We start from the raw sequence: 236,083 nt of genomic DNA on the forward strand, positions 1-236,083 counted from the left end.
GTATTATTAATAAAAATCAATTTTTTTTCTTTTGAGAATATTCAAGTAAATAAAAATCAAACTAGCAAATAAATATTTAATACAAAAAATTAATTTTTTGATATTTATGATTTTAGACTTGCTACTTATATAAGATAATCACAAATTCAAGACCGCACGAGATCTATAAAATAACCAATATTTAATAAATACATTATAAAATATACAATATGAGTTAAGTTCTATGGAGTACACAAAAACATTGGAGTATTGGAGTACAAAATTGGATGAAATATAATCTAGTCATTTAAATTTAATTTTTTTTGTTCTACAATATATGTAAACATTCTACAACCTCCAGATTATGTTCTACAACATAAACATTGTAATCAAAACGTAGAACAATTACTTTTATAAATCAGAGGCACCATATTTTGCAATATAACTAATAAGCAGAACAAGAATCTTAATACTTGTTAAAATTGAAAGATATTATTGATTAATTGATAATTATGATTAAGACAACTTATAAATGATAAATTATATACAAATTTGAATAATCAAAAATATTATTTTTGATTAAACTAAAAAATTATGATTTGTTCTCCAATACTTCAATGTTTTTGTGTACTCCATAGAACTTAACTCTATAAAATATATCAATAATTTGTTAGTAAAACTACCACGATTTTGTTTAAAATAGAGTCTCTCGGCAACGTCACAGTGCGTATCAAACACAACAAAAATCACAGTTAAAAATACAGAGCTACATCAAGATCTGTAAATTCAACACAAAAACCCCTTTCTCTTATTTCTTTGATAACTTTATGCCCCATGTATGTAGTTTGAAGCTCTCCGCACATCTGATTCTGCTCCGAAATACTTTGAATCTTGAGCCGCGCTTCTTAAATCTCACTCCAACACTACATTTCTGCTCCTGATCTGCAATTTCCATCGCATTTGTGAGTTTAATCTTCTCAATTTCTACTGTTTTTCCTCGCTTTCGTTACAAATTTTATATAATCATCGTTTGTAATCTTTTATGTTTCTGAATACATAGAGTACATCACAATTCCTTTTTATTAATTAAATCTAAAACGTAATCTGTACATTTTGTGCTATTAATACACGATACGTGAGATCGCGACGGTAGGTTGATTGAGTTTATTTTACTTTGAGTTGATTTGTGTTGTAATGAGTTTCTAGGTTTTGATGTACTCTGTTTCGGTCTTAATTAGGCGGAGTGTAAATGTTATTATTGTTTTTTTTACTGACTAGGAATTGTGATTGGAAGCCGAAATGGCTGGTGCTGCTGCTGGAGGTTTTGTTTCTCGAGCATTCGAGTCGATGCTCAAAGAGTGTTCTAATAAAAAATTTACAGCTCTTCAGACTGCGGTTCAGACATATTTAGGTTAGTACCTATACCAGTCTCAGTTTGCTTACTCTGTTCAGTGGAATTCACGAGAATTTTATTTTTGATGATGTGATGTGAATGTGATTGGTATTTACTGATGATTTTCTAATCTTTTTAATTGCATGTGGTTATAATCTGAGTAAAGGAAATGCTAACAAGTCCAACAACTACACATCCGAAAGTATTTCCCCAACTGTTGTGTATTATTATATGCAAGATATAAATTAAATTTATTATTCTGTGACGTAAAATAATAATCGATTTTACTAATTTTTAGTATGTTTTAAAAGGTTATAGGTCTTAATTGTCTTTAGTTTGTTTCCTTTTCTATATAAATTTCATGGTCATAGCTTAATAACTTGGAACACCTAAGAACATAATAAGAGTTGATTTGATGTCTTCTGAGATTGCAGATTTGAGTTACGGACTTGTAATTATGATCATCATGCATATAGTTGCGTGTAAAGAAAATGCTAACAATTCCAACAACTTCACATCTGAAAGTATTTCCCCAACTGTTGTGGCTTATTATATGCAATATATAAATTAAATTTATTAGTCTGTGACGTAAAATAATAATCGTTTGACTAATTTTTATTATGTCGTAAAAAGTTATAGGTCTTAATCGTCTTTCATTTATTTCATTTATTATATAAATTTCATATGCATAGCTTGATGTACTTGGAACACCTAAGAACATGATAAGATTTTATTTTCTGACGTATTCTGAGGCAGTAGATTTGAGTTACAGACTTGTAATTATGATCACCGTTCATATATTTTTGTTATCTCTTAGTTTCTTTTAGCTTTTTTTTGTTTATTGAATAGTTTTCCGAGGTCAACATGGACTAATATCTATTTGTTAAGTGATGATTATATCAACTCATACCTTGTTGAGTTTTAAACTGTATGTAGTCCTAAAGATATTCGCACACGTAGTTTCAGTTTGCGGTATTGATGTTCTTTTTCCGTTTAGTTGATGATTCTCCTCTGACAAAATTACTGTCATGTTTAAGTTTTGGTTATTATTTTTCCAGTGCCGTATTATTCTGTTTATGGTAAAAGGGAACTGACTTTAATCTTCGTGATGCCTTCAGATAGCACAAAGGAGGGCAGTAAGAATTTGGTTTCCAATAAGACTGAGCAAACAACAACATCTGAAGGAGATCAGAGGTAAACAACAAATATAAATATTTTTGAAGGAGCTAAATGTAAGAACATAGAATTATGGTTACAGAATTATTCTTATATTATAAATTCCGATGGAGGTGTATCAATTACTTAAAAAAATATTTAATTGAACCTAGAGAAGTCAGAATAAGATTGTTTTGTACAGAAGTAGTTTTATAGTTTGTGATTATTACTCAGACTAATTTCCTATTTTCGAAATTTATCTTTAAAAGACACGTCATTATGTACCGGCAGTTTTGTTTTATACGGAAACTTCTATTAGCATAAATGAGTGTTAATGTATATGTGTACATTAAATTTTTTTATGTATTGGATGTGGTTTTGAGTTATCTTTGATTGCTAGTTTGACAGAAAGTAGTAGTGGACCTGCAAAAAATGAATCCGAGCATGATTCAGCTGCAACTTCGCCTACTGATCAGGTGGGCGAACATGCTGGTAAGCAGGTTGTAAAGAGTCAAACTATTGCAACCACCTTGGCAAGTGCTGGACACGTTTTAGATGGAGCTGATGCAGAGCTTGTTCTGAATCCACTCCGACTTGCTTTTGAGACGAAGAACATTAAAGTCGTAGAGCTTGCACTAGATTGTCTTCATGTATGTCCTTTTTTGTCATGATTGTCCATCGTTATTAAGGTTCAAGTTTTTTTTCCATACTTTTTAAGGTGCTCAGATCAGATATTCAGATGTATATGGAAGGTATTTGTGCTCCATACCTTATTTTTAAGTAATTTAAAGCTGTCAAGTAGGGGTGCCCATGGGTTATCAAAACCCGCCCAAACCGATCAAACCGACCCAACCCGACCCTAAACTAACCCGAAAATATTTAACCCGAATTTTGATTGGGTTGAAAATTATTAAAACCGATTTAAATGGGTTGGGTTAGGGTTTTGCTTATAACCCGCCCATTCTAACCCGACCCGCATATTTTATTTAATTTTCATATATTTTATTTGTTTTTACTAAAATAATTTTAGGTGTCTTTCTATCTAAACTAAAAATATATCACATATTACTTAAATTTATAATAAATGCGTGAAACAATTTCTATTTTGAACGAATCATGAGTTCCGCTTAATAAGAGCTAAGCTATTGGCAAACAAACTCGATAATGAGCTCAACTTGTCTCGAAAAAATTGTGAAATTACAAAACTAAGTGACCTTACCTCACACTTATTTTCTAGTAACCTATTCTACCCAACCCAAACCGACCCAAACCGAAATAAATCATAACCGACCCAACCCGATGAAATTTAAACCGAACTTTAGTTGGGTTAAAAATTAAAAAAACCGAACTAAATGGGTTGGGTTAGGGTTTAACCTATAATCCGCCCAACCCGACCCGCGGGCACCCCTACTGTCAAGGTTCTTCTCTGTGTGTATGACAGCTGACAATGTGATGGCTCATGATTCAGATCCTGATAAAATACTTAGCTCGTAGTCGGCGCTTACATATTTTTAATGTTTTTGCATCTGTAGAAACTCATTGCCTATGACCATTTGGAATGTGATCCTGGTCTAGATGGTGGTAAAGATGCAATAATGTTCACAGATATTCTAAACATGGTCTGCGGTTGTGTGGATAATTTGTCCCCTGACAGGTTTGTCATGTTTTTGAATTTATCAGTTATGGTTTTGTCTGTCCGACTTGCTATGACTGTAGATATGTAACTTATGCACTAATTATATGCAGCACTATTCTTCAAGTCTTAAAGGTCCTTCTTACTGCTGTATCATCAACAAAGTTTAGAGGTAATGATGGAGAAAAATGTTTAATTTTATATGGCCATAGTAATCTAAATCTGATATAGTTGTATTTTTTAGTAGCCTTGTTAATTGTACATTGAAAAGTAAAAATTAGAAGACGGTGCTCACTATATATGCTCTGTTCTATTTTGAGTCACCGCTGGAGGTCTGTAACAAGTAATGCTAGTTTTCTTGTAAGAATGAAAAATTACCTTTTTGCTTTCATGCATACATCTGATGAGGGAATCTTAATTGAATATTATTTGAATCATTGGTACATGAGTTGTTATTTGTAGTGGCCCTACTTGAATTTACAAATGAGATTTAAACCAAGATTCTACTTTTGGTCAAATTTTATGATGAATAAGAAGACGTTGATCTTTAGAATTGACTAGTATTACGTGTGTGTTTACCTCAAACACGTAGTTACTCATTTGGAAGAGTTTGGGGTCATATTCTCTCTCAAAGTTTTGAAGCTGGAAAATTGCGACTTAAAATCTGAAGAGGAAGATAAGAGCATCCCCAATATATGTTGCCCATGGAGTTTCCAACCATTGAAATATCATCATACATATATGTATATTATATATATATATATATATATATATATATATATATATATATATATATATATATATATATATAGTTAAGTTCTATGGAGTACAAAAAAATTGGAGTATTGGAGTACAAAGTTTGATAAAATGTAATCTAGTCATCTAAATTTCAATTTTTTTTGTCCCATAATATTTGTAAATATTTGACAACCTGCACATTATGTTCTGCAACATAAACATCGTGATCAAATGGTAGAATAATTACTTTTATAAATCATAGGACTCTATGTTCTGCAATATAACTAATAAGCAGAACAATAATCTTAATACTTGTTAAAGTTGAAAGATATTAATGATTAATTGACAATTATGTGCAAGACAACTTATAAATGATAGATTATATCAAAATTTGGATAATCAAAGATATTATATAGGATCAAACTAAAAAATTATGATTTGTACTCCAATACTCCAATGTTTTTATGTACTCCATATAACTTAACTCATATATATATATATATATATATATATATATATATATATATATATCTATATATATTTGATTTCTTGTCACCCATATCATTCATTGCAACTTTTATTTAAACTTTACTCCAATAATTAGCAACCTCAAAAGTTGCCAATATGGTCCCCTACATAAATTATAAAAATGATATAATAAGATGGGACAATATAAGAGGGCTATAATTATATCTACTTTTGGACAATTGTATGTGTTTTAGCAAGTTTTGGAAGTTGCCAACTTTTAGCAACCTTGGTTGGCAACCTCCCAACTGCAATTGGCGCACAACCAAGAGTGTCATGCACTTCAACTTTGGCAACCTCTTGGCAATCCCTATTTTAGATGCTCTAAGGCATATTTTCCATTAATTGACAAATAAGCGTCTACTGGTCATAAACAGTTTCAGATGCATGTTGATTTTATAATGTTATGACTTATGCTACAAATAACACCATGAAATCCTGCTTTTCGCGAAAAATAAAATATAACATTTAAAGTCCTATAGCTGGGCAACAATATTATGTTTATGTGATCTACTTGCCCAGTAGAAGGTGGGTTTAGATTCATTGAATGCGGGCAGTGTTGATGGTAGACTGACAAAATTGTTAGAATTTGCCTTCCTGGCCTAAAATAATATCATTACAAATTTGTACTTGTGATCTATATATTATTGTAGCTTTATTTCCATTTAATTCGTTCACCAAGTTAGGCTAGTGATTTATTCCGTGTGCTTGTTTGCATTCCGCAGTTCACGGGGAACCGTTGCTTGGAGTAATCAGGGTTTGCTATACTATTGCACTAAACAGGTACTTCCAATTTTTTTTCTTTGTTTCTGCATAATTTACGTATATCAGTTTCAGGTAGGAGTCATATGATTTGTTATGTTTGCAGCAAGAGTCCTGTGAATCAAATGACTTCGAAGGCAATGTTGACCCAGATGATTAGCATTGTTTTCAGGCGAATGGAAACAGATCTGGTGCACAATTAGAACTTTATAATTACATATTTCTGTCATTAGTGAAATGTAGCTTACGATCGTTAACCGGAACAGCTTAAGTTCATAGTTGATGTTTAGGCACTCTCAAATTGTATGGTGTTGGCAATGACATCACCATAAGTGACTGTTTATTTATGTGTTATATGTTTGATTATATATATGGGTCTTTCTAATGTGTGCCCAAGGGCACACAATAAACACTAAATTTGATGAGTTTGGTGGATTTTTATTGGTGGACTTGATGAAAATGCAGGTGGGCCATCCATATTTATGATTAAAGGACCAATAAAAATGCACCATACTCATGAAAGTTAGCGCTTAGTGTGTGCCCATGGGCACACCACAGAAAAACCGTATATATATATATGTATTATATAAAAGTATTGTTTCATGGTACTTTTACCAATGATTTGATCATTATATTATGTATTTATGGATCTAGTTGTTGCTGTATCTATTTTAATACTCTAATTATTTATTAAAATATGTAAAATGTTCACTTTTTACATTACAGTTGCACACACTCATACTCAGTCACATAATTGCATATTGAAGTGGCCTAATGATAACATGAAATATGAATAACTAATGATTCTTGTAGAATACATATTTGATGGCATATAAGAGATAATTAACGATATAACTTTATATTATAAAACACAATAATACATACATATATAATTGTATAATTAAAATTCAGCCATTGTGCAGAAACTAATGTCTTTTGCCAATGTAGGGATCTGCTTCCAGCAATTCTGCCAAACATAGAAATTCCAGGGATGGGCTGGAGACGAATATTGAAGATCTGCCAAATACGGAGAGCAGAGAAGGAGCGACTTCTTTAGATGCATCGTCTGTAAATGAAGTTAAAGACGCACCTGCTGCATCGGTTGAGGAACTTCAAACTCTTGCTGGTGGTTCTGATATAAAGGTGCAGCATTTTGTACAGACACAAATATATTCTTTTTGGGGATGGATTTTAAAAATTTGCAGACTACTAATATGTAAAATGTAGATACACTACGTCAGTGGCTTGCAGTTTATGCGTAGGCTAGAAGTTAGTATTATGCTGAATATTTCTATGTGATTGACTTGATCTACTTTTGAGTTATGAATTATTACCAACCCACAGTATTATGACAAAGTTTTAATGCCTTTAGTTATGTATATTGGAGTCTGTAGTTCTTTTTTTGACTCTCTTAGGCCTTAAGTAACATATATGTTTGTATATAAATTAAGAATAGATAAAGTTGACAGAAAACAAGAAATAGTTATCACTAACGGTGAAACTGTGTGAACTATATTATTTACAATTTTTTTGCCTAAGATCAGTATCCTTCATTAGTCAGTTTGTCTTCGCATGTCATGACACCTTATTCACCGAAACCTCATTTTAATTTCAAAAATATAATCCAGTTTTTGTATAATTATATCTATATAGCCATATGTCACTTTCAGTTTAGGTAACTATATACATACATACATATATATATATATGTATGTATGTATGTATGTATCTGAATTTGCATCTTCAACTTATTGCTGTATCCTTTTATGGCAAACAAAAAGTATGCATGGTCTTAGGTAATGACGTCTCCAGTTATAGATTCTTCTTGTTGGTGTTGTAGTATTTATGTTGACCCAATATTAATTATTTTTTAGGGTCTGGAGGCAGTTCTTGACAAGGCTGTGAACCTTGAAGACGGCGAAAAGACTACAAGGTATTATCTGAGGTTGTTGCATTAGCTGTCAATTTAATCATATGATCTGGACTAACTGATTTACACTGTTCTTTCCCATGTGCTTGCTACTGGTATTATCTTTTGAAGAGGAATTGATCTTGAGAGCTTGAGCATTGCTCAACGGGACGCTTTACTGCTTTTCCGTACTTTATGCAAAGTTTGTATCCTCACTTTCTCTATGTTTCATTTGTAAGGTTTTTCTATTCTTTATTTTTATACTATATTCGTGCAGATGAGTATGAAGGAAGATAGTGATGAAGTTACTACCAAAACACGTATATTGTCGCTTGAGCTTTTGCAGGTTTGTTTAGTAATTACTGTAAAATTTGTAATCTATTAGTGATAGGCTGAATGCTTGAATCCTAATCTGAGCACATAAAAGTTTACTCCGTTTTTTTTGTCATAATTCACTTTTACGTGGATGAATTGTATCGAAATACAATATCCCTAAAATCAGAGTTCTTTCATTTCAAGAAAGTTTATCATCTAACCGAAGGGCATTCAAAGATGCAACCAGATATTTTGATGATAAAACATTCATGTCTGAAAATAGAACCAACGAAAGAGATCCTGAAAATCAACAAAACATTAGTGTTAGAACAGTAAACAGTAAATCAACAAAACATAAGTGTTATATCACTATTGGTGCCAATTTCAAGACCAATTGCTAGAAAGTGACAGAACTATGTTAGCACATCCTACTAAAGCATGTTGAATGGTGGTGCTGAAAGTGATGGTATATCCGTAATATAGCACCCAAGAAAAATACTCCACGTCGATGCACTGCTAAACATGGATGCGGAATAACAAAATGCTATACTTGGTGAGAACCAAGTCTAAATGTTGTAATTGCCACATAGATATGCAAGTGAAAAAATGGAGGGAATGAATTAAAGTAATGGTGGATATAATTCTGCATTTAAAGGTGAGGTTGTGGAAATATATCTAAATTTAGATTTATTTGGTGTGATTTTAAAATTATGCGTTGGACTAAAAGTTACTCCCTCCGTCCCCTTGAGTTGTATACATTGGGGGACGGGGACGCGGCACGGACTTTAATGCTCCTGTAGAGTGTAGTTGTGTAATTTATTTTTGAAATTTTCTTTTTCTGAATTAAAGTTTGGATGTTATATTTTTATTCATAAAAAGAAAATTTCAAAAATAAGTTACGGAACTATATTTTATAAGAGCATTGAAATGCGTGTCGAGCAGTTGAAAAGAAACGTATACAATTAAATGGGACAGAGGGAGTATATGTTAAATCAAAAATCTCTTTTTGATTTTATAATACAGCAATTGCTATATGTATTTTAGCACTACCATTACATGCTCTTACTGGTGTAATATGAAGCATATACCCTTTGTAGAGAGGATAGCAATTTGCTTTGTTACTTATTACAAAAATATTTTATTTCTAGTATTTCATATATATATATATACATATACATACATACATATATATATATATATATATATATATATATATATATATATATATATATATCAATAATGACTTATTTGCTAAAATCCTCAGAAAATTAAACTAAAGGACAAAAACTCTAATGTTCAATGCTTCAATGTTCTAGGGTCCTGTTGAGTGCGGATGAAACTGGTTGCTAACTATTGTTTTGTTCTTACTCTTTCAAGTATTAAAGCAGTCGAATATTATAAGCTTAATGTTTGCAGGGTTTATTTGAAGGAGTCAGCCACTCTTTCACAAAGAACTTTAACTTTATTGACTCGGTAAAAGCCTACCTTTCATATGCATTGTTGCGGGCATCAGTTTCTCAGTCTCCTGTCATATTCCAGGTTTCAGTTGGATGCTTCTATATATTATTTGCTTCATATAATGTTCTGAAGTATAAGATGTGTTTATGTATTTGTCTTTTTGGTCTTGCAGTATGCATCTGGAATCTTCTCAGTACTTTTATTGCGATTTAGGGAATGTCTTAAAGTATGAATGGGTCTTGAACATAATCTGTAGCAATTTTCTTTTTGATGTTTAGTTCAAATTTTTGGAACCATTCTTTCGGTTCTTGATTATTCATGCCTGGTAACTATTTTCAGGGTGAAATCGGTATATTTTTTCCGCTGATAATATTACGATCATTGGAGGGCACAGAATGCCCCCTCAACCAAAAACTAAACGTTCTTCGGTATGTAATTTTAGTTTGAACATAAATATAATAAGAGCATGGTAGCTCCCAAATTTATCATGTAGCGAATTACAGAAATACTGTTGGTAAATGATAATCCATAGTCATCACAATAACTTTTTGCAGGATGCTAGAAAAAGTCTGCAAGGACTCGCAGATGCTTGTCGACATATATGTAAACTATGATTGCGATCTTCAGGCTCCTAATTTGTTTGAACGAATGGTAAGAGATTAATTATCTCATTGATATTTTAGTATCAATTTAATTTTCAGGTCTGCTAGAATGCCTGAAAACGTCATTTACTTTCTTTTACTTCATATAGGTTGTCACTTTATCTAAAATTGCTCAAGGAACCCAAAATGTAGATCCAAATTCAGCGACTGCATCACAGATGGGATCGGTTAAGGGCTCATCTGTTCAGGTAACCACTATACATATTGCCTTCGATAGCATAATTGATGGGCTATGTGAGGATCAGTGATTTCTTATTGATCCTTGTAGTGTCTTGTGAGTGTTTTCAAATCACTTGTTGAGTGGGAGAAGTCACGTAGAGAGTCAGATAATCAGAGCAAAACCAACATAAGTTTGGAAGGTGGTTCAGCTATAGAATCTCATGCAAAAGTCGGGGAAGATATACACAACAACTTTGAGAAGGCAAAGGCTCATAAATCTACTTTGCAAGCAGCAATATCCGAGGTATCCAGCTAATTAGTAATTCTGCTGCAACTCATTATTCTTACGAACACGACAGAAGCTAGTTGATTATTTATGAAATTTTAATATAAAGATGACTTGAGAAATTAAATGCTTATGTTTTGCTAATTTGAGGTTCTGCTGCATACTACAGTTCAACCGAAACCCTGGAAAGGGTATCGAATATTTGATTTCCAATAAGTTGGTGGATAACACCCCATGTTCAGTAGCTGAATTTCTGCGGAATACTCCCAATCTGAACAAGGTAGAAATTATATTTCGTAACTGTAGATTTTGGGCGAAGTTAAACTTGTAAATCACCTTTTCAGGTTATAATTGGTGATTACATGGGCCAACACGAGGAATTTCCACTTGCAGTCATGCATGCTTATGTTGATTCTATGAAGTTTAGTGGAATGAAGTTTGGAGCTGCAATCCGTGAATTTCTCAGAGGATTTCGGTTACCAGGAGAAGCACAGAAGATTGATCGCATGATGGAAAAGTTTGCTGAACGGTAGGTGTCTTTGTGCTGTCATGGTGGTGTATATTAAATTAATTATTATTTATTTGTAGACATTAATCGTCACATTACAAATTCTAAGTAAGGTTCAGGACTCATGTAAAATGCACATAAGAATGTATAGGAGTTTCTCAACTGCTGTCAATTATTTCCACAGTACGGGCCATAGAGGAATTTTTGTTGTTGCAGACATGACCCAGAATTTTAGAAGTATTTCAGATCTAGCAAGGAGGTTGCGTTAGGTACAGAGACGACCTTAGTTAATACTGCATAAACTTCAGTCCTACCTGCCAATGTTGTATCACAACAACGGACAAATTAAAATTACATCTTATAATTTGATAGGACTCCAATGAATGAATCTAATCTAACAAGCCATCGGATAATAGCATGTCTGGTGGGCTGTTTTCGTCATAAAAAGATGGTGCTGATTTTAGGTGTTTGCTAGGAAGTGTTCTTAGATGCATAGAAACAGGAATATAGATGTTCTTATTTACCCACTTGATTCCTACCGTAGAATTTGTTGGAATAATTGACTAAAGTTAGCAACCTGATTTTTACATAATGACGTTAAAAATGTGGTTTAGCTTATCTTATCTATTTCCTTTTATATTTGTGGAAAGTGAATGTGTACCTAGGTGGCAGAGTAGGCATCTCCTGCCTCGCCTGCCTAGGTATCTTTGTTATGTTTTTAAAATTTCTTATTTTTTTTTTTATCATCTTTATCTTTGTATATTACTCATGACATATTCGTTTGATGAATAGAATCTAAGTCAAAGTCCGGCCTAGGCTTTGACATTGACCGGGCTGGGTCTATTATCTTCCGAAGCCTAGTTATTTTTTAATTTAAATCATTTAGTTTAAATTAATTGAAATATTTGTATATTATATATGATCCATCTTTCGTTAATATAAATACTGTTATCTCTCTCATAGTTTGTAGATTTTTAACTAATTAATCGATTGCATGTTTATTTGATGTAAATTAAATCATTTGTAACAAGTATAAGTATTAAATTGTTCACTCTAGTCATGAATGTATAAAAATATGTGTGTAAAATATTTTTCATTTGTACCAAGTGTAAAAACATATATAAATAAATAATAAATAGATAAATAGATGTATTATAATAGTGGGATTTTATTAGGGTTTTGATCGGGTTTTATTCGGCCCGAGCTAAGACTGGGCTTTACCGGGCCGGGCCATGTTTTACACAAAAATATAGGGCCCTATGAAGGCCCTAGCCCAGGCTATATTTTTGGGCCCAGGTTTTTTGCGCATCTCTAGAATCTAATGAATGTTTTCAATATATATATATATATATATATATATGTATATATCTTTTAATTCATATAAGTAGCTGTGAGGATTATTTTGCAAGAGAGAACAGATTTGTTTCTGCATTATAGAGCTTTGTAGTTTTGATCAAGTTTACTGGGTGGTTCATTGGTTGTCTAGGCAGGTTCCGGAACTTCTCCATATAAGGCAGTAAACTACTGTGTACTCTCCTGGGGGGTTGTTTTTGAAACAATGCAATTAGCATTTCATTCAGACTAAAATGGGTTCTGTGTCATTGCTTCATAATGGTTGTGATGTAGGCCTCACTAGCAGCTGGTTTCCTTGATAGGAGCGAGATCCCACAGCACAATTGATCATAATATGTATATCTATGACTATACCAGCTATAAGAAAAAGAAATACTGTATATATCTTTGCACTTCCACAAGTTTGTTAATGAATAAGTAGAGGATGTATTGAATTATTTTTAAGGTGAGGATTGGTGGGACGGGATTCTGCAGTTCTTAAGTGGGGAAAGTTTATAGAGTAATCTGAACAAATTAAAAGTGTAAATAGTAAAGAATGCCAAATGAAAAGGATGCGGGATTGACGTATGTAGGATCACAGTATATGTACAATGTATAAGATTTTACTTATATCTGTATTGCTGATCACATCTGGATCTGGTTTAGTAACTAAACCAAATTCGGGAAATGCTGTTAATAATTGCTTCCTTATTAACATATAGGAGAAAGAGCGACATTCTTTTCTTTGCATTGATGTCATTCATCAGTAGATATTTGAGTACGTCTGCAGCTTATTATTTGTCATATTGTTCAGCTATGTCATTACAAATTAAGTCAGTAGAGCGGTTCCATGATATCATTATTTAACCCTTGAGGAAGTGAAAGCTTACATGCTAATACAGTAATACCATTTAACATGGGTGCTAACCACAATCTTCATTTGTTTTGTTTCATTAACCTACGCATCAGACTTCCAGTGTACCTTTTTTTTTTTTGATTTAGTTTTTAGCCTTTGCATCAGACTATCAAAGTACATTATGATTATGTGCCGGGTCTTTCTTATCTGTGTATAAGACCTTTTTCTTTTTGGTGCAGGTATTGTGCAGATAATCCAAGTTTGTTTAAGAATGCAGACACCGCTTATGTTCTTGCATATGCAGTTATAATGTTAAACACTGATGCTCATAATCCAATGGTTTGGCCTAAAATGAGTAAAGCAGATTTCATTCGCATGAATGCCTCTAGTGATGCCGAAGAATGTGCTCCTACAGAACTTTTGGAGGAGATATATGATTCTATTGTCAGTGAAGAAATTAAAATGAAAGATGATACTGATGATCTAGGACGAAGCAGCAAACAAAAGCCAGAAGAAGAGAGAGGCCGCCTTATCAGTATTCTTAATTTGGCCCTTCCCAAAAGCAAATCTTCATCTGACACTAAGTCTGAGAGTGAGGCTATTATTAAAAAAACACAAGCTATTTTTCGGAATAAAGGACCAAAAGGAGTATTTCATACATCATATCAAATTGAGCTTGTGCGGCCCATGGTTGAAACTGTTGGTTGGCCTTCACTTGCCACTTTTTCTGTTACCATGGAGGAAGGAGAGAATAAGGCAAGGGTTGTCCTCTGTATGGAAGGATTTAAAGCAGGGATACACCTTACTCATGTCCTTGGAATGGATACAATGCGCTATGCCTTCTTAACTTCTCTGCTCAGGTTTAGTAACTAGTAAAATATTTGTCTTAAGCTGTAGGCTACCATGTTTAATTCTTTCCTCTGTGATCTTACTACTCTACTGGGTGTCTTTGTCCTTCAATTTCAACAAGAACACTTCTTACTTGGTCTGAAGTTTGAACATATCTAAAGATAATTTTTAAGGTATGAAGCATAACTAATTGAACCAATTGTGTCTTAATAATGCCTACCCTTGACTTTTACACCTATTACCATAGTGTTTTAATGATTGCAGTAATCATAACCTGAAGTGAATAATCCAGGTTGAAGGACTATGTGATTAATTTCACAATTTTTTTCTCTGATTGATGTATCAGGTGATAGACAATTGCAATGAAAACAAAAAGGGTGTTTGTGAGCACTAGTAATATATATGTGTATGTATGTACGCATGCATGTATGTATGTCCATGTTCAACAGTGAGAGTCCTATCTGAGTTGAACCATGTTTCTGAATTTGGCGTTTACTTAAATATTGATAACACATTTAGTACATTGTCAAAGTCTTATAAGTGCAACTCCTAAGACAATGCATGGATCAATACATTGCTAAACTTGAAATCCAAATTGATTTTAATGTTAGTGCTATTGTAAAATGCTAAAGCACAAGAGATATTTTTTTTTTCTTGCAGGGAAGTATCTATACTATCTATATCTTGTTGTCACTTTTTTTATTTTTATATACCTTTTCAGTAAACTAACCTCTATAATTTGAAACTTGTTTTTACAGATTTAATTTCTTACACGTGCCAAAAGATATGCGTAGTAAAAATGTGGAAGCATTGCGGACTCTTCTGGATTTGTGCGACACTGATACTGGTGCTCTTCAGGATACATGGATTGCTATTTTGGAATGCATTTCACGACTCGAGTTTCTAACATCAACTCCATCTATGGCGGCAACTGTCATGCAAGGGTCAAATCAAATCTCTAAAGATGCAATTCTTCAATCTCTTAGGGAGCTGGCTGGAAAGCCATCTGAACAAGTGTTTGTTAATAGTGTGAAATTGCCTAGCGAATCAGTTGTGGAGTTCTTTACTGCTCTCTGCAATGTGTCGGCTCAGGAACTTAGGCAGACTCCAGCTCGTGTTTTCAGCTTGCAAAAACTTGTAGAGATCAGCTACTATAACATGGCGCGTATACGCATGGTAATTTCCTTTATCATTTAGTTTCTGTGAACTTGTAAGTAGTTATTGTACTTGCAGGTTGTACATTAAACTTGTTAGGTTATTAGCTATTTGTTGGTTCTTTCAATAATGCCAATGACATGGTTCTGCAAGATGAACTTTTTCTGATTAATTAGTTATTACTGTACTTGGTCAAGTTGAATGATGTTTAGCATTCCCATTAATTCCGCGGTTTATGAGGGTTTGCTACAGTTTCTGTCTTTCTTTATCAGTTTTTTGGTGGGATAGAATATTAAAGACATCAAGTGTACAAGCTTTACGTCTGTATCTCATGTTACATTTTGGTGGCTATTTGTAAGATCTTTCCAGTTGCCTCTTTTCATGGTTTATCTGCTACCCTTTTTAAATGTTACTGATTCACCCCTGTTGTGTCGACACGACTTGGGTGCAGGTAGTGATGTTAGTCTGATGCTTCATATAAAGCCCTCCTCTTTTTTGTCAATTCTGTAAACTTGCACATTCTTAGATTTAAGTTACAACTAGTAGTTCCATGGAAATTGAAATAACTGTGTTTGGTTCAACACTATACTACTATGCTATATAACTTGTGGTGATCATGCAGGACATAGGTAACTTCTTGTTTTGGCATAACCTTGACAGCCTGGGAACTTGAAGCTACCATGTCCAGTTTGGAAATTGTTGAACCAAGCATAACTAATTTCAATGTTGAGGCTTGGCAAAAAAAAAAATAAAAAAAATTTCAATGTTAAGGAAGTTGTAGTTACATGAAACATATGAGGCCTAAAACTGGTCACTTCAGTCTCCAGCAGTTCATGCCAATGTGCTAAATTCTTGAAATTCAGACACATTTCCCTGCACTGATTTTATATTCTGGATCCAAATCCTAGAGTTCTTCTATTTTAAAATTTTAACACCTTAGATGGACTCTGTGTTTCCACCATGCATATTTTTGCGGTTGCCAATCTTAGCCAGTTCATGCTTTGAACGCGTTCCAACAAGCTATATCTATGTCACCAAGCTAAGCCTTTAAGTGGTGAATATAAAGGGTGCTGTTGATATGAATGTACTTTAGTTTTACATAATTTGATTTACATGTATTCTTAATTATGCATTTCTAAAGTTTTAATCATCTGTTTGATGCTCCTATCAGGTATGGGCAAGGATATGGTCTGTGCTGTCGAGTCATTTCATCGCGGCTGGTAGTCATCGTGATGAGAAAATCGCGATGTACGCCATAGATTCTCTACGACAACTTGGGATGAAATATTTAGAGCGTTCTGAACTGGCTAATTTTACCTTTCAAAATGATATCTTGAAACCATTTGTCATTCTTATGAGGAGTAGTCGAAGCGAATCTATTCGAAGACTGATTGTTGACTGCATTGTTCAAGTATGCGTAACTAGTCAAACATCATTTGATAGAAGAACCTTTCATATACTTATATAGTACTTCTTGTCTTGTTGAAAAATTTTAGATGGTGAAATCAAATGTTGGAAACATCAAGTCTGGCTGGCGAAGTGTATTTATGATTTTTACAGCTGCTGCTGATGATGAATTGGAACCAATTGTTGAAAGTGCATTTGAGAATGTAGAACAAGGTGATGACATGCTAATCTTTTCCTTCTGTTGTAACATATATGTACTCACTCAAAAAATAATACACCAGACAAACGTGCACACAGAAGCTGACCTAGTTTATGGACCAGTGGGGCTATTTTATAAGAATCAGTACCCAAAAACTGATATTGCATTATATTTAGTTTCTATATAACTATCTTGAAGTATAAGAAATATATATCTATAGACTTCATTTAGGTTAACATTTTTGTCGGAATTATAATTTTCTTTGTTACATCTTACTCATATGGTGCAAAGATTTGCACAGGGATGAATTTAACTTCAAGTTTTAATAAAATTATATTTATTTCTTATTTTAAATTATAATATATATCATAGTTTAGTAATAGATTAATATTAATATAATATATATATTTTTAGTTCCCACGACCAGGAATCCTGGGTCCTCCCCTGCATACACACATACATAAAGGGATAGATGAATAGACTTGGTTGTAGGCGGAGCTTCTTATAAGGCAATAACTACAGACCAATAGTATGTTTTATCCGGAATTTTCTGATGAACTACTGGAATTAATGCTGTCTGCGTATATGTTTTTTTATTTTCAGTACTTTCCTATGGTCTTCCATATTTATAGTTTCTAACATTGTCATTGTTGCAGTAATATTGGAGCACTTCGATCAAGTTGTTGGTGATTGCTTCATGGACTGTGTTAACTGTCTAATTGGGTTTGCCAACAACAAAACTTCGCATCGTATAAGTTTGAAGGCCATTGCACTCCTCCGCATCTGTGAGGATCGTCTTGCAGAGGTTTGTCCTTCATTATTTAATGTTTCTGGTGACTTTTTAACATTAGAAATGTTGTATGCTTAGTTTCAAAAGGTTTTATACAGCTTAATTTAAGATAAACAAAGGAAAAACTAAAGGAGAAGAAGCTATGCACGTTATTGTTCAATCTTCTCCTTCCATTCTGCTGTTACAATGTTCAGAAATCATGTGACTGTGCCCCTGATATAATTGTGAAATACTTAGTTGCTTCGCTTGTTATACTTTGATCTGCTCTAGTCCAGTAAACCACAATCATATACTCTTATTCTAAACTACTGGACTTGTCCTTAATACAGTCATGGCATACGTACCGTGTCATGCTTTACCCTGCTAAAAGTATTTAGACTGGTCCCTGATAAATTTATGTTATACTTACCAAGTGATACTTTGACCTGCTGTAAGCCTATGAATCTGAATCTGTTCCTTTATTTTAAATTGCATAGACGTGTCCCTGACCTTTAAAACTTCTGTACTCCCATACTCATTTGCACCAACTCCCGGAACTTCTTATAACATGTTGGTGCAATATTGATGTAGATCAGACAGATTAACTGGTGAGGTTTATTGAGTAACGTTTAGTTTGTATTTATTTGTGTGCACCGTGTTTGTACATTACTGCTTGAATCTGTTGAAATCCAGATCGCACAAAAGTGTGTAGTATAATAGACTGTATGACTGTATCCCCATGTCTTACCTGTATGTGTGTTCTCGTACTAGACGAATAGCTAAACTTCCCAATAATGAGTAGTTATAGTAATATATTATGGCCTAACTCGCTACATCAATTGATAAACTATTTCCTATAATGTTAGTTGAGAATTATAGAATTGCACTAGAGACACAGATTGTTGCTATTTTAACATTCTGTCATGCAGGGCCTTGTACCAGGTGGTACTTTGAAGCCAATTGATGTGAATGCGGACATAAGTTTGGATGTTACAGAGCATTACTGGTTCCCGATGCTTGCTGGTTTATCTGATCTTACATCTGATTCAAGACCCGAAGTTAGAAGTTGCGCACTTGAAGTGTTGTTTGATCTTCTGAATGAGAGGGGAAGCAAGTTTACATCATCGTTCTGGGAGAGCATATTCCACCGAGTATTGTTTCCCATTTTTGATCATGTAAGACATGCTGGTAAAGATAATTCAGTCTCTTCTGGAGATGGGTGGCTTCGTGAAAGCAGCATTCATTCACTTCAGTTGTTGTGTAACCTCTTCAATGCATTTTACAAGGTATAGTTTTTTTTCTTATGTGTAACATTGAGGAACTAAGATTTCTATTTAGCCTGGGCTGATAGCTGAAGTGGAAGCATTCTGTTCTCGTACATTCCCAAAGTTTTCATTGTCCCACATCTTGGTACTTGTTAGTATTCATTCTCTGAGACACGTCCACAATTGTGAGACTCATCTCAGATGAACAAGGCCTATTGGATTGTTATTGCTGTATTTCTTTCTTTCCTCAGTTATCTTGGGGAATCCCGAAATTAAGAAGCACTTGCATAAGAGTTTCTTTCTGATACTCTGACGAGTACCTGTCAGTGCTGCTATCATTAAGCTTCAATGCTTTTTTTTTTTTTGTAACTGAGTATTTAGGATTTATTTACATTATTTCCTTTTGTCTTTCTGCACCGAGTCTTCTTTGAACACTCCAGTTCTTAGTGCGGCCATATCCAAGTTTATCATCTGTATGGTTGCTATTATCAGTTGTAAGGAATGTACCTTTTATCTTTCAGTTCTGCATTTAATCTACTCCGTGTTCCGAATCTATACTATTATCAATTTGTGACATTTATTCCTTCTATATATTTCTTAGGAAGTATCCTTTATGCTGCCTCCATTGCTCGGTTTGCTGTTAGATTGTGCTAAAAAGACAGATCAGTCAGTGGTGTCAATTTCTTTGGGGGCATTGGTCCATCTCATAGAAGTTGGAGGACACCAGTTCAGTGAAAGTGACTGGGATACATTGTTGAAGAGCATAAGGTGCATGCATGTTCTCTTGCACATGTTAATCCATATGTTAAATTGTGATTTATTTTGTTAAAAAGTAAGCTTTTCTACTTTATTAAGCTTGGTATAAGAACATTTATTGTGGTTAGGGATGCATCGTACACCACACAGCCTCTGGAATTGCTCAATACAATAGGTTTCGGGAACACTCGAAATCAAACAATAGTGACTGGGGACTTGGATGTTAACATGGGGGACACCCCGAAATTCACAAATGCTGAACAATCAGAGAATCCTCAGTCAATTGATATCGGTGCAGTTGACAGTGCAAGGAATCAGTATTTATCTTCAGTTTCAGACCAAGAAATGGGTTTGCGTACTGATGCTGATTCTGAAGGTTAGGCCTTCTATGAATGTTGGCTTTTACATTTACAAAAAAGAGCATCTGACAGTAATATTTAGGAAAGATTTGTAAGGCACATCTCGTGGATAGATTTTTTTCCTTAATATTTCCCTGTATAGGCCTTCCGTCACCTTCCGGGAGATCTCAAAAACATGGTGAGGACGATGACCTTCAACGAAGTCAAACATTTGGGCAGAGAATAATGGGAAATATGCGGGACAGCCTTTTTGTCAGAAGCTTTACTGCCAAGCCTAAAAGTCGTACTTCAGATGTTTTATCATATTCACCATCGAAGGTAACATTGCTTTCAATTCACCTTAGGATGTGTATACTTTGAGGCACTGTGAAGTGTGAGAGACATATGTGCATAATACTATATGCTTTAGGGTATAATAATTTTGGATTTCCTGTCTTTTGGTTAGTTTATGGCTTTAACATTGTGTTGTTGTTGGCCCTAAACCTGGCTTTACTATCTCTAAGAAATGTTGGCATGCTAGAGAGATTTGGGCCCTGAACTCCAGGGAAATTTGGTTTGATTGTACTCTATTGTGATTATGTTCCTCGGATCCATTTAAATGTATTATCTACTGAAAATCCATTCCCTTGATATTAATGGAAATTAATTTATGCTAGAAATTCAAGGCTCACAAGTCACAACTTGCGTTTAGATTTCCATTTCCTTGAGGGCTATCCATCTTGTGTTTGAAGTTTGTGTCGGAAGTCGTCTTATGTGTAATCTGCTTAATACTAAACATGTCTTTTGTGTACCACAAGTTCCTAAATTTGTATGTTGTAAACAATTATGAAAAGATAGAACTACAAGAGGCAAATGTGGTTTAGTAGTTGTTTAAACTCATGCATACTTATTGTACTCCTTACAGGAGGGATTTGATGTGACATATTGTTTTTGATGATAATGGGGATTTAAAAATATATAGCATTAATTTAAAATTTTTAATGATATACTAGGGAAAAGTTTGAAGTCTTTATATTTGGTATTTAGTTACTCATTATGTAGTTGTTTTAATCTCGTGTATCATTAAATACTGTGGTAATCCTACTCGTGTAGACATACTTTGACTCCTGAATTTGTCGAATAGCATCGTTTGTATCATGCATATTATTTACTCATTTGCCGGTGAGATGTCCTTGGAGTTGTAAATCCACCAAGCCTATTATTAGAATCATAATAGTAAACACAATATTACTAAATTTATAATGATGATGATACCACAGCAAATCATTATTGCTGTTATCATCATCTAACTGTTTTTTAGTTTTTATCATTGCTTGATATTTTGTGTTTGATTATTTGTCCATTTTTCGTCTGATTGCCAGTACCATACTTCTGGTGAGAAATATGTTCTACGTGTGAATATTGTAATAAAAATAGCTGTTTTTCTTGGATATCCTTTAGCTCTCTGATGTTGTCGATTCTGTGGAGATTGATGCAAAAGATGAAGAGTCCTTGATTATGGGAACAATTAGGAGCAAATGCATAACTCAATTGTTGCTTCTGGGATCCATCGATAGCATACAGGTACTATTTTAATCTGCATATTTTTCACTCTAGTAGTAGAAATAAGTCGAAAGTACTTACAATTGTGTTTGTGTGCGTGTGTGTTTGTGTTGAGTTACAATGTGGGAGTGTAGCATGAAAGGAATAATTGAGGATACTCTTTTAAATTTGAACTCTTGAACTTGCAGAAGAAATACTGGGGCATGCTAACAACTACACAGAAGATCACTGTCATGGATATATTGTTCTCTATAGTAGAGTTTGCTGCATCATATAATTCATATTCCAACCTCAGATTGCGGATGCACCACATTTCTGCCGACAGGTACGGCACCACTGCACGTTGTTACATTCCCTGCTTTTGTCTTCCTATATACTCCACAAGAACTTTGAGCATGTTATACTATTCGACAGGCCACCTTCAAATCTTCTTCGCCAAGAGGTATCTGGAACTTGCATCTATTTAGATGTGTTACAAAAGTCAACTGGTGGAAATAACTCTAAAACGGAGAGGGAACTTGGATTGAGCCTTTCTGAAAAAGTTGATGCCTCACAGAAAAATATTGATGAGGAACTTGTGGGGATAGCAGAAGCGAAACTAGTCTCTTTCTGTGCACAAGTAATAAGAGAGGCATCCGAATTCCAGTCTAGTATGGGGGAGACTACCAACATGGATATTCATCGAGTTCTAGAATTACGTTCTCCAGTCATTGTTAAGGTAAAAATTTCCTCTCTGCTCGTCTGTGGAATGTTCTATTCCGACCAGGTCCTTTTGATCCTAGCCCATATATATTTGAGCTGACATGTTTGAGATGGGTTAAACTAATAAGCCTTACTCTAGTGTATGACTTAGCAATGCCTACCAGACCTACTTTACAAAACTGCGTAGCTTCTCTCTCCAGCGACTTCTGGACGACTATTGTTTCTTCTCCTAGTTTTCGTTTTATTCTCCTTCCTCTGTTCATTCGATGTTTAAATTACTCCTTTTATGCTCTTTGTTCTCTTTCATTTTTACTGCTATTTCATAGTATTATGATAAGCTTTATGGTGACAACTGATAATTACTCATTTTTTGTTGGTATATCAGGTGCTTAAGGGAATGTGTTATATGAACAAACAAATATTCAGAAAACACCTGAGAGAGTTCTATCCTTTAGTTACTAAACTCATATGCTGCGACCAGGTGAATTATTCTTCCAAGACCTATATAATTACCTTCTTCTGTTTTCTGGTTTGGTGCCATTGATTAGTTTATTTGAGGCAAGGAGGGAGTGAATTATATTACATATCAAGGGTGATCTTACATCAAGAGATTCATACATAATTAAATTTAACCAAGACTTGAAATTTTCTCAGGGGTGTGTATAATCTGTATTCATTCCTTTACATTTGAGTTGATAACCATAAGTATAAAATTTGATAGCAAAGTGACACAAAAAGCAAGTTATTGGTCCTTGGGCTGTTGCGTAATTTTCTTAGTTATTATTTTTTGGGACTTGAAAGTTATAATATGTATATATGGGATCGATTATTTGTACAAGGGGTGGAGTCTATTCATATAGCAGTGGTCACTAAACACATCGGTTGGCCAAATGTCCAGACTAAGAAATTGTTATATATATATATATATATCATCATTCTTAACTGTGAGGTGAAGGGAGTAGTTTATATATATATTGATTACTTATAAAAGAGAAACTTATGTTGTAAAAATTTCACCTGGGGGTCCCCAAGTTATATTTGTAACCTTCTCTGGAGGTTCCATCCCGTGCATGTGTTGCCCTAATACCTATATTCCTTGTGGTTTCTTGCTTTAATTGTTTTTAGATGCTTATTTTTTGGTTATGGTCAATTACAGAAATTTTAATACTCACACACCCTGCCTCCACATTTACCTGCACCCTCGACCTCTTATTGTTGTGTAATAATTAAAAGGCTGATCATTATTACTTTATATTGTGTCCTGACCCACCAATATATTTACTGTCTGCTTTAAGTTTCTGGATTTTAGTCTACACTTCAGTCAACCAACATAAAAAAAAATAAAAAAAATCTCTCTTTCATTCTCTTGGTGACAAAATATCTGCCTCATTGTTTCACTTGAATGTCTGTTTAACCATTTAGAATCCAAAAAGTGCTACTTCTGCTTGGGACTCTGGTGTCCTGTTATATATATTCTTGGAGGTTTGTTGATTTTATATTTTCAGATGGATGTTCGTGGAGCGCTTGCTGATCTATTTAAGGTGCAATTGCATGCAATGATGCGGTAAAAGATTTGTATTGTTAAACTTCTCCACCTGTCTCCATTCCCCTATCTGTGGTTCGTTCTATTTCTATATATGATTTGGGACGATGAGATCCATCCAAATTGTCGAGCAATGGATATTTGTAATTAAACTGTAGTTGATTCTTCAACGAGTACCGTAATGTGTCAACTTATCCAGATCGCTGTACTCTAATTCTTATATGGTAGCTTTTAGTGCAAAGGACATTTAAAGAGGCTTTTAGGAGAGAGCATCCCGGCGTCATTTAGATTTTGTCTGTATTCTCGTGATTTTATATATTATACTGACTTATAGAAAATGATACAGAATTTCTGAGGGACATAGTTGCCAAGTGCTGCCTATAGCACCTTTCCAGAATAACCTTTAAAAATTTGTAGGAAATCTACCTTTATAGCATATCTGTTCAAGCAAGCTCAACGCAATGTTATCGTCAGATGCTATTGTTATATTATATCAAATGTTAGAAATCTCAACTTCAAAGACGTGGTATATATCATGCACATCCTGGTTCTATATTTTGTTTCATCTTGGTTCTATATTTTGTTTCTATACTTGAAACCGTTCATCCATTCATTGCGACATCAGTGACTAGATTGAGTTATACAATTGTTGTATTGTGCGCTTGCTGTATGGCACTTTATCCGCCCTACCCAATTCTTGACATTGAGATGAGGGCATGGAGGTTAAGAAAGAAAAATGTATAAAGTAGCTCATTTTGGCGAACTCTAATTTCTTTTTAACTTAAGAGTGTAATAAGAATTTCATTTTTTTTTAATTATCGCAATCCTAGCCTGAATGAGTAAGAAAAGTGATGGGATCACTTAAATGTATGTTAGTTAATGTATGTTAGAAACTTAGTTAATGTATGTTAGAAACTTAACTCTGATACCAATTTTTATTTAACAATTTAATGAGAGCAAAGATTGTAGAAGAGGGTTGAATATATTTTTTTAAGTTTTTAATTTTTTTCCAGAGATGAGAAAAGTTAATAAAATTTAAGTAACAAAGCTTTTTAAAAATTTTCAAGTGAGTTTATTTTTTCATCCGAGAAATTTTTATATTAAAGAACTTTTGACGGTGGTGGAGGTGTTGATGAATGGGGTGGTGACTTTGGTGGGGATAGAAATAAAGGAGATGGACAAGGAGGTGGTGATTATGTAGGGGCGGGAGGTATGGAGATGGAATAAGAAGATTTTTAGTAGAATAATATATATACACACGCACGCGTACACATCTTTTAGCAATGGCCTATACGTGCTACTCCACTATAAATCTCTCTTAGAATAAAAATTAAAAAGTATATAAATCACATCGAAATATATCAAATATGGTGAGGAAATTAAATGTTGGGAGATGAAGAAAAATACAGTGAAGTCGGATTTCAAAAAAAAAAAGAACCGATACAAGGGAAAACTAAAATTAAAAACGGAGGGATTATGTGTGGGAGGGTCGTATAGATTTATTGTGTGTGGTGAATTCTAGGGCGCCATTAGATTATATTGATTTAATGATATAGATCAGTTTGTAGTTTGTATTTAATCACTATTAGATTAAGAGCATTTCCAAGAGGCTCTCTATTCAAGCTCTTAAGTGGAAAAATAAAGTGTCGTGCATAAATTAGAGCTCCGAGAGACTCTCAAAGGCTCTTCAAAAAGTTGAGAGCCCATTCTCTCTCATCTTTTTTAGGAGTCACAACTTGGTTCTTAACTTATTTTTATTAATAAAAAACTCTTTTCCCTCCAATTCATCCCCACTTTTGAATTTGAATCTTTGTTTTAGTGGAGCCCAACATGAATAAAATATGATATAGAGAAGAAATATAGATAGCATTGCTGGAGTTCATACTCTTAACTTTGTACTACATCACTAAGAGCCCAATTTTTTATATTATATTTAAAAGCCAATTAGGAGGCTCTTGGAGATGCTCTAATCTAAGAATTCCTCCAAGAGACTCTTAAATGAGCTCTTAAATTGAAATCTGAGGAGCGAGAGAGAAATTTTTACTCCAAGAGACTCTTAGTAGCTCTTCATATCACTAAGAGCCTCTTGTTTCTCTCTCCTCAAAGTTAAGAGCCACTACATAGCTCTTAACTTATTTTTTATAATAAAATATTCATTCTCTCCAAATTACATTTGAGTTTGTGTCATATACAAGTCCAAACAAGAATAAAATATTAACTTAAGAGCAAGTATAAAGAAAATTGTTGGAGTTGAGACTCTTAAATTTGTATTAGCTTATTAGGAGCCTAATATTTTTATATTATATTTAAGAGTCAATTAAGAAGCTGCTGGAGATGCTCTAAGGGGATCTTCAAGTGGCTCTCTAAATGAGCTCTTAACTTCAAATTTAAGGAGCAAGGCAAGAAATAAAGCTCCAATGGGCTCCTTGAAGCTTTTTAAAAATTTAAGAGCTTATCATCTCTCTTCTCTTTTTAAGAGCATGTAGGAGCTCTTAACATTTTTTTCATGAATATAATATTACTTTACCTCCAACTTTACCACCAACATTTCTCTCTTTTTACTTTTCTCTCTCATTTAAATGAATAAAATATAATTAAGGAGCAAGTATAAAGAGGAGCATTGAAGATGAAATCTTTTTCAATGTCTTAACTCACTGGGAGCCAAATATTATATTATATTTTAAAGAGTGATTTAAGAGCCTCATTGGAGATGCTCTAATGGCTTAGATTAGATTGTAGTTTATATGTGATCACTAGCCTATAAATTTTGTTCAAATATATCAAATTAGTCACTCATTTCAAAATTGACTCAATTTAGAGCTTGTTTGTTTGGACTGGGCTTAAAGCCCAGGCTTTAAGTCATTGAATATCATCAGAGTTTAAGCGATTTGAATATTCAATTTGAAAACCATCATATTTTAAATTATTATTTAAAATCTTGATTGAATAACACCAAATTTTTGAAATATAATACAGAGTTCTGGTTTAATATGTCACGATTTTGTTGTATTATTTAATCCTAAAAGAATACACTTCAATTTCATGAATAAAAAAGATATTGAATAACAGATTGACGGGGTGTATTCGATTGAGATTTTAATGGTTTATTTTTATCTATGGATTTTAATAGATTGTATGTGACTTTGATTTTGTGCGGATTTTGGATAAAATGTCGTAGAGTTGATATGGATTCTTTAGGATTTAAGCACAATGCTTCAAAATCTCATAGATTTTGGTGGTATTTCAAAAAACTCAAAATAAACCGACAAATGCCACAAAATCCATCATTTTATGAAATTCAAAAAATTCCCTCAGCATTTGAATACCATCAGATTTTAATGGACTTTAAACAATCTCAATTGAATACCACCAGATTTTGTAATATAATTCACTACACCATAAAAGGCTTATAGCAACGCGGAAAAACCATTGCTCAAAGTGCTATATATGTTGCAATAGTTTCTATAGCAACAAAAGTGCCAAATTTTGGCGTTGCATCTGACCGCGTTGCAATTGGTGGATTTAGCAACAAATATATCCCCATACAGCAATGAAATTATTTTATTGCAATAAATCGATATAGCAACAAATATTTGTCTACAGCAACGCATTCCTTGTATTGCATTAGCTTAATTTTGTTTCATTTGTATGACTTTAAGGCAACAAATATTAGACCAATTGCAATGAATTTTAACCAAGATATAGCAATGATTTCGCCCATATTGCAATATTTTTATACATTTTTTTGCAACAGATTTCGATGCAATAGCAACAAATTTAATAAAAAAAATTCGAAAAGGTCATTGCTACAAATACAATTATAGCCAGACATTATATAGCCACAAATTTCAATTGTCTATTTACAATCCAAGTATCAAGTATCCAACAATTCAAAAGCGGTATCATGACCGTTACAATATAGTCTTACAAACCATTTCAAATCTAAATTGCATACATAAATTAGCCATTGAAGTCCAGACATAATTCAAATAAAAATATGTAGTCTAGACTGAAATGATTAAATCTAAGTGGAACAATCCCACTTTCTGTCCTAAATGGAACTCGGACAATGTGGGAATGCTTTGATTTTAGCAAAGGTTCTGGTTCTTGACTGCATGTATTCCTCTTTACATCGATAAGTCGATCGAGTCACCTATATCAATGAAAAAATATGAGTTGCATGAAACTTCAAGCTAAATTATCTTTCTTTTTGACACACACATATATAAGTTATCTTACCACAAGAAAAAGACTTAACATTAAGACCTTGTTGCTTAATTTTGAGCGGCAATCCTCTTCCAAAGCGAGCACTTGATCCAGAACATAAACCACCTATTGAGTGAACAAATATAAATTTGAGTTATAAAAAAAAAAAAGGCAGCTTCACCATCATTTTTCAAAACCCCATTCTTTAAACCTGTGATGATGTGTTATCACCGTTCTCATCTTTATTCTCCGAATACAATTGAAAGAAAAGCAAGAGGTCGCCTGTTCTCAAAGCTTGTACATGGTGTTTCTCTAGTTAGCAAAGACAGGGCTACTTGAAGTCAAAGAGCTATTTTCATTGTCTCATTGATCATAAGTTTCTGTAAGGAAAAAGTTCAGTCATTAGAATCATGTCCACCCCTCTGTTCAATACTAGTATATCAATTAGTATTATTACTTCTCCCTAGTCTAATTGCAAATAGCATGAAAAGGCTAATGCTTTTAATCAAAAATAATAATTAAAACAAAGGTGCACAGGTGCATACCACAATAGAGTTTTTCTTCACCAGGCCAATCATATCGAAGATTGACTCTGTAAAGAAGTTTAAACTTAAACCAACAATATATCGCTTTAAAAGCATACAATACTCGAAGTGATACATGTGAAATTTGTGAACTTATTCTTGCTTTTGTAACTAAAATTTTGGTATCTACCTGGAGCTTCTGGCCTTACAACATCTCAGCTTCAAGCTCATCAAAAGACCTGCAGATAATTTGGAGGCAAACTTGATCAAAAATTGCTACTGCTTAAATTTCCAGAGGTTTCTAACAAATGTAAATCTGAGGAACTTTCTGCCGCCATTCCTAGCAAAAGCATCTGCACATTTCCTGTTTCTGCCCCCCACTGTAACAATTAATCAAATTTTGATCACTGTGTTGCAAGTATTGCTAAATTTGAATGAACTTAAATAGTGCATGCAGGACTACACATATATGGCCTCCTTACGGCAAGTTGTTATAAGATCGGCTACACCACAGCTCTCGAAGAAGGTGCTATCTTTAACAGAGGAAGATAGCAGCTTAGAAAATGCCTTCATCTGATTCTCATTATTGCAGCCTAAAACTTAACAGCGGATAATTAAACTAGTTAATTAAACAATTTACAAGTTGAGCATTATCAATCACCCCCCCCCCCTCGAGACACACAAACACATCAAGAATGACATAGTTTAGGCTCCTTCAGTTTATTCATCGTTCAGCACTGCACAAAACTAGTTAAACAATTTACAAGTTGATTTACAAAAGAGAAGCTCATATAAGTTTGAACAAGAAAAAGATATAGCAGGTATGCAGTTACAAATCTGCCAAAGGATGACACGCATGCAGTGAAGTTTAAATATAAGGTAATCTCATAGATATTATGTTAATAAGAATACTAAAAAGAACACACAAATAAACTATATAAGAATGATTTAACTCTTATAAACCTTAAGTATAAAGAGAAAATCAAGAGAAAGAAGCTCAGTTCACTGATTCAAATGCCCAAATTACTGAAGTCGTAATTGTCTTTCAAAAGCACATAGAATTGAGAACACATGAATCCATTACATGGATCTATTAGTGAGAAACGTGAGGATAATGCAAAAGAGAACATACATCCTAGTTTCTGCTCAGCTTCAGCATGCCCAAGAAGAGTCCCGGTTTCTAGACAATGCAGAAACGCAAGCAACGAGACAATTGCAGGCAACATCACAAATTGAAGCCCTAATTTCAAAATGCGACTCGAACAAAATCTCAATTGAAATTCCTAATCAACAACAAAACCTAACTGAAACAAACACTTTGATTTAATAACAAATAAAATCGATAGGGGAGAGAAAATCTATATTAAGTTCAGTTTCTTACATTCGTTCTTGAAAGTTGTCCGAGTTTGAGTGTTCCTCGAGCTTGAATCTTTGACCTTGAGTGTTTTTCGACCTCAAATCTTCAAGCTTGAATCTTCGATCTTGAGTATTGCTTGAGCTTGAATATTCGAGCATGACTCCGCTGTTTCCCCAAATCTCCTCTTTCGCTCTTCGTCGCCTCTGTATTTTTTACTTAGTCTTCATGTAATGAAATGTTTTGGGTATATTCTACCTGGCCTGTGCGTAATTTGGAAAGTAGGGGGAAATAAAATTATAAAGCCCGCTTATTTTTAGAACCCGGGAAACTCTTGAGCCCAAAATTTTGAACTCTGCTGCAACAATTATTAAAACTCGTTGCAAGTGTTATAGATTTTTAAAATAATTACACTCATTTGTAACATTTTTTAAAAATATTGCAACAGCTATAGGTTTGTCAAAATTTGTCAAGAAATAGCAACGATTTATGAGCAAAATTCAGACTTGGCGTTGCTATAGCCCTTTTATGGTGTAGTGATTTAAAATCTTAATTGAATGTCACCAGATTTTGTAGCATAATTTAAAATCTCAATTGAATACCTCTAGATTTTAATAGATTTCAAACAATCCAATATCCTCGGATTTCAAGAATGAAAAAAAATCTTTTAAAATCTCAATCCAATGCACCCCTCAATATAGCCACGGTTGATTATCTTATCTTATCCTTAATAATGAATGAAAATGATATTTTATATTCTTTGAAATCTTATGAAATCTTGGATTATCTTGTATCAAATAATCCATATAGACTACACCTCGCTTAAATTTATTTTGTTTTGAATGGAGAATGAAAGTGATTTACTATATCCTTTTAAGCATTGATTTTTTTTCAAATAAAATCAAAATATCCAAAATATCCTCAAAAGTCTAGTATATTTGATTCATTCTTATCTCTAAATGCCGCAATTTGTATTTGTAGTACTAATATCATATCTACATTAATGCAAGATATCATATAAAAAATGAGATTTAATTTCTTTAAGATAAAAGGGTTCACCAATATTCTATAAATACCCATTTTGTTTTCTCACATTTCACAACACAACCTCTTTCACTTACAAAAGTAGGAGCAATATCTTTCAATGGCTTCATCAACTTTGTCTCAAAATCTCTCCCTATTCTCTTTCCAGAAGCAACAAAACTTGGCACCCACACAGTTCATATGGCCAAAAGAAGATCTAATTCAAGCCCAAGAAGAGCTCAATGCCCCGGTCATCGATCTCGCAGGATTCTTATCTAACGATAAGAAAGTGATTGATGCCACCATTGAGCTCCTCCGTGCTGCTTGCATGGAACATGGATTTTTTCAAGTGATCAATCATGGAGTCGATGAAGCTGTTATTCAAGCGGCTCATGATGAAATCGATACGTTGTTTGATCTTCCTACTGAGGAGAAGTTGAGGCTGAGGAGGCAACGTGGGAGTGTTTGGGGATACTCTGGTGCCCATGCAGATCGATTCGCGAAAAATTTGCCATGGAAGGAGACTTACTCGTTCAGATTCGATCATGCTAGTAAGCCTGAGGAGAAGATTGTTGTCGACTACTTTGATTCTGTCCTCGGAGATTCTTTTAAAAAAACAGGGTAAGATTATATTCAAAATACTATAGTATCTTCTACTTTTTTTATATTTTTGTTACTTTTTTCTTTATTTGCTTGGTGTAGAATGGTGTATCAGATATACTGTGAGCAGATGAACAAGCTAGCAATGACTATCTTTAAGCTCTTAGAGACTAGTTTAGGTGTGGAAGCAGAGGAGTATTACAGTAAATTGTTCAAAGAAGGGACTTCTATCATGCGGTGCAACTACTATCCTCAATGTGAGCAGCCCGAGCTAGTCCTCGGGACCGGTCCTCATGCTGATCCGACATCAATAACCATACTTCATCAAGATCAAGTCGGAGGCCTTGAAGTATTTTCCGACAACAAATGGCAATCAGTCCGTCCTTGCCCTAACGCCCTTGTTATCAACATTGGCGATACATTAATGGTATGTTGATAAAAAATTTGTCTCTAAGATATTCGGTTTTTCTATGATTTGCCTGTGGGCACATGCTAAGTATCAAATTTCATGTATTTAACTCATTTTGATTGGCTAATACTGATATATAATGGTAGACCCTGCATATACAAAAGCTCTACCAATCAAAACAAGCTAAATTAGCGCTTAGCATGTGCCAATGGGCACATGTGTCTGATTATTTTTGGGGGTCATGTAATGCAGGCATTGAGCAATGGAAAATACAAAAGCTGTGTGCACAGGGCAATGGTGAATAGTGAGAGGACAAGAAGGTCTATGGTGTATTTCGTCAACCCGAAAGAGGACTTGGTTCTGAGAGCTCCTGAGAAGATTGTTGAGGCTGATGGAGTGGAAAGAAAGTATCCTGATTTCAAGTGGGCTGATTTGTATGAGTTTACTCAGCGTCACCACAGAGTGGATGGTGCTACTCTTGAGAACTTCTTTCGGTGGCTTCATCCTTCTCCTTCTAATTAGGCCATAATCCCCTGCCCCCAATATTCAAGTGACTCCTCAGTCTGTCGTTAATTTCTAGAAGTTTATCTTTTATCTTTTGGTGTATCAGATTTTTATCTTTATGTTTTGTGATCTGATATAATTGTATCTTTGATTTTGAGGGGTACTTTTAATAATAAATTTTCTTCATATGGTCATATTTACATTCCATCAATAATTTTATGATATTTTTAACTTGTATCAATGATCCTCTTGATCATATGATTGTCTACTGTTCTAATACTTCTCGGAGTGAGTCAGAGTCAAACCCGGATATCCCGGGACATCAAAGGATAAACCCACCATTGAGCTATTCAATTGTGCTCTTCAAAGCCTTCTACTTGATCCTATATAGACATTTAAATACAGTAATCTATTAAGCATGTTTACATGTTCGACTGTGATATGAACTCTAAAACCTACTTCTACTCTATCTCTATCATAAAAAATATCTATATAAAAGGCTCTGCCCTTAAATTTGGTTGAGCCGGCCAAACCTCTACCCCTCCAAATTATAACTATGTTTTTTTTGACTTGATCCTTTACCGCCGTAAAGATAGGTAGGCATTTCGTAAAAACCGTCTGAGTTGTGACACACGAGAAAAGTCAAAAACGCGAAGCTCACCCCACTCTTTTATCCACAACAAGGCAATGATAAAATGAACACATGGGCCGTTTGGGTAAACTTAAAATAAGTGCTTTTTCTTGAAGTAAAGAAGTGAAATATAAGTTACAAGCAAGTTAAGACTTATAAGAGCAAGTCCAATGCTAGATGCTATATATCTATTGCTATTGCTATAATATAGCACCAAAAAGTGTTTTTTAGTGCTAAAATAAAACTTGCACTCCAATGCTAAGTTCTATAACTAGTTTCAAATTTAACCATCTCATTAACTTTTACCTAATTTCTATATAGAACCAACTCTTTAACTTTTACCTAACTCATTAACTAGTTTCCAATTTCTATTTATTGATGATGTGGCAACATGGATGGATCCATCCTTGGTTTCAAATATAGAACCAAGGATGCATCTATGCATGGATGCATCCAAATATAGCACCCCTTTGGAGTTGAGTTTTTTTACTTTTGATGCTATAATATAGCAATAGAACCAAGTATAGCATTGCATTGGAGTTGCTCTAAGTGATTAAAGTGTTTGGAAAGAATTAGAAGTCATGAAACAAAAGTTAGCATTCTCAACTTCTTTCAAGTATTTCTTTACTTTTTACACAAACGGTACAAATAAGTGTTTCTAACTTATAAACCAGAAGCCGGGCTTATAAGTGCTGACCAAACACCTCAATAGTAATTCTGTTGCCTTTTTCAGATACAATGACCACTCACTTCAATTGTGTCATTCAGATTCAAGAAATAAAAGCAATGATAGGTAAAATTGGTTCCATTGTTAGGAGACCCCGAGCCAGTCAAGCAAGTAAGGCGAAACACTCCACTCATTTGAGCTAGAGCGAATTCCTTCTGAGAAATTAACAACTGTGAGAAAGATTTGCATGCGCATGTGCAGCTGGCTGAGTTTTTCTAACTAGACGCATAAATGAATCGAGAGTGGTAGAAAACCAGATTTTAACCGTTAAAGTTTCAAATTTAGCTCAAGCTTTGATGGTGTTACACAGCTTTGATGCCTGCAGAGATCTTCACCCTATTAAATAAACAGACCCCTTTCACTTCATTTCATATGTTCATACAACAATTTAAGAAACCGAAGATAACATGGCAAAAAAAATTCTCATTAAAAATATTTGAAGCGCGGAGAAAATTCAAGTAATCAAAGACGATTTTTCCATCTGAATTTCTATACAGAAGCCTCGCTTTCATCCTACATTAGGCAATCATTTTCTGGGATTTTAATCATAATACATGCACAAATGGTACGAATAACATACTCCACATATGTATATGTTCATATATCATGATTATCATCAATACATCATCGTCGTGTTAGGGTAGTGATCACTAGTTGCTTCACCAGCTAAAGGTGCCTGATCAACTTGTGCAGCCATTGCCAGCTCAAACTGCTTCAATGAAACAGAGGAAAATGAAATGATTTCTGGAGTCTTGAGATTTTCCCAACTTTTTAGGGAGTTTGATCCGTCCCATCCTATGTGTCCGACGTGCTTTACATCTGTTGGTAATCCTATTTCCATTTCTTTTTCCATCTCTTCTTTGTAGACTGTTGATCAAAGTACATTAGTTAAATAACTTATGTTGCAACAAATAAGAATATCATCATACAAATGAAATAAATGAAGTTTTGTTGTATTCCACAACATGAATCAATCTATTGAAACCACAGTATAATTATTTTGAACGCTTATTCAGGCTGCAAATTATGTACTTATGCATGGTTGCATTGATTGATTACTGCATTTTTTGAAATGAAAGAAACATGCGAATGAGCTCTAGCTGTAACACTATGTTCTTGCATACCGAATAATTGAGAAAAATTCTTGAAGCTCCTGATGATGAGTTTATGTATTCCAAAGGTGATGTTAGGCTTCTGAAATGATACAAGTCCCCAAGAATTCTTCATCTTTACTCCTGATGACCTCTCTTCTGCTCTTTCTCGTCTTTCTTGATATATTCACCGAAGACCAACCAAATTTTAATACATGTATACAGAAATTGACACTCACACAACATATATATAGGGAGAGAGATCATACTTGTGATAACATCTGGAACTGATCCTGACTTAGATTTCCTGGGATGGGAATTGCCAACTTGAGTACTTGACTGAGAAACACAACCCATAGAAAAAGGAACAAGTACAAATCTTTCCACAATATTTCTCATCACCTCATATAATTAAAGAAGCAAAAAGACTTGATTTTACTATTGCAGGTTGATCTGGTTTAAAGTCTATGCATAAAAAATAGGTTGATTATATTGGGTGCTCTAGTCTTTATAAACAAGCAAGAATGATTGTTGTGTTGGAAATGTAAAATACACCCAAGTTAGGTGCAGTGAGATAAAGAAAGGAATGAACAGTGAAGTGGGTTGGGAGTAGTTATAGTTAGTTAGTTAACCTGTGCAACTCAACCTACTTTTGCTAATTAAAAGTCCTTTTTGCCATTCAAGAATAAGTTTGCTAGTCTGTAAACCAACCCACCCTTCTGTCATCATACTAATCACTACTAATACTCATATTCTTTTAAAGTACTCCAACTAATGTTTGTTTATGTATTGATTAGGCACCCAAGATTTTCAATTGCTTAATGATTTGATCATATTAGTGATGCTAGCTATCAACCTAAAAAGAATTAAGCAAGAGTATTTGTGGACACTTGTGAGCTCACCTTAAAAACTTGCACAAAAATTTCACTTGTTTTGTAATCAGTCCAACAGAACTAATGTACTTGTAGTCATCTCTGTTTTAAGTTATTGCAACTCTTATTAATAATTATTGGTAGGTGAGGATGGGGTCATTCATATATTTAAACATATATTGTGGGCAACTCCTGGAAGAAGATAGGAAAGACAAGAAACAAAGAGAATGAGCAGCATGCATGTGTCATTGTAATAATATACAGGCTCTTGTTGCATGTTCATCTACTTACTAGCACAGGATCTTTCTTAACTAGATATCTTTGATCTCAATTATTAGTTATATGGGATGTTGTATATCAGATTGACTTGATTTATAAGACTACACCATTCTTAACATACTAACCTTACATTTATACATTGATTTCTATTACCATAAGTGCTACTTTCTTCTTCTTCTGCAGCATTACAAATTAGGCCGCTTACATGGCTCATCACAGGTGCACGAATACTACGCACTCTCCCTTTTGCAACTAATTATCTGCCCATCCCAGAAGACTTTCTTATCCCCTCTCCAGTTTCAGCTGAATTATGGTAAACTTTCCTGCTGTGACCATCATCATCATCACCAAGGGCGTAGCCAGAAAATTCATAAACTGGGGTCAAATTATTATACTCCGTCCCGTCAGATTGTTTACGTACATTGTTTATGCATGTTGAGCCTTTTTAAAAACATAACGTATTTTTAATTTTTTCTTGTTTTGAATAAAAATTTAAACGTCAAACTTTTTTTAGCAATTTTTTTAAAAAAATGTATTATGTAAGTATACTTTATAAAAATCTCAAAATGTGTGTCAAAAAATAACTTAAGGAACCTGATGGGATATGACAAAAGAAAAAAAAGAAAAGAAAACCTGATGGGACAAAGGGAATAACATATAAGCGACAGCAACCAACATGAGTAAATGAGTAAAGTAACGGAGGTGGAGGCTTGGAGCGACTGTGAGTACAAAATAGAAAGAGAGAGTTATATTTTAATAAAATGAGTTAGTGACTTGGTGCTTTAGAGTGACTAGGGTGAATATTATGAAGTGTCCGCTGAAAGGTAAAAGCTATGGTTTGCAACTGGGTTTTACTACTTTGCTGTTTTCAAGCGTGGCTGTAGCTACACCCCTGATCATCACCATTCCAGTTCTACAGAGTTAACCCTACCAGTTTCTAGCTATGATAGTGCTAACACGAGTTTTGTTGGATATTTTAGTGTAATTGAATTAACTGGTTGATCAATGTAATCATAATGATACATCGAACAAGTCAGGAGAGTACGGGGTGTATGCTTTGTTCGAGTTTATTATGATTATTAGTGCTTATGAGGCATGTTCGTTGGCATTAGACACATCTATTGGAAAAGAAGTGTCTATTGGCATTAGTTTTGTCCATTGACATTAGACACACACAAATCACTTGAAAGGCATATGTTAAGCCTATTTGTATTTAAGAGTATCAACTCAACTCTGATAAGAAAGAAAGTAAATTAGCAAGCACTATTGAAGGAATCCGTACGAAGAACGTCAAGTGATTTATTAAAATCATATGTCTGAAGAATTTCAGGATGCTGCTGCACACCACTGAAAGAAGTTCATTAATATGTTCAAGCCTCAGTGTACAAATAATATTTTGTAGCACGTCCAGAAGTCCAGAAGGTATAAAGTTTTAATACTTTATTTATTCAGAAGATTCCAAACTATTTCTACTTATGAAGAAGAACTACGAAGACAAAGACTCGATGAACAAGCCACTTCACAAATGTTTAATTGATAAAGAATATTTGATTCAGCTAGATACAGATGAACCAGACAGTACATTTGTGTGTCAGCTACTCAGATTAAATATTCTGCATCAACAATAGGTGGTCGTTCAATCAAGACAAAGAATCAGATCTTTTAAAAGAAGTCAGAAGGCCTGCTGCTGAAGAAGTGCTCAATATAATTATTCTTTTAATTAATTCACATCTCAAAATAATTATATAAGTTATGTAATTTATTTATTAAATTAATTCACACTCGAATTAATTTAATTTATGAATTTATATAATTAATATAATTAAGTGGATAATTATTGAATTAATTATATAGGAAAAATCAATTGTTAAATGGTTTTTGAGCACGGTATGACAATCTAATTGATTGTCATACCGCACTTTGCCAACTGCCATAGTCAGGAGGCATGACAAACCTTTGGTTTGTCATACCGTTTGTCATACGGTTGTCATACCTATTCTAAGAGAGCATGACAATGCTTGTAATTGTCATACCTTCCCTTGGTTTGTCATTCTGATTGTCATACCTTCCCTTGGTTTGTCATTCTGATTGTCATACCTTCTCTTAGATTGTCATACCTTCTCACTTGTGCCATGACAATGCTTCTAATTGTCATACCTTTTGTCATAGCACTTGTTTAGATTGTCATAAAGCTTCCTAGAGTTGTCATGCCTACCTTTGTCATACAAGTTCAAGGTGTTGCCTATAAATATGGCCTCACCTCCTTCATTTGTAAATGTTCATTGCCTTGTAAACTTTCAAGTTGTTTGTAACTTGCTATTCGTTAAATCCACAGTTTCCTGTGCTTTGATCATTCGGTTGTTTTAATCACTAAACTAGAATACATCCTGTCGAATTTATTCTACGAACTAGTGGACATTAAAACGAACCATATTAATTATATAACGACTTAAAAATTGTTATATTAATTAATTTAAATCTGATTAACAAGTTAAACTCCGATCAGATTATTCCGCCGCGATTATTTTGTGACGATTGTATTCAACCCCCCCCTTCTACAATCGTATCTGGACCTAACAATTGGCATCAGAGCAGTTGATACCATTTTCAGTATCAGATCCTATACACACTCTGTAACGTCCAAATATTTTTTATTCGAATTAATTTTATTCCAAAAATTAATTTTGATTTAAAATATTTTTTCTTTCAAAAATCCAAATCTCTCCAAACACTATTCACTTCAATTTCAAATATTTTTTAATTCGAATTAATTTTTTTTTAAAAAAAAAATTAATTTTGATTTAAAATATTTTTCTTTCAGTAATCCAAATCTCATCCAAACACTATTCATTTTAATCTTTAAAAAATGAGTACGCAAAAGATCAGTAGCATTAAAATCCCACCGTTCAGCCAGGAACACTTTGGCCTATGGAAGAGGCACATGTTCCTATTCCTCCGCACTGCGAACAGAAAATACATCGGGATTTTGGACAAAGGTGTTACTACTCCGATGAAGGTCATTTTAGCACACGAAGAGGATGGTGTGTTGATACCTCATCAGGTCATTCCGAAAGAACTTTCTGAGTACACCGATGAAGAGAGTGATCAAATGAACTTAGATGATGCTCTTCAACTAATCTTGGTTGAATCTCTAAATCCAGTGATGTACAATGCTGTTGTAAATTGTACGAACGCCAAGCAAATCTGGGATACATTAGAGATTATCAATGAAGGCTCAGAGGAAGTTAGGGAAAACAAGAAAGAGATACTGATGGCTCAGTATGAACAGTTTGGTTCCCATCCCGGTGAAGGGATTTCAGAAGTATTTATCAGACTTAATAATTTGATAAATAATTTAAATCTGAATGGGAAATTCTACGACAAGAAAGAAGTCAACTTGAAGTTTCTCTTGACCCTTCCCGAACATCTGGAACACAGAATCACTGCCATCAGGGAAAGCAGAGATCTGCATGAGATTTCTCTGGAAAGACTCTACGGAGTTTTGAAAACTTATGAACTGGAGCAAGTTCAGAGTAAACAGAGATATGGCTGGGGTAAAACACAGAACCATTCGAGAGCTCTAGTTGTTGAGTCACCTGTACTGGAAGAAAAGAAGAAGGATGTTGTTGTTCCTTCTAAGACTACTCAGGAGCTTGTTGTACCTGAGATGGGTCAGACTGCTTCTTCCAGTGGTGACGAAGAGTTCTATACAATGGAAGAGCTTGAACTGTTAGAAGATCAATCTCTATCCCTGTTTGCCAAGAAGTTTGGAAACATGAGATTCAGGAAGAACCCCTCCTACAAGTACAAACCTACTGTCAACAAGTTTCAAAAAGGAGGTTATTCATCTTCTACAAGCAAAGGAGGATACAAGACTGGGATGGTGGACAGAAGCAAGTTCAAATGCTTCAATTGTGGTGAACCTGGACATTTTGCAACTGAATGCAAACAGCCCAAGGTTCAAGGAAAAAGAAAAGATTCGTATGATGAGCTGAAGCAGAAGTATGATGCACTGGTTAGAAAGCATCATGGTACTTCTGGAAGTCAAAGCTTCAAGAGCAAATCATATCTAGCAGAAGGGAAAAGCTGGGATGATACAGATAGTGATGAAGAAGAGCAGATTGGGAATGTTGCTCTCATGGCTAATGCTGGATCATCTTCACCTCCTCCTGCTGGAAGCTTTCAGGTAGATCCTACATGCCCTAAACTGTTTATGCAATTAGGACTCGAAAGAGATGATGCTATTAAAAGGTTGAAAGCTGCCAATCTTAAAATTGATACTTTAGTCTTGGATATTCATGCTTATAAAATGAATGAGATGAAAGTATTAAAACCTAAAATAGAACAATTGACTATGGATTTAGGATTACAATGTGCTAAAGTCAAAGTTCTAGAGAAAGGTGAGATTGCTTTAAGACTTCAGCTAGACGAAGAGAAAGTGAAATGTAAAGCCTTTAAAGATGCCTCCATGATAGTCAAAGAACTTAATGATAAACAAGAGATCAAGAGAACTGTTGGAATAGGCTTTGACTATAACAAATCTGTAGGTAAGGCTAGTAACATTACTCCCTTTAAGAAGAGTGCAAAGGAGAGAGGAATTCCTTTTGTTTTGAAAGATTCCCCTCAACCTTTGTTTAAGGCCTCAGAAGCTGAACCTCTGTTAGAAACTCCTGTTGTCATTAAATATGAACTCAAACAGGAAGACCTTAAAATGAAAGAGAGTAATGAGAAGAAAGATGAGATCCCGACATCACTAAAACCAATCAAAGTGAAAGGCAATGTTAGGTTGCCTAAAGCTGGTTTAGGTGTCAACTCTGAAAGAACCAAATTCAACAAGCCTAATAGTTTTGTGAATAGTAAGAACAAGAACAATAGATGTCATTCTACTGAGAACTTTAAATCTGATAATAAGGTTAGAGTAGAATCTATTGATGTTCCTACTACTATGACTGATACTCCTGTTGTTCCTGCTTTTGATGCATGTCATAAATACTGTGGTGTTGATAATTGTATGACTTGTGCTTTCAACTTGATGTCTGCTTATTTTAAAAATTTGCATGCGAAAAATGAAAACACATCACCTAGACAACACACAAACAACAAGCATGCTAGATCAAAGACTGCTAGTCCTTCTCACAAGAGAAAGGAAACTTATGTTCCAAAGCCTAAAACCAAGGTTTATAAGGCTGTTGTTAAGGAAGTAAGTTCAGTCAAATCTGAACCAAGTATCAGTCCAAGGGGCTCTGTTGTTACACCTGATAGAAATCAGTTTTTTAAGTTTGCTGGACCCAATCAAGTGTGGGTCCCAAAGAATGTCTAATCAAGTTGTCTTTTGCAGGGTGCCAGTGGAATTGTTCGTGTTACCTGGGTGCTTGACAGTGGAGCGTCAATGCACATGACTGGCAACAAATCCCTGCTGGAGGACATAAGAGAAGGAGCTGGCCCTACAGTCAGTTTTGCTGATAATAGCAAAGGTCGTACTGTGGGATATGGCAAGTACAAAATTGGAAGGATCATCATAGAAGATATTGCAATAGTTGAAGGACTTCAACATAATCTCCTGAGTGTCAGTCAATTCTGTGACAAAGGATATTATGTTCATTTTGAAAAGGAGATATGTATCATTAAACATATCAAGGATAAGCGTCCTTCGCTATGTGGCATAAGGAAAGGCAATATATTCGTAGCTGATTTATCTTCAGGACCAGGAAACGAAGTTCACTGTTTCTACGCCAAAGCATCTGCTGAAGATAGTTGGTTATGGCATAAGAAGCTCTCACACCTCAACTTCAAAACCATGAACTCTCTAGTCAAGAGAGATCTAGTGAGAGGTTTGCCTTCCCTGGAATTCTCATCTGATGATCTTTGTGAAGCTTGTCAGAAAGGAAAAGCGAAGAGAGCATCTCACAAAGGCAAAACCATCAATACCATTACAGATCCACTTCATTTGTTACATATGGATCTGTTTGGCCCTGTAAATGTTGCATCCATTGATGGAGGAAGATATGCCTTGGTTATTGTGGATGACTTCTCAAAATTTACTTGGGTTTACTTCCTGGCTTCTAAGGATGAAACCCCGTTGACAGTGATTGATCATATAAAGTTAGTTGAATTGGATAAAGGTGTGCCAGTCAAAGCTGTAAGGTCAGACAATGGCACAGAATTCAAGAATCAAACTCTAATCAACTTTTACTCTGAAAAGGGAATTAGAAGGCAGTATTCAGCACCAAGGACTCCACAACAGAATGGAGTCGTCGAAAGAAAAAATCGTACATTGATTGAAGCTGCAAGGACTATGATTGCTGAAGCGAAGCTTCCTCTGTACTTTTGGGCTGAAGCTGTGTCTACTGCCTGCTATACCCAGAATAGAACTTTGATCAATAAGGATCATATGAAAACTCCATTTCATCTGTATAACAACAAGAAACCTTATGTCAAACATCTTCATGTCTTTGGATCCAAGTGTTATGTTCTCAAGGATGGTGAAGAGAACTTGAACAAGTTTGAACCAAAGGCATCTGAAGCAATTTTTGTTGGTTATACAAACAATGCTTATAGAGTTTTTGTAATTGATACTCTGTCAGTGAAAGTTAGTGTCAATGTCACATTTGATGACACTAAACTACCAAGTTTACAATCTGCTGATCCATCTGAATCTCTGAAGTTTGATAACTATCCAGATTCTGATTCAGATGATGATGTGACACCTGAGGTTGCAACAGGTGATGACAACAATGATAATGATCCAGGCAATGGTGGAGGAAATGGCAATAATGCTGGAGATTCCACTAATGCTAGTGGTGGATCATCAAGTCAACCTGGCAACAGCTCAGGGGGAGCTGGTGGATCAACTAGTCATACACATCAGCCTAATGATGATACTGCTAAATCATCAAGGACACAACTTCCAAGGGAAAGGATTTGGAGCAGAGATCATCCCTTTGATCTGATTATTGGTGATCCTGATGTTGGTGTAAGAACTAGAAGTGCTACGACAAATGAATGTCTATTCTCTGGTTTTCTTTCACAATTAGAACCAAAGAAAATAGATGAAGCACTTGCTGATCCTGATTGGGTTCTTGCCATGCAAGAAGAACTCAATCAATTTGAGAGACAAGAAGTCTGGGCCCTGGTTCCAAGACCAAAAGGAAAATCTACTATTGGAGCTAGATGGGTCTTCCGTAACAAGTTAGATGGTGATGGCATTGTTGTGAGAAACAAAGCCAGACTGGTTGCAAAAGGTTATTCTCAGGAAGAAGGAATTGATTACGATGAAACCTATGCTCCAGTTGCTCGTCTTGAAGCCATCAGAATATTTCTTGCATTTGCTGCACACTCCAACTTTCGAGTTTATCAGATGGATGTGAAAAGTGCATTTCTGAATGGAAAGCTGGAAGAAGAAGTATATCTGGAACAGCCCCCTGGCTTTGAAAATCCAGAATTTGCTGATTTTGTGTACTTCCTATTCAAAGCTGTCTATGGGCTTAAGCAGTCACCAAGAACATGGTATGACACCCTCTCTGAATTTTTGATTGAAAATAAATTTACTAGAGGTGTCATAGACAAAACTCTCTTTTACAAATTGCATGATAATGATATGATATTTGTTCAAATATATGTTGATGATATTATATTTGGTTCTACTAACGATAACTTGTGCAAGAGGTTTGCTAAGTTAATGCAGAGTAATTATGAGATGAGTATGATGGGTGAACTATCCTACTTCCTTGGTCTTCAAGTAAGCCAAAAGGAAGATGGAATATTCATTTGCCAGTCAAAGTATGTCAGAGATCTTCTAAGAAAGTTCAATCTAGAAGACTCTTCTCCGGCAAAGACACCCATGGCCACTGCCACAAAGCTTGACCAGGATAAATCTGGTAAGAAAGTTGATATCACAAGCTATCGAGGTATGATTGGCTCATTACTTTATCTTACTGCAAGTAGACCAGATATCATGTTTGCAACATGTTTATGTGCTAGGTTTCAGGCTGATCCTAAGGAATCACATCTTATAGCCGTCAAAAGAATCTTTAGATATCTTAAGGGTACACCTGGTTTAGGTATTTGGTACCCTAAGAATACTGGTTTTGACTTAACCGGCTATACAGATTCTGATTATGCAGGTTGCAGGATTGATAGAAAGAGTACGTCTGGAAGCTGTCAATTTCTAGGACGTCGGTTGGTTTCCTGGTACAGCAAGAAGCAACACTCTGTGTCCACTTCTACTGCTGAAGCTGAGTACATTGCTGCTGGCAGTTGCTGTGCTCAGATTCTCTGGATCAGGAATCAATTAAATGATTATGGTATTTCTGTCAACAAAATTCCAATATTTTGTGACAATACCAGTGCCATAGCCATTTCAAACAATCCAGTGCAACACTCCCGGACCAAGCACATAGATATCAGGTATCATTTTATTCGAGAACATGTCATGAATGGAACTGTGGTGTTACATTTTGTACCCACAGCTGATCAAATTGCTGACATCTTCACTAAACCACTTGATGAATCCACTTTCTCTAAGTTGGTTTGTGAGCTAGGGATGTTAAATATGCCATGATTCTCTTTGTATATTTTATATATTTGTTTTATATATTATTATATATTTTTGTGAATTTTCAGTGTAATTATATGTATTTTATTAGATTTTATATAATTGTTTGTAAATTATCTGATAATTTTCTGTGTAATTATGCATGTTCATATATGTCTCTTTTAATTTTCTAAGTGCTGCACACTCCCCTGTATTATTTATCAAGCATTTAGATGATTATTTGTGTCTATCTTGTATTTTTCAAAATTAATTAAGCATAAATATTAGTTTTTAAGTTAATTCATTTTAATGAATTAAAGTTAAATTCATAAATATTTATATTTAATTAAAGTTGAATTTTACAGAATATTTGTGTAATATTTTAGATATTATTTGTATTAGATTTTTGATTTTATGTGTAAAAGGGTTTTATTTCAAAAGAAAGTCAAAAATCATAATATTTGTATTTATTTTTTCGTTTTTATTCTTTTAAAACTCGGTATGACATTGTTCAAAATGTCATACCGTGTGCTTATTTCTGTTAATTTCCGTCGGTATGACAATTATCGATTGTCATACGAGTTCTGTGTTACTTCGGTATGACAAACTTTGCTTTGTCATATTAACGTTTCAGTGGTGTATCCTATACGCTTCAAAACCTCGGCATGACAATCGTAAGGATTGTCATACCGAGTCTTTTATTCACCTACCACACGACGTATCAAAACCTCGGTATGACAATCTTAAGCATTGTCATACCGAAGTCAAAATCCCCTATGACAATGCTTATCATTGTCATACCCGCTGTTTAATTCATATATATACACACTGCCGAAATACACACAACTCCATTGTTTCTTCGCCGAGTTTTTCAAGTTTTCTCGTTATAAACTTGCTGGTTACTCTCTTTTCAAGCTTAAATCGCTTGCTGGTTACTGATTTATCAAGTTCTAAGCCGTTATAATGCCAAATTTTTCTTAAAAATCAAACCCTCGTTCACGATTTCGAGGCTGTAATACGCGACTCTTGCTCGAATTTGGGACTTCAAATCTTTACTGTGATCTTCTCCTGGGATTTCCATCTGCATTGCGAAGAGTTTGACAGATTTGGAGTTTGTATCTTTTCGAATTCTTTGAGGTGTGAAGTTTCGAATTTTGAAGGGTTCGTGTGGATTTTGGGACTTGTTTGGCTAAGTAAGATTAGTGGGACTTAATTGGGATATTGTGGATTTGAATTGGCCATTTACAATTTAATTAATTTTTAATTCGAGTTTAATCAATTAATTCGAATTATTAATTAATTGGTTAATTGTTAATTAATTATTAATTGAAATTTGCGAGAAATTTGAGAATTAACATTTTATTTGAAAAATTCTCGTTTAATTCAATTTTTAATTATAAAATGGCTGGCCAATTTGTTATCGGTGAGACAAACTACAACGGATATTTGGACCCTGATTCCAGCTTAGAGAGATTCCGACCTTGGGTGAGGTTTCTGAATAGTCAAAGCTTAGTCAGCACGGCCATCACTGCTCATGCTGATTTACAGATTCGTCCACTCCAAGACTTCTACTCCTCTGCACTTAATACCACTCTCTTGGACAGCTACAGGGTTTCGGGAAATATTACTGGAGGTCGGAGCATTACCATTTCAGTAGATGATGTCAACAGAATTCTTGGGTTTCCACGAAACAACTTTGCTGAGATTCCGACAGATGCTGAAATTACTCAATTCTTTCAGACCATTCTTTATCAGGGAGAGATACATCTACCAAGAATGCTGAAAGGGAACTTGAAACCTGAGTGGGATTTATTCTTCGATACTCTGGCAAAGGTCTTTTCCCCAACCACTCGAAGTAACTTCAATATCATATCCTCCCTTCTTCAAATCATTGGATTCTGCATTGTTCACAATCGACGAATCAACTTTGGCAAGTTGATTCTTCAGTCGATTCTAAAGAAGTTGGGACCACTCAGTAGTCGATCCGTTGCACAGAATCCCAGGGTTGTCTGTTTTTACCCTCGGTTCTTAATGCTGTTTTTGAATGATAAGATGACGGACGCTGAGAAGAATTCATACTTCAACTCTCCAATTGCACCAACTCAGCGTGTCTGTACGAAGTTGATGAAAGCTCTGACAAACAAAAGAAAATATGAGAATCTTCCACTAATAGTGACTCCATACCTGATGGAGCAGATCAATGCTCAGCCACAACAACTTCATCAATTCCAAGTGGCTCAACCTCAACAGCAACAACCTCAACAGCAACAGCTTCAACAAGCTCAACCACAACAACAGCAACCACAAGAACCAGAACCACTTCAAATGCAACAACTACAACAACATCAATCACCACACCAATCACCACACCAATCACCATACCAATCACCACATCAATCTCCATACCAATCACCACACCATTCCCCTCTACATCAATCACAATCATTTGAAGACGAACCTCAGGAATACAACTTCTTCGAAGCTCAACCGTCTTCATCTGAACCACTACCACAACAACAATACACCCACTATACCACAAACACAATCAACCTCCCAACCTTTACCTGCTGACTCAACATCAAATCCAGAGTTGCAGTCCTTTCGACAGGACCTACAGGTAGCTCAGGTACTTTCTGACTTCTCCTCTAATTTTAATGTTGATGTATCTGATTTTGTTGGTGACATTGATTTTGTTTTCCAGACTACCAGCAATGAACCTGACAACACACAGGTTCATAACCTAGCTGAAGATTCTCTTCAACAAATATTCGATTCTCCAAACACATCAACCAACACTTCAATGCAACCTGTTCGTAAAGTTGCAAGGAAACGGAGTTCGAGTAGTTTAACAAGTCAACCCGCAGCTCTGTCTTCCATTAAGAAGCCTAGGTTGGAAGCCCTGGAGACAACTGCAGCCTCATCCTTGCCTTCCCAAAAAGGCTTGGACTTGGAACAGGCAATGAAACAGTCTCTGGACTCATTCTCTCAACAGAATGAAGCCATTGAAGTTGACCGCTCTGCCACGGTACCCTGTACAGAGTCAAGCACTGCGCTAGCACTCACGCTAGTGCAAGACCAAACAAATACACAGGTTCCAATGTTTACTGATTGCACAGATTTTCAAAACCAGTTTATCATGTATGAAAACTTTTCTGATCAAACTTTCTTTTCTGATCAGGCGGTACTTGGCAATGTGCAAGTAAACTTGCCCTCACAGGCTTCCGGAGGACAGTTTGTTCCTCCACTACCTTTGAACCCATCTCAGGGGGCATTGGTAGTTTATACAGGTACAGCTGGAAGAGTGCAAACAATGAGTGATGAAAGGCAAACACCGAGCGATACACATGCACGTGAGGCTAGTGAAACAGCTATGAGTGTACGTGAGGTGAGTGCACACACTGACCCGGCTCTGTTTGAGGAACAAATGTCTAAGCTTAGAGCTGAATTAGCCCGGATGATAGCTGAAAATGAGAGGCTAAAGGGTGCACAGTTGGTGACCCTAGAGAAGAAAGCTGACGAAAGGCCATCCAGTTCTTCCAGGGATGAGCTTAAAGGAGAAATTCAAGTGTTGACTGTCGAGATGAGATCAAATCATGCACTGTATATGTCCAAATTTGATGATATCGACAGAAAGCTGGATCAACTCCTCAAGAACTCAAAGTCAGATGCTGATACCTCCAGAGAGGATCCCTCAACTAAGGGGGAGAATAGAAGAGGAGATAGAGGAGGAGATGGAGACAAAGGTGACAGGGGCAATAGTTCGAATCAAAGTAACAAAGGGAATACTTCTGAATCTGCTCCTGACAATTCTGGAAAGTCTAAGGGCAAAGAGCCGGCACATCAATCTGAGAATGTCTTTGATTCTGATAACTATGATGATTTTCCACAAGACATGGATGATGATGACGTCTTCGATGCTACCTACCGTCAGGCAGAGGAAGAAGGCAAATTTGAGGAGAGCTATCTGTTTCAGGATGAAGAACCTGTTGACCCTGAACATGAAGAGAATGTCCGGAAGTTTAAAGCTGAGAATGAAGCTAGGAAGCGTAAGCTTCGTGATTACCAGAAACTTCTAGAGGACAAGTTGATAACTGAAGAGCAAATCAAGATAGAGAAGCAGAAAATCTATGATGCTGCGTGCAAGCAGAAGAATCTTGATATAAGAAGGAAAGTTGGAAAAAGCTGGGACATCGCAAAAAGGATTTTCAATGGACCTCAAAGGGAGTCTTTCAATGACAGAAAGTTCTTATCTCTGATCTACGATCTTCGAGAGGTAAACCCTGACGAGGATATCTTTATGCATGCCTTCGCTTTAGAAATTGATTACTTGACTGTTGGAGTCAATAACTTGCTAGAACAGTGGGAGCTGATTGTATATACACGGAGAAATGGTTCATTCAGATTATCTGTTGAATTTCTTAAATCATTCTCTGTGTCTGAGCTCTGGGTACTTCGCAATAAGGTAAAGCGATGCTCCAACCTGAACGAACTCCTTCGTGATAAGCTGTTGGATTGTGCTGTCTTCAACAGTCCACAGGTTGTCAAGAATCCATATTGTGTAAAGTTCGTTCACAAGGAGCTCTTAAGCACTGTCTATCTGAATGAAGAGGCTTTATCAAAGTATCCTGCTAAGCAACTGGCTCTAGCATCCACTCTACTTCGAACCAAGGGCTTCGCTTCTAAAGCCAAGTCTGATGCTGATGATGTGATTCTAGCTTACTGCACCCGAAGGAATATTTCTCAATATTTCCGGAAGATGAAGAATGTTACAAAGGCTCAGCCATCGGACTTCCAGGAAGACCCTGTAGAGTTGGAAGTGTTACATCAACTGGCTCTGGCACGGGAACGTAAGAAGCGTGGTGAGTCCACTACATCAGAAGTGCCATCCAGAGAAGAACCATCAACTCCTGTCCTTCACAGTTCAGATATTGAAGAAGAAGAAGTTGATCTTTAGATTTGATAAGGAATTTGTAATATATGTTCAATAAGAACATCCTTATGTAATCTAATGTACTTGTTTGAATTCTGGTGAATGTTTAATGAAATACCAGAAACTTTTTGCTATTTACAATTCATGTTTAATCCTTTGTCTTATCAGTTAGTTGAGTTATCCTCTCGATAATTTGCATGTTATGTTAACAAACAAATAGGGGGAGATTGAAAGGCATATGTTAAGCCTATTTGTATTTAAGAGTATCAACTCAACTCTGATAAGAAAGAAAGTAAATTAGCAAGCACTATTGAAGGAATCCGTACGAAGAACGTCAAGTGATTTATTAAAATCATATGTCTGAAGAATTTCAGGATGCTGCTGCACACCACTGAAAGAAGTTCATTAATATGTTCAAGCCTCAGTGTACAAATAATATTTTGTAGCACGTCCAGAAGTCCAGAAGGTATAAAGTTTTAATACTTTATTTATTCAGAAGATTCCAAACTATTTCTACTTATGAAGAAGAACTACGAAGACAAAGACTCGATGAACAAGCCACTTCACAAATGTTTAATTGATAAAGAATATTTGATTCAGCTAGATACAGATGAACCAGACAGTACATTTGTGTGTCAGCTACTCAGATTAAATATTCTGCATCAACAATAGGTGGTCGTTCAATCAAGACAAAGAATCAGATCTTTTAAAAGAAGTCAGAAGGCCTGCTGCTGAAGAAGTGCTCAATATAATTATTCTTTTAATTAATTCACATCTCAAAATAATTATATAAGTTATGTAATTTATTTATTAAATTAATTCACACTCGAATTAATTTAATTTATGAATTTATATAATTAATATAATTAAGTGGATAATTATTGAATTAATTATATAGGAAAAATCAATTGTTAAATGGTTTTTGAGCACGGTATGACAATCTAATTGATTGTCATACCGCACTTTGCCAACTGCCATAGTCAGGAGGCATGACAAACCTTTGGTTTGTCATACCGTTTGTCATACGGTTGTCATACCTATTCTAAGAGAGCATGACAATGCTTGTAATTGTCATACCTTCCCTTGGTTTGTCATTCTGATTGTCATACCTTCCCTTGGTTTGTCATTCTGATTGTCATACCTTCTCTTAGATTGTCATACCTTCTCACTTGTGCCATGACAATGCTTCTAATTGTCATACCTTTTGTCATAGCACTTGTTTAGATTGTCATAAAGCTTCCTAGAGTTGTCATGCCTACCTTTGTCATACAAGTTCAAGGTGTTGCCTATAAATATGGCCTCACCTCCTTCATTTGTAAATGTTCATTGCCTTGTAAACTTTCAAGTTGTTTGTAACTTGCTATTCGTTAAATCCACAGTTTCCTGTGCTTTGATCATTCGGTTGTTTTAATCACTAAACTAGAATACATCCTGTCGAATTTATTCTACGAACTAGTGGACATTAAAACGAACCATATTAATTATATAACGACTTAAAAATTGTTATATTAATTAATTTAAATCTGATTAACAAGTTAAACTCCGATCAGATTATTCCGCCGCGATTATTTTGTGACGATTGTATTCAACCCCCCCCTTCTACAATCGTATCTGGACCTAACATCACTGGGTATCAATTCTAATACATCAGACACCCTATTAGCAACTTTAAAGGGCTTTCTAGTTATCTTTGTTAACATGCATGTTTTACATTTTTCATTGTTTAAATCAACAGCAGGTATGAGGCTCATTTTAGACATATCTTTTATTCTTTTATAATGTGCATGTCCTAGTCTAGCATGCCATAATTCTGATTTATTCAAATTTAGGCTAGTACTAGTAGAAGCCATGCAAGAAGATACATCATTAAATGGAGTATTTACATTCAACACCATCGTTAGGAAATAAAAAGTATGTAGTTACTTTTATTGATGATGCTTCTAGATATTGCTATGTATATTTGTTGCATGCGAAAGATGAAGCTCTTGACTCCTTTAAAATATATAAAGAAGAAGTAGAGCTACATCATCATGGTACCTTGATTAAAAAATCTACGTACTGATAGAGGAGGTGAGTATTATGATCCGGTATACTTTCAATCTACTGGTATAATACATCAAACCACGGCTCCTTACACACCACAACAAAATGGTGTGGCAGAAAGAAAAAATAGGACTTTAAAAGAAATGGTTAATTCCTTGTTGTCCTACTCGGGTTTGAGTGAGGGATTTTGGGGTGAGGCTATGTTGACAACCTGTTATTTATTAAATCGAATTCCTAGTAAGAGGAATAAAATTACCCCTTATGAACTTTGGTATAATGAGTCACCAAAATTGAGTTTTCTGAGAGTTTGGGGATGTAGAGCAGTTGTAAGACTCACTGAACCCAAAAGAAGAAACTTGGGTGAACGAGGTATAGATTGTATCTTTGTTGGGTATGCTGAGCATTCCATCGCATATAGATTCAATGTGTTAGAATCTAATGACTATGTGCCTATGAACTCGATTATCGAGTCAAGAGATGCTATCTTTGATGAAAACAGATTTACATCTATACCTAGACCGAGGGACATGCTTCAATATTCTTCTAGTGGGAACTCAGTTTCTACTGAAGATGTTCATCAACCGTCTGAACCAAGAAGAAGCACTAGAGCTAGAAAAACAAAGTCTTTTGGAGATGATTTTCATCTTTATCTAGTTGAGGGTTCTAGATATGAAATTAAAGATCAATACCAATATTGTTTTATTATTGAAGAGGATCCAAAAACTTTTACCGAAGCTATGACATCGAGAGATGTTGCATTTTAGAAAAGAAGTATCTATTGGCATTAGATTTGTCCATTGACATTAGACATATCTATTGGGATAAGATGTGTCTATTGCCATTAGACAAATCTATTTGGATTAAGATGTGTCTATTGTCAAAAGGCACATCTATTGACATCTATATATAAATGTTGCATTGATCATTTCTAAAGAGATGGTTCATTTGAAATACACAACAATACACATTCTCTTTTCTTGCAGAATTTCTGACTTTATCCGATTGAATTATTTGGTGAACCACAAATTGTTAGAATATAAGATCCTGGAAAGGGCCATTCTCTAACACCTTGAGATTTTAGAGTAACTGGCCACTTGACATGGTATCAGAGCCAGGTTAGGCAGAGGACTCGGGTTCGATCCCTGCCACCCCCAATATTCTCACAATTTATAGTGGCACGAATGGCAAATTAATGCTCCAAAGATGAGCGCCCGTGATCCACTCTTCGACCCATAAATGGGCTCTCGAGTGAGGGGGAATGTTAGAATATAAGATCCTGGAAAGGGCCATTTTCTAACACCTTGAGGTTTTAGAGTAACTGGTTCCTTGACACAAATAACTTCAATCTGAAAGTGTTCGCACGACTTCAGAAAAATCCAAGTTACTACCAAATTCTACAACAAGTTTCACAGGCACCCATAATTTCACGAGTTGTCCTTTTTGCTAGAGACAACACATGCTTCAGATGAGAACCAAACTGGGTGCCCTTTGTCACATAATTGACTGATGCTTACCAAAAAGGGTGAGTATGGTACATGTAAAGCCGGGGTCTTACCATCCTAATTTTCGTATATTCAAAATGCTGGGAACCAAAATTGTACCATTATTCTAAATATTCGTATTGTATTGTTCCAAATTTTCCGGACAAGACGGGACTTGATTTAAGATATCCGAAACTCATAATAAAATGACATTAAAAAAAAGTAAATACCAAAAAAGTGGTTATTCTAAACAATAAAATTCCAATTTATACTTGGTAAATAATGAAGCAAAATAGAAAACTAGTTCAAGTAAAACAAATTATAAAGTCCAAAAAATAATATTAGTTATTAAACACAAAAATAAAAAGAAGATAATATGTATATTAAACTATATGTCATAATATATGATATATATTACTAATATTATACTATATATGTCATTTATATTTTATATATCAATCAAATTTTTAGTTATTCGGTTTAGTATAGTTCGGTACAATTCTCGGTACAATTTTCAGTGATATTTATATTTTGATTTCGTGCGGATTCTTGATAAAATGTCGCAGAGTTGATAGGATTTAAGCACAATGCTTTAAAATCCCATTGATTTTGGTGGGATTTCAAAAAACTTAAAATACACTGAAGAATGTCACAAAATCCATCATTTTATGAAATCCAAAAAAATCCATCAGCATTTGAATACCATCAGATTTTAATGAATTTTAAACCATCTCAATCGAATACCATCAGATTTTAAAGATTTGCACACTTCCAATATCCTTCCGCAATTCTCTTTACCATTTCCGGTGGCTAAATCGTGTTGGAAAAGAACATTGACAAATGTTTTAATTGGTAAATATTATAGCACATTTTAAAAAAAGAACAACAAAAAACACTATCATAATACTTCATTTTTTTATAAAAAATGATTTATTAAGATTATACTTACATAGTTAAACATCAATTAAACTTTATATGTATATGTGTGTGTATGAAATCTAACATCGAAGCTCATCTAAATTATTAATATGAAATATTATTAAATCTATAACAGAATCCATAATAAAATCCATGATGGAAACATGTGTATATATTTTATAATGAATTTTACATAGAGTCATGTTATTTCTTATCTATATTTATTATTAAACATGTTAAATGTTATTATTATTTAAGATGAAAGCTTAAATAACAGAAAATTTGATATTAATTCAAATTTTAGATGACATTCTATGGTGTTTTTCTTTTAAGATTGTTCTTATTTGAGACGGACCTACGGTTGGGCTGAGGTGGGCCCAAGCCTGGGTGCTCTTAACAGCTTTTCCAGTTGTCCTATATATCACCGGTAATTATTTTGGTAAAAACTAACTTGAGCCAGGACAAAAATTTGAAAGCCCAACACAATGCTTCTTATCATCCTACTACTGTATACTGTTATTGGTGAATCACCTGTAAATATGTTCGGATGTTTTGTTTTATTTTTACATTTAACTAGTTGAGAAGCCGCGCGTTGCGGCGGCCTATAAAAATTATATTAATAATTTAATATTAATATGTGTAGAATAAAATAAATTTATGATTATCTATAAAAAGTATATTAATGTTTCAAAATTAATATTTGTAGGATAAAATAAATTTATATTATAAAAATCTTGATGTAATACCAATATTAATATATAAAATTGCAAAATTGGAATATAATTCATGGTGAAAAAATGAAAATAAATTTATACACGTAATTAACAATTTAAAGCATGACGAATCTTAATTTTTTTTTTGAAAAGTAATCATGGTTTTGCATTGTCACCATCCTCCAATTTTTTTGGATTGATTGTGCATAAAAACATCTAAAAATCTGTGAGATAGCGGTCTATAACTACAATTACCTGTAACATCCTTTATTTTTTAATACTGTATAAACAACCTTTACTTAAAAGTTGCTTGAACAGAGCAAACAGATAATGGATGAATAATTATTGTATGCAAAGTAAATCATATAAAAATTAACAACAACAAACATGTCTGATGAACAAAACAAATATTATAAAAGAATAACCAACAAACATACATCAGTAATAGTTAATTTATTGATATCAACCATCAATATCATGTCAAGACTATATTCTTTTCTTGTGTTTAGATTTGTCGACTCCAATATAGCGGTCTATAACTACCTTTGCTTGCAACAACCTTTATTTTTTTAATACTGTATAAACAGCCTTCATTTATCGTTGCAGAATAATGGCACCTTCGAGTAAGAAATCGAGCAAGAGAACTATCACCAGAAAGAGGTAGGGTTGTGGTATTGAGAGAGAGGAGATTGTGTTTAGATTATCCGAAACCCTACAATCTATAGGGATATTTATAGGTGCAGAGAGACTTGTGTGCTGCTCCTTCCCATAATTAAATAATCTGAAACAAAATCAGATTAAAACTTTCAAGCTACCATATTCCATAAATAATTTGAAACAAAATCAGATTCTGAAACTTCTTTCTAATATACCCGAAACTAAAAAAAGTAGTTCTAATTTTTGATATTTTTCATCCAAAAATTTTAGAAAATTAGAAAAATTGAACGGTGCGATGTGAGAGGCGCCACCTACACGCCCCTCGCTTCTCCTTTAAAAATTGAACAAAAGAATTATCACGTAAATAAATTGTCTTTCCCATAATTAAATAATAATCTGAAACAAAATCAGATTAAAACTTTCAAGCTACCATATTCCATAAATAATTTGAAATAAAATCAGATTCTGAAACTTGCTTTTAATATAACCGAAACTAAAAAAGGTAGTTCTAATTTTTGATATTTTTCATCCAAAAATTCCAGAAAATTAGAAAAATGGAACGGAGCGATGTGAGAGGCGCCACCTACACGCCCCTTGCTTCTCCTTTATATAAGTATATTGATATTGATTTCAAAATATTATTTTTTGCTTATCATTAACAAATTTTAAATAACAAATAATTGTCTTAAAATTACCTAAACACACTTATTGTAATACTAACTCTACGTCATATTCCCTCCGTCCCACTCGTTTCTATACATTTTTTCGATGTCGGCAAATATTTTAATTCTTCTATAAATTATATAGTTCTATAATTTAGTTTTAAATTTTCTTTCTCTGAACAAAATTTAAATACCAAATTTTTATTCAAAAAATAAAAAATAAATTATAAAACTATACTTTACGAAGATATTAAAGTATGTGCCACATCCTCTTACTCAATGTATACAGGAAGAGGGGAAGTACTTATTTTCTGTTATGTTAAACTAGTTGAGAAGCCGCGCGTTGCGGCGGCCTATAAAAATTATATTAATGATTCAATATTAATATTTGTAGAATGCAATAATTTTGTGGATGTCTATAAAAAGTATAGTAATGATTAAAAATTAATATTTGTAGGATAAAATAAAATTTATATTATAAATTTTTTTGATGTAATACCAATAATAATATATAAAATTGCAAAATTGGACTATAATTCATGGTGAAAAAATGAAAATAAATTTCTACATGTGATTAACAATTTAAAGCACAACGAATCTTAATTTTATTTGTGTTTTTTTTAAAAGTAATCATGTTCTTACATTGTCACCATCCTCCAAAGTTTTTTGGATTGATTGTGCACAAAACATCTAACTTAAATCCGTGAAATGGCGGTCTATAACCACCCTTTATCAGTCTTCACTTAAAATTGCTTGAACGGAGCAAACAGATAATGCATGAATAATATTTTCATGTGTACAAAGTAAATCATATAAAAAATTAACAACAACAAACATGTCCGATGAACAAAACAAATATTATAAAAGAACAACCAACAAACATACATCACTAATAGTTAATTTATTGATATCATCCATCAATATCATGTCAATACTATATTCTTCTCTCGTGTTTGGATTTGTCGACTCCCACATAGCGGTCAATAACTAACTTTGCTTGCAACAACCTTTATTTTTTTTAATACTGTATAAACAGCCTTCACTTATCGTTGCTGAAGAACGGCACCACCGAGTTAGAAATCGAGCAAGAGGGAGAGAGGTAGGGTTGTGGTATTGAGAGAGAAGGTTGTGTTTAGATAATCCAAAACTCTACAACCTACAGAGGTATTTATAGATGGAGAGAGACTTGTATGCTACTCTTTACCATAATTAAATAATCTAAAACAAAATCAGATTAAAACGTTCAAACTGCTATATTCCATAAATAATTTGAAACAAAATCAGATTCTGAAACTTGCTTCTAATATATCCGAAACTAAAAAGGGTAGTTCTAATTTTTGATATTTTTCATCCGAAAATTTCAGAAAATTAGAAAATTAGAAAATAGAACGGAGTGATGTGAGAGGCGCCACCTACACGTCTATCGCTTCTCCTTTATATGGAAACAAAATCAAATTAAAACTTTCAAGCTACTATATTCCATAAATAATCTGAAACAAAATCAGATTCTGAAACTTACTTCTAAGTTCTAATATATCTGAAACTAAAAAAGGTAGTTCTAATTTTTGATATTTTTCATTCAAAAATCCCAGAAAATTAGAAAAATAGAACGGAGGGATGTGAGAGGCGCCACCTACACGCCCCTCGCCTCTCCTTTATATAAGTATATTGATGATTTGTACATATATTTATAAAAATAAATAAAATAATATTTACATAAATACTATTTGCATAAGTATGTTTTAATTTTTTATCAGCCCGTGCAGTGTTGGCAAGCTGGGTCCACCCCTGTGTGTATGGCATTACTCACCAAAGAACAGTTTTGAAAGAAGAAAAACACAGAACACTTTAAGATCAAATATAGAAACTCATCTAAAACTTGAATTACTTTCAAATTTAAGCTCATTAACTCTTTATTATGAATAATAATAGTATCCGTCATGTTTAACTATAAATTAGGTTAAAAATAACATGATTCTATGTAAAATTAATCGTGCAATATATATATATATATATATATATATATATATATATATATATATATATATATATATATATATATGATTTTATTATGGATTCTATAATATTTCATAGTAATACTGTGGATGATTTTGGATGTTAGATTTCATATATTAAGTTTAAATGGTGTTTAACTAAGTAATTATAATCTTAACAAGTCATTCTCCGTGTTATTCTTTTTTTTTTATAGTGTTCTGTGTAGAGTGCAACCCATATGTGTGTGTGTGTGTGTGTGAAAATAGTACATGAAAGACTAATATTTTATTGGACACCTTAGAGACCATATATGTTCTACAAGCTAAACATGTTTTACATATTAATATACTTTACAACGTGTTGCTTGCAAAACATATATAATCTTCAAAGTCTTCAATAAAAAAAAAGGGTGTCCATATATGTGATATCATACTCAATCATAAGTCTCTTGATGATCTCAGTCTAACATATACTCCCTCTGTCCACATTTCCTTACAGTTTTTTTTCATTGCTTGACACCCATTTTAAGGCGCATATAAAATATAGTTTCATAACATAATTTTAAAAAAATTCTTTTTTTATAAAAATTTAAACATTAAACTTTTATTCAGAAGAAAAAAAGTTCAAAATAATTTATCAAACTATATCTTATGAGAGTATTAGAATGTGTGTCGAGTCCCGGTCCCCCAATTGATGGGGACGGAGGGAGTATAAGTTGGATACGTATTTAGTATATCATGATAACGACAAATGTGGTCCCGGTAATAATTATTATAGAAAGAACTACCAAGTATAATAAAAACGTTGCGACAAATTTTATTCTTTATTAAATAGTATCCTGCAAGTTCATGTGAATCCCTTCATAAATCATTCATTCTCAATACAGCAGTGAAATTTAAGAGATTAGTTAAATCATGTCTTTAAATACTAAACACACACTTCTTTGTTAGTGTGCAAATCAAATATTCCTCCCTACCCATTCCAGCATCCATCCTCACTTCTTTTTACCATTTTCGATGGCTAAACTGTTTGGTATCAAAAAGAGCATGGACAAATGTTTTAATTGGTATGTTTTTATTCTTATGGTTTTGCTCACATGTTTGCTCCACAACTTTAATTTTTCAGTACCCAAAAGTAGATTCAGCACTTTCAAATCAGAAGGGGGAATCATGTCAAATACTAGCTGCCAGAACAGGTATATATATATTCAACATCTTCCGAGTAGATTCAATACTGATATCCTCAAAGATTGTTCGTCCATTCTAAAATGGCAAAATATGTGCATATTTATCTCCAATTTCGGAATCGGGCCTATTGCTCCAAATTTTGAAAATATTCTTGAGGATAAAGGTTGGTATGCAACTGACCAGTTTCTGTTAGAGGTCATTTTTCACAATAAAATGAAAAGGTACAAGTGCTTGACTAATGATTCTTCTTCTGCTACTGCAATTTTTGTGCCATTTTATGCTGGTTTGGATGTGAGTCGATATGTGTTAGATGGATCAAATGCCCAAAGAGACGAAAATTCACTAAGGCTAGCAAAATGGATAGTGAAAACCCGTGAATGGAAAAAAATGCAAGGCCGTGATCATTTCTCTGTGCTGGGACGAATCTCTATTGATTTTCATCGAGAAAGTGAAGATAGATGGGGAAGTAAATTACTTATGTTGCCTGACTTCAACAACATGACTTTTCTCAACATTGAATCTGATTCACGGAGTAGTAACGAGTTTGCCATTCCTTATCCAACTTATTTTCACCCATCTAGTGATATTGAAGTTTTTCAATGGCAAGAAAAAGTCCAAAAATTGAATAGATCATATTTATATGCATTTGTTGGATGTCGAAGGCCTAATATAGCAACTTCAATTCGTGATCAAATCATTCAACAATGCATCTCTTCTTATCCGCGTTGTAAATTGCTTGATTGTAATACCAGTGATTGTAATAATCCTGCGAATGTGATAAAAACATTCGGAAAATCTGTATTCTGTTTACAACCTGCAGGTGATTCATATACAAGACGTTCAACATTTGACTCGATCCTAGCTGGTTGTATTCCGGTATTCTTTCATCCAAGATCTGCTTACACACAATATGTCTGGCATTTACCTGATAATAGCACAAAATATTCTGTGCTTATTGATGAGGAAGCCTTGCGTAATGAAAATGTGAAAATCGAGAAGATACTCAAGGAGATTCCTGAACATGAAGTGGAAGCAATGAGAAAAGAGGTGATCAAGTTAATCCCAAAGATTATATATGCTCATCCAAGGTCAAGCTTGAGGACATTTGAAGATGCATTTGACATAGCAGTACAAAATGTTGTTCAAAGAATAAATAGTATAACCAAAAAAGAGAGACTTGAGTATTGATTTTCTTGTTGTAAACTTGGACATCACATAAATAAAACAAAATTTTGTTTTAGACACAACATGATGTATTTGCATTATATCTAAATACATTGCCCTTTGTGTTAGTTAGCCTAATGTCAATTACTGGATTAGTATTCAAACTTTGCATCTAGACATTCCCTCTTATGTTAGTTCTACTAATATCTCTCAGTTATTCAGTGTTCACATGAACTCATTACTTTTGGGGTATAACATTGTCAACTTAATGTTTTTATGTGAAACTTACTTGTTAATATATATGTAACATTTGAATGCTAAAAGTGAAAATTTAACATATATATATAGGGTCTAGCTCAAATGAGAACCACTCTTATGGTGAGATATGAGATCTAATCTCAGCAACTCATTTAAATACATTATATTCATCTCTCACCATTCATTTAATATTTTAATATTTCACCATCTTCTAATTCAACTACCTATCACCTTCAACCACCGCTGACCACCACCACCTCCGGCGACCACCAGAAAATCACCACCGACAAATATAAAATCACCACCATCAAACTAAAATCACCATCGGAAAACTAAAAATCACCGTCAGAAAATCAAAAATCAACGTCAGAAAATCAAAAATCAACGGTAGAAAATTAAAATCACCACACCACCACCACCCAAATCCGAAAAACCGTCAACTACAAAACATCACCATCGGAAAATCAAAAACACCCCCAAAAAATGAAAATCGCCAAATCCAAGCATTATTTCTACCCACCAGATTCTGTAGAAATAACCACTACTGTTAAACACTCCCTCCGTCCCGACCAATAGTATACATTAGGGGACGGGGACGCTACACGAATTTTAATGCTTTAATAAAATATAGTTCTACAGCTTATTTTTAAGATTTTCTTTTTCTGTATAACAATATAACATTTATACTTTTATATAAAAAAAAAATTAAAATAACCCATAGAAATATATTTTATAGGAGCCTTAAAATGGGTGTCAAGGAATGAAAAACAAACGTATACAATTGATTGAGATGGAGGGAGTAAAAATCACGACAATTTGAACATGAATCACTATGATCAAACCAAATTAACCACCAAACTATAACCATTATCTTCAACACCACCTAAGAATTATCCAATATCATACTGAAATTATTATATGTAAATACAAATCACCACAATCGATTAGAAATTTGATCCAAAAATCACTGATTTTTTCGATGAATAGATCATATACATCATAGAGAAGGTTTGAGAGAAGACAACGACAGATTCTTGCAATAGATTTAGGTATGGATTCAGCTTTGAAGATGGGAGGGAGAGAGAGAGAATGGGGGTTGGGTCGGTGGTTGGAGGCAACGAGGGAAGATAAGAGAGAGATGATGACGTTGGTTCAAGGGAGGTAGAAGGAGACTAGGGGGTGGGGGGATGGAGGGAGAGAAGGAGCGCGCACGGTGGTGGGGATATATATATTTGAGTGAAGATTGACGCTAGCTGGAGGTGAAGAACAGTGTTACTAACAACAAAAAGCGGTGGTGCGAGGATCAGGAGAAGAATTGAGAATATGAGCACCGAAAGTAGGTGGTTGGGGGAGAAAAATATGTGAGCTTGTGATTAAAAATTGTATTTTAAAATAAAGGGCTAAGATTGGATCTTAGTTCTCATTTTAATTATTTGAGTTATCATTTGAACAAGACCCTATATAAATATATAAATATAACAAATTTTTGTGTAGTGAAATTCTAAAGTGTTAGTAAACATGGATTTGTAATCTCATAAACTGAATCTGATTTAGTAGAGTACATTCTTCAATCACTTCAAAAATAATAATAATACACTTCAGAAATAAAAAAGCAAATATTGGTAAGAGTTTGTTAAGTCTTTTAACTTCTAATGAGTTTGGAGTAGGGAGGGGCCAACCCAAATTAAGATATATTCCGTTAAATTCTAAAAGATGCACTGTCAGTTGATGGATAATAACCCCACAATTTTGACATGTGTTATTAGGTCCCAAATATCGTGGAAGGAGTTGGATACAATATTATAAAATATTTTTGATTTTAATCATAGATTATGTGTTGCGCGATAAATAATCAATTATAAAAGGGGGGTGGGGGTGAATACAATTGATCCCCCCAAATAAATCAAATTATGAAAAAGATATTAAGAAATAAAAATTATTTTTAATATGAAAGTATCGTATAAAGGGGGGATTGAATACGATACTACCATTTTCACGATTTTGACTTGTGGATTATAAATTATTTGGTTCTCGAAATCTGAAACAACAACGACAATGTTCATGAAATATATCTTTATATATATATATTGTGACAACCCTGTTCAAATCCCGATTCTTTTCCGAAAGTCGAGTCAATTTTCGAATTTCGAATCCGAAAATAATCCCAAATACATTTGCCAACAGCAACAACTTGGGTAATTCACAAGGCCACCACAGACTCCCAAAAGATAATGATTTGTTGGTGCAATTAGTCGTAGTCGTTATGCTTATAGACTAAACTGAAGTCTCCACACTCCTTGATGTGGAACTGGGGTGTTACATATATAACCTCGAAGGGTGTTATAATTCTAATACAAAGTTAGCTACAATGACAACATTTACAAACAAACACAATCTCGAGTCTCTAAATATCTATCTTGCTTAGTTATGGGTTTGTGTATTTGTAATTTGTGTGCACTACGAGTGTTTTTATTCAAATGAAAAACTTAGCATCTATTTATAGGCTTCTCATTGCAACCGTGGTTAGCTCAGGTCATAGGCATCTTTGAAAAGATTTCATTGCTCTGCATTCTTCCTAGCGCCAATACTCTCTCTCTCACCCTCTTTTTCTATATCTGTGTATGTATTTGATGTTCCCTTGCGCCAAGAATACTTAAAATATTTCAATTCAATGTCTCCTTGCGCATTAGAGTGAATGTATGATTGCTCCATATATGCGACTATGCGAGGCACAATGCCGGTGAAGCTGAGATGAAAGAAGCTGCCAGAATAGCCAATGCTTATCATTATATCAGCCCAGCTGAACAGGGCTTTCATCCCATGTTGGAATGAGGGTTACGACACTCATGTTGGAATGAGGGGTGTGGACACCAACTGAACAAGACTTCCAAATTTTTAGGGCCTCCAAAAATTTCTGGCCCATTTATAGATATATGATATATGAGCAAAAACTAGAAGCATGACTCATATAAAAACTTTCCATCTTTAAAATTTACACCTTATTTATGAAAAAATACATCATCTCTATATTTTTTTTATTAATATCATCAAGTTGTTTTTGTATAAAAAAATTATTATCATTATAAAAAAAATTAAAATTTTGATATTATATTATGAGCCCAAATTTTTTATATAGCATAGGGCCTCTTAAATGTTTAAGACGGGCCTGGGTGTGGATCTAACTCCTAATCAGAAACCAAGAATTGCAATTGCTCGTGTAGTGTTGAAGAATGCTCCCATTTTGTTACTGAGGCTAGTTTGTCGATTGAGTCTGAGTCAAGCCGAGTGGTCCAAGAGGCTCTTGATACATTAGTCATGGGGAACAAAACAACTATTCTGATTGCCTATAGAGCTGCAATGATAAGACATGTTGTGGTGATGTTACGGTGTTGATAGAGGAGCGGCAAGAGATCCTTCACTTGCATCTCCATAAACAAGTCCTGAGTTTGAATAACATTCAACCTTTCCGGCTTCGGATATACTAACGAAATTATGTACACACGAAAAGCATTTTCTAATTACAATTGACTACTTAGCTCTGCTGTTTGGGTGGTAAATGGTAATTTCAAAATAAATTGGTAGAATTTCTAATTGAAGCAAATTATAAATCAGAATTTTTCTAACTCTGTCCAGCTGCTATAACACTAGCATCCTACAATCTAGGATTGCCTACCACTAGTGACACAATTAAAACATACTGGAAAAATGTGAGCCGGCCTATGAAACTCGAAGAAACATTTCTGAAAAGATGGTTGTTGAAGTTTGTGGCAAGGCTGCTGTTGGTGCCCCTGATGTTTTTGGAGACTGTATGCACATAGGGTGTAGGTCCCTAACAATCATATGTTAGGAGCCATTTAAACAACAATCACCTGAACAGCTGTTGGATCAACTAATTGACGGTGAGGATTTTAAAATTTTTTACATCTTTCCGCACTTTTTTTCCGCGGACAGATGCCATTCCGCGCTGCTTCACGCGGATCCAGAAATGTATGTGCGTCTGTATATAAAGGGTAATGAAAAGAGAGAGAACAGACTAAACAAAGAAAGTGTTTCTTGAAATTTGGGCGAAACACTAAATTTGAGCTGCATCTTCATTTTTGTTTTCAAAATTTGATATTGATAATATATGTTTTTTTAAATCTGGTTTCAACCTAATTGCTAGACTTTTGGGTCTTCTTTAAATTTGCAAAACTAAAATATTTAATTTTTGTAAAATAAATGTACAAAACATATTTTACAAAAATTATTAGATTTATTAGATTTTAAAATCTAATAATTAAGTACATTTATTTTAAAACATATATCTTTGTAAAAACATATATGGACTTTCTTTTAAAAAACATATTACAAAAATCTATCTATTATTTCATATAAATAATTAAAATCTAATAATTATTAGATTTATTAGATTTTTATATTATATATATATATGTAATATAAAAATAATTATTAGAAAATCTAATAATTATTTATATATATATATATATATATATTTTACATATATGGACTTTCTTTTATTAAAAATCTAATAATTATTTTAAAATCTAATAATTAATTTTTGTAAAACATACATATATTTTTTATTTTCAAAAGAAAATCTAATAATTGTAAGTACATTTATTTTAAAATAAATATATGTTTTTTTAATATGGACTTATTAGATTTTCTTTTAAAATAATTGTAAGTACATTTATTTTACAAAAATTAATTAACCATAAGTACATTTATTTTACAAAAATTAAATATTTTAGTTTTGCAAATTTAAAGAAGACCTAAAAGTCTAGCAATTAGGTTGAAACCAGATTTAAAAAACATATATTATCAAAATCAAATTTTGAAAATTTTGAAAACCAAAATGAAGATGCAGCTCAAATTTAGTGTTTCGCCCAAATATCAAGAAACACTTTTCTTTGTTTAGTCTGTTCTCTCTCTTTTCATTACCCTTTATATACAGACGCACGTACATTTCTGGATCCGCGTGAAGCAGAGCGGAATGGTATCTGTCCGCGGAAAAAAAGTGCGGAAAGAAGTAAAAAAATTTTAAAATCTTCACCGTCAATTAGTTGATCCAACGGCTGTCGAGGTGATTGTTGTTTAAATGGCCCATAACATATGATTGTTAGGGACCTGGACCCATATTTATATTGTTGGGCTTGTTTTCTAATATCGTTAATTTTTTTAGGACTAAAGGGTTTAATTTTTGGTGATATTAGGCCCGTTTAGCTAAAGGGTGCTTCTTAGGCCACATTTGTTAATTGGTGAACCACCTGACTGAACTGAATGAATGGGTTTTACTCATCCAGTTTGTTTGTTTGAATAATTATCTAGCTGGACGACTTCAAAATTCAACTGGAGCAAAGATCTTTAAATATTTGACTGAATTATTTGGATGCTTTGCTTTCATCGTTGGTATTCAGAGCATCTCCAATAAGCTCTTTATTTGAGCTCTTCAATTAAAAAATAAAAAGTCATGCTAAAATTTGAGCTCCAAAAAACTCTTAGAAGCTCTTTAAAAACTTAAGAATCTCTTTTCTGTCCTCAATTATAGGAGCCATTAAATAGCTCTTTACTAATATTTTATTATAAGTTTGTTCCACTTGCTCTCTTTTTTTCCACTTTTTTTTTGTCTTTTTATGAGTTTAATATACTTTTAATAATATAAAAATAAATAAAGAGCAGATATAAAGAACATTGTTGGAGTACATGTACACTAAATTGCTAAGAGCTAATAATTTATATTATATTTAATAGTGATTCTAAGAGTCTATTGGAGATACTCTCATTTGTTGCTATTTTTACAAATCAGAAGTGATACCAATCAACTTCTGTACACATTTTTATATACATTAGTATCATTCTCCATTATATTTTATATTTCTTATTAATACATTTATATCATTTTTATATTTATAATTATTTAAATAATTTCTTATTAATACATTAATACATTTATATCATTTACATAAATTACATATATGTATTAAAATAATTATTAAATTCATATGAAAAATAATGTGAGATAAATATAAATATATAAGCTAATTTAACAAAATATAAAAAATTATAAGTTGTGTTATGTAGAAAAAATAATAAACTAACCTAACAAACAACATCGCGCTTTCGTCATTCAGATTTATCATTGGTTCAGAATTTTACTCATTCAGCAATCACCATACAGATTTAACAAATGACCTCTTACATCGGAAGAAAAGGAGGTTGCTTATAAGAGACATTTGATTGGAGGTTGCTTATAAGAGGCATTTGATTGATTTGAGTAACAAGCCTCAGTGGTGAGTTAAGGTTTTAGTTTTCTTGTTTTTGTTGTGTGTGTGTTTGATGAATTATTGTTGTAGCCTATTGGATGCGAACACAGAAGGGAAGGTGCCTGTGATAAAATTCGGGGAAGATGGGAAATGGATAGCTGAATTGTTGCATTATTTATCTTTAATAAATATATTAATCAAAAAAATAATTATTTTTTTGAATAGATTTCAAAAATCGGATTGGATCCGATTATCTGATTTTATAAAAAATAATGATCTGAATCCCGCTGTACATGGATTGGTACAGCGCTTTATGGGAATGTTTATTAAAAATATGATGTAATCCTGACCGCCGGATATTAATCCAACGGTTCAATATGTTTTTTAAGTGTTCTCTGATATATGATTGCCAAGGATCAAGACTCATTAAAATATGAATTTGTATTTTTTTAACGGGTTGTCTAACCTGTGCAGGTTAGGTGTATTTAATACACCATACAGTGGTTGTTGACGACTCATGGGAATGGATAACGCTAACTGCTTTTTATCTTTTCTAGTTTTTTTAATTCTTCTCTTCTTCCCCACTTCTCCATAATTTCATATTTATTTTTTGGGATAAATATCAAATAGATTGTTACGTCCAAATGTATCAATTGAGTCACTATTTTAGATTTTTAAAATTTAAATAAAAATAAATATTAGATAAAAAAAATTAAAAAAAGTAAACATGAAGTGTTGAAAGGTGAGGAAGAAGAGAAAAATTAAAAAAAACTGGAACAGATGAAAAGCAGTGAGCGTTATCCATTCACATTAGCTATCAACAATCATCGCGCGTGTGCCCTCAGGTTAAACAACCATTTCTTTTTATAAGGGTTTGTCTGGTGTGTACCCATGGGCAAATGCTAAGCGCATAATTTGATATATGTTTGGAAGATTTTGATTAGTGTGGTGGGTGTATTTGCAGAGGGATCCACTATTATTAATAAATGAGAGACAATCAAAATCTCTTAAACTTATTAAATTCCGCACTGAGCATGTGCCGATGTTCAAACTGTTTTTATAAAGCACATCACAATCATTGAGAAGTATCCTGGTGGGCTCCACCAAATCATATACTATACAGAATCGAGCCCAAACTGAAGTGTACGCGGTGATCAAAGGCCGTGGCTTTCTTCGAAAAAAATCAGCCTGGGCTTCAGAAATTTTCGCCCTTTCTCCGTCTCTCTCTGTCTGGCCTCAATCTCTCTTGCCCTCTCGCCCTCTCGCCCTCAATCTCTCTCTCTCTCGCGCTCTCTCTATATATATCAGCCTCTTCCTCAGACCTCAATCACTCTCTCTCAGTATCTATACAGCCTTAATCTCGGACCTCTCTCCCTCTCTCTCTATATATTAAGCTATGGATGATAAATTAACATCAAAGTTGAGGGAAAATCGTCGGCGTGTGGAAGAGAATTATATGAAAAATCGTTTTTGTCGTCCTGATATTTTCAAGCACAAAGCAGACGGTACTGCTGTTGATGAAGATACATCTAAACCGGGGAATAAGGTAAATTCATTAATTTTGTTATTATTTTGTAATTGTATTTCAGAGAATTAATTTATTAGTTACTTTGTCCATACAGAGAAAAGCTCCCTCTCCCGCTCCATTCTTGAAGGTAAATTATATATTTTATTTTTAAATTTTCAAGAGTAATTAGTATCATATATGTATATTTGTCACTTGCAATTCAACTAACTTGTATCTACTCAATGATGTATATTTGTCAGTATTATTTTCTTTTTGAATTTGCCTCGGGATATGCTCTTTTTGAAGTCCATGGAATGCATAAATTTCATGATGAATGGTTTAAAGTTTATGATAAATTCACTGAGTTCCGAGTGGCTGAGAAGTACATCAATAGCAACCCGTTTATTCTCATAGCTTTTTATCGCTTTTCATCTCCTGCGGACGCTCTCATTCAAATGAAGGCTATATGCAACTGTGAGTAAATTAATGAGGAGGTTATTACACATATTCTTCTGTTCTATTCCATGTGTGTCTTTTGCATAATAAATCGTGTATATTGTTTGTAGCAACTGTGACTAAGGAGCTGAAAGGTTTCATAGTAAATAGTCTTTCAGAATTAATATCCGGTTATCGGCTTGCAATTTCAAATGCTCTATTGGCACATAATATATATAAAGCAACAGGGAAACTTATCATATGCGGTCAAGTAATTCAACATGTCATGCGTGGTTTGCGGGTGAAATTTGACAAATTCATTGTCGGCTTGGAGGTTTGCGTTTTCTTCCCTTTAAGTAATCATTTCCAGCAGATTATATATGATTCCCTGATAACTAATTTGGTTATTTTTATTTTTTTTAGCTCGGAGACTTGAAAATGGCTCGACTTAATTTGGCACGCAGTTATCGGGGACATAATTGTGGGCGCAAAGAAAGTTCCACGGTGCAAAGAATTTTTCACAATGTTGTTATTGACAACGTTATAATTGTGCCACATAAATTTGAAGGGCTTTTTATCGCCAAGGGTTTGGGTAAAAAGAATTTTATCTGTACTAAAAATTTGGTACCTGGTAAAGTTCTTTGTGACGACCAATTAATATCTGTTCAGGTGAATCAATTTATTTATGATTAGTATATTGTCTAAATGTGTGTTAATTTGGCACTGTCTTGGTTTGCAAATATACACATTGATTGATTATAACATTTTCCCACTAAAAGGTTAGATTTTAACATATTAAGTATTTAGAACTACAGAATGGAACCCTTTTTATAGTGTTATCAGATGTTAAAACACAATAACACAACATGATGTGCTTTTGTTGCATTTTGAGAAAATGTGTGACCTAGTTTAATTGTGGTGAGATCTATATCACCTGTCTTATTTCAGAATGAGAATGATAAAACTGAAGTTGAGTACAGAGTATGGAATCCGCGTGTGTCAAAGTTAGCCGCTGCAGTACTCGGTGGTCTTACTAATATATGGATTGTAAGTGTTAGCATATATCATCATTTACAAATTTACAATAGCAAATGATGCAATTAATTAATTCATACTTATTGCTTCATTTAATCCGTTTTATTTTTTTTAGAAACCCGGCTCTCGCCTTTTATACCTAGGAGATGTATGTGGAAGTACGGTTTTACAATTGTCTGATCTTGTCGGCTCGGTAAGTTATTTGGTACATTCTTGGTCATTTATGTCTTTCTTTATTTTTTTGTTCCATATCATTTATGCATTGCCTAGATGTTTAAATATGCTTTATGTTTCGTTTGCAGGATGGTTTGGTCTATGTAATTGGGTTGTCAGATGTTGTTGCAAACACGGTGGAGGAGAGGTTGAACGTTATAACACTTCCTGGAAATTATTCTTTTTATAAGGATGACACCACGTTTCGAATGGCAGATAACTCCATGTGCCTTGGACAGGATTACCACATGGTTATCGGTATGGTGGATGTGATCCTCGGTGATATCATTTATCGAAATAACTATTGGCAGGTTCTTTTTTATCCATAACATGTTCACTATTTTTTTTAATAAATAAGCTAATTCATCACTATACTATAATATATTCTAATTTTCAGTTGGGTTAGCTACTCGAAGAAACTTATAATTGTATCGTGGTACTATATAAAGCTTGAATCGTTATATTGAACTTCAACATATTTGCATTAGAGATATAATCGAGTATTTTGTAATATCTCCATTAGATATTCTGTTTGTAAATATAATTGTGGTTTTGTTTTGAGCAGATGAGTTATATAGCTAGCTATGCTCTACACCATCTTAAAACAGGTGGTCATTACTTGATCTCTTCACGGGTATGTTTTTTTTTATTATGATATATGTTGTATTAAGTCTGCAAAGTAATAATGTCTTCGGGAGTTCTGTTAAACCATGTTGCAACTTGTGTGAATTACAGGCAAAAAATATTAATTTGTCTAGCCAAGTTAAAGATCCATTTGCAGACGATGAATGGCTTGCCTTTGGAAGGAAGATGGAGTTCAAGACAAATGAACTTGTCATGTTGGAATCGTTAGGGAGAGGGCATGTCATGACTGTTGGTGGTTACCGGATGGCATAGTAGTAGATGTATCTTACAAAGTCGCTAGCTAATTATGCAAAGTAATATCGATTTGTACATGTATGTACTGATAGGCTTGAAAAAGTGAATATTAAGAGACTTCAATGCCAAGGGAAGGTACTAGGAACACTAGACTGGGTGGAGCTATGATAATGACACTGGTTACTTGGCCTACTATTGGATTGCCGTGGAGTCAGCATGATCAACCAGCAGCAGCCGATGCCACAGATCCACAACAAGACTCCATTAAGGGCGCCCTAATGATCGCAGCAGGTTGTCTCTGCTGGGCCTGTTTTGTCATTCTCTAAGTAAGAAAGTTATTAGTACCTAATGAGCATGAAGTACGAGGAACACTTAAATTAATTGCAATCAAGTGTGCATGACTAGCATCTTGATTATGCTGTTATTGCAGGTAATTAACTTAACATAGTGTGCTGTATGTGCATAATATGACAGGCGATAATGTTGAAATCCTACCCTGCTGAACTTTCCTTAACAGCCCTGATATGTATGATGGGTACAATACAAGGGATCATATTGACCATTGTTGTTGAAAAGGAAAATACGGCAATCTGGGCCATTCCCTGGGATACCAAATTTCAAGCTGCACTCTATGGTGTAAGATTTATCTTTCTCTGTCTATACTGGTATCTGTAATCCATTGCAGATTCAAAGTTTTCTGCCACAAAGCCAAACAGTCATGGAGCAACATTTTTTTCAAGTGTCATATAATCCCGGAAAATAAGTTATTCACTAAAATTAAGAATCACCATGCTCCAGTTTCCACAGCAATATTCAAAAGAACTACTAATAATCCTGTCAAATTATTTTACATTAGTATTTGGTACTAAATATAAATTAGCGAGAGATGGTGCCCTTCTTAATTACCAATTGGTTTTACTGCTGTTTGAGATAGTGCATATCAAGAACAATAAGGAAAGGCAGAGTCTTTATAGAAGAGTAGAGAACCAAAAAAAGTTTACATGTTGCATAACTACACCAATAAAGTGTTTTCATCAAAAAAGTAAGAAAAGATTTCTGATATGAACTCGCCAATTTTAATATTCGAATGCAGATAGTCTGTGCTGGGGCTGGTTGCTATATATCCGGAGTGATAATGAGGCAGAGAGGACCTGTTTTTGTCACAGCCTTCGTCCCACGAAGCATGGTTATTGTTGCGATTCTGTGACCCTTTATGCTATCAGAACCATGCAAAATGGTATATATTCCTCCAGTACTTTACGAAATTAGAATGCTGCTAGAAACTTTCAACACCTGCAAGCAGGTTTAGGAGCATATTTACATAATTTATTGGACTTACTCTAATGCAGTTATTATAATTACATCCTTAATTTTCCATAACGGATACAAAGGTCAGACTTTGTGTTCTTGACTGACTCCAAGAAATACGAGTTGATTATCAAAATGGCATCACTTTCCTTAAAATTTTGTGGTCGGCGGACTTGTTGCTAGACCAACAGGCATATTCTAGTAACTCTTTAATTAATATCACATGCACATGTTGTTTGACTATAAAAAGGACATGAGCTTATAACAGATATGCACATAAAAAGTAAAGAAAATGAAGAGGGAGAGCTCCTTTGCTGTTTTCTTGGTGATTTGCCTTGTGGCTAAAGCGGCTGCTCAGCAAGCAGGCAGTGTGAGAGCCACTTACAATTTGTACGAGCCCAAAAAAATTGGCTGGGATTATCTTGCTGCTAGCGTTTACTGCGCAACCTGGGATGCGAATAAGCCCCTGGCTTTTAGGCAGCAGTATGGTTGGAGTGCCTTCTGTGGCCCTGCCGGACCTCTTGGCCAAGAATCCTGTGGCAAGTGCTTACGGGTAAGAATCAGCATCTACAATCTTGATGTTTTTTGTTAGTTCTTATTCCCTCCGTCCCAAAATAGTTGTCACATTTGGTTTTGTGCCGGTCAAATTGACTAAAATTTGACTGAAATTAATTAATATCTTATCAATTGACAAAATAAAAGAAATATGTCACCGGAAATAATTTTTAATCTACTTTAAGATGTAATTTTCAGCTTTTTAAATTAATGAGTGATTGACTTATAATCTTTGATCAAAACTTAGTCAATTATACCAACAAAAATAAAAATGTGACAGCTATTTTGGGACGGAGGGAGTATTAATTTCTGCTTAACTATACTCTCTCTGTTTTGAAATATAGGTCGCTTGACTTTTTGGCACAAATTTCTAAGTCTTTTGACCGCATTGTTAAATTTATTATTTTTGAAACTTTCTTTTTTTTCAATAAAAGTATATAATTAATATTATAATTCAGAAAAAGAAAAATTCTAAAATAATAATTTTAACTATGCGGTCAAAAACCTTTGGAACGTGTGCCAAAAAGTCGAGCGATATATTTCAAAACAGAGGGAGTAATAATTTATCTTAATTATATTTTCTCGTATATTTACAAAATGTTGGCATGCATGCAGGTTACTAATACGAGGACAAACGCTCAAGAAATTGTTAGAATCGTTGATCAATGCAGTAATGGTGGCCTGGATTTGGATGTCGGGGTGTTTAGGCGATTGGATACCGATGGAGTTGGCAATCAGCAGGGCTTTTTGACTGTCAACTACGAGTTTGTCAACTGTGGAGATTTAATTCATGCACTATCTTCGACATTGCTGCAGATCAATAATCTATACTATACTATAATTATAAGTCAACATTTTTTAAACATGGGTATAATTTATAATCCAAGGTTTTAATTATATTATTTGTGTTCGTCATTATTTATGTATTCTATCATTATGTATATGTGTTGTCAAAAATAAATAAAAAGATATATAATATATTCAGGCCCGACACAATAATTTGTGAGGCCCACCGCAAAATTATAATTAATTATAATTATGTTAATGTATATATGACATTGAAAATATAAGTTATAATTATTATATAATGTGGAACAAAAAATAAAAGTTATATATTAATTATTCACTAATAATATTTAGCAAATTAATGGAAAAGGCACAAAAACTATATATTTTAGCGCATGTAATTAAATTTAAAATAAAATTCTGACCTATATATATGTAATATCAATTTATATAATGATAATAGTAAGAGTAACTGATCAACTGCAAGATAAAATAATTATTAAATTCAAAATTGCGGGCTCTTGAAATTCTGAGAGGCTAATTGCACCTGCTATTCATCCCCTTATAATAAAAGTGGGTTTTTTTTTTATAAATACCTAACCTCTTGAAATTTTTTACAAAAATAACTTTCAATATTTTTAAAAATACTATTTTTTATAAATTATTTACAAAAATATGATTTGCAACTTCTACAACCTCATTTGGAACAACAGTTGCAACGACTTGCAACTTCTGCAACCTCGTTTGCAGTTGCAGAAGTTGCAAATCGTATTTTTTTAAATAATTTGAAAAAAAATTATATTAACTTGATAGTATTTTTGTAAATAATTTTTAAAAAGTTGGTATATTTATAAATATTCCAAAAATAATGTATCTTGCTGGGAGGATAATTTTTTTTTTTTCCCGTTGTAAAAAGAATATAATTTTCCGTTAAATAGTTCTCCGATAAAAAAGGAATTAAAATAATCAAAATGAGTTCAAAGTGAGTGAGTTTTGTTTCTACTGGATCTTAATTGAACTCATCTCATAATATTTCAAAGTTTTAAAACTTAACAAAACCTTCAAGCAAGATAAAAATACAAGGAAATTCTCCATCTATCAAAAAAAAATCAATTGATTTTTAAATTTTTATTAATTTTATAAATTACGCTTTATTTTGCTAAAAATTTACTTTATAATTTATACAAAAATTAGTTCACATTAAAGAGTACTCTTATTTAAGAGTTCACATGATGATTGATGAGTACCAGATCGGTCATAGGGAAGCGCCCCTGTTCATTCAATTATACTCAACGTGTCCCTTTATCTCGATACACACATATACTTACACCCCATTTGTATGTATAGCTTAGCATGATTTTGAACTCGTCCTCTTACTCAACATAAACTTGAAGCTTCAATCTTATACCCATGGATTCTATGCGTGTCTTGCATTGCTGCTCCAGTGCAACTTGGAATAATTCGCAGCAAAGGCAGCTCAAATTCGTGTCGAATTCGAGTTTTTTAAAGCCTCATACTTGTCGATTTTCCAATTTAGGGTTTTTGTATACTACTCTTAGACCTCTCTCTATTTCTTGTTCTTCTACTGTCACCAGGTATTTCTTTTCAGGGCTTTTTTCAAAAATAATTAAGCTGCAGAAATAAAAATAAACCTCGTTTGCAACCTGAAAAATCAACTGTAAATCAATTGTGTTGCAATTTCGACTGTATTTATTAAAATAAGTTTGAAAACACGGGTATTTATGCAAATTTTCCTTCTTTTTAATACATGAATTATTTGTTAAATTAATGTAGATATATGTGTTGATATAATAATAAATTATGGTTGATGATATGGTTTATTGGTTCTGTTATATTGAGAAGTTTTTATTGCATATTTTTGTGTGGAGCCTTTTTGAAATGAATTGTGGTGGTATAGTTTATGAGTAAGAGCTTGTGATGCAGGGAAGTAGAGGATACGAAGACAACGAGCGATATGGTGCGATTAATTATATTACTAGCACACCAGGTTAAATTTGGGGAGCACATTGCGATTCTTGGTTCAGCTAAAGAATTTGGGGCCTGGAAGGAGAAGAAAAACATGAACTGGACGAAAGATGGATGGGTTTCTGAGTTTGAGCTTGAAGGGGGTGAGTCTGTTGAGTTTAAATTTGTGATCGGGAAAGGGGGTGATCACATGGTTTGGGAAGGGGGTGATAACAGAGTGTTAAAGTTGCCAAAACAAGGGAGTTTTGAGATGGTATGTCGATGGAACAGGACCAATGAGGCTATGAACCTAGTTCCCTTGGGTTCAGAACTGGTTGAGGAAGAACAGGGGAATGTACATCACAGGGTGTCTCCAGACGTGGATAAGGTGACTAGTTCTTTTGTGGACCAATGGCAAGGGGAAGCTGCATCTTTCATGCGATCAAATGATCACGGAAACAGAGAAAAAGAAAGAAAGTGGGATACATCGGGGCTTAAAGGGATTGCTTTAAACTTGGTGAAGGGTGATCAGAATGCCCGAAATTGGTGGCAAAAGGTCTGAGTACTAACTTTGTAATATTTCTTCCCTCTTACTCCCTTCAGAGTTGTGCTATCAACTAGGGCAGGTGAATAGCATGTGTAAATAGCCCCATAGGGCCTCAAAATATGAAGGGGCACCCAATTTTCAAGCACATAACATTTATACATATGCAACTACTTTATTCTTTTATTGTATGTTAGATTAAAATCCCTAATATATATTTTTTTCCTTACTCTTTGTTGTATGTTGATAAAAATCCCCAACTTATATTTTTTTCTTTGCAGTTGGCCGGTTGCAATTAATATTATCATTAGATGTAAATTGATACTATATTCTTGTAATAGTGCTTTATTTTGAATTTAATTATTATTTGTTAAATTATTTTTTGAGCCTTTTGTATCAATTTGATAGTTATTCTTAGTGGATAATTAATATATAATTTTTATTTCTTATCACAAATTATATATTATAAATTTGTACTTTTTTCCTATGTTATATATATTAATATATTTTAAGTTAATAGTTTTATACTAAAAAAATTAATAATTTAGTTTTGCACAGGGCCTCCTAGAGCCGGGCCTGCTATCAACATAATTAGTTATAATATTTCCATATGAATTTTTGCTTCTGCAAGATGAGCATCTCTACATAGTTTTTTTTGTGCATCATCCTTTCATGCTGTTGTGTAATTCTGTAAGCTTCTTTCCATGTTAAATGTGGTTAACTGGTTATAGAATAAGCTAAATTTCACAGAGTCCATTCAGCTAGCTTTTATTTATTCATACTTCCTTAAACTGATTAACTGTAGTACATATTGTACATTATAATACTATGCCAATTTCATGATTAATGGGACTGCAATATTGGAGACATTGTTAGAATATACATGCAGGGTTTTATTAGAGAGCGGTGAATTTTATAGGACAATGGTCTGCGAGAGACGCTAATTGGGGGGCTTGAGAATCCTCCTGTTGATGATAATTGCTACATTGCTGATATGTGATATCTTTTAGAAGTAGACGCGTGTGTGAAAATTAATTATATATGTAAGGTTTCTTTATGCAAACTAAGGATAGCCTTACACCATGCCCAGTGGTGGTGCTATATCTATAATACAGCACACAAAAAAACTTCACTTAATACAATGCTAAACACGGATGCAAATAGCAAAATGTTATACTTGGTGCTAAATGTAGAATAAACCAAGTATAGGTGTTGATATAATCGTCACATAGGCATGCGAGCAGAAAGTTGTGGGAAATGAATAATTAAAGTAATGGTGACAAATATAATTGTACATTTGAAGGTTAAGTGGTTGAAATATATCTAAACTTAGACCTGTTTGATGTCACTTCAAAACCATGCATTGGCTCACTAGTTCAATTTTAAGATCAAAAAACACTTTCTGATTTCATCGTATAACAATAGCTATATGTATTTTAGCACTACCATTGGACATGCTCTGATATGAGGGGTGGCATCTGATGCTGGTCTGAGTTTAACTTTGTTAAATAGTTTCACAAGAAGCCTAATGAAGTTCCAGTTTGACTGGAAAACAGATATTCCGAATAATATACACTATTATGTTGTGTTTGGTTGGAAAGATTGGAATGGAATGGAATGAATAAAAATTAAAGAATATGTAAGAGACAGGAGGAAAGTTTTGGAAAAACAGTGAACGAGTGCAAAATTTATATGATGAGACTTGAGAAGAAATTTGGTATAGGAGAGAATGAAGCATTCTTTCTCAATTGGGTGTGACACTTCTAGTGGGGTGTAAGGACTGTAATAAGGGAAGGAATCAAATTCTTGAACAATTGTCCATAACATAGTTCAAATTTAATTAAACTCCTTCCGAATTCGTTCACCCCAACCAAACACAATATTATTATTATGACATGTGAGAGGGTTTGTTAGATTATTATTTGTAAAGGTTGAGATATGATTGTAGTATATTCCAGCTGTTTTGCAAAACACCACACTTCGCATTTCTCCGCTCATCCACTTTTGTCATAAGCCCGTCGGTACTCGTTACATTCTGCTCTTTAAATCTATTTCTGAAACACTCTCAAGAAAATTTAATCAAGAACTCTCTACACTTGAACACTTTTCTTGATTATATACTATTGATGGACCTCTTGTGAGTATTAAAGAGTTGGTTTTACCAAAATATCTGTTGCAGCATTACTGCATTAGCTTATATATGTTAATAATAAATAACGAAGTGGAGTTATTTTTCTCGTTGAACACAAGAATTGTAGCTTTTCAAATTCCCCTTAATTCTGAATCTCTTCTACTGCTGCAGCTTGAAGTTGTTCGTGAACTACTTGTTGGAAGCCTTGAGGGTGCAAACCGTTTGGAGGCTCTTATATACTCGGCTATTTATCTGAAGGTTTGTTGGTTCACTACTTGTTTTGCTTTTGAATATTTCTACACATCTTCTAATTATATATTCCATTCACGTAGTGGATAAACACAGGACAAATCCCATGCTTTGAAGGTGGAGGTCATCACCGTCCAAACAAGCATGCTGAGATTTCGAGGTCTATATTCCGTGAATTGGAGAGAATATCCAGTAAGAAGGACACCTCCTCTCAGGTGATCTGGCATTCATATTATTTATTACTTCTATCTTACTCTGAGCACAAAAAGGGTTCACATATGAGTAACTTGTTTTTCATGATAATATTTTAAGGTTTTTTCTGATGGACAAGGATGGATTTAGAATCATATCTTTCTTCGATTCTTCTCCTAAAACGTATTTTCCACTCGTAGTTCTTTTGTTCCAGTGTAGTATAATTCATCCGTTTATCTAAATCTAAGCCCTTAATCTTCAACATCATGATTTTCTAAAATTATTTAATATTTTCCTGTTTTCATGTTTTATAGTTCTCTTGATCTTTGTAGGTGTACCTGATGAACAACAAACGACACCATTATCCACATTTCAGACTTAGTTCATGATAAAAATATTATATGCAATCATATTATTTTATTTTACCATAAAGTTTAGTTATACGTTTTAAATCATATGAACATCCGCCATTGCCAAACATTTAACTTTTTGCTCTCTTTTTAAATCTTGATTCTTAATAGTTCTGTATGATACTATCTTGCTTCCAAAGGTAAGCTACTCTTGACTTGCCACTATTGAACTCTTATTATTATTGATCCATCAAATGGTAAATTACAGCTGAAAGAAACATTGTTGGCACATGAGACTTATGTCATCTATATTGTTGCTTACATTAAATTGTTTGTAACTTACTGTACAATTATCAATAATGTGCAGGAAGTACTTGTGATTCGCAAAATACAACCTTGTTTGCCATCATTTAAGGCAGAATTCACTGCATCGGTTCCTCTAACCCGTATAAGGGATATCGCCCATCGAAACGATATCCCTCATGACCTCAAGGTTGTAATTGTTATAATATGCTAAATTGTTAAATGAACTATATTTTGTAAGTAATGTCTTACTTAAATTTATACAACACAGCAAGAAATCAAGCATACAATACAGAACAAGCTACATCGCAATGCTGGACCTGAAGATTTAGTTGCTACACAAGCCATGCTGGAAAGAGTTACCAAAAATCCCGGAGAATATAATGAAGCATTTGTCGAACAATTCAAGATATTTCATTATGAACTGAAAGATTTTTTCAATGCTGGAAGGTGTGCTTTCTAGTTTTGTTGTTTATTGTTTCTATTTGTGCTAATTTAATCTTTTATTTTTCCACCAGCACATTAATCACAAAATTGTGATGGCTCTTACAGCCTTAGTAATACATCTTTTTGCCGTTTCAACATTAATACACCAAGTTGTTATGTTTATGAAGACGAACAGTGCAGTAAACAAGGTTGGTCCCTCCCTCCCCAGTACAAAAACAAAAACACAAACAAAACAAAGCCCTGTGACAATTTATTTTGGAGAAACTGACTTGTTAGGAAACATGGTTTATAGGATTGAAGATAAATAGCTATTCTGCTGTAAGAGAGCGGTAGTTCATGCCCTGCTCATTCTGGCCCCACAAGCATCCAATTCTTTGATTGCTTCAAACGTTTGGCGGGGGCTTCTAATCTTGGCTCGCCATTTCCTCTGATATGTGTGGAGGGCTGTAATCCGTTTGTGAGGACAAGTTGGGTGTTTGACGATTGTCTCTCAAACCTAAATATATTGGGAATGTATATAGTTAGCCCTTTCTCATTAGGAGAGGTGAGTACATTTCACTCTTTAATAACCAAGCAATGGTAGCGATTTTGGACTGGAATACTCTAATCTGCCACTTGTGGTAGATGAAAGGACAGTGATCGGATATTCTTATCCGCTGCTGGTGGTGGTAGAAAGGAAGATGGAAGAAAGTTAGGTCAAGTGCTAATGTTTTTCATCATACAGTCCACATTAGCTTTGTTATTCTAGATTTCTTTAGTCAATTTAAGTGTATAAATGATACATATTATGGGTTATGTGTCTTCATGTTATCAGTTGTTTGAGGTTGCTCTCTCGTGCTTATCCTTTGATATGGAGCCATGTTTGAGGCTGCTGGATGATTGTTCATATTAAAATCTAGGTCAAGTTCTTGTCAGAAAATAATATATTAGTTGCAACTACTAGAAATCTGGATAGTTATTATTAGCTATTAAAATCTGGACGTAGACATATATATATATATATATATATATATATATATATATATGTTATATCAGGATTAATTCCTTATGTTCAAATACTTCTTTTATCTCGCCTGAATAAACTAAGGTCTTACTTCTACCTGAGAAGATGTATCATCCTGTATAAATCATGAACTGATGCATCTGTTAAATCAGAGTATTTATTTATATTTTCAACATTAACCCAATATTTGTTTCCTACATGCATCAAGCATTGAGTTTCCATCTTTAATCTGCTTGAGTTTTACGTTTATATGCAAGTCATCATGTGAATTAGACATTCTAAATTCTTTCCCGCACTTCAAGTTTGGAGGCGAGACCTGCAATTTGTGAGTTCGTAGTTCTGACATCCTTATCAGGTTCATACCAACACTGGAGTTTGAGATCCTCACATTTCTGCCATCACGAATTCAAAACAAGGCACTGAAATATTCTTCTTCTTAAAATTAACTTCAATTTAATTGTGAGTCATTAATTATTAAGCAAACGGACAGGTGACAATAACTTGGACCTATAAGTTGATTTTAACTTGTAAGTGGCATACATGCCCTTAATGTGAGAGACAATTAAAGGACTTGTGCTTTTGCAATAGATTGCATATACTGGTGTTGCTAGTTTTTCAACAATATAATTAATGTAGTAACCGAATGCAGAATGATTTGGTTGTTTGCATTCCCTCTCTTAACTTTTTTCTATAATGTTAATCTAAATACTATTAAATTTCTAAGTTTATATTCACTTTTTGTCTATCTATTTTTGCAGCCTAGCAGAACAACTTGAGTCAATAAAGGAATCTTTTGATGAAAGAAGTTTATCAACCCTTTCTCTGTTTTTGGAGTGCAAGAAGGTGGTTGTCTCTTACGTGTTATTATTTTCTGCATGCATTTTTTTTGTGCAAATTTTGAAAGGAAATGGGTGGAAGGGAGGAAGGCGTAGGAAGGGCTAAAGACCCCACTTATTTTACGTAAAAACTTGTTAATATATGATTATATGCTAAATTAATTACATATTTGGTAAAATAAAGAACTTTTATTTTGTACTTAAAGTTAAGTAAATTAATTATCCAATCAGTAAATTAAAAAAAGCAAATGCTAAAATTCATTGTTTTGTCTGTTTGACTTTACTCATTAATATATTAAATAATTAAAAAGTTCTGGTTTACCCTGGGGTGCCCTGGATACCCATGTGGCATATCCCCTGTATCTGGATCAGGGTATGCAAAGTGATGCAGCAGTGGAAAAAATTGTAATAAATTGAAGTTCTATAATTTAATAAATTTTTAAGTTTAATTGTTTAGACTTTATACTTATTTAATGTATCAAACCTTGTTTTTTCATAACTTCGGCTAAGAAAAGTTGTTCGCCTTTTTTCCACTTTAATTTTCCACCATAATGCTGTTTAATGTTTTATTTAAGAAGTTCTGACTTCTTGCTCTTGTTTACTTTTTACAAAATGTTGCCCCAGTTAAATTTGTATACATCTCTTGATTGAATGTTGTTTAAGAAGAATATTTGTATTAAAGATTATATAATAATATTCTTGTACCTGATTGCTAGTGAAAATATCATATAATTTGTTTACATAAATTTTGAATTTTTACATATGCTGTATTCCATTGGACCCCAGGATTACCTTATATTCATTTTTACCAATTTTGCGTACCCCCTAGTACATGCCCACAATCTCCACCTGTATCATTGATTCTTTAGTTTAAACTATATTACTAATATTATGGGATGAAGTAAACTATAAATAGTGCCAGAGTGACATAAGTTATAGATAAACACATAATAAAAGGTATTGTAAGCTTGTCCTGCTTATTTCATGTATTTTTACATTCGCTTTAGGCACACCTTTTTCAGTTGCCTAATGAAGGTATAAGTTTAAACTTGGACTTAAAAGTTTGGTTGCCACTGATCAAAATCGCCAAATACGCGCCAGGCAGTCACATAAAGACGAACAAGTTCATCAAGTACAAAAATTACGAAGTACCAATTAGCTGCATGAATGCATAGTTATCATTAAAAACATATAATATAAGGTATTGTGAGCAATCATACAAGTTGAAAGTAGTTCATGTCCTACTTTCATTTCATGTGCTTTTACATTCGCTTTAAGCAAGCCTTTTACAGTTGCCTAGTGAATATATAAGTTGAAACATGGTGGTTTGGTTGGCAAATCAAAAGGGCCAAATGGGCGCTAACTAACTTTGTCACATAAAGATGAACAAGTTCATTCAAGTACAAAAATTATTAAGTAATAATTAGCTGTATTGTTGCAAATGTTTTTCTATATGTATTTATATATTACAATGAAAAAATTGATCCTTTTATCTTTTATATTTAATTAGCATTACTGAAATGAATGATATATAACCCACAGATTAAACATTTTTCTTAATAATCTAGCTTATGATATGTTCTTATGGGATTAAATTGTTGACTGCTAGGGTTTGGATAATTTCGGGGGAAGCACTACGGTGGCAAGTGATGAGATGGAACTACTGATGAAAACACTGCAGTCTTTGCAAAGTCTCCGAGGAGCGATTGTGAGGGGTCTTGAAAGTGGCATCCGAAATGATGCTCCTGATTCTGCAATAGCAATGCGGCAAAAGGTGCACTGTTATGTTTTAGTACTGATTTGAATCTAATTTTTAGTAGACTGAACTTTCATTCCTATTGATGGTTTGACACAGTGGCGCCTTTGTGAAATTGGACTCGAGGACTATTCATTTGTTCTCTTGAGCAGGTATTTTTTATTCTTGACCTTATTTGAGATGCTTTTATGTGGAGATTATGGCATAGAACATCCAGTTCTAATTGATATTAACATGCTTTCACTAATAGTATGTAATAGAAGCCTCAGTGTCGTATACCTTCAAAGTTGGCATATTATTGCTATTCGTTTTAGTAATTATATTGTATAAGTTCGTTAAGTTATGGAGTATCTGCATATTGCACTTTCTTAAGAAAAGTTCTCTTTTGCTATGTAGAAAATTAAAACAGTCCCTACTGAAGTCCTATGATTATGAATTTTTCTGTTTATCTGACTGATTTGCACAATTCTCAAAGTAAGATATATATTAGTATTTCATAAGTCTGTATATATTAGTATTACATTTACTCAAAGCGTTACTCTGTCTAGTTAGAGGAAATGTAATTTGATAGAAATGGGGTTGGATTTTCACTCTCTATGGGTATATGAATTTATTCATTTTTAACTTATCTATAAAAGTTAATAATGAATGTTAATATTTCTCTTTCCTTCCATTTCACTAAAACAGATTTGAGCTGGAGCACATACCACCATCCTCCAATTTGGGGATAAATGCTCATTCCTACTTCCTGCTCATTTTCTTCACAAAACTCATCATATAAAAACTGCATCCTTTAGTTACACTCTTTTCTATTACATTATTTCTTTCACATTCAGTTCTGTTCCCAAATTACGCTTTCCACTCACCACAATTTGCGCAAGCATTTTACTACATGTGTCTAAGTATGTGATTAAAATAGATCTCACATATTTAAATCATACCAATACTCCCCTCATTCAGTTATACCTGTCCCTATGACTTCTTTTGCTTAATTATATAAAATCATATAATTGCACACTATATTTTTTATCGTATCTGTCTTGAAATAAAGTTTGATCATTTTTAATAAAAGATCAGAAAAAATTTGTTATGTGGAAGTACTTTTATAAACATTTTGTAGTGCACTTGGAAACTGACAGGGACAAGTAAAAGTAAAAGGAGAAAATATATACCTGTATTGGGTTGGATTGTATATTGTTAGACGCCCACTATGATCGTATCTTGATTTGCAGATCGTTAAACGTTAGTTGCTAGTATAGCTAGTGTATAGACAAGGTTTCATCATAATATAAGGGTCAATCAGAAAATCATGGGCCTGCTTCTGCTTGAATTCAAATCTATTCTCTGGTACGATATCCTAATGCCCCTTCAGATCCAAAACTATCACATTATCTTGGTTTTTTTTTCCCTATAATTGAGTTCACATTTGACATACATTTCTCTGCTTAAAGTATAAAAATTTAATTTCCCTATATACCATTACAGTTTGTAAGGATATCAAGGATTATTATGATACTGATGTTGCAAATGATTTATTATATCAACTATACGTTTGGTAAGTATGAATTTTCCCAAATACCTGCCCTAGTAGAATACAAGAGTAAATACATATTTTGAAAGACTGGGATAGCATGCGCGCTAAGTTGGTCTTGAAGTACCATGCAAAGAAAATAACTCTGCTAAGAGATACTTGCCTAGTAAATACATATTTTGAATGACTAGGATAGTATGCGTGCTAAGTTTGTCATGAAGTACCTTGCAAAGAAAATAACTCTGTTAAGAGTTAATAACCCTGGTCAGGGGATTCTTTGCTTGTACATACTTTATATTAGTTCTATATAATGTCTATCATTGTAAGATTCTTATAGCAGTGATGATAAAATACAAGGCCAGTAATGTATAAATATGTATAGGTGCCTTAATACTCTCGAAGCTGCTGGAGGTGCTCATCAACTTGCAGAACATGTGGACTTGAAAAATATTAGATCTTGGAATGATCCTATAAAGGCTCTCGTGGTTGGCATTCATCAACTGGGTCTATCTGGTTGGAAGAGAGAGGAATGCAATGCTATTGGAAATGAACTTATAGCATGGCAAGAGAAAGGCCTTCTGGAAACAGAAGGTATATCTGTATAACTAACAGTTGTTTTACTTGGATTAGTAATGCCTCTCTAGTCTCAACTTCTGTGTCATATATTTTATGTAGGCAGTGAAGATGGTAAAAAAATTTGGGCATTAAGGCTCAAAGCAACTCTTGATAGATCGAGAAGGCTGACAGAAGAGTACTCCGAGGCACTTCTTCAGATATTTCCAGAGAAAGTTCAGGTATAATAATTACATATTTACCGGTCTAAAGTCATCCCTTTTTATAAGTTGTTCGTTGGTATTCAAAAAGTAAATTTAAAGATGTTTCTGTAATGAAATCCCCTATCTTTGGCCATCATCTACTTTCTAGAGTAAACTGCCTTTCAAGTCAATGTTATCGAGTAGGTACCCTAGTTGTTTCATATGTTGTTATTATGCTATATAATTTGTAACACTTTGCAATATCCAGTCCTGTGGAACCTGTGTTTATATACCCATAACATTTGCAAAGTTCAGTGGGGTTACTGACATTCACAAGCTTCATCTTCACTAATAGGAGCCATAACCCTCTGCTACTTTGTCACTTGTCCTATACATCTTCATGGATAACTTAAGCTTCTAATCGAGGATATTTTTGTCCTTGGCAGATATTAGGAAAAGCTCTAGGAATACCAGAAAATAGTGTCCGCACTTATGCTGAAGCAGAGATTCGTGCAGGGTATGGTGACATTATATTTGATATCATCCATTTTAAAATTTGTGATTTATGATTATGTATTGGTTTCCACTACTTATGAATTACCATAAACATCTAACTTTTGAGTGTCACTTTTAGTGTTATTTTTCAGGTTTCAAAACTTTGTACAATTCTCCTAAAAGCTGTAAGAACTGCCCTCGGATCTCAAGGTTGGGATGTTCTTGTTCCAGGAGCCGCTTCTGGAACCCTAATACAGGTACTTTATTACAACAGCTTTCACCAGTTATCTTAATTCACTTAAATATCTTTGCTTAATGATAAAATAGAATTATATTTTCTCCAGTTTCAAAAATATGAACCATGGATACTCGGAAGAAGATACCTATTAGAAGTTTATCATAATGTGAAGTTACCAATTCTCCTAAAACCTTGAGGTGTTAGAGTAAGGCCCAACAGGTCTTATATTATATAACAGTCTCCCTCAAACGTATATGCGATTGAACAGGAAGACAAACAGAACCAAACTGGATATACAAACTGATAATTAAATTAAATAAATCAGGGTGGAGGGAATCGAACCAGAGACCCCACCTGAATAGAGCTCTTATACCATGTAAGTTACCCAATCTCCTGAAACCCGAAGGTTTTTGAATGGACTGGTTACTTTACACATAGTAACTGAGCCTCTCCAATGGAGAAGACCCCTTGACTAAAATTTTATTTGGTATGCCACAAGTAAAAATCATAGAAATTATGTAAAAAGTTACGCACTCCAACGGGGCATTGCCTTGGCTAAAATTTTAGCCAACCGCCTGATGTTAGCTGTATTTGCTAAACCTGTAGAGACCTGTAGTAAGATTCCACATCATTTATTTCCATATCAGCACAGCGCCTTACAGGTTCAACAATTGTTACATAATCAGTATTTTATATCATGTAGCCAATGCTGTTGTTAGAGAAGGCCCCAACAGGTCTTATATTATTCAACACATATTAAGCTAGTTTTACTGATGACATATTTTATACTAACTGGAGTCCGTGCAGGAACGAGAGCATCACTCATGTAGTCATATGATCCATTTGCACAACTTTATTACATTAATATATTAACTATATAATGCATTCGCTAATGTTCATCTATGCTGATATATATGTTCACTTATCCACTTGTGATTCATGCTGCACATTTGATACAGTAGTTCCTATAGGTGTTTAGTTATATACTTGTGGATGTCTATCATGCATGTCACATATGTTAAATGTTGTGGTTTACATCTATACTGTCGTCTATCTTCCCTCAAATTTCGGCTGGAAGGGATTTGTTTTATTAATGACTTGCATGTGATTGGTTCTCGATTTTCAGTGCTTCGTTTTGGTAATTCATGTGGAACTCTTCCAATCAACATGATTAATTTACTCTACCTTTCAGCATTTTCACCTTTGCATCTGATATAAAAATACAGTAATAGTTCTGCTCTCTATTACATCTTTGAGTCTCACTTCCTCAGTTCTGTAGGTTGACAAAATTGTTCCTGGGACACTGCCAGCATCTGCAACAGGACCTGTGATTCTTGTGGTTAGCAAGGCAGATGGAGATGAAGAGGTTAGGAAATTTTCTGTATTTGGATTTTAAGCTATCTATTATAGTCCCTGAGAGCTAATAAGTAGCCATTTTTCTTGCTAATGCAATCTGGCAGGTAACAGCTGCTGGAAGTAATATAGTTGGAGTTGTGCTTCTGCAGGAGCTGCCCCACTTATCCCATCTTGGTGTCAGAGCGCGGCAAGCAAGTCACATTCACAAATCGTTCCTTGTTCCCATTTTATTTGAGCCACTTCTTTTCTTTCCTTTTTTATATCATGCATTTCCATGCAAATGAGAAACTTATAGTTTTATCTGTTTTGTATAAAAAATTGAAGTTGAAATTTTAATACAAATATATATAATTTACAAAAAAATGAACCGGCTCAAATAGGAAAAAGAAGTGGCTCACATAGACATGAATTGGGACGCAGGGACTAACTTACAGTTTTATATGAATTAGATCATGAAAATAAATAATCACAGGTTTTAATCTGCAGGAGAAAGTTGTTTTTGTGACTTGCGAAGATGATGATAAGGTTAATGATATCAGAAAACTTGACCAAACATACGTGAGGTTGTCATTTTCCATCTTTCTATCACATAGTTAGCTTTCCCTCAGAAGCCATCGTAGTAATTTATGATAGCATAATCTAATCCCTCTTTGATCCAAAACCACTATTTTCTTCCTTTTCATACTTCATTTGCCTTTGTGATCATTTTTGTTTTATTATTTCTTTTCCAGGTTAGAAGCATCATCATCAGGAGTTAACTTAACTCCATCAACGCGTGAACTCGATATTTCTTTAGACAATCTTTCAAGCAATGGTTCATCAACAGCTGCAAAAACAGCTGATAGTGATCCCTCCTGGTTAGCCGCAGAAACTTCTACAATTCAGGTACCAACCTATTTTCATTGAGTGTTTGAATATCATGCTCCTGACCTGTAGTTCAATCTTCTCTTGGTTCTCATTTTGGTAAAAAACGCATCGTTGTTTAGGTTGACTCTACTGAAGACGTCATACCACTTGCTGATGCAAATGTCCAATCTTCAGGTGCAAAGGCTGCTTCTTGTGGCCGGTTAGCTTCTCTTGCTGCTATTTCAAGTAAAGGTAGTGCACTTGTGCCAAAGGCCATAACTTTTGTTATGAAAATTTGTTCATATTGTAAAAGTAGAAGAGCTTTGGAAACTTAGTCATACTGTGTTACTAGCTCACTTTTATTTCTGCTGTGTGAAATATCATGTGTACCTCCCTACTATATAATATGTCTGGGAAACCTATCAAATTTCTCTAAATTTATCACATGGAATCATAACTGCAATATCTATCTTCAACATATTTCTCTCATTAAAACCACATAAACTATTAAGATATACAAGCAATTACTCCAACTTTTCTTCAAAAACATTACAGATGTTTTGCAACCCTGTTCTGTAAAACCTTAAATACATTTTGGGGAGCGTTGTTTAGATCTGCACGTTTCAGAGTTGCCTCCTATTCACTGCTTGGTGGCATGCTAGTTCTGGATTTCGTGCACATTTTGATTTGTTATCTAATTAATTTTAAGGAATCATATAAATCAAAGAAGACTTGAAAGATGAATGCAACCACTTCTGTTAAAGATTTGAATGGTGTTTGATATAGGACAACATTAAAGTAGCATGGTATAATTGGTAAATGTCTAATAAAACAATCAACAACAAGAGACGATTATAAACTGTCCCATAGGATGGGTTTACAGAGTGTTTAACGCTAAATTAGAACTTGATATTATTCTGGTGAAGGTAAATACTTGTGTAGTAATATAAGAACTTCCTAAATTAATTCTCAGTGAATTATAACAATCTCTAGCTTAATGAATCCTAAACCCCAGCATTACCTCAAATAAAAGATACATACTGTGGAAGTGTTCACACTAAAGGTAATATATATAGATACCCTCTCGCACCACTGTTGCTAGCTTTGTAATGCTGCATATCACTAACTGCTGGTCTTGTGATTGGCCCTTTTCTTCTTGGTCATTAGCTGCTAGTAGATATTACAGCTTGTACCGGATTTCTCCAGTCCCTGCTATTTATATCTGAGTATGTGCTTGGTGATAATTAGACCATATTATTAAAATCTTAATTATAATGGTTTTTCATGAAAAATGGAAGGGGGAAAGAAATAAATGAGACTTTTTCTAATATATCTGGATATTATTGTTTTAATCCTGAACATATGATGTGAAAAAGTGGTTAAAAGTTAAACATAATATTTGAAAGACATGGAAGATAAATCCTATAGGAAATCAGCCCAAAATACTACACTGTTGCGTGTGGGAAATGGGCAACCCTGTGCTTAATAAGTAGCATTTTTTCTGCTGTATGCAGCGCATTATAAGAAATATATTTTCTCCTGCATGCATGTTGTGAGAGACATCATAAAAATTTCAGTGTTTGCCCTATTGGGAGATTGACTTTTCATTAGATGCGTACTCCAATTGCGTGACCAATATACGAAGGGTCAGACATACAGTTGTGGTATATTAGACAAATTATTATAGTTTTATAGTATCATGGGGATAACCTAATCATGTTTCCCAATATATAAGGAAAATGTAAATAATTTTTTTTTTTTGTCTCATTGGAATAGTGATGTTCTCATACACCTTCGTATTTGCAGATGATAATGTATCTGATTGCCCCAAAACCTACTTACAAATCATTCATGTCTTTATGTTTTTTTTACCAACTTGGAATTCAATAACACCTATAGTGGTTACATGTGATGTCCTAGATACACTGTCTCTTTGTTGCCCTTTAGTTAACTTTTTCGTTTTCCTTAATCTGGTAGTATTCAATACTTTAAAGAATCTGTACATGTTAACTTTGAAATTGAGAAAGTAATATATTGTAATCGTTTTTCTTAATCTGGTAGTATTCATTATATGGCAGTTTACAATGAACAAGGAGTTCCGGCTCTGTTCAAAGTTCCCGCTGGAGCAGTAATACCTTTTGGCTCTATGGAGTTGGCGCTGAAGCAAAACAACTTAATGGAAGTGTTCAGCTCACTTATTGGGCAGATAGAGTCGGCCAAAATGGAAGATGGTGAACTTGACAGACTCTGCAATGAACTCCAGGATCTTATATCTTCTGTACATCCTTCAAAAGACATAGTTGAAATCTTAAAAACAATTTTTCCTGGTAACACACGATTAATTGTGCGCTCAAGTGCAAATGTTGAGGACTTGGCAGGAATGTCAGCAGCTGGGCTCTATGACTCGATTCCAAATGTCAACCTTTCAAGTCCAATAATTTTTGGGGATGCTGTTAGCCGAGTTTGGGCTTCATTATACACCCGTAGAGCTGTTCTAAGTCGTAGAGCTGCTGGGGTGCCTCAGAAGGAGGCTATGATGTCTATTCTGGTCCAGGAGATGCTGTCGCCTGAACTATCATTTGTACTCCACACACTCAGCCCAACAGATCAAGACCACCACTCTGTTGAGGCAGAAATTGCTTCAGGTCTTGGTGAAACTCTTGCGTCAGGAACTCGTGGCACACCCTGGCGTCTATCTTCAGGCAAATTTGATGGATCAGTACGCACATTAGCATTTGCAAATTTCAGTGAGGAGATGGTTCTTGGTGATGGTCCTGCTAATGGGGAAGTCGTCCGTGTAACTGTTGACTATAGCAAAAAGCCCTTGACAGTGGACCCAATCTTCCGTCAACAACTTGGTCAGCGTCTTGGTTCTGTAGGTTTCTTCCTGGAGCGCAAGTTCGGCTGCCCACAAGATGTTGAAGGATGTATGGTCGGCAAAGACATTTATATTGTGCAGACTCGTCCCCAACCACACTGAGGAACATGGTTTCCAAAGCAAGAGCCTGCACCTGTAAAACATGTAAAACTAGTATACATATGACTTCAGTTCTCCCAAGAGGTAAACTTTGGTCCATAATCAGAATAAAATTATGTACAAGTTACTGTACATATACCCTGAATACGTAAAATAAATATATCTTAACTCATATACTTGAGTTCTTTTACAAAAATTACAAGATATCTTTGTATTGTTTTTCCCTACATTCATAGGCTATTATTTTGTTTTTGGGCTAGGTGTTTTTGTTGGTGATTTACAATTTTAGAAGTGGACTTCACACTTCATCATAGCATGTAAGCGATGCAAGAACCTTATATAAATCAGGTAGTATATGTAGTGGTCTAGCGGACATTTTCAAATGATATACTCCCTCCGTCCCTTTTTATCTGTCCATTTTAGAAAAAAAAACACATACCAAGGAATAATTGATTGTATAAACTTTTTCATTAAATACCTCTAATTAATATCTTGAAAATGGTGGAATACCCCTACTTTATGTCTTGAAAACATGAATTCAACCAAGTTTTAATTAAGTCAAGCCTTGAAAATTGAAATTGTGGAGATATATTTGAAAAACTATCATTAAATTAGTTTTGAAAGTATAAATGGATTGATAAATATGGACAAATTTTTTACTTCCAAAGTGGACAGATAAATAGAGACGGAGGGAGTATTATTTAGTCAGAATTGGATGGGAGATTTCAGTGTTGAAAACATGAATTGATTCTGAGATTTGAACCACCTACATAAATTTCAGTGTCGAAGCATCCCTTCAACGGTTTTGAAATAGTTAGTTAAACCCATTTTCAGATGCAGAATTATTCTCCATCAGAAATGGATGTACATACATATCTTATGTTCTTTTCTGTATCCTTAAGTATTATCTTATCCTAGTAGGGTTTCTGTGGAGCTCTGTTTCCTCAGTGGTGGGAAGTGTATTCAATTTGAGTCACAGAAGTGTTTCACGCTTGTTTAGTTGAATCAGTATCGTATTCCCTCAAACATCAGAAAATGATTTTTGGGTCCTGGTCCCTGACAACTGGTTGTGGGACAGGTTATTTAACACACGCTTTCAGGGGTGTCGGTTTCAAGGGTCCAGACTAAAACTTCGTTTTTTTAATAAGTATCCGCTATAATTTTCCTTTCTATCCGCGGAAAATTATAGCGGATTCTTAAAAAAAAAATTCAATCCAGACCCTTGAAATACAGATCTAATGGTAATGGAGCTGTGTGTTAGATAAAGCCTCCCTGACAATCTGAGGGATTTATTCTTCATATTCAATCATACATGCACATCTACATGCAACTCACACGGGCATAAAATTCTTCCTTGTATTGTGAATTTGAGTTGCAGAATTGCTGGAGTTGGTTTATTATGTCATCAGATTCCCTACTTTCTCTCTGTGTTGCTGATTATTATGCAAGCATCAATTTGTTACAGATTTAATGGAATTCTAACAATGGGAAAGAAAGATTTACAAAATCAGGAGGAATAAGAGAAGTGGATTCCTTGGCCTTCTGGAATTTATCATAATTTTATCGGCTCGTTAAATATTCCGCAGCCATCTTGATATTCGACTAGATAGAATGAAAATTAGCGTTTTCATAGGCTAAAATCAAATACAATCAATTAAAATTTATAAACTAAAAATAATTCACTAAAATCCTAATTGAATATATTTCTTATTTTTTAATAGTCTCGGACTCGATCCTTATGATTTCATCCAGGTCGATACTTAAATAATATCCTTTTGTTCTTATAAAATTAATATCAAATCAACAATTAACCCCACTAATTCCTTGTGGCCACCTAACATTCAATTTGGACTTGGCAGTGGATGCGAGAATATGTTCGATTTGGCCACTTCTCAATATTTGACATTAGATTATGAATATTAGCTACTTTCCTAAAGTATTTTATGATTGATTCTTTCTCTCATCCACATAAATTCCAAACACATCATTTATACACTCATCCAAGCCTTGCCTAAAATATATTATTTTATTATTATTATTACATATGACAGAGGTTTATTATGAATTCCTCAGACGTAGTGGTAGTGGTAGTGTTATTCCATTCATTCTCTCAACTGTTGACACTAGCTGCCTCATGTTCGACTCCCCTTCAACACAGAATAAATGTATTATTCAGATTCTCAGCAAACATGCATTTCATGCACCAACTTTTACAATGCTAAAAAGTTGCACTCCCACTATAAATATACACTCTGAAATCATGCAACACCAAGTATCTGGGGAAGCTTGCATAGCTCACAAGTTCCTAGTACTAATATTCCCTCTTCCATTTTCCCAAATTGTGGGAACTTGACATTATTACATTTTTCCCGAAAATGTTCAAATCGCTTGGAAACTCGGCCTGCCCTGACTCTGCTTGCTGTTGTTTACGTTGTCGATCCCAGGTTGCTGCTGACGATCAAGTCACTGATGCAAAGTGGCCGCTAGGGTGTGATGCTTGTCTGGAGGCGAACAAGACATGCACCTGCAGCAAGGTTATTGACGATGTGCAGCACAAGGCTAATAGCTCTGTGCTTCATGCAGTTGTCAACATGATAGGAATGCTTATAGGTAATGGTTTTATGAATTAGAATGATATTGATCTTAGATTCTTAACTTGTACTCCCTCTGTCCCAACTAGGGATAGGCATTCACCCCGCCCCGCTCGACCCCGATCCGATCCCCGTCCCGTTCGGGTCGGGGATTCGGCGAATTTTTCGGGGGCGGGCGGGGATCGGGTAAAGTTTTATATAAAATTCGGAGATCGGGGCGGGGGCGGGGTCGGGGATTCGTGTCTCCCCGCCCCGATCCCCGACCCCGATTGTGTATATATAAAAACAATAATATGTTTATATATATTATACTATATAAATAATTAAAAATAGATAGTTTATATAGTATTATTAAAATTAAAAAATAATATTTATTTTTATTGGTCGATTATAATTATATTTGTAATATAATATATTTTATAATTTTAAAATTATCTTTTATTTAAATTACAAATCAATTTTAATATGATTTGATGTAGAAAATATGAGATAATATCATTTTTATTAGTATATTAGGAGTTAGTATTTTGTTTTTTATTAGAAAGTATATTATATAACATAAAGTCATTATTTTTTTATTAAAAAATAAAATTCCTCGAATCCCCGCGGGGATCTCTGTTCGGGGCGGGGATCGGGGGAAAAGAATCCCCGTTCGGGGCGGGGTCGGGGATGGGGTTGGAATTCGGGATCGGAGGCGGGGATAGCACTCCCCGACCCCGAAGTGCCCCCGCGCCCATCCCTAATCCCAACCATTTCTTTACAATTTCCTTTTTAGGATGTCTCGTCCAATTCTTTACATTTCAAAATTTATCAAATATGATAAAATTTTATAATATAAAAATAACTGCCTCACTACTTTTCTCCACTATACTTATTTATACATATATTAATATATTAATGCTACTGCTGAAAACAGGTCTGGGGCAGCTATCAACCCCCTATGCTCTCGAAACTGGAGGTTGGGCTTCTGCATTCCTGCTAGTAGGACTAGGAATAGTCTGTGCTTATAGTTCCCATCTACTTGGAAAATGCCTCAACAATTATCCAAAATCCAAAAATTACCCTGATATAGGATACCAGGCATTTGGAAGACGCGGAAAAGTCATAGCTGCAACCTTCATCTACATGGAAATTTTCATGGCCCTGGTTTCTTACACAATCTCTCTTCATGACAACCTGAACATTGTTTTCTTAGGTTCACGGATCAATTTGGCATGGCCTTGTTTAACGACTTCTCAGCTCTTGACAGTAATAGCTGTTTTAGTGGCCCTTCCTAGTCTCTGGCTGAGAGATCTTTCTTCCATATCCTTTTTATCAACAGCTGGCATTCTCATGTCTCTTGTCATTTTTTTAAGTGTGGCATGGACTGCTATTTTCGGAGGGATCGAAGTTAATCAGACGATACCAGTTTTACAGCTTAGGAATATGCCTACTGTATCTGGTCTTTTTATCTTCAGTTTTGCTGGACATATAGTTTTCCCTAATATTCAAGCAGGAATGAAAGATCCTTCTAAGTTCACCAAGGTTGGATACTCTTTCTTTTCTTGTAGTCTTTAAAACTAAAACCCGATTTTCATTTTTCATTATTTCACTTTACAAGCAGGGGCGGATCTAACAAGAGACACAGGAAACACGTGTCCCTCTAAATTTTTTTTTGAAAATTTTGAAAATATACAAGTGTTTTTCAAAATAAAGGCTTGGTGCCCCCTAGTAAAAAATCCTAGATCCGCCTCTGTATATAGGTTCAACTAAATCACGATCCTAATATTCTCCATCTGCAGGTAACCATTGTGAGCTTCACACTAGTGACAATGCTCTACACATCCCTAGCTTTTATGGGTGCCAAAATGTTCGGTCCACACGTAAATGCTCAGATCACTCTCAGTCTCCCAAGAAACCTGATTGTCACCCATATAGCTTTATGGGCAACAGTCCTCACTCCCATGACCAAATACGCCTTAGAATTCGCCCCATTTGCTATGCAACTCGAGCACTGCCTTCCCGGCTCCATGAAATCAAGAACAAAGATGATCATCAGGGGCGGAGTAGGATCAATCTTGCTCCTCCTAATACTAGCTCTTGCTCTTTCCGTCCCATATTTTGAGTATGTTCTTAGCCTAACTGGCTCACTTGTCAGTGTGGGAATATGCATAATATTTCCTTGTGCATTCTACATCAAGATCTTCTGGACCCAGCTTTCGAAGCCGGCTTTGATTCTTAATTTGGTGCTCATTGTGATCGGCTTTGTTATGGGTGTTTGTGGAACCATTTCTTCGATGAACTATCTCATTGGTAGTATGCAGAGGGGACGGTAAAATCTGACCAACATAGCACAACTATACACACATAAGAAGCTTAAAATTTGAGCACTGTTGGATAGCTCAGTGGCAGAGAGCTTATCCTCTGTCGTCCGATACTCATTTGTAAGTCTATAAGCCATATTTGTCAAAAAAAAAAAAAAACTTAAAATTTGGCTAGCTTGCGGAAAAATCACCAGCAGCTACCAATTTCGTTGGAATCTTGTATTAGTGTTGCAACTATAATATCCATGAGGATTGACTATGATGAATGAATACATAAACCAAAAGCTTTATCAGTGAGTATTATTTGATACTTCACATTAGCTTGTCACTCCTGATCTGCTTATGTTTTGTATCAGTATTAGCAAGGTAAGTTTTACCTTGGATCAAGCTACAAATGTGACATTTCCTTGTTGCAATAATATTTGTTAAAAAAAGGTAAATCAGATAAAACTTACTCATCCGCATCCATGATGATAATTTCAACATATATATTAAAAATATCTAATGTTTGAATATATATTTTAAAATTTACATTTCCTCTGACGTCAACAAGCACCTGGGATAAAATGTGAGATGTTTTCCTCATCCATTCATGTTCATAATTTCTAAAATTATTATTAGAAATTGGACGAATTCTATAATTTTGCAAGATTTTAATAGAATATAACATATATTTGAACTAGGGTTGTAAGAAGCGGGAATCGGACTCAGTCATCGAAGGCACCGTCCAGGATTAATCGGATAATCTGAGATTAATCGGAATGATTAATCGGATCATTAATCGTAACTAAATAAATATTATTTATAAATTTATATATAAGAAAAATATGTTTTATCATATATATAAAACAAATATCATCAACGAATTTAGTAAAAAATAAATTAATATATCATCAACAAATAATATATGTTTTTTTGAAGTTTTCACATGAAAAACTACATTCTTTTTATTTTTTTTATTTTAGTTAAATTAATTTAAAATTTTCAAAATAAAATTTAATTTTTTATAATTGACAGACTCTTGACCGATTATACCGATTTCTGACCGATTAATTCGATTTTTTCAAAAAATAATTCTTAACCCGATTAACGCTTAATCAAGACGGAACCCATCCAAACAGCGATTAATCACTGATTTTTAAAACACTGATTTGAAAATAGATTTGAAATTCTTTACATACATTATCAGTAATATAGGTAATATTATTTAAAGGAAAAACTATTTATGAAAAAATTATAATGTGATTATGTAATTATTTATCCTACATTTTCAAATGTGTATGAAGAAAACTTTACAATTAATCTCAATAACTTACGGGTCAAAATCATCGACAATAATTAAAATACATAAATCAGTATTGATAAACTAGTGACAAATATAAAATCAGCCCAATCAATAAATCTGTACAAATAGTTTTTTTTTGCTTTGAAAACTGTTTGTTAAATCTAAAACCAGTTTTTCTGAATAGTAGGGTTTTACCTGAAAAACTGTTTTTAGAAAAGGTAATTGTTTGTTAAATCTAAAAACAGTTTTTCTGAATAACAATTTTTACCTGAAAAGCTGTTTTTAGAAAAAGTATGTATTCTCATACTTTTATAAAAAGTTGTTTTCAGCTTTTGTAAGAAACTATTACAAATTTATTATCAAATCTCACCAAAAAAATTATTTTTTAATATTATAACTCAAAATAAATAAATTTAAAAAAAATTATCAAATATTTATCTAATTTTTACAACAACATTTTTTTTACTCACCCATAGCAATTTTTAACCGCACGGTCAAACGGAAGCTGATCGATAGAAGGGCAAAGCCTCACCGCAAAGTCGCAAACAAGTGAACAACGCTAACATTGAATGGGCCTTTAAGGCCCAGAAGCAGTTGTGGACCAAAACCCAACTTTATTATAACAACAGTAATATACTCTACCTCTGTCCGACGTACAACGTTAGCTCCAAACTCCCCACTCCTTGCAAATCTCAAACTCCCAGGAAACAGTCTCTGAACAGGTACTCTGCACTTTCTCCACTGATTTATGCTTATCTTACATTGTCTACTCATAAGCTGTTTCTAGTGAATTATATGCATATACTTGTATGTATATCTCTAATAGATAGCGATTCTAGGGTTTTGTAGAAAGCGTTTAATTTTGTGTCAAACGACATCGTTTTCGGGTTCAAATACAGGAAACCCTAGTTTGTGATTACATTTATAGCTGATTAGCGTCTTTTGTAATTTTGATTTTGTTTTCCTTTTTACAAATTTGGTCACATATACTCTTTTCATATTGTTTACTTATTATTTTCCGTCCACTTCAATTGAGCTCTGGCAATTTTAGGATGTTAAAAGGGCGCGCTTTACGACATAATAGAATGTGCAGCTCAATTGTAACAAAATTGATGCTTTCCTGGATACAGATGAATGGTTTGTTTTTATTGGATTAGCTGTCCTATTCTTGATTTGTTATGAATGTCATAGTTACCGTAGAAGCTCTTTACATAAATATACAAATAGTGACTGGTGAAAAGGATGATCAATGTATAATTGGGTGTCGTATTGTGTGGATTAAATAAGTGAAGTTTCAAGATCACCTTAGTTTTCTTTAAGTATCAGTAACACTGTTTAATGACTCTAAACAGTCAAACTGCACTTGTTGATGGTGTGCAATAAACGTGATTTATTTTGAAGATTTTTTGTGTTCCATTTTGGTGCATATGACTAGGGTGTTTAGAGTCTTTTTCCACTTCTGTTCCTAGATCTGTTATAGTGGTTCTTCGTTCTGCTACATATAATTAATTTTTGTATTAAATCAGATATATATCTAAAGTTTGCTGGTGTTTGGACCCATCTAGATTTTTCATCATCAGAGTTGATGGATCGACAACCTCATGATTACTCCGCTATGGCATTTGCACAGCAGCAGCAGCAAGCAGCTAATATTCAACAGCAGCAGCAGCAGTTTGGTTTTCATCCACAACATCAACAATTCCCTCCATCAGTTCATGGTCCTCCCTTTATACAGCCGCATCCTTCTATGCAGCCTTACCCTTTTCACCACATGCAACAAGGTCAACTCCATCCACACCCTCCGCATCCTCACCTTCTTCATCTCCAGCAGCAACAGCAACTCAATCCTTCTTTTCCACCCCATATGCCCCCCCATATAGTTCCTTCACCATTCCGAGGCTCATATGATTCACCACCCCCTGCTCCTCCCCCTTCTGATCCTGAACTGCAGAAGTGCATTGATAAACTTGTAGAGTATGCAGCAAAACATGGCCCTGAATTTGAGGCGATGGTACGTGAAAATCAGAAAGATAATCCTGCTTATAGGTTTCTTTTTGGCGGTGATGGGCATAATTACTACCGTTACACGCTTTGGCTAGCTACACGTCCTCCTGGTGGTCCCTTCAACCCTCCTTTTCCCTCCACATCTATACCTGTGATGCATCCTCCTAATCCAATGGTAACTCCATCACCTCCTAATGACCCTAAGTTAAATGCCTCGGGGGTTGGTCCTGGGGCTACATCCTCTCTGCTCAATGTACCTCAAATGCACCAACCGCCTTTTCCACCATTCTATGACCAGCAGCATTCTCAACCTTTTCCTGGGACTATGGGTGGTCCTGGTCGTCAACACTATGACCAGTCCTCGGGGGCTTTCAAAGGTCTATCGGGACCACTTCCCTCTGATGTTGCGATGGAGCTTAATAACGTGCTCAATGGTCTAACTGGTACCAAAGAGTCAATCAAAGGTGCAAAGCTGTGGTTCATGCAGCGTTCACCATTTGCACCAGCACTGGCAGAAGCTCTTAGGGACAGGGTATATGCTGTAGATGATTCTGAGAGGCAGCTACATATACTTTTTCTTTCTAATGACATTTTATTTGACAGGTAAATTCCATAACTTCTGAGTTTCTTTGCGTTTATTGCTTTGTTCTTAGACAGTCTACCTGGCTTATTTTTTTGTTTTATTCCTTAGTAATTCTCTTTTATTGTCCATTAGTTAGCATAAATACTTGATTTCAGCTCTTTCCCTTTGCCAACTTAGAAACCTCTTTCTGTTCAGTAAATCATGTTTTGAATATTGTCACATTATCTGTTTTGGGCACTCGGAAGGAGTCCCACCTTGAAATCATATGAGTAATCGGTGATACAGTAATCTTAATATTGTGAACAGAATAATCTGTATGGAAATAGTTAAAAGTTCTATTTTTTGTTTAATCTTAGTTGACCTTTTCCCTTGCATAGATGCTTTCTGTCAAATTTTCAGCTCTTCAATTGTCTAGGTCTACACTTACAATGAAAAACTAGGGTTGTGGACATGTTCAAGGTATTTGATGATAAACATGTATAGTTCATTAAGTTCATTCTAAAACAGGCTTGGGCACAATCATGCTTAGCTGTAACACATAATGTTGGATAATTGATATAGACAAGGTCTTAGCGATAGCAAGTGAGCTGTTTATACCAGTAAACTCTAATCTTTACAGTATTTATCTTTGTTCAACTTGGATACTGGCCAAGTATTGGATTTGGCAACATTTTGAAAAATATTACCTGAAATTGCCTACTACACATACCCATGTTTGAGTGTCCAGTGTCTGACACGGGTACTGAAGTAAAAATGACACAGATTTCTAATGAAGATATCAATGATTTAGATAATCTGCAGTGTACCTATGTGTGTATATTGTATCTATTCTAGTAGGTCAATTCAATTACATCAACTTGTTAATGTATACAAGTCAGGTTTACTTTTAGATGATTTGATGGATTTATATGGTATATAGTAATAATGTTTGCAACTTTTCGATGTATATATCAAATATGTAAAACGATTTTGTTATATAGACTAGCTTGCATGAATATGCATATTAAATATGGGCATGCCTGTTGACGATGTAGTGTGTGGCTTTTGCTGCGTTTGATACTCTGCTTCTTAAAGGTCTTATTGTCTTTATTAGTGAATGATCTATTATTAACATTATTGACCATGGTATTGGGGCACAAACTGTTAAGAGTAAGAGTTTTTGGTAGGATATTCAATGTGCTTGGTATTTAATTTTTTCCCTCGTATCAGACAAAAATAATTTAAGCCCAAACACCATCATCAAATATTGTACAATCTGGTGTTTATAATATACAATAAAGAATATGCCAACCTGTTCTATTCACTGTGCTGCAAGTGCAAGAGGGATCAGGTTGTCGCCTAGCTCATCTGATTTATCAGAGAGTTGCCATCCACAATCCCTTACTCTACGCTTAAACTCTACCAATTCACTGAAACATTAATTGTTGATTGCATATAGTCTCGTGGTGTATATCAGGAGAAAGTGTTCCTTTAATTTTGAAGAATTTTACTAATACTGTTATCTCAGAGAATACACCTACCAAGTTTCTATCACCATCATCCTTCAAGATATGTTTGAAATCGTTACCCGGGACATGATGGTGATAGAAACTTGGTAGGTGTATTCTTTGAGATAACAGTATTAGTAGAATTCTTCAAAATTAAAGGAACATTTTCTCCTGATATACACCACGAGACTATATGCAATCAACAATTAATGTTTCAGTGAAACTGGTAGAGTTTAAGCGTAGAGTAAAGGATTGTGGATGGCAACTCTGATAAATCAGATGAGCTAGGCGACAACCTGATCCCTCCTGCAAGGGAAGCACAGTGGATAGAACAGGTTGGCATATTCTTTTTTGTGTATACTGTTTAAGGAGCTTAATCAGACTGTCTGGTGATTAAAAGTAATAGTAACAAAAACCTGATTTGTGGTTGATGATGTAAGGGGAATCATGGCATTGTAGGTACCTCTTAGCCTAAAATAGCTACACTATTATTTGTGAAATTTATGTTGGAAATTTAAGGTATGTCTTATAAGGGACTGGTATCTTTTATTAAACAAACACTCTTAATTTAAGTAGCTGAAGTATAGACTGTATATTTTATGTCTGACGTGTTTGCTCAAATCTGTGAACCATGACCAAATTTGTGATAAGAGACTTCAGATTTCAGAATCTGTACAAGTGAGATATAGTTTATGTACTCTAACCCTGCAAGAATATACTTTTAACCCTGCACCCACATGGCTTCCAAAGAAATAACGCATGCTTCATACCATGTTCCTATTTGTTTGTATTCCCCAAAAGTTGCGTTTTAATATTGAATCTCCACAAAAAGCTTAACCCCTGGCAGAAGTAGCACCATAAATAACTGTAGCCCACTCTAGTTCCTTTAGAAGAAAGTCCGTTATGTGCCTATATCTTGTATGTAAAGGATTTTGACTTTATAAGTGGGAAAAAGTGTTTTGTTGGATATCATACTTTAGACCATTGATAATCTCGATACATTTCTAATTTTAAAAGGATTCTTAGTCTTGCTGATGGTATTTGTCTGTATGAAACATTGTTATTTGCTCATTTCATGTATTTTTTCTTGAAACATAGTATATTCATGGAGTGTAGACGCACATGCAATGGATAATATGGTGCTATATGTGAAGTGGCAATATTGGGGAAGGGATTCTAGTGTCTTGAAATATGAAATTTGTAAAATTTATGGACTCTGGATGTATATGCAACAAAGGGTATATGTGTTTCTATCTGTAATTGTATTTGCTTGTGCATCCTTGTAATATGCAGCTTGCAAAGACGAACTAATACACATGATCTTAGTAATGAGGCTCTTGCATTTAGACCTGTATTGGGTTCCATCCTTGCAAGAATTTACCACAACCCTCAAAATAAGGAGGAAAATCAAGAACGCTTGCAGAAAGTTTTGCAGTTCTGGGCTTCCAAAGAGGTATATGACCGTGATACTATTCGTTTGCTAGAGAGTGAGATGATCGGTGGAGTGCCAACAAATTCATTTACTGGCCATCCGCAAAGGGACTTTTCTTCTGTTTCAGCAGATGCTTCAACATTTTCAGGTAATTGGTTTTCATATATATATATATATATATATATATATATATATATATATATATATATATATATATATATATATATATAGGCACACACACACACACATATACAAAACCTTATAAGCATGATATCCTTGCTAATATATATTAAGGTTCCAAATTTAAAAGTTTTCAATTGTGGTTGGGGAAGTTCAACGTGACCAGTTCATATAACTGTGAAACCTAGCTCTTGAAGTTGCAAGAGAACTCTTTTGGTGCTAGTTGTTGATTGTTTATCTGCGTATTCAGGACTTCCGCATCAAACATCCAATCATAATGTGTTGCATTGGCAGTCTGACAAACAAAATTTCTCAGATCAAGAGCGTTTAGAAAATCAAGTTCCTTCTCTATCAGCAATGCCACAACAATTTCTTCAAAATTCTTCTCCTGCTGGCAGTTTCCCTGGGGCCATACCCATGTTGTCTTCTGCTCAACCTACAAACCTTCAGTCTGCGCCACATCTTTTGCCAGCACAAACATCTAATATTGGGGAAAAATTACCACCATATCCTTTGTTCCCACCTGGTCTTATTCCTGGAATGGTTCGAAAGATGCAAATTGGTAGTGGGGTACCTTACTCTCCTATGAGCCCATTAGATATCCCAACTATGATACCTCCTTCAACCACATCGCCATCTGAACTTCTTGAGAGAGTATCAAAATTCTTCAGAGAAATTGGAGAGGTTAACCCTTCTGAAGGGCCTTTGAATTCAGCTGATGATGATGACGAGTACGAAAGAGATTCTCCTGTAAGGAAAGGAGGAACCTGCATTCCTCCACCTCCGAATCTACAGGTGGACCCAGAGACTGGTACTTTACCTGATGGAAGTGTAGAACGGAAACCGGGATCAGTTAGCTCAGGAAGGCTTGGCCTGGGTGCCACAGCCAATCCTAATGAGGCAAGTCAATATGATGATGTTTATTCATCTTACAGGAAGCAACGAAGCACCAACTATCATACATCTATGAGTGCTAGATCTGCTACTACTACCACCAGGTAAGAACCAGCTTTTTGATGTGCTAAGCAAAGCAATCAATAGACCGGGTAGAGCAATCAATAGCACTAGGTTCTATATGGGTTTTTCATATCTTGTCCATCCTTGCCAGTGGTACATTTGGTAATGTTGCAACTCTACAATGTGCAATTGTTTGCTTATGAGGGCAAATTCAGGTTGATGAAATTGCAGGTCACGGATTTAATTGCTTGAAAATAGATTTTGTAATTCAGTTTAGCAAAGCAGTTGTATTTTGTGATGTTTTGCCAGTTTTAATTTCACTACCTCCGCATTTGGCATAAATTGCATGAACATGTGTATATGTATGATGGGTCCAGGTCCCTAGCATATGTATGTTGGGGACTTGTTAAAATGCATACATGTTCCTGGCCGTTAGATGCATATTCAGCGGTTAGGATTAAAATAAAATTTTAGTATGTCCCGCGCTGGACGGGAAAAATCCATTTTTTCCACGTACAACGCTTTTTTAGCACGGGACAGGGTTCCCCCGTCCAGCTTTTTATGCATCCGACGGTCAGAAAACTGTATGTTTTTGTATGCCAGGGACCTGGACCCAATGTATGATGTATGATAATAGATTTATAAATAATACATTTTTTCACTTGTATAAATTATCACAATGGGATATAGCATTCATTGGATTGCTCTGTCATTGTGATGACCATTAGGATATCAATATTTTGTGACAGTGTTGGTTAACGTAATATAAAATAATAATTATATAAATTTGTTGAATTCGCAAGGATTTTTTTTGCTTCGATGGTATGTCTAGTTTTATATATTAAAAATGGTGGATTATTATAGTTTATAATAAATTGAATATATTATTTTAATATGTTTAAAATTGAATTTTGGTTTAAAAACTAGGAGGTGTATGAATGATTTACTCACCGACAGAATTGAGATTCTGACTCCACTCAAGAAAATTATTAATTCAAACAATAATACATATTATGAGATTCTAATTTTCGAAAATCGGGTTCACTAATGTCTTTCATTATTTTTTCTATATTAAGTTTTAAGCCTCTTTTTCACTAAATGTCTAATAATTTTTCTAGGCTTTATAACCCTCTAATTTACTAAGACCATCTCCAACCCATAACACCATTTTGGTGTGAAAAATACACCAATTTGGTGTGAAAACTACACCAAATCAAAATTTCACTCCAACCCATCAACACCATATCCAACACCAAAAAGAATCTTTTACACATTAAATGGAATATTCTCTCTTTTTAAGTTATTTATATCATTATTAAATTTGTACTTAAATTTTAACATGTTCAATAAACAAGGACCTAAAATAATTATAAATTCATTAATAATTTCAAGAGAACAACTTAATTATATGAATTCCCATGCTCTTCTTATATGTGCTCGATCAAGGCGTTGCGAAGTTCAAAATGAGCTTCCTTATCTTTAATTTGTCGATATCTACTAAGAAAATCTTGAAATTCGTCATCTCCATTTCTTTCCATTTCGACAGCAGAATGTTTCCACGTTTATGTACATGCAAATTCAAGTCTCGTTCATCCGCAACTGTCAAGTTGTGCATGATAATACATATGTGAGGTAATTTTAATCATTGTGTATTTTATTTTTAATCAAATCTATTTAAAAAAACATATCTTCTATATAAGAATATAAATTTATTGATATTTGGAAATAAATAAAAAACTTGAGTAAAATAGTAAAGAAAGAAAATTTAAAACAATTATGATTAAAGAATAAATAATGTAACATAAAACAATTTTAATGGGACATAGATGGAATAATTTTGTTTTCATTAACATATGTGAGGGTATAGTAGGTATTTTGAAAAACTCCAAATTTGGTGTAAAAGTTGCACCAAATCAATACTTGACACCAAATTTGGTGTCAACCAATTCATTTGGTGTCAACTTTACACCAATTTGGTGTTGGGTTGGAGTGAATTTGACACCAAATTTGACACCAAAATGGTGTTTTGGTGTTGGGTTGGAGTTGCCCTAAATGCCGCCCGTTACCCCGTACCCGGAGATAGGCCATTATATAGACTTAGGAGTATTGTTTAAAATAGATACCCCTTCCGTCCCACCAATGTTTACGTTCACTGTTTGCACGCATTTTGAGACTCTTATAAAGTATAGTTCAATAATAAACTCTTTTCTCTCTTCTCTCTAGCCGCCTCCCTCTTTTCATTCTCGACGGGGCTTCCATCGGTTTTCCGGTGGAAAGCCCCAAATCTTTCCGTTTGATTGCTATTTCTTATTCTTCTTGCTTCTTCCATTGATTTTCTTAATAAATCTCCTTCTTCAAGAGGGAAAGTTTCTTAGATCTATATCACCGGAACTTTTGATTTTCGTTCTTATTCGCTTCCAGAGGGCTTTTTGGATTTGTGGGTGGATTGATTATCTCTTACGTGTCGTGGTGCAGATCTAATTGCTTTAGTTTTCAGTTGGATTTTTTCTATTTTATTTTGATTATAGTTTGATTTCTCTCCCTGGTGAGAGCGTGTGATTTTCTCTCCTCTTTTGTGAGAGTTGGTTTGGATTCATCGATAAAAGCTTTCGGGAATTGCATTTGTGGTTGATAGCTCAAACGGAGTTTTTAAAAAAGATGGTGAACACAGAGCAAGGATCTATACATGTACCATCGTCAATTTCAACATCGCTTATTTGTCTCATCTTGGCTATGAAGACAGGCATGTTAATTTTTTCTATGTTTGTTCGATTCGATCATTCTTGTAGATGCCGTATGGCTATTATTTAATGAATTATTTTCTTTTCTTCAAAAAAAAAATAATAATAATGTTTTTATATTTTTTTTTTTTGAATAAAAGTTTAAATGTCAAACTTTTTTTCAGGATTTTTTTAAAAAATAAATATATAATGTAAGTATACTTTATAAGAGCCTTAAAATGTGTGCCAAAAAATAACGTAAAGAACCTAGTGGGACGGAGTGAGTATGTAATTTTGCAAGAGGTTTAGTTCGCAAGTCGGAATCTGAACCTGCTTTTAACATAACAAAATCCTTTGAACAATGACAGTTATAAACAGAATCCGAATATGAAACTACTGGTTGACCTCATGAAGCTGTATCTAAATGGCGGAATATATTCAAAATAATTTCCAAAAAATACGGCATGCTGCTTGCCATCAACAGTGCTTACTTAATGTGTCTTATATTTACATCTGACATTGCAACATCTACAAAATTATATTTGGGGAGATGATCTTGACAATTAATTGTTGATAATATATTTTTTTCATATTTTTTTTTCACGAAAAGTGAAAAATCCTATATTGGATTTTTAGAACAAAAATAGACTTCTAAGAGCATCTCCAATAGTCTCTTAAGTCATTTCCCAAATATAATATAAAATATTCACTCTTTAACAATTTAATGTATATTCATCTCCAACAACACTCTTTACATCCACTCTTAAACAATATTTTATTATTAAATGAATAGGACTACAATACTAGAGTGGAAAGAGAAAGTGGATGCTTGTATTACTTTATAATAAAATATAACTTAAGAGTGAGTGAGAGACTCTTAAAAGAGAGGAGAGAGAATAGACTCTTAAGGTTTTGAAGAGCCTCTAAGAGTCTATTGGAGCTTCCATTTTGTTAATGCTCTCTATTTTTTCATTTAAGAGCTTGTTTAAAAAGCTTATTGGAGAGCACGATTGGATAGCCCAGTGGTGGGTTTATCCTCTGTTGTCCCGGGACACCCGGGTTCGACTCTGGCTCACCCCGAGATTTATTAGAACAGATACTAACATATGCCAATTGCATATTTGCATGCACATAAGAAATACAGGATCACTATCTTTTCATTATAAAAAACGGTTTGTCTAGTGTGTGCCCATGGGCACATGTTAAGCACATAATTTTTTGTATTTGGGAGATTTTGATTGGTGTGGTTGGTGTATTTGCTGGGAGGTCCACCATTATCAAGAGATAGGAGTCAATCAAAATGATTCAAGCACAAAATTTTCCGCGCTTAGCATGTTCCCATGGGCACACCATAGAAAAACCGTATAAAAAAAGCGGATAGTTTAGTTTGCTGCAACAATCGCGGACCTAGACCTTTATAATTTTGTTAAAAAAACACTTGGGAGTGAAATAGAGATTAATATTGTCAAAACCACAGTATATGAGGAATGCAAAGCATGTGCTCACCTTGGAAATCCCACAGAAAAGAACTGGTGCCAAAGATGTCTGAATATTCAAAACCACACACACTCAAAACAAAGTAGAAAGTACCCTAACTCCCTAAAAGATAAATTTTACTTGAACATCTCATCATGACAGCAATAAAATGTAGGACCAAGTGCAAACAACATTAGTACTGTTGTTGGGTTTTGGTGATTGTGTTTGTTTCACTGCTTTTCAGAGAGTTGGTTGTGCTTTGTCGAGGAACCTTTGCAAAGCATGACTGGGTATTTCTTGGCATTAAGATCAAGCTTCCTAAGAGCAGCTTTCCCAAGATCAACACCACATATATCAGATAGCCTAACCAGATAGAGCAGCACATCGGAAAGCTCCTCACCCAAGTGTTGTTTCTCTTCTTCTTTCCAATCTGGCAGTCCTCTTGGAACCTCCCCTTTCCACTGGAATATCTCAGACAACTCTCCCATTTCTCCTACCTGAAGAATGCATACATATTCACACAGATTTATACAGTAACACACACAGTGATGGAGTGGTGGCGGAACCAGGACTCGTAAAGATATCTTTCTAATATTAAGATTTTTCTGCGCTTGAATGAAAAATGCTACTGATTCTTAAGGACAAAATATAACTGATGATAACAAAATTCACTTTTAAATTTCAGCTCAATCGGGTTCAACCTCGGTTAGCCTCCATGTGGTTTCGCCACTTTGCACGCTCATCAAACAATGTACAAGTTCCAGATAAAGTACAAATTTTCATGAATATTGCAAGGAGTGCCATCAAGCTTAAGATATAGTGATATACTAGTATTAAGTTTGACAAGTGGAATTTTTTGTGCAACCAAATTTTTCATAAAGATAAGAAGTTAGGTATGAAAAGTAAGGGTTGGTCAGAAATTAGTATGCCTTTCAACTCTAAGATTGAAACATGTATTTTGTTTCAAAAGCAAATAAATATATGGATAATGCAGCACTAGTTTCAATGTTCAGTGTTTTTCTAGTATGCTGACATGTTCCAAAACATGATGATGTTCTGAGCATGTCTACTATCTCACTCCATCTCGCAATATATTACTACCTCCATTAGATATCCCCTTGATGTTTGACACATTTGTTAGGGTTCATTCACCATGTAGTTTTGCAAATTATTTTTGTAATTTTCTTGTAGAAATAAGGATTTTTTTTTACAAAAAGAAAAAATTTATAGAGCTAGGAGCTACATGGTCACGCTGAAAGCCAAAGGGACATATGAGTTGGGATACAATAATACTACCTCCGTGTCATTTAACTGTATACGCGTATTTAACTGTGTAGTTACTAGCTCGATACAGGTACTTGTGTATATAATATTTTTACATAATTCTTATTTTGTCTAATAGTTTAAAATTTAAATTTCATACAAAACAAAAATCACAAAAAATATAATGTCAAAGTACCTCTTTAAAATGACTAAAAAAACCTGCAAAACGTGGAAGGATTATATAAAATGGGACGAAGTAATATTCTACAAACAGTAACATAGATACTCCAAATTTTTGGTTCAGAGAGCGGAAGTTCGCAGATTTTTCTTTTCTGTAAAAATGGTTTGCATTTTTTCTTCCTTTAACCACATTTTCCTCCACAGCAGACTGAGAATACTGAAAGACTCCCCTTGGGATTTCTAAACAAGTTTAACTAGTATTTCGCAAGATTAAAAACCACATGACTAAGAATTCCAGAAAAATATACATTTCAAAGTAACACTTTTCTTGTTTTTACAACTTTTCCTCTCCATATCACCTTGGTTTCTAAATTCTAATCCAGTAACATGCATGAAAAAGCATTCTAAATTACCATGAAAGTGCCAAAAAAAAAAGGTATCAGTCCATCTAATTTCTATCCTTCAAAAGCATCATCTTTGATTTTATTTCTTACAATTAAATGGTACTCTCTGTATAGGTAGAGCCTAGTAAAGGGTATGTTCCAAAACCTATGAAACCAGAAATTTTGTTCATATATCTCCTAAAGACAAGACAAAAAACACAAAACAACAACAGATACGTTTAGAAAAAAGACAGAAAAGAGAAAAGGGGTAGTTTGTATAGAAAATGTACCAGGGCCAAGAGTAGATTTCTTGGGCTATGAAACTGATCCCAGTCCCTCTCTTTAGCAAAATCAGCCATTTTGTTCTTCAAATCTTCAAGACTCACCCCTTGTTTTTCTGTCTCCAAAACCCCATTCATCTTTTCTTTTGCAGAACACAAATGTTTCTCTTTGTTTTATGTTGTGGACTGTTTTGGGTTGCCGCAACAACATTATATACAGTGTTAACTGGATGAAATGGGTTATATTTGGGCTTTTACCGGCTGCGGCCTATTTAGAAAAGACAGGTGTCGGTCAAGCTAGCCCATTGGGCTTTTTGATGATTTTGAGGACCACTGATTTGCTTATGGTATTTTAAGTACCCGTTTCTATAGCCAACTTTTTGTTGAGTTGGGTGCATCAGAGGCGATATAATACCTGATTCGAATTCGATCTACAAAATATGAATTTTTGTTAGAGTTTTCAGGATGAATTCTAAAAAAACAGGTCATTTATAGGATGAATTCGGAGAGAAATTAAGCCGAAAATAAAATATAAAAATCATATTTATTTATATAAAATAGATATATTTATATTATTTTTAATATTTATTAGTTAAATTGAAATATCATGTGCAGCATAATATTTTTTTACGTCTCAAATTACGTAATAAACGTCAAAACTAAGTAAGTGTTATGTTGCAACAGTCGGAATCTCTTAAGGGCAAATAGAGTGAATATCGGAACAAGTGTTGTGTTCAACGGGCGGTCATAACATGAGTACATGACCTATATTAAAAAAGATTAAATGAAATTTTGATCACTAAACTGATAAAAAACTTGCAATTGGATCACCGTATTAAAAAGTTCTCAATGGCATCATTTTATTCTTGAAAATTTTTATTTAAATCACTCGTCGGAACGAGAAATTTGCAATTGGTTATCGTATCCAAAAGATTTTTAATCACATTATTTTATTTTTGAAATGTTTTATTAAGTCACTTGTCGTTACATCCATCCTGTTAAACGGAAAAAAGATGACTACGCTTTTTGAAGCCGACTACGTTAGCTTTCTGAGTTGGCTTAGCTGCGCTTTCTCATTTGCTGGTACAGTAAAAACTCTTTAAAGTAATAATACCACCTGTGACGCCCCCGGCCCGTGATGACTTCAGCAACCCGGCCCGGGGGTGCCATTCTACTGAACACACCGAAAGGTAACTTTGTAATCTCAAACTTAATATAATTTAAAGGCATATTTTACCTTACATCAGAGTCTTACATCACTCTTCTAAAAGTTCACAAATATTTCTTTCGATTACATAATATTTCTACTCAAGTTCTACCCGCAAATCCAACCAAGTCTAGCACTTCGATTCATCACACTTTTACCCTTGCTTGAATGTCCTTCTCCAAAATTCTTCCCTGTAAGGTTAGTACATAAAAAGGGATGAGCTTATAAAGCTCAGTAAGCATATACGTACATTTCAACTGAGTTTCATTCACAAAACTTGGTGAACCAAATCAATATTTCATCAAAGTCATCAAAACAGTTTCACACATCAAGATGAGTATGAGTATGAGTATTCAAACACGTTCACAAGTTCACACATTCTACTGTTGGGGATCCCGGCCAGCTAAACAATTGGTTTAGCTTTTCTTCCCGAAGGAAGTATCATACTTTACTTCACAAAGGAAGCATCACACACAGAACAAATGTAAGAATACTCATTTCTCATCAGAACGTCATCAATAAAATGTTCACCGAAACATCATAAAATATCACAGTGAAGGGTACAGTATATACTTACAGTGCACCATGTTCCAGTTTAAGTTGAATAATCAGGGTCGTCTTCCAGATAATCAATCTTCTATGTCACAAAATAATAAATTTAGAATCGTATCTTAAAATGACGATCTCGTAAAATCTACTTATAATTCCTCATTTAGATCGTTTCTCATTTATTCTTCTCTTATTATCGATTTAAGTAAAATATTCCTTACTGACTCGCGTTTTTATCCTAAAATTATATTTTTCCTAAATTATCCCTTTTCTTCAGTTATTAATTAAATCCACCAATTTAACTTGTTATTTATTAAATCAACAAAAAAATATAAATTTATTTAATATCACTCGAACCCAAAATTAGGCTTCACGATTAAATCGGAAATATCATTTACTTAAACTTTCATGTTTTACACTTTTACTAATTCCATCATTTAGTCCCTTAAATTAATTAAACACTAATTTTCAATATTCTAACCAATCAGAAGATGCCACGTCATCATCTTCTCCAACATACCCATCTAATTTCTCTCTCCCCGAAGTCAACACCCATGGCCAAACTTTGACCACTCATTTCTCCTTCATTTTTCATCCAAATCATGTGATTCAAGAGTCCATTCCATCTATTTTTTCACAAAGAATCCAAATATGAATTTTATTTTAAAATCCGACACTAAATTAGTGCCCAGCGGATTATTCATCAGAAACCATTTTTATTTAATTACTAAACTACCACATCTTCCTCACCTTCGCCGGCCGGAAAAGTATCCGGCGGCACGCCTCCTTCTCTTCTCCAGTTCGATCTCTCTCCCTCCCTCTCCCTCTCTCTCTTTCTTCCTCTCCTTTCTTTCCCTCTCTTTATCTCTCTCTTTCTCTCCTCCTTGCGGCGGTCGCCGACGAGAGCCGCCGGACGACGTTCCGCCTCCCTCCTTCCTGCCGATAAAACTCAAATCCCAAAACCCACCATTTCACATCACCCAAACCAACAAATTCAGTTCATCAATTTAATAAAAGCATCAATTTGTATCCATATTATATATATATATGTGTACATAAAACCCTAACTAAAAATATAACTCACAGCTTCTTTAAATGTTTGGTGAAGGAAAAGAGAATTGTTTTACACTATTTTATACTACTTTAAGCTGATATCTTTCTGTAAAGCAATTGAATATGCTAGAATTTAAAGACAATTTAATTTGGTAAATTAAAGAGAGCAATTAAAGAAATTACCTAGGTGAGCTTCTTTCCCTTCCGTAGTTTATTCCTTCGCTAAAACAAAACTTTTCACAACCCAAGATCTTGGTTTATATACTGCTCCAATAATCCTAATTACCATTAAATTATTATTATTAATTAACTCTTAATGACCTCTTTAGTTTATTGCTTAATCAAATTTTTACTTGGCCACCACGAATTACACTTGGGCACCAAGTCTTAAAAATTGGGCCCCAAGTCTTGTAGTTTGGCTTCAAGTTCCGTCATGCTATGCTCCGCTCGATTCCTATTTTTCTCGTAATAAACGCGAAAAATATAATTAATTATTATATAAAATAATTAAATAAATAAATCACTCATTATTTTAATATTTTATAATCAAACCCCGAATAAAATAATGAAAACAAAAATAATCATCCCGGCTAAAACGTAGCAGTTATTCGCATCTACCATATATTTCGTATAAACGCAGTTCTCAGGTTAACGCACATATTGATATTTAAACAACTGGCTCACACGATATAACTCACGTGTTTACTAGCATTCTCGAAACTATAATATTTTAACTAATACTTCTCGCATCATAAATTTAAATCCGAGACTAATAAAATAGTGACCAATAGAAAATATTAATTTATCGAGAATAAAAATACATTATGAACATTATTATGTTGGGGTTCTGTTCTAAAAATCGGTTATTATGTTGGGGTTCTGTTCTAAAAATCGGTGATTAATCACGATTAAAAACTGTTTCGTAACTCGCTGAACTGATTAAATCTCCGATTAATCACCTATCATTCTGATTAATCCCTGAACAATTCAATTAATCTCCGATTAATCTTTGTTCCGTGACTTCACCAATTAAGTCCGATTCCCGTTTTTTACAACACTGTGTTGATTAAGTGTACTGTATGGTGTGGTGCAGATCACCAAATCATCGAACTGGATAAAGTTTTATTCACTGAAATTACATCCCTTAAAATTTGAAAATAAACATAACATGAGTTTGCCCTCTTCCGGTCGGAATTAAAACAAACACCTCCCCGGAAATTTTGACACAACAGCACAATGCACAAGTTACACAGAAACATTATAAACCAAAAGAACCTTGCATTTAGATTTAGACCAAAAAACATACTAATGAAACAAACGAAATAACACAAACACCCTATACGTTTACAGAGGATAGGCGCAACCACACATCATATTCACCAAAAGAACACTGCATATCGATTCCAGACCTTGCAACATTTTCAAGCACAACATAAAAAGTACCATAAACCACCTATACAAACACATACATAGCAAAAAAAAACACTGTGAAACAGTTGCTGAACTGCATCCATATCTCTCAAACAAACACCCTGGGAACAGAATCAACAGGCTTACAATCAGTCTCCCTCAGCACCGTCTTAATCCCCTTCCCACCCGCATTCGCCATCGGATGAATCCCATGCTCTGGCCCCGTCATATACTTCCTATTCCCCCTCTCATTCTCAAAAGAAACCCCGAACCTCGTCTCCACGTCCTGCTGCAGACTCTGGTACAGCTGCCCGTCTCGGGTTAACGCCATCATGACCTGGGGAATTCCCAGTGGGAGATCATCGCCTTTGTCCACCTGCCAGAAATGGATGACTTTGCCATAGGTTTTGGCCACTTTGTCGAGATCCTGGCGCTGAATTGCCCCCGGGATGCCCGGCATGAAGAGCACGCCGCTCTTGACTTCGTACTCGTGGGAGTGCCACATGCGCTTCTCGTCGTCGGGGAGGGTCATGAAGAGATTCTCCGAGACGATGTATTCGAGGCCGATGAGACGAGCGTCTTTGTTGGGGCTGTCGTAGATCAGGCACTGCCGCATCTCTTCGTTCTGGTGGGCGCAGAAGTGGTGCGCCTCCACTTGGCGACTCATGTCATGCCCGTAGAAATGAAATCTGCACACCAGCCAGATAAAATGAATTGATATATATAGTTCGAGAGATATGTAAAAATTATTACTATACTTGATCAATAAAGTCATGAAAGAAGAATTAGTCGAGAATCAATTGGATTAATTAATGATTAATCTAATGAATAATTGAATAATCAAATATTTAATCAGTTCCGCCAATTGATTAGTGATTAATCTGATTAATATTTAATAATCGAATGTTTAATTAGTTCAAAGATCTACAAACAAGTATTAAGCACAGTAATTAGATTAATCACCGATATTTAGAACAGAATTTAAAAAAACCGACGAATAAAATGAATTGATATAAGTAGTTTGAGAGATATACGCGCAAAGGTGCTGGTGGATCTTGTTGATGGGACCGAAGCCTTGGATGGCGGCGGTGGCGGTCTCGACGAGAGCGGTGCCGGTCTTGGTCTTCTCACCGGGGATTTCCGGGTGGGTGGAGATGTTTTTGCCTTCCATTTTTCGAGAGTAGTGATGTAGGACAACTTGAGATGTGCTTGAGCTTGAGAACCATGGAAGAGATTACTATACCTTAAAAACAGGGTCGATCAAAGCAGCATGTAGTGGACACGTATCATTAAGTGTTCCACGTGTCTAGTTCAGCTCGTTACGTGGCACTTGGCATGCATATTTTTAGGCACGTAGCTTACCTCATTTATTTCTCTTTTTTCTGCTAATGTTTATCTGCTTACTGGTTAAATATTTACTCCCTCTGTCCCATTTTATGTGAGCTACTTTCCTTTTCTTGGATATCTCAAAAAGAATGATTTTTCCATTTATGACATTTATTTAATATTATTACAACCCCATATTCATAAACTACCCTCATTTATTACCCACTACCTCTTTGTATATTGCTAAGATTAAGTCAAGTATTCATTTCTTAAAAAGCATGCTAGTCAAACTAGCTCATACATTTTGGGATCAAAATTACCTTTTCTACTCTTATAAAATATATATAAAAAATTGGGTTTCCCTTCCTAATATAATAAAAACAGGACATTTTTCCTCAAAAATAATAAAATTAGTTCTAATAAAATAATATCTTTAATGAGTATTGATGTCATTACTAAAAAGATGTTTGTTTAGTCATGTAATTTTAGATTAATTTTTCAAAACATAGCTGGAATAGCTCAGTTGGTTAGAGCGTGTGGCTGTTAACCACAAGGTCGGAGGTTCGACCCCTCCTTCTAGCGATTAATTGTTTTGAACTTGAACTTCCCTCTTCAGCTAAAATCATAGGACCTCCTTCGTGCTATTTGTTTTGTTCCACATGATTTTTCTGCTAAAACTTGTCCTCGACTTTGGTATACAGAAAATCACATCTACTAAAAATCACATCTACTAAAAGTCTAAAACATGAATAAAATGCTACTACTGGCTATCAACTAAAGGCCATTGGTGAAGTATTTTTACATGATTCCTGAATGTTTTCTTAGTTTTGCTTTGCAATCCAAGTGACAGTAATAACTAACCAATATAACAACTGATATATGTTACAATTTCATTCTTATGAAGCTTAATCTAACTTGTAATGTGTTTGCATTTACACCAGCAAATCAGCAATCTGCCTTATAACTTGTTTGTTCTTGACAAAAGTATCAGTATCCTGCTGTTATTTCCGATGTCCTGATGACGCCATCAAAACTCCAACAGCAACAATGAACATAAACAACATGCTATTCAGCAAAATATAAGTTCTCCTTGATGATCTTCGGTACTCTCCAAACAGAAGAACCCCCCAAAATGTGCTCACAAGTGGAAGTGCCTGCCACATTGCTAAGATATTAGTTGCACCATAGTCACAGATAGTCCATAATGCTTCCTCTACACCTTAAACTACGTCTCATGGCGTATTAAATTGCTTGGCAGAAAGTAAATAGACATACCTGGACTGCATCTGCGGCTGCATATCCAGCAGCTTGACCTCCCATGAACTGGAGACCATTTCCAAAGCCGCAGAGAAGTCCAGCAAGTAATGCCCATTGTCTTCCATTCCAATCGGACAAGTAATCCTTGAATGATGATCGCGGCAAGTTAAGAACAGGGTGATACAGGAAACTGACATTCAGAATGACGGCGATCACAAAACAAGAGACTGAAAACCAGAAGAATGCTGTGTACACGCTCAAGTGAGGGACACCTTCTTTTAAAGTGTCCCATTGATCATTTGTTGCCAAGTTGAATGCTGGAGAAAAGAGAGAAAAGCAAAGTCCGGCAAAAAAGGTTATGCCCAAACCGACGAATGTGCTCTTTCCAAATACCTGGAAAATGTGTTATCTCAACTTAGGACGCTAAATACTCAAATTGACATTTTTATTAAATCGCCAGAAACAAAGCAAGAAATATACACAAGATAAACCATATCTTGAAAAAGACTCATTTAACATGAGGCTTGTACAAACCTTAATGGACCTCCTGTTTTCAATTTCTAGAAGAAAGTCTGCAGTTCCAACTTTTGCCTTCTCTGTCTTTTCGACTGCATTTTCCAGATCTTTTCCAACTGCTATTGACTTTGTTTCTTTAGAAAGAGGAACTTTTGAATCCCTGCAAATTTATCCTAAGTTAATATTAAAACTGCGTAAGACGTCGCGCGTGCCATACATTTATTTCCTAAACGTTATTAAAATAGTAAGTTTTTCGTTCACTGGAGTTCTCTGCTTAGTCCTTTGGCTCCGTTACATGAAATGAGCTTATCTGGTTTCAGTTCAACTGCAAAATGCAAAGCATACTTGAATATTTCCATATACGAGGAGAGATATACCTAGATTCATCTATCTTACAAAATTCCAAAGCACTAAGTTTTGCTTTATTATCTTTTGCATTAGATGCATGAAGACCTGAGGCTAGACAAACAGCAATCAAGAAGCATCCGACCCCAGGAAAAAGTATTTCGGCTTTATTTATTCTGTCATCCAAGAAGTAGTTCAAAGTTGTTCCTGAATCAATCGATAAACACCCATAATTCTAATATAATTCAACAGCAAACAAGAAGAACGTATATATACATCTAAAAAACGTACCTATTACTACAGTTATGCTTGCAGTGATCACTTCAGTCACTGACAATCCAACAAATGCCCAAGCATATTGTGTTGAGAGGTTTCCAAGACTAAGAACAACTCCACCAGCCATTGCAAACAAAACACTTGGCCAGTTAACCTGCAATAAGAACCTTAAGAATCTTTAACAGCTGCTCAAGAACATACCATTTGAGAAAATGGTATGGCAAAAAAGGTCATTTGAAATGTTAACCATGTCATAAAGTCATTATGATGTATGGTTGCTGAAGTAATACTTTCATGTACTGCATTATTGTTGTTTTCTACATAACCAATCTAAAATACGAGAAGAGGATCATATCAATTAAAAAGAAACAGGAGGGGTAGCCACATCAGGAAAATATCTCTATTGCCAACAACAAATGTTAGACGAACAAGCAAGAAGCAATACGAGATTAACTGATACACTAGCACCTAAACCAGTATCAATGCTACTTAAACTACTACCACGGTCTGAGATTAATTTTGGATATACACATACAGAGGCACTTGTTTACACGAGCTCTACCTTATGCTGCTACTTAAACTACTACCACGGTCTGAAATTAATTTTGGATATACACCCATGGCTACAGAGGCACTTGTTTACATGAGCTCTACCTTATGCTTTAGTTACATTCTAATGTAATAGCTAGTGTTTTCGGTTGGAGGAAACTAGCACCCTAAAAATGTAAAGCTCAGAGATTGTATCAACTTTATCAATGCCACTTGGATGCATTAACAGACATAAAATTCCCGCTCTAAAATGTAGAAGTTTGTACAACGATATGGTGTGAATTGTGATACATTAAAACATCTACTCACAAATCAACAATAATCACATGAGAAAACAGAAATCAGAAGGCCAAATAATATGCTCATCATGTGCAAATTCAAATTGTAGCCGTGGATTGCAGGTTTAACTCACCTGAGAAAGTTGAATTAGAAAATTAGGCTTCTCAGCTGTACTTTCGCCTATCTCCCCAAAAGTGAAAGCAATGATGACAGCAGCCAAAAGATTGGTAATCGTATAATCAAGATACGTATGCTGAGGAAGACGGCCTCGTCTTTCCAGGAAGGTCAAAAGAGCAGGCCAGGTACCCAAAAAGAATAGTGCAAGCAGCATGCAAAATATGGCACCTCCTTTGCTCTCTACCAGATACATCTTCAACAATCAACCAATATAGGATCTCTACTCTATTCCAAGATACACAGGGATGTACTTTGTAAGAGATCCTAACAGAATAGGAGCATCAAGTTGTCAAGCATTATCTGCTAGCTAACAATATTGCAGTTTCCTTGGTTTAAATATTGTGAGAGTCACAATCTGTATTCTGAACCAAACAAAGTGCTTACAGATTAATATGGATGAAAATAAAGAATTGAAAGAGTCAACAGTTCACAAACCAAAAGCACATATGTGAATACTTGCAGACTAATCATATAAATAATGTACACAGTTTCCTAGAAGCCCATCACTCACAATGGCAAAACACAGATCTGACTGATTGTCATTTACAGCTAAAAATACATAAGAAATCCCCTCATTCATTGCACAGATGAAGGAGAAGCAACTAGGATATGCAATTTTTTTTATTGAATAATCTAATAAATAACCCAAATGATTGAGTCTATTAAATCAGAATCTTTATATGATTGGTACTTGAAAACAAGGTCGCGGGTTCAAATACAAATCATTTTTGTTAGAATACAATAGAATCCTGATAAACAGTCCTCCTAACGCCTTCAGTTTTTAGGAGACATGATCACTTTAACAATTTTAACTTGCGAGACATATCGATATTACAAATTATATGTCACTCATACTGAAAAAATATGTCAAGATGTTTGAGAGAGAGAGATACCTGCCAAGAAAATAATCAGAGAAGAGTGGATAAAATATGTCATTATCATAATGCATCTCACAGATCATATATAATACTGAAAAATGAATATTCCAAGAAGTTAGCCTTGTTACAAGATTCAACTATCTTTGTTAAGGTACACACAGTGTAACGACATGCAAAAGTACAAGAAGATGAGGGGGTTAGCTGTTTCATCCACTTGAAGTTAAAACAAGTAATAGAAATCTGAAAATTTTGGCCACGCCAGACTGTGACAATGAAGGAATCTTACCCAACTGCTAGGTCAGCACATGAACCTTAACTGTGTGTTCTTCGTGGGGGTGAAGAACATCTTACCGTTTCTTTAAATTTATATATTTTCGAACTTGTAGTAATTTATGGGGAACCTGTACATAGTATGGGAAAAATATATTCAATGTCACAAGCATCTGCAACAAGAAAAATACACTTGATGCGTTTTCCAAACAGGTATCAGTTAAATAAATCATATAGATGATTGGTTGTTATTTGGGTTGTCCCAACTCATTCAACAATTGAGTTGGTATAAAAGTTGAACTCCAGTCCCTAAAACTGGACGGGTACTTAAAACAAAGGAGTTGGGCTCCCATCGAAGAAAAACCGGCGAAAACCACTCGACTGGCTTAAAAACATAAAGACAAATGATGGAATGTTGATTTTTTAGAGAGTGCGTTTTAAGTTTACTTTTTTCAAAAAATAGCTTAATTTCACAAAAATATGCAACATCTCTTTAAAAATAATCTATAATGTTATATAATTTTAAAAATAATTTTTATATGTAATAAATTATAATATCAAAATATTCATCCAAATATTGAAATTACAGTTTATATTTCACCAAATCACATTTTTTTTTTTGGAAAAAAGTTTTTAAAAAATGGTTATATAATAATATATTAAAACGTGTTGTCTCCGCATTAAAACTTTCTCGTTCCCCAATATATATAATAATTCAGGACGCGGAGGAAGTATTATGTAAAGAAAGTAATTCTTCGTGCTTGTTTAAAAAAAAAAAAAAAAAAAGCCATTCTTACTGCTTGGTAAACAATGCGGTTGCCAAAAAGGCACGATAATACGATATCCTGGTCCCGTATGGATTGTTATGTGGCACGCGTGTGACCTCTACTCAACAGCCTTAGCTCACAAACACAGACCAAAAACCTCCCAACCCAAGAATGTGATCTTAGCTTCTGCAATCCTATCCTACCCATCTCTTTAATTTTCTAGTAAAGATGCTCTCTATGTCACTGGCTGCTCGTGCTGCAGTTGCCACACACTCCTCCATTGCCCCATCTGCTACTGAATTTCCATCATTTCTACCCAAACAAGTGGAAAATGTCAAAGATTCATTTGCTCGAAAATTGGCCTCAAGAATTCAGAGGCTACCCGTTGAGGTTCATTTTTTTTCTACTACTTGTGTTTTTTCTACTAGGTCCTCTGTGGACACGCACTAGAAAATCCGTTAGATAAATTTGTCAGACAGGTTGGATAAAATCACATAAACGTTGCATGTCTGTAGTTTTAAGCTTTTATTCTCCCTAGATATACAACATTTTGTTCTTCTTTTTCATTGCTTACTAGTATCTCAATGTGAGGGAAAGGAATGTTGCCACTACTAGTTCCAGACCACCACGGACATATATATACTACGAATTCTAGACCACCACGGACATATATATGAAATTTTGCATTGAGTCCTGTTTTCAAAGTTGTTGCATTTGTGTTGAATCATCTTAAGGCCCAGCGGTTAGCTGTTAGCGGATTGAATTGGATGTTTTGACTAGCTGATTGAAATAAATGTTTTGACTAGCGGATTGAAATGGTCAAACCTCTAAATCATTCCAAACCTCTAATTTTTCACCCCAAACCTCTAACTTCCAAACACGGCCTAAATATATGTTTCATTGTGCCATTACAGCTTAGCAGCTTAAACCGACCTATAATGAGTAGCTGTGTCAAGCCTATGGTACATGAAAAGACAAATCCATTAGTTCTTTTGCATGGTTTCGACAGGTTAGGAATCCATTCTTGGTCATTCAGATTGGTTCTTTTTGGATTTATTGCTTCTCAATAGTTTATTAGTTCTTATTCCCCAGCTCCTGTTTAGAGTGGAGGTACACGTTTCCATTGCTTGAGGATGCTAATTTGGAGACATGGGTGGTCGACATTCTTGGTTGGGGATTCTCCGATTTAGGTTTGTCTTGTCAAATTTTATTACTTGTTATGGAATAGTATATGCTTAATGCATTTTTAATCTGATCATGTTACAATATTTACTTAATGTAAATCAGAAAGTCGTCCAGCGTGCAGTGTCATTTCCAAGCGTGAACATCTTTATCAGGTGCATGACTTGATCCCTCCCTCATTAGGCAAGTTTCAACCCTTCAATTATTATCAACAACTATTAGATCCTACAATTCAATGATTCAGTTAATATTAAAGAGTTTGCATCCATTTGTAAGGCATTGTAATTTTTTTGTAATTTAAAGTATAGCATGACGTGAGAATATGGGTTTTGTTTTCTTCATTTTAATTGCCTGGTAGATTTGGTTGATAAGCAGAGTAATTTGCTGTCGGTGATAGCCTGCGATTCATCATAAAACACTAAAGTATTTCTGTTTTACAGTTTTGGAAGTCCCACATCAAAAGGCCTATGATTCTGGTTGGGCCAAGCCTTGGAGCAGCAATTGCAATTGACTTTGCAGTCAACTATCCTGAAGCTGTGAGTATTTATAATTCTTTTCACCAAGGTCTTTCCCCGGCTAATGCGTCCTTCCTCCAGTGAGAGGTTGAGGATGCAGCGCCCCTCCCCTTATAAGAAACTGTTTTACACTGCAACATGCAAAAAAAACTGTAATAAGTATGATTCTGTAACTCCTATAATTAGATAAAACGAATCATAATTTCATATAATAAGGCCTTTTATGTGTATATTTCCAGGTCGATAAGCTGATTCTAATTGATGCCAGTGTTTATGCAGAAGGTAGCCGCTCCAAGTTGCCCAAAGCTGTAGCCTATGCTGGGGTGAGTCTGTTATGAACTTGTTGGTATTCTAGTCTTTAGTAAATAAATTATCAGGAGTTTGTCATTCGTTATATAAATAAGTGCTAATGTATGGATATCTCTTGGCAGGCTTATATCCTAAAGAGTGTCCTACTGCGGTTCTATGCAACCAATTTGTCTTTTAATGGCTTACCATTTGATACCTGCTTAGACTGGACTAGAGTGAGTATACCTGTGTAAAATATACAAATAAAAAACCAACCCTGGATTCAAAATTTCACTACTAGTTTTCTCTTCATGCTTAGACTTTTTCTGGGGGCAGTTATCTCAACTTGTTCTGGGAGTGATGTAATTTTTTCCTGCTGTGTTCCTAGATCGGGCGTTTACATTGCCTGCTGCCCTGGTGGCTGGACACAACAGTTGATTTCATACTAAGTGGTGGCTATAGTGTTCGTGAGCTTATAAAACAGGTATCGATTAGCATATTGCAGTCTTGCATAAAATTCTCTTTGGTCTTGGCTACTCTGGATGCACCTCAATTGTCAGTATACATTTCTCGATTGAGGTCAGACCGAATCACAGGATTCTTGTGTCTGCAAAAATTTAGTTGTTACTGCATATAAATGCCATACATTTTTACTCGTCCCAAGTAAACTTCATAATCTTTTGAGGTGGTTCTATATGTGGTGTGCAGGTGAAGCAGGAAACACTTATCATTTGGGGAGAAGATGACAACATTATAGACAATAAGCTTGGAATAGTAAGTACTTTTTGCCCCGGAGTTGTGTTTTTTATAACTTGATTTAGATTCTGCCGAAATGATTCAAGCTAAGTAGCATTTTCATGACATGTTTACTTGTGCAGAGATTGCACTGTGAGTTACCAAACGCAAAAATACGTCAAATACCGAAATGCGGTCATATCCCCCATGTCGAAAAGCCAAACGATGTCGCCAAGCTAATCGAGGAGTTTCTCAAAGCTCAGTCTCCTGTACTCTCTGTGTAACAGCTAATTATCAAAGCATCTGTTTCTAAATAGAAAATTTAGAATATTGGATTTAAGTTTTCAAGGATAATGAAATTTAAAAAAATACAGCCTCTCTTCAGATAGATATACAATGGAAAAATCTATATAGAGAAGATCAGGCTTTCTACTTAACTAGGAGCCATATGATATTATCATCTAGCCAACAGGGAATCAAACACCCACTATCCACTTAAAAAGTCCCAAGTCCTAATAATGTCCAGATGGTCAGATTCCCTTGCGTAAAACTTCAACTCTGAGTGCCAAAATATGTTCAACACATGATTAAAGAAAACCCTCCACAGCCTTCATTGATTTCACTTAGCCTCTCAAGCACAGCATGCCTGATAATGAAAGGGCTAGAATTAAAGAGTAAAACAAGCTTGTTGCTTGACTGAGCCTCCCACTTCCACTGCCGTCTGGATTATTGATGCCAGTGGGGGCAAGACCAGGGAAAGTCGGTGAACCTGGAACGAAACCTGTGCCGGTTCCCGTTCCCGTTCCGGTCCCTGTCCCAGGAGTCCCCGTCCCTGGAGTCCCTGTGCCTGGAGTTCCAGTGCCTGGTGTCCCCGTGCCTGGTGTGCCCGTGCCAGTTCCTGGTGTGCCCGTGCCAGTCCCAGGTGAAGTTGGGGTTCCTCCACTGAACAGCAAGTTTAAAAATTAGATAAATATTTACCCATGCACTTGTGTAATAGTCTAAAACAACATATGTATTCTTGGAACAATACAGAATGGACAGCATAACAAACAAAATGAGTGGGAACATATTTTGGAAGTATATATAAATGCCCTCTTGAAACAATGAAGCCTTTTGTTTTGCTTATATAAAAAGAGTTAAAAAGTTTGAACCTTTTGCAAAAGCAGACTAATAACACACACCTAACGAAGCTTGGACTGCTGGCCTAACAAGGAATATGTTTCAACACAGACAGATAGATATGCATACAGACAAACTTCATGTTTAAACTAGTATAATTTGCAAGTGGACAGCTCAATGCATCAACCACAGCCACCTGCAGTTCTAACCAGATCTTAAGGTAGCAAAAATCAATAATTCACAAGTAATATTTTATTTTTTTTGCCACAATTCACAAGTAATATTAATGAATAACATTGCTTCAAGTAGTCATGGAAAAATTATTAAAATAAATATATAACATAAATCATGATGAGAGCAAGAGAAAAAGTCTGCACATGAGACTCAGCATCATCACTCATGCCAAATTTAATAATGACAAAAGGGTCAAAATTGCAATTACCAAATTTCAATTTTTTTGGCATAGTTGAGCATCTGAGGATCAACATCAAATTTAATAAGCAGAAAGGGGTAAAATTCATAATGATCAATTTGTCATGGCAGCTTATAAGTCGAATAGTCTCAGAAGATACTCTACCAGAAAATCCAGATCTACTTGAGAAACTCTTGTTAAAAAAGCAACACACTTGACAAGCACAAGTATTAAAACACAAGATCTATCAGATTTGAGAGACATGGTGAGTAACAAACCTAGCACTTGATGGGTAAACACATCCAGAAACAGGTGCTGCAAACAAAGAAACAAGTAAGCACAGAGTAGAGTCATAAATCCAAGGAAATCACACTCAAAATGTAAAGACTCACGAGGTGGATTTGCAGAAGGAGTAGCAGAGCCAGAGAAATCACAGCTAGTACTAGTTTGACCCTTTTTCTGGAAGTAGCTATTGACAGCATAATTACAATGGTCTTTGATAGTGTTGGGATTATAACAAGAACCACCTTGTATAATTGCTGTACAATCAGCTCCATTTCCACAAGCATAATCTATGCTCTTCTGAAGTATTGAGTCTCCTATCCCATCTTTACATAGACAATATGTTGCCGCACCTGCACCAAATTAATCAAACCCCATCAAGAAAATGCCACCCCACTTAATAAAAGAGACTCAAAAATCAAATCTTGCAGAAAAAAAGTGAACTTTACAAGAAACTTACTAGCATCTTTGGTCATTGAGAGCAATAAGAGCAAGCCCACTAAAACCACAGCCATAGTTTTTAGCAACTTTGTGAGTAAATTGTGATAATAAATGCTTTAGGAAGACTGAAAGAGTGGCTTTTTGTATCTATTTTATTAACCAAAGAGGGAGGGAGAGGGAGGGAGAGAGGTGATGTATGGTGTGTGAAGAGGAGGTTTGTTGAGAGAGAGATGAGAGAGATGGGGGTTTGGACTGTTTGCGTGTACTTATAATGCGTTTTTATAGTAGAAAAGTGATTAAATTATTACAGGGTTCATATTATAATACAGGGGACAAGTCATTTTTGAGCAGTAGTGTATGTGTAGTGTGCACGAGAATAAATGTATATGCATGTCAGTAAGTGTCTGTATATTGTAACGGTCATAAACTCACCTGCATAATTAAGTTTAACTCCACCTTGGCATCCTTCACTCTCCTCTCCCCACCAACTAAAACCATTGGTTAACTAATAAAAATAATAAATAAATTATATTATTAATGGTAAAAATATAATTCTATGTTATTGATCATAATAGTTGATTATATTTTAAAAATAATATTATATTATTCTGATTATTAGAAGGAGATGGGTTGGATATGAAATAAGTGTAAACCGATATATTTATATAAAAATTAATATCTTCATATTGTATAATGAAAATTTTTCAAACATCCTCAAATTATCTGAGTTGTATTTTTTCTAGAATTCATTAGTTTAAATATTAAAAATAAAAATTATCTTTTTAATAAATGGAATAGTTAATCATATATATAATATAAAAAGGTTTCAAAATTTATAAAGAATGAATTTCATGACACTTACTACTTAGGTTTAAATCTCGTTCTCTTTCCGACGCATAACTCATAATTTGATGAAACTTGTACTAGTTACATCGTTTGATTGCATAACACTGTAACCTAGTTACACAAAATTAATATATATTTTATTATATATATATAATATTAATATTTTCCAGGATAAATGTTTATGTGAGGTGAATAAATGCTTCCTTAGATGGAATATATTTTGAGGAAGGAAGGATTCAATATTTTAAGAAGATTAAAAATAATTTATTCCGAAAGATAATAAATCGTTTAAATATGAAATAAAATTATATTAAATAAGTATTTAATTATTTATAAATAATGTTACATAAGCGATTTAAAGAATATTAAATATTGATAATCCTTTTTCAACCTTCGTGTAATTTTAATGTTGTAATAGAAAATAGTGGTATTATTAATTCTATGATAATCCTCGTCCATATTATTGCGTGAAGGAAACTTCATTTAAAACATATGTATTTGAATACAAAGGAAAAATAACTTGCCACAAATAACTATCCACTTTTAATTAATCAAAAAAATTAATGTCCAATTAGAGTGGATTACTACGTAAAATTAAATTTAATATTTGTTACAAATTCCAAAACAAATATATATTGAAGATACCCTTTCATTGTTGAATATGGCTTTTATTGGATCTTTAGTTGAATGCAATATAAACTTGTCACAAATACGAAGTGAGACATCAGAACTGCTTGATTGTTTTGTAACACCTTCAATATTCCCGTTATCGATTCTTAACTGTCAATTGCTAAAATCTTTTATAACTTGATTCTGTTCCGGAGTTTTTCTAGATTGTAGCCACATGTTTTCTTGGGGTATAGACATTGATCTCACCCTGAAACGAATCAGAGTTGCACCGACAATGACTGCTCTTGGGGCTTTCAGAATGACGGGTAATATTTGACGATAATTTCCTCCAAATACTACAATGATGCCACCAAATGGTTTGGTAGCTTGTGCAGAGTCAACAAATGTCGTTATGTCACGTAAGTTTGATCAACGCATTCAAAGGCATTACGGTGTTGCATAGTTGTCCCATCCTAAATTATGAGTCTTGGTTGCTGCAGTAAGGCTATAATGTCAGTAATGTTTTATTCTCACAGCCGAATGTCAATCCACTTTGAGAGAAATGCGGTATCTTGATTGGATGTCCTTCCATCGAGAAGCAAGATATCAGCGTTCCCATATGAGGTAATCAGGGTGTGGGGTGGGGGGGGGGGGGCAATATTAAGCTCGGAACGGAGTCGGGCACACATTGTTTATCATAGAAAATTCTTTTCATAACCACCACTGACATGTATAAATATAATGGACCTTTTGTCTTATTAACATTATTGATCACTGAAAGGTATATTTCCAATTGTTCTGCATTTAGTTTGACAAAAATTTGCGTCATGCTTTTCTTTCATCTCATTAATGTTGTAACTGGTTTCCTCATTTATAAGTCGACTCACATCCTCATTCGAATTAAAAGGAGGACTGTCAACTATTGCTCTCCAACCCTTTTGATGTGATTCATAGAATTAGAGGACATATGATCGTTTGAGGGATATAATATCCTACAACAAATACAAAGCACAAACTTTAAAGTTAAGAAATTATAACATTCCTTAACAATTTTTTCAAATATCTACCACTACTAACCGACAAAGGAAGCACTACTGTTAGTGGAACGAGGGAGGAGACTCGGTGTGAGGTGGGACATTCTCTTTGTTTAGCTCGCATTCCTTATCATTTGTACGAAATCAGAGTCAGTCAATAACATTACTCCACATTTTTTTCCCACGAATTGTATGGATTAAGCGTAACTGACAATATGATAATATGCGTTCAATATCTTCTTTCGTTCTAGACGGATAAAAATGCTATTTCATCATTACGAGATCGTAATTAACTAAAAACTAATATATTAACATAAACATAAAAATCTACTAGCATGTAGAACAAATAAATAACAATAATTGAGAATATAGATAACAAACGTATATACAAACATTAGACAACATAGATTCACATGTAAATCAGCTTCTTCGATTTTCGGCCTATTGAAAAAGTTGTTGATGATTAATTTTTGTAGATGAATTCATAACAAAATGCAGGATAAGAATCATGCAAATCTACCAAGCAATTTTTGAGCTACATACAATGATCGACTTGATTCACTAGATTGATTTAGGTGATCTTCATAAAGTGATTTGGAAATGTGTGATATTTTAATTACGGACTTGAGTAAGCATATCACAGATTTGAGCAACTAATTCACGAATAAATCGTAACAAAATGATGATATAACACATATCTTTTATTCTTCATGCAATACGTGTTCATATAATCAGTTGTGGTTTAAAATCTGCTAATCAAAAAATATGGAAAAATGGCTATGGTAGATATAATGGGTGTGTTTGTAAAGTTAGGTGTACTTCAAAGCACATGCACACACACTTAAACTTTTAACATAGGTAAACACATAGATGTATGACCGTATGTGTGATAGGAGGCAATGATATTGACGGGAAAATACAATCATTTTTCGGAGGATCTAGTAGTATAAGCATAATAAAATCCTTCAGGTTTTATATACGATGAACCTATACAATACACTCAGAGTATACAACTCAAACTTCAAATATAAATCGATTTCTTACATTTACTAATTTCGCACATATTTTTAAATATGCAAGTATTTTATTAAATAAAATAATTTTTCAATATTAATTAATTAATTTATGTGTCATTGACAACATTATTCAGTATTCTCGCTCATACTACAACTATCAAAATAATTTTTTACGCATACTAATTCCAATCAAAAAATATTCTTTTAATATATGTAATTCTAAACATACAGATTATATCTTCATATAAATATAAGTTAAATTTATTGAGTAATATATGATATTTATAATTTAGTAACAAGTCAATTTATTAAAGAAATATAATTCAATATATGTTAAATTTAAATAATATCAACATATGATAATTTAAATAAATATGAACAAAAATGAATATAGTTCATCAAGTTTTATAATTATGATTGTTTTACATTATAATTATAAAAATATTTAGAAGAAAATTTATATTCAAAATACAAAAAAGTTTGTTTTGTATTAGCATATTCCATTCACAATATTCAATCATTATCGATTGTTTCTAACAAAATTATGGAGGATGTATGACTCGAATTTTCAATAATCACTAATTTTCTTTCTAAAATTTTGTAATTATAAATTACAACTTTTCAAATTTAAACCTGTCATGTCAAATAATACTCTATTAATTATAAAAAGGAACATCAAATTTCAAAAAAAAAATTGAACAATATAAGTTTGACAATAAGATATAAAAATCAAATTGAATCAAAATTTTATACTCTATAAAATAAAAAATGTCAATTTATATCCTCTTATAAATAAAATCACTTTATTTATGTTTTATAGTTTTGAAATATGAAATGATTATTTAATAAAAATTTAATCATAAATAAAAAAAATTTAATTATAAATTTGTACTTGTATATCCAATTTAAGTAAGATTGTGGTAATAACATTTTTTCCATCAGAAAACTATATGCAAACATGTATGAATAAAACTAAAACAAATATATGGAGTATAAATCTAAAACCCTAATCCCCCTTTTGTCTCTCATCTCTCTCACTGAGACTGAGCTGAAACAACAATGGCGATGAACATAATTTTCAACCGATCTCGTCCTCTTATCCTGAAAACCCTCAAACCCATCTTCTCCAAGCCCATATCCACCTTCCCATTTCTCTCTCAACAACCCCAACCCCTCTCCCCTGATCCACCCACTCCGGCCCCACCCTCCCAAACCTCCTCAGCTACCTGGACCCACCCCCCTGGGTCCACCCATTCTCTGGTCCCACTTGACTTTCTGCAGACCCATGTTGTTAAACTTGAGAGGATTGCAGAGTCCTTAGATTTGGAGTCGATAAAGGAGCTTTTTGCTGATTGGATGACATTGCAGAAATGGCATGATATGAAGAAGGTGTTTGAGCATTGGAGCAGTTGTTATGATAAGAATGGGAAGCTCAATAAGCCTGATGTGGGGTTGTATAATCATTATTTGAGAGCTAATTTGATGTTGAAAGCGTCGCCTAGTCAGTTGCTTGAGTTGGTTTCTGGGATGGAAAGCTTAGGGATACACCCGAATACGGCTTCGTTTAATTTGATTCTCAAGACTATGTATCTGTATAAGGAGGTCGATACTGCTGTCCAATTGCTTGATAGGTATGTTTCTGTGCATTTCTGTGTTACTTCATTTTTTACTTGGTTTTTATCTGCAGAATGTATGTGCGTCGAGTTGGTGGAGGCTAATGAATAATTGTAATCTTTTTACTTGTTTGTTAATGCAGATAGCTGTTATGTAAATCTTGATTCTTTTGTTGGTTTATAATTTGGGAATGTGTGGGTTTGGGGTAAGTTGTTGCAAGGATTGTGAAAAATCATGTCTTTATTAGTGCAAGTAATAACTAGTACTCTAAATTATAATGTCTTCAATACTATGTAATATGAAATAATTTGAGTATACCATTGTTATTAATATTGTGTGTAATAGTTACCCATTGTTGAATGATAATGTTATTGTTATCGTAAAGAATGATGTGTATTGTACTCATTGTAGTTATGGCGCTCGACTAGTCAACTAGGCGTTTTCACGGGTTCAACTAATGAGGTCGACTTGCTAATTATTTAAGAGTCAGTCCACTTGTCTTTAGTGGGTCAATAGGTGCAAATTCAGAATAAAATGAATAAAAGATGTATATAACATTGCAAAGACTTATACTCAGTATGTCTTTTGATGAGGAACAAGAGTAGAGAACTTTTAGTTATGTTATTGATTAGTTTATATGTATTTAGCTCAAGGAGAATAAAGCTATTTGTTTACATGTTTTGTTTGGGGCTTTTAGTTTATTAATTATGCAGGTAATTTAAAATAACCTATCTTCATACGGGCCGTGGTCTATTGCGGTATATCTTAGGGTTTATATTCCCTAATTAAGTATTGTAATTCCCACATATTTAATTAGGCTTGAATTTGATTATGAGAATATTATTGAATATTGAATTGGGTCTCTTTCAAGGGGGTGCGATCCGCGACTTTTCTCTCCTCTGCGGATGGGAAACCCCTGGGTACTGGGTTTTCTTCGGTAAATCGACCCAAATTTTATATTTTTCCTTGTTTTTGTTATTATTATTAGTGTTCTTTCTACAAGTTCCTTTTCTGGTGTATATGGAGAAATGGTGTTTTAGGAATCAGGGACACTTCTGTCCCTGCCATGTACACTTGTTGGACATGGGAGTTCTTCCACGATCCTAATCTTCAATGTTGTTTTCAGAAATCGTAGTCAAAATTTGTAATAACTAACCACTTCACAAAATTAAGTATCAATGTGTATTAGCAAATACGAAAGTAAAGATGCTCATGTTCATTTCTTCATGAATGAAACATTTACTTATATTTTCTAAGTTAGATGAACAATTTATGCATTTGATTGAATTTACAATCCTATTGTGGTTTGTTAATAGGTTTAGTATGTGTAACATGAAATATATATATATATATATATATATATATATATATATATATATATATGTGAAAAGTATATTCATATATTCCGTCCCCCCTACCCGAACCCCCAATTTGTTATATTTGTCGAATTCATGTATCCCTGCAATATGCACTGGCGTCCTTGTCCTTGCTTTTAGGTGTTTCCAATGAAGAAGTATTCAGTAAACAAGTTGTCTTTGCAGGCTGTTAAGAGTGGGAACTAACAAAAATAATGTGTGCTTCTTGCTTCAATTTCACATGTATATAAATCATAAGTTTAAAAACTAAGGTACCACTGCTAAGTGCTAACCCATGTAATAAAAGTTGAGTTTTAAACATATGATAATTTGTGATCAGTGGAGTGTCATTTACCTATTTATCTAAATTTATGCTCTCAGGATGATCGAGTCAGAAAAAGAGACAGTAAAAGACAGTGAACAAGATGTAGTCTGTAGGCCTGATGACGAGTCGTTTGATTTGGTTGTTGGTATGCTACTTCATGAAAATCGGATGGAAGCTGCATTTAAGTATATAGATTTAAACTTGAAATCTGGACACAGTATGTCGTCAAATGTGTTTTCTGAGTGTGTGTTTAAGTTTATGGCATCCGGAAGTTTGGATACACTGGTCTCAGTTATTGAACGGTGCAAGGTAAATGTGATGAAGGCTAGTGTTAAAGTTGTGGATGATATATCTATGCCTTCTTATTGTTTTCTCACTTAATGTTGTGTTTTATTTTTGCTACTAGAAAATGGACCAAAACAAGGCATTAAGACCAGAATGGAAACTGTGCCTCGATATGCTAGACTGTGCTATGAAGGCTGATAACAGTGAGCTAGCATATTATGCCCTTGAATTTATGGCTAAGTGGATGATTCAGGATGAAAATATGAGACCTCCTCGTTATCTCTCCGTGGAAGAGGGACTGGTCGTGTCTTTGCTTGCAACTGCTGGTAGAACTTACAGCAAAAAACTCCTAGATGCTGCTTGGACAATTCTTAAGCGTTCTCTGCGTAAAAAGAGGGTAGCCAATGCAGAAACTTACCTTGCGAGGATACATGCCCATGCATCCCTAGGGACTGAGCATCTGAAGAAGGCATTTGGTGCTCTTCATGAATTTGAATCCTTGTATGGAGGTGCTGATAAACAATCCGCAGAAGATCTATTTTCTCCATTTACTGCCCTCTATCCATTGGTTGTGGCTTGCTCGCACAACGGCTTTGCAACTTTAGATTCTGTAAGTCTTCACAATCAGTTTCTGTCCCTTGGGAGCTTAAGGTTTTGCAGGTCTTTACAATTAGTTTTTGTCAGTTACATATGTACATAGAGACTAGAGAGAGCATCGTATTCCCCTAAACCTCTCTAAAAATCAGCCGAAATTGGCCTAGTGGCAAGTCTCGGACTCTTTTCCGAGGTGATCTTCAACTACTTGGACATCAATCCAGTTTCGAGTAAAATCAGGCGAAACTCGGATTTAAAAAGTCCAAAAGAAAAGAGAAAAAAAACTAAACAGCAAATGTGATATTTGGACTAATGGTGTATTTTAGTGTTCAACTATCTACAATTATCCTTAGTTTGAATGGGATTCCAACAAAATTTTGGAGTCAATGATTATTTATGAAATTATAGCATGTAGCATATAATTATTATGTCATCATATATTTATTTATATGTATATAGGGTTGCACTCCTGAAAGAATAATAAAGACCACTATGATAATACTTTATTTTTCATAGAAAATTATTTGTTAAGATTATAATTACATAGTTATACACCAATTAAACTTAATATATGAAATCTAACATCCAAGCTATCCAAGTTATTAATATAAGATATTATAGAATCCAGAATGGAATCTAGGACATCTAGGACAGAATCCATAATAGAATCATATATATTTTTTGCACAATTAATTTTTACATAGAATTATGTTATTTTTAATCCATATTTAATACTATTATTATTCATAATAAAAGGTTAATTAGCTTAAAATTAAAATTTTATTCAAGTTTTTGATGAGATTCTATATTCAATTCTTAAGTATTCTTCTTTGTTCTTTTTTGAAGGGTGTTCTTCTTTGAGCAATGGCATATATATATGCTAGTGATCAAATATAAATCAATTCTTAAATACAAACTAAAAACCAGTACACAATCACTGTTTACAACAACAGGAATCACCAGTATACACTGCGTTAATCATTGTTTTATACAGTAAACTTAGCAATTTTTATTCTTCATTATTGAGAAAATCTACTTATCTTAATATTTGGGGGTCAATTATTAATTATCAATTGTAGTTGTGGGACTTGGGAGCTCCATGTTGGTAGTTTGTGATGAGAGGAGTTGTGTGATGGTGGTAAGTAGTCGCTAGTTGTAGTAAGTTAAGGTGGCAAGTGGCGGTGACTATTAGTGATGTATGCATGGTGACAAGTCATAAAAGGTGTTGGCAATTGGCAGGATGTCCATTATTGCATTACGGGGGAAGATGATTAGCATATATGTTTGTATATATATGTATGTATATATTTATATTTGAGAGATATGTTATATATAAGATGGTGATTTGTGATGTACAAAGTAGTCTGTAGTTGAAAATAGTGATAAGAAATTGGTCAGCGACTCGTTTTAGTTTGTAGGCTGATTTGGTTTGTATTGGAGTAAGACTCTCTCTATATATATCTTATTTTTGACCCTGAATACTGATTCTGAATACCCCAAATGAATCGCAGTGCTTGTTATTCAGTAGGTTGGCCTAGTTGAACCCAGTTATAATTTTGACAGCACTGCTAAAAAGTAAAACCCATCTTAGCCTAAAATACAAATTATCACCAGTTCGAGTGGTACAATTTACCAATTACAGTGGTATATTGATATATCATACTAGTATAAATTAGTTAATCTATTGGATAGTTAATAATGAGGTGTGATGATCAATTAGTTTATATGTTAAATTTTGTTTTCATTTGAACACAAGCCTCTATTGAGATATATAGCTTTAATTACACATTTAACTTTTTATTTTATATTACCAATACTGTTGCTATAGGTCTATAGTATATAATATGTAAAAATGCTGTGTGTTCGAAACATAATTGTTCCGTCTATCCTATAGCATTTTTTTTTAATGTTAAGATTGCTATCTAAAGAGATTATAAATTTATAATATACAACATCAAGATTACAATTTGAAGAGGATATGAAATAGAATCATTATCTTCACGGGGTCAGCCGAACTCTTCAACAGGTAATACCCTGAAATTGTATTAAATATGTGCCTTGTAGAGGAACTCTAGTTCAGTTGGATATTGATTTCTGATATATTTTCTGAAAAAAATATATTTATAGGTGAGTGCTGACCAATGTGTATGGGAAAACTGTCTGTAGTGCCAACCAAAAATGTTTTGCTCTGCCTATAACTTGTTAAAGGCCTTTGTAGCGACCAATTGGCAATCTTAGCCATGCTGCATTTGATGCTTAGATCTTTCACTTTTTTCTAATTGAAAATGTGTGCTTTGAGGTGGTTTATCCTCTTGATGCCTGGTGCTTCTTATTGTATTGTTCTTTTTCCATTTATGAGTTCACAAACTGACTCACATCTAACCTGAAAATTTGATATTAATCCAGGTCTATTTTCAGCTGGAGAATTTGAGTAAGGCAAATCCTCCGTACAAGTCTATTGCTGCATTAAATTGTATAATCCTTGGTTGTGCAAATATATGGGATGTTCATCGTGCTTCCGAGACTTTCACAGCAATAAGCACTACGTTTGGATTGACACCTGATGTTAATTCATACAATGGTCTAATCTGTGCTTATGGCAAGCTAAATAAGGTAAAAGGTTATTTACTGCCCGCGTACTGCCAATCACCTCTCATCTTATGCATATAAGCAGAAATCACGCAAACTTGCTTTTTGATTAGTCTGAGCTCTAATTTCTAATAATTATGTCCCCTAAATGAAATAAACTAGCATAGAAATGTGCCTCAAGTATAAATATAATGGGGTACATAAGTAGCAAAATGTAACTACAGTTAGTATGTTTTGGATTAAAGTGCTTCAATACAAACTTAAAGCAAGTCCAATCCTAAATGTATAATAGTTATAGCTGTTGCTATAGTGTGGCACCAAAAAGTGTTTTTTGGTCCAAAAATAGGACTTAGCACTCCAGTGCCAGTTGCATTTTGCAACCAAATTATTCCAATATTCCAATTTTAACTAATTTATTTTATCTGATTCTTCCAGTTTTCTTTTAAGGTACACCAACTTTCATTTCTCGTATAGTTGAATGATGTGGCATGATGCAAATCCTTGGTTGCAAATTTGCAACAATATTTGCATTCAGAGTTTGCAACTCCTTTGGAATAGTGATATTTTGGCATTTTGTGCAAATTATAGCAATGCAAGTATGCAACCAAGTACAACGTTGCATTGGACTTGCTCCAAGTCATTGTGGTCAAATACAGATTTGCTTGCATGTTTTAACTTGTCGATAAATCTTCTGACTGATATAAATCTTTGTGACAGAGGAAAGAAGCTCTAGAGCTATTTGAACAGCTTAAAAGTTTAGGTATTAAACCAAATGCAATGACATATGCACTTCTTGTTGATGCTCATCTTGTTGCTAAAGATCCAAAATCTGCACTCTCAATCATAGATGAGATGGTGATTCCCTTTTCCTCTCTAATATTACATTGGCAAATTGCCCTTTGCTCCGCTTGATTATAATTTAAGGTAGTTTGATGTTTTATTCAATAAATTCTATGCTTCAGGTAATTTCAGGATACACACCAACAAAGGCGATTCTAAAAAAGGTCCGGAGGCGGTGTATTAGAGAGATGGACTATGAAAGTAATGACCAGGTGGAAGACTTGGCCAAAAAGTTCGGGATCCGCATGGGTACAGAGACTCGCCGTAATCTACTATTTAATCTTCAGTACACTGCTGATTATGTGCAGGAGAGGTGAATCTATGATGCACATCAGGATTATATAGTTTTTAGAAGATGAAGGTAAGAGCTTTGAACTTGTATCATTATATCTGTAGCTCACCTGCATATTTATCTTCTAGTCTGGCCGCATTTCTGAATATATATAATAGTGTTTGCAAGTTTTTTGAATTGGTCTTAGGTGGACTCATATCTTTTTTTTTTTTTTGCACGCAAGTACCCTAGAATTGGGAAGTCATTACAGTTAAATTTTTTATTACTGGATCTTGAGCTTGTTGGCCTTTGCCCTTGTTAACACTGGTAATTCGTTTCCAGGTTTTTCTTAAATATCGGAGGCAAAACTTCTGGGGTCTCTTAGTTTCTGAAATCAGATTTGTTAAAGATGTTCGACACGTCGACTTTGTCAGTACATCTAGTTTTGCTGGACTGTGAATGGTTGCAGGTTTACTTTAGGATCTTAGATTTTTATGCCTGATTGCTAGAATGAACCCTCTACTCTTTGCATCGTGAGGAACAGTTTAGGGGGGGAACAGTTCAATTTCAAATAATTGCAACATGGGGCTAGGTTGTGACATATAGTTCATTTTGTTGCCAGTGAAGAATTGTATTTTTGTTTTGTGTTGGTCCATATGGATGATTCATTTATATTAGCGATTTAATATGTTGATAAGCTTATAGCCAATAACTGATCACATTGTGTATGCATATTCTCAAATTTAATAAAAAATCTGAGCAAATGAAGTTAGTGTTGACTTGTCGAATAAAAATCTAAATGCAAGCGAATTAGAAACGTCGAAGCCAGAAGCAGTTTCTGATTCCTCTGCCTTCAGCCCTAAAGACTGGGACAGCAGTTCGCTCGTAGTTTTAAAATATAAGCAAGCTGTTCTCTCAGCTTTTTCCAGGAAGAAACCGAGATACTCTGGATTTCACGTCCAAATCTGACTGAAAACATTAATCTTTTTTTTTTTAAACTATGCATATATAAAAATGTGATACAGAATAATTTTACAAATTAACTTGGGAGCTCATTTATTTTTATGTAATAAATAATGATTTATAATATTAGGATATATGTTATTTTAGCGAAAACATCCCTTCTTGCAATAAATTATAACCTCGTTTAACTTTTTTTTTCTCAGAATCAAATCTTTATATTTAAAAAATATAATTTTTTTTTTATAAATAAGTACTTTATTTCTACAAATAAAAGGTATCAAAAAACTATTAAATATATAATATCAAAACATATTATATAAATACATAAAATTGATTTCCTAAATAAATTTTATTTTTGTTGAATAAGAGTATCCTGTGTCCGGCAGCTCGGCTCTGACTCGCCTGGTGTGTAGTGATGAGACTTACAAGCAGCCCTAAACCTCTGTTAACCCTCTTCTTCTCCGTCCGCACCATAGCCACCGAGTCAACCCAACTCACCCCCACACCCTCACTCGGCCGAGTCAACCCGGAGCACCTCCTCCGAGTCTGCACTATTCTCTACCAACAACAAAACTCTCCTGACCCCAAACTCCACTCCTCTCTAAAGGCCTCTAATTTCCACCTCACCCACGAGTTTTTTCTCCAGGTATGCAACAATTTCCCATTTTCTTGGAAGCCCATTTACAAATTCTTCCATTTTACCCTCTCAAACCCTGATTTTCAGCACACCACACTCACTTTTAATAAAATGTTGGGGGTTTTTGGGAAGGCTAAGAATGTTGATGCGTTGTGGGACTTGATTCGAGAGATGGGTAGGCGGCGTTTGGTTAATGATCAGACGTATCGTATTGCGTTGAAGGCTTTGGCTTCGTCGCGAGAATTGAAGAGGTGTGTTGAGTTTATACATGAGGGTGATATACTACTCTCCAAGTCTGCACTTTAAACTTGTTATGTCTGCTAATTTCAAATATATTTTTAAAAATTAAAGTGCTTTTCCTTTGATATTAATTAATTAATTAATTAATTTATGTGTCCTTGACAATAATATTATTCATCCACTATCGTTGTATTATAACTATCAAGATGATTTTTTTAAGCATACACTTTTATAGTACTACATTAGTTTATAATTTAGTAGCAAGTCAATTTATTAAAAAAAAATTATTCAATTCAAATTTAAAGAATATCAATACCTAATAATATAAACAAAAAATGAATATATTTCATCAAATTTTATAATTATTATTTTTTTACATTATAATTAGCAAAAAATATTCAGAAGAAAATTTATATTCAAAATACAAAAAGAGCTTATTTTGTATTAGTAAATCCAATTCACAAATTTAATAATTATCGATTATCTTTAATAAATTATGCACGTATATATGACTCGAATTTTCGATAATCACTATTTTTTTCTAAACTATTGTAATTGGTAATCACAATTTTTAAATTTAAATGTGTCAGGTCAAACAAGATAGTATACTTTATTTTTTTTAAAGCAAATAATATTATTAATGGAAATCATTAATTAGGACCCAACCGGGACGATTCTCGAATTGTCAACTAAAATGTAATTGTGAAATAAATATCGAGTTAAACAATTAATCGTTTTTTAGATCGCTTAACATATGGGATATTCAAATTTTTTGATTTAAAAATATTATAATGACATATCAAGCAATCCAACTTACTGAGACAATATAGTATTAATTAATTAGAAAGGAGAACGAACACTATAATTTTTGGCAATAATATATAAAAATCAAATGAAATCAAATTTTATATTTTTTAAATAAAAAAATATCAATTTATATTCTTGTGTAAAGAAAATCACTTTGTTTATATTTTATATTTTTGAAATATGAAATAATTATTTACTAAAAACTTTTATTATAAATTTATACTTGTATATCCAATTCAAGATAGATAGTGGTAATAACATTTTTTTTCACTAGAAAACTATATGCAAACATGTATGCACAAAACACAAATATATGTGTAAATCTAAAACCCTAATCCCCCTTTGTCTTTCATCATCTCTCCTACTGAGACTGAGCTGAAACAACAATGGCGATGAACATAATCTTCAACCGATCTCGACCTCTTCTCCTGAGAACCCTCAAACCAATCTTCTCCAAACCCATCTCCACCTCCCCATTTCTCTCTCAACAACCCCAACCCCTCTCCCCTGATCCACCCACCCCGGCCCCATCCTCCCAAACCTCCTCAGCTACCTGGACCCACCCCCCTGGGTCCACCCATTCTCTGGTCCCACTTGACTTTCTACAGACCCATGTTGTCAAACTTGAGAGAATTGCAGAGTCCTTGGATTTGGAGTCGATAAAGGAGCTTTTTGCTGATTGGATGACATTGCAGAAATGGCATGATATGAAGAAGGTGTTTGAGCATTGGAGCAGTTGTTATGATAAGAATGGGAAGCTCAATAAGCCTGATGTGGGGTTGTATAATCATTATTTGAAAGCTAATTTGATGTTGAAAGCGTCGCCTAGTCAGTTGCTTGAGTTGGTTTCTGGGATGGAAAGCTTAGGGAATTTGATTCTCAAGACTATGTATCTCTATAAGGAGGTCGATACTGCTGTCCAATTGCTTGATAGGTATGTTTCTGTGCATTTCTGTGTTGCTTCATTTTTTACTTGGTTTTTATCTGCAGAATGTATGTGTGTCGAGTTGGTGGAGGCTAATGAATAATTGTAATCTTTTTACTTGTTTGTTAATGCAGATATCTGTTATGTAAATCTTGATTCTTTTGTTTTGTTGGTTTATAATTTGGGAATGTGTGGGTTTGGGGTAAGTTGTTGCAAGGATTGTGAAAAATCATGTCTTTATTAGTGCAAGTAATAACTAGTACTCTAAATTATAATGTCTTTAATACTATGTAATATGAAATAATTGAGTATACCATTGTTATTAATATTGTGTGTAAGAGTTACCCATTGTTGAATGATGATGTTCTTGTTATTGTAAAGAATGATTTGTATTGTACTCATTGTTGTTATGGCGCTCGACTAGTCAACTAGGCGTTTTCACAGGTTCAACTAATGAGGTCGACTTGCTAATTATTTGAGCGTCAGTCCACTTGTCTTTAGTGGGTCAATAGGTGCAAATTCAGAATAAAATGAATAAAAGATGTATTTAACATTGTAAAGACTTATACTCAGTATGTCTTTTGATGAGGAACAAGAGTAGAGAACTTTTAGTTATGTTATTGATTAGTTATTATGTATTTAGCTCAAGGAGAATAAAGCTATTTGTTTATATGTTTTATTTGGGGCTTTTAGTTTATTAATTATGCAGGTAATTTAAAATAACCTATCTTCATACGGGCCGTGGTCTATTGCGGTATATCTTAGGGTTTATATTCCCTAAGTAAGTATTGTAATTCCCACATATTTAATTAGGCTTGAATTTGATTATGAGAATATTATTGAATATTGAATGGGGTCTCTTTCAAGGGGGTGCGATCCGTGACTTTTCTCTCCTCTGCGGGTGGGAAACCCCTGGGTAATGGGTTTTCTTCGGTAAATCGACCCAAATTTTATATTTTTCATTGTTTTTGTTATTATTATTATTGTTCTTTCTACAAGTTCCTTTTTCTGGTGTATATGGAGAAATGGTGTTTTAGGAAGCAGGGACACTTTCGTCCCTGCCATGTACAAGTGTTGGACATGGGAGTTCTTCCACGATCCTAATCTTCAATGTTGTTTTCAGAAATCGTAGTCAAAATTTTTGTAATAACTAACTACTTTCACAAAATTAAGTATTAATGTGTATTAGCAAATACGAAAGTAAAGATGCTCATGTTCATTTCTTCATGAATGAAACATTTACTTATATTTTCTAATTTAGATGAACAATTTATGCATTTGATTGAATTTGCAATCGTATTGTGGTCTGTTAATAGGTTTAGTATGTGTAACATGAAATATATATATATAATATGAAAATTATATTCATATATTCCGTTCCCCCCTACCCGAGCCCCCAATTTATTATATTTGTCGAATTCATGTATCCCTGCAATATGCACTGGCGTCCTTGTCCTTGCTTTTAGGTGTTTTCAATGAAGAAGTATTCAGTAAGCAAGTTGTCTTTGCAGGCTGTTAAGAGTGGGAACTAACAAAAATAATGTGTGCTTCTTGCTTCAATTTCATATGTATATACATAAGTTAAAAAACTAAGGTACCACTGCTAACCCATGTAATAAAAGTTGAGTTTTGAAGATATGATAATTTGTGATCAGTGGAGTGTCATTTACCTATTTATCTAAATTTATGCTCTCAGGATGATCGAGTCAGAAAAAGAGACAGATAAAGGCAGTGAACAAGATGTAGTCTGTAGGCCTGATGATGAGTCCTTGGATTTGGAGTCGATAAAGGAGCTTTTTGCTGATTGGATGACATTGCAGAAATGGCATGATATGAAGAAGGTGTTTGAGCATTGGAGCAGTTGTTATGATAAGAATGGGAAGCTCAATAAGCCTGATGTGGGGTTGTATAATCATTATTTGAGAGCTAATTTGATGTTGAAAGCGTCGCCTAGTCAGTTGCTTGAGTTGGTTTCTGGGATGGAAAGCTTAGGGAATTTGATTCTCAAGACTATGTATCTCTATAAGGAGGTCGATACTGCTGTCCAATTGCTTGATAGGTATGTTTCTGTGCATTTCTGTGTTGCTTCATTTTTTACTTGGTTTTTATCTGCAGAATGTATGTGTGTCGAGTTGGTGGAGGCTAATGAATAATTGTAATCTTTTTACTTGTTTGTTAATGCAGATATCTGTTATGTAAATCTTGATTCTTTTGTTTTGTTGGTTTATAATTTGGGAATGTGTGGGTTTGGGGTAAGTTGTTGCAAGGATTGTGAAAAATCATGTCTTTATTAGTGCAAGTAATAACTAGTACTCTAAATTATAATGTCTTTAATACTATGTAATATGAAATAATTGAGTATACCATTGTTATTAATATTGTGTGTAAGAGTTACCCATTGTTGAATGATGATGTTCTTGTTATTGTAAAGAATGATTTGTATTGTACTCATTGTTGTTATGGCGCTCGACTAGTCAACTAGGCGTTTTCACAGGTTCAACTAATGAGGTCGACTTGCTAATTATTTGAGCGTCAGTCCACTTGTCTTTAGTGGGTCAATAGGTGCAAATTCAGAATAAAATGAATAAAAGATGTATTTAACATTGTAAAGACTTATACTCAGTATGTCTTTTGATGAGGAACAAGAGTAGAGAACTTTTAGTTATGTTATTGATTAGTTATTATGTATTTAGCTCAAGGAGAATAAAGCTATTTGTTTATATGTTTTATTTGGGGCTTTTAGTTTATTAATTATGCAGGTAATTTAAAATAACCTATCTTCATACGGGCCGTGGTCTATTGCGGTATATCTTAGGGTTTATATTCCCTAAGTAAGTATTGTAATTCCCACATATTTAATTAGGCTTGAATTTGATTATGAGAATATTATTGAATATTGAATGGGGTCTCTTTCAAGGGGGTGCGATCCGTGACTTTTCTCTCCTCTGCGGGTGGGAAACCCCTGGGTAATGGGTTTTCTTCGGTAAATCGACCCAAATTTTATATTTTTCATTGTTTTTGTTATTATTATTATTGTTCTTTCTACAAGTTCCTTTTTCTGGTGTATATGGAGAAATGGTGTTTTAGGAAGCAGGGACACTTTCGTCCCTGCCATGTACAAGTGTTGGACATGGGAGTTCTTCCACGATCCTAATCTTCAATGTTGTTTTCAGAAATCGTAGTCAAAATTTTTGTAATAACTAACTACTTTCACAAAATTAAGTATTAATGTGTATTAGCAAATACGAAAGTAAAGATGCTCATGTTCATTTCTTCATGAATGAAACATTTACTTATATTTTCTAATTTAGATGAACAATTTATGCATTTGATTGAATTTGCAATCGTATTGTGGTCTGTTAATAGGTTTAGTATGTGTAACATGAAATATATATATATAATATGAAAATTATATTCATATATTCCGTTCCCCCCTACCCGAGCCCCCAATTTATTATATTTGTCGAATTCATGGATCCCTGCAATATGCACTGGCGTCCTTGTCCTTGCTTTTAGGTGTTTTCAATGAAGAAGTATTCAGTAAGCAAGTTGTCTTTGCAGGCTGTTAAGAGTGGGAACTAACAAAAATAATGTGTGCTTCTTGCTTCAATTTCATATGTATATACATAAGTTAAAAAACTAAGGTACCACTGCTAACCCATGTAATAAAAGTTGAGTTTTGAAGATATGATAATTTGTGATCAGTGGAGTGTCATTTACCTATTTATCTAAATTTATGCTCTCAGGATGATCGAGTCAGAAAAAGAGACAGATAAAGGCAGTGAACAAGATGTAGTCTGCAGGCCTGATGATGAGTCACTGGAAACAAAGATGAAGTAGGTTCTAAAAAAATTTAATTATATATTTACAAAAGATGGAGACAATAAATATTCTTACCACCAGTGCATACTCCAAAATAAGCCTTGTTCTGTATATCATCCATTAGTTGTTCTAGCTTCAAGCGAAATACTCGTGCAACAATGTCTGGATTGTCTACTGATTTTGCTTCCAAAGGAATAAGTTTCAACATCTGATTTATTTCATCCCAAAGTGGGTTGCATGTCATGGTTAGAAAAATATCTGGATGTCCAACATGACGGCAAACTGCCAATGCATCCTGGAAATTCTGCTGCATGTATCTCTTCGAACCAACAAAACCTGCAGGTAGAATGAAACTTTTGCCTATCTTGCCTGCATCAGTGTCGCCTTTACGCAAGTAATCACAAATATGACTGTAAAGCTCGTTCCTAAGTGTTGTCTGGTGAGTTCTCAACCACCATAGTCTTGACTGTTCTACAGCAGAAAAAGCATCGACAATGTATTGTTGGAATAGACGACCACCTAAACGCGGAGTCATACCTACAACAAAAGTGTTAAAAAAAATTTGAATAACTGACTTATATTTGAGAAGTATTGTAAAAAGAGATGTTGACAACTAACCTTCATTGTGACGTATTTGGAATTTGTAGGAGTAGAATTCCTTCATGGTACATTTTTGTCTCTTCTTTCCTTTTGATTCTGCAGTTTTAACATAGTTGATGTCTTTATGGAAGCCATCTTCACCTCGGGGGAAAAGTAATGGGTACTGTAAAGACATGAGCTTTGGGTGAATGTTAGTGACACGCTGAAGACCGCCAACTTTGTTCTCGACAATAATGTCACGTGTAGGACCAGGGTCTTCAACGTCGCCCACCATAATTGCAGCTACTTCATTGGATGGACCAACATGATTCTCCCTGCCGCTTTCTGATCTGCATACTTTTAAAATTATCTTCAAATCAACAAAAGGGGAATCTTTGAAACGATCTCGCGCTATCCTGAATTCTTTAACTAATTCATTGGTCTCGTCTAACATCTTCATCAGACCATCAACAATCGATGCATCCACTTTATCACCATCCTTTACATCCATCCATTGCATTCTATTTTCCAATTCATTTTCAGTATCATATATGTAGAGTTGACAAAATTTAGGTGTATCTCCGTCATTAGGAATTAGGGAACCAAAAACGTGGTGGTTTTGTCCATTTAATCGATAAATGTATGGGCCACCTCCATTGTTAACTGAATGGTCAACAGTCCCGCCGGTTGATGTAAAACAGAACATACTGTTGTATATTCTGGAGCATTTTCTGAACTCATTACTCTTCACAGGATCATTGTATATTTGCCAAAGGTATGAAGGAGTTGGAGGAGTTTTCTCAAGCTTTATGAGACCTTGGCGACAGCAAATTGAAAACTTTGGCGTTCCTTTCTTGTTTTTTTTGTTAACTCTCTCTTCCTTCCACATGAATGCTTGACAATACTCGCATTTATAAGATGGTGGACCCAAGCTGGCATATTCTTTTGGAACTGGTATGAAATTGTAAATAAATGTCAGATTTCTGGAATGAAAAGTAGACAACATTATATTTCTAGGCAAGATTGAACTTACCTGTCTTTGTTCTGAGTGCCGGAACTATGATGGTTTCCTCTTCTGCAAGTTTGTAGAATGATGAGTAAAACAAATGAATATCCATGGTTGTTAATTTGTAAAGACACTTACCATCTTCACTATAGGCCAAGTTATTATCTTCATTGTTCGAGCCATCATCACTTAAAAAACCATCATCGTTATCATCAAATCCAGAGATAACTGATTGTTCTACAGTTTTATAATGCATGTAAGTAGTATAAACATATATATATATATATATATATATATATATATATATATATATATATATATATATATATCCAAAAAAAATGTGATATCTGGATTGAAAGTTTTTGATATATAAATTTTGAACATAATACCAATATTTTCATATTTATCTTCGGTTGAACTATCTCTTATTTGAACGTCTTCTTGAAACAATTGGCGGGTAACTTCTTCTACATGTGATGGGTCCTTCCTCTTGCATGTCCTTTTGGGTGGAACAATGTTTATGTTTCCGTTAATTGCATTAGGCACTTGTGTATTATATGTTCCTAAATCACATTAGAGAAATTGAAAATACTGGTAAAAAGTTTCGTGGAAACTTGTAAGAGGCTAAGAACAAATTAAATTACCTGAACCAATTGCATCTCTTCGACATGGAGTGACATCGCAATCATCATTCCGATGCTTAGAGTTTGATAAGGTGGATGCGGTGGTTTTCTTCTTCCTCCCATTGTTTTTTTTAATGCCAGAATCCAAGAATTTGAACTTTGGTTTTGAAGGTAAACGCTGATCATGTTCAACATTTTCTTTCATTAAGAGAGGAGCATTTTTCTTAGAAGCAGGCTTCTTTTTCATATTTGAATCGACTGCACGTAATTTGGATGTAGGGATTTGTTGCGAACTGGGGACACAATTTTCTACAGCACATCTAAGCTGATTTCCACACATTCTGCCTTTCGGTTCTAAAGCCTTGGTACCACTTAGATCATCAATGATATTAGTCTTATCAAATAGAATGTTTCTTGAAACATGCCTTGCTGGAACGGAATCTGCAACATTGGTTTTCAAGCTTTCATTTGCATGTTTGGATATTTTAATAGGATAAAAAACGTTATTATGCATAGGATTGTGCACAGAATGTGATCTCAGATATCTGGAAATTTGTAATCTCTCAATTAAACCACCAACAAATTCTAAATTGAGATTCATGTTATGAAGTAAGCATGTTTTGTCTATTGAAAGTACTGTCTTTTATACATGTAAAAACAAAGATATGGTGCTTACCGATTGGAATGGCTTCTTCATTAGAAGTATTCATTGCACCTAACCTCCAGTGCATGAAGACACCTCCACGATTGAAAGTCATTTCGATCTGCAACAGAAAAATACAGGATTCATGGAAAATACACAATATCAGCGATTACATTTAAAATAGAACATAAATCTAGAAAAAACATCACATTGACATACAATTTTAATTTAGGGACACAAGCGTGAATAATGTGCAGGAAAGCTTCCCAGCCAATTGATATATGCAGATTGAGTGGAAATGAAATGAAGTTAGTGGACTTCTGCAAGGAACACCTTTCTCAAAAATTGAAAAACAAAGCTCAGTGCACATGTAAGTTGTACTGTGTAAGCTAGAAGAGAGGGAAGGTGCTGATGACCTGTACATAGGGTGTGGGTTTCAGCCTACCACCGCCAAAAACAAATATTAAGACTGATGTACTTAGATTTCCTATTTTCATCATTTGGAGTGTATAGATATATATATGTATGTATGTATAGAGATATATGTAAGGATGGAAGGTAGATTTCCAAAGTAAGTCAATAATGTGTAGTTGTGGTAAACGATTGAACGAACAATTTCCGCATGTGCAGGGCCTTCGGATCATCCACATTGATTTAATAGTTGTAACATAGTGATACATGTTTTTACCTAAAAGTAAAATATTGCAACGAAATGAATCGGACATATTTTATTTTCTTTATTTAATTTTCGGTATGATGATAGTTCCTGTAAGGTCTTCAGCTTCGACGGTAAAGGACCACCTAAATAAATTTAGAATTTTCAGACGAATTGAATAGACAAATTTTGATTTTATTTTTATTCTACAATTGAACGTTAAAGATTTAGGATATATTTTATCTGTTGAAAAGTTAGTCGTTCCGCATTTTTAGTGATGTGTTTGTGTTAATTTTAAAATTTCCTATTTTTATCATTTGGAGTGTATATATATATATATATATATATATATATATATATATATATATATATGTATGTATAGAGATATATGTAAGGATGGAAGGTAGATTTCCAAAGTAAGTCAATAATGTGTAGTTGTGGTAAACGATTGAACGAACAATTTCCGCATGTGCAGGGCCTTCGGATCATCCACATTGATTTAATAGTTGTAACATAGTGATACATGTTTTTACCTAAAAGTAAAATATTGCAACGAAATGAATCGGACATATTTTATTTTCTTTATTTAATTTTCGGTATGATGATAGTTCCTGTAAGGTCTTCAGCTTCGACGGTAAAGGACCAGCTAAATAAATTTATAATTTTCAGACGAATTGAATAGACAAATTTTGATTTTATTTTTATTCTACAATTGAACGTTAAAGATTTAGGATATATTTTATCTGTTGAAAAGTTAGTCGTTCCGCATTTTTAGTGATGTGTTTGTGTTAATTTTAAAATTTCCTATTTTCATCATTTGGAGTGTATATATATATATATATGTATGTATGTATAGAGATATATGTAAGGATGGAAGGTAGATTTCCAAAGTAAGTCAATAATGTGTAGTTGTGGTAAACGATTGAACGAACAATTTCCGCATGTGCAGGGCCTTGGGATCATCAACATTGATTTAATAGTTGTAACATAGTGATACATGTTTTTACCTAAAAGTAAAATATTGCAACGAAATGAATCGGACATATTTCATTTTCTTTATTTAATTTTCGGTATGATGATAGTTCCTGTAAGGTCTTCAGCTTCGACGGTAAAGGACCACCTAAATAAATTTAGAATTTTCAGACGAATTGAATAGACAAATTTTGATTTTATTTTTATTCTACAATTGAACGTTAAAGATTTAGGATATATTTTATCTGTTGAAAAGTTAGTCGTTCCGCATTTTTAGTGATGTGTTTGTGTTAATTTTAAAATTTCCTATTTTCATCATTTGGAGTGTGTATATATATATATATATATATATATATATATATATATATATATATATGTATGTATGTATAGAGATATATGTAAGGATGGAAGGTAGATTTCCAAAGTAAGTCAATAATGTGTAGTTGTGGTAAACGATTGAACGAACAATTTCCGCATGTGCAGGGCCTTCGGATCATCCACATTGATTTAATAGTTGTAACATAGTGATACATGTTTTTACCTAAAAGTAAAATATTGCAACGAAATGAATCGGACATATTTTATTTTCTTTATTTAATTTTCGGTATGATGATAGTTCCTGTAAGGTCTTCAGCTTCGACGGTAAAGGACCACCTAAATAAATTTATAATTTTCAGACGAATTGAATAGACAAATTTTGATTTTATTTTTATTCTACAATTGAACGTTAAAGATTTAGGATATATTTTATCTGTTGAAAAGTTAGTCGTTCCGCATTTTTAGTGATGTGTTTGTGTTAATTTTAAAATTTCCTATTTTCATCATTTGGAGTGTATATATATATATATATATATATATATATATATATATATGTATGTATGTATAGAGATATATGTAAGGATGGAAGGTAGATTTCCAAAGTAAGTCAATAATGTGTAGTTGTTGTAAACGATTGAACGAACAATTTCCGCATGTGCAGGGCCTTCGGATCATCCACATTGATTTAATAGTTGTAACATAGTGATACATGTTTTTACCTAAAAGTAAAATATTGCAACGAAATGAATCGGACATATTTTGTTTTCTTTATTTAATTTTCGGTATGATGATAGTTCCTGTAAGGTCTTCAGCTTCGACGGTAAAGGACCACCTAAATAAATTTATAATTTTCAGACGAATTGAATAGACAAATTTTGATTTTATTTTTATTCTACAATTGAACGTTAAAGATTTAGGATATATTTTATCTGTTGAAAAGTTAGTCGTTCCGCATTTTTAGTAATGTGTTTGTGTTAATTTTAAATTTTAAAGTTGAAAGTATAAAATTTGAAAGTAATGTTTTGGGTGATGAACTATACTCTAACATTTTATCGGAGATGTAAAGCATAAAATTTTAACGTAAAAACTCCAGTGGTAGGTGAATTAATACAAAAGCTTTAGCAAAAGCCAAGAAAAGTTAGATACGTACAAAATATACTGTAATGGCTGCATGGTTTGAAATCGTGATACTCGAGGAAGCTACATTCTAGGCCTTGATGGTGACTCTTTAATCCTTAAGGATTACATATTGTCCAGCGTATCTAGCTTGAAAACAACTGTCTGCCGTGTGACATGGTGTGATAGAAAAAGTTCTGAAACCAGAGTTGGTGGAAAAACAAAAGTAAAGAAGCATAGAGTGCTAAACTTCTAACAAAGTTCATTACATATTGAGTACAAATGCAACAGACCGGTGGATAGTAAACCGGAAAAGAGTGTTCAATGTTGAATCGAAGATTACATTTCATAACCCATTCACATCGAAAAATCTGCAAAACATAATAACAATTAGGACGGTGAATAGTACTAACAGTCGAAATTGTTTTTGTGACAAAGAATGACCTCTTGCGTAGATTTTGAACATAAGAAACGTTGGCATTAAGATGAAATTCAGTGGCAGCCACATTTCTGACATGGCAAACTCCGTTGTATTCATTTCTTTTTAGTTGACAGCATGACAAAATTGTAATAACGGGATGTTCCGTTGCAGCTTTGAGGGCATTGTAAAAAGATATAGCAAAGTGATCCCAGAGTCTTGCATTAACAGCAGTGCTAATCCAATTCAAGTAAAAGCTTAGAGCATAAGTATATGATTCAGTTTGGTTTATACGTTCTAATGCAAAAAAGAATAGAAAACATATGCAAGGCTTTACTCACATCAAATCAGTAATAACAATGTCCAGATAACAATGCTTGACAACGTTGTTGCGAGTAACAGGAACAAAGACCCCAACTGCTTCAATTATACCAGCAACATCTGATAGTGAAGGGGAAGAAACAGGCATTTTCACAAACAAAACATAATAAGTGTACAAAACAACATGACAAAGTATTATACCAACTAAGTGCGAATCTTTGAGATCCGCGGATGCTACATTTGATAGAGTGGTGAAGTGGAAAACGTGCTCAGCAATATTGGAATAAGTATCATCTAGAGGAATGACAATTGTTTCAGGTAAGATAACAATGTGTGTCGCAGAGTCAAAACAGCGAAACTTCCCAGTATATGTGCACACTTCAAATTTCTGGAGTTCATAAATAGATCCTTGGAAAAATACAGCTTCCATCTTAGAGAATAAACTCAACGGGATCCAACAGTGCATTCGATTATCCTGTAAAATATGAAATTATGATGACTACTGAAGAGTTGAATGTGAAATAAAAGTTCAGGTTTCTTACATATGAATCGACCAAAATCATGTTAGCACCAGAAACATTGCCGGTCGTCGGATCCGTTTGTAACCATTTCCTGGAGAGTTTCACTTGTATCTTCCTATCACCTTGGGACATAGAATCAAGCTCAGAGAGACTCGTAATGTCCATTGATAAAAAACTTGTTAATGAGAAGGTTCTCCGGAAACAAAAAAATTGGAAGCAGTTGTTTGTGTGGTATAGTGAGTTGTTTATATGAAGTTTGTGTAGGTTCAATAACAATTGTACAAAGATATTGTTGCCTGCACAGGAGGACAGGAAATCTTACTGTTGGAGATTATATTTTGTGAATATACATATTTAAGTACAATGCCTCGACCATAAAATGGTTTTGAAGCAAAAGTTTCCAAAGCTGGAAACGGTAATATATTTACTGTAATTGATATTAAAATGAATCTGCAGTTTTGAATGCATGATAATTTCGGTAAGTATTTTTTTTTTTTTGAGGATTATACATGTTAGGCCTGATGATTAAAACTCTTAAAGACCATATTATGTTAAACTAATCTGAAAGTTATGTATAAGTTTCTGTATGATAATCCAAATTCGAAAAGTCTCCGTGGTATTTTCTTTTGATATCCCTGAATCTGCAGAAGGAAGTTGGAGTCATACATATGTGAACAACTGCTTTTGAATAGGTAACAAAAGTAATGTACTGTTGGAAATAATGTCAGCAATAAAGTGTACAATGTGAGGTCCAAGTACTGTTATGTGAGTACAGTGAACATGGTACAGCGTATCTAACTTCCAATCTTGTAATGGCCTGCACGCTATTAATATGACAACGTATGGTATATGTGGCGGCTGCAGAACAACATTACAGCATGCTTTGAACAGAGTACTGAATCTATAAATTTTTTTGGTTTTTTTCAGAAATGTTTTTTTACCTTGATTATTTTTTATATCTTTGTTGTTGACAAAATGAAATAGAACAGGGATTTTAAATTCTGAACTTTATAATTTGTATCGTAGGACTTATGAATTAAACTGAAAGACAAATTATCGAAGAACTTACTTGCTGATTAGACATATCGATGTTTAGAAAAATGTAATTTTTTTTTAAAATAACTATTACAAAGTAAAAACATATTATAGATTTGATTTATTGCGGAAATTATAGCTTCAATTGTATTTGTGCAACAAATAGGAATGATAATTTCGCTTTGGTTTAGAGTTTTCAACGTGGCAATTAAATTTAAATTTGCTTTGGCAACTATAGAGCTTTCAACATTTCCGTGAAAATGATTAACAGCTAGGTTGTCCAGTTTGTTTTTTTCCTTCTTCATATCTATTATCTAAGTTTTACAATAAGATATAATAAATCTATACTATCTATTCACAGGTTTCGTTAACATCGGTAAATTAGTTCTACAAATCTATAATATGGGCAAAAAAAATTATATCTTACATCATCTCGGAAATTTAAACTTTATATAAATTGGACATTTGAAATATAAGAGCATCTCCAACAATGAGAAACCCTTAGGCAATACCATTTAAGCATAATGTCTTACAGGTTCGGCAAATTTTACATTATGTCTTACAGTTACAATTTAGCCAACGATTTTAGTCAATGCAGTTGTAGATGCTCTAAGGATTTATGCAAATATCTGAACTATTTGACAAATTCGTTGTGACATGTAATATTTGTAATTATTCTGTGACATTTACAATGATTTTTAAACATGAGGTATATTTTAAAAACACACCTCCAGCATTATCATTTTGTTCGCATTAGTCGACTCAGTCCCCTATTATCTTTGACTGTTTGCATTGTCATATATTATCTTAAATCTTAAATGTATGTTTTTTAAATACGCATTTCACTCTTAACAACTGTAACATTCGTATATATAAATGAATAGGACACGTTATGAATAAATATTGCAAGAACTATTGTTTCATTTATGAGGGGCAATAATAATTATTGCAATATTATATTATTTTGTAGGAACAGAATATATTTTTTGTTTTTGGGAATTCATACTTTGAATTTGTTAACTCGGTTGAAGAGCTCTATGATATTTGCAAAGAAATACCAAGTTCTGCTTCAGCGGAAACAAATATTTAAACGAAATTCCTCAAAATATGTCCTAATGGTCCTTTATAGATAGAAGATAATTTTTAAAATTTAATGTTGACTACACATATCGATGTCTAGAATAATTTAATATTATTTTGGGAAATGAAATATTACAAACTAAAACATATTACAGCTTCGCTCTGTTTTGGAAAATATAGCTTTAAATTGATTTGTGAAACAAATATAAATGCTAATTTCGCTTTGGTTAAGAGTTTTGAACGCAGCAATTAAATATAAATTAGCGGTACCAACTATAGAGCTTTCAACATTTTCGTGAAAATATTATACTGTGCAAATCTATAGTATTGGCAAAGAATATTATACTGTGCGATTACTCTATAATAGCTTTGTTTTTGTATAAAAAAATATAGCCAAGCTTTTACTTGGTAAAAAAAAATAATAGCTTCGCTTTGCTGTGGAGTTTTGGAATTATAAAATTCATATAAATAGGACATTTGAAATATAAGGCTTTATGCCAAAACCTGAATTATTTTACAAAACCTTTGTGAAATGTAATATTTGTATTTATTATGTGACATTTGCAATGCTTTTTAAACATAAGGTTTATTTTAAAAAAAAAATTCTTAAACACATCACCAGCATTATCATCTGGTTTGCATTTGTCGACTCAGTCCCCTATTATCTCTGACTGTTGACTCATTTGTGACGGACAATAAAAATTATTACAAACATTATATTATTTTCCATATATAATATAGTTTGTGGTTAATGGGTTTACTTCAAAAAAATACAATGACATCTTAAAAATATCTCCAAAAAAAAATCCTTCCGTTCAAATTGAACGGCTCATTCCTCTATTACATTTGACTGTTTTCATTGGAATATGCTGGTTCATACACGGGACAAAAATTTGTCATACGTTTTAAGTTAAACGACTTCGATATTAAGCAAAATTCTATTCATTGTGTAAAATCTTTTAAAGTAAAATTATTTTGAAAGATAAATGTTATATACATGTCAAGATGTACATTTAATATACACATTTATAATTCTGTGTATTCAAAGTATACTTAATTTCGTTCACTAATTTAATAGTTGTGTGAATTATTTTCCAAAATCTTTGTACAACAATATTGTTTATTCTGGATAGATTAAAATAGAAATAATTTCTTTTTCTGAAAATAATGGACTACTGACGGATGTTAAAATCCGGCTAAAATAAAGTGAAATTTTGAAAACATGTCTGAAACATAGTTGAACATTTTTAGAAATAAATGAGAACATTAACTGGGCCTATTACAGTATTGGGTAGCTGGGGGTTTCGATTCATTTACCTTAAATTGCCACTTTCGAGCATTCAAAGCAGAAAACAGAGCTCCAGATTTAGGGATTTTTGCAAGCATAACTTTCATCTTAAACTTCATTTGCGGTGAGTTCATCTTCTCTCCCACTTGGTAAGATTTCCTATTTGCTGAGTAGTCATGGTCTTCATTCAGATTGTAATTGGGTGTACTCATTTTCCAGGGTCCATTATGATGAACACTGTCGACAAATCAAATGATTTCCTCTCTTTGAACTATGCTGGAGAGTTTGAGAAAGGGAAACTGGTAAGAATTGGTAGCTTGTTGTTTGTTTGAAGATTTCTAACAGTTTATAAACTGGATGATTGTCTATGTTTGCATGCAGAAGCTTCCACTGCCCTTTTATGTCACATATGATGAGTCTTTACCCAGTAATCTGGTCTTGCATGGTCCATCAAATGACCTCTGGCCTTGTACATATAGAAAAGGTGATTATCGTATTCATGGCTTGGAAGACTGGATGGATTTCTATAAGGTAAAGCCTTATAGTGTAGTGCGTCTTTACTATCTGGATGGGCCTAATTTCCGATTTGAGGTTTTTACACCATATGCTGTTGAAATGAACTATCCCGCCGCAAGTTCAGACATTTCCAGTAAGAACTCTGTGTATGAGGTTGACAAACTCTGTTCTAAGTACATGTTTAATGGATTTTGTAATTGTTCTAGCAAGTACAGTCTTTTAATTGAGGCGAATCACTTGGTTGAGGGATCTTACCCTAAGGTAGCATCCATACAGTATACTTTGTTTTAGTAATTTAATGACTTTCTCAAATTTATGAAGTTGTTTGATCTAGATTCATTTAACAATGTATGTAGATTTTGATAAATGAAGCATGTGAGAAGTTGGGATTGGATAAATCTGTACCTTCATTCTATGTGGGATTTGAAGAACATCAGTGGAGTATTAGTCTGAAGTGGGCTAATGAAGTTGTGCAATTTGGAATTGAATGGGCTGATTTTGTTAAGGAAGCAGCCATTTGTGTTGGTGATCTGATTGTGCTGCACGAAACCAAGTACAGAAGGCATTTCAAAGTTGTTGTTTTTGATGCAAAGATTGTTACAGAACTTGAACAATCAGCCGGTTAGTTCCTTTGAATTATGTTGTCATTTTTTTTTTGGCCCCATTTTCAATCATACATTGAAGTAACAATTAACTCTTTGTCCAAATCAGGTGTTGGTATCAGCAATCCAGATTCTAAATTTCTCAAAGGCTTTACTAAGGCTGCATTGCAAGCTGGAGAACTGGTAAGGCTTCTCTCATTAATACAGGACTGTGGCCCAATTAAGTCTTCTAAAATTTTACATTCAACTACCAGGAAATCCCATATGTTTTTAGAAGGAAATTTGGTGGAACTATTGGTAACGTGGTGAAGCTATTTTTCGGTGGAAAGCATATTTTTGAAGTGGGGTATTGTTCGAAGACTGGTATGCTTAATGGTTTGCTCCAAATAATAAAGTTCTTCCACCTCCAGGAGAAATATATCTTGCTGTTCAACAGACTTGGGCTTTCCACATTCGCAGTTGATGTATACGATTCCCATAGTATGAATCATTTGCGTGATGTACATGGCTATTCCACCATTTCTGATTTTGAATCTGTTGATGTTGAATCTGGTCTGGAAGATAGCAGGGGTGAAGGTACACTGATATTGAGGCTTTATAAGATGCCTAAAAATTATGATATTTTATTGATTGTTTTTCATTTCTTATTCACAGATGGACCTGGTAATGAAATTATTGTAATCCCTTCTTCAAGTTCTGATTCAGATGATAGCTCTGACTCCGAGAATGACGATGACGGTGATCTTGAAGACAACTTTGCTTTCAATGTCCTTCTAAATCGATCACATGTAGATAACCGTGGGCATGGGATGGTAATATATCCTCCTGTTCCTTCGATTTTGTCATAGATGTCCTTTATTAATTATAATCTTAATTTTTGTGGTCCAGTATATTCCATCGTCTTTTTGGACTCCAAGCCGACAATGGGACAGAAGAACAAATGTTGCCTTAGTAGTTGGTGATCATGCTTGGGAGGTGGAAGTGCTGAGGTTTGGGAATCAGGCTAGATTCGCCAAAGGTTGGAATGATTTTGTCTCTGGGAATCAGCTGTCAGCTGACAGTAGACTTTTCTTCTTTTATGTTGGAAATTTGCGGTTTGAAGTAAGAATTACAAATTAGAATAGTGTATGAATCTTATTTAAGCTAATATCTATTCTTATCACGGGTAAACACATTGCTTTTGATGTAATGGAACTACTAATATTGCAAATCTGCAACCACGTAATGATGCTTGTGTTAGTTTTGAGTACATTGGAAATTATCTTCTGAGCTAATACATGTAAGCAAGCTGTTATTTATTGTAATTCTTATGAGGCTGGATACATCTTTCCATACATATCAGTTGTGCATTTCGAATTGTTGTAATATAAATACTAATCGGCACAAAACGGAAATAATCTTCTCCACAGGTATGAATCTGATAGAAATATAACTCTTATCCGATTTATTCGAAGTATTGATGGAGTGGGGTAAGATGTTACTGGTCATGATCAATGCAGAAAGTGTTTATGCATTTTAAGCTTCGAATCTGAGAGAAAAAACCAATAAACAAATTTAATGGTGGTATCGAACAAAACATTCAGGTTATACCGTTGACAGTGGTACTATTAACTTGTTTTAATGTCTAATACATTTAATGGTAGTTGGGGGTTAAATGTTCCAATAAAACAACCTATAAACATCAGTAAGTGCTTTTAGAGATTTGATGACCACCATTGTTCAGATACAGCTTTAGTGTAGATTAATGCAGGGATTACTCTAAACCATTATTAAATACTGTTAAAATCTTCAAAACTGTCTTAGTAACTTGACAATATACAAAAGTGGTGATCGTAAAATTTGTAGACTTCGTACATTAAATATTTTTAAAAATTTGGAATTTGTAAATTTATATACACATCTTAGAAAATTTTATGGAAAAACAATTTTAAGCTTTCAGCAATTTGGAAATAGTTAATATTTTAAATAAATAAATCAACGCTTCGATTTATGCATGGAAATAGTTAACATTTATCTTCTCTTCTAATTCAATGTAAATATCTGTATATTATTTATGTCTTCGATTTAAAACAAAGATTGAACTACATATTTAGAGAGAAATAACACTGACATATTTAGACTTTACAGGGATAAATTCACCAGTAAGCGGAATCGTCTAAATTGGTTAGTCATCTCATCTGCTAATGAACGCATAGATCTTGGTTCCCTTTCATTCCATTGTCAGCTAAAAATTAGTCGTCATTTATTTGAAATTTCTTCGAAGAGTTGAGCCGTGACTACCTGTAACATGTTTCATACCTTAATCTTGTTGTTATCATATGTATTGAAATTGTAGTAATGGAATCATCTGGAGCAGTTGCTGCGAAGTTCTGCTTGAAAATCACACGCAGAGATGTTTCTTCGAATTCCCTGGTAAAGTTTCGTATCTTTCGAAGGATTTGATTTTTTGTATTACAGATTTGTTCTAATTAGGTCTAATATTGTTGAAACAGACTCTTCCAAATGCTTTCTATTCAAAATACAGTAATCGCCTAGTTGGGCATGTAGAATTGAACTTGCGCAGTGGTTATGTACTACCCCTTCGATTGGATTACAATACAGGGGTATTAAATGGGTTTTTAGTGTTTTTTATGGAATTGGAGTTGAAAGGGGGTGAATTTATGTTGTTTGAGTACTTTGGACGTTATAACTTCAATGTATACCTTTTGGGTACAAACGGAACTGAAATCGACTACCCTCATACAGTTCACTACATGCAGCGTCGATTACCTCGAGCAGGTAAAAATTTTGAACAATCCCAATTTTTATTTAGGATATTTAATGAATTTGATAGAATTTTGTAGTGAATGTTGCTTGTGGAGGCTGGAGGTTTGTAAAGCTGCAAACTGAGTTTGACAGTAATCTAGATGAGATTGTAAGTAGTCATTTATTGTTTTACATATGCATTCACAGTTTAAAAAGCATGTTTCATCCTGCAATTGATAGTGCTCTGGTTCATTTTCATGTTGAATTATTGTATCAAATTTTTAGAGTGAGGTATGGTTGTTAATAAATCCTCTTGACAGACACCTACTCCGGCTTTCTTGGAACGGTGTGCAGTGCTTTTACCTGACCGTATTACCTATATTATCAGCAATGGTAAGAAATTCCATGGTTCATATTGTCACAATGCTGAAAGATTCACAGGATTGCGTAGCCTTTGTGATATAGTAGGTGTCGATGATCTAAGTGCATTCCATATGATGTTGTACGAATACCATTGGCAATCTGTTATAAAGATATCTGTGTTTGACAAAGATCTCAATGAAATTGTATTCTCTGGGACTCCTCTCTCTAAAGGTGAAGATGTGTATTACATTACTCGTTATACATTAGAGAATACTGTTTTCTGATATATAAGATGTTAACTGCTTTGTAGATGCAAATTCACATTGTCCGTCCATCGGTTCATATTTTGCAATTACAATTTCACCAAAGCATATGAATGAAGATTGTTACACTGTTGTAAGTGATTTTAAAAGTTGAATAGCGTTCATAAATGTGAACTTTCCTTCTTCTGTTAACATATTTGATACTGACAAATGACTCCATTTCAACATCTTATAGGATATTCCTAATGAGTTCAGCGACTTGGTTAACATGTGGGACAAATGACAAACTATTTCTGTTTATTCGGAAAATAGACATTGGAAGCTTCAGACACATAAAAGAGATGACTATCACTGTAGAACGATAGAAGATGGATGGCAAGCTTTCCGAGATGGTATGAAAGTGGATGAAGGCGACCTCTGCATATTTGAATGTCCAATGGATACTTTTGATCAGTTCAGTGTCCGAGTAATGAAACATCCTGATATTGACTTCTAGATCTTGTTTAATGGAAAAGACATTGGTACTTACTATCTTTATGATACTTTGCTTTAGAACAAATGGCAATATCTTATTCCCAAACGCTCTTTCATTCCCTATTTTGGAATCTTGGGACGACTATTATTTATTGATCTAATCGAATGAAGCGAATGACTTCATCAATTTATTGATTTCATGTGATTCTGATCATACATTCACTTTCAATTTATTACAACATAACATGAAGAGCAAAACAGAGTTTTTCCTTAGTCGTGCCTAGAGGATTCCTCTCCAGCTCCGATGCTAACAATTACCTGTAATTGTGTCCTGCTTTTAACGGCTGTGTCAAAGCCATTTTCTAAATACTACAAAAATGTTAACGAAACATTTATGATTAAGACGGACAACATTTTACTATCATTAGTAAAAACATTTTAAAATCATTGTTCCGTAAATCATAGAACAGCGATGACTCGCCCCAGATAACCTGTTTAATAAGTTTTACAACATAGTTAAATATAAAAGAGATGTGTTTAACAGATTCCACAAATACAAACTAATAACAACTTCAACTTGATTTATATGAAAAGCAAGGTCATATTTAAATCCATTGCAAAAAATCAGCATTCACCAGGCTCCTGACTCTTCCCCATTCTCAGTAATTGTCACGCCATCCTACAATGCTGTAGAGCTAATTAGTTTTATAATTATTTTAGACGTGATCTCAAATTTTTTATGCTGTAGTATTTTTTCCCTTAACCGACCTCATTTTTTGCCTGAGATTATGAACTGCCTCCTGATCTTCATTTATGAAGAATCTTGTTGCAGGGTAATTAGTCAACTTTGGTTCATCTGAAACGTAAGTGTAGCGAACTTTTGTGAAGAAAATAGAATTTAATTAGCTGTATAAAATGTAAATACCTGTCAGGCACTGAGCTTTACAGCTCGATATGATAACAATGGCTGGCTGCTCTACTGCATCCACAACAGCATGATGAAAGGCGGTTGCTAGCTCATCGTAGAAAACGACCGGTGTTGATGTGCTGTTGAATAGTCAATCAGTTACGTGGTAGACAGGTAAATCTTTTCTTCTTATACTATGAACGAAATTTAACCAAAGCACTAACTGTGTATCTGTGATTCTGAAGTGAATTTTTGTACGTTGCTCATTGTACTGGTTTGTAAAGGTTGAAACTGGTTGGATTAGCTGACATATCCCAACAACGTCTACATAAGAGAAGAAACAATTGTAATCTTCATGTCATTGTCGCGTCTTATGTAACGGTTAAATTGACAAACTCACCGATCAGATATTCTGTTTGGCGTGCCGCATCAAAAATATCGGACAATTCAGTGAACTGAAAGACATGTGGTGCAATAAACACAGCTCCTTCAGGTGGCAGTACCTCTGTAATGTTATTCAAGTGAATCCATAGATCATTCCTGAAGCACCTACACACTGTGCTTGCAGTGTACTGTCTTACAACGAAATTTTGTATAACGTAGATTTCTCCTTCTGTAAGCTGATTCTCCAAAAGCGGAATGTATGCTCTCTGGATCCAGGCGTGAATGCGTTCTCCCTGCAAGGTTTAATAAATATGTCATATTTGTTATATCACTGAAATTTGTGTGAAATGACATGATTAAGCTTACCAATTCGTCGACAAAGATCAAGTTTATTCCCACCGTTTCACCTTCTTGATTGGAAGGTCTCCACATTCTTGTGACCCGGATTTTCAGCCTCCAATCATTCTTTCTTCCAGGTTGCAGGTTCGATATCATCTGGTATGGGGTGATGTCCATTTCTGTTTCATGCTTAACTTGCAATAATGAAGTTATTTATAGGCGTGGCTGATTGAAGATTTCTTCATGCATTATTGCTCAGTGTGATCGTCACGGGGCTAACAGGAATCTCTGTTAATTAAAGGTGATGCCCGGTGCAATGTCCGGCTGCATTATTGTACCTTCATTTCTGAATCTGATAATTTATTTGACCTTGTCCATTTAGTTTGGTATGCCAGGGTACATGATTGTACCTTGAATTCATGCACAGTAATGCACATAATCCTGCAAAGGTCACAACACTTGCTTCATCATGTAAATTGTTAATATTGAGACGAATTCAATAGTAAAATTTGTTTTCCTTTAAATTTAAGGTTTTTCTTTTTCAATATAAGTTTCGTTTTTTTTAAATTCATGGAATAATTTGTAATTGTTCTCAATAAGTATAGAGATATATATAAAACAATGGACGGCCGATTTTCAAAGTATCCGGATCATATGTATTAACCTTAAATTATTTTCTTTCTTATACTTATTAATGACAGGATATCTTATTTGCAAGAATAAATTTATAATTTTGAGACGAATTCAATGGTAAAAATTTTATTTTGTTTATATTTAAGGTATTTTTTTTAATATATGCTTCATTATTTCTACATTCTTGGAATATTTTGTACTTGTTCTCAATAAGTATAGAGATATAGAAAAGAATGGCAGACCGATTTTCAAAGTATCCGGATCATCCACATTGATTTAATAATTGGAACATAGTGACACATGTTTTTAGTCAAAATTAAAATATTGCAACGAAATGAATCGGCCATATTTTATTTTCTTTATTTAAAAATTCTATTTTGTTTACATTTAAGGTTTTTCTTTTCGAATATATATTTCATTTTTTGTAATTTCATGGAGTAATTTGTCTTAATTGAAAATATGTAAAAAATGTTACGTTTCTGTTTCTTCGTACATTCACAAAGTTACAGAAACAACAGCAAGAAATAAAGTGATATCAAAAAGCAGTGTGAACGCACCACAGGGATGCATGTGCAGCGGCAGTGTAGAGTCAGGTTTTTGGAGGTATATTTAGCATGTATATTGTTTTTGTACCTGCATGCAAAGTCTGATTCCACTGGTTAAAGTATTGCATACGTATATAAAGCTAAAATACGTAGAAAACCAATGGCAAAACCTGTAATATACCTGAAATGAGAGGCACTTGAAAGACAAAACACCCTCCAAATGACTTCAGGAATTATAATTTATATAGATATAGATATAGATGCCTTCTTATTGTTTTCTCACTTAATGTTGTGTTTTATTTTTGATACTAGAAAATGGACCAAAACAAGGCTTTAAGACCAGAATGGAAACTGTGCCTCGATATGCTAGACTGTGCTATGAAAGCTGATAACAGTGAGCTAGCATATTATGCCCTTGAATTTATGGCTAAGTGGATGATTCAGGATGAAAATATGAGACCTCCTCGTTATCTCTCCGTGGAAGAGGGACTGGTCGTGTCTTTGCTTGCAACTGCTGGTAGAACTTACAGCAAAAAACTCCTGGATGCTGCTTGGACAATTCTTAAGCGTTCTCTGCGTAAAAAGAGGGTAGCCAATGCAGAAACTTACCTTGCGAGGATACATGCCCATGCATCCCTAGGGACTGATCATTTGAAGAAGGCATTTGGTGCTCTTCATGAATTTGAATCCTTGTATGGAGGTGCTGATAAACAAGCCGCAGAAGATCTATTTTCTCCATTTACTGCCCTCTATCCATTGGTTGTGGCTTGCTCGCACAACGGCTTTGCAACTTTAGATTCTGTAAGTCTTCACAATCAGTTTCTGTCCCTTGGGAGCTTAAGGTTTTGCAAGTCTTCACAATTAGTTTTTGTGAGTTACATATGTACATAGAGACTAGAGAGAGAATCGTATTTCCCTAAACTTCTCTAAAAATCAGCCGAAATTGGCCTAGTAGCAAGTCTCGGACTCTTTTCCAAGGTGATCTTCAACTACTCGGACATCAATCCAGTTTCGAGTAAAATCAGGCGAAAGTCGGATTTAAAAAGTCTAAAAGAAAAGAGGAAAAAAACTAAACACCGAACGTGATATTTGGGCTAATGGTGTATTTTAATGTTCAACTATCTACAATAATCCTTAGTTTGAATGGGATTCCAACAAAATTTTGGAGTCAATGATAATTTATGATATTATAGCATGTAGCATATAATTATTATGTCATTATATATTTATTTATATGTATATAGGGTTGCACTCTTGAAAGAACAATAAAGACCACTATGATAATACTTTATTTTTCATAGAAAATTATTTGTTAAGATTATAATTACATAGTTATACACCAATTAAACTTAATATATGAAATCTAACGTCCAAGCTATCCAAGTTATAATATAAAATATTATAGAATCCGAATGGAATCTAGGACAGAATCCATAATAAAATCATATATATTTTTTGCACTATTAATTTTTACATAGAATCATGTCATTTTTAATCCATATTTAATACTATTATTATTCATAATAAAAGGTTAATTAGCTTAAAATTAGAATTCAATTCAAGTTTTCGATGAGATTCTATATTCAATTCTAAAGTATTCTTCTTTGTTCTTTTTTGAAGGGTGTTCTTCTTTGAGCAATGACATATATATATATATATATATATATATATATATATATATATATATATATATATATATATATATACATATATATATATGCTAGTGATCAAATATAAATCAATTCTTAAATACAAACTAAAAACCAGTACACAATCACTGTTTACAACAACAGGAACCACCAGTATACACTGCGTTAATCATTGTTTTATATAGTAAACTTAGCAATTTTTATTTTTCATTGAGAAAATCTACTTATCTTAATATTTGGGGGTCAATTATAAACGATCAATTGTAGTTGTAGGACTTGGGAGCTCCATGTTGGTAGTTTGTGATGAGAGGAGGTGTGTGATGGTGATAAGTAGTCGCTAGTTGTAGTAGTAATTAGTTAAGGTGGCAAGTGGCGGGGGACTATTAGTGATGTATGCATGGTGACAAGTCATAAAAGGTGTTGGCAATTGGCAGGATGTCCATTATTGCATTACAGGGGAAGATGATTAGCATATATGTTTGTATATATATGTATGTATATATTTATATTTGAGAGATATTGTGACAACCCGGGTCAAATCCCGAGTCTTTTTCGAAAATCGGGTCAAGTCCCGAATTCCGAATCCGAAAATAAGCCCAAATATACTGGCCCAACTGCAACAACTTGGGTAATCCACAAGCCCACCACAGGCCCCCAAAAGATCATGATTTGTTGGTGCAATTGGTAGTAGTACTTATGCTTATAAACTGAACTAAAGTCCACACACTCCTCGATGTGGGACTGGGGTGTTACAAACTCCCCCACTTAAATTCCTGACGTCCTCGTCAGGCCGAAACGGATAGCCCATAGGCCCAGATCGAACCTCTCTAGCCATTGTGGGATAATACCGGCTGGCTTCGTGTCCCCGCCTCCGGATCTCTGTCCATTGCGGGATAATACCACCAGCCTTCGTGTCCCCACCTCCGGCAACTTGACGAATCAAGCTTTCGAGAGCCTGCCTTGAATACCATATGTGACAACCCGGGTCAAATCCCGAGTCTTTTTCGAAAATCGGGTCAAGTCCCGAATTCCGAATCCGAAAATAAGCTCAAATATACTGGCCCAACTGCAACAACTTGGGTAATCCACAAGCCCACCACAGGCCCCCAAAAGATCATGATTTGTTGGTGCAATTGGTAGTAGTACTTATGCTTATAAACTGAACTAAAGTCCACACACTCCTCGATGTGGGACTGGGGTGTTACAGATATGTTATATATAAGATAGTGATTTCTGTAGTTGAAAATAGTGATAAGAAATTGGTCAGCGACTTGTTTAAGTTTGTAGGCTGATTTGGTTTGTATTGGAGTAAGACCCTCTCTCTATATATATCTTATTTTTTACCTCGAATACTGCATTCTGCATACCCCAAATGAATCGCAGTGCTTGTTATTCAGTAGGTTGGCCTAGTTGAACCCAGTTATAATTTTGAGTGGTACAATTTACCAATTACAGTGGTATACTGATATATCATACTAGTATATATTAGTTAATCTATTGGATAGTTAATAATGAGGTGTGATGATCAATTAATTTATATGTCAAATTTTGTTTTCATTTGAACACAAGCCTCTATTGAGATATATAGCTTTAAGTACACATTTAACTTTTTATTTTATATTACCAATTACAGTTGCTATAGGTCTATAGTATATAATATGTAAAAATGCTGTGTGTTCGAAACATAATTGTTCCGTCTATCCTATAGCATTTTTTTAATGTTAAGATTGCTATCTAAAGAGATTTTAAATTTATAATATACAACATCGAGACTACAATTTGAAGAGGATATGAAATAGAATCATTGTCTTCACGGGGTCAGCCAAACTCTTCAACAGGTAATACCCTGGAATTGTATTAAATATGTGCCTTGTAGAGGAACTCTAGATCAGTTGGATATTGATTTCTGATATATTTTCTGAAAAAAATATATTTATAGGTGAGTGCTGAGTGCTGACCAATGTGTATGGGAAAACCGTCTGCAGTGCAAAGCAAAAATGTTTTGCTCTGCCTATAACTTGTTAAAGGCCTTTGTAGCGACAAATTGGCAATCTTAGCCATGCTGCATTTGATGCTTAGATCTTTCACTTTTTTCTAATTGAAAATATTTGTGCTTTGAGGTGGTTTTTCCTCTTGATGCCTGGTGCTTCTTATTGTATTCTACTTTTTCCATTTATGAGTTCACAAACTAACCCACATCTAACGTGAAAATTTGATATTAATCCAGGTCTATTTTCAGCTGGAGAATTTGAGCAAGGCAAATCCTCCGTACAAGTCTCTTGCTGCATTAAATTGTATAATCCTTGGTTGTGCAAATATATGGGATGTTCATCGTGCTTCCGAGACTTTCACAGCAATAAGCACTACGTTTGGATTGACACCTGATGTTAATTCATACAATGGTCTAATCTGTGCTTATGGCAAGCTAAATAAGGTAAAAGGTTATTTACTGCCCGTGTATAGCCAATCACCTCTCATCTTATGCATATGAGCAGAAATCACGCAAGCTTGCTTTTTAATTAGTCTGAGCTCTGTATTTTCTATTAATTCTGTCCCCTAAATGAAATAAACTAGCATAGAAATGTGCCTCAAGTATAATGGGGTACATAAGTAGGAAAATGTAACTGTACAGTTAGTATGTTTTGGATTAAAGTGCTTCAATACAAACTTAAAGCAAGTCCAATCCTAAATGTATAATAGTTATAGCTGTTGCTATAGTGTGGCGCCAAAAAGTGTTTTTTGGTCCAAAAATAGGACTTAGCACTCCAGTGCCAGTTGCATTTTGCAACCAAATTATTCCAATATTCCAATTTTAACTAATTTATTTTATCTAATTCTTCCAGTTTTCTTTTAAGGTACACTAACTTTCATTTCTCGTATAGTTGAATGATGTGGCATGATGCAAATCCTTGGTTGCAAATTTGCAAAAATATTTGCATTCAGAGTTTGCAACTCCTTTGGAATAGTGAGATTTTGGCATTTTGTGCAAATTATAGCAATGCAACCAAGTACAACGTTGCATTGGACTTGCTCCAAGTCATTGTGGTTAAATACAGATTTGCTTGCATGTTTTAACTTGTCGATAAATCTTCTGACTGATATAAATCTTTGTGACAGAGGAAAGAAGCTCTAGAGCTATTTGAACAGCTTAAAAGTTTAGGTATTAAACCAAATGCAATGACATATGCGCTTCTTGTTGATGCTCATCTTGTTGCTAAAGATCCAAAATCTGCACTCTCAATCATAGATGAGATGGTGATTCCCTTTTCCTCTCTAATATTACATTGGAAAATTGCCCTTTGCTCCACTTGATTATAATTTAAGGTAGTTTGATGTTTTATTCAATAAATTCTATGCTTCAGGTAATTTCAGGATACACACCAACAAAGGCGATTCTAAAAAAGGTCCGGAGGCGGTGTATTAGAGAGATGGACTATGAAAGTAATGACCAGGTGGAAGACTTGGCCAAAAAGTTCGGGATCCGCATGGGTACAGAGACTCGCCGTAATCTACTATTTAATCTTCAGTACACTGCTGATTATGTGCAGGAGAGGTGAATCTATGATGCACATCAGGATTATATAGTTTTTAGAAGATGAAGGTAAGAGCTTTGAACTTGTATCATTATATCTGTAGCTCACCTGCATATTTATCTTCTAGTCTGGCCGCATTTCTGAATATATATAATAGTGTTTGCAAGTTTTTTGAATTGGTGATTGGTCTTAGGTGGACTCATATCTTTTTTTTTTTGCACGCAAGTACCCTAGAATTGGGAAGTCATTACAGTTAAATTTTTTATTACTGGATCTTGAGTTTGTTGGCCTTTGCCCTTGTTAACACTGGTAAGTCGTTTCCAGGTTTTTCTTAAATATCGGAGGCAAAACTTCTGGGGTCTCTTAGTTTCTGAAATCAGATTTGTTAAAGATGTTCGACACGTCGACTTTGTCAGTACATCTAGTTTTGCTGGACTGAATTGTTGCAGATTCACTTTAGGATCTTAGACTTTTATGCCTGATTGCTAGAATGGCCCCTCTACTCTTTGCATCGCCAGGAACAGTTTAGGGGTGGAACAGTTCAATTTCAAATAATTGCAACATGGGGCTAGGTTGTGACATATAGTTCATTTTGTTGCTAGTGAAGAATTGTATTTCTCTTTCGTGTTGGTTCATATGGATGATTCATTTATATTAGCGATTTAATATGTTGATAAGCTTATAGCCAATAAGTGATCACATTGTGTATGCATATTCTCAAATTTAATAAAAAATCTGAGCAAATGAAGTTAGTCTCGGGTTGTCGAATAAAAATCTAAATGCAAGCGAACTAGAAGTTCTGATAGAGAAGTTATCATTCTCAATTTCTTAAAAGTACTTATACTTATTTATACAAACGGGTCAAAAAAAGCAAAAACAATCGGGCTCTTTGTGTCGTAGTTTTAAAATATGAGCAAGCTGTTCTTTCAGCTTTTTCCAGGAAGAAACCGAGATACTGTGGATTTCACGGCCAAATCTGACTGAAAACATCATCTTTTTTATTAAACTATGCACATATAAAATGGGATACAGAATAATTTCACAAATTAACATGGGAGCTCATTTATTTTTATATAATAAATAATGATTTATAATATTAGGATATATGTTATTTTAGCGAAAACCTCCCTTGCAATAAATTATAACCTCGTTTAACTTGTTTTTTCTCAGAATCAAATCTTTATATTTAAAAAATATAAAATATTTTTTTAATAAATAAGTACTTTATTTCTACAAATAAAAAGTATTAAAAAACTGCTAAATATTTAATATCAAAACATATCATATAAATACATAACTCAAAATAAGTTCTTATTTTTGTCAAATAAGAGCTTCCTGAGCAGGCAGCTGGGCTTATTTTTACATGACCGCCGTTGGTGTGTAGTAATGAGACTTACAAGCAGCCCTAAACCTCTGCTAACCCTCTTCTTCTCCGTCCGCACCATAGCCACCGAGTCGACCCAACTCACCACCACACCCTCACTCGGCCGAGTCAACCCGGAGCACCTCCTCCGAGTCTGCACTATTCTCTACCAACAACAAAACTCTCCTGACCCCAAACTCCACTCCTCTCTAAAGGCCTCTAATTTCCACCTCACCCACGAGTTTTTTCTCCAGGTATGCAACAATTTCCCTTTTTCTTGGAAGCCCATTTACAAATTCTTCCATTTTACCCTTGCAAACCCTGATTTTCAACACACCACACTCACTTTTAATAAAATGTTGGGGGTTTTTGGTAAGGCTAAGAATGTTGATGCGTTGTGGGACTTGATTCGAGAGATGGGTAGGCGGCGTTTGGTTAATGATCAGACGTATCGTATTGCGTTGAAGGCGTTGGCTTCGTCGCGGGAATTGAAGAGGTGTGTTGAGTTTTTTCACTTGATGAATGGTTATGGGTATGGGTATAGTTTGGTGACTTTGAATAGAGTGGTGGAGAGTCTTTGCGGGGCTAAGTTGGTTGAGGAAGCTAAGTACATTGTTGCGAAATTGAGGGATTGGATTGAGCCAGATGGGGTGACTTATAAGTGGTTGATTTTTGGGTTTTGTGATAAGGGGGATTTGGTTGAGGCGTCGGTCGTTTGGAATATGATGGTTGATGAAGGGGGTGTGGTGAATGTTGATGCTTTGGATAAAATGGTGGATACCCTTTTTAAGACTAATCGCTTTGATGATGCGATGAAGCTTTTTCAGTCGATGAGGAGTAAGGATATTGATGTTTTGGGGGGTTCGAGTTATGGGATTGTCATTAAGTGGATGTGTAAGATTGGGAAGCTTGGGGGAGCTCGTTTGATGTTTCAAGAATTGCAGCAAAGAGGGATTGAGGTGGATAGCGAGACTTTGGGGTCGCTGGTTTATGGATTTGTATGTAAGGCGCGAGTTAGGGAGGCATATTTGCTTGCGGATGGTATTGAGAAACCAAATATAAGTGTGTATCATGGGTTCATCAAGGGGTTTTTGAAGTTAAAAAGGGCGAAAGATGCAACCAATGTTTTTAGAGAAATGATAAATAGAGGGTGTGAGCCTACAATGCATACATATATTATGTTATTACAAGGGCATTTAGGAAAGAGAGGTCGAAAGGGCTCAGACCCTTTAGTTAACTTTGATACCATTTTTGTCGGAGGAATGGTGAAAGCTGGAAAGTCTTTGGAAGCAACTAAATATGTGGAGAGAATGCTGAATAGAGGACAAGAAGTACCTCGGTTTGATTACAATAAGTTTTTGCACTGCTATTCGAATGAAGAAGGTGTGGTTATGTTTGAGGAAGTGACAAAGAAACTTAGAGAGGTTGGATCTTTTGACTTGGCAGACATTTTTGCAAGATATGGTGAGAAAATGGCTACTAGAGATAGGAGGAGAAACAGAGAATTGAGATATGAGAAGGGTTCATATGGTGCTGCTGAAGAACACAGCAGAACAGAAGAACTTGAAGTTGAAAGTAATGTTAACTTGTAACGTCTTTTCTGGTATATATGAATAAATAGATAGGCGTGTCTATAAAGAATTAAGAAGTATTCAGTAAAAAAAATGTCTGGGCAGGCTGTTAAGAGTTGGCAAGTAACAAAAATAATGTGTGGTTCTTGCTTCATTTTCATATGTATATAAATCATTTAGTGTTAAAAGTTAATGTACTACTGCTACCCAGTAACCACCTAATGGAAGTTGAGTTTTTAAACATTATAATAATTTGTGATTGATTAACTATCAATATTACCTTATTTTATCTATGCATCTTGATTTATGCTCTCAGGATGATCCAATCAAAAAAAGATGTAGACTCCAGTTTGAAGCTTGATCTGGTTGGTGGTATGCTACTTCATGGAAAACGGATGTAAGCCGCATTTAAGTTTATAGATTGAAACTTAAAATCTGGACACAGTATATAGTCAAATGTATTTTCTGGTTGTGTGTCTAAGTTTATAGAATTGAAAAGTTCGGATGCACTGGTCTCAATTATTGAAAATGCAAAGTACACGTGATCAAGCCTAGTTTTATATCGTGAATGACATATCTATACCTTCTTATTGTTGCATCACTTGATGCTGTATTTTGTTTTGCTAATAGAAAATGGACCAAAACAAGGTATTAAGACCAACCGGAAATTGTGCCTTGATTGCTAGTCTGTGCTATGAAAGCTGATTACGGGGAGCTAGTGTATTACGCCCCTTAATTTGTGGTTAAGTGGATGATTAAGGATGAAAATACAAGCCTCCTTTTATCTCTCTGTGGAAGAGGGCGGGTCGTGTTTTTGCTTGCAAAAGCTGGTAGAACTTATAGCAAATAACTCCTGGATGCAGCTTGGAGAATTCTTTAGTGTTCGCTGCATAAAAAGATGGTAGCTAGTGCAGAAACTTACCTTGTGAAGATACATGCTCATGCTTCTCTGGTGACTCGGCATCTGCAGAAGGCATCTGGTGCTCTTCATGAATTTGAACCTTGTATGGAAGCACTGATAAACAAGCTGCAGAAGATCTATTCTTTCCATTTACAGCCCTCTATCCATTGGTGGTGTGCAACTTGGCAACTTTAGATTCTGTAAGTCTTTACAATTAGTTTTTGTCCCTTTGCAGCTTTAGATTTTGTAAGTCTTGACATTTGTTTTTGTGTTAAAAACCATCTTAGCCAAAAATACAAATCATGACCAGTTCTAGTGGAACTGTACAAATTACCAATTAAGTGGTACACTCTGATAAATCACCTAATCTATTGGATAGGTAATAAAGAGTGGTCGTGATGATTTATTAGTTTATATCTTCTTCTTTTTCATTTGAACAAAAAGCCTTTATAGAGATATATAGCTTCAACTGCATTAGTAACGTTATATTTTGTCATTTTTTGTTGCTATAGGTGTATAGCATATAATATGCTTTTTGTTTGATATCAAATTTGTTTTGTCTATCCTACAGCATTTTTTTCATGTCAAGATTGCTATCTAAAGAGAATATGAATTATTAATATACAAAATTAAGAGTACAATTCAAAGAGGATATGGAATAAAATCATAACCTTCACAGGGTCATCCAAACTCTTTTACAGTTACACTCTCGAATTGTTAATAAATATGTGCCCTGTAGAGGAATTTTAGTTCAGTTAGATATTGATATTTAAATTTGTTTTCTAAAAAAAGTCTTTTGGGCGAATGCTGACCAATGTGTTTGGGAAAACTGCATTTAGTGCCAACTAGAAATGTTTTGTATGCCTATAACTTGTTAAAGGCCTTTGTAGCGATAAATTGGCAATCTTAGCCATGCTGCATTCCTTAGATCTTATACTTTTATTCCAGCTGAAAGTTTATGTGCTTTGAAATGCTTGTGCCTCTTAGTGCCGATACTGCTTGCCGTCCCATACTCTTTCCATTTATGACAGTTGACAAAACGACCCACATCTAACATGAAAAATTGAAAATTTTCCAGGTCTATTTTTAGTTGGAGGGTTTGAGCTAGGCAAATCCTCCGGTTAAGTCTGTTGCTACAAAGTATTCCAATTTATCCCACCAACGATCAGAGATAACACACTGTTTAACATGAATTAAGATTAAAGAGTGTGTTATCTCTGATCGTTGGTGCCTTGGTGGGCAAAATTGGAATATACTTTGTAGCTTTCACATCTCCTATATATAACATGATTAGGCTTGCTGATACAGACACTCCCTGCTTGCATCTTGTTTATGACATCTGGGATCCATGATAGAAGATGTAAGAGAAATTTTTTATGGGAAAGATAAGAAAATGGTGAATCTGAATTTTTGTAATGACATTTGATATGTTTTGGAAAATTGGTGGAACAAAAATAATATCCCTCTCCATTGTGTGGCTCATTATCTTGTTCCTAAATATTATAGCGAAGCTTGGTTACAAAGTGGCAGTGATGTGGTTCCTAGAATTGCACCTGATGAAGACCATGAAGTTAGTCTTAACAGGGCAAAATGTTTCAAAAAAATGTTCCCAAATTCAGATGATTTAAGAAGGATAAATGCAGAATACAGGATGTTTTCAGGGTCTTTAGGTTTTTTTTCTGGATCTCATGTGATTGAGAGTTCATGAAGAGCTGCTTAGCTGATGGGCAAACTATGCTTCAGAAACTCTAATGTCACGTAGCTGGGCCATGAAGCTCCTTTTGCAACCAGCATTCTCATCTTGCTGTGAAAATTTGGAATTCTTTTTCCAACATTCAGTGTTAAAAGGAATAAATTGGCATCTAGTAGGACTTAGGATGTCGTTTTTGTGCACAATAATCTAAGTTGCTATCCCACAAGAACTAGCGAAGAGTGCAAGAAAGGTCGGTCCTTCACAATATTGGGATGTTGGTAAGAAATTAAATCTAGCATATTTCTCAATAATTAATTCTGATCTATTAATGTATATTTTGCTTATGAATTCTGAACTTCTATTTCAGATTGAGATTCAATTCACATTGATGATGATTACGTCGAAGCATTTGCGAATATGTTCATTGAGGACCCTGATGTTGAAGGATGATATTTAACAAGGAAGGTGAAAGAGCAAGAAGACAGGAAGTTGTGGAGTTTGATGAAATTTTGGACTTATTTTTACTTTCGAGATGCTTTTTTTTTTTCTTTCTGAAAAGCTTGTTATGTTGAATTTGGTTTGCTGTCTTGATGGATTTGAGCTTGATTTGATGAAATCTGAGTAATCCTTTTAATTTGTTAAATCTTTTTGTATCATATTCATGTAAGTGTGATTGACAACAGTTAACACTTAACACACCTGCATTGAATTGGTAAGAGGTACTATGACTTCAAGTCATCAGATCTTACATACATATGAAAAAAATTGTAGTGTCCATATCCTGTGTCGGATTAGATGTGTCCCCGAGTCTGTAATTTTAGAGTTTAACGGGTCAGATTAGACGTGTCCCTGAGTCCGGATTTTAGAGTTTAAAGGATCAGACACCAAGATATGTCTTGTTGGATCCTTTTAAAAGAGTCTGAGCATCCTCCACTGTGCTAATAGGCAATAGCAACAGGCTTCAGATGTTACATGCTGGGGTTATCATCTCAAAATTTGAGTTCAGATAATTCCTTTAACATTTAAACATATACCTATAATACTTGTAGTGGTCTGTTTCTAGTTATGTGCTAAACTATTATTTGAATTATCAGAATGTAGATGATGTATCAGCATCCCTTATTTTAAAAAGCCTGTGTTCCTTGATAAATGCTTAATCTCGCAGGATCAGAGAACTTTCCATACTTCCCTTTGATGGACACCTTGTTCAATGGGAATAATATTTTTGGTACAAAAAGCAACTTGGAACAACAGAACTATCAACAATGTAAAACCGTAAAACGAAGTTGCGGAAAATGGATGGATAAAAGAAACTGCTACAAAGTCCTCTAGAGGAGAATTATTTGCAGCGATATCTGAAGCAAAACTGTCCCTATACTAAGATTCTCACAAACTTCTATTTCAAATTGTAATATATGCAAAACCTTGTGTTGAAAGATCATGGCGGGCCTGTGCAAAAAAATGATCTACTGGCAAACCAGACTTTGTTGTTCAGTAATTATTATACACTATGTCATTATAGATCCCACCTGTGCCTTGAAGAATTTCAATATTGCTGAGTGTCATATCCAGCATACGCTCACATATGAACTTTCGGATAGTCAGGCGTTTAGCTATCCCATAACTAGCCCAGCTTCCACACTTGGCTTCAAGTCATGAAAAGGAGACAATTCAGACTTCATTGCTTCACACATAAAATTTACCACATTTGAAAGGATAGTACAGTTTTTATTGAACCGAAAGCAACTGTGTGCAAATCTCATTCTTAATCAGTAAACCTCTATTTATCATATTAATAAATGTGGAGTCTCAGAAGACTCAGAACCAATGTATAATGGACCTAGGCACAGATATATACTCTAAAAGGAACAAGAGACATTTGCAACGACCCACTGAAGCTACAGTACTAATCATAAGCTGAAGAGCGTGGACTGAAGTAATACTTACCAGGGAAAGAACTGAAGGAGCTGTAGGAAGTGCACCTTCCTTAGATTGAACAATTATTTCCTCACAAATGGCTTCTGGCAAACAAGGAGGCGTTGGTCGCTGCCATTCTGAAGATCGATCACCCTTGCCTCCCAGCGTATTTCTGTAGCAAGCATGCGAGCCTTCTCTATAGGTCCCAATTTATCCGAAAGAACTATCCACCCCTGCCAATAAATGATTCTCAAATAGTCAGAAGATGTCATATGCGTTGGAATAACAAGCAAGAAAGATGTCAGAAGCAAATCATCATATATTATGCCCCTTGATAAAGCTGTTTCATTGAGAAATAAGAAAAGGACCATCATAGCATAAAATAGTTCTAGGAGCCAACATTTTACTTTAACACGCCGAATATTATTGACAGACTAAATGAAGGATGAGAAGGAAATTACTTCAGGTCGCAGTATACGGTCCATCTCAAAGAGTAGGTCTGTCAAACTGCAACTTTCCGACTCAAGGTGTGAGAGGAGTCCATTCGCATGGAGCAAGTCATATGTCCGTGGATAGGTTGGAAAGGGCTCACACCTGTGGTAGTTAATAGCAAAAACAGTCCAGGTTAAGATTTTACAAAAACCAATAAAATAAGGATTACAATGGAAAATGCACATATATAATGGAAACGCAAAGACTGAATCATAAAGTTAAGATATTCATTTTATAAGGGTAAAATGGATATTTCTGACTAATACTACAAAGAGGAGCATGGATTCTTTTAATTATATTGACAAAAAAAACCCTGGTCATCAGCATTCAAGTACACTAACATAAGATCTTGAATTCAAAATGTAAAAGGGAATCGAGGCTATTACCAGTCATGATATACACCAGCAAAGCCTTGATCAGTTATAAGTGGAAGTGTATTACGTTCCCTGATAGGAACAACATTCATCACCCATGCCGACTTTCTAGCTTCAAGAAATGCGGCATTTAGACCTCCATAATGAGCATTCATGTCTAACACATTCCTTATCATGTTATAGGGAGGCAATGGATCTTCTTCGCCTGGCCTCTTAGGATGATCGGAGAATATCAAGGGTGTAAGCAAAGACCAGTAATTTTTTAGCACTGATTTCCAATAATCCAAGTCTTCAAGGTATTCTTCATGAAGCACGCCTACAATAGTAGAAGATAATTAATAAAATGACGCAATTGAGGATTACTTGATAAGAAAAGTTTGGATGCATCGTACGTACATTACACAGAACTGAGAAACAAAAATCAAACAAGTATAAGGCTGAAATTGAACAGTAGTTACCATGAACTTCAACTTCAGTAGAGCTCAGAGGGAAGCTAGAAGATCGATTCTGAATCGGAATCCAACGCTGACTAGTAGTCCCACTTATGCAATATGCTAGTGGCGGGTAATACGATTGGATTTCGCGTTTTTCTTGACAAGAAGTTAGAGCATCCTGCTTGCTACAGTGGGTTGAAAGCATTTTAGATTATTTTTCTTGAATCTTAACAAACGTAGATGTTTGGATAAGCTTAAGAAACTTCCGAAGAAATAGTGATTGCAGTAAGGACTCTATATTGAACAAAAGTCGAACATCAATTTTAACATTGGCTATGCATATATGTAACTTCATGACAAGAGTATAAGATCATTAGTAGCCTCACCTACTATAGCATTGAGCATCTGCTGTTTTCTGCCAGACAAAAGTCTCGTCTTGCTGAGCTAAGAGAATCCAACAAAGTTTCTGTGTGAACACTTCAATTCGTCTTATGGAACCTCCTTGTACTCTGTTTGCTGGTGACGTCAAGACAAAGTAACCTCCAGGTTTTAACAGGCGGTCAACTTCTATAAGGAACATGCCATCTGATTAAAGAAAAGGCTCGTCAAATATAAAATAATTATTGAAAAATGTTGAGCAAAAGATTACTTCATCTCATTTTAGTCACGTGAAGTAGCAACTTCTTCCTCTAGTCCATACTATATTCACCTCAACATATTCATATAACTGGCAGACATCTGTGTTCCAAAGTTTTTAGTTGAATAAAAGAAAAAAAGAGAAGAGAAAGTGAGAGAAGAAAAACAAAAAGAAATTGAAAAAGCTTTCTTAAGCGTGCTCCTGAGTTTATTGTTGAAAGGAAGAGGAAATTTTGAAAAGTAGGGATTTGTGTGAGAGCTTCTCTCCCAATCATCCCACTTTTGGAAAGATGAATATTGAGAGAAAGTTAAGAAAATTTTCTCTCTGCCTCTTTTCTCTTCTTTCTTGAAAAAACACGGGGAGCACCACGTTTGAAAAAAAAATTAAACTTTCTTTTCTCTTCCTTTCTCTTCTCTCACATCTGCAACTCGGTAGCCCAGTAGAAGTTTCGCATTTATTCATTAACAAGCTTATCATAGTCAAGGCGAAACATGTTTACAAAAGGGTAGTAATAAAGGGGTAGAAAGAAGGTTATTGACGACTACAACCTATCTCCAACAGAGAATTGGGGTAAAAAATTTATTCAAGTCCTCACAGTTATTCTCAGATATTCATCCATTCATCAAATTTAGCTCTTGAAATAAATAATGGAGACTAAAACAGCTGACAAAGATCTTTTTAACCTTCTACACCAACTTCTGCTTGATTCCAGACTGTATCTTCGCCCCTAAATCCTAAATCATTCCAACTACAGGCGAAGATTCTGAAGATCCGGTTTTGTTCTATTAAAAAACTTATGATACCCGAGACAGGACAAGTTTACAAAAAGGCAAGAAATGGATCTTGACTGAGAATTATTAGAAAATCCAAAAATTTTAAATATTTATACATTCTTTTCAGAAATTTTTTTTACTGAGGGAGACTCAGCATACTTTTATACAAATCGTGCATATTGGACACCAGTACAGGAACTCAGCGTGTGAATTTCTTATGTCCATAGCTTATCGAATATTACTAAGTTCAATCTCTGATGCTAATAACATACACTTTTTATGTAGACACCAAATTTATTGGAATAGCATTAGTATTTCATCCATCACAAACTACCATCCCAATTTAGTGACAAATTTAAACTACCAAATCCAACAGTGATAAATTATTAAAGGTAATAAATATAAATATGAGAAAAATAACTAAGGTAATACCGACGGTCGGCTCTGGTCCTTTTGACATGAGTCTGAGAGAAATGTAGAGTCCAGGTAAATGATATAGAAATGAAAATTCTCCCAACTGATACCTACTTTCTTATAAGTTATAACCATCCATTATCACAAATAGAGATAAATATCTATCTAATTTTATAATAATTAATCAATCAATAAATTTGTAAGCTTTAAAAGAACAGATGAAGGTGATATATATTACTATTTTAGTGTTTAAATGACTTGTCGTGGAGATAGGGTAGTCACTTGACACTTTTTGGTGAGTTCGGTGGGCACTTTGATGTGAAACCCGATAAAGATCTATTTAATTCTATAATAATTTATCTATTAATATATCAATTACGACTAATTCACGAGATCTATGCAATTGCAAAGCATGAGTAAGTAGTTGCTTCCTAAATTGTAAGAAGAAATATTCGTCAACTCCTGGTCAGATCAACTCACTGGTTACTATATTAAGCAATGACGAACATGATACGGACAACAGAGACCTCCCTAACTATTCCATGATCTATAAATATCTAGGCTGTGCAACTCACAGGGAATTATTCCTATTATATATTCCGCTCAACATCCCATAACTTCTACAGATTTCAGCTTAAATATATGTAGAATTGAGAGATCTTGTGAAGTTGTGAGCATAATTGAGGATATTGCTACTATCCACAAACTGCCAGATTTTTATAAATAATCGACTACTATTAAAACTGGTCTTTGTCTTCCTAATTTAGTAAGAGATCTTTTCAGAAGCATATCCCGCCAAAAATTTGAAGTTGTACAATGTTTACCAAGAAGTCTCCTAAACATGAGCCTAAATTTTCAACAAAAATCTTCTTTCCAGAATACTAGCAAAGAGGCTTAACTGTACGCACTAAAAGATATATAGCATCAGATTATTGATTTCAAAAGACTTAAATAATGTGTCACTATGCATGTATTTGTTAGTTTTGCATTTTGTTCTGTGGATCCAAGTCTCAATGGAAATCCCCTAAAAGTCACCAGTCACCACTTACAAAATGCCTAAATGGTAGAGTTATCAGAAGACAGTACTCCATAATTCTATCATCCGGGAGATGTGTGTACACATGGGTCATGGATTCATGGGTGCTACATGCTCATGAAGGAACCCTCTGAGCACTGAAAAAAAGACAATGTGTTTGGCATAAAGACAGGCATAATTATATGTTCTCAAAAATGTCAAGGACAAGTCGTTTACAGTTGGGTCGGAAAGCTAATTTAGTAATTTCTAAAGGTTGTAGCTTGTAAAAAGGAGTCCGTGTTCAAAAAAAATAAAGAGACAAGACACACCAGCAAAACAAATTAGGGAAAAAGAGAGGCAACGAGTACACGCAACAGAAACTAATCTTAGTATTGCAGCAACAAAGTGAATCCAAGCATGATACATCTGAATAAGAGAATCAGAATAAGAGTCCCAATAACAGCTACAGCAATACCTTTGTCCTCCCAAAGAATGCCACACTGAGCACAGTGAACCATGTCATACGACAAAGATGGAAATGGAAGCTGTTTGGAAATGAAGTTTCCAATAACAGCAGGAAGACCTCTTTCGAGGGCCAACTGAACTTGGCTACCAGTTGACTCATATGCTGCCATACAGACAGCCATCAACTTAAGTGAGAGCAAGTGGGCTCCAAAGCTACCAAACCCGCAGCCGATGTCTAATATAGTGTGAACCTGTGATAAATGTCAAGAAAAGGCTATTCATATATAAAAAGTTCCGCCATGGTCCCAGAAATAAGTGATAGGTCACGCCTCCAGGCTATACAACTTAACTATATTAGGCAATTTAAGTCGGAAATTTAATATTCTACAATCTTTATTATGAAGATGAAGAAATATTTACAAAGAGAAAGAAGTAATTACCCCAGCCTGACGAAATTCGGCATCACTCGCCAAGCCTATCATCTCTGCAATTTGGCGTGAGTAATCTTTAACACCATCAAAGACAACTCCATCTTCTGAGTGGAAAGCGATTTGATTTTCCTCTAGCAACATCAACCTTAATGCACAAAAGAAAAAAATGTAAAGACTAATGTGTTATAGGCAACCTGAAATCCTAAGTTTGTACTGGCCAGGATACGGTCATCATTCAATTTCAGACAGTCAAGTAAAACAACCAAAGGCACTTCAGGTTACCTTTTGGTCATGCTTCCAGAAGAAAGAAACTGATCTTTGGTTATCTTCACATTGGCACTCCATATAATATCTCTGCCAGCTGGCCAACTTAAGGGAGCCTTATAGTTATTTGGAGGACGAATCAAACAGTTTTGGCGATCATCCGATACACCACAATGACGATCAAACTCCTCCCCGTCTTTAAAACCCAATAATAAATTTCTCGACACATTATAGCAGGGAACAAAATTCTCTCTTTCCTTATTACAAAGAGGAATGTCTTTGAGACGATTAGCTCCTAATGAAAGAGACCTTAGTTCCAAATAATCGCTAGTTGCTTGCTCCTTTAATCTTCTATAACCGGAGTAAATATCTGGTCTTGCAGTAGAATTAACACGCCCAAAGTCCCCAGAAGCCGAAGGCCCCAATAATGCAATAAGTATAAAAGCAGAAACAAGACATAAGATTAAAAAGGGTCTAGGACCAGAAACTCTTAAGAGTCTCTTGAACCAGGGGCCTCTCATATCCAAACTCAACAAGCCCTCCAAGAGAAACACTACCTTTTGACCCTAAATTTCCAGAAAGCATTAAAACCATAACCAATCATAACATATATGCTCACTTCCATAAGCATTAAAACAAGTTGTAATCAGGAAACCTACTAATCATCCCCCAACTAAATTATGAAATAGAAACTGATCAAGCAAGCATCCAATTTCAATAACTGAAACAACCAAATTCAGATCCTATCATCCAAAAAAAACAATCTTTTTCATAACCCAAGAATTATCTGGACAGATCAGTACTGCATTTGATTCCAAATTGTACAAAAAGAAGGGTTTGAGTTTTACCAGAAATGTGAATGATCTGCACCAAAAAAACAATGAAAAATCAGTGTAAGATGTAATCAAAGAGATGATAGAAAGGGGTAAGAGTGAAAAGTGAGAAATAAAAAAAGGGTTATAAAAAAGTAAGCATACCCAGGTGGGTGGTTGATGGAAGAGACAATGTATGTACAGAAGAGGGAATGGAGTTGGTTGTGATAGATGAACAGGAGAGAGAGAGAGAGAGAGGGAGAGAGGGAGAGAGAGAGAGAGAGAGAGGGGTTGGTTATAGCTATATTGGGTGCCAGTAAATCCGGTTATTCGTTAAACTATGAGTTCTAAAATTGGAAAGGGAGTGGCTCTGGAGCTTGTAACTGGACACATGAGTTAGTTGAGTTGAGTTAGATCCAAACACACACACAATACTAGGACTAGGTTAGGTTGCTTGGGATTACTACTGCAACTGTTTCGACGGTCGTGTTGGTTAAAACGGCAGCCAATTGTTCTCGTAGAAATTAGAAATAGCTTAAACTAATTTTTCTGATATTTATATATTTTAAATTGTAATAAAAAAATTATATAATTATTATTTTGAATTATATGATATCAATATTTTCTTTTATGATATTTGTCATTTAACGTGAAAATACACAAAAGAACATGTTCTCTATAAAACTCACAACCGATATTTTACCTTGGGAGTGTGTCCATTAGCACATATCCTAAATTAATTTTGATGTATTTAATGATTGGTGGAGTTTTTTATATGCTAAACGTTATATTTAATATATTTAACTAATTTTGATTAGTGGAGCTTTTGTATATGTAACAGGTCACCATTATTAATATACAGAATATCAGCTAAATACATGAAATTTGATAATTAAAATGTGCCATTGACCCACGATAGAAAAACCGTTTTATATTACCCAAGAAAAAACAATTTATTTGTACTTTAATAAAAATAACAATAATATCAGAAGGACCCTAAAATCCGAAATGATGAAAAAAATATTATATCATTAGATAATCAATTGTGAGCTATGAAATAAGTTCATAACTAATTCGATAAATTGTTACAAAAATTGACAGTTTGGGGTTGTCCCGAATGGGTTTCAATATTTTTTTGTTAAGTATTTCGTTCAATAAATTAATTTATATGTCAAGAAAATTCTATAATCTGTTTAATGTAAAATTGAATTTTCTTCAACGGAAAAACTTGAAGCCAGAATCAATCGGTAACAATCGAAGATAATGAAACTCCAAGCACCTGAGAAATCCAATCGGGGTCACAGAATTTCTTTTTATGGATTGTAATAGAGACGTACAAGTAATCACAAGTCTCCAACTCGCATTTATCACATTCCTACTTTGTCTTCTACCGACACTTAATCGTTGTCATACTAATCTCATTTTTTCACTTTACTTCAACCCTGTTTTTATATTCAAAACTAAACCCGTTCATCTTATATTATTGAAGAAGCTATTTGTTTTTTTATTTTATCTTGTTATGTTTTATACAGCGAGTGCCTACTGCCTAGCAGTTTCTCATCCTATGATTTATAATTTTAATTTGTTTCATATATGTTACTTTGTCCCTCTCATTTCTTTACAGTTTTTCCACACTATTCGACACGCATTTTAAGCGCATATAAAATATAGTTTTATAACTCATTTTTAAAATTTTCTTTTTTATAAAAATATAAACATCAAACTTTTATTCAGAAGAAAAAAAATCAAAATAATTTATCAAACTACATTTTACGAAAGCATTAGAATGCGTGCCGAGTCCCGTCCCCATGTAAAAGAGAAATCAATAAAAAAGAATCAAAGAAGGGCACTTCTGGTGATAGAGATGTTGGGTGTGACGTTACTATCAAGCTTTTTATCCAATTTTATATCTTCTATCAATCCATCATCACTATATTTTCTTCTCGCTGGACGTACTACAATTTCATGTTACATGCCTATAGGGGTAGGATGTTCCTTTCACTAATAAAACATCAGAGTCCAAATTTAACTACTCAAAGCCCCAATCCCCCTGATCATATGCCTTTGTAGAATCAACTTTGTACGCAACTGGTCCTGTTTTACTATTTCTACTGTGATTAGTAGTCGTCAAGTCATCGTCTCCTCTCCTAAAACATTAAAGTCCTCAAAGTTCCTAACATGATTAGGTTTAGCAGCTATTCACAATATATATAGGGATCCTCGTCTCCAACCATCACTAGCCTTTTTTTAACATGTGGCGTATTTGTAACCGTTGGTTGGACGAGTAAACAAACAACATTTAAGGATTGGACGGATAAAATACTCATTTCAGTTGTCTAGCTAAAAAAAAAGGTTAAATGGACGAATAATTAATTTACTCATCCGGCGTTTAAAAAGTGTTGGGCATCTTAAAGAAAGTTATAATCCGGGCTTAAAAGTCCCCAGCACGGGATTGTTGGGGATCCCGATCTAACATGGACAAACTTGACTCCTGTACTCTTTGCATTATCGGTAACTTGATATTCAAATGGAATATCCCCTGAAACTCAAGAAAAGGGTAAAAACAACACCGTTGTACAAATTTGAAATATATAAAAACAATTACAAAGTAGATTTGCATCTATACTATTTGTAATAAAACCTCTCCTACAAAGACTTCCTCTTCAATCTTTCCATCCAGTACAAGGAGAAACTATGTTGCTAAATCAAAAGACAGAGTTGCGGAACCATGGCAACTATGCAGAAAACTAGATTCATGAAGTTGCCAGTGTACAGTCTCTAAACGATTTAAGCAGAATTTCCTCATTCAGTGAATGACCTACAAACAAAATCACAATATATGTATGTATCATGACTGATTGATTCGTTCGTGTGTGTGTGTGGGAGAGGGGGTGTCTGTAATATACACAAGCTTCTACCTATGAAAACTATCTTGTTCATTTGAATTTCTTCTGACCTCCAGTTGCGTGCGGGAACAATCTCATATATTTCCCTGACAGCCTGGACAACAAAAAAAAAAACTTATTTATTTGGCATGTACTGTGTACCAAGTACATTGGAGAAAATGTTTCGAATAATCAATGGATTTAAACTGAAAAGAATAAAGAAAGGTAACAGATAACCATACCATAGAAGCATGGGAAAGAGAGGTGACAAACCAAAAAGATTTTAGCCATTTATTCAGGTAGAATGCATGTGTTTTCTTATCGCCTCAATGACATGGTATATGGGGCAAACCTATTGGACTCTGGTAGGACCATAATACCAATTTGGAGTTCCTACTTTAGAGTAAACTTAAGCACATCAAAACAAACATTCAAATAACATTTAAAAACTGAAATGGACATGCATGGATCAGTCATTTGCCTCACTATAGGTTAGCCGCATAGGCATGTTCTCAATGATAACATACACACAAGGGATAAATGACTAAGGTTGATTTACTAGTAAAGAAACCATCTATCTTTAAAACATATGATCATAGCTTTGTTTAATCAACAACACTGGAACTACATGGGGGAGGATGGAGTGGGGGCACTTAAAATATCTTTGATATTATGTAGAAACTTTACCTGAAGAGTGTGAAGCTGATCTGAGTTTGAAATTCTCAAAACACCTTTACAACGGTAGACATCCATGCAATACTTTTTTTCCCAAAGAATATCCTCAAGCCACAGACGGACCTTCACTTGCAAACACAGAATCTCAGATACACAACAGATTTCAAGATATAATGGCCCCATCGACTAGCATTATTTTTCAGAAATAAGTCTTTTTATTCTAGAGAAAAGTAAGTAAGAAAAAAATTCCCTGAAAATAAGTACTTAATTTTACCGAATAAAAGAATGTCAAACACCCGCCAAGTACTTAATTCTAGAAATAGAAAATGTAATTATGTACTTTTTCCCAGATATAAGTACTTCCTGCCTAATGAGTGTGTAAACCCTTAATATAGGCAATTGAAAATATTGGCAAAAGGTGTGTTATGTGTAAATGAAAAAGATTATGCATTCTGGATAGTGGATAGGCAGTGATGCAACAAAAGTACAAATCTCATTATTACCTTAATGGGCAAATTAATTTATAGGTCCTTGAACTATTGACGTTTTATTGTCTAGGTCCCTGAACTAAAGATTCCGTATTTCAGGTCACTTAACTTTTCTATTTTCTGATCTAAGTCCTTCCGTCAAAAAGATTCTAACGGTGTTAACTAGGGTTCTTGAGTTTCATACAGATCAAAGCAATTTTGAAGGTGTTAGTGATATCCAAACTCAAAGTTCAAATAGTCAAATTGAAGCTTGAATCACTAGCGACACTCATATGACAACAATTTTCACAAATTAGATTTAATTTTAAAAAACCCCAAATTTGACCATAAATTTAGGGTTCTTTATCGAATTTAGTGACCTAAATTTATAAAATTTTAAATTGAACATAATTTTTGAAAATTGGTGACATATGAGTGTCGCCAGCGACTCAAGCTTCAATTTGACTACTTGAACTTTGAATTTGGATATCACTAACACCTTCAAAATTGCTTTGATCTGTATGAAACTCAAGAACCCTAGTTAACACTGTTAGAATCTTTTTGACGGAAGGACTTAGATCAGAAAACAAAAAAGTTAAGTGACCTGAAATACGGAATCTTTAGTTCAGGGACCTAGACAATAAAACGTCAATAGTTGAGGGACCTCCAATTTAATTTTCCCTACCTTAATTGATTCTGCCCAAAAGCTTAAATGAAAAGTTTATACATACATAGTTATTAAATGTACAGTATCTTTAAAACCATTCCTTGCCCTAAGATATTTCTAATGAAAAGAAAGAGAGTGTAATTTATACAGATGAACATGCTCTCAACATGATATGGGCAGCACTCTATATACATGAGACACAATCAAAAATATCCTCACAACCTTAATCTTAAAGAAAATCATGTTTTGAAATTTCTACCAGTGTTATCTGAATATGACTACAATAACTATGATTGAAGATACCCTTAAGAAATTGAACACCAGTGATAAAACTGTCACTAAAATTATTGCTACTAGCCATTTCCAGTGACATGCAGAAGTTAAAATCAATTTACTAGTACCTTGTCTAAGTCAATCTCATGAGGTTCACATATGCACAAGGTTCTCACACCACTATCATGTAGATCTTTGGTGGTTAGAGATTTATGTTCTTCCAATAGGGCTTCCAAATGAGTAGCATGCTGGAGAAGATCAGAATACTATCTTGTGTTATATCACCCAAAACACCTTAATAGAATAACACAGAACAAAGAATATTTACAAGTCATACTCACCGAAGCATCATAGGCATGACAGTCTAAGATATTCGACAAATCAACTTGACATCTGACTGACCGAATTATATGAGCTAGAGAATTAATGGTATGTATCTCTTTCTCCAGTTCATCTAAAACACATTCTGAACCATCTGGAGAGACCAAATCAACCTTGTTTAGAATTACAACATCCTACAGCAGATTGGCAACAATTATGAGAATATGAAATGAACAAAACCCATTAAAGATCCTTTTATACATGACGAGGTTAGCAATAAGCAGGGGTTGATCACAAAAGTTTACTATAGTATTGAACATGACATATTTTGCTAAGCAATATCCACAAATTACTAATGAGAACCAAATAATAAGACATTACCGCAAAAACAATTTGCAAAAATGCTTCAGGAAAGGAGGACGAGTCACTATTTCTTTGGAGCTGATAACGAAGGTTTTGGGCATCTACAACCTACTCACAATTTAATTAGGGGGAAAAAAAAATCAGAAGCCTGACAAACTACAAAAAGATATATAGCACAACTGAAAACATATTGTCCTATGCACCAATAGACAATTGACCGCAATTAACAGAACTATTTATAATGGCAGATGAGCTTATATACTCACAGTGATGATAGAGTCAAGCTTAACTGCTGATTCCAGCTGATCATCTAGCCAGAGAACAGATGCAAGAGGAGCAGGGTTTGCCAACCCAGTGGTTTCTAGCAATATATGATCAAGTCTACAGAAGAAGATAATTCATAAAACTACTAATTCTTATAATCTTGTCTGAATACTAATATGCATAACTAAAAACGTGCAGAGAAAATCATATACAACATATTGCAGCTATAATCCTCAAAGAACACTGAAAATGAACACTTACAAGTGTGCAAAATGTCTTATATAGTACTTACATTTCTTATGTACGCATTCTTTGAAAATTGTATCAAATGCCAAAATTTTAGAGATTAGGAATTCATATTTTCTTCATATAGCTAAATAGTAGGCGCTTTTAGTAAAATTAAAGGCTTAAAAAATAAATCCAATTCTCTAACAAACGAGGGCATGACATAATTACAAGCTATAATACAGTATCAGTTAGATTCGGGCTTTGTTTATTAATTTATTTTTTTTAAAAAAAGAGGACCTCTTTTGAGTCAGAACCGTACAAAACCTCTAATACAGTTTTCCTATCCTTATCAGAGTTTAACATTGGCAATATGTCACTAATCACACACAAATATCTGCAGGTAATGTAAGATTTACGCCCTGTCAAGTTGGTTCGGAGCAGTATATAACATTTCAAGTAAATACGAGAAATGATTCAAAGGGCAACCTTTCTTTTCTGTCAACAAGCTGCTCCAAAGCTTGAACAAGACTATGTTTAACAGTACAACAGATGCAGCCATTAGCTAACTCGACCCATTCTTCGACAAGTGCACCACCATCTCCTTGATTAATCATCGCCCTTTCCACTCCAATCTCCTCTCCAAACTCGTTTAATATCACAGCAATTCTCTTCCCATGTTGGGTGTTTAATATATAGTTAACTAACTGCAGTAATCATAACAATTATAAGCATCTTCATGATTACAGAAATTATGAGAATACATATCTGGGTGTGTGGGTGTATGCTTACGGTGGATTTTCCGGCGCCGAGATAGCCGGTGATGACGGTGACGCCGACGGTGGAGTGGTGGGAGAGGGGGGTTTGGTTGATTTGGATGGCAAGTGGAGGCTCTTCGTCTTCTTCCTCCATTTTCATAGACTCTGCTGTATTGGGCTTTTGGACTGCTCTTTTGCGGATTCAAACCTAAAAAACAAAGTAATTACAAGACATATATGGGTGTTTGGACGGGATTACAAACCCAGCTTCTAAACCGTAAATATTAAAAAAAATCAACATATATAATATAACAAAATTATTTATCACCTATACTTAACTTCAATCAATCATCAATATATCAATCATCAATCATCAATATATATATATAAAGGAGGATGCGGGCGTCTCTAGAATTGTTCCATTCAGTCTTCTGATTTTTCTTAAATTTCGGATAAAAAATATAATTATAATTCAAAAAATCAGGTTCAAGAATTCTAAAGGTAATAGGACTCTTTTCTTATCTGATTCTAAAGATAATACGATTATTTTCTTATTTACAAATCTTAAAAGCAATAAGATTATATTTATTCAAACTAACAATCATAAATTGTTTTAAAAAAAACGATCATAGATAAAATATAATTTATATTTAAAATCTGTAATGTACTTGCTCTTGCCCTCCTTCTCTCCACACCCTCATCCCTGTTATAATCTTTCTTACCATTAGTAGCATTCTTCTTTACACTCTCAAACCTCCTCTAATCTTCAGTCCTCTACTTTGTCTGGAAGTTCAATGTTTTAAGGCAGTAAGCATACAAGAACGCGAAAAAGACCGGAAAACCAACCAATACCATAGCCACTGGCGTCATAAATCCGACTCATACCCACAATGATCATTTATGTACCATTTGATGGTTGGTTTAGTATAATTAAAAAAAAGTACAATTCTTATTTTTAAAAGTTATAAAATTTATTGTCTTACTTTATTAAAATTTTCGATTCAGTCTTCTAATTTCTCTAGAATTGTTCGATTCAGTTTTCTAATTTTTCTTAAATTTCAGATATAAAATATAATTATAATTCAAAAAAGTAAAGTTTAAGAATTCTAAAGGTAAGGTAATACTCTGGAATATTGTTAGGAATCAATAATTTTTGATGATAACATAAACATTTTGTAACATGTCTTACTTAGAATCTTTATCAAATTTCAGTTGTAATTGTTACATTTCTTGTCTTTGGGAATTATCAACGGATGGGTAGAATAGGATGGCTAATTGTAAATATCCAATGCCATGTAATTTTATCTAAGTGAAGGATATTCAACTGATGAGATGTAACTGTTCAACTGATAAAGACTGGATGATGTTTCAACTGATGAAAATCAAGCATTCAACTGAAGACAAAGTGTTCAACTGATGATGCTGAGAAATTCAACTGATAAGACTGGAACAACATTCAACTGATGGAGTTTGTAATTCATTCAACTGATGAGCCGGGCATTCAACTGATAAAGTCAAGAGCAGTTGAAAGAAACCAGAACTTTCAACTGATGAAGCAAAGAGCAGTTGAAAGTGACTAGAGCTTAAGTCTGACAAATCACATGGATCGAATTACACTAAAATAGACATGGAAGCCTAATTAGGAAAATAAAGAAGAAGCAGAAACATACTTATCTCATGCAGTGCAATCTGGATCAAATCAAGATGATGGTCAAAGATGAAGACATCTCAGAAAGCATGCATAAGACAAAGTTGTGCAGCATTGTTTTTAGATTAGAGTGCATTTTGTAATCTAGCTAAAAGCTTTGTAAAACTTGGAGTATATAACCAAGTTAGTAGCATCAGTTGAACTTGTTCAAATTACTTGAGAGAAAAATCTGAGAGTTAGAACTTGTTTGAGTGATGAACCAGCAGCTGTGCGAATTGTAAACAATCCACAGATTCTTCTATATAAAATCTCACGGGTGGATCATTCAATCCACCCGTATTTTTAATACTTGGTGTTTTTCTGTTTACTGTGTTCTTAGTGTATTATTCTTGAATCTTTTAAATTTGTAAAAGATTGTATTCAACCCCCCCCCCCTTCTACAATCTTTCTCATAGTTGGTGTAAAATAACAATTGGTATCAGAGCGAGGTTCCCAACAAACAGGGAAAAAGATCAACACTGCTAGAGAAAGATGGGAAAGAAGGATGCTGGAGTGAAGATTCCTGTTCTTGACAAAGACAACTATTTTCACTGGAAAGTGAGAATGCATCTGCATCTGTTGTCCATTGATGAAAGCTATGTGAATTGTATTGAAAAAGGACCTCATGTCCCCATGAAGGTCTGCACAAGTATTGGAGCTGATGGTGAAGACATGGTAGGTAAGATGATTCCAAAACCTATCCATGAATATTCTCAAGAAGATACTGAAGAAGTGCACAAGGACAAGAAAACCATGAATCTTCTGTTCAATGGTTTGGATCAAGAAATGATTGATAGTGTTATCAGCTGCACAAGTGCCAAAGAAGTTTGGGACACCATCAGGACCATCTGTGAAGGGAATGAGCAAGTGAGAGAGAACAAGATGCAGCTTCTGATTCAACAATATGAGTCATTCCATTTCAAGGCTGGTGAAAGTTTGAGTGATACATTTAACAGATTTCAAAAACTGTTAAATGGTCTAAAGCTCTTTGGAAGAGTATATCAAGTTAAAGATTCAAACTTGAAATTCTTAAGAGCTCTTCCTAAAGAATGGAAGCCCATGACAGTCTCTCTCAGAAATACACAAGAGTTTAAAGACTATACTCTAGAGAGACTGTATGGAACCTTAAAAACTTATGAGCTTGAAATGGAGCAAGATGAAGAAATTGAGAAAAGCCAAAAGAAAGGGCATTCATCTGTGGCTCTAGTTGCATCTCTGGAGGATACTGTCAAGGACAAGGGAAAGTCTCAAGTTGAAGAAACTGAGAAGTTGGTCAAAGAGGAGAGCTCAGAGTCAAGCAAAGGAAGAAGAAAGGAGAAAGAAGTAGCTGATTCTGGTGAAGAAAGTGATGGAATTGATGTCAAGAAGATTCTCCAAACTAAAATTCAAGAAGAATTTTAATTCTGCAAAATCTTTTAAAGGCAATCCCAAGTCTGATAGAAGCATGGTAGACAGATCAAAATTCAAGTGCTTCAACTGTGGGAATGCAGGTCACTTTGCAAATGAGTGCAGAAAGCCTAAAGTTGAGAAAAAGTCAAGTGAAAACATTGACTACAAAAAGAAATATTATGAACTTCTCAAACAAAAGGAAAGAGCATTCATCACAAAGGATGATTGGGCAGCTGGAGATGATTCTGATGAAGAGGAGGAGTTTGTCAATCTAGCTCTAATGGCCAACTCCACAGATCAAGAAGAAAACACTGGAAGCAGTAGTCAGGTATTCACTACAAACCTAGTTGAGTTAACTAAAGATGAATGCAATGCTACTATTAATGAAATGTCTACAGAATTATATCATTTGCATGTTTCTTTAAAATCTCTTACTAAGGAAAATAGTAGAATTAAGGAAGCTAACACCTTTCTAAGTGATAGAAACAGTGCCTTAGAAGCTCAATTTATTGAGTTTGAGAAGCTGAAAATTGAGTGTCAGACAGCCAAGGATGATCTCTTGGTTGTTCTGAAAAGAGAAGAGATCATAAGAAAGCAGCTTGATAAGGAACAAGAGATTATTGCCAAATGGAAATCTGGTAGGGATGTTTCCACCAATATCATCAACATGCAAGGTAGAGAGACCTTTGTAGAGAATGAGTGGAAGAGGAGTAAGAAAGTGCTTGAGATATCTGAGAACAGTTCAGGTGATGAGAATACTGATGATGATCATCAGTTGAAAGGCAAAGTCTCAACTGATGAGAGTCATCAGTTGAACAAAAACTCATCAGTTGACAAGAGTGTTCTCAAGAAGCTTAACAAGAAATATGGTCCTGTTAAAAAGAATTTTGTTAAAGGTGAGAATAGTTCTTCTGAGACCAGTGATAGTATTAATAACACTCTTAATTCCAGTAACAAGAACAAGAAGAAGTTGGATACTAGTGAGCATAAATCTGAGGAGACTAAAAAGAAGAAAGGAAATAGAAATGGCAAAATAGGAGTTAACAAGCACACCAATTACACTCCCAATGCTAGTGCTCTTAGGAAAACCTGCAGTAAGTGTGGTAGTGTAAATCATTTATCTGCTAATTGTAAAACTGTGGTTGCTCCTAATTTATCCTTGCCTATTCCTATGACATCTGTTCCTCACATGAATTTATCTGCTATGAATATGATGCCTGGTTTATTGCCTCACAATCCTTATTCTCAGCCTAACATGCCATATATGTTCAATCCTTATTTCAATGCCTTTAACATGCCTCAATTTCATTCAAACTTGCATGGAATGAACAATTTATGCATGTCTCAAAGGCCTGTGTTTGAAAACAGAGTTGATATTCCAGTTTCTCAACCAAAACCAAAGATTGAACCTATTCAATCCAAGGAAAAGGTTGAGAAAGTGGAAAAGGCTGCTAAGACTAACAAATCTGGACCCAAAGCAATTTGGGTACCAAAATCAACTTGATCTGTTTGTGAAATGTGTGCAGGGAAACCACAAGAAGAATTTGTGGTACTTGGATAGTGGATGCTCCAGGCACATGACTGGTGATTCCTCCCTGCTCACAAAGTTTGTGGAGAAAGCTGGCCCTAGCATTACCTTTGGAGATGACAGCAAAGGGTATACTATGGGATATGGCTTGATTGCAAAAGAGAATGTCATCATTGATGAAGTTGCATTGGTGTCTGGTCTTAAGCACAACTTGCTTAGCATCAGTCAGCTCTGTGACAAAGGTTACAAAGTTAATTTCACTCCTGCAGCCTGTGTTGTCACCAAAGAAGATGACAACAATGTGGTTCTGATTGGACAAAGGAAAGGAAATGTGTATGTAGCTGACTTCAATTCTGTAAAGTCTGAATCTATCACTTGCCTCCTCAGCAAAGCAAGCACAGATGACAGTTGGCTATGGCATAAGAGATTGTCTCATCTAAATTTCAAAACCTTGAATGAGTTAGTAAAGAAGGATTTGGTAAGAGGTCTACCTAAGTTGGAATTCTCCAAAGATGGACTTTGTGGAGCTTGTCAGCTAGGAAAGCAAAAGAGAAGTTCTTTCAATAGCAAAACTCTTTCATCAATTGTGAAGCCCCTTCAGCTCTTGCATATGGATTTGTTTGGACCAGTCAACATCATGTCTATTTCAAAGAAGAAATATTGCCTAGTGATTGTTGATGATTTTTCAAAATTCACTTGGACTTTCTTCCTACATTCTAAGGATGAAGCTGGGAAAATCATCATCAATCATATCAAGGCATTAAACAACAATCCAGATGTCAAAGTTGGAAGGATAAGAAGTGACAATGGGACAGAATTCAAGAACTCTGTGATGAAAGAATTTTGTGAAGAAGAGGGAATTATTCATGAGTTCTCTGCACCAAGAACTCCACAACAAAATGGTGTTGTTGAAAGGAAGAATAGAACTCTTATTGAGGCTGCAAGAACCATGATTAATGAAGCTCAACTTCCAACCTATTTTTGGGCTGAAGCTGTGAACACTGCTTGCTTCACTCAAAACATTTCACTAATTACCAAACCTCATAATCTAACTCCCTTTCAACTCTTCAAAGGAAAGAAGCCAACAATTAGCTTTCTTCATGTGTTTGGATGCAAGTGTTATGTTCTAAGAAATCAAGGTGAAAATCTTGGAAAATTTGAGGCCAAGGCAGATGAAGCTATTTTTGTTGGATACTCTGATGGAAAATCATTTAGAGTATATAATCTGAGAACCAACATTGTTATGGAATCAATCCATGTGGTTTTTGATGATAAGAAGATTCAAGGATTCTCAGATGAAGGATTTCATGACAATCTCATATTTGAAAATGAAGGTGAAGGTGATCTGTATGACAGTGATGATGATGATGACATTATTCAAAATGTTGGAATTAATCCTGGAATTAATATCCCAACTGATGACTCTCTGGTGCAAGAAACAACTGCAATTGGAAATTCAACTGAAGCATCAGTTGAAACTACATTGGAGGGATCAGTTGAAACACCTCAAGGATCATCAGTTGAAAGAATGTCTCAAAGTTTCAATCAGTCTAGAAATAATGAGATGTCAAATTTAGGGGGAGCTTTCCAACATGGAAACCTGAACTTCAATAATGAAGCCACATCATCAAGACAATCACTTCCACCACAAAGAAAGTGGACAAGGGATCATCCTTTTGAGCTAATTATTGGAGATGCAAATGCATCTGTACAAACAAGAAGAGCAACTCAAGATGAGTGTTTGTATAGTGCATTCCTTTCACAGGATGAACCTAAAGTCATAGAAGATGCTCTCAAAGATGCTGATTGGGTTCTTGCTATGCAAGAAGAATTAAATCAATTTGAGAGAAACAATGTATGGAAGCTGGTACCCAAACCTAAAAACAGAACAATTGTAGGAACAAGGTGGGTATTCAGAAACAAGGTGGATGAGAATGGAGTTGTCACCAGAAACAAGGCAAGGCTTGTTGCTAAAGGATACTCTCAATCTGAAGGAATTGATTTTGATGAGACCTTTGCACCAGTTGCAAGACTAGAAGCAATAAGAATCTTCCTGGCCTATGCTGCTCATGCAAACTTTAAAGTTTATCAAATGGATGTCAAGAGTGCTTTTCTAAATGGTGAACTGGAAGAGGAGGTATATGTCAGTCAGCCTCCTGGTTTTGAAGATCCAGAATTTCCAGAGTATGTTTACTTTTTATTAAAAGCACTCTATGGACTAAAGCAAGCACCAAGGGCATGGTATGACACTCTGTCTCAATTCTTGTTAGACAATCATTTTTCCAGAGGAACTGTGGATAAAACACTATTTTACAGAAATGTAAATGGTGCCTTTATTCTGGTTCAAATTTATGTAGATGATATAATCTTTGGTTCTACAGATGAGAAACTTTGCAAGAAGTTTGCTAATCTAATGAAAAGTCAGTATGAAATGAGCATGATGGGAGAGCTCACCTACTTTCTTGGTTTACAAGTTAAACAAGTAAAGGAAGGTATATTCATAAATCAAACTAAGTACATTTATGATCTACTTAAAAAGTTTGATTTATTGGATTGCAAAGAAGCTAAGACTCCCATGCCAACAGCCACTAAATTAGAATTAAGTCCTAATGAGAAATCTGTGGACATCTCTAATTATAGAGGCATGGTTGGTTCTCTTTTATATTTGACAGCTAGTAGACCAGATATTATGTTTTCTACATGTCTCTGTGCTAGATTTCAATCTGATCCTAAAGAATCACATCTTATTGCTATAAAAAGAATATTCAGATATCTTAAGGGAACACCAAATCTTGGTATTTGGTACCCTAAAGACTCTGGATTTGATCTAATTGGATATTCAGATGCTGATTTTGCAGGATGCAAAATTGATAGAAAAAGTACAACAGGCACCTGTCAATTTCTTGGTGACAGATTGATTTCTTGGTTTAGCAAAAAGCAAAATTCTGTATCAACCTCTACAGCTGAGGCTGAGTACATTGCAGCTGGAAGCTGTTGTGCACAATTATTGTGGATGAGAAATCAATTACTTGATTATGGATTAAATCTCTCAAAAATCCCAATATTTTGTGACAACACCAGTGCTATTGCTATAACTGAAAATCCAGTACAACACTCAAGAACCAAGCACATTGACATCAAATACCACTTCATAAGGGAACATGTGATGGCTGGTACTGTTGAAATGCATTTTGTTCCAAGTGAAGAACAGATTGCAGATATTTTTACAAAGCCTCTTGATGAATCCACATTCACAAGGTTGGTAAGTAAATTAGGTATGTTAAATTTCTCCTAATTTAGAGTGAATTTTTCTGTAATTTGGCAGCCAGAATTTGATTAATTTTGATTTATCAAAATTGAATTAATTATAATTCTGGATGAAGTCTATAATATTTCAACTGATGAACTAGTGAAATTGTTTCAACTGATGCTTGAAACAATATCCTCTTGCGTTGTTTTTCATTCAACTGATGACACCAGTTGAAGACGCCTTCAACTGATCTCCATCAGTTGAATAGGAAGTTTAAAGAGGCGCTTATTTCATCCGTTGAAAGTATTATCAGATCTGAGCCGTTGAAATTTCTTTTGTCTCTCACCTACTTTATACACACGATCGTGTGTGTAATTTTTGTAGAGTTCAATAAGAGTAATTTCTTCTCAACGGTAATTTCTCAGCCAATCACAGCAATTTTCTGAGAAAGTATTTAAGTGTTTTAATTTATTTTCACTTCCTTTCATCTCACTCTTTCGAATTCTTCAAGTTCTCTTCTCTCTCTGTGCAAAAGCAAACTCTAATTTTTCCTCAAGCTTTCTCTGTAACTACAATGGCACCAATGAAGAAGTATACTGCACCAAGTGGGTTTATTTATGAGAAGAACAACTTCGCGTCATTTGTGGATACCAAGGCTGTGGAGGAGAAGGAGTATCACAGGATGATGGAGTTCATCAAGTCAAGCCAGCTCTCTTATGCTATGACTGAAGCTCCCATCATCTACCATGAAATAGTGGAGGAGATGTGGACCTCTGCAGAGTTTAATAGTGAGAATGAAACTCTAACTTTCTCTATTAAAAATGAAACTCATTCTGTTAATGCTGATATTATGAAAGCATGCTTTAAGATTCCTGAAGATACTGTTTTATCTTTGCCTAGTGATGTTCAGTTGGTTAATTTACTTTATGCTATGAATTATGTTTTACCAACTGATGCCTTAGGTAAAATAGAAAGGAGGGGTCTTAGGAGAGAATGGAGTTATTTATGTGATGCTTTTATTAAGGCATTTTCTGGTAAAATTAGTAATTTTAATGCTCTTACTTCTCAGATTTTACAAATGCTTTACATGTACCTGACTAATGAATATTTCAACTTTGGTGGTTTGATGATCCAAGAAATTGGGGAGAAACTAGGTGATAAAACTGATAGACCTAGGAATATTTATTATGTCAGATTTCTTATGATGCTAGCTAATCATCTCAATGATAAGCTAGTTATTACTAACAAGGAAGCCAAGCTTCCCAGTTTTGTGCAGGAAAAGAGAGTCTTTAAAGACCTCTTTAGGATGAATTTATACCCCTCCTTGGAGGTGGTGTACCTGCCAACAATGGAGGCTGGAAAGCACAAAGAGGTACATGGCTTTCCTACTACTCTTTCTCAACCCTCACCTTCTTTGCTTTCTGCCATCAGGGCTGTTGAAGAGGCCCATCAACAGTCCACACAAGTGGCAAAACCTTCTAAAAACAAGTCTTCTAAACCAACCTCAGATGCCTCCCAGAAGACATCTGTTGTAAAATCCAAGAAACACAAACCTGAGGGGAGTGTGATTGGAGGTTGTGAGGGGGAGGGAAAGGGTGAACATAAAAGAAGCCCTAAGAATAAGGATGGAGAGATGTGTGTTGACCATCCTGGCCACTCTGCAGTCTCCCAAAAGACTGTAGATGTTAATATGGAATTAAACTCATCCCTAGCAGCATCCTCCCAAAAGGATGTTGCTATTGAAAATAGTCCTCAACCAGGGACACAGTCAAAAAGGGGGAGGGACACCACTTCTTCACCAATAAAAGCTTATGGGAGAAAGAAGCTGAGAAGTGAAAAACTGAAGCACTCTGCACACACACAGGCATCCATTCTGGATTTTATGCCTTTAACTTCTCAAAGTCAGATTGATGTGACTCCAATAAATGTGGAGTCACAGCCCCCTTCTTCATCTCAACAAATCACCCATATTTGTGATCTTACCATTTCTACTCCTCAAACACAATCTCCAACCTCTTCTGTGGATGTGGAATTAATTCACACCACACTTGTAAATTCTCCATCTTTGGATTTCATGGAGAAGCCCCCATCTGAGATTGATCATCATCATTTTGATGATTTGTTGGATCTTTCTCTTCCATTTCCTTCTTCTGTGACAGTGTGTTCTGTGGATTTTCCTTTAAAATCAATCACCACAGACTCAACTATCACAGCTTCTAAACCTATTTCTTCATTTTCTTCAACTGATCTCCCTCATCAGTTGACAAGTGTTTGTCCTTCAACTGATCTGCTTAACAGCGCTCATCAGTTGAATGTCTCTTCTACTCATGTTTCAACTGATGTCTCTCATCAGTTGACAACTGCTGCTACTTCAATTAATTTACCTCTTTCTACAGCAGTTGATCACATGGTAGCACAAACACTTTTAGGATTGAGTGGAGTGAGCTATGGAGTGGAGAGGCAGCCTAGTGAGCTGGCAAAAGGAGAGGGTGTGGAGAGTCTGGCATTTTCTTCTAGCCAGGAAAAAGGAGAGGATAAGAGAGACCCTTTAGTAAGGGTAAGTGAGGGAGAGGTGAGTGGTGTGGTGAGCCAAGGGGAGCCCTTGATGCAAGAACAGAGAGAAATTGAGAGAAATGCAGGTGTCAATGAAGGGTTTAGTGAACAAGAGTTTCAAGCTGAATACAGATCCATATTGGATGGTGTTTCACTAGACCCTGAGACTTTTACTCATGGGATGTCCTCCATTCAAGACTTTGCCAGATTGGACAATCAAGCAGCTGAGAGGCACCTCAATCTGATTCACACTACATCTTCAATGCTTAGAGCAAAGGAGGCATTAACAGCTCTGCCTGCCAATGCTGGAGATGATTTTCATTATGATGATAGTGATGAAGACCTCAATGATGCTCTTGAGGAATCCCTTGTTGAACAACCTACAACTTCTCTACCTTCATGGCTCTCCATGCAGTCTGCCAATGCAATTGTTGTTAGCATGGAGCTGGAAAGGCAAGCCTCCACCATTCTTCAATCACAACCTGGCAGCTCATCCTCCTCTCCAGCCATCTCTGCCACCATTGCCAGTCAAGCTCTAGAAAACCTCAAGCTTCACAAGTTTCAATCTCTTCATTTTCAGCATGAGATAGAGCATCTCAATTCTCTTATTGCCTCTGTTAAGACTGATCTGACCAAGCAAATTGATGAAAAGCTTCCAGCCCAGGTCAAATCAGCTCTTTCTGCATCTGAGCAAAAACAACTACAATTGGAGAAGCAAGTGGAAGCTCTGGAAGGAAATGTCTACACCTTAAACTCTAAAATGGATGAGATGTTGCAGCATCAAAGAATTCAGACTGGACTGCTTCAACATCTTCTTCTTGCCTCTGGTGTTTCACTTCCCAGTTCATCCCCTACACTTGCTGCTAACAAAAAGGGGGAGAAAGAATTACCAACTCCTGCAGAATTGATTAGTCAAATTCCTCCCCCTTTCCACACTGAAAGGGAAAAGCAGAAGATTGCAAGGATGAAAGAATTGGACTCCATTGCAAAGAGAGTGGCTCAACTGGGCAAGAAATCATCTACATCTTCTACAGCCACCACAGCTCAAATCTCTTTTCCAACCACAACCACAATTCTCAGGGTAATTACACCTGAGATTGTTATTCCCTCCAAGACAGAAAAGGGTGAGCCATCATTTCTGAATGAGTTCAAGCCAATTCTGTTTCCAAACAATTGTGGTTACTCCAGGCCTGGAAAAGACTCAAGCTCAATCTACTTTCCACTAGCCAGGCCTGACAAAAATGAATACAAACTCTTGGGCCAAGAAATCAAAAGTTATAAAGATTGTGCAGATGTGGCCTTAAAGGCTCATTTTGCCATCATCTACAGAGAAGGCCAGAAGCTGTTTATTGGAACTGGCCATCCTCATTACTCATTTGCAAAAGCTGAAGAGGTGGCCAGAGAATGTGAAAAAGAGGAGTTTGAATCCCAACTCTCTTTGAACCAAATAGAGGTGGATGAAAGGTATGCTATTGAGCTGGAAGAGGAGTTGGCAGCTGAGCTTTTAAATGAGAAAGGATTGCCTCTTGAATCTCCTCCAAAGAAAAAGAGAGTCAAATCTAAAACTAAGATGCCTGAGGCAGCCAAGAGAAGAGAAGAAGTGCCAGAAAAGCCTATCTCAAAGCCTTCTTCTCCAATCAAGGATACCACAGTAGTACATCCAGATGTCAACTTCCATGATGAGCCAATAATGCCAAAGGAGGAGCCAATTGACTTGGAAGATATCCCAATTCCAGCTTTTCTTGTTCAAGAATCCTCTAAGCCAAAGAAGAAAGTCAAGTCTGTGGCTAAGAGGATGGCTAACCCTCCTAAACCTCCAAAAGAACCTGAAAATCCTGATGACTATCTGATCATTGCTAACATTGAAGAAATTTCTGAGTTGGAGCTGGAGCTGGATGATCTTCAAGAAGTAAGAGGAATAGAAGCAACTTCAAAGTTACCTGAAAGATTGGTATTCTCTTACAAAAACAAGGGTGATGTAATCTGGCCTCTTCACAGAGTTCTGAGTTCTGAGGGATTCAGTTCTCTAACAAAAGTATATGGATCTATGAAGAGGACTGGAGGATTTACACCACCTGCAAAGCAAATGGTACTAAAGAGAATCCTTGAGATCAGGAAGGAATGGAACTCAGATGCTAGTCTACAAAGAAGGCTGAAAATTCCCTACACTGGAAAGAAAATTCATCATGAACCTACTCCAGTCATGGAATTTAGGGACAATCAAGGTGTTAGGAGATTTTTCAGACCTAAAGATCAACTCAAGGTTGCTAGCTTGAATACTCTGAAGACTCTTCAATCCAAGCTCAACAGACAAGATAGTGATGAAGAATGGTTCTACAGGATCTTTCAGAAGCAGATTAATATTCTTGAAAAAAAACTTAAGTCCAGAAGAAGAAGATCTTCTAGGAACAAGTAACTGCTCAGTCTAAAGGAGCATAATCATCTGTAATCTTTTCTAACTCTTGTATTTAAATTCTGCATTTTATTTTATTAATGTTTTGTTATCATCAAGTGTAGAATTTATGTCTGCATCTTCTCCAGTCATAAATTGGGGGAGATTGTTAGGAATCAATAATTTTTGATGATAACATAAACATTTTGTAACATGTCTTACTTAGAATCTTTATCAAATTTCAGTTGTAATTGTTACATTTCTTGTCTTTGGGAATTATCAACGGATGGGTAGAATAGGATGGCTAATTGTAAATATCCAATGCCATGTAATTTTATCTAAGTGAAGGATATTCAACTGATGAGATGTAACTGTTCAACTGATAAAGACTGGATGATGTTTCAACTGATGAAAATCAAGCATTCAACTGAAGACAAAGTGTTCAACTGATGATGCTGAGAAATTCAACTGATAAGACTGGAACAACATTCAACTGATGGAGTTTGTAATTCATTCAACTGATGAGCCGGGCATTCAACTGATAAAGTCAAGAGCAGTTGAAAGAAACCAGAACTTTCAACTGATGAAGCAAAGAGCAGTTGAAAGTGACTAGAGCTTAAGTCTGACAAAATCACATGGATCGAATTACACTAAAATAGACATGGAAGCCTAATTAGGAAAATAAAGAAGAAGCAGAAACATACTTATCTCATGCAGTGCAATCTGGATCAAATCAAGATGATGGTCAAAGATGAAGACATCTCAGAAAGCATGCATAAGACAAAGTTGTGCAGCATTGTTTTTAGATTAGAGTGCATTTTGTAATCTAGCTAAAAGCTTTGTAAAACTTGGAGTATATAACCAAGTTAGTAGCATCAGTTGAACTTGTTCAAATTACTTGAGAGAAAAATCTGAGAGTTAGAACTTGTTTGAGTGATGAACCAGCAGCTGTGCGAATTGTAAACAATCCACAGATTCTTCTATATAAAATCTCACGGGTGGATCATTCAATCCACCCGTATTTTTAATACTTGGTGTTTTTCTGTTTACTGTGTTCTTAGTGTATTATTCTTGAATCTTTTAAATTTGTAAAAGATTGTATTCAACCCCCCCTTCTACAATCTTTCTCATAGTTGGTGTAAAATAACAAATATATTAAAAGGATTCTAACAGTAATACAATACTTTTTCATATTAATTTAGAAATCATAAAAATAATACGATTCTTTTTGCAAGACGGATCTATGTTAGTCGTTTCGGAGAAAACTGAATAACGTGATTACATAAATTCTTTGGACAATAAAAATAAAACAAGTAATTAACCACAATATATGATGCTGGCCAGAGGTGGGAAAGTGGTCTAAAAATATTTTTCTTAAATTTTGAATAAGAAAATAAAATTATAATCTAAAAATTATAGACAAGTGCAATTTAGAAAAATTAAATTCTTATTTTCAAAAGTTATAAAATTTATATTCTTATTTGATTAATTTTTTTCAAATTATATATCTAAAAGAATATAAAGGAGGATGCAGTGGAAACTCTCCGTTTAATTTTTCTAATTCTTTGACAAAAAATAGGTAAAATAGCTAAAAAATAGTAATCGTAAAAGAGATATAATTTTAAGTATTTAAGAAGCAGGAATCTTAACGCATTCTTGAGAGGATTTGCGGGAGGTTACGTGGAGTCTCTAGAAATTTTCCGTTAAATTTCTAATCTTTTGAGAGAAAATAGGTGAAGTAACTGAAAAATAGTCTATATTATTATTATAAGTGAGCGCCTCAAACTAATTTTTGTCTATATTATTATTATTAGTATTGTGCTTGATAAGAGAGCGGCTCAAACTAATTTTTCTCTATATTATTATATTTAATTATATCATAATTATAATAATTATTGTAAGGTAATACGTACAATTTTTATTTTCAATTTGGTCTTATAATTTTCTTAAATTTTGGATAGAAAATATAATTATAATTTAAAAAATCAGGTTCAAGGATTCCAAAAGTTAATACAATTCTTTTCTTTTTGGATTCTAAAAGTAATACAATTCTTTTCTTATTTAAGAATTCTAAAAGGAATAGGATTATGTTTATTTAAACTAACAATCATAGATAAAATACAATTTATATTTAAGGTTGGTAAAGTAATACGCACAATTTTAATTTTCGATTTAGTCTTATAATTTTCATAAATTTCGAATTGAAAATAAAGGATCGTAAAGATAATAATCATTAAAAAAAACTCATAGCAAAAAAGTTAGAAACATAAAATAATAATAATTTTTAACTAATAAATAGGAATCACAAAATAAAAATAAACAACAAATAAAATAGAATATATAAAATAGGAAACAGATATTGATTTTATGATAATGTAAATGATTCTTGATTATTATTGTCTTTTGTTACATATTTGATGATGTCACAGGTATCTAACTTGTTTAGTGTGCAGAAGCAAATATCAGAGTTTAGCTGGATCAGAGTTTAAGCGATGATCAGAGTTTGCAGGCGGCTGATTTTCAGGAGCATATCTGACTAAGTAAGGAAGATAAAGATCAAGAGAGATTGTGCAGATCAGGACAACAGAAGGATAGCTACTGATTAGATTATTTTAGGAAGAAGATATTTATAAATCAATCAGTAGATATCATGTAACTGTGTATATAAACACAGCTTAGGGTTTACTCTAGATGAGTTATCAATTGAGTATCATTCGTGTAACCTAGCAGCTCTTAGTGATAAATTATAAATCACTAAGAGATTATTTGTAAGCTACTGTGAATTGTGAATAAGAGTTTAGTTGAATTATTCTCTTATACTGGTGTTTTATTCTTGATTGTGTTCACTATATTATCTTATATAGTGAGTTTATTCGGCCTAACAAGTGGTATCAGAGCCAGCTCTGTTGATATACCTACAGTGAGATCTTAATCACACAATCATGTCTGAGAAATCACAAAACAGTAGATATGAGTCTCTTAGGGTTCCGGTCCTCAGGGCATCTGAATATTCTGTCTGGAAAGTAAGAATGATCATGTTTCTGGAATCTACAGATCCAGAATATCTGGATAGAATTTATGATGGTCCACACATGCCAACAAAGCTCTCTGTTGCAGTGGGAGATGAACCCCAGAAGATGATCCCTAAAGAGAAGAAGGACTATACTCCAGAGGACATCTCATCTATAAGTAAAGATGCAAAGGTGAAGCATCTGTTGCATAGTGCTCTGGACAATGCTATGTCAAATAGAGTAATTGGATGCAAAACTGCAAAGGAGATATGGGATGCTTTGGAAGTCAGATGTCAAGGAACCAAAGCCATCAAAAAGAACAGAAGGACCATACTTACTCAAGAGTATGAACACTTTGATTCAAAATCAGGTGAATCACTGACTGATCTTTATGATAGATTTGTCAAGCTGCTGAATGACTTGTCTCTTGTGGATAAAGAATATGATCTGGAAGACTCAAATCTCAAATTTCTGCTTGCTCTTCCTGAAAAGTGGGATTTGAAAGTAACCACTATAAGAGACAATCTTGATCTTGAAGAGATGTCTCTGGATGAAATCTTTGGAAGGTTGAAAACTCATGAACTTGAGATGGAGCAAAGGAGCAAACGACATGGTGGGAAACCCAAACCAGTTGCCCTAAAAGTTCAAGAAGATTCAACTGTGAAAAGCAAAGGAAAAGCAATTGTCAAAAAGTCTGATACTGAGTCATCAAACTCTGATGTTGACTCAGACTCTGATATTCCTTCAGACTCTGATGACAGTGATACTGAGATGATGCAGCTGGCAGCATTAATGGTAAAAAGCTTCAAGAAGATGGCTTACAAGAACTTCAACAAAGGGAAGAAGTTCTCAAGGAAAGACAGAAACTCTGATAAGAAGGTCTTCAAAAGGAATGAAGGCAAAGAAGAAAAATCTGGAAAATCTGATAAGTCTAAATACACCTGCTTCAATTGTGGAGAGAAAGGACATTTTGCAACTGAGTGCAAGAAGGCTAAGAAAGAAAAGGAACAGGCCTTTATCACAAAGAAGGGGAGTTGGGCAGACTCATCAGAATCAGAGGAAGAAGTCAACTATGCCTTGATGGCAAACATGGACAACAGCACTGAGACTGTTGAAACTAAGGGCAACAGGAAAAACATCCTAGTTCTGGACAGTGGATGCTCAGGACATATGACAGGAAATAAAGCCCTGCTATCAGACTTTGTGGAGAAGGCTGGCCCAAATGTTTCTTATGGAGATGGCAACATAGGGATAACTTTGGGATATGGCAATATCAATCTTGGAAATGTCATCATTCAATCTGTAGCTCTGGTCTCAGGACTTAAGCACAATCTGCTGAGCATAAGTCAAATCTGTGACAGAGGATATCATGTCAATTTCTTGGAAGAACACTGTGAGGTCATTAGTAAAAGAACTGGAAAAGTTGTTCTGAAAGGATACAGACATGGCAACATCTATGAAACTAAGCTATCTTTAAACTCTGAAAGCTCTGCAATCTGTCTACTTGGCAGAGCCAGTATTGAAGAAAGCTGGAACTGGCACAAGAAATTATCTCACCTGAACTTCAATAATATAAATGAACTTGTGAAGAAAGATCTTGTGAAAGGACTTCCAAAATCAGTTTTTACTCCAGATGGACTCTGTGATTCCTGTCAGAAAGCAAAACAGAGGAAGTCTTCTTTCAAAAGTAAAACTGAGTCCTCAATTCTTGAGCCATATCATCTGCTGCATGTTGATCTTTTTGGACCAGTAAATATAATGTCCATTGCAAAGAAGAGATATACTCTGGTCATTGTTGATGAATTTACCAGATATACATGGGTATATTTTCTTCACAGCAAGGATGAAACACCATCTTTATTGATTGAGCATGTCAGACAGCTGAATAAAATCTCTAAAGATGCAGTAAAGATCATCAGAAGTGATAATGGCACTGAGTTCAAGAATTTCAAGATGGAGGAGTTCTGTAAAGAAAATGGCATTAAACAGGAATTTTCAGCACCTGGAACACCTCAACAAAATGGTGTTGTAGAAAGGAAAAACAGAACTCTGATTGAAGCTGCTAGAACCATGTTGGAGGAAGCAAAGCTACCAACCTACTTCTGGGCTGAAGCTGTGCAGTCTGCCTGTTTCACACAGAATGCAACTCTGATTAACAAACATGGGAAAACTCCATTTGAAATGGTTAAAGGCAGAAAACCAAATCTCAAATACTTCCATATTTTTGGATGTAAATGTTTTGTTCTGAAAAATCATCCTGAACAGCTGACTAAATTTGATTTAAAAGCTGATGAAGGAATTTTTGTTGGTTATCCCTTATCAACAAAAGCCTTCAGAGTTTACAATCTGAGAACAAGGGTAATCATGGAATCCATTCATGTGTCCTTTGATGATAAGAAAATTACTGGAATGGAAGATTTTGAAGATCATGAGCAACTGAGATTTGAAGATGAAGATGCATTCTCTGATTCCATAAACTCTGACTCTGAGACAATATCAGAACATGTCACTACTAATCATCAACCTCAAGCACATGTTGAGGGGGAGCACTTTCAAAATAAAAATCTGAATGAAAATGTTGCAGACTCGGCAGAAAACACAAACTCTGATTCTGACTCCTCAAACTCTGATCACTCTACATCAGAGAATCAGGAGAACACATCTTCAGGGGGAGCATCAGAAACTCAGAATGCTCATGGAGATAGCATGGATAATGGGGGAGAGGCATCAGAAACTCAGAATGATACTGGCATGGATCATGGGGGAGGATCTAGTTCCAGAAATCAACTGCCACATGAAAGAAAATGGACAAAGTCTCATACACCAGATCTGATTATTGGGGATCCAGATGCTGGAGTACAAACCAGAACTGCAACAGCAAATGAGTGTTTATTTCATTCATTTTTATCTCAAACAGAACCAAAGAAAGTGGAAGAAGCCTTGAAGGATGCAGACTGGGTAACAGCAATGCAGGAGGAATTAAATGAATTTGAGAGAAATAAAGTCTGGACACTTGTACCAAGACCAAAGAACAGATCAATAGTTGGTACTAAATGGGTTTTCAGGAACAAAACAGACAGTGATGGTGTAATTACAAGAAATAAAGCCAGACTGGTAGCTAAGGGATACTCTCAACAAGAAGGAATTGACTATGATGAGACCTTTGCTCCAGTTGCCAGATTGGAAGCAATCAGAATTTTCTTGGCTTATGCAGCACACAAGAAGTTCAAAGTGTTTCAGATGGATGTAAAGAGTGCTTTTCTCAATGGGGAGTTGGAGGAAGAAGTGTATGTTGAACAACCTCCAGGATTTGTGGACACAAAATTTCCAGATCATGTCTACAGATTGGATAAAGCACTGTATGGACTAAAGCAAGCACCTAGAGCATGGTATGAAACTCTGGCTCAATTTCTTTTGGACAGTGGTTTCAACAGAGGTACAATTGATAAAACTCTTTTTTATCTCAACCATGGTAATGACCTGCTATTAGTTCAAGTCTATGTAGATGATATTATTTTTGGGTCTACTAATCCTAAACTCTGTGAGAGATTCTCAAAGCTTATGCAGTCTAGATATCAGATGAGCATGATGGGAGAAATGAGCTATTTTTTGGGACTTCAAGTTAAACAGACTGATGAAGGAATTTTCATTAATCAGTCTAAATATACCAAGAACCTGCTAAAGAAATTTGGCATGCAGGATAGCTCAGCTGCTACCACTCCAATGGCAACTGCCACTAAGTTAGATAAAGATACTGGTTCACCAGTAGAAATTACTAACTACAGAGGTATGATAGGCTCACTCCTATATCTGACTGCTAGTAGACCTGATATCATGTATGCAACCTGTCTCTGTGCAAGATTTCAAGCAGATCCAAGAGAACCACACCTTGTAGCAGTCAAGAGGATTTTCAAATATCTCAAAGGAACAATTGAGATGGGACTCTGGTATCCCAGAGAATCAGACTTTACACTGATTGGTTACTCTGATGCAGATTTTGCAGGATGCAAAATAGACAGAAAAAGTACAAGTGGGAGCTGTCAATTTCTTGGAGGAAGATTAGTTTCTTGGTTTAGTAAGAAACAAAAATCTATTTCCACATCCACTGCAGAAGCAGAGTATATTGCTGCAGGAAGCTGCTGTGCTCAGATTTTATGGATGAAGAATCAACTACTGGATTATGGGTTAACTCTGACTCAAATTCCTATTTATTGTGATAACCAAAGTGCTATTGCTATGACAGGAAATCCAGTACAGCACTCCATGACCAAGCACATCAGCATAAGGTATCATTTTATCAGAGAACATGTGATGGAAGGAACAGTAGAGCTTCACTTTGTTCCAACAGATCAGCAGTTGGCAGATATCTTCACCAAACCTCTGGCTGAAGCAACATTTACAAGGCTTGTAAACGAATTAGGGATGATCTCTGGTCCTCTCTAAACTCTGATACATTGCATAATACTATATCTGTTAATGTTTGCTATTGTTAACATGATCTACAACTGCATCTGTTATTCTCTGATCAAGACTCTGATGATTATACTCTGACTTGATAAACTCTGATATTTAAACTCTGACCCGACAAACTCTGATGACTTGAATTTTTTTTTTCTTGATGAAAGATATTCCTGTGAAGAATATGTTGCACTTAATTGAATCTAGTCATAAGCCTCTCTAAAGTCTGAACTTTGTGATATTACAGCTGTGGAAATCCTTAACACACATCACATGAGTTAATTTTGTTACCTAGACTGTCTTACTTCTTAAATATTAGATATGTACTCAGAAAAGAATCTGCTTTTCTCCTCTCATGAGCTAAGAGTTAATATATTTCAGTTATGGATCCTCAAGAAATTTCTTCTCAGTAAAGAAAATCGAAAGAAAAGAAAAACAAAAGAAATAATCTCAGGTACTCCTTTGAGATCTTAGAAAATTTGTGAAAGGAAAGAACCAAGTGCACTGCTGGTATTAAGCAAATGCATCAAAAATTGAAACAATTTTTTTGGTGACTTTTCACATTCTCTGATTACTGGAGAAATACTCTGAGAAAACAAAAAGTCTAATAAAGGTTATAACTCACTTACCATGAGGAGTTTCCTTTCAAAAAGACATTTGTGATTCCAAAGAGAAGAAATAAGTATACTCTGATTCATTTGTGAGAAACTCGGCTTATGAGATGCTTAAAACATTTTCTTATTATCTGATTCTTTCTAATATTAATTAAGAAATTTGACAATCTCTGTAACATTAGAATATTCATGTTAACACACACCTCACTCCACTTCTGTGATTAACAATTTTTTTTTGGCTTCGAGTAATTTTTGACTAGAGTTCAACAAATATTTGCAAACTCTGAGGAGCAAGTGTCGTTTAGATCTTGAATATCTATCTCTCATCATTACAAGATTCTATGATCACTCTCTGATTTGTCAATTTATAAGTCATTTATTTAAACTCTGGTCAATGGTCAGTCTCTGATCGAAGTCCGAGTTAAAATAAATATTTTGGTCAGATAATATTAGTTTTTATTATCAAACGGTAGAAAAACCATTTGAATTCCTGAGTGGAGAAAAACACGGTAATTAATTGTGTTTTATTGGTAAATGGTGCATGTTTGTTCAGATTCACACGCCACTAATTATTACTTCTCCACTACCAAGTTTTTTTACCGTTCAGCTTTTGCCACGTGCCCCACTAACGGGAAAATCAAAGTTTCGTATATACAATCGTATATATATCGATTTTGAATTTTCTCTCTTCACTTTTCACACACGTATTTTACTCTCTCTCTCTCAAACCCTCTTCTCATTTTCTCTCAAACATTTTGTCAAACACCATACGTGCATAACTTCAAACTCTCATTTTCTTTTCAGAAATCATGTCGACTACTGCCTTCGAGTTCAATGGAGCAAAATTTGTCACCAATAACTACTCAGCCATTCTGGATAACGATGAAGCACCCAAGGAGTTTCATCTTATTCAAGATTTCCTGGCGCACAGTGAGCTGATGTATGCTCTGACTGAGCCAGAGTTAATCTCTCCTTCTCAAGTTCTCACCCTCTGGAGATCAGCAAACTACGATGATGGAGGTGAAAATGGTTGTCCATCTCTGACCTGCAATTATGAAGGTCAAGAATATGCTATCTCACCTGCAACTATCAGGAAGGCTCTTCATCTTCCTGAAGAGAAAAAGTTTGATTCATCAGTCCCTACTCAAACTCTGAGGGACATGATGATCTTTCTTGGGTACACAGCAAGCACAGACAAAATGGGGGAACTTAAGCGTCCACATCTTTGCAAGGAGTGGAGCTTCTTTTATGATTGCATCACCAGGGCTTTCGGCAACAAATGTAGCAACTTTGATGCCATTCCCATCTTCAGCCAGCAGATTGGGTATTTTCTAATCCACAATCTCAAATTTGATATTGCCACTTCTATTTTGAGATTCATTGGTGATAGGAGAAAAGAAAATATGAATATTGTCTACTACTCAAGATTTTGTCAGCTTATATTTTCTTACTGCTTCCCTGATGTGCCCCTTCCTGAAGATGGAAATGAACTCCCATTTAAAATTACCAAAAGAGCTTTTACTGATCTGATTAAGAAAGATAGTAAAAAGAATGTTGTGCCTGTATTTGCTATTCCTGTGACTGTACAGGATAAACTAAAGATAGCCTTACCAGACAAGTATGAAGCCTTATTCTCTGATGAGAATATCCCACAGCCTCCATCTCCAGATCGTAACCCAATAGTAACTGCAGATCCCAAACCAACCTCTGGTTCTTCTCAACAAGGACCAGTTGTAATATCTTCACCAAAAAGAGTACTGAGGTCTTCTAGATCCCCATCCAAACAGCCATCTCCTCCTCCCAGGAAAAGAAGATTCCTTCAGAAGATTTCAGATTCTGAATCAGAAGAAGATATTCCTCCTCCTCCACCAGCAAAGAAACTGAGAAAGAAAATAAAGGCAACCTCTGTTACTGATCTGACTGTGGAACCACCACAATCAGACGATCCTAAACAACCTTTGATTCCATTCTCTGATCAATCTGCAGAACCATTGTTGATAGAACCTATCTCTGCAGTGCCACTTGATATTGCTGCAGCTAACCAACAAATGTCAGAGTCAACCCCTGATCACAATGATCAATCTGAAGGGGCAAAATCTGTTGAAGAGAAATTAGCAGCTGATATTCTTGTGTCAGAAACAGTTCCTGCTGTCCCCAATCAATCAGAAGATGCACAGATAGAGTTGGTTTTGCAAATGATTCAGGATTCTCTGCTTCAACCTGAAGTTCTTGTTGCAGCTCCTGCTCAGGAGATTACTGAAGCTGCAAACTCTGATGCAGCTACTGAAGCTCTAGAGTCACATACTCTGAGTATTTGTCTTGCAGACATTGATGATGATGAAGGAACAGAAGTCACATCAACTCCTATAATCTCTGAGCCAGTCAGAGAAAATTCACCAGAAAGGGTTGATTCCCCAGTTAAGATACTGTCACCAATTAGGGAATCCACTCCATTTACAGCACCTGCAGTTCCAAGCTCTCCAATTCCATTTTCTGAGCCTGCTAGAAGGAAAATTTGTCACTTGTCATATAATCACAGGATGTGCAGAACCACATCACCTTCTGTGGAAGATAGGCTTACCTCTATTGAAGCCACTCAGGCTTCAATGAATTATACTCTGGCAGATTTGAGTGCTTCTGTGGCACAGCTGGTACAGGTTATCACCTCTGCTGATGTCAAAAAGGGGGAGAAAACATCCAAAGACAAATGCAAACCTGATCAGCAATTAAAAAGGAAAAAGCCAGATGATGATGAGGCAGAAAAAGGGGAAATAAACAAACAGCAGAAGCTGAAGCTGCTGCAAAGTAAAGAAACAAAGAAGAACAGTAGAGAAGCAGCAAGCTCTGAGAGACCACCCAGAGAATCTCAAAAACACAGATCAATGGAACTGACTGTTGTAACTCAAGCTCAGAACATAACCAAAGCAGTCAGAGATTCAGATGCATTATCCAAAGAAATTGATCTTGTGAACTCTGAAGTGGAAAAGAAGAAAGAAAACTTGGTTGCTGAAGCTGAAAAGCTGATTGAAGCTGGAGACCCTGAGTCTCAGAGATTTTGTCAAACTCTGAAGTTCAGAGGCAAAGAAACTACTCTCTTTTATAAATCTCCTTCCTTGCAAGCAATTGATGAAGCTATGGCAAGAAAAATCTTTGAAAAAGAAAATCCAGGAGTGGATATTGAGGCCATCAGACTGGAAGAAGAAAGATTGGCTGCTGAGAAGAAGAAGATCAGCAAGACAAAATCTGATGAGCAAAGACAGATTACTGATTCCTCTCAAAAGCAGGAAATTCCAAAGAAAAAGGGAATAGTAATCAGTGAAGTAAACTACACTGATATCAACAGACCAAGAACTAGATCTCAGACTCAATCTGAATCTGATATAGCAGACAAAGGAAAGAAACCTGTTGATGGAGTTCCTTCAGCTACTCCTGTAATAAAGAAGTCAATGATCAAGATAGCATCAGAGATTCCTTCTAAGAGGATGTTAGAGCTGAGCAGAAATGCAAATATAATTACTGATGTATCTGATCAAGTTATAGAAAGAGAAGCTGGATTAATGAGAAGAAGAAGAGGTGAAAGCAAGCCAATATCTGATATAGCTTTAACCTCTGACAATGCTCAAGTTAAAGTTCCAGTTGAAGAAGAGAAAGTCAAAGAAACTAAAGCTTCTTGGTTAAAGTTAAATTCTGAAAAGACTCAAGATCAGAAGAAGAAAAAGAGTTTATATGGGAGTCTTGGTACAAATTTATACAAGGAAAGCTCAATGCTTACCAGAGTAAGAACACATGGTACCAGAGGGAAAGAAGCTTATGACACAACTGGCCTTGGTCATAGAAAAGAAAAGATTCAAACAGGCTCAGCAACTACTTTCAGAGATCCTTATCCTCTGACTGAAAAAGTAGGAGAAGCTGTTACACAGAAGGATCTTGACAAAGTTGAGTCAGTACAGATTCTGATGGACACTCATGATGGGCCAGAAGATAAAGAAAAGATTGCTATATTTCTAGAATCTGGCAGAGTGTATAGAATATCAGAAGCTGATTTATTGCTGAAATCTCTGAGAGAGCTGGAACATTTTCACTATATGTTAGAGATCAAGAATGAAGCAACTCAGAGATGGTCAGATCTGATGAAGAAAACAATTAGTGAAAAGAGAAGATTCTATGGAATAAAGTCTGATGAAGAATACATTCCACAAATAGCTCAAGATGATGGTTCTGAGATCAGCATGGAGAAGAATAGCTCTGTGATGGAGACTATTGCAAACACCAGAATCTTGGGTTATAATAATGAAGCAGACAGGCCTAGAGTCATTCAGCTTGGAGAAGCAATGAAGAGAAGCAAAGCTAATGCTTTGAGATCAGCCATATACCAGACAGGAGATGAAGATGAAGAATTGAAGACTGTCAAAGCTCAAATGATACAAACTCTGAAACAAATTGAAGAAGATCTGATTACCAAGTTTGTTAAGGAGAGCTATGGGTATAGACTGATTGGCTGACTAAGTTCTGATATGTACTGTAAGTTGTAATTAGTTCTGCTCAATCTGTAAGTTATGATTCATTTATGCAGATTAATTATTTCTTGCATTTGTCCTTGATTGTTTTTGACATCATCAGTAAATATATAGAACTTGTTCATTATGTCTAATGTACAAGTTGGGGGAGATTGTTACATATTTGATGATGTCACAGGTATCTAACTTGTTTAGTGTGCAGAAGCAAATATCAGAGTTTAGCTGGATCAGAGTTTAAGCGATGATCAGAGTTTGCAGGCGGCTGATTTTCAGGAGCATATCTGACTAAGTAAGGAAGATAAAGATCAAGAGAGATTGTGCAGATCAGGACAACAGAAGGATAGCTACTGATTAGATTATTTTAGGAAGAAGATATTTATAAATCAATCAGTAGATATCATGTAACTGTGTATATAAACACAGCTTAGGGTTTACTCTAGATGAGTTATCAATTGAGTATCATTCGTGTAACCTAGCAGCTCTTAGTGATAAATTATAAATCACTAAGAGATTATTTGTAAGCTACTGTGAATTGTGAATAAGAGTTTAGTTGAATTATTCTCTTATACTGGTGTTTTATTCTTGATTGTGTTCACTATATTATCTTATATAGTGAGTTTATTCGGCCTAACAAGACAGGCACGGGAGACGGCCCAAACCAATTTTTATCTAAATAATAATAATTTTTCTATTAGTATTATTTTTGACGGGAAAGTGACTAAAAATTATATTTAAGATTTGGACTGTAATATGTACGTACAATTTTTATTTTCGATTTAGTCTTATAATTTTCTTAAATTTTGAATTGAAAATAAAAGATTGTAAAGATAATAATCATTAAAAAAAACTCATAACAAAAAAGTTAGAAACATAAAATAATAATAATTTTTAACTAATAAATAGGAATCATAAAATAAAAATAAATAACAAATAAAATAGAATATATAAAATAGGAATCATATATTGATTTTATGATAATGTAAATGATTCTTGATTTTTATTGTGTTTGACGGGTACGGGAGGCGGCCCAAACCAATTTTTATATAAATAATAATAATTTTTCTATTAGTATTATGTTCGACGGGAAAGTGGCTAAAAATTATATTTAAGATTTGTACTGTAATATGTACCTACAATTTTTATTTTCGATTTAGTCTTATAATTTTCTTATATTTTGGATAGAAAATATAATTATAAATTAAAAAATTAGGTTCAATTCCAAAAGGTAATTTAATTCTTTTCTTTTTGGATTCCAAGGATAATACGATTCTTTTCTTAATTAGGAATCCTAAACGGAAGAGGATTATATTTATTTAAATAAACAATCATAGATAAAATACAATTTATATTTAAGATTTGTAAGATAATACATACTCTTTTTATTTTCGGTTTAGTCTTATAATTTTCTTAAATTTTGAATTGAAAATAAAGGATTGTATAAATAATAATCATTAAAAAAAACTCATAGACTAAAAGTTAGAAACATAAAAGAACGATAATTTTTAACTAATAAATAAGAATCATAAAATAAAAATAGTTAACAAATAAAATAGGATATATAAAATAGGAATCATATATTGATTTTATGATAATATAAATGATTCGTGATTAGTATTGTGTTTGACGGGCACGGGAGGCGGCCCAAACTAATTTTTATCTAAATAATTATAATATTTCTATTAGTATTATGTTTGACGAGAAAGTGGCTAAAATAATTTTTTATTTATATTATAATATATATTTTTGTTAAAACGGGACAACTATTCAAAATAATTTTTATCCAATTATAATCGTTAATTTTATCATAATTAGAATAGGTTTTATTAGTATTGCGGTTGGACAGTAAGGCGACTTAAACTAATATCTAAATTATAATGTTTTGTTGTTAGTATTGTCTTTGACAAGAAAGCGGCTCAGACTAATTTTGATCTAAATTATAATATTTAATTGTATCATAAAAATAATGTTGCAACTTTTGCAACTTCATTTGCAACCTCAGTTGCAACTAAATGCAACTGAAAACTGTAAGTAACAACAGATGTATGGTGTGCCCCAGGCGGGGCCGTTAGATTACAATAGAATCAACTGAATGCAACCATATGCAACTGAATACAACTATATGCAATCATATATGCAATTACAAATCCTGATTTCAAGTTCCAGTTTTCGAATGTCATTTTCGACCTCATTTTCGGAATCGATATATATATATATATATATATATATATATATATATATATATATATATATCGATTCCGAAAATGAGATTCGAAAACTGGAACTTGAAATCAGGAATTCAGCTGCATATGAAGTTGCATATCAAAATTTATAACGTCGCCGCGAAGCGCGGCTTTTTTCACTAGTATATATATATAAAGGAGGATGCGGGCGTCTCCAGAATTGTTCGATTCAGTCTTCTAATTTTTCTTAAATTTCGGAGAGAATATATAATTATAATTCAAAAAATAAGGTTCAAGAATTCTAAAAGTAATACAACTCTTTTCTTATTGAATTCTAAAGATGATACAACTCTTTTCCTTTTTATTTAGTATTTTTTATTGAATTCTAAAGATGATACAATTTTGTTTCAAAAAAAAAAGATGATACAATTTTTTTCTTATTTAGTAATCCTAAAAGAAATAGAATTATATTTAAAAAATCAGGTTTTAACCAATAAATAGGAATCATAAAATAAAAATAATTAACAAAAAAATAGGATATATAAAATAAGAATCATATATTGAATTTATAATAATGTAAATGATTCTCGATTAGTATTGTGTTTGACGGGCACGGGAAGCGGCCCAAACTAATTTTTATCTAAATAATAATAATTTTTCTATTAGTATTATGTTTGACGGGACAGTGGCTAATATAATTTTTATCTATGTTATAATTTTTTTTGGTTAAAACGTCAAAATAATTACAAAATAAAATAGGATATATAAAATAGGAATCATATATTGATCTTATAATAATGTAAATGGCTCTTGATTAGTATTGTGTTTGACGGGCACGGGAGGCGGCTCAAACTAATTTTTATCTATAATATTATATTTAATTTTATCATAATTATAATTTATTTTTTTTTGAAACGCAAATATTATATATATATTTCGGCAAAATTTGCCCTGACACCAACTTGCTCCAGGGCCACCACTTCCACAAATCATCCACAAAATAAACATTAGGACATACCCGAAGGTATGAACAGGGTGAAACTTCAGACAAACCACTTAATCAGAAGAAACTTTCACTGACGTCCCCCCATCTCAGGCTGACCAACTCCATCCATGAGCATTGCAACAGCCTCTTCGTCTTCAACATCAGTGATCTCAATGACCCGCGCCTCCTGATCCTCTTCCAAATCATCTTCCCACAAATTTTTACATTAAATTATAATATTTTTTATTAATGATATATTTAACGAGAACATGACTCCAAATAACTTTTACGCAATTATAATATTAATTCGTATTAAAATTTATAAAAAATTCATAACGCCGCTGCGAAGCGCGGCTTTATTCACTAGTATATATATATAAAGGAGGATGCGGGCGTCTCTAGAATTGCTCGATTCAGTCTTCTGAATTTTCTTAAATTTCGGAGAAAATATAATTATAATTCAAAAAATCATGTTCAAGAATTCTAAAAGTAATACAATTCTTTTCATATTGAATTCTAAAGATGATAATTCAAAAAATCATGTTCAAGAATTCTAAAAGTAATACAATTCTTTTCATATTGAATTCTAAAGATGATACAATTCTTTTCTTATTTAGTATTTCGTATTGAATTCTAAAGATGATACAATTCTTTTCTTATTTAGTATTTCTTATTGAATTCTAAAGATATTACAATTCTTTTCTTATTTAGTAATTCTAAAAGGAATAGGATTATATTTATTCAAACGAACAATAATAAATAAAATACAATTTATATTAAGATTTGTAAGATAATATGTATAATTCTTATTTTCAATAAGATATATAGAATATGTAGTTGAATTTTATATTATAAAATTTTATTTTCGATAAGATATATACAAGAATAATCTAATACTAGGTCCGTAATTACAACTGTGTTTAAAAGTTTAAATAGTAGACACAAATAATAAATTAGATAACACAATATGTTCGAATCATAAAATTTAAATAGTAGACACAAATAATAAATTAGATGACACGATATGTTCGAATCACAAAATTTATTAACTCGGCGTGTCTAGAATTATTTAATTTAGTCTTATAATTTTCTTAATTAAATTTCAAATTGAAAATAAAATTATAACATAAAAATCAGGTTAAAAAATACAATTCTTATTTTCAAAAGTTGTAGCACTAAACTAACGTCGTTCCATAATGATCAAGAAGATAACATCTCAATCATGAAAACATTTTTGAGATCTTCGCAGCCTCATTCAAATAGTATGCATGAACTTACAATCAATCTCGATAACAGTTCGATTCAGTATTATAATTTTCTTGAATTTCGAATAGAAAATAAAATTATAATTCAAAAAATTAAGTTTAAGGATCTTAAAGGTAATACAATTCTTTTTTTATTGGATTCTAAAAATAATAAAATTCTTTTCTCATAATTTTCTTACATTTCGGATAAAAAATATAATTATAATTTATAAAATCAAGTTCAAGGATTCCAAAAGTTAATACAATTCTTTTCGTTTTGGATTCTAAAGATAATACAATTTTTTTCTTATTTAGGAATCCTAAAAGAAATAGGATTATATTTATTTAAACTAACAATCATAGATAAAATACAATTTATATTTAAGATTTGTAAGGTAATACGTACAATTTTTTATTTCGAATAGAAAATAAAAGATTGTAAAGATATTAATCATTAAAAAAACTAATAGCAAAAAAATTAGAACCATGAAAGAATAATAATTTTTAACTAATAAATAGGAATCATAAAATGAAAATAATTAACAAATAAAATAGGATATATAAAATAGGAATCATATATTGATTTTATGATAATGTAAATGATTCTTAATTAGTATTGTGTTTGGCGGGCACGGGAGGCGGCCCAAACTAACTTTTATCTGAATAATAATAAATTTTCTATTAGTATTATGTTGGACGGGAAAGTGGCAAATAATTTTTTATCTAAGTTATAATATGATTTTTTTGTTAAAACTGGACTACGGCTTAAAATAATTTTCATCCAAATATAATCTTTAACTTCATCATTATAATAATTTTTTATTAGTAGTGTGTTTGACAGTAGGGCGACTTAAACTAATATCTATATTATAATTTTTTGTTATTATTACTGTGTTTGACAAGAGAGCGGCTCAAACTAATTTTTATCTATATTATTATATTTAATTTTATCATCATTATAATAATTATTGATTAATATTATCTTTGATGGGAGGGCGGTTCAAACAATTTTTTTTTATTAGTATTGTGTTTGACAGGAGGGGCACTTAAACAAATTTTTATATTAATTATAATATTTTTTTTATTAATGATATGTTTAACGGGAACATGACTCAAAATAACTTTTATGCAATTATAATATTAATTCGTATCAAAATTTATAAAAAATTCTTAACGCCGCCGCGAAGCGCGGCTTTATTCACTAGTTTTATTTATAAACAATAAACATTTTTTTAAGTTGCATCAAAAGGCTCATCAATTTATGCAACTTAATAACATACTCCCTCCTTCCGACAGGAAGCTTACGTACATTATTTGCACGGCTCTCGTAAAATATAGTTATATAACATATTTTTGATTTTTTCATTTTTTGAATAAAAATTTAAACTTCAAAATTTTCAGGAATTTTTTTGAAAAAGTATATATAATGTAAGTATATTTTATAAAAGATCTAAAATACGTGTTAAAAAGTAACGTAAAAAACCTGGTGAGACGGAAGAAATATATAGTTAGTTAAGTTCAAAAACTGGTTTCAAGTTTTTTCCTTTGTTAGAGGAAAAAGGAGTTAAGTTCACAATATATTTCAAATTAAAATATGAATAATTTTACGTGTCCGAAATCTTGTTCCGAATTTTTTATCAAATAAATTGATAACTGATTTTTTTTGAGTGATTTATAGAAACAATCAAATATTATTAACTAAAATATTTAAAAAATTAAAAATAATTTTTATGTATCTAGAAATTTTCCTCGAAATATCTCCGATAAAACCCGAAAATCACAGGAGCAGCTGATATAGGGAAAAGTATAAAAGAGAAAACGAGAGAGCTGTCCTTATCTAAACAAAACTAACATGCATTGAAATTAGAGTCCGTCTCAAATTCTTAAATTGCGGGTCTCTCGCTGTCCACCTATACATACATCCAAACACTAACGTACAAACACGGATTACAATTGTGTCTACTGTCGATCCTTCGCAAGCTCTGTTTCTAGTCTTTACTAAATCAAATCTTTCATCATCAGCGGCTTCGGTAATCACATCTGCTTTATATATTATCTATTTAGATCACTTTTCTTTTTACTCAAACTTCGATTTTTTACTCTGTTTTGTAATTTTGTTTGTGAAGCTGTGTGATTAGTAGAGTTTTGGATCTCATTGTTTGCTTCTTGCTGTTGATTGTGAACATGGGTTTTTCAAATATGAACTAATTGTAATGGATTTAGTGATTAGTTGTAATGTGGGCAGGGGCGGATCTAGGATCTAATCTTAGAGGGGACACCAAAATATTTTCTTAACTCATAAGTCATAACAGATTGATAAATGTACCTGCATGCTATAGTCAAGAACCAGCAAGGCAGCAACCACAGTCTCACAAGTCACAGCCAAGCCAAAAGTATATTATTTTGCGACAAAAATGAGTGTCTGCCAACAACTCTTGCCCCTGAAATATAATACTTTTTAACCCATTGAATTGTCCTTGCATATTGCTTGCTCCGTCATATCCTTGCCCCCGCAATCTAGATATACTTAATCCAAGGGAAGCAAATATTGATTCAATTGCAGCCTTAAGAGAAATAGCTGTAGTATCACTAACATGAACAATTCCAATGAACCTTTCAAGCACACATCCTCGTTCATTCACGTAACGTAAAGCTACTGCCATTTGTTCTTTATAAGATACATCACGGGCCTCATCAACTAAGACAGCAAAAGGTTCTTCCCCGAGTTCTAAGATAATGGCTTTTAATGTCAAAACACTACAAGCATTTGTGATGTCTTTTTGAATTGATGGGGCTGTTAATTTATTATTATCAGAGGCATTCTTAAAAACAGATTCAATTTTCTCATTGTGACAGGAGAGAAAATTTAGAAGTTCAAGGAAGTTCCCTCTATTCTTTGATTCTTTTGATTCATCATGCCCGCGAAAAGCTAACCCTTGAAGTAAAAGAAATCTTATACAATCAATTGCAGAAGTTAATTGTATACGATAATCATTCTTCACTTGCTCGGATTGTTGAGAAAGAAGGACATCAATGTGTCGTTTAGGATTCATCAACATTTCACAGGCTCTTTGACATTGATTATGAATACTGTTATGATCTCCAACATGTTTCTGAAATCTTTCCGGTTTCTTCCAATTTGTGAAACCCTCTCCAACAAATGAGTCATTACTTCCAGTACCACACTTGCTTTTAAACAGATAACAACACAAACAAAAGGCAGCATCCTTTTTAATGCTATACTCCAACCAAGTAGGAAATTGATTAAACCATGAAGTATTGAATCTTCTATTTTTCTTCCCAAATGGAGTTAACGGAAAGACATGATTTTTTGGTTGAAATGGTCCTTTTAGCAAGAATGCATTTCGAATTCTATCTCTCTCTTTCTCAGTAGGAGCAACAGTATTTAAATTCTTTCGCAATCCTGGATCAGCTTCAAGTTCATCTACTACAGTTTCCGGGTTTAAATCTGGTGGGTAAGATTCAGGAACATCTACAATTGGAGGCTCATTTACTATTGGCTGGGGAGGTGTTGGAGATGAGGGGGGAGATGTTCGGAGTTTTTTATAGAATCGATGCATAATTGATTAACTGTTTAACAAATATAGGGTTGACATTTTAAGTATCAACTAACGATAATCAAAAGCTTACAAAGTTACAGTAGGGGAAAAATAAACACACCTTAATTTTGTAATCACAGAATTGAGAATTCCCCCTTTTCAGCTGCTGCCTGCTACTCTGCTAGCCTGCTGGTACCCATCAGGCCATCACCCATGACCTAATAATTTGAATTTAAAGCATAAACACAACAGATATCTATAAATTAGACACACAATGACAATATAAACATACTTTGTTTAATCTTTAGATTCCGGAATTACTCTGCAGAAGAACTGAAGAAGAAACATCCATGGATTAGGCGGAGCTCGGACAGGTAAGGACAGAAAACGCAGCGCTCCACATCAGAAGCCTCAAGCACATATCTAATGATTGTATTCGGTTTGTATTTGATCGGTGGGTAATTTGGATTAATAAAAAGGTGAGTACTTACACTAGCCAGGCACAAGCTCTGCTCGAGAGAACAGACTGCAGAGACTAAAACATATGAATTAACTACTTTTTTGTTTTTAAATTATATCTATTCATATTTTAAATATAAATATATGTGTACAAATTACCTTTTAGTTCCTTATAATTTTATTAAACCACTGCAACTTACTTGAACTTTTAAAATTCGCGGGGACACCCCTAAATTTTCAAATTTTTTAGGGGGACACTTATATTTTTTTTCCGAAATCACGGCGGTAATTTTTTTTTTTTTTTAATTAGGGGGGACACGTGTCCCCCCGTGCCCTTTACTAGATCCCCCCCTGAATGTGGGGGCAATGCTTGTGATCTGGGTTTCGTTAATGACACCATTTTTTTTAAGTAAAGTTTGTTAGTTAATTGATTAGTTTATAGAATGGGATATTCTGTGTATTATTCTTGGTGGGTTTATTAAATTAGTGCTGTTCATTATTTAATCGTTTGCCAGAATCGAATGTTTTTTGATTTCTTGTTGGATTCTATGGTTGTATAAAAAAACCATTTAAGTTAGAAGCTTCCTGTTAGCTAGGCTTTATAGTACTTGGTTTCCTTTTTATCGCGTCAGTTTGATTTCTCTCTCTAGATATGCTAGGCAATTGTTGCATTGTAAGACACCCGGTTTTGATGAGGAAAATCATTGGGAGTTGACACGAAAGTTATTTTTGCTGAGTATAGATATAAAAAGACGATTAATGGTCAACTTTGGGCTTTGAGGATAGTATCTTATTGTTAAATTTTTCCAAAAATGGCTCACCTCTATTAGATCAAGATTGTGGCTTGCTCAGGATATCTATTGCTGAGCTAATTGAAGTTTCTTATGAATATTCCTGGTTGGTTTTTGCACATCAATTGTTAATTTTGTATTTTTACGTGTTAAGGCTTTGACGCTTAAACGAAGATGGTGAAGATCTGCTGTATTGGAGGTGGCTATGTGGGGGGACCGACTATGGCTGTGATTGCATACAAGTGTCCATCAGTTGTGGTCACTGTTGTTGATATCTCTGTGCAGCGCATCACTGCTTGGAACAGCAATCAGCTCCCTATTTATGAGCCTGGCCTAGATGCCGTGGTGAAGCATTGCCGAGGGAAGAACCTCTTCTTTAGCACTGAAGTCGAAAAACATGTCGCTGAGGCAGACATTGTTTTTGTTTCTGTTAATACTCCTACTAAAACCCAAGGACTTGGAGCAGGAAAAGCTGCTGATCTCACCTACTGGGAGAGTGCTGCCCGTATGATTGCTGATGTATCAAAATCTTCCAAAATTGTTGTTGAGAAATCTACGGTTCCTGTGAAAACAGCCGAAGCTATAGAAAAGATACTGACCCACAACAGCAAGGGAATGGACTTTCAGATTCTTTCCAACCCCGAGTTCCTTGCTGAAGGAACGGCAATAAATGACCTTTTTACGCCTGATCGGGTTCTTATTGGGGGTAGGGAGACCCCAGGTGGACAGAAGGCAATCAAAGTGTTGAAAGATATATATGGTCAATGGGTCCCTGAGGAAAGGATTATTTGTACTAATCTTTGGTCAGCGGAGCTATCCAAGCTTGCAGCGAATGCCTTTCTGGCTCAGAGGATTTCATCCATTAATGCAATGTCAGCATTGTGTGAGGCTACAGGTGCTGATGTGTTGCAGGTTTCACATGCTATTGGCAAGGACTCGCGAATCGGGTCAAAGTTTCTCAATGCTAGTGTCGGTTTTGGAGGATCTTGCTTCCAAAAGGACATTTTGAACTTGGTTTACATATGTGAGTGTAATGGCCTTTCAGAAGTTGCAAATTACTGGAAACAGGTCATTGAAGTGAATGATTACCAGAAGAGTCGATTCGTTAACAGAATAGTTACTTCCATGTTTAACACAATTTCTGGCAAAAGGATAGCTATTCTAGGGTTTTCTTTTAAAAAGGATACTGGTGATACAAGAGAGACCCCTGCCATCGATGTGTGCAGAGGATTATTAGGCGATCAAGCCCAGCTAAACATATATGATCCCCAGGTCCCTGAACAGCAGATTCACAAAGATTTGTCTATGCCTAAGTATAATTGGAACTATCCAATTCATCCTGTATCTATGTGTTCTGATGATCTAAAGCAAGTCCGCGTTGTTCGTACTGCATATGAAGCAACTAAAGACGCACATGGAATATGCATATTGACAGAGTGGGATGAGTTCAGGTCTCTGAATTTCCAAAAGATTTATGACAATATGCAGAAGCCTGCATACGTCTTTGATGGCAGGAATGTTGTGGACGTGGAGAAGCTACGTCAAATTGGGTTCATTGTTTACTCTATAGGTAAGCCTCTGGATCCATGGCTAAAGAACATGCCTGCTGTTATGTAAGAACGGAGAACTATGCTGAATAGCTTTTACTGGCCCTAGATTTTATAGATGAAGTCACAATTTATACCCTATTGTTTTGCATATTTATGCTTTGTTTCTTGCACCATGTTACTGATTTCATGGTGGTTAATGACATTCATTAATATTTATTTTGGTTCAGTTTATATGGGAAAGATTTTGGATTTGCTATTGCCATGTGTAAATTTAAAATTGCAAGCAGGTATGATTTTATTTTTCCATGTTTTGGGTTCCTTTAGGAGGGAAAGAAAAAAAAGCATAGAAATCAATGTAATTTATATCTCACATTTCTTTCATATTATGCTTGAGAAGAAAATTTATAAAAGAAACTTAAGTGGAGGTTTGCAAATAAGCTTTTATATTTCCGGAAAATACGTATCTTTTTAATTTTTAGAAAAAGATGTTAAAAAAGTGTTTCGAATTCGTCATTTTGTCATTAATCATAATAAATAAATAAATAAGTTATTTATTTATTAAAAAATAAACTCATATATATATAAAAAATAAGATAAGTACGAAGAGCTTACACCTTCATCATCATTCAAATTTCTAGCATAGCGGAGGGATACCTATTTTCGAAAGTGTTTTTAGATTAAACCACGTTTGTACGAGCAACTCAACCTGCGGGAACTTTCATGTCAAACTTGATCATAAATATTGTTCTTTAGATTTTTCAGAAATTGTTATGAATTTTATGTTCAAACATTATCAAAATATTTTTTCATTATTATTATATCATTAAAATATCTAAATATCAAAAATATTATTTAAATAAATTTTTAGTTTACATCAACATTTTCTTTTATCAACTTATTGCGAGGAACATAAGTTCAAAATTTGCCCAAATCAAAAATGGGATAATATATTCCAAAGATATGTCACGCATCAAACACAACAACAAAGATGATTCGGTGATTATTAGATATACAATATTTGATGCAAGGATTATGATCCATTATATTTACCCAAGTCAAAAACAAGACAATACATTACCAAAATATGTCATGCATCAAATACGACAACACAAATGATTGGATGATTTTTAGATATTAGATATTTGGTGGAAGTACTATGATCCATTATATTACCTTGCGAATTTATATTTGCAGAATTTGTATTATGATTTTGCAGCAGGAGCATCCGATCTTGCAAAAAAAAAGATATTCTAATGAAAATGTCACTCTCTATCTATCTCATATCTATCTCAAAACAGAGACATAATATCTTTTAATGCGTATGAAACTTAAAAAGTACGTCTTTAACCTAAAACAAAAAAGAAAAAATATGAAAAGTTCTTATTTTCAGTAAGATATGAATATTTATAATACATTTTTATATAAAATCATTCCCGTAATTTGGTAGAGACTAAAAATTTTGTTTGAACTCCATGATTAGGGCTGAGCAAAAAACCGATTTAAAACCGAAACCGAACCGAAACCGAGAAAAACCAGAGAAAATCGATCCGAATATAACCGATCCGAAACCGAAACCGAAAAATTAAAAACCGAACCGATTTATATGATTGGGTTCCGGTTATACCTCGCCACCGAACCGATATAAACCGAACCGAACCGATTATTAAAATAATAATTAAATAATAAATCTTATATATATAATAGATAATAAAATATATATTATGGACTATTGGTAGTCTACTCTTTTTTACCCTGCATTTCTTAAAATTGATTAGCATGCAGCATTCCTTCCTTTCAGTAAATAAGCAGAGAATAAAAGTGAAACTGTTACATTGATTCCAAGTTTGAAATTTACTTTACATATGAAATGCATGAAAGCTTTGTGGTTGAAACTTGAACTACTGCTGTTACTGGCTTACTGCCCCTGGTTACTGCTGTTCCAAATTACAGTATACTTAAATCTTATGCTTCATTTCTGTGAAGTTCTGAATACGTTAAATAATTATTTTTTCTGAATTACGCGCTTAAAGTTGTCTTCGTATTATTTTTCAATACATAGTTGTCGGTTTTATAACCGAAACCGAGCCGATTATAACCGAACCGGACTTTTTAAACCGAAACCGAATCCGAACCGGCGGTTGCGGTTTTCGATTTTAAAAACCGAAGATATATGGTTGCGGTTCCGGTTTTAGCCGGAAACCGAGCCGAACCGGCCCATGCTCTCCCCTATCCATGATGGTGTCTGTATTTGAAGATATTATAAAAACATATAAGATTCACACATATGTTTATAAAATGTATAAAATCGTTATAGTCAAATAACATATGAAAAAAATTCTAAGATACTCGTGGAATAAAATGTTTCGTCAACGCATCACAAAATTGTAAAATTATGTAAGAATATTATAATTTTTCGAAAGAAAATTATCAATTTTGTGGGATAAACTGTATAATAACTTTACAGTCTCAACAAAATCCTTCCCTAGACCGAGAGTGGATACAAATCTCAACATCGAAGTAAAAACAAGAAAATGTTAAATATCAACATAAGTCGGTAAGTTTTCAAAAATTTACAATCAAGACTTTTTCAATACAATTTTTTTTATTCCTATTTAATTACCAATATATTGATATAGATATATTTTAATATTATTTATATTTAGAGAAAAAATAATTTTTATTTAAACTGCAAAAGAGCCACAAAACAAAGACAATAAAATTGAGTATCATTGTCAACGAAGAAGAGAATCGGTAAACTTATCGGGTCTCAGGAGATTAAATGAATATTATTATATGATTCTTTGTAGTATGTACATGATACGCATTAACGACGGTATGAGAATTTTTGTATACATAGGAAACCATCGTTATTAATGAGATAAAAATCAACCACCGAACTAAGAAAATGTTTATTAATGCATGCGTATAGGCACTATAAGCACACTAGAAAATTCATTACATGTAGACAATTTAACTATCATATTAACATTTTACTAAATTTAGTTAGCTATTCAAAAACAAATTTTAAATTATATTATGATTTCAACAGTCACATGATAAAAATCTTATATATGATTATACTTAACTTTATACGTTTAACTTTCGGTAATAAATTTTCGTGATTTTTTGTTATCATATTAAATAATATATTTTATTTTTAATAATAATAAACATTAACAAATTACTATTTTCATAATATAGCTCCTCAAAAATTAACCCCAAGTTTTTCCAAATTTTAGTCGACAAATTTTTAATCAATTCCGCTCAAACTTATAATAATAAGACCTTTGTGGTATATACATGAATCAGTGAATTAAAATCAGTTACTTGCCACGTCATTTTGAGAAAAAAAGTGAACAAGATTTTTCACTTTTTAGACTTCAATCTGGTACTCCCTTCGTCCCAGTCAATTCTTTACGTGTGATTTGGGCACGAATGTTAAGAAATGAGTATGTATATAGTAGTGAAAAGTGAAAGAAAAGTGGGTGAAGTGATGGACCCATTGATTTTTAATGTATAGAAAGGAGATAGTGGAGTAAAAGTAGCGTGAAATGAAGTAAACGTAGTGTGAAAAGAAAGGAAGAGTTGGGAAGTGGTGGGACCCATTAACTATTTTAAGTAAGTTTTGAGATATAAAGAATTGGATGAGACATCCTAAAAAGAAACTATAAAGAATCTGGTGGGACGGAAGGAGTAATAAATTATGTGTATTCTTTTTATAGATTTTTTATAGGCCTGTAGAGGTTCGGCAAATATAATCATTTGCAGTAGTTTGATTATAATTATAAACAAAGGAGAGTGTGTTTGGAGTCTAATATTTTCACCAGATTATCTATATTTTTAATTGTTAGTATGCACATTTTGGGGCTGTTTGGAAAGCAGAATCAATTTCTGCTTCTGGCTTCTGTTTCTCTTGACCCGTTAGTGTAAAGAAGTAGAAGCACTTTTAAGAAGCTGAGAATGCTAGCTTCTGTCTCACAGTTTTTGCTTCTTTTTCAAACATTTTATTAACTTATTTACTTCTCACTTCTACTCCACTTCTTTACGTTAAGCATGAAATCACTTTTTTTAAGTTTGACCAAACGGTTCTTTACCTAGTGATTTTTATGGTCGGAATTGCTGCCATCAAGTGAGCCACTTTTGGATTATCATTAATTTATATTCAATGCATTCGAACAATTTATTACATCCAAGTAGCAAGAATGACCGTAACGAGTGTTTTATATGTATTGATACTTGAAGTTACAAAACGTAACGTCTTGAGGTGTAATTGGTCAGGTCTATAGTGGTTTGCGGATCAAACTGTTTGCAAGTTTCGCCACTTACACAATTCCTAAAACAAAGTCAATATGATTATCAAAGATTTAGTTGGAATCAGTTGGGGAGCTCTATACATTCAATACTACACACTCTACACACACACAATATTTTCTACATTCAATTTCGATAAGCACAAAATCAATTATTCATAAATTTATCCCACCATTTTAAGCAATATTCACATCAAAATGATATCAATAGATATCTTATAAAAATAGATATCGAAATCTACAATATCTGAAATTATTATTATTATTTTACGAATGAGTATCTGTTTAAATAATTATCGGGACGACACATAGTCGAAGCAGTTAAATCACAACATTCTTCACTTTGTTAAAACTTAAAAGCTTCCTCAAACAAGTCAAACTAATCTGCGCCGTTGATGCAGAGCCGAACTCATCTCTGAAGACTACACGTGCTGCACATCTTTGAAACACACACTCAGGTGTGTGCACATATATATATACAAACATCTTATAATAGTTGTGTAACAGTAGTAGTGTATTTCATTCATATCCCTGCATGGAATTCTCCTAAAAGAGATTTTGGAGAGAGAGGAGAGAGAGTGGGAGAGGAAAGAGTCATGGTATCTGTTTTTATTGTTTATCTTAACATACATAGCCACCACCACCTCTTTGGTTCTTGTTCAAAATTCTGACCCCATTTGCTTGCAAAAGTCTCATCTATCTCTGTCAAAATTCTGTGCATTTTTTTACAATTTTAATGCTGGTGAGATTTACATGGATATGGAATTCAAAAGGGTCTACTTAGGGTGTGTGTGGGTCTGTTGTTTTGTACTTACCAAAACTGTCACATCTTGGAGCTTTGGTTTTCTTGAAAACTGAATTTTAGTTTGTGATCTGTGTCATTCAGATTTGGATTTTTAGCTTGGCCCATTTTGATATAGTTTGTTTCTTGATTTGGGTATGTTTAGATTTTTACATTGAAGATGTTTATGAGCAGATGGATGTAGTGTAGTTGTTTATGGTTTTGTTGCTTGTGCAAGGTGTTTGATCTGTGTTTTTATCAATTGGGTGTTTTTTGTTTTTGGTGTTTGATTAGAAAATACAATCTTTGAGATGGAATCAGTTGGAAACATGAAAAAGATGCAAGCTTTGGGTGATGAAAGTAATGAAGTTGGTGGTGGCTCTGGGTATGGGCTGAGGGAGAATCCAAAGAGAACATGGAGAGCTGTGGATGCAACATTTGCTTTGCCACAAGAGAGAGTTTGTAAGCAATGTGGTAAAGGGTTTCAATCTTTGAAGGCATTGTGTGGTCATATGGCTTGTCATTCTGAGAAAGAGAAGGTTTTGAGGGACACTAATTTCTGGACTAGTGAGAATTCGAAGCTAGGGGATAGTTATTCTGATACTGAGGAGGAGTTGATGAGGCAAACAAGATCCAAGACAAGGACTTACAAGAAAAGTGTTGTGAAATCTTCTGAGTTTGGTCGTGGTTCTTCGTCTGTTTGTGAGGTTCAGCAGCAAGAAATGGAAGATGTTGCTATGTGCTTGATGATGTTGTCTAGGGATTCTTGGAACTGGGGAGGTGTTAATTCTGTTGTCGAGTCTTCGGATAATAATTCTGTTGTTCTAGAGACTAAATCATCTTCCATTGACATGAAAGCTGGTAGAAATGATGGTGTTTACTTTGGTGATGAGATTATTGATAAGAAGAAGCTTGGTGATAGGAAGTTGAAAACTAGTGGCTTGGATACAGAGAGTTTTCAGTTTGAGAATTGTTCTTCTGGGTATTTGAGAAATGGAGTCAAGAAAGTGGACTCTGACATTTCAATTGATGAGCTTCTTCGAAATGGTGAATGCAAAGATGCTGAACTTGGTATGATCTATAACAGGGGAAAACATTATGATGCTGAAGCATGTAGGAGTATGAAGTTCATGATGTATGATTCGAAGAAGAGAGCTAGAGATGATTATGAGGCTGCAGAACCAAGCAAGAATGCTCAGAAGAAAAGGAAATATAACTGCGTGAACTGCAACAAAAGTTTCAATTCTTTTCAAGCTCTTGGAGGACACAGGCCATGCAACAAAAGGACTACTCCAACATTTCATTTGGAGTATGAGAGTGATGACTACAGCCTTGAGGATGAAGACATGGCTCTTGACTCCACACCCATTCAGCGATATGGTTACAAAAAACCGACTTCTAGAGATTATTCTGTTGATGCTAAGAAAAGAATTAGGCCAAAGAAAGTTAAGGGACATCAATGTCCATTTTGTCCTAAGATTTTCAAGTCTGGTCAAGCTTTAGGGGGGCACAAGAGAACTCATTTCATAAACGCTCCTATAGATTTTCACCCTCCAAGTCCAGATATCAATCAAGAGGCTGCTGTGCAAGAGGCTACTACCTGTCGTAACTTACAGGAGGCTACCGCCACTCGCAGTCTGATCGATCTTAATCTACCAGCTCCTGAACAAGATGACGAGTTGGATGAAAGCAACAAGTTCATCTGCTTGGATTGAAGAAGCTGGAGACAGGAGGTTCTGGTGAGCATAAGTTGGTTATAGTTTTTTACAGATGGCTTTGTATAGAGAATTGTTAATAACCTTTCTCTATACGCTCTCATTATTTTTTGCTGAAATTTGGAGGATGTTAGGAAGTGATAATAAGCAATTGTTGCTTATATAGACTAATTGTCCATTTTTCAGTTTGATTCTGCATTTTCTGCTTACATTTCTGCGAACTCACAGATTTTACCTTTGGCAAGACAATCAATATTGCCTTTGCTGGATTATAAATTTTGCTTTGGACTATTTGCTATCGTCTCTCCTTTTCATTTTGCCATTTATATTTTGTCGAATGCACCATTGTTGTTACATCTGCTTTCAATAACATGATCAGGCATATTTTATTTGCTTCATCACTCACATTGTGAAACTGCGTCAATGTGAGCCAATATTTAGACCAGAGGAGTCACTTGCTCATAGTATATCTTAGTTTCATGTTAGGAAAAATGAGTCACCTTACATGTTCACAATGGAGTTGAGTTTGGTTGTTTACATGGTCAGTGTCTAGTATGTTATGGCTAGAGTTGAGACTTGATTTCCAACTAGATTGGATGCTGGAATTGGCCTCATTGACCCTAGATTGGATGCAAGAATTGGCCTCATTGACCTATTCCCCCATCCACATACTCTGACTTATATAGCAGTCTTAGTCATTCTGCACCAAGTAAAAGAGACAATTCTTTACCTAGTAATCTTACAGCACAATGGTTTGAATATGCAGACAGAAGACTATAGGAAATGGGGATTCTGTTACATTAGCAAACAAAATAAGAAAAAGAAAAGTAATGATTCCCCATAGTCTTTGTGAAGTGGTTATATTAATTTCACTTTTGGTTCTTATTTGACCTTTCTTTTGTAGTTTTCACTTTGAGGATAGGAAGTTGAGTAGTACCCATTTATCCCTCTTATTTCTTTATAGTTTTTTCCGTTATTTAGCATAATATTGATAAAGTACGGTTTCATAAATTGTTTTTAAAATTTTCCTTTTTTATATAATTTAAACATTATATTTTTATTCAATAGAAATGAAGTTTAAAATTAATTTTATAGCTATATTTTTAAGAGTTTTGAAATACGTGTCGAGCACTCTGTTCCCGTATAAACAACCTAGTGGACGGAGGGAGTAGTATTGTTGATATGTAATTTAGAACCAATAAAAAACTAGCTAATGGGACCGTACACATAGAAGTGAGGTCAAAATCACTTGAGAGGCACCAAAATTGTTGTTGTGGCTTGTGGGTAATGCACTAGCAGTCCAGCAAATAGCAATTCGTTTGATGCTGCTGGTCTCAGAAGTTTCTAAAGTACTAATCACCAGTAACGTGTTGCATAATGCAAGACTTAATTTCTTGATTCACTTTTTGCTCTAATTCTCATCTTCTGCTCTTCCATTTCTTGATTTCTTCTGCTGTGTCTCCCTTTATCCTAGGGCTGAGCATAATCATCCGAAACCGGTCCAAACCGGCCGATCCGAACCGTCCAAACCGAATATTTCGGTTTTTTAACGGTTTGGTTTGGTTTTGGTAATTTAAAAACCGAAAATTTTCGGTTTGGTTTCGGTTTTCACTTTCAAACCGACCGAAATATCCGAACCGAACTGTTATCACATATGTTATGTAATTAATTTTATAAATTTAATTTAGGTATTTAAGTGTTCTAGTGGTGGTCAATATTATGGATATTTCTTACTTTTTAAAATTATTCTTCCCCTTTTTCTCCATTTTTATTTTATCTACTCGTCATTAATAATCAACCTTTCTTCTTTTTTCTCTTTTAAATAAAATATTTTGTTTAGTTTTAAAATAAAATGAATTATTTGTTTTCATAACAACGTATAAGGGTAGCACCTAAAATTATTTATATCAAATAATTATACAAGTTTTATCTTTATCTTTTATTAGGTATGTTGTTAAGTGACAAAAAAAGAGAGCATGTGGAATTATTTTAAATTAATAAAAATTTATGATTTTTTTAATATTTTGGTATTAAACCGAAACCAAACCGAACCAAACCGTTAAGAATCGGTTCGGTTTGGATTGGTTTTTAGAACATTCGGTTTGGTTATGGTTTGTACATTTTCCAAACCGAAAAATTCGGTTTGGTTCGGTTTGGACCTCCAAAACCGTCCAAACCGAACCGTGCTCACCCCTACTTTATCCTGTCTCGGAATTTCATTATTTTCTGAAAACTTTGTTTAATTTAAATACTCATGCACTACCAAGCCGTAAGTTTTATGTGTTGTATTGTTTTTTTCGATAAACCCGAAATAATATTAAAATCATAGGCTAAAAGGCCTTACAACCGCTTCTAAAGAGGCTCTACACAACAACTCGAGCCCTTAGGAAAGAAAAGCACACTTTACCAGACTAATATTGGAACAGAATAGAGAAAACTAAAACTGAAAGCTTAGAAATACTGCCGTTGCAATGCTGGGAGAAACTACCATTGCAATGTTGGGTGAGACACCAAGAGCTTAATTCATCACTTGGTCATGGCCTTCCACATACGAGCCAGAAGAGACAAGAAACGCCAAAAGAAGGAAACATCAGCCTTATTATGAGCACATGAAGGATCACCATTAGGAACAGGAACCTCCTCCTGAGTCGGCTCACCTTCTATTACCTCACCCAACCCGAAGTTTGCTGGAGGATGTGCATCAAACAAAAGGCCCATATCTCTGTCCAACATGAATTGTTTCTCACCAAATGAGCCAGGGGTTTCAGCAAAAAGATTCATGTTTTCCAATCCGTAGCGGGCAAGATACGCTGCAGTTCCATTCTGCACAACTGGAATACGGGTAATCTCTCGGACAGTGGTTCCAATCCTGAAGTTATTTGAGTGCAGCGTGTTAAAGAGACTAAGAACTTCCTGCACGTTCTCCTGATGAGGCACCTCTTCTTGAAACCTTATGGCCTCAAAAGCTCCCCAGTGATCCGTTTCAATGTGAGTTCTCCACTTTTCCAACTGGTGGCAGTGAAGGGCTCCATGATAAATGCCCCAGAGTGTTGCATGAAATTTCGATCTTCCTGGCATTGGCCCTGCAGCGCTCCAGACTTCTTTTCCAGCTGGATCACGCACAATAACCCCCACACTATTGCTATTACCATTAGGAAGGGGCTCAACAGTGGTAATGAAGTGCACATTAATTTTCAGGAAATCATGATCTGGAGGTTGCCACAAGTAATCCATTGAAGGGCTGAGAGAAGCTTGAAGGGTGAGAATACCAGGAGGGGTATTTATAGTCCAAGAGAAGAGGATGAAAGCTGGAGAGAATCTTGGGGAAACTAGTTAGAACCAAAACCCATTGAATAAAGATCGTAATTCCGTAAAATCTGGAGATATTCTGAAAGAAGATCCTAGGTTCTAGTCTTGGAGATTTCGATTCCTGAGAGGTCTGCCATAATGTAGCTATTCATTCAA

General features: G+C 34.4%; 24 protein-coding genes, 2 long non-coding RNA genes and 1 other non-coding gene across 45 annotated transcripts; 16 read left to right on the forward strand and 11 right to left on the reverse strand.

The window, feature by feature from the left end:
- The first annotated feature begins 704 nt into the window (after window positions 1–704).
- LOC108199248 (brefeldin A-inhibited guanine nucleotide-exchange protein 5) lies at window positions 705–24,781 on the forward strand. Its single transcript, XM_017366981.2, has 34 exons — window positions 705–941; window positions 1,258–1,390; window positions 2,491–2,566; window positions 2,928–3,177; window positions 4,060–4,181; window positions 4,274–4,332; window positions 6,149–6,206; window positions 6,292–6,376; window positions 7,134–7,328; window positions 8,060–8,118; window positions 8,227–8,296; window positions 8,372–8,440; window positions 9,826–9,948; window positions 10,040–10,093; window positions 10,207–10,295; window positions 10,422–10,518; window positions 10,619–10,717; window positions 10,798–10,992; window positions 11,144–11,254; window positions 11,319–11,503; window positions 13,910–14,530; window positions 15,278–15,695; window positions 16,846–17,085; window positions 17,171–17,294; window positions 17,937–18,085; window positions 18,979–19,335; window positions 19,916–20,082; window positions 20,199–20,446; window positions 20,572–20,747; window positions 21,870–21,992; window positions 22,160–22,296; window positions 22,386–22,689; window positions 23,059–23,154; window positions 24,179–24,781. Exons 2-34 carry the CDS (start codon window positions 1,279–1,281, stop codon window positions 24,239–24,241), a joined length of 5,331 nt encoding a protein of 1,776 aa, XP_017222470.1. The 5' UTR covers window positions 705–941; window positions 1,258–1,278; the 3' UTR covers window positions 24,242–24,781.
- A 3,245-nt stretch (window positions 24,782–28,026) lies between these two features.
- Window positions 28,027–30,563, reverse strand: LOC108199250 (uncharacterized). Of its 5 annotated transcripts, none has more exons than XR_001802351.2 (7): window positions 30,328–30,563; window positions 30,079–30,229; window positions 29,137–29,185; window positions 28,968–29,014; window positions 28,634–28,802; window positions 28,456–28,548; window positions 28,027–28,369 (listed from the first exon to the last, which is right to left on the reverse strand). It is a non-coding gene; the product is annotated as an uncharacterized LOC108199250 (long non-coding RNA). The 5 variants fall into 5 exon arrangements; XR_001802349.2 differs by having other exon boundaries at window positions 29,137–29,326; XR_001802352.2 differs by having other exon boundaries at window positions 29,137–29,326; window positions 30,079–30,246.
- Window positions 30,564–31,428: 865 nt separating this feature from the next.
- On the forward strand, window positions 31,429–32,938 carry LOC108199249 (gibberellin 20 oxidase 2). Its single transcript, XM_017366982.2, has 3 exons — window positions 31,429–31,944; window positions 32,026–32,350; window positions 32,585–32,938. Exons 1-3 carry the CDS (start codon window positions 31,445–31,447, stop codon window positions 32,852–32,854), a joined length of 1,095 nt encoding a protein of 364 aa, XP_017222471.1. The 5' UTR covers window positions 31,429–31,444; the 3' UTR covers window positions 32,855–32,938.
- A 1,659-nt stretch (window positions 32,939–34,597) lies between these two features.
- On the reverse strand, window positions 34,598–35,796 carry LOC108199005 (CRIB domain-containing protein RIC4). The gene is made up of 3 exons (XM_017366773.2): window positions 35,555–35,796; window positions 35,319–35,462; window positions 34,598–35,061 (listed from the first exon to the last, which is right to left on the reverse strand). Exons 1-3 carry the CDS (start codon window positions 35,682–35,684, stop codon window positions 34,811–34,813), a joined length of 525 nt encoding a protein of 174 aa, XP_017222262.1. The 5' UTR covers window positions 35,685–35,796; the 3' UTR covers window positions 34,598–34,810.
- A 23,849-nt stretch (window positions 35,797–59,645) lies between these two features.
- On the forward strand, window positions 59,646–60,743 carry LOC108198401 (xyloglucan galactosyltransferase MUR3). Its single transcript, XM_017366156.2, has one exon. The coding sequence runs from the start codon at window positions 59,646–59,648 to the stop codon at window positions 60,741–60,743; it is 1,098 nt and encodes a 365-aa protein (XP_017221645.2).
- A 7,599-nt stretch (window positions 60,744–68,342) lies between these two features.
- LOC108197314 (putative rRNA 2'-O-methyltransferase fibrillarin 3) lies at window positions 68,343–72,913 on the forward strand. 3 transcript variants are annotated; one of them, XR_001801991.2, is made up of 12 exons: window positions 68,343–68,786; window positions 68,863–68,895; window positions 69,008–69,221; window positions 69,314–69,516; window positions 69,606–69,851; window positions 70,131–70,229; window positions 70,333–70,410; window positions 70,520–70,741; window positions 70,996–71,064; window positions 71,166–71,635; window positions 71,784–71,945; window positions 72,403–72,913. XR_001801991.2 is itself a non-coding variant. In XM_017364897.2 (10 exons), the coding sequence occupies exons 1-10, from the start codon at window positions 68,637–68,639 to the stop codon at window positions 71,325–71,327; spliced, it is 1,476 nt and encodes a 491-aa protein (XP_017220386.1). In that variant the 5' UTR covers window positions 68,343–68,636; the 3' UTR covers window positions 71,328–71,768. The 3 variants fall into 3 exon arrangements, 1 of the variants encoding a protein (XP_017220386.1); XR_001801992.2 differs by having other exon boundaries at window positions 71,166–71,600; XM_017364897.2 differs by lacking the exons at window positions 71,784–71,945; window positions 72,403–72,913 and having other exon boundaries at window positions 71,166–71,768.
- LOC108198402 (pathogenesis-related protein PR-4) lies at window positions 72,910–74,066 on the forward strand. Its single transcript, XM_064083794.1, has 2 exons — window positions 72,910–73,170; window positions 73,788–74,066. The coding sequence occupies exons 1-2, from the start codon at window positions 72,910–72,912 to the stop codon at window positions 74,064–74,066; spliced, it is 540 nt and encodes a 179-aa protein (XP_063939864.1).
- Window positions 74,067–75,193: 1,127 nt separating this feature from the next.
- LOC108199338 (phosphoglucan, water dikinase, chloroplastic) lies at window positions 75,194–92,104 on the forward strand. Its single transcript, XM_017367118.2, has 19 exons — window positions 75,194–75,553; window positions 75,903–76,479; window positions 78,770–78,856; window positions 78,931–79,062; window positions 79,757–79,882; window positions 79,964–80,142; window positions 81,901–81,985; window positions 83,588–83,752; window positions 83,834–83,886; window positions 85,648–85,856; window positions 85,941–86,059; window positions 86,467–86,537; window positions 86,655–86,772; window positions 88,033–88,119; window positions 88,214–88,300; window positions 88,596–88,672; window positions 88,841–88,994; window positions 89,096–89,207; window positions 91,034–92,104. The coding sequence occupies exons 1-19, from the start codon at window positions 75,369–75,371 to the stop codon at window positions 91,933–91,935; spliced, it is 3,525 nt and encodes a 1,174-aa protein (XP_017222607.1). The 5' UTR covers window positions 75,194–75,368; the 3' UTR covers window positions 91,936–92,104.
- A 2,112-nt stretch (window positions 92,105–94,216) lies between these two features.
- LOC108198727 (amino acid transporter AVT1H) lies at window positions 94,217–97,141 on the forward strand. The gene is made up of 3 exons (XM_017366503.2): window positions 94,217–94,542; window positions 95,440–96,047; window positions 96,305–97,141. Exons 1-3 carry the CDS (start codon window positions 94,308–94,310, stop codon window positions 96,836–96,838), a joined length of 1,377 nt encoding a protein of 458 aa, XP_017221992.1. The 5' UTR covers window positions 94,217–94,307; the 3' UTR covers window positions 96,839–97,141.
- Window positions 97,142–98,676: 1,535 nt separating this feature from the next.
- Window positions 98,677–105,096, forward strand: LOC108199759 (uncharacterized). 2 transcript variants are annotated; one of them, XM_017367721.2, is made up of 4 exons: window positions 98,677–98,833; window positions 99,677–100,718; window positions 103,479–103,765; window positions 104,048–105,096. In XM_017367721.2, the coding sequence occupies exons 2-4, from the start codon at window positions 99,697–99,699 to the stop codon at window positions 104,797–104,799; spliced, it is 2,061 nt and encodes a 686-aa protein (XP_017223210.1). In that variant the 5' UTR covers window positions 98,677–98,833; window positions 99,677–99,696; the 3' UTR covers window positions 104,800–105,096. The 2 variants fall into 2 exon arrangements, with proteins under 2 accessions (XP_017223210.1, XP_017223211.1); XM_017367722.2 differs by having other exon boundaries at window positions 98,731–98,833; window positions 99,638–100,718.
- A 3,759-nt stretch (window positions 105,097–108,855) lies between these two features.
- Window positions 108,856–111,273, reverse strand: LOC108198715 (uncharacterized). Its single transcript, XM_017366492.2, has 2 exons — window positions 111,067–111,273; window positions 108,856–109,447 (listed from the first exon to the last, which is right to left on the reverse strand). Exons 1-2 carry the CDS (start codon window positions 111,193–111,195, stop codon window positions 109,181–109,183), a joined length of 396 nt encoding a protein of 131 aa, XP_017221981.1. The 5' UTR covers window positions 111,196–111,273; the 3' UTR covers window positions 108,856–109,180.
- Window positions 111,274–112,256: 983 nt separating this feature from the next.
- Window positions 112,257–114,620, reverse strand: LOC135148282 (uncharacterized). Its single transcript, XR_010286266.1, has 3 exons — window positions 114,050–114,620; window positions 112,842–112,898; window positions 112,257–112,455 (listed from the first exon to the last, which is right to left on the reverse strand). It is a non-coding gene; the product is annotated as an uncharacterized LOC135148282 (long non-coding RNA).
- Window positions 114,621–115,124: 504 nt separating this feature from the next.
- LOC108198937 (oil body-associated protein 1B) lies at window positions 115,125–116,484 on the reverse strand. The gene is made up of 2 exons (XM_017366711.2): window positions 116,311–116,484; window positions 115,125–115,965 (listed from the first exon to the last, which is right to left on the reverse strand). Exons 1-2 carry the CDS (start codon window positions 116,445–116,447, stop codon window positions 115,386–115,388), a joined length of 717 nt encoding a protein of 238 aa, XP_017222200.1. The 5' UTR covers window positions 116,448–116,484; the 3' UTR covers window positions 115,125–115,385.
- Window positions 116,485–117,110: 626 nt separating this feature from the next.
- TRNAN-GUU (transfer RNA asparagine (anticodon GUU)) lies at window positions 117,111–117,184 on the forward strand. The gene has a single exon. It is a non-coding gene; the product is annotated as a tRNA-Asn (tRNA).
- A 153-nt stretch (window positions 117,185–117,337) lies between these two features.
- LOC108198813 (ureide permease 2) lies at window positions 117,338–120,646 on the reverse strand. Its single transcript, XM_017366591.2, has 6 exons — window positions 119,958–120,646; window positions 119,012–119,150; window positions 118,753–118,927; window positions 118,394–118,535; window positions 117,878–118,252; window positions 117,338–117,756 (listed from the first exon to the last, which is right to left on the reverse strand). Exons 1-6 carry the CDS (start codon window positions 120,192–120,194, stop codon window positions 117,604–117,606), a joined length of 1,221 nt encoding a protein of 406 aa, XP_017222080.1. The 5' UTR covers window positions 120,195–120,646; the 3' UTR covers window positions 117,338–117,603.
- Window positions 120,647–122,009: 1,363 nt separating this feature from the next.
- Window positions 122,010–124,920, forward strand: LOC108197065 (alpha/beta hydrolase domain-containing protein VTE7). The gene is made up of 10 exons (XM_017364547.2): window positions 122,010–122,306; window positions 122,831–122,925; window positions 123,009–123,106; window positions 123,204–123,253; window positions 123,539–123,634; window positions 123,853–123,936; window positions 124,045–124,137; window positions 124,290–124,385; window positions 124,610–124,675; window positions 124,780–124,920. The coding sequence occupies exons 1-10, from the start codon at window positions 122,145–122,147 to the stop codon at window positions 124,918–124,920; spliced, it is 981 nt and encodes a 326-aa protein (XP_017220036.1). The 5' UTR covers window positions 122,010–122,144.
- A 22-nt stretch (window positions 124,921–124,942) lies between these two features.
- LOC108197066 (PLASMODESMATA CALLOSE-BINDING PROTEIN 4) lies at window positions 124,943–127,153 on the reverse strand. The gene is made up of 4 exons (XM_017364548.2): window positions 126,910–127,153; window positions 126,560–126,802; window positions 126,446–126,482; window positions 124,943–125,578 (listed from the first exon to the last, which is right to left on the reverse strand). The coding sequence occupies exons 1-4, from the start codon at window positions 126,962–126,964 to the stop codon at window positions 125,260–125,262; spliced, it is 654 nt and encodes a 217-aa protein (XP_017220037.1). The 5' UTR covers window positions 126,965–127,153; the 3' UTR covers window positions 124,943–125,259.
- A 4,221-nt stretch (window positions 127,154–131,374) lies between these two features.
- On the forward strand, window positions 131,375–169,867 carry LOC108199331 (pentatricopeptide repeat-containing protein At1g26460, mitochondrial). 2 transcript variants are annotated; one of them, XM_064083583.1, is made up of 7 exons: window positions 131,375–132,026; window positions 133,746–133,998; window positions 164,321–164,809; window positions 167,885–168,091; window positions 168,775–168,912; window positions 169,020–169,258; window positions 169,515–169,867. In XM_064083583.1, exons 1-6 carry the CDS (start codon window positions 131,455–131,457, stop codon window positions 169,212–169,214), a joined length of 1,854 nt encoding a protein of 617 aa, XP_063939653.1. In that variant the 5' UTR covers window positions 131,375–131,454; the 3' UTR covers window positions 169,215–169,258; window positions 169,515–169,867. The 2 variants fall into 2 exon arrangements, with proteins under 2 accessions (XP_063939653.1, XP_017222599.1); XM_017367110.2 differs by lacking the exons at window positions 164,321–164,809; window positions 167,885–168,091; window positions 168,775–168,912; window positions 169,020–169,258; window positions 169,515–169,867 and adding exons at window positions 134,096–134,584; window positions 136,975–137,181; window positions 137,875–138,012; window positions 138,120–138,358; window positions 138,611–138,965 and having other exon boundaries at window positions 131,380–132,026.
- Window positions 141,198–145,883, forward strand: LOC108199333 (pentatricopeptide repeat-containing protein At1g26460, mitochondrial). 2 transcript variants are annotated; one of them, XM_064083584.1, is made up of 4 exons: window positions 141,198–141,849; window positions 143,537–143,899; window positions 145,402–145,484; window positions 145,587–145,883. In XM_064083584.1, exons 1-3 carry the CDS (start codon window positions 141,302–141,304, stop codon window positions 145,481–145,483), a joined length of 993 nt encoding a protein of 330 aa, XP_063939654.1. In that variant the 5' UTR covers window positions 141,198–141,301; the 3' UTR covers window position 145,484; window positions 145,587–145,883. The 2 variants fall into 2 exon arrangements, with proteins under 2 accessions (XP_063939654.1, XP_017222601.1); XM_017367112.2 differs by lacking the exon at window positions 145,402–145,484 and having other exon boundaries at window positions 141,202–141,849.
- LOC135148264 (uncharacterized) lies at window positions 159,426–161,395 on the forward strand. Of its 2 annotated transcripts, XM_064082638.1 has the most exons (7): window positions 159,426–159,518; window positions 159,691–159,767; window positions 159,848–160,133; window positions 160,199–160,269; window positions 160,421–160,694; window positions 160,774–160,859; window positions 160,962–161,395. In XM_064082638.1, the coding sequence occupies exons 2-7, from the start codon at window positions 159,693–159,695 to the stop codon at window positions 161,007–161,009; spliced, it is 840 nt and encodes a 279-aa protein (XP_063938708.1). In that variant the 5' UTR covers window positions 159,426–159,518; window positions 159,691–159,692; the 3' UTR covers window positions 161,010–161,395. The 2 variants fall into 2 exon arrangements, with proteins under 2 accessions (XP_063938708.1, XP_063938707.1); XM_064082637.1 differs by lacking the exon at window positions 159,426–159,518 and having other exon boundaries at window positions 159,532–159,767.
- LOC108199334 (uncharacterized) lies at window positions 161,717–163,166 on the reverse strand. 4 transcript variants are annotated; one of them, XM_064082639.1, is made up of 6 exons: window positions 162,858–163,166; window positions 162,508–162,784; window positions 162,332–162,431; window positions 162,126–162,247; window positions 161,969–162,056; window positions 161,717–161,879 (listed from the first exon to the last, which is right to left on the reverse strand). In XM_064082639.1, the coding sequence occupies exons 1-6, from the start codon at window positions 163,005–163,007 to the stop codon at window positions 161,870–161,872; spliced, it is 747 nt and encodes a 248-aa protein (XP_063938709.1). In that variant the 5' UTR covers window positions 163,008–163,166; the 3' UTR covers window positions 161,717–161,869. The 4 variants fall into 4 exon arrangements, with proteins under 4 accessions (XP_063938709.1, XP_017222604.1, XP_017222603.1 ...); XM_017367115.2 differs by having other exon boundaries at window positions 161,717–161,887; window positions 162,858–163,165; XM_017367114.2 differs by having other exon boundaries at window positions 161,969–162,077; window positions 162,858–163,164.
- Window positions 169,868–170,530: 663 nt separating the features above from the next.
- LOC108197208 (putative pentatricopeptide repeat-containing protein At1g26500) lies at window positions 170,531–175,420 on the forward strand. 4 transcript variants are annotated; one of them, XM_064082551.1, is made up of 5 exons: window positions 170,531–172,156; window positions 172,441–172,521; window positions 172,755–173,225; window positions 174,104–174,996; window positions 175,086–175,413. In XM_064082551.1, exon 1 carries the CDS (start codon window positions 170,577–170,579, stop codon window positions 172,143–172,145), a length of 1,569 nt encoding a protein of 522 aa, XP_063938621.1. In that variant the 5' UTR covers window positions 170,531–170,576; the 3' UTR covers window positions 172,146–172,156; window positions 172,441–172,521; window positions 172,755–173,225; window positions 174,104–174,996; window positions 175,086–175,413. The 4 variants fall into 4 exon arrangements, with proteins under 4 accessions (XP_063938621.1, XP_017220247.1, XP_063938620.1 ...); XM_017364758.2 differs by having other exon boundaries at window positions 174,532–174,996; window positions 175,086–175,405; XM_064082550.1 differs by having other exon boundaries at window positions 172,755–174,996; window positions 175,086–175,420.
- A 584-nt stretch (window positions 175,421–176,004) lies between these two features.
- On the reverse strand, window positions 176,005–183,203 carry LOC108199766 (probable methyltransferase PMT5). 2 transcript variants are annotated; one of them, XM_017367732.2, is made up of 10 exons: window positions 182,912–183,203; window positions 181,953–182,798; window positions 181,680–181,815; window positions 181,250–181,490; window positions 178,322–178,520; window positions 177,960–178,120; window positions 177,514–177,817; window positions 177,097–177,229; window positions 176,666–176,868; window positions 176,005–176,359 (listed from the first exon to the last, which is right to left on the reverse strand). In XM_017367732.2, the coding sequence occupies exons 2-9, from the start codon at window positions 182,453–182,455 to the stop codon at window positions 176,719–176,721; spliced, it is 1,827 nt and encodes a 608-aa protein (XP_017223221.1). In that variant the 5' UTR covers window positions 182,456–182,798; window positions 182,912–183,203; the 3' UTR covers window positions 176,005–176,359; window positions 176,666–176,718. The 2 variants fall into 2 exon arrangements, with proteins under 2 accessions (XP_017223221.1, XP_017223220.1); XM_017367731.2 differs by having other exon boundaries at window positions 176,005–176,364; window positions 182,912–183,202.
- Window positions 183,204–185,251: 2,048 nt separating this feature from the next.
- On the reverse strand, window positions 185,252–189,949 carry LOC108197055 (uncharacterized). Its single transcript, XM_017364533.2, has 9 exons — window positions 189,679–189,949; window positions 189,376–189,593; window positions 188,664–188,778; window positions 188,416–188,505; window positions 188,055–188,228; window positions 187,842–187,961; window positions 186,319–186,429; window positions 185,665–185,746; window positions 185,252–185,564 (listed from the first exon to the last, which is right to left on the reverse strand). The coding sequence occupies exons 1-9, from the start codon at window positions 189,802–189,804 to the stop codon at window positions 185,500–185,502; spliced, it is 1,101 nt and encodes a 366-aa protein (XP_017220022.1). The 5' UTR covers window positions 189,805–189,949; the 3' UTR covers window positions 185,252–185,499.
- Window positions 189,950–221,289: 31,340 nt separating this feature from the next.
- On the forward strand, window positions 221,290–226,068 carry LOC108199999 (UDP-glucose 6-dehydrogenase 1). Of its 2 annotated transcripts, XM_017368048.2 has the most exons (3): window positions 221,290–221,482; window positions 223,341–223,491; window positions 224,417–226,068. In XM_017368048.2, exon 3 carries the CDS (start codon window positions 224,437–224,439, stop codon window positions 225,877–225,879), a length of 1,443 nt encoding a protein of 480 aa, XP_017223537.1. In that variant the 5' UTR covers window positions 221,290–221,482; window positions 223,341–223,491; window positions 224,417–224,436; the 3' UTR covers window positions 225,880–226,068. The 2 variants fall into 2 exon arrangements, with proteins under 2 accessions (XP_017223537.1, XP_017223536.1); XM_017368047.2 differs by lacking the exon at window positions 223,341–223,491.
- LOC108198403 (uncharacterized) lies at window positions 221,822–223,033 on the reverse strand. The gene has a single exon (XM_017366159.2). It carries the CDS (start codon window positions 223,031–223,033, stop codon window positions 221,822–221,824), a length of 1,212 nt encoding a protein of 403 aa, XP_017221648.2.
- Window positions 226,069–230,588: 4,520 nt separating the features above from the next.
- LOC108198743 (uncharacterized) lies at window positions 230,589–232,909 on the forward strand. The gene has a single exon (XM_017366521.2). It carries the CDS (start codon window positions 231,215–231,217, stop codon window positions 232,616–232,618), a length of 1,404 nt encoding a protein of 467 aa, XP_017222010.1. The 5' UTR covers window positions 230,589–231,214; the 3' UTR covers window positions 232,619–232,909.
- The last annotated feature ends 3,174 nt before the right edge of the window (window positions 232,910–236,083 follow it).

The sequence above is a fragment of the Daucus carota genome, chromosome 8 (genome assembly GCF_001625215.2).
Source record: "Daucus carota subsp. sativus chromosome 8, DH1 v3.0, whole genome shotgun sequence".
Classification (NCBI taxonomy): domain Eukaryota; kingdom Viridiplantae; phylum Streptophyta; class Magnoliopsida; order Apiales; family Apiaceae; genus Daucus; species Daucus carota.

Bases quoted from the DNA above. Each gene is read 5' to 3' on its own strand.
- LOC108199248 (XM_017366981.2), top strand. From the start codon at position 1,279: ATGGCTGGTGCTGCTGCTGGAGGTTTTGTTTCTCGAGCATTCGAGTCG. The intron at 8,119-8,226 runs GTATTATCTGAG...TATCTTTTGAAG, and splicing joins GACGGCGAAAAGACTACAAG to AGGAATTGATCTTGAGAGCT. The intron at 23,155-24,178 runs GTGAATTATTCT...TTATATTTTCAG, and splicing joins AACTCATATGCTGCGACCAG to ATGGATGTTCGTGGAGCGCT.
- LOC108199249 (XM_017366982.2), top strand. From the start codon at position 31,445: ATGGCTTCATCAACTTTGTCTCAAAATCTCTCCCTATTCTCTTTCCAG. The intron at 31,945-32,025 runs GTAAGATTATAT...TGCTTGGTGTAG, and splicing joins GATTCTTTTAAAAAAACAGG to AATGGTGTATCAGATATACT. The intron at 32,351-32,584 runs GTATGTTGATAA...CATGTAATGCAG, and splicing joins ACATTGGCGATACATTAATG to GCATTGAGCAATGGAAAATA.
- LOC108199005 (XM_017366773.2), bottom strand. From the start codon at position 35,684: ATGAGAAATATTGTGGAAAGATTTGTACTTGTTCCTTTTTCTATGGGT. The intron at 35,463-35,554 runs GTATGATCTCTC...GAATATATCAAG, and splicing joins AGTTCCAGATGTTATCACAA to AAAGACGAGAAAGAGCAGAA. The intron at 35,062-35,318 runs GTATGCAAGAAC...TTTGATCAACAG, and splicing joins GAATTTTTCTCAATTATTCG to TCTACAAAGAAGAGATGGAA.
- LOC108198401 (XM_017366156.2), top strand. From the start codon at position 59,646: ATGTGCATATTTATCTCCAATTTCGGAATCGGGCCTATTGCTCCAAAT.
- LOC108197314 (XM_017364897.2), top strand. From the start codon at position 68,637: ATGGATGATAAATTAACATCAAAGTTGAGGGAAAATCGTCGGCGTGTG. The intron at 69,852-70,130 runs GTGAATCAATTT...GTCTTATTTCAG, and splicing joins ACCAATTAATATCTGTTCAG to AATGAGAATGATAAAACTGA. The intron at 70,411-70,519 runs GTAAGTTATTTG...TTTCGTTTGCAG, and splicing joins TGTCTGATCTTGTCGGCTCG to GATGGTTTGGTCTATGTAAT.
- LOC108198402 (XM_064083794.1), top strand. From the start codon at position 72,910: ATGAAGAGGGAGAGCTCCTTTGCTGTTTTCTTGGTGATTTGCCTTGTG. The intron at 73,171-73,787 runs GTAAGAATCAGC...GCATGCATGCAG, and splicing joins CCTGTGGCAAGTGCTTACGG to GTTACTAATACGAGGACAAA.
- LOC108199338 (XM_017367118.2), top strand. From the start codon at position 75,369: ATGGATTCTATGCGTGTCTTGCATTGCTGCTCCAGTGCAACTTGGAAT. The intron at 79,063-79,756 runs GTGATCTGGCAT...AATAATGTGCAG, and splicing joins AGAAGGACACCTCCTCTCAG to GAAGTACTTGTGATTCGCAA. The intron at 88,995-89,095 runs GTACCAACCTAT...ATCGTTGTTTAG, and splicing joins CAGAAACTTCTACAATTCAG to GTTGACTCTACTGAAGACGT.
- LOC108198727 (XM_017366503.2), top strand. From the start codon at position 94,308: ATGTTCAAATCGCTTGGAAACTCGGCCTGCCCTGACTCTGCTTGCTGT. The intron at 94,543-95,439 runs GTAATGGTTTTA...TGCTGAAAACAG, and splicing joins CATGATAGGAATGCTTATAG to GTCTGGGGCAGCTATCAACC. The intron at 96,048-96,304 runs GTTGGATACTCT...CTCCATCTGCAG, and splicing joins ATCCTTCTAAGTTCACCAAG to GTAACCATTGTGAGCTTCAC.
- LOC108199759 (XM_017367721.2), top strand. From the start codon at position 99,697: ATGGATCGACAACCTCATGATTACTCCGCTATGGCATTTGCACAGCAG. The intron at 100,719-103,478 runs GTAAATTCCATA...TGTAATATGCAG, and splicing joins AATGACATTTTATTTGACAG to CTTGCAAAGACGAACTAATA. The intron at 103,766-104,047 runs GTAATTGGTTTT...CTGCGTATTCAG, and splicing joins AGATGCTTCAACATTTTCAG to GACTTCCGCATCAAACATCC.
- LOC108198715 (XM_017366492.2), bottom strand. From the start codon at position 111,195: ATGAATGGGGTTTTGGAGACAGAAAAACAAGGGGTGAGTCTTGAAGAT. The intron at 109,448-111,066 runs GTACATTTTCTA...TGCATTCTTCAG, and splicing joins GAAATCTACTCTTGGCCCTG to GTAGGAGAAATGGGAGAGTT.
- LOC108198937 (XM_017366711.2), bottom strand. From the start codon at position 116,447: ATGGAAGGCAAAAACATCTCCACCCACCCGGAAATCCCCGGTGAGAAG. The intron at 115,966-116,310 runs GTATATCTCTCA...GCTGGTGTGCAG, and splicing joins ATCCACCAGCACCTTTGCGC to ATTTCATTTCTACGGGCATG.
- LOC108198813 (XM_017366591.2), bottom strand. From the start codon at position 120,194: ATGTATCTGGTAGAGAGCAAAGGAGGTGCCATATTTTGCATGCTGCTT. The intron at 118,253-118,393 runs GTTTGTACAAGC...CACATTTTCCAG, and splicing joins AAAACAGGAGGTCCATTAAG to GTATTTGGAAAGAGCACATT. The intron at 117,757-117,877 runs GTATGTCTATTT...GCAATGTGGCAG, and splicing joins CAGCCGCAGATGCAGTCCAG to GCACTTCCACTTGTGAGCAC.
- LOC108197065 (XM_017364547.2), top strand. From the start codon at position 122,145: ATGCTCTCTATGTCACTGGCTGCTCGTGCTGCAGTTGCCACACACTCC. The intron at 122,307-122,830 runs GTTCATTTTTTT...GTGCCATTACAG, and splicing joins TTCAGAGGCTACCCGTTGAG to CTTAGCAGCTTAAACCGACC. The intron at 123,937-124,044 runs GTGAGTCTGTTA...ATCTCTTGGCAG, and splicing joins AAGCTGTAGCCTATGCTGGG to GCTTATATCCTAAAGAGTGT.
- LOC108197066 (XM_017364548.2), bottom strand. From the start codon at position 126,964: ATGGCTGTGGTTTTAGTGGGCTTGCTCTTATTGCTCTCAATGACCAAA. The intron at 126,803-126,909 runs GTAAGTTTCTTG...AATTTGGTGCAG, and splicing joins CTCAATGACCAAAGATGCTA to GTGCGGCAACATATTGTCTA. The intron at 126,483-126,559 runs GTGAGTCTTTAC...CTTTGTTTGCAG, and splicing joins TCCTTCTGCAAATCCACCTC to CACCTGTTTCTGGATGTGTT.
- LOC108199331 (XM_064083583.1), top strand. From the start codon at position 131,455: ATGGCGATGAACATAATTTTCAACCGATCTCGTCCTCTTATCCTGAAA. The intron at 132,027-133,745 runs GTATGTTTCTGT...TTATGCTCTCAG, and splicing joins GCTGTCCAATTGCTTGATAG to GATGATCGAGTCAGAAAAAG. The intron at 164,810-167,884 runs GTAAGTCTTCAC...ATATTAATCCAG, and splicing joins GCTTTGCAACTTTAGATTCT to GTCTATTTTCAGCTGGAGAA.
- LOC108199333 (XM_017367112.2), top strand. From the start codon at position 141,302: ATGGCGATGAACATAATCTTCAACCGATCTCGACCTCTTCTCCTGAGA. The intron at 141,850-143,536 runs GTATGTTTCTGT...TTATGCTCTCAG, and splicing joins GCTGTCCAATTGCTTGATAG to GATGATCGAGTCAGAAAAAG. The intron at 143,900-145,586 runs GTATGTTTCTGT...TTATGCTCTCAG, and splicing joins GCTGTCCAATTGCTTGATAG to GATGATCGAGTCAGAAAAAG.
- LOC135148264 (XM_064082638.1), top strand. From the start codon at position 159,693: ATGGAATCATCTGGAGCAGTTGCTGCGAAGTTCTGCTTGAAAATCACA. The intron at 160,134-160,198 runs GTAAAAATTTTG...AGAATTTTGTAG, and splicing joins GCGTCGATTACCTCGAGCAG to TGAATGTTGCTTGTGGAGGC. The intron at 160,695-160,773 runs GTGAAGATGTGT...ACTGCTTTGTAG, and splicing joins TGGGACTCCTCTCTCTAAAG to ATGCAAATTCACATTGTCCG.
- LOC108199334 (XM_017367113.2), bottom strand. From the start codon at position 163,007: ATGGACATCACCCCATACCAGATGATATCGAACCTGCAACCTGGAAGA. The intron at 162,432-162,507 runs GTGAGTTTGTCA...TCTCTTATGTAG, and splicing joins CCAAACAGAATATCTGATCG to ACGTTGTTGGGATATGTCAG. The intron at 162,078-162,125 runs GTATTTACATTT...TCTTCACAAAAG, and splicing joins TAAAGCTCAGTGCCTGACAG to TTCGCTACACTTACGTTTCA.
- LOC108197208 (XM_064082550.1), top strand. From the start codon at position 170,577: ATGAGACTTACAAGCAGCCCTAAACCTCTGCTAACCCTCTTCTTCTCC.
- LOC108199766 (XM_017367732.2), bottom strand. From the start codon at position 182,455: ATGAGAGGCCCCTGGTTCAAGAGACTCTTAAGAGTTTCTGGTCCTAGA. The intron at 181,816-181,952 runs GTAACCTGAAGT...TTGTGCATTAAG, and splicing joins TCTGGAAGCATGACCAAAAG to GTTGATGTTGCTAGAGGAAA. The intron at 177,818-177,959 runs GTAACTACTGTT...CTACTATTGTAG, and splicing joins TACTGAAGTTGAAGTTCATG to GCGTGCTTCATGAAGAATAC.
- LOC108197055 (XM_017364533.2), bottom strand. From the start codon at position 189,804: ATGAAAATGGAGGAAGAAGACGAAGAGCCTCCACTTGCCATCCAAATC. The intron at 188,506-188,663 runs GTGAGTATATAA...AATTGTGAGTAG, and splicing joins AGCTTGACTCTATCATCACT to GTTGTAGATGCCCAAAACCT. The intron at 188,229-188,415 runs GTAATGTCTTAT...AATCTGCTGTAG, and splicing joins TTTTGCAAATTGTTTTTGCG to GATGTTGTAATTCTAAACAA.
- LOC108198403 (XM_017366159.2), bottom strand. From the start codon at position 223,033: ATGCATCGATTCTATAAAAAACTCCGAACATCTCCCCCCTCATCTCCA.
- LOC108199999 (XM_017368048.2), top strand. From the start codon at position 224,437: ATGGTGAAGATCTGCTGTATTGGAGGTGGCTATGTGGGGGGACCGACT.
- LOC108198743 (XM_017366521.2), top strand. From the start codon at position 231,215: ATGGAATCAGTTGGAAACATGAAAAAGATGCAAGCTTTGGGTGATGAA.